General features: G+C 51.8%; 7 protein-coding genes, 1 long non-coding RNA gene, 5 other non-coding genes and 1 pseudogene across 28 annotated transcripts; 5 read left to right on the top strand and 9 right to left on the bottom strand.

Moving 5' to 3' along the window:
* Positions 1–6,734: 6,734 nt before the first annotated feature.
* On the top strand, positions 6,735–7,274 carry LOC138844476 (small ubiquitin-related modifier 2 pseudogene; annotated as a pseudogene).
* A 5,532-nt stretch (positions 7,275–12,806) lies between these two features.
* EBF4 (EBF family member 4) lies at positions 12,807–83,547 on the bottom strand. Of its 4 annotated transcripts, none has more exons than XR_007919348.2 (18): positions 83,212–83,547; positions 82,579–82,700; positions 73,631–73,787; positions 73,392–73,455; positions 73,183–73,238; positions 70,506–70,579; positions 69,550–69,618; positions 20,697–20,778; positions 19,916–20,033; positions 19,702–19,835; positions 19,482–19,608; positions 18,221–18,309; positions 18,060–18,125; positions 17,765–17,942; positions 17,485–17,673; positions 15,780–15,861; positions 13,714–13,789; positions 12,807–13,534 (listed from the first exon to the last, which is right to left on the bottom strand). XR_007919348.2 is itself a non-coding variant. In XM_051845200.2 (18 exons), exons 1-17 carry the CDS (start codon positions 83,530–83,532, stop codon positions 13,719–13,721), a joined length of 2,115 nt encoding a protein of 704 aa, XP_051701160.2. In that variant the 5' UTR covers positions 83,533–83,547; the 3' UTR covers positions 12,807–13,534; positions 13,714–13,718. The 4 variants fall into 4 exon arrangements, 2 of the variants coding, with proteins under 2 accessions (XP_051701160.2, XP_051701161.2); XM_051845200.2 differs by having other exon boundaries at positions 15,780–15,977; XM_051845201.2 differs by having other exon boundaries at positions 15,780–15,977; positions 73,631–73,733.
* Positions 83,548–107,587: 24,040 nt separating this feature from the next.
* IDH3B (isocitrate dehydrogenase (NAD(+)) 3 non-catalytic subunit beta) lies at positions 107,588–114,123 on the top strand. 2 transcript variants are annotated; one of them, XM_008256232.4, is made up of 12 exons: positions 107,588–108,688; positions 108,857–108,937; positions 109,065–109,163; positions 109,256–109,376; positions 111,718–111,778; positions 111,853–111,985; positions 112,082–112,215; positions 112,307–112,409; positions 112,507–112,653; positions 112,795–112,889; positions 112,985–113,045; positions 113,984–114,123. In XM_008256232.4, exons 1-12 carry the CDS (start codon positions 108,653–108,655, stop codon positions 114,059–114,061), a joined length of 1,149 nt encoding a protein of 382 aa, XP_008254454.1. In that variant the 5' UTR covers positions 107,588–108,652; the 3' UTR covers positions 114,062–114,123. The 2 variants fall into 2 exon arrangements, with proteins under 2 accessions (XP_008254454.1, XP_002710956.1); XM_002710910.5 differs by having other exon boundaries at positions 113,686–114,123.
* Positions 114,121–119,557, bottom strand: NOP56 (NOP56 ribonucleoprotein). Its single transcript, XM_008256233.4, has 12 exons — positions 119,449–119,557; positions 119,196–119,285; positions 118,798–118,912; positions 117,741–117,902; positions 117,451–117,649; positions 116,935–117,122; positions 116,703–116,854; positions 116,465–116,565; positions 115,949–116,097; positions 115,602–115,723; positions 115,282–115,419; positions 114,121–114,568 (listed from the first exon to the last, which is right to left on the bottom strand). Exons 1-12 carry the CDS (start codon positions 119,449–119,451, stop codon positions 114,203–114,205), a joined length of 1,785 nt encoding a protein of 594 aa, XP_008254455.3. The 5' UTR covers positions 119,452–119,557; the 3' UTR covers positions 114,121–114,202.
* Positions 115,490–115,561, bottom strand: LOC127491221 (small nucleolar RNA SNORD57). The gene has a single exon (XR_007919811.1). It is a non-coding gene; the product is annotated as a small nucleolar RNA SNORD57 (small nucleolar RNA).
* Positions 115,811–115,881, bottom strand: LOC127491222 (small nucleolar RNA SNORD56). The gene has a single exon (XR_007919812.2). It is a non-coding gene; the product is annotated as a small nucleolar RNA SNORD56 (small nucleolar RNA).
* On the bottom strand, positions 116,317–116,402 carry LOC127491247 (small nucleolar RNA SNORD86). The gene has a single exon (XR_007919833.1). It is a non-coding gene; the product is annotated as a small nucleolar RNA SNORD86 (small nucleolar RNA).
* Positions 117,252–117,386, bottom strand: LOC127491232 (small nucleolar RNA SNORA51). Its single transcript, XR_007919821.1, has one exon. It is a non-coding gene; the product is annotated as a small nucleolar RNA SNORA51 (small nucleolar RNA).
* On the bottom strand, positions 117,995–118,066 carry LOC127491249 (small nucleolar RNA SNORD110). The gene has a single exon (XR_007919835.1). It is a non-coding gene; the product is annotated as a small nucleolar RNA SNORD110 (small nucleolar RNA).
* A 13-nt stretch (positions 119,558–119,570) lies between the features above and the next one.
* LOC138844323 (uncharacterized) lies at positions 119,571–147,682 on the top strand. The gene is made up of 2 exons (XR_011379966.1): positions 119,571–119,709; positions 147,371–147,682. It is a non-coding gene; the product is annotated as an uncharacterized lncRNA (long non-coding RNA).
* TMC2 (transmembrane channel like 2) lies at positions 128,009–187,522 on the bottom strand. 2 transcript variants are annotated; one of them, XM_002710874.4, is made up of 20 exons: positions 187,489–187,522; positions 186,921–186,965; positions 182,059–182,374; positions 177,922–178,074; positions 173,750–173,840; positions 168,045–168,126; positions 167,584–167,690; positions 159,548–159,646; positions 156,585–156,727; positions 153,341–153,488; positions 151,498–151,686; positions 149,707–149,886; positions 148,114–148,263; positions 144,515–144,643; positions 138,863–138,930; positions 137,939–138,178; positions 136,165–136,290; positions 131,813–131,891; positions 130,995–131,112; positions 128,009–128,371 (listed from the first exon to the last, which is right to left on the bottom strand). In XM_002710874.4, exons 1-20 carry the CDS (start codon positions 187,520–187,522, stop codon positions 128,151–128,153), a joined length of 2,718 nt encoding a protein of 905 aa, XP_002710920.2. In that variant the 3' UTR covers positions 128,009–128,150. The 2 variants fall into 2 exon arrangements, with proteins under 2 accessions (XP_002710920.2, XP_051701159.2); XM_051845199.2 differs by lacking the exon at positions 186,921–186,965.
* Positions 187,523–206,813: 19,291 nt separating this feature from the next.
* Positions 206,814–214,633, top strand: LOC100341851 (activated RNA polymerase II transcriptional coactivator p15). 7 transcript variants are annotated; one of them, XR_011379961.1, is made up of 4 exons: positions 206,814–206,902; positions 207,842–208,320; positions 209,610–209,735; positions 212,669–214,633. XR_011379961.1 is itself a non-coding variant. In XM_070052004.1 (4 exons), exons 3-4 carry the CDS (start codon positions 210,141–210,143, stop codon positions 210,551–210,553), a joined length of 381 nt encoding a protein of 126 aa, XP_069908105.1. In that variant the 5' UTR covers positions 206,814–206,902; positions 207,842–208,320; positions 209,610–210,140; the 3' UTR covers positions 210,554–210,719. The 7 variants fall into 7 exon arrangements, 1 of the variants encoding a protein (XP_069908105.1); XM_070052004.1 differs by lacking the exon at positions 212,669–214,633 and adding an exon at positions 210,375–210,719 and having other exon boundaries at positions 209,610–210,342; XR_011379963.1 differs by having other exon boundaries at positions 206,829–207,066.
* A 2,689-nt stretch (positions 214,634–217,322) lies between these two features.
* Positions 217,323–227,091, top strand: SNRPB (small nuclear ribonucleoprotein polypeptides B and B1). Of its 4 annotated transcripts, none has more exons than XM_008256230.4 (7): positions 217,323–217,620; positions 219,744–219,895; positions 221,542–221,653; positions 224,393–224,545; positions 225,305–225,443; positions 225,761–225,886; positions 226,556–227,091. In XM_008256230.4, the coding sequence occupies exons 1-7, from the start codon at positions 217,618–217,620 to the stop codon at positions 226,564–226,566; spliced, it is 696 nt and encodes a 231-aa protein (XP_008254452.1). In that variant the 5' UTR covers positions 217,323–217,617; the 3' UTR covers positions 226,567–227,091. The 4 variants fall into 4 exon arrangements, with proteins under 4 accessions (XP_008254452.1, XP_008254451.1, XP_069908104.1 ...); XM_008256229.4 differs by having other exon boundaries at positions 217,462–217,620; positions 226,702–227,091; XM_070052003.1 differs by having other exon boundaries at positions 217,500–217,634.
* Positions 227,092–245,693: 18,602 nt separating this feature from the next.
* On the bottom strand, positions 245,694–279,899 carry TGM6 (transglutaminase 6). 2 transcript variants are annotated; one of them, XM_051845194.2, is made up of 13 exons: positions 279,772–279,898; positions 269,373–269,546; positions 268,748–268,990; positions 267,988–268,106; positions 266,346–266,474; positions 264,508–264,685; positions 263,533–263,671; positions 261,777–261,880; positions 261,465–261,707; positions 258,077–258,418; positions 249,713–249,867; positions 249,343–249,476; positions 245,694–248,174 (listed from the first exon to the last, which is right to left on the bottom strand). In XM_051845194.2, the coding sequence occupies exons 1-13, from the start codon at positions 279,776–279,778 to the stop codon at positions 248,021–248,023; spliced, it is 2,121 nt and encodes a 706-aa protein (XP_051701154.2). In that variant the 5' UTR covers positions 279,779–279,898; the 3' UTR covers positions 245,694–248,020. The 2 variants fall into 2 exon arrangements, with proteins under 2 accessions (XP_051701154.2, XP_051701156.2); XM_051845196.2 differs by lacking the exons at positions 245,694–248,174; positions 249,343–249,476; positions 249,713–249,867 and adding an exon at positions 249,981–257,045 and having other exon boundaries at positions 279,772–279,899.
* Between the last annotated feature and the right edge of the window lie 222 nt (positions 279,900–280,121).

Raw genomic sequence — 280,121 nt, 5'->3', positions numbered from 1 at the left:
TCATTGAATGTTATTCTGTCTCTGAGTTTGGTGTACCCTCTATTTGACTGGTCAGGTTTTTTTTTTTTTTTTTTTTTTTTTTTTTTTTTTTTGTCATTGCATTTTTCAGTCCCAGTGTTTCCATCTGGTTCTTCTATTTTCTATTTTTTTTTCCACAGAAGATTTCTGTTTTTCTGCTGAGGCTGTATTTTTTTTTTTTTCATTTGCCCTGAGCACATTCTCAATCGTTGGTTGAAGCATGAGCCAGAGTGCTTTCCAGTCTGTGCTGGTGGATTCCAGCATCTGGCACCTTGGCCAGTAGACGGTCTGTCTGTTTGGTCCAGTTTGAGCTTTTCCTGGTTCTTGGCACAACAGGTGATCTTGGTTTGCAACGTGCTTGTATTGTTTTAAGACTCTGGATCTTCTGTGAGCTTTTTAAGTTGGCTTTTTTCTGACACCAATCAGGACAAGGCTGGGTGGGGGTGGCTGCCCTGCCAGGAGGAGCTAGTAAAGCCAGGGTCCACACCTGATCTCTGTGGACACCTGTAGGAGGGCGGCGCTCCTTTTTTATTGGTGGACAAGGGTCAGGGAGGGCGGACTCCTCGTGGGAGCTCCACCATGGTTGTGGGGGGAGTGGATAACCTTGTTCCCTCAGGGCCCTGGTGCACAGTCCGAGGCTGCCCCGGGGTTTCCCGGCAGGAAGGGTGAGGGGACTTCGTTACTGCGAGCAGAGGTCCAAATCCACATTCCTCACATGGTTTTTGGCGAGACCCACGCAGGTAGGAGGAGGCCTTCTCAGTGGCTGGCGCCCACGGGTGTCTCAGCTCTCTGCTTGGTCTCCGTGACACCACTCCAGCGGCCTCACTGGGAGGATGGACGTTCAGGCTCCTGTTGGCTGCCGTTGCTTCTGCCGCACCTTTGGTCTGCGGTGTTTGGCTGCACGGGAGCTGTTCTTGTCTCCCAGTTTCTGTCGCACTGGTTGCTCTGAGCTTGATCCTTTTTTTTTTTTTTTTTTTTTTTGACAGGCAGGGTGGACAGTGAGAGAGACAGAGAGAAAGGTCTTCCTTTGCCGTTGGTTCACCCTCCAATGGCCACCGCGGCCGGCGCACCGCGTTGATCCGAAGGCAGGAGCCAGGTGCTTCTCCTGGTCTCCCATGCGGGTGCAGGGCCCAAGCACTTGGGCCATCCTCCACTGCACTCCCAGGCCACAGCAGAGAGCTGGCCTGGAAGAGGGGCAACCAGGACAGAATCCGGCGCCCCGACCGGGACTAGAACCCTGTGTGCCGGCACCGCAAGGCGGAGGATTAGCGTAGTGAGCTGCGGCACCGGCCCTGAGCTTGATCCTTTGGCTAAGCTGAGACCAGGTTTCTGTGGCGGCCTCTTTGGTGCTTGTTAGCATATCTAGGTTGCTGGCTGCTGAAGTTCGAACCCAGGACCACGGGGCAGGAGGAAAACCCAGGGAAGGCACTGCCATGTCTGTCTCAGGTTCATGGACCATCTGCTTCCTTCTCCCTACCAGTCTTTTTTTTTTTTTTTAAAGATTTATTTATTTATTGAAAGAGTTACACAGAGAAGGAGAGGCAGAGAGAGAGAGAGAGAGAGAGAGGTCTTCCATCTGCTGGTTCACTCCCCAGCTGGCTGTACTAGCCAGAGCTGCTGTGCCGATCTGAAGCCAGGAGCCAGGAGCTTCCACCAGGTCTCCCATGTGGGTGCAGGGGCCCAAGGACTTGGCCCATCTTCTGCTTTCCCAGAGAGCAGAGAGTTGGATGGAAAATGGAGCAACCAGGACTTGAACCGGGGCCCAGATGGGATGATGGCACTGTAGGCAGTGGCTTTACCCGCGATGCCACAGCACAGGCCCCAGCCATTCAATCTTTGTTTAATTAAAGACAGTTTTGAAAGGCAGAGTGACATAGGAAAGAGAGCTTCCACCTGCTGATTCACCGCCTAACTGGCCACAATGGCTGGGGCTGGACCAGGCCAAAGTCAGGAGCCAGGAGCTTCTTTGTGGTCTCCCCTGTGGTTGCAAGGGCCCAAGGACTTGGGCCATCCTCCGCTGCTTTCTCAGGAGCATTGGCAGGGAGCTGGACTGGAAGCAGAGAGCTGGGACTGGAACCTGAGCTCATATGGGATTCAATGTCGCAGGTGGAGTGGCTTAACCCGCCAGCACCATCATTCAGTCCTCCTGTGTGTGTTGTAGCTGCAATGTCTGGAGTTTTAAGTTCCGCTTGTCAGAAGGAATAAGGAAAACTCTCTCAGTCTGTATTCCTGGAGGTCTCTCCTGCCCTTTTTTTTTTTTTGTTTACTTGCTGGTTTTCTGGTGCATGTGGTGTTTTCCTCATGTCTTTTATTTTCACCTACTGCTCTCACCTCTGCCTCAGCTTTCCCATTCCTTTCTCAGAGCTTGCTCCCTACTGTCTGAGAGAGAGAGAGAGAACGCTGGGGCTGGCCCAGGCCAAAGCCAGGAGCTTCATCTGGTCTCCCACATGGGTGGCAGGAGCCCAAGCATCTTCCGCTGCTTTTCCCAAACCATTATCAGGGAGCTGAATCAGAAGTGGAGCAGCTGGGAATCGAACTGGTGCCCATATGGGATGCCAGCATCACAGGCAGCTTCACCTGCTAAGCCACAGTGCCGACCCCGCCCGTAACAGACTCTTGCATATCAAAAGGGAGGCCCCAGGGAAGCAGGAGTTGATGCCAAGCTGATGTCCTAGGAAGAGACTAGAGGACAGAAAGCCACCCCTCACCTGGCCTGGTCACTGATCTGGGGGTTAGAGGACGTCCAGCTTGGGTGTGGGGTATGTGGGAGAAAGACGGGCACAGGAGTGTGGGTCAGCTTCTAGAGGTGTCTGTGGCAATGGATGGGGAGTTAGGGGTCAGCAGAGCCAACATGGACGCCACCCACCGCCCTCCCAGCGAGGGACCACCCTGAGTCGGGGGCCTGCTCGCTGTCTGTGTCCACCTCCACCCCAGAGCTCTGCTGAGCCTTGTCTGGCCTCCCGGAGGGCACCCCTGCCCTTGGTTGGTGGCCCAGGACACTCCCTGTGAGGCCCACTGGAAGCAGAACGAGAGTCCTTGCCGCCAAGAAGCCGAGGTGCCGTACAGGAAGCCTCGCTGCTGTTCTTGGCGGCGGTGAGCAGATGGCACAGTGGGGGCTCTTGGTGTCCCAGCCAGTGTCCCCGTCCCCAGCCGTGGGGAGCGCTGGCTGCTAACAGTGCACAGTTGCCCACTTCTCTGTACCGCCCTTGGCCAACTGGGAGCTGCTTGTTTCACCCGGGAAGTCGCCTTCTCCACCCGACTCTGGCACCTGCAGCCGATGACCGACTGGCCCAGGGGCGGGGAAGCCACATTCTTGCCACAGAAAGGGTCCACAAAGAACGAATCCTTGCCCATCAGGCTGCAAAGCCCCGAGGGCCACCTCCTTGCCCTGTCCCGCTTCCATCACCCTTCTCCTCCAGAGAGCACTTTCCTTTTTCTTTCTTTCTTTTTTTTTTTTCTTTTTTATTTTTTGACAGGCAGAGTGGACAGTGAGAGAGACAGAGAGAAAGGTCTTCCTTTGCCGTTGGTTCACCTTCCAACGGCCGCTGCGGCTGGCGCACCGCGCTGATCCAATGGCAGGAGCCAGGTGCTTCTCCTGGTCTCCCATGGGGTGCAGGGCCCAAGCACTTGGGCCATCCTCCATTGCACTCCCGGGCCATAGCAGAGAGCTGGCCTGGAAGAGGGGCAACCAGGACAGAATCTGTTGCCCCGACTGGGACTAGAACCCGGTGTGCCAGCGCCGCTAGGCGGAGGATTAGCCTGTTGAGCCGCGGCGCCGGCCCCAGAGAGCACTTTCATGTGCACCCCAATCCCCGTATCGGGCTCAGGTAAGTGCTGAAGGGCTGTGCGTCCAGAGGCAAGGCAGCCCCAGCACACTGGGCTGCGTGGAAGGCAGACGAGGCCTGGCAGGAGCTCTCTGTCCTGCTCTGGCAGCTCCTTCTGTGAATCCACACCCATGCGGGCTCACGCACCTCCCGGCCTCCTCTCCCTAACACCTTTTGCTGCCAAGGGGAAGTGGCTTTGGAGAAATTCTGTCAACCTGGAGGCTTGACGATAGGCTTCTTGGTTTTGCATGAAACCAAGAGCGGGGATGTCCTTGCCTCCCCTGACCCCGTGGGGGGGGCGGTGTGGAGAGATGCTTGGTAGACTCTTGGCACCTGCTCCTGACCTGGCCTGACCTTGGGGACCTGCAGGGCTCGGCCCTGTGGAGCTGGCCAGGGCACCAGGGCAGGCCTGCCAGGTTGGAGCCTGCTTAGGAGCCATCCGGCACATTCCACGGGCAGCCGCAGTTTGTCTTGGCGAGAGGACGGGCCTGGGGAACTGCCCAGACAAACCAGCTTTTACCACAGAAGCCAGAACTGGCTGGGCCTGGGTCAGTGCCAGCCTGACAGTGGCTGGAGCCTCCCCCACCCACTGGAAGGTGGACTGAGTTCTGGGTGAGCAGGTGGGTGCACTGGGTGGGGAGGAGGAAGCTCAGGTTTGGGGGAGCCTAGCTGGAGGGCTTTCCTGCTCGGCGCAGACCCAGAGGCAGCCCTTCAGGAACTGGACTTGGGAGCACTGCCCGGAGCCTGGCAGCCTCACCTGAGGCCTGGTCCCCACCCCAGCCAAGGGTGAATCGGGGGCAGCTTCCTCTGTCCAGCTGGCAGGGGAGGACCGGGAAAGGATTTGGAGAAGCAAGATGCTAGGACGCTGGGCCCCGAGGGCCCACAGGCCTGCCCTTGGCAGTGCTTCTCCTCGTCCTTTCTTACAGTGCTTGGCTCCTTCTCTCTCAAGAAATAAAACAGCACAAAAAGGAGTGTGTAGAAATGGTCTGGGTTTCTACTCCTGCCCTGCTGGGAAGCCCCTGCTGCCTCTTTAGAGTCACAAAGGCACTTCCATTCTGCAGCTCCAACCCGGAGCCCGCCAGCCCTGCACGCCCCAGCAAGGCCGCACGCTTCCACCTTTGGGAAGTGAGTGCAGGCGGGGGCTGCTGGACAGATGACTCACAAGAGTGCCTCTTGTTCTCCAGAGGCAGCCCTGAGCTAGAGTTTAGCTGCGTGGCCGTGGTAATGATTGAGATGGAATGGTGGAAAGGGGGCTGGGGACAACCTAAGTGATTTGGTGAGAGGTTCGCGTGGTGCTTCCCCCTGTTCCTAGACCGTAGCAGATGCCGGCACGGTGGGCTGCAGCACCGAGGTGGTCTGTAGATCTCTGTGCTTTGCTTTCTAGAAACTTAGCTTCCTCAGGAGGAAGAGAGAGGGTGTAGAGCCTGCGCTGTGGTGTAGCTGGTAAAGCTGCTGCCTGCAGTGCTGGCATCCCATATGGGTGCTGGTTTGAGTCCTGGCTGCTCCATTTCTGATCCAGCTCTCTGCTATGGCCTGGGAAAGCAGTGGAAGATGGCCCAAGTCCTTGGGCCCCTGCACTCATACGAGAGACCTGGAAGAGGATTCTGGCTCCTGGCTATTGCGGCCATTTGGGGAGTGAACCAGCAGATGGGGGACCCCTCCCTCCCTTCCTCTCTCTCTGCCTTTGCATAACTCTGCCTTTCAAATAAATAAATCTTAAAAGGGTGAGGCAGGAGGGTGGAGAGAGAATGAATGAGGCCATTTGTTAACTGTTGGACCCTGGGTGAATAATACCTAGCAATTTATGTAATCAGGGGCTGGCGCCGTGGTGCAGTATGTTAATCCTCTGCGGTGCCGGCATCCCATATGGCTGCTGGTTCTAGTCCCGGCTGCTCCTCTTCCAGTCCAGCTCTCTGCTGTGGCCTGGGGAAACAGTAGAAGATGGCCCAAGTCCTTGGGCCCCGGCACCCACATGGGAGACCAGGAAGAAGTATCTGGTTCCTGGCTTTGGATTGGCACAGCTCCGGCCATTGCAGCCATTTGGGGAGTAAACCAGAGGATGGAAGACCTTTCTCTCTGTTTCTCCTTCTTACTGTCTGTATCTCTACCTCTCAAATAAAATCTTAAATATATACATATATAATCAGACAGTTAATGTTATGGTTTAAAATTAGACATGTAGGCAGGTATTTGGCATAGTGGTGAAGACACTGCTTGGGAGAGTTGAGTATCATACTGGAAATCCTGGGTCCTAGTCTTGGCTCCACTTCAGATTCCAGCTTCCTGCTAATGCACACCCTTGGGAGCGGCAGGTGAGGGCTCTGATACTTGGGTTCCTGCCGCCTAGAACTGTGGGTCTCATGGCAGTGCAACGACACACTGCTGGGCTGTGCAGATGGCAGAGGAGGCGTTGACTGAGCCGTGGGTGACCTGGATTAAGGTTTTGACTCCTGGCTTTGGCCTGGACCACTCTGGCTATTGTGGGCATTTGGGGAGTGGCCAGTGGTTGAGAGCTCTCTGTTGCTCTGCCTTTAAAATAAGTTTTATTGGTTGGTGCCGCGGCTCACTTGGCTAATCCTCCGCCTGTGGCACCAGCACCCCGGGTTCTAGTCCCGGTTGTGGCACCGGATTCTGTCCCGGTTGCTCCTCTTCTGGTCCAGCTCTCTGCTGTGGCCCGGGAGTGCAGTGGAGGATGGCCCAAGTGCTTGGGCCCTATACCCGCATGGGAGACCAGGAGGAAGCACCTGGCTCCTGGCTTCAGATTGGTGCAGTGCTGGCCATAGCAGCCATTTGGGGGGGTGAACCAACGGTAAAAGGAAGACCTTTCTCTCTGTCTCTCTCTCTTGCTGTTCACTGTCTAAACTCTGCCTGTCAAAATAAATAAAATTTATTTAAAGATTTATTTACTTGGCGGACCTGGTACCTCTTTTGTGAAGCGGCAGCTGAGGAGACCCCGGCGCTCGCCATGGCCGATGAAAAGCCCAAGGAAGGAGTCAAGACTGAGAACAACGATCATATTAATTTGAAGGTGGCGGGGCAGGATGGTTCTGTGGTGCAGTTTAAGATTAAGAGGCATACACCACTTAGTAAACTAATGAAAGCCTATTGTGAACGACAGGGTTTGTCAATGAGGCAGATCAGATTCCAATTTGACGGGCAGCCAATCAACGAATCAGACACACCTGCACAGTTGGAAATGGAGGACGAAGATACGATTGATGTGTTCCAGCAGCAGACGGGTGGTGTCTACTGAAAAGGGAACCCGCTGCTTTACTCCAGAACTCTGTCCTTCAGACCAAGAACACATTCCCAGCCAGAAAACTGCGACTGGGTTCCACCACACCCTGACTACTGCAGCATAGTCTCTATTCTTTCATTTCCCCTCCCCATTCCTTTATTGTACATAAAGTAACTGGTGTATGTGCACAAGCATATTGCATTTTTTCTTTTCTTTCTCTCCTTTTTTTTTAAACTAAATGGCCAATGGTATGTTTTGATTGACATCAAATGGAGATGGAATGGGGAAAAATCCTGGTTCTGTGAAAATACCCCCTTTCTCCATGAGTGGCATGCTCATTCAGCTCTTATCTTTATATTCCAGTAAGTTATTTTGCTCTGTTTTAACAAAAAAAGCCAACAACATAAAAATCCTTGCATACCTTGTTTGATTGGAGAATTTTAATGTTTTTCATTTATCATTGTAAAACCAAGGACAATTTTATAACTTTTTTGTACGTAGCTGTTACATGTAGGGCAATCTGTCTTTAAGTAGGGGTAAATTACTCTTAAAAAAATGAATCTAGATAGTTTTCCCTTCAAGTCAAGCGTCTTGTTGTTTAAATAAACTTCTTGTTTAAAATGAAAAAAAAAAAAAGATTTATTTACTTGAAAAACAGAGGCAAAGGGAGAGATATCTTCTATTTGCTGGTTTGCTCCCCAGTGGCTGCAAAAACTGGGGCTGGCCCAGGCTGAAGCCAGGAGCCTGGAACTCTGTCCTGGTCTCCCCCATGAGTGGGAGGGGCATCTTCTTTCCCTTGTGTATTAGCAGGGTGCTGAATAGGAATTAGAGCAGCCAGGACTCCTTGAGCCTCATATGGGATGCCGGTGTTGCAGGTGGTCTTAACCTGCTGTGCCACAATGCTGGCTCCATAAGTAAATTTTAAATTAGATATAATTAATGGAATTTCATACACCAACCAAATAATAGGGAAAGTCATGTTTTAATGCAGAAAAGCATATCATAAATTGGCATTTTTCACAACAAAGGCTATAGAAAATTAGGAGTAGAAGCTGATCTACAAACGGAATAGTTCATGGTGGAATGCTAAAAGTTTGCCATTAAGGGTCAGGAACTAAAAAAGATGTCCATTGTCACTGCACTATTTCTATTCAATATCATATTGGAAGTTTTGGCTGGTGCACTTAGGCAAGAAAAATAAAAGGAACAAGGATTGCAAGTGAAGAAATAAAATTGCCCTTGTTTGCAGTTGACACAATCATGTACTTAAGACCATCCAAATTCTCAGGATAAAGTATTCCTATAAGTAAGCTGCTGCATAAGGGTTACCATACAAAAATCAATTGTTTCTATTTTTCAATTATTTCTAAATATTTGCAACAAAATTAAGAAAGTGATATTTTTAGATCATAAAATCAAATATTTAGGAATTAAGATGTGTAAGACTTTCACACCTATCAAACATTAAGTTTTGAAACACCTAAATAAATGGATATACAATCATAGAATGAAATATTCAAAATTTTAAACTTGTCAGTTCCCCATTAATCTATAAACTTAATATAATCCCAATGAAAATCCAGCTCTTTTAAAAGATTTATTTGAAAGAGTTGGAGGGAGAGACAGAGAAGTCTTCCATTTGCTGGTTCACTCCCCAGATGGCTGCAATGGTCAGAACTGGGCTGGTCTGAAGCCATGAGCTTCCTTTGTGAGTGTAGGGGCCCAAGAACTTCAAGCACTTAGGACACCTTCCACAGCTTTCCAGGCACATTAGTAAGGATGGGATCTGAAGTGGAGTAGCCGGTCTCAAAATGGTGCCCTCATGGGATGCTGATGCCACAAGTGACAGCATTTTTTTTTTTTTAAGATTTATTTGAAAGAATTACAGAGAGAGGCATAGATAGAGGTTTTCCATCCACTGGTTCACTCCACCAATGGCTGCAATGGCCAGAGCTGAGCTGATCAGGAGCCAGGAGCTTCTTCTAGGTCTTACACGTGGCTACAGGGGCCCAAGGACTTGGGCCAGCTTCCACTGCTTTCCCTGGCACGTAAGCATGGGGCAGGATCAGAAGTGGAGTAGCCGGTCTCAAATGGGTGCCCACATGGGATGCTGACACCAAAGGTGGCAGCTTTTTTTTTTTTTTTTAAAGATTGCTTTATTTGAAAGTTACAGAGAGAGACAGAGAGAAAGGTCTTCCATCCACTGGTTCACTCCCCCAATGGCCACAATGGCCGGAGCTGAATCTAGCCAAAGCCAGTAGCCTCTTCTGGGTCTCCCACTTGGGTGTAGGGGTCCAAGGACACAGGCCATCTTTTACTGCTTTCCCAGGCACATCAGCAGGGAGCAGGATCAGAAGTGGAGAAGCTGGGACTTGAACTGGTGCCCATATGGGATACTGGTGGTGCAGGCTAGGGCCTTAACCCACCGTGCCACAGTGCTGGCCCTCACGGTGGCAGCTTTACCTGCTATACCACTGCACCAGCTCCCTGCTGTTTTTTTTTTTTTTTTTTTTTAAATAGAAATGAGCTGATTATAAAACTTGTATGGAAAAAGAATCAAGTGTAGCTAAGATAATAAGAACTAAGTTGGACGACTTGTTCTAGATATCAAAATATGCTTTATTAAAGATTTATTTGAAAGGCAGTGATGGAGAGGGGGAGGAAGAAGGAGAGCGAGCGAGCAAGCAATAGGAATCTTCTATCTGCTGGTTCACTCCCCAAATGGTCTCAATTGCTCCAGGCCAAAACCAAAAGCCTGGAACTCCATCCGAGTCTCCCATGTGGGTGGCAGGAACCCAAGTACTTGGTCCATCATCTGCTGCTTTCCCAGGAGCACTAGCAGAGAGCTGTGTTGGAAGCAGAGCAGCCAGGTCTCGAATCAGTGCTCCAATATGGGATTCCAGTGTTGCAGGCAATGGCTTAACCACTGCACAATGCCAGGCCCCAGAAACACATTAAATCTAAAGTAATTAGTGTGGCATTGGTGTGAGCATAGGCTAAACAGGTCAATGGATCAGAATTAAGGATCCAGAACATACAGACACAGGTTTCTACTGCAGTGCAATGGGGGAGATATGGTCATTCATTTATTTTTTAAATGATTTATTTGAGAGGCAGAGTCACAGAGGGAGAGAAGAGAGAGGTCTTCCATCAGATGGTTCACTCCCCAAATGGCTGGAACTGAGCCAATCCAAAGCCAGCTTATTCCTGGTCTCCCACATAGGTGCAGATGCCCAAGCACTTAGGCCAATTTCCACTGCTTTCTCAGGCCATAGTAGAGAGCTGAATCGGAAGTGGAGCAGCTGGGACTTGAACTGGCACCCATATGGGAATCTGGCGCCACAGGCGGAGGCTTAGCCCACTACGCCGTGGTGCCGGCCCCAAAGATGGTCATTTAATAGTGCTGGTGAATTAGCTATCCACATGAAAGAAAGATTAAACTTGATGCCTGGCTCAAACCATAGATTCTAGTTGGATTGTGGATCTAAATATAAAGCACTCACTGTACAGGAAAGATTGATAGCTTAGACTACTTTTTATTTATTTATTTCAAAGTCAGAATTATATAGAGAGAAGAGTGGGAGGGAGGGAGGGAAGGAGGGTTATTCCATCCGCTGGTTCACTCCCCCGGATGGCCACAATGCCAGAGCTGCACCGATCCCAAACCAGGAGCCAGGAGCTTCCTCCAGGTCTCCCACGTGGGTGCAGGGGCCAACCACTTGGGCCACCTTCCATTGCTTTTCCAAGCCATAGCAGAGAACTGGATTGGAAGTGGAGCAGCCAGGTCTCAAACCGGGGCCCATATGGGATGCCCGCACTGCAGGCAGTGGCTCTACCCACTACACCATAGTGCCGGCCCCTAGACTACTTTCAGTTAAGAAGTTGCAGGGGCCTGGCACTGTGGCAAAGCAGGTAAAGCCACTGCCTGCAGTGCTGGCATCCCATATGGGTGCTGGTTTGAGTCCTGGCTGCTCCACTTCCAATCCAGCTCTCTGCTATGGCCTGAGAAAGCAGTGGAAGATGGCCCAAGTCCTTGGGCCCCTGCATCCACATGGGAGACCCGGAGGAGGCTCCTGGCTCTGGATTGGTGCAGCTCCGGTCATTTGGGGGAATGAACCTGTGGATGGTAGGACCCCTCCTCCCCGCCTCTCTGTAACTGCCTTTCAAATAAATAAATAAATCCTTTAAAAAACAGTTGTAGTCATCGAGAAACTCATAATGAGAATGAAGAGGGAGGAATATGAACAGAGACAGGAGGATCTGAGGTGCACACTTGAACACATCAGGCTCCGGGCTGGTGGCTCACTCCCCGCCACCATCAGTGGGTGTCGCTGCTGACACTGAGGTCACAGCCGAGGAAGGAAGCGCAAGGGTCTTCGTGCACAGGTGTGGGTGGGATGGGAGATGGCAGCCATCTCAGGCTAAGAGCACTGTGTTTCAGAAAATCACTGACTGCAGAGCCTGTCTCTCTTGGGGAAGAAAGATGTTGGAACCTGTGCCACTTCTCCTTGTTGGAAGTTACCCTGGAGAAGAGACTCGGGCCCATGCAAACCACCACAAACACGTCCAGTGCTTGCTTCATTGCAAGGCTGGCCATGCAGGTGGGGATATAGACTTCGGCGGTCACTCTGGCAAAGGCTTTTTGTCTGTCTTTAAGAGCATGATGTTTTATTGTCTTAGGTGTCTCATTGTGATCCACAATCCCCCTGGAATTGGTTTTGTGTATGGACAGAGGGGGCAGTGTTGACCCATGTGGGTGGTGTTGTGGGATCGCTGAGGACAGATATGATGTCTCATTGGTATTGATCATGGCACCTGTCCCATCCTGGGAACTGGGGTGTGGCCACTGTCCAGCTGCTGCCCGTGTCCAGTGCAGATTAGAACTCTCCAGGGAGGGCTCCGAGCCGTGGCAGTTGCTGGAAGCTGAATACAGCAAGGCTCTAACACAGGTTGAACGTAGGGGCTGAGGGTAGACAAGACAAGGGCTGGGAACTGGGCAGGACATCCCTGTGCCCTGGGTCCCCAAGGTCTCTGACAGCCAGGGATCCGCCGTGGCAAGTGTGTTCTTCCAGTAGGCTGCGTGCATGGGACATGGGGTTGAGAACGACAGGGTTTCCAAAGGCCAGAGTCGGGAGGAGAAGGAGGAAAACTGGAAGTCCAGGTGCAACCCTGGGCTCACTGGGGAGAAGGTCAGAAAAGGGGCTTTCAGGGTCAGCCAGACCCTGGTTCAAGGGTCTCTGGGGGGATGGCTGGGACCCATGCTGTGGGCAGGGCAGATGGGCGGTGAATGGGTCTCAGACCCTCCCCTCTTTCTGAGGCAGACAACCCAGGAGGGGGAGGCATGGGGGCTGGGGTGAGGCTTGGAGGCAGCCCTGGGAGCCCAGATCCACTCTGCCCATCCCAGGGATAGGGGGAGGCGTGGCCTGCAGCCTGTTTGCGGGGCCGCATTTCGCTTCTGGGCAAGTCTGTCCTGGTTCCCAGCAGTGTCTTCCAGGCTGGGGGACCAAGTCCTCAGTGGACAGGTTGGGTCCCTGATCACAGCAGGGGGAGGGACAGAGCCTGTCTCCCACACAGGGCCTGAGAGCAGACATGGGCAGGACATACATGGTCAGCTGGACTCCATGGCTGTTTCAGAAGCCCTTGGTGCAAGGTGCCTGGGGACATGGTCTGCAGGGCCTCGCGCGAGCTGCTTGGAGAAACAGAGCCACAGCAAGAAAGCAGGCGAGTGAGGCTGGGGGCTGCCTGCAGCTGCTTTATTGTTGTTTTCCCCAAACTTAGCAGAGTGTGAGGCCGCCTGGGGGGCAGCTGGGCCCAGTCCACAGTGCCAGCCAGAGTCCATGAGATCCCAAATCCAGTAGGGCTGACACCCCCTCTTCTGCATCCTCCATGCCCAAAGCCCCCAGGGAGGCATGACATGGCGAGCGTGAATGTGCAGGACATGAGGGAAGTAGGGACAGCCACGGGACCCAAGTGGCCGTCAGAAGCTCCATGGGAGCCTGGGCACCGAGTCTTCCCGCCAGAGGGCAGTCGGGATGCTTGGCCAGTGGAGATGGGTCAGATGCAAACAGAACCTTTCCAGGTCGCCTCTCCCTGAGCTGTCCCCATCCTGTGCCCCCCTCGCTGACATCCCTGGTCTGTACACGAGCCATCTCATGGGGGCTGGAGCCGACCCAGCGCCCGCGGACTCACAGCCCAGCACCTCCCCAGGTGCTCTCCCGTCCAGAGCATCGGCACAGTGCTGGGGCTTCTGACCAGCCCCGAGAAAGGGAGGCGAGAGCCGCCTGTGGGGTCACGGGGACCTTGAGGGCAGGGAGGAAGGGCTCCCTGCTTCCCCTTCACCCCATGGGTTGAGGTCTGCTGCAGCCATGGCCCTGTATCTGCGCTGCCGTCCACAGCATGGGTGTGAATCTGAGGGTCGTCCAGTCCGGGCTCCGGGGGGGCAACACCTGCATACCTGGTGGGCAGACAGGAGGAGAGGAGAAGGTCACAGCAAGACCCTTCTCTTGGCCTGGCTGGCATGGGCCGTGTGCATCCCACAGCCTGTCCAGGCAGGCCCTGCGGAGGGAGACCGGGGACCCAGCTCCCCAGCTCCGCCGATGACTTGTGGTATGAGCGAGACCCGGTAAGACCTACCGTAGTTAGGAGTACGCCAGGCCCTGGAGCCCCCGGGCTGGAGAGTGGAACTTGTCAGAATCCTCAAAAGACTGGTCTGCGGTCAGCAAGGAGAAAGGAGCTGTAAGGCCCCTGCAGCCTGGGGTCCCACCACCTGCTGGCGGCTGCTACCCCAACCCCATGGGACGACGAGGCCTCCCCCACCTCTTTTCAAGGGCCCATCTCAAGGTGGCGGCCAGGGTCCAGGAGCACCTCTAGGTGCAGGCAGTAGCCACATCCTGCCAACTTCCACACCAGCCTGCCCCTCCCATACCCCTCTGTGCAGGTGGAGAGGTGGGGGTGGGGTGGCCCTCTGCCCCCTCTCCCTCCCATTTTAAGCTCCAAACACAACCGGGTGAAGACAAGTGAATCTACAACCTGGAAACAGGGTGCAAAATAAAATAACTATACATGTGACGAAACAGTCATCCTATTCTGGGGCCTTCTCAGATCTGCTCTGCTGCTTAGGGGGCCCGGGCTCTGTCGTCTTCAACAAACTCATTTACTTCACCTGAACATCAAAGTTTTTCTTTTCTTTCTTTTTTTTTTTTTTTAATTTGAAAGGCGGAGTGACAGGGGAGACAGAGATCTTCCATCCTCTCATTCACTCCCCAAATATCCGGTCGCCAGAGTAGGGTCAGGCTGAAATCACGAACTCATAACTCCACCGGGGTCTCCCACATGGGAGGGAGGGACACACGCAAGCACTTGAGCCCTCATGTGTTACCTCCAAGGGTGCGCATCAGCAGGACGCTGGACCAGAAATGGAGTCGCTGGGCCTGGGAGCAGCACTCCGACACGGGATGCTGGTGCCCAAGCAACAGCTGCACTCACTGTGCTCTGATGCCTGCCCTTCCACCCACCTTGACTGCTTTTTTTTAAAGGACACCCATTGCTGCTGGGGGGATGTCCCACAGGACACACTCTGTCCTGGCCTCTTGCAGCTCAGAGCGCCGCAAACTGAACGGCAGCCCTTGGCCCACTTATTCATGAACTCAGCCAGGGTAGGCATTGCCTAAGGGTTAAAGGGGCCAGGTAAGATGCCCCAGGACTGTACTGGAGTGTCAGGGTTTGATACCTGGCTCCTGACTCTAGCTTCCTGCTAACGTGCACCCCGACAGGCAGCAGCGCTGGCACCAGGGACTGGGCTCCCGTCATCCACGTGGGAGACCCGGGTTGAACTTCTGGCTCCTGGTTTTGTCCCCCAGCCTGGCTAGGGGCTGTTGTGGACATCTGGGGAGTGAACCAGTGGGTGGATACTCTCTCTCTCTCTTTTTTTTTTTGTGGAAAATGGAATCGATCACCATTTCTCGCTGACCATTTCTTGGGCCACTACTGTACGCCAGGCACTGAGCCAGGTGCTAATCGCTGGGCTGAGTCCTAGGAGCTCCCCTGGAGACAGCTGCTGGCCATCTATAGAAACACCTGTGAGCCCTGAGGGGCAGACCCCTCCTTCCACTCGGCTGTCAATCACCCATCAGCTGAGACCTGCTCTGTTCCCTCTGCCCGCGGGTGAGTTTCCCATGACCACTTGCATGGGCAAGTCGCAATGGCAGAGAGGCTTTGCTGCATACGTGCAAAGTGAGAAAACCACTGTTTTGTTACTGGGAGGTCGGTGGGGTGAGCTGGTCCCAGTTCCTAATCTGGGAAATGCGGGAGCAGGGGCTGGGCTAAACCGGATCTCAGGCCAGTCTCTTCCTGCAGGGACCCAGCCTCTCTGGTGGTGTGTGCTTCCCTCTGGTGGACACAGGGAGGTACAGGGTGCAGGCGTATGGATTCCTCCAGTTCCCCATGAGAGTAGGGTGCCAGAGTGGTTTCCAGACCTTGTCTAACTGGGATCTAAGCTGGCCAAGTGGCAGCCGAGAGCATCCAGAGCGGTGACCACCCCGCGGGGTGAGGCTCAGGGAAGTGGAGTCCATCCGGGCCTCCTTGGACCCCTGCAGAACTTCCTGCCCTGCTCTGCAGCCTCCAGGGAGAACTGGTCGACCAGTGTGAGCCGCAGGGGTGGGCCCCAAGCCCAGCAGCTCTACCCCCGGGCCCTTCCTCACCTGGAAGCCCCTCTCCGTGGGCTCTGGGGCAGGCCTGGGGTGGGGAGCTGGGTGGGCGCAGCACGGGGGCGAAGGCGCTCCTCTGTTTGACGGCGGAGATCATGTTGACAGGCGAGAAGGAGAAGACGCTGGTGGTGGGGGCAGCGGCCGGAAGGGACATGGAGGAGGCAGCCGCCAGCGGGGGGCTAGAGGGCATGACTCCGGGGCGGGGCGGGGAGGGGCAGGCGCAGCAGGGAAGGCAGTGGGAGACACAACAGGGAGACAGCACCAGAGTGAGCAGCTGGTTGGGGCCCCGGCATAGGGCCGGGCAGCTGACCAGGCACCAGGCCCTGACCCTGCTAGAGGAGGGCACAGGGCAGGGTCTGGGGGTGTCCTGGAGCCTTGAGGGGTCCTGGGCCAGCCCTTGCCTTCTTGGGGGACTCTTTTCCAGGGCACAGGAGAAGACAGGACCAGACCAGATAAAAACCAAAGCAAAGCAGAACCTCCAGCGAAACCAAACAGTGGCGAGAGATGAGCTGGGGGGAGGGTCAGTATTCCCGCGGCAAACCCCCGGGGACTGAAAGGTGCCAAGACACATGGGTGGACCTGGGGGTGCTAGAGGAGCTGGAGCAGTCTGGGGGTACACAAGGCTCCTGTGTCTGGGATCACAGTGCCCACAAGCACCCTAACTTCTTCTGCCTGGCCCTTCTCCCACCCCCTCCCCTTTCAGCTGAACACAGGTCCCGGTCATCTCAGCCTGGGCCCTGGACGCCTCCTGCATTTGTCTTCCCCGGGTCACATTTGAGAGTAAAGTGCAGGGATCTCGCTCTCCCAATTGCCAAGCCTCCAGCAAAAAGGACTTCTTCCTTCAGCCCTCGCCTCGGGGCGCCCACCTTTCTACACCCTGCCTGCCTCGCCAAAAGTCCACGGAGGCTGTGATGTGGGTGCTGTCCAAGCCACAAGCAAGGGGATGGGATGATGCCTTTGACATCTTCTCTCCTGTATAACCAGGCCCACTGCTGGCTGGGAGGCCCATACACCTGGCCCTGAACCCACAGCACCCATGTGCAGGACTGGGGCTGTGAAACCACGTGCTCTTCCCCAAGTTTGTCTGGCTCTGCACCCACAGGAGCTCACTCGTAACTGCAGCCAACCTGAGGCAGGGGAAGGCACTGATCCCACTTTACAGACAGGTAATGCGTTCAGCGAAGTCTAGCCACTTGCTGAATGTCTCACGGTTCCTAATTTGGACACTCAAACTCTGAATGCAGCTGGGGCCGCGCCGGGTTTGCCGGCCGGCCTGCCCCACCCTGTGGCAGGGAGTCCCATCCGGTGCCAGCCAGCCAGACCTCTCGGACAAATACAGGTGGGCGAGGGACCGGCTAGAAGCCGCCTCTCCTGAGCCCTCCGGCAGGGGGCGCTAGCCTCCACCCGAAGTTCTGGTGGAAGCTGCAAAGGTGGTGAAACACCAGGTCCAACCTTCTCGCCGTTAATGCCGGTGTCAGGGGGGACCGGGGCGCTGGAGGCGCTATGTCCAACTAGCGTCAGCCCAAAGAGCTAAAGGTGCAAGCACTCTGGCCCTGGGGAGGGAGTCACACGCAGGGAGAACAGGGTGTGCTCCCCATGGCAAAGTTACCATCGACCTTACGGGGCAGGCGCTGGGAGCCCTCCCCCGGGGCTGGACTGAGCCCTGGGTCTCTCCCCACCGCGGGCGGGGGACACTCACTGGCGAAGGGCGACGTGGCCGTGGAGCCGTTGAGGAAGCTGGGGGACCCGGGCACACCGAGGCTAGCCATGCCTGGCGCGCCGTAGCCGCCAAGGCCAGTTCCAAGGCCACTGCCGTAGCTGCTCTGTTGCGAGCCGGGGCTGGGCGCGAACCCGCGCGGCGACGCACTGCTGCAACTGCGCGCGTAGCCTGCGAGAGATCCGCGGTCAGCGCCACAGCGCAGGCGGGGCACGCACGGTCGGCGTGCCCAGAGATGGTGCACGGGGGCGGCAGGACGCACCCGCCTCGGCTCCCGGCGTGGCGTCCCCCACGGCGATGGCCAGCGGGCTGCTGAAAGCGTTGATGCCCACGACGGCGGGGTGCGGGTGGCTTGGGGCCAGGGAGCTGAGAGGCGCGGGCGCGCGGGGGGCGCTGTACAGGGCTTCGGCCACGTCGGCTGCGCGCTTCAGGAGGAGCTCCTGCGGAGAGGAAAGGAGAGGAGGGCAGGGCCGGGTTGGGAGGAGCCCCGGGCCGGGCCGGGTCAGGCTGGGGGGCCAGGTCGGTCTGGGCTGGGAGGCGAGGCGGCGGCGCCCTACCTGGTTACTGCTGGGCACTCCGTACAGAGCCTCAGCTAGGTCGGCCGCCCGCTTCAAAAGCACTTCCTAGGGAGGGGAGGAGACAGCGGGACGGAGGGGGAGCCCCACCTCACTCCCTCGCCGCAGGATCCTCCTCCTCCCCACCCCGCCCCCTCTGATACCTTGGGCAGTCTCTCGGGGTCTCCAGGGTGTCTGGGGATGACCTTCTGCAGCCTCTGGAATCCGTAGTCGATGGTGGGCTCATTCAGGGCTGGGGAGAGGGGGCGGTGTTGGAGGGCGCCCCGGCTTGGAGCCTGGCCGCACACCCCCTTCACCAAGCCCAGCCCAAGGCCAGGGAAATCACCCTGCGCACGGACCAGCGAGGAGCGGGAAAGTTTCCTCGGCGCCTTCAACAAATATTTACGGCGCCAGGCGCTAGGCGTGAGCGCACAGACACTACGGGATCCCATTTGCAGACAGAAAAAACACAAAGGAAATTGGGCGTCTGTGCTCCTGGGGGCAGGACCCGGGGAAGAGGCTTCTGTTTGCATGTGGTCACAGCGGCAGCTTATTATACAAAGTAAAAGTCCACTTATCATGGCTCAGATGGACTCGGTCGGAGCAGAGCTTGCGCGCACACCAGGGAGGGGTGTGGCATGCACCAGGGCACTCTGCGGGGGCCCAATGCCATTCCCCTCCCCCCCCCACTCCTTTAGGTAGCCTGGCAGTGACCTAGGGCAGCAGACTCAAAACCCAGCGTTTCCCACCTCCAACTCCAGACTGAGTGACGTCCTCACTTCTGGGCCTTGTACACCTGCTATTCCTTCTCCTGTGAGGCTCTTCCTCCTCCCACCCCCCCTACCCCCGCCTCCCTGCTCATCCCTCCCTGTTCAAGCTCCTTGGGACTCTCCACCCTGCCCCCCACTATGTGGATGCGGCTCAGCTTCCTGGGGTTAGACTGGCACACCCTGAGGGTAAGCAGGGTCACGGCCAAGGCTCGGTATCAGTTGGGGGTGGGGAGAAGGGATGGGGAGAAGGGGTGGGACCCAGAGTGGAGGTGATGATCTGGGCCAGTGGCCAGAGTTGGGGGGATTCCACCCGCCGTTCCACTGCTCACCCTGGCATTGTGCCTATAGCCTGAGGCCTGGCCCAGAACGATCGGGGCGGGGGGCAGCATGGAGGGCATTTGAGGCATCTTTGAAATAAACACCCCCCTTCTGCCTGGACAGAGGGATGGGGCGTGTGGAGACTCTAGTGAGAATGCCCAAGGTAGGAGAATAAGCTGGAGGGCAGAGACTCCCCGACCCGCAGAGGCCCGAGAGGGACAGAAGGTCCCATGTCAGCAGTGGTCAGGAGGAATGCAGAGGTGGGGTGTGGTGCAGGTGTGGAGCAGCTGCCTAGGGGTGTGGCCATTCCCGCAGTACCCATTACCTGCCTCCTTACCTGTGTACACAAACCGGCCGGGGGCTCCCTTGCAAAACTGCTTGGACTTGTAGGAGAGGGTCACCTCCACCACTCCGGGGATGTGTCGTGGGGGTGTCTGCACCCGGATGGCGTGGGGTGTGATGAGCTGCAAGGGGAGAGGGGAGGCCTGCAGGTCCTGTCCCAGCGAGGGCAGAGCCCAGCCCAGAGGCCTGCAGGGAGACTGAAGGGGAGAGCCCACCTCGCTCCATACGAGCACGTTTCCGAAAACGACCTGCAACCCGTCGAAGAAGTTGTCGCCGATGACGATGACGGTGGCACCGCCTGTGGTCCAGCCCTCCCCGGGGCTGATGGCCTTGATGCAAGGGGTGGCAGCTGGGAGGCAGGAGAGGACCCAGGTCAGGGGACTGCAGTGAGGAGGGGGCCGGGGGGCTGTCTGGGCTGAGGGTCCTGACCTTCAGAAGGGTCCAGGCGGCGGGCCCTGCGGCCGTGCTTCGAGTTGTTGTGCACAAACATGTTGTCGGACACGGCCAGGACGTGTCCGTCCACGCTCACGGTCGTGGACACCACCACCTGCGGGGACAGCCAAGGCCAGCCTGACTGGGGTTTCTGGGGGGCGTTCCCGGGAGGGGCTGTACTATAGAACTTGCAACTCGAGTCCCGTGGCCAGATGCTGAGGTTCAGGGTCTGTGGGGGCTGAGCTGGTAGAAGGGGGGCAGGTGCATCAGGTACCACCCCTAGGAGCTAGAGCAATCAAGCCATGGAAAACCTGGGCTGCTCGGGCAGAGTGGGGACTACTTCTTCACACAGCCAACACCAGCCTGTACCCACCCGAGTGGAGTCGAAGGCTCAGGATCAGTTGGAGAACTGTCAGCGGGAGCCCCCCGCCCTATCCTGGCAGGAAACAGGGGCTGCCTTCTCCCACTACCGCTGCACCGGGAGGGTGTGCAGGCTGGAGATGCGCTAAGGGCAGCTGCTCTCGGCTTCACACTATGCAAATTACCTGGGTCGTTAATCATGTAAAAATGTCACAATTAGCATCTCCTTAAGTGGGACTCTAATGAAGCCTCCCTTGGCAGCCAGCGTAAGTTGAGATGGAGCTGCCCCGCCCCCAGCTGGCACCAGGCCCCGGCAGAGATGTGTCCGGGCAGGGTCCTGGCCTCCCCACCACTCCCAGGAAGGCATGGGTTTGCTGGGGGGGGGGGAGTGGGACACCCCCTCTCTCCCCAAACCCACCTGGAAGCGGCGCATATCCCGGGGGTTCCCCGCATTCTTCAGGCAGTTCTGGTTGCATTTGAGGAAGAACTTCAGGAAGAACCTGAAACGGTGTGGTCGGTGGGCTCAAAGGTCTGGGGTTCTGGAAACAGATGAGGGTCCGGCTGCTCCCGTCCATGCCCCCTCCCCAGAGAGTGATGTACCTGGGTCTTGTGCTCACAGGTGCACACCCATCATATGTACAGGTATAATTGACCCATTGCAATGACTTCCATAGTACACCTGATTCTCCCCCCAACACACACACAGCGTCCAGAGCACACCGTGCTAATTAGCCCCACAAAATATATCTCGCACCCATACAGTGTGCGGTCATCATGAAGAGTATGGCTGCTTTGTCTACACTATATAATTACAAGTTATAGCCCATACATTGTATCCCCATCATCCACAGGCTGTATCCTCCACGTGCAGCAGGTACTCACACCCAACCATGCACTGTGTGTCTGTCATATGCCCATCACATGTGTGGCATAGCAGCCAGGACATAGCATCCTACATGTTCCCCGCCCCCCCCAGTATGCCCAAGGGCCACACAATGCATGTACCACAGTGGGTCCCTTACACACACAGTATCTGTCTTATGTTCTGTTACAAAGCACAATCATGGCACACGCTTAGGGTATAACCATCACACAAGCTTATACAGTGAGCTCCATGTGAGGTACACACATCGCACACACGTGGCATACTCATCACACACAAGCTACACCCATGAAGCACAGCATACTAGCATTGTACATGGTATATGCATGGAAACAACACAGAACACATAGAGAATACATGTTAATGCACCATTTTATGTTGTATGTGATTACTCAAAGTTATAGCAAACACCGTATGGCCATCTTGTACAACACATTCCGTGGCTCCACACTGTGCATCTGCTATACTGCACGAACCTAACCACACAGGGAAAGTACCCACCACTCACACATGGTGCCTCACACGACGAATATCTTCCTTTTCACAGGTAGTAAAGGGAAAAGTGCAGCCCAGGCAGCGATGAGGCTGGGCTTTAGACAAACACTGAGTGCTTGGTCTGCCAGTCCTTGCAGGCAGGGGGTTGAGGACGAGTCCTGGGCCCTGCCACTCACCAGGAAGGTGGCCATGGGCAATATGCTGGCCCTTGTACTCATAGTCAACCCAGAACGTGGTCACCATCTGCCTCAGCCCCAGTGGGACTCTGAGCACCCAGGGAGGTACCGTGGAGTCCAGGGCTAAAGCCTGCCGGGGGTCCTGGCATAGGGCACCACCCCTTGAGCCACTGTGTGAGTGCCTCTCTCAGTTTATTTTGCCTTTACCCATTTGGGAGCCATGTTTAGTACACTATTACCATGTAGGGGCCCAGGCCAGAGAGGACCCCTTCACTACTACACACAGTAGTGATGTACCGGCAACAGATTTGAACCACCCCCGAATTCACCGAACCTGCTTCCCAAGTCTGCAAACATGAAATTCGTGTTCAGAGGACGATTTGGTACAAGGCCCCAAAGCTTACTCCCCCCAAAATGACAACTCCAGTGGGCCCTGGAATGGGGAAGGGGGCCTTGGGGCAGCCTCTCACGGGGAGCTGGTGACAGTCTTTCCCAGGGATGTGCATCCCTGGAGCCCTGCCTCTGTCCACAGCACCTGTCACGACCCCTCGCTTGACTGCCCTTGCACAGATGCAGCGTCGGCTGCAGTCCCGCCCACAGTGGACACTCCCTGACAGTGCTTTCACACGGCGCGGACCACCCATCTACCCCAGAGCATCCCACACAGTGCACGGTCACAGCATGGACACCCCATTCGCCCCCAGGACAGCCGGCAGTGCAGCTCGCCGCTATGCACCCAACAGAGTAGTCACCAAAGGTGGACGCCACATATGCCCCATTGGCCACCCCAGGTGCAGACACCTCCCTGGTGCCCAAATAGCATCCCTGTACAGCAGACACACTCTGTCTATCTCATGTTAAAGGCCAGAGCCATCACTCTCTGTCACCTTAAGATACTCCAAGGTACAGATACCTGCACACCCCCAGTAGTCACCTTATACACGTTCCACATCCGCATGTGACCGGGCATGTCCCTAACCACATACACAGGGCAGACCAGAGCCTTTAAATTCTGTAATCACACACTTGGTCCCGCACCAGGTGCTGGAGGGCGGGAAATGCACCAGGATGGGTTGCAGACCTGTGCTCAGGGCACTCGTGCCAATCCTTGGGTACACTGTGACGGGACAAGCACGGAGGGACCCCCAAAGATGACATGTCTATACTTCCCCACGTCCACACATGTGCCCCTGCACCCCACTCCATTCCCTACAGCATCTAGAGAATCAAGAGGAAGGATCCCTGGGATGGGGCTGAGATGGGAGCCGCGACCCAGACATGACTCAGCGTGTGACCTGGGGTAAATCCATCCACACCTGAAGGCTGCCTGCCTTCCAGCCCTGGCCCTGGGACATCCGACCCCCGCGGCCCCTGTCTTTGCAGTGTCCTGCCTTGCCACACTCCCTTTCTAGTACAGGCTCCAGCCGGCTGTCCTTTGGGCCCCACCAGTTCCCATGCTCCTGTCTGGCCTCCTCTGGCCATGTGAGGCTTCGAGGCTTTCCTCCACAGGAGCCCCAGGGCCCTGCCAGCACCTCTGTTGATGTGGACCTGCTCCAGAACATTGCAGGTTTTGAGGCTGACTGGCATTGTCTGCAGAACATGATGAATAAGGAGAAAGCAGCGCAAGGCCTGGGCGTGCAGGGTCAGCCCCCTTCTCTTCCCTCTGAGCCTCAGCTCCACCAGCACAGTCAAGGCCACGCATGGAGCTGCTGCAGTCACCCCCACTTCCTGCTGGGGGCCCTCGAGGCTGCTCCCAGTCACAGCAAGGCCAGCACTCACCCGAGATCCTGCTGCTACACCCAGCTGCCAGCCAGAGGGCTGGGAAGGAAACCGTGACCCTGGTTGGGGTGGGCGTTAGCCTGGCAGTTAAAGGCGTGGACTCAGAGGCCTGCATCGTGCATCACAGTGCTTGGCTTGATTCTAGCTTCCTGCTAATGCAGACTCTGGGGGGCAGCAGGTGATAGCTCAAGCAGTTGGTTCCCTGCCACCCACATGGGAGACCTGGATCGAGTTCCTGGCTCCTGGCTGTGGCCTCCGCCCAGCATCAGCAGTTGGAGGCATTCGGGGAGTGAACTAATGAGATGGGAGCTCTCTTTTTCTTTCTTTCTGCCTGTTTCCCACTTTCCCCAAAACAAATTATCCTGGAACAGTGGGTTTCAAAGTATGGGGACTATGCCAGCAGCATCAGCCTCACCCAGGCACTTGCTAGAAATGCAGACTTTCATCCTCCCCCCACCCCCATGCCCTAGACTTGCTGAATCAGAGACTCTAGGGTGAGGCCAGGCACTGTGTTTTCATCAGCCCTCCAGCTGATTCTAAGGTGCCTGTGGTTTGAGAATGCTGACCTGGAGCCGTGCTAGCCAATGGGCACTGGGCCCATGTGACCTTGAACCTTTGCACTGTGACTCTGAGTGTGCTGTAAGCATAAAACACACGTTGGGGTCCAAAGACTGCAAAACACAAAGATATGAAACAACTTTTTTGCTATTGATTACATGTTGAAATAATATTTTATATAGATTGGGTTAAATACGACATTATCACAATTTTAACTATTTTTGGTTTTTAAAACGTGGCTACTGCAGGCCATGCTATGGGATCTCAATGAAGGCAAACACCTTTATACTTTGGATGGAGGAGACATCATCAATGCTCTGTGCTTTAGCCCCAACCGCTACTGGCTCTGTGCTGCCACAGGCCCTAGCATCAAGATCTGGGACTTAGAAGGCAAGATCATTGTAGATGAACTGAAGCAAGAAGTTATTAGTACCAGCAGCAAGGCAGAGCCACCCCAGTGTACATCTTTGGCCTGGTCTGCTGATGGCCAGACCCTGTTTGCTGGCTACACAGACAACCTGGTGCGAGTGTGGCAGGTGACCATCGGCACCCGCTAAGCATTTTTGGCATGACTTTGACAATAAATTGACTTTGACTTAAAAAAAACAACAACAAACAAACAAACAAAAAAACGTGGCTACTAGAAAGTTCCACATTGCATATGAGGCTTGTGGTCTGTTGGTGGTGGACGACCTGTTCTGGGACATTAAGCTAACCACGCCACCCTGGAGGCGTCCCATTGTCTGGGGAAGTAACTGACTTGCATTTACTATTGATCAGACTCAGACTCTGTAGTTAGGGCTCATTTGTAGAAAACTGGTAAGATGCAACTGATATTTGTAGAGAGAATAACAGATTTATTTTGGTAGAGAAATTAGGGTTAAAGGTTACAATTTTATTGTCCTTTGGACATTAACCACCTATATGTTTAACTTGGCAATTTTTTTTTTTTAAAGAATATAGGGGTTTGGGGCTGGCACTGTCATGTAGCAGGTAAAGCTGCCACCTGCAGCGCCTGGATCCCTTATGTGTGCTGGTTCAAGTCCCTGCTGCTCCCCTTCTGATCCAGCTCCCTGCTAATGACCTGGGAAGCAGCAAAGGGTGGCCCAAGTGCTTAGGCCCCTGCCACCCATGTGGGAGACTCAGAAGGTGCTCCTTGCTTTGGTCTGGCCATGTGGCCATTTGGGGAATGAACCAGTGGGTGGAAGATTCTCTTTCTAACTCTGCCTTTCAAAATAAGTAAATCTTTTAAAAAATTACCCTTGGAGACCTTTAAAAAAAGAACCTAAGAGTTTTAAAAGATTTATTTGAAAGGCAGAGCAATAAGAGAGCGCGCAAGAGAAAGTTATCTTCCACCTATGTTCACTCTGCACATGGCACCAATGGTCATAGCTGAGCCAGGCTGAAGCCGGAAGCCTGGACCTCCATCTGAGTCTCCCGTGTAGGCGGCAGGGGCCTGAGCTCGCAGGCCATCTGCTGCTGCTTTCCCAGGTGCATTAGCAGGGAGCTGGATTGGAAGTGGAGCAGCGGGGACTCCGACTGACACTCTGATATGGGATGCCAGTGTTCCAAGTGGCAGCTTAACCCACTGCGCCTCAATGCCGGCTCCATAACTTGGCCATCTTCTTCCGATGGTTTTCACAAACCTCCTCACCTCCTCTCTCCCCTTTACTTGTCTCTCCCCGCCCCCATTCCCTCTCTCCCCGCCCCCATTCCCTCTCTCCATACCTACATCTATACCTATATGAAAGTACTTCACAAAGTTCCTGGAAGATGGGGTTAAAAGACCATGTGCATTTCCCACAAACCTGTGTGTGGTTCAGTTTCTCTCACTCTTCTTCGAATAACCTTTGTCCTCCCATCCTTCCCTCATCTGCAGTTCTAGAAAGCTCCCGCAGTAGTAACTCGTACGGGAATCACGCCTTTGCATTTTGGAAGGTTATGCTTTGGCAAAGGTGAATGGCCCCAAGGCACCTGCCTTCCAAGGGCAGGCCTGGAGCTCGGGTCTTGGAAGACTGGGAGTGGTGCCCCCACCTCTGCTCTGTCCCTGGAGCACCTGCTACCTTAGCCCCAAGTGTACTTGGGACCTGCCTGAACTTCTCTTTCCCCATCCCTGGGAGCTGGAGAGGCCAAGGTGAGGACACAGGCTGGTGCCAGAGCAGTTGGGAGAGGATGAGGAGAGTATCAGGAGAGGAGAGAGGGGCTGGAAGCTCCCCCAAGCCACAGCCACGCAGAGGCCTGGTGTTGGGCTGGGAACCAGGGGAGGATCGGGGAGCCTGGTGTGCAGGAGCCGGAAGACCAAACACACACGTGGACATGGGGACCGAGGGACTGTGCCCCCCTTAGGGAAGAGAGCCTGGGCAGGGTCTGGGTTCATGATGACAAGTGCTGGGGCCTGGGACACCCTATGGGGGGATCCGGGGCAGGAAGGGATGTACATTTAGCTGAAGGCCAACAACAGGAAAGAACTCTACCCCCAAAGCTCAGACAAACCCAGAAGCGTTCTCTGAGCAGCCCTCTCCAAGCCCAGCCCTGTGCACTGGAAGGAATCCAGGGAAGCCTGTTTTTCTTCTGGCTGGGGTGGGCCAAAAGCAGAGGATAGCAAGGCCAAGCTCATGGCCCTGGTCAGCCCAAGTGTCCCCACGGAGGAAGAACCGTGTGCAGCACCTTCCCCCACTGTGGCCATGAGGCCCTCTGTGTGCACGGTCTCACCTGGACCTCACAGAAAGGGTGGTGAGAGAGGTCACGACCCATGAGAATTAGCAGAAGAAAACGCCATCAATACAAGGGTGAATGTCCAAAAGAACGCTTCAGGGAGGATAACACAAAACACAACAACCCCAGCCCCGAATCAGCCAGGCCTACTGGATCAAGCACCTGCTGAGTTGCTCACCTGGCACTATCTTGTTTAATCCAGGAGGTGGTACAGGTCTGTAAGCATTCCTATTTTGCAGGTGAGAAAACTGAGGTTGGGGCTGGCTCTGTGGCTCAGCAGATTAAACTGCTGCTCGGGATTCTGGCATCCTACAGTAGCAATGAGTTTCTGCTACTCTACATTTTTTTTTAAAAGAAAACATTTATTTATTTACTTGAAAGAGTTACACAGAAAGAGAAGGAGAGGCAGGGAGATAAAGGTCTTCAATCTACTGGCCCACTCCCCAACTGGCCGCCACGGCCGGAGCTGAGCTGATCCGAAGCCAGGAGCTTCTTCTGGGTCTCCCATGTGGGTGCAGGGGTCCAAGAACTCCATCCATCTTCCATTGCTTCCCCAGGCCATAGCAGAGAGCTGGATCGGAAGTGGAGCAGCTGGGACTCGAACTAGTGCCCATATGGGATGCCGGCACTGCAGGCAGTGGTGCAGGCGGTGGCTTTACTGGCTACACCACAGCGCTGGCCCCTCTGCTGCTCTACTTCCGATCCAGCTCCTGCTAATGCGCCTGGGAAAGTAGAAGATGGCTTGAGTGCTTGGGCCCCTGCCACCCATGTGGGAGTTCTGGATGAAGCTCCTGGCTCCTGGCTTCCACCTAACCCAGTCCCAGCTATTGTGGGCCATTTGGAGAGTGCACCTGTGGATGGAAGATCTTGCCCCCCCTAACCCCAACTCTGCCTTTCAAATGCAAAAATGAATCATTTTTTAAAAAAACTGAGTTTAAGTGAGAGTAACCTACAGTCACAGTAAATAAGTGCTAAAGCTGGGACATGAACTTGGTTTTTTGTGAACCACTGACGCTGACAAGAGTCATGGAAACATCCTTCCAAGTGGGGCTGTCAGAGCCCAGCCCCACCCAGCCGCAAGCCGGCACTGCGGGACTGCACAGCGAGCCCTCCTTGGAAAGCCGCCTGGGGACCTTAGAATTAATTCATGGGGATTTCCTCAAGGTTACAAATCCATCAGGGCTGCAGAGGAGCGGCTCAGCATTGCTCCTGGTTTTGGACACGTGGCTGCTGCCGCTGCTGTTCTCAGGAGGCCTTCAGGGTTAAGGAATGGTTGAGCAAGAGGGGGCAAGCGTTGGTCACTGGTGAAGGTCATTGTGGGTTCATCAGTTCATCCTAAGTGGCACCCCTGGCGTGGCGGCATCAGGCGGACCTCCCAACAGCATATTCTGCCTACACGCTAAGTACACCACGTAACAGAGAACTTCAATCCAAGGCCAGATGGAGAACTATGAACAGTGGTCACCCAGCTAATAAAGCACTTAGAGGGTGGCAGTTGTGCGTCACGAACCTGAGGCCGATGATTCAAATGAGAGGTACGAGTAGTTTGTCCACACACCTGCCTTCCCACGGCCTGAAGTTCACATCGCTATTGATGCTTTTTATTGATTGAGAAGTAAAAACTTCCTTTTTTTTTTTTTTTTTTTTTTTTTTTTTTGACAGGCAGAGTTAGTGAGAGAGGGAGAGACGAGAGAAAGGTCTTCCTTCCGTTGGTTCATCCCCTAAATGGTCGCTACGGCCGGCATGGCACCAATCTGAAGTCAAGAGCCAGGTACTTCTCCTGGTCTCCCATGGGGTGCAGGGCCCAAGCACTTGGGCCATCCTCCACTGCACTCCCAGGCCACAGCAGAGCTGGACAGGAAGAGGAGTGACCGGGACAGAATCTGGCGCCCCAACCGGGAATAGAACCCGGGGTGCTGGCACCACAGGCAGAGGATGAGCCAAGTGAACTGCGGCGCTGGCTGTAAAAACTTCTTAAGACGAAATGAAACAAACCTTCCCGGGTCAATGGAACACTCCCAATCAGAGGAGCAAAGGCTGGGCCGGGCGCGATGCAAGTGCAAGCACGCAAGCTCTCCGGATGACCCCACGGCACACAGCGCTCTGCTCAGAAGAGACACCGGAGGTGACGGAGTGGAACCCACCGTTACACTCTGGGTGCCCAGGGGGTGGAGAGCAGGGCGGGATGGAGTTGCTTTCAAGTCAATGGCCAGGTGTTATGTAGCGGGGTGGGGCCTGCCTGCGTGCCACACCCCCCAGCTGCTGGCAGTGTGGCTGTGAATGGGTTCTCAGCTGCCCCCAGGACCTGTCCTCCTGTCCAGCAACCCACAGCCAGAGACAGACTGACCCTGCAAGGAGGACCAACTCCTGGAGCCGTTCACACTCGGGACCACCCCACGGGGTCAGGCTGGTGCTGGACGAAGCCTCAGACACCGCCTTGCTAAGCGCCCCCTCCTGTCCTGCCCTGCCCTGCCCTGCCCCGCCCCCTCGTTCCCTTTCTCCTGAGAGCTCTCCTCCAATAACCACTTTCTCAGGCTGCTCATCTCAGGCTCTGCTCCCAGGAATCCCAGCCTAAGAGCCCAGGCTTTTCACAGCTGTGTCCCTCCCTGCATTTCCCTGGACACTTACTTAGAACTGAAATCCTGTGCCCACCTCCAAAGAGGAAGCTGTCAGTACCAGAAAGAGCTGGACTGAGCCCGCAAGTGCACTGGCAACTACAGGAGGGCCACGGCAAGGACTGAATATGGAGATTTCAGTGCTGTTTGGTAGAACTTTCCTTGGAATGCTAGCTGCTGGCCACATGTGGCTACTGAGCACTTGCAATGCGGTTAGGGTGACCGAGGAACTGGATTTTAAATTTTGTTTCTGTTTAGTTACAAATTGTCATACAGGGCTCTTGGTTGTTGCAATGGACAGTAGGGATCTACAAAGAAGTGCAGTGGGCAGACACAGGAGTTAGGGCAGGGTACTCACAACCACAGAGGATTCTGGGAAAGCCTTGGGAGAGGAAGCTCACTGGGAGCCAAGGGTGGACTACAACTGGATGTGTAGTTCCAAGTCCACAGTGGGCACTGTGGCCTGGGATGAGGAAATAGGAAGAGGGGTTCCTCCACTACTTTTTATCCTAAAGGACTTTCCCTTGAGGCCATGAGCCTCAGAAGACACAGGACATCTCCTGGGGCAGACTGGCTCTCTAGAGTGTCCGTCTTCCCCTCTTCAGGGACAGAGGGGACCCAGACGGCTGGGCTGTCCACTCCCTCCTTTAGCCCACGCCCCCACTTAAAGAGATGGGTCAATTCCTCCCATGTGCCAGGCACTGCATCTCCAGATGCAAACCAGATCTGGAAACTGCCACCCACTAGGGCAGAAGACACGGACTCCGCCCAGCAAGGCAGAGTGGTGGGCATGGCAGGGTAATGTGCCAAGTGTCATCTGCAGCAGCCACTTCTTCTGCCCGGGAGAGGTGGGAGGGGTCCTAGAGATCACACTTGACCTTGGGCACTAGGTCTTGAAGGGCCTCACAGAGAAGCAGGAGGCAAAGGGAAGAGGAGCTGTGCCAAGGGCCGGTGGCACCAATGGCACACTCCCCCAGGGTGGCAAGACTGGTGGCTGGCGCTAAGTCATGCTGGGTTTGGAGCCTGAGGGTGATGGGGAGTCCAGTGTGTGTGTGGGGGGGGGAGCTCACTGACTGCATCATTTGGAAGAGTCATTTTGCCTCCGGGAAGAAGCAGGTACCTAAGGGTCAAGGCTGGAGAAGAGGAGGTGAATGGGAGGTTGCTGACAAAGATCAGGCCCATGTGGAGGTGACCCAGGCTGCTTCCTGGTCCTGGTTTGCAGTAGCAGCCAAGACAAGTGTCCCCAGGGCCACAACCACCTGCCAGGCCTGGACCTGCCCTCCCCACAGGATCCCCATCCAGGGTAGAGGTGGCTGCAGTGCAGATGGGCTGGGGTACTATAAATAGCCGGGGCGCATACATTAGCATGCCAATGCACCCGCACCCCATCCTCTATGCTAATGGCCCACCATGCGCCTGAACACCTTCTGTTCCCCTGCATGCATTTGCATGCACAATTAGCATAATCTTGTATAATTAATGAACAGCGTCAATTTTAGCTCCTAAGTAATTTGATTAACATGTTGATAGGGCACTTACTAGGCTCTCCAAGCCTCAGGGCCGGGCATGGGGCCTGAGCAGAAGGGGAGAGGGGGTGGAGAGACTGCGAAGGGGCCCCCACATGACCAGGAAGAGTGGAGGTGACTCCATACCCCCCAGGTGGGCCTGAGGCAGAGAGGCTGCCAACAGGAGGTCTCTGGGCACTAGGTCCAGAGGGGCAGGGATGGGCTGGAGCACAGGTTCAGGGGGTGGCCTGGGCGTGGACACACACATACACACATCCCCTGCTTGGCCCCAGGGAGTCTTCTGCAAATGCAATTGGACCCCCAGGGAAGAGGAAGAGGAGGGAGACAGAGTGGGAGGGATGGGGAGGGGTGGGGGTGGGGTAGGAGGTGGGAGATGGACAGGCAGACGGAAAGCTCAGAGGCAGAGGGCGAGCGCCTGAGTATCATGGGCAAATAAAGGGCAAGGGGGAGGCCCCAAGACAGAAGGAAAGAAGAAGCTGGGGGCTCTTTAGGTCTTGGAAGAGGGGTATTAGCCGATCTTCCAGGTCAGAGACACTGGCGCCTATTTATCAGTCACGGGAGAAGCGGGTAGGGGAGATGTGCAAGGCCTGGCATTTTGGCAATGGGCAAGAGAAGGGCAGACAGAAGGCTGAGCGTGGCCTCTTCCTATCGAGAGAGGCCCAGTCCCAGCTCGGACATCCCAGGGCTCAGGCAGAAGCTCGCCTTGCACGCGGTCAGGCAGGAAGTCGTCCCTGGGCTCTGACGGAACTTTCTCGCGGCTGTCTAGGCTCAGGTGCACTCGGCTTCTGAGCTCATCACCAGGGGTGAAGTGACAGGGAGAGGAAACGACACTGCAGCGGACGTCGCCCTGGGCACTGTGCACGCTTTACCCCACACGCCCTTCCCTCCCCTCATCCCAAACAGGGGTGTTGTCAGCTCCATTTCACGAATTTGCAAACCCAGGATCTCATGTCCCAGGTTGGCTGGAGCCCCCCCACCTGGGACAACCCCTCACTCAAGCTGCAGACGGTGCATTCACAGCCCCGATCACTCCACCCAACAGGGTCCCGAGGCCTCCTCATGGCCACACTCCCTCTCTCCTCCTCCAGTTTCCTCTGGGCCATTGCCCGCTGCTCCACCCTGGGCTCAAGTGCGTGGCAGGGAGCACTTCTGTCCCAAACTTGGGTTCATCTGTCCAGGGGTCTTCCCAGAAGTCCTTGCTGTACATTAGGGGTCCTTGGGAACCCCTATCTTTATGACTGGCATCTCAGGCCATGTGGCCACCAGGACAGATGGGGCAATTGCTCTTGAACCCCCTTTGCTTCTCCCTCCCGCAAATGCTCCCAGCTGTGGCAAGGGGGTGGGCACAAGTGTGGGGCTAAGGGCAGACCCTGGCTCCACCTCAGCACTGACCCAGCAGGGAGGCTCTGGGCCCTCCAGGGCAGTTGCCAGATGGGTCTTGGTCAGAAACCTGTGCTTGCAGTACGAGTGTGGGAACAGTGTTTCATGTTCTCAATGGCATCTTGTACCAATCAGCTCATTTCTAACTCTTTCATATCAGAAGTTTTAAAATTTGTAACGCCTATTTATCAAACTTTTGTTTTCTATTATGGATAGTAGTTTTGAAGGTTAGTGTATAGTGTTTGAATAGTACTACAGAAAGCAGCCATCACAGCCTTAGTCCTGATTACACTGGGAAATCATGCAGACGATTGCTATTAAGGAAGAAATAGATATAGGCTTTTTGTAGATGCCCTTTTTTTAAATTTATTTTTTTGACAGGCAGAGTTAGACAGTGAGAGAGAGAGAGAGAGAGGCCTTCCTTCTGTTGGTTCACCCCAAAATGGCCACCACAGCTGGTGTGCTATGGCCGGCGCGCTGCGCTGATCCGAAGCCAGGAGCCAGGTGCTTCTCCTGGTCTCCCATGTGGGTGCAGGGCCCAAGCACTTGGGCCATCCTCCACTGCACTCCCTGGCCACAGCAGAGAGCTGGCCTGGAAGAGGGGCAACCAGGACAGAATCCGGCGCCCCAACCGGGACTAGAACCCGGGGTGCCGGCGCCGCAGGTGAAGGATTAACCTAGTGAGCCGCGGCGCTGGCATGTAGATGCCCTTTATTAAGTAAAGGAAGTCTCCTTCGTCTTTTTATGTTTTACTTTAGCCATGAGTTTCAATCCCTGTCATAGCTGAATAAGTATGTCACCCATACAAATACAAATGGAGGAACTGCATTGTTGGCACATTTATTACAACACTTTATTATTTTTTAATCCTGCCTACCATATTTTCTTATAATTTGGTCTATATTCTCTGATATGAATTGATTTTCTTGTGAACTTATCTGAAAAACATAAGTATAAATATATTAGACACAAAAAATAGAATAAATAAAGCACTGAGAACTTGTACCAAAACACATGCAGAGGGCTGGTGCTGTGGTATAGCAGGTAAAGCTGCCACCTGCAGCGCCAGTTCAAGTCCCGGCTGCTCCACTTCCAATCCAGCTCTCTGCCATGGCCTGGGAAAGCAGGAGAAGATGGCCCAAGTGCTTGGTCCCCTGCACCTGTGTGGGAGACCTGGAAGAAGCTCCTGGCTTTGGATTGGTGCAGCTCAAGCCATTGCAGCCATCTGGGGAGTGAGCCAGCAGATAGAAGACCTTTCTCTCTCTCTCTCGTCTGTGCCTTTCAAATAAATAAATAAATCTTTATTAATTTTTTTTTCTTTTTTTTTTGCTAAGCCTTTCAGCAAAGCAAGGAAGACTCACAGGTACAAAGCACTGAAGGAAAGGCCAGGAAATGCCTGCTGTTAAGGGTTAGTCCAGGAAAGTCACTAAACAAACAACGGCAACCACTACCGCCATTAGGAGAGAGGATCTGACGTAGGACTCCTAGAAGTATTGCGTTATAGTTTCAAAATATCCAGTTTTCGGCAAATAGTTATGATAGATGCGAAGTAAGAGGAAAGTAAGGTCCACACTTAGGAAATAAAGCCGTCAAAGGGAAGTGGCCCTGAGGAAGCCCGGATGTTAGACATTCTAGACGACAGTCAGCTATTACACATGCATTCACAGAAATGGAGAAATAAAGCACTCAAGACAAATATGAAATTATCTCACCAAAACAGGGAACACCACTAAAGAGGCACAGACTGTAAAAACAATAGAAACTGTGGAGTTGAAAAGGACATTAACTGAAACAAAAAATTCCTAGGGGAACTCAATGGCATGTCTCAACTGGAAGGAGAAAATAAAAATAAATCAGTGATCTTGCATACAGGCCCCCTGAGATCATCTAGTTCAGGAACAGGAAGAAAAACAATGAAAAAGCAGCAGAGCCCAAGAGGCCTGTGGGACAGCACCAAGCCCAGTCTATGCGTAATGGGAATCTGAGGAGGACAGGAGAAAGGGAAAGGGGCAGAAAGGGTGTTTAAAGAAATAATGGCTGGGGCTGGTGCTGTGTACTGGGTCCCACGTGAGTGCTGGTTCATGTCCTGCTGCTCTGCTTCCAATCCGGTTCCCTGCTAATGGCCTAGGAAAAGCAGTGGAGGATGGCCCAGGTGGGAGACCCGGATGGAGCTCCTGGCTCCTGGCTTTGGCTTGGCTCGATGCTGGCTGTTGGAGCCATCTGGGGAGTGAGTCAGCTGATGAAGATCCCTCTCTTTCTCTCTCTTTTCTAACTCTTTTTCAAACTAAATAAATAAACAAATAAAGAAAGCTTGTTTTAAAAAGATCCACGCAAAGACACATCATACTCAAACTGTCAGAATTCAAAGACAAAGAATCTGCAATGCAATGAGAGAAGTAACTCACCACAAATAAGAGATCTCTAATAAGATTAACATCTTACTTCATTTTTCATCAGAAAATGGAGCCCATGGGGCCACTGTTGTAGCAAAGCAAGTTAGGCCACCACCTACAGCACCGGCAGCCCATATGGGCGCCAGTTGGAGTCCTGGCTGCTCTACCTTCGATCCACCTCTGCTATGGCCTGGGAAAGCAGCAGAAGATGGCCAAGTCCTTGGAACCCTGCACCCATGTGGGAGACCCAGATGAAGCTCCTGGCTCCTGATCAGCTCAGCTCTGGCAGTTGCGGCCATTTGGGGAGTGAACCAGTGGATGGAACACTGATCTCTCTCTCTCCCTCTCTCTCTCTTTCCTTCTCTCCATCCCTCCCCTTCCCTCTGCTTCTCTGTAACTCTCCCTTTCAAACAAACAAATAAAAATATTATTAAAAAATAAAAAAACAAGGGGCCGGTGCTGTGGCATAGCAGGTAAAGCTGCCAGCTGCAGTGTCAGCATCCCACATGGGTGCCAGTTTGAGTTCTGGCTGCTCCACTTCCGATCCAGCTCTCTGCTATGGCCTGGGATAGCAGAAGATGGCCCAAGTCCTTGGGCCCCTGTACCTGTCTGGGAGACCCAGAAGCAGCTACTGGCTCCTAGCTTCAGATCGGTGCAGCTAACTGGGGAGTGAACCAGTGGATGGAAGATCTCTCTGTCTCTCTGTCTCTCTCTCTCTCTGTGCCTCTCTGTAACTCTGCCTTTTAAATAAATAAATAAATCTTTAAAAAATACATAAAAACCCACAAAGATGTTGAGACATTTTCAGATAAACAAAACTGAGAGGATTCATCACTAACAGATCTGTCCAACAAAAAACCACTAAAGGTCGTCCTTCAGCATGAAAGAGAGGACAGTGAATTCACACAAAGAAGTAAGAGCACTGGGAACGCCATACTGGTAAATAGAAAGAAAAGTATAAATGCATTTTTGTAATTATTTTGTTTATTTATCTAATTTTAAAGATAACTGGGCCAAGGGATATAGGAGAACTGTGTATTTCCCACTCAATTTTGCTTTAAAACTAAAACCTCTCTAAAATTAAGGTTTATAAAGAAAAGGCAACTGGATGAAGCAATAATTATAAAACTGCATTTATGGTGATCACGTGTAAAGACATAATATGATTGACAACGAGTGACTGATGGGGGAGAGAGGGCCTGGAGGTATACTGGAGCACTGTTTTTGTATACTATGACATTAACTTCATGCTGATCTCAATTAGATTGTTTTTTTTTTTTTTTTTTTTTGACAGGCAGAGTGGACAGTGAGAGAGAGAGACAGAGAGAAAGGTCTTCCTTTGCCGTTGGTTCACCCTCCAATGGCCGCCGCGGCCAGCGCACTGCGGCCGGCACACCGCGCTGATCCGATGGCAGGAGCCAGGTGCTTATCCTGGTCTCCCATGGGGTGCAGGGCCCAAGCACCTGGGCCATCCTCCACTGCACTCCCGGGTCACAGCAGAGAGCTGGCCTGGAAGAGGGGCAACCGGGACAGAATCTGGCGCCCCAACCGGGACTAGAACTTGGTGTGCCGGCGCCGCTAGGCGGAGGATTAGCCTATTGAGCCGCGGCGCCGGCCTTAGATTGTTTTAAACTAAATGTTAATTATAACCCTTGGGGCAGCCACCAAGAAAATAACTGAAAAATCCATAGCAACAATGGAATTAAAATAACACACTGGAAAATATCCACTTAACACAAAAAAGGCATTAATGAAGAACTGGAGGAACAGCAAAAAAGAAAACACATGAAAAAGCAGACATAGTCCTGCTTTATTAATTACATTAAATATAAATGGATTAAATTCCCAATTAAAAGTCAGAGATTAGCAGAATGGATTAAAGAAGACAGCATGGGGGTGGGCACGTGGCATAGTGGTGAAGGTCCCACCTGTGATGCCGCATCCCATACAGAAGGGTTTAGGCTTACTGTCTGCTTCTGCTCCCAACTCTAGATTCCTTTTAATGGGCTCCCTAGGAGGCAACAGGAGATGGCTCAAGGAGTTGGGTCCCTGCCACCCGGATGGAAGACCCAGACTGAGTTCTGAGATCCTGGCTCTAGTCTGGCCCAGCTCTAGCTGCTGTGGGCACAGGGTGGAAGAGGGGTGAATCAGAAGATGGCAGATATGTCTGTCTGAATCTCTGTCTGCCACTTTCCCTGCCTTTCAAATAAAATAAATGAATAAATACAAAGAATAACAGAAAAAAAAAAAAAAAACATGACCCAGCCCCCAAAGCAATACTATTTGAGACATTTTAGGTACAAATAGGTTAAAAATTAAAGAATGGCAAAATATGTATCATAAAACTCTAATCAAAAGGGAGTTGGAGTGGCTATACTAACATCAAATAAAATATGCTGTGAAACACATTAAGAGACACAAAGGAGGGCATTTTAAAATGAAAAAATCATCAGAAAGAAATAATAAACACATGCACCTAATAAGAAAGCTCCAATATACCCCAAATACATTAAGTAAAAACTTACAGAACTGAAGGAAGAAACAGATAATTCAGCAATAATAGTTGGCAACTTCAATACCCTACTTTCAATAGTGGATAGAGGAGCCCATGCTGTGAAATATGCCTGCAATGCTGGCATCCCATATAGGTGCCAGTTCAAGTCCCAGCTGCTCCACTTCCCATCCAGCTCTCTGCTATGGACTGGGAAAGCAGTAGAAGATGGCCCAAGTCCTTGGGCCCCTGCACCCGCGTGGGAAGACCCAGAGGAACCAGCAGATGGAAGACCTCTGTCTATCTCTGCCTCTCCTTTTTTCTGTGTGTAACTCTGACTTTCAAATACATAAATCAATCTTTAAAAAATAAAAAAGAAAATAGGTAAAGGATTTGAACATTCTCCAGAGAACACATACACAAGGCAGATAAGCACGTGAAAAGACGTACAACATCATTTGTCATCAGTTTGACATTGCCACAAAATAATGAACCACTGTTACCACGTAATGCAGCAAGTCACCTTACAGGTGTACACCCAAGAGAGGGAAAACTACTTGTCTGCACAGAGCTGTGTACATGAATATTCCCAGCAACATTATTTGTTATAGTAAAAAAGTAGAAAAAACCCACATATACACAACTGATGAATGGATAAGAAACAGTTTATCTCCTCACAATGAATTGGCAATAAATGGAATGAAAAATTGGCATACATAACATGTATGACCCTTGAAAACATTACACTGAAAGAAGCCAATTAGAAAGACCATGTTGGGGCCGGTGCTGTGGTGCAGCAGGTTAAAGCCCTGGCCTGAAGCGCCGGCATCCCATATGGGCCCCAATTCAAGTCCCAGCTGCTCATCTTCCAATCCAGCTCTCTGCTGTGGCCTGGGGAAGCAGTAGAAGATGGCCCAAGTCCTTGGGCCCCTGCACCCATGTGGGAGACCTGGAAGAAGCTCCTGGCTCCTGGCTTTGGATCGGCGCAGCTCCAGCTGTTGCGGCCAATTGGGGAGTGAACCATCGGATGGAAGACCTCTCTCTCTGTCTCTACCTCTCTCTGTAACTCTTTCAAATAAATAAAAATAAAGTTAAAAAAAAAAGAAAAAGAAATAAAGAAAGAAAGACCATGTTAAAAAAAAAAAAAAAAAGACCATGTACTAGGGGCTGGCACTGTAGCATAGTAGGCTAAGCCTCCACCTGAGGCACCGGCATTCCATATGGGCGCTGGTTCGTGTCCCGGCTGTTCCTCTTCCAATCCAGCTCTTTGCTATGGCCTGGGAAAGCAGTGGAAGATGGCCCAAGTCCTTGGGCCCCTGCACCCACCTGGGAGACCCGGAAGAAGCGCCTGGCTCCTGCCTTCAGATTGGCGCAGCTCCAGCTGTTGCATCCATCTGGGGAGTGAACCAGCAGATGGAAGACCTCTCTCTCTGTCTCTACCTCTCTTTGTAACTCTACATCTGAACTAAATAAATAAAATCTTTAAGAAATGAAAGACCATGAATGATTCCATTTATACGAAATGTGCAGAATAAATAAATCCATACAGACATAAAGTAGATCAGTGGTTACTGGGGGCTAGAGAGGAGGATGAGGAGTAATGTTAGTGGATATGGAGTTTCTTTTGGGGGTGCTGAATTATCCTACAGTTAAACAGAGCTGATGTTGCATAATTTTATGAATATATTAAAGCCCACCTAATCATACACCTTTTTTTTTTTTTTTTTTTTTGACAGGCAGAGTGGACAGTGAGAGAGAGAGAGACAGAGAGAAAGGTCTTCCTTTGCCGTTGGTTCACCCTCCAATGGCCGCCGCGGCCGGCGCGCTGCGGCCGGCGCACCGCGCTGATCCGATGGCAGGAGCCAGGAGCCAGGTGCTTATCCTGGTCTCCCATGGGGTGCAGGGCCCAAGCACCTGGGCCATCCTCCACTGCACTCCCTGGCCACAGCAGAGGGCTGGCCTGGAAGAGGGGCAACCGGGACAGAATCCGGTGCCCCGACCGGGACTAGAACCCGGTGTGCCGGCGCCGCAAGGCGGAGGATTAGCCTAGTGAGCCGCGGCGCCGGCCCCTAATCATACACCTTTAAAGAATGAATCTGGGGGTATGTCAATAATATCTAAAAATATCTGTCATAAAAAATTCCACCATAGTAGCACAGACCGATGCTTCCAGGCTGATGGCCGTGGAGAAACTTGGTATATAAGCGGACTCCAGTTCTGATCAGGCCATTAGCAGAGAACTGCGCACTCCGTGTGCTGAAGCCCCGCGCAGGGTGCAGCAGCTGGTGGGAGGTCGTGGAAAGCTGCCAGACGGCTGCCTCCTGGCCCTCGCTTCGTTCCTATGTAGCCACCTTCACATCCCCAGAAACACAGGCCCCTCGAGTCACAGGCAGATGGAGGCCCGGCTTCTTCTCCACCTCTCTCTTCTATTAAAAAAATTATTTATTCATTTGAAAGGCAGAGTGACAGAGGCCAGGTAGAAGAGAGAGCTCAATCTTCATCCGCTGGTTCACTCCCCAAGTAGCGGCAACAGCCAGGAGCTCCAGCCAGGTCTCCCACATGGGAGGTGCTTGGGCCGTCTTTGCTGCCTTCCAGGAGTATTGGCAGGAAGCTGGGTCAGAAGCGGAGCAGCCAGGACTGCAACTAGCTTACCCATCGGGCCATAATGCTGAACTCCAGCTCCCACGTCTAAGGGGGGTCCCACGGGTTAGAGAGCCTTGGTCAAGAGGAAGTGGCCTCCAGCAGCCACGGATAAAGGAAAACTTGCTTTGTTCACCAAAAGACAGTGAGAGGGGCCAGACAGTGGGTTTCTGTGGCAGAGAGCACTCACTGTCCCCCTTGCCTAACTTCCTTCCTTCCTTTTCCTGGCAGAATATCCGAGTTTTGCCGGGGTTCAGGGATGCCCAGGTAGAGCCTGCCTTTGCCAGGCTCCCTTGCAGCAAGGTGTGGCCCTGTGACTACATCCTGGCCCACGTCACAAGCAGAAGCGACGTGTGACCTTGAGGATGTCTTTATAAGGAAGCTGCCCAAGACTTCTCTCCACCTCTGGTGTCTGTGAACCTGCTTGTGCTGTGCTGATGACGGCGTGCCCTTGGGGGACAGCGGCAGATGGGACAGCTGGGTCTGGGAGACTTTGTGAGGAAGAGGAGCCACCAGCAGTGCTTTGTGAGAGAGAAGTAAGGATATTCTTGCGCCCCTGAATTTGAGGGCCTGTTATACTGATTGCCTGAGCTCTGACAGTGCCACCAAGTGGCAGGGCTGGGTAGAGGAAGAGGAAATGGACAGGAAGACTGGAGCCCTGGCTCGGAGGACGGTGTATAAGGCGGTGGGTGTACGGGAGAGCTGAATGCGCCACGAGCCCCTGCAAGCCCCTAGTGACCAGACCAGCCTTGGCGCCCACACAGCACGGCGCTTCTCTCCGACAGCCAAGGGGACATGGATCAGGTGTTCACAGGCTGGAGGATTACCTGTGCCTGACCTCCATCCTCTTCACTGGGGGTAGTGGACTGAACCATGGCTCCCTTCCATCCAATGGACAAGGGCCTGTCCCTGTCCCAGAACCTGAGAGTGTGACCCGATTTGCACACGGAGCTTTGCAGATGTAAATCAAGGTAAAGATCAAGAGATGGTATCAAGCTGGATTATCTGAATGGGCTGTAAATTCAGTGACAAGTGTCCTTGCAACAACAAGGCAGAGGGAGACTAGACAGAAGCAGGGATGGGGGTGGCCCTGAGACGCCAAAGGCAGAGGTTGGAGTGACACCGTGCAGGGTGTGACGGCAGCCATGGAAGCCACGCACGGGAGGATTCTCGCCCAGAGCTTCCGGGTGGAACTTCTTCCTGCCAGCACCCTGATTTTGGATTTCTACCATCCAGAACTGTGAGGGAATAAATCTGCATTTTCAGCCCCCAAGCTACGTCCACTCGGTCACTGCATTCACTCCAACCATGCAGCCCACTGGACCACACTGCCCTCTGCAGGCAGGGATGCTCACCTGCAGCATCTCAAAGAGGCGCAGGAGGTCAGCCCCTTGCCAACTGGGCGGGACACAGGCTCCAGAGCTGTCCAGACTCCAGCTCGACCCTGTTTCTGGCTCAGCGCCTGCTTCCCTCTCTCGCCTTCTCTGGAGTGTGCTTCCCCCTCCGCCAATCCTTGGCACAAGAGCCTCCGTCTCAGCTCCGCTTCCCGGAGACTGCTGGTTTATAAACAGTGCTGACCACTACTCACCTTTCTGGAATAGGACGTGAAAATGGATCCATGCTGTCTGGGCTGTGGCTCCAGGTTGGGTGGGACAGAGTAGCTGCCGGACCACCAAGGCCACCTGGTGACTCACTCTGGGGTGGGGTGGGTCTGTGACCTGCAGCTCTCTCTCGTCATGGGGTGACAAGCAGGCTCAGGACTGGGTAGTGTTCTCAGGGTCTGGTAGCTCCCCTTTCTCAGTGGGGGATGTGTGGGGTGCTTCTGACTAGTTGGGGAGGGTCAAAAGAACTGTCTGGAACAGTTGACAAGAGTCTCCTTGAGGGCTGGCGCTGTGGTATAGCAGATAAAGCCACCCCCTGCAATGCTGGCATCCTATATGGGTGCAGGTTCGAGTCCCGGCTGCTCCACTTCCGATCCAGCTCCCTGTTAATGAGCCTGGGAAAGCAGCAGAAGATGGCCCAAGTGCTTGAGTCCCTTGAACCCATGTAGAAGACCTGGAAGAAGTTCCTGTCTTTGGCCTGGCCCAGCCTTGACTGTTGTGGCCATTTGGAGAGTGAACCAGTGCATAAAAGAATTCTAACTCTGCCTTTAAAAAAAAAAAAAAAAAAAAGAATCCCCCAAAACAAGAACATGTGGTACTCAGACCCGTGAGGTCAGCAGCAGGAGGCTGGGGGAGGCGAGCTCATCCTGGGCAGTTGAACAGGACCGGGTGCTGGCGGGACAGCCGTAGGAACCAGGTACTGTTCCAGAGCCGATGGGGGCAAAGGTCACGCCTCGTTCTAGGCAGCCAGATTTGAGCTTTGGGGGATAGCTGTGACTGTCATGAAAAGGCACTGACCGGGGAGTGGGGGGGGACTCTCATTCAGGGGTCCTGGGATCCACTCGCCCACTGTGGGAATAACATTTCCATATGTGCAAAATGAAAAAGGATAACAAAGAAAGCAATGATATTGAAATGCAGTTATCAAAATATATTTCAAATTATAAGACATTCATCCAGATCCTTTATTCATTTATTAAATAATAAAGTCTAGCAGTAGTTTTAACAACTATAGTCAGTTTTCACTACAATGAGATTCCAGAATATTAGCCGTAGCTCCACTATGATATAGAAATTATTCTGGTGGCAATACGCGCAGTGATGCTGTGGCGAGGGTCTGCTGCCAGTTCCCAGCAGTGAAGAAAACGCTGAGGGAGGGTCAGCTAACGTCCTCCTGAGCTAGAAGTTATGTAAGGGGCCGGCACTGTGGTGCAGTGGGCTAAGCTACCACCTGCGACGCTGGCATCCCAGACTGAGCGCCAGTTCAAATCCCAGCTGCTTTGTTTCCAACTCGGCTTGCTGCTAATGCACCTGGGAAAGCAGGGGAGCCAGCCCAAGTATTTGGGCCCCTTCACCCCTGTGGAAGACCTGGATGGAGTTCCAGGCTCCTGGTTTCAGCCTGGCTCATCTCCAGCCGCTGTAGCCATTCGGGGAGTAAACCAATGAATGGAAGATCTCTTTATCTCTCTCTCTGTCTCCCTCCCCCCCCCATCACTCTGCCTTTCAAATAAATAAACCTTTACAAAATAAGCTATGTAAGATAGAGATGGAACTCTTTCCACCCAAATTAACAGGCCCCCAGACTACTACTTTTTTTAAAATTTTTTTTGACAGGCAGAGTTAGAGCGAGAGACAGAGAGAAAGGACTTCCTTTTCTGTTGGTTCATCCCCCAAATGGCCACTACGGCTGGTGCGCTACGCAGATCCAAAGCCAGGAGCCAGGTGCTTCCTCCTGGTCTCCCATGTGGGTGCAGGGCCCAAGCACTTGGGCCATCCTCCACTGCCTTCCTGGGCCACAGCAGAGAGCTGGCTTGGAAGAGGAGCAACCGGGACAGAATCTGGCACCCCAACCAGGACTAGAACCTGGGGTGCTGGCGGAGGATTAGCCAAGTGAGCCATGGCGCCGACCAGGCCCCCAGACTTCTATCTATGGAATTCTTTTTTTTTTTTTTTTAAGATTTATTTATTTATTTGAAAGTCAGAAATACACACAGAGAGAGGAAAGGCAGAGAGAGAGAGAGAGGTCTTCCATCTGATGGTTCACTCCCCAATTGGCCGCAACAGCTGGAGCTGCGCCGATCCAAAGCCAGGAGCCAGGAGCTTGCTCCAGGTCTCCCATGTGGGTGCCGGGGTCCAAGGACTTGGGCCATCTTCTACTGCTTTCCCAGGCCATAGCAGAGAGCTGGATCGGAAGAGCAGCAGCCGGGACTAGAACTGGTGCCCATATAGGATGCCAGTGCTTCAGGCCAGGGCGTTAACCCGCTGTGCCACAGCGCTGGCCTATAGAATTCTTGATGTGAATGAAGAATTAAGTGTAGAAGCTGCAGAGATGGTAAAGGCGTGTGCAGAGGAAGAACCTGAAAGACCTACAGACATGCACCCAGAGAGAAGGCCAGTCACCCAGCAGGAGACATGGGTCCCAGACCACCCTGTGTGGTGCCGGGGGCATCTTTCCTGCCTTGAACCTCTCCTCCCTTCCCCCACCTCAACCATGGAGGTGACTCAAGACCACAGGTCAGGGGCCAGCACTGAGGCGTAGTGGGTAAAGCTGCCACCTGCAGTGCCGACATCCCATATGGGTGCTGGTTCAAGACCTGGCTGCTCCACTTCTGACCCAGCTCTCTGCTATGGCCTGGGAAAGCAGTAGAAGATGGCCCAAGTCCTTGGGACTCTGAACCTGTGTGGGAGACTCAGAAGAAGCTCCTGGCTTTGGATCGGCATAGTTCCAGCCGTTGTTGCCAATTGGGGAGTATACCAGTGGATGGAAGACCTCTCTCTCTCTCTCTCTCTCTCTCTCTGCCTCTCCTTCTCTCTGTGTGTAACTCTGACTTTCAAATAAATAAATAAATCTTAAAAAAAAAGAGCCACAGGTCAGAGTGGGGGTGAAGGTGAGTGGAGAAAGGGGGAGACCCTTCTCCCAGCTCCTCCCCATGAGCAGACCCAAGGCAGGACCAAGCCAGGAGGGAGGATGTGTTAGCATTAGACCCTCTGGGTACCTAAAAGTGACCAGAGGGTGTTGGTTTTTTTTTTTTTTTTTATGTTATGAGAGTGATGGGAAAAGCTAAGGGATTAGTCTATGATTCCATCCAGGACAGACAGGAGGGATCTGAGAGAGCATTTTTTTTTTTTTTATTTGAGAGGTAAAACTACAGACAGTGAGAGGGAGAGACAGAGAAAAGTCTTCCTTCCATTGGTTCACCCCCCAAATGGCTGCTACAGCTGGAGCTACGCCGATCCAAAGCCAGGAGCCAGGAGCTTCTTCCTGGTCTCCCGTGCAGGTATAGGGGCCCAAGCATTTGGGCCATCCTCCACTGCACTCCCGGGCAAGTTAACCAAGTGAGCCACGGCGCTGGCCCCTGGAAGAACAGGTTTACAGGCAGTTAGTAAAGGGTAAAGCTGCCTTTGGTTGTGTTCCTGCTGGTGCAGCTTACACAACAAACGAGGTGCAGTCTACAAAGCACTTTCACTTTACAAAAGATTTTATTTTCCCCTAGGTTAATCTGAATTAAACATCAATAAAAATGACACAATTAATAGAGGGAAAAGAACCTGTAGGATAGAAAAAAACAGCTGCAAGTCATAGAGCTGATATGCTGCTACAGTCTAGACTAGATAAAGAACTCCTGCAACACAACATCAGCAACAAAGCCCCAGGTAACTTGACTTGAAAATGCACAAAAGAGGGCCGGCGCCGTGGCTCACTAGGCTAATCCTCCGCCTTGCGGCGCTGGCACACCGGGTTCTAGTCCCGGTCGGGGTGCCGGATTCTGTCCTGGTTGCTCCTCTTCCAGGCCAGCTCTCTGCTGTGGCCCGGGAGTGCAGTGGAGGATGGCCCAAGTGTTTGGGCCCTGCACCCCATGGGAGACCAGGAAAAGTACCTGGCTCCTGGCTTCGGATCAGTGTGGTGCGCCAGCCGTGGCGGCCATTGGAGGGTGAACCAACGGCAAAAGGAAGACCTTTCTCTCTGTCTCTCTCTCTCACTGTCCACTCTGCCTGTCAAAAAATAAAAAAATAAAAAAAAAGAAAATGCACAAAAGAACTTCAGTGGCTATGTACACAAACGCTCAACATCAATAGAGAAAAAAAATCAAAACTACAAGCACACATCACCTCGCACACATTAGGACGACTACTACTGAAAACAAGATAACAGCAAGCATCGGCAAAGCACGTGGAGAAGTGGAAATATTTACCCACTATTAGTGCGACTGCCAAATTATAAAATCATGTAACCTATACAGAAAACTGTATCATGGTTCCTCAAAAACTTAAAAATAGACTACCCTGTGATCCAGAAATCCCACTGCTGGGTGTATGTGCAAGGTAATTAGAAGCAGTCTCAATGTGACATTTGTGCTGGCCTCTAGACTGGTGTCTTAACTGCTAGCTACGCCAAACTTCCAAGCCCCTCCCTCCACGGTTACTTCTTTTTTTTTTTTTTTTTTGGACAAGCAGAGTGGACAGTGAGAGAGAGAGACAGAGAGAAAGGTCTTCCTTTGCCGTTGGTTCACCCCCCAATGGCCGGCGCGGCCGGCGCGCTGCGGCCGGCGCACCGCGCTGATCCGATGGCAGGAGCCAGGAGCCAGGTGCTTTTCCTGGTCTCCCATGGGGTGCAGGGCCCAAGCACCTGGGCCATCCTCCACTGCACTCCCTGGCCACAGCAGAGGGCCGGCCTGGAAGAGGGGCAACTGGGACAGAATCCGGCGCCCCAACCGGGACTAGAACCCGGTGTGCCGGCGCCGCTAGGCGGAGGATTAGCCTAGTGAGCCGTGGCACCGGCCACAGTTACTTCTAAATGGATGACTTCCTCCTCCAGGGTTATGGCAACACAGGATCCTAGGCTTTCATCAGAGAGGTATGGGAAATCCAAGGACATGACAAAACAAAAGTAAGTGAGTTGGAAACGGAGTGGGAGCCATGAGTTTCGAGCTAACACAAATATCAAAGTTGTACCTGTGGCAAATGCCAAAATAAACATTGAGATGGGGAGCAGGAGCCCCCGAGAAGGCCCTGGCTCCTCTGAGGAGTCTAGAAAGGTCCCAGGTTGGTGGCACCCTTGTACCTAGCAGATCAAGCAAATTCCTTCACAAGAAAACATGCCCAGTTTTGACTCAGATGTGGTTCCACCAAGATGTGCTAAAAATACCACTGCAACAACAACACAGACGGACACACCGCCATGAGGGACAGTCAGCAGAGACAATGAATGACAGACAGATTTACAGCCCCGAGAACTTCAGGTGCTGGAATTACCAAATACAAAATGTACAGAACTCCAGAGATTTTGAAGGTTTAAAAAATTCATTTAAAAGATAAGAAGGGAATGGCACTGTGGCATAGTGGGCTAAAGCCTCTGCCTGCGGTGCCAGCATCCCATGTGGGTGCCAGTTTGAGTCCTGGCTACTCCTCTTCTGATCCAGCTCTCTGCTATGACCTGAGAAAGCAGTAGAAGATGGTCCAAATGCTTGAGCCCCTGTACTCACATGGGAGACTGGAAGAAGCTTCTGGCTTAGAATCGGCCCAGCTCCAACTGCTGCAGCCATTTAAGGACTGAACCTGCAGATGGAAGACCTCTCTGTCTCTCCCTCTCTCCGTAATTCTCTCAAAATAAATAAATAAAATATTTTTAAGAAGGTAAGAAACCATGCAAATAACTAGACATATTTTTAAAATATTTAAATGAAACTTCCAGAAAAGAAAAATATAATCATTAAAGTTAAAAGGCTAGGGTCGGTGCTGTGGCGTAGTGGGTAAAGCCACTGCCTACAGTGCTGGCATCCCATATGGGCACCAGTTCGAGTCCCAGCTGCTCCACTTCCGATCCAGCTCTCTGCTATGACCTGGGAAAGCAGTGGAAGATGGTCCAAGGCCTTGGGCCCCTGCACCCATGTGGAAGATCCAGAGGAGGCTCCTGGCTTCGGATCGGCCCGGCTCTGGCCATTGCAGCTATCTGGGCAGTGAACCAGTGGATGGAAACTATCTTTCTCTGCCTCTGCTTCTCTGAGGCTCTGCCTTTCAAATAAATAAATCTTTAAAAAAATTTAAAAGGCCATGGAATACATTAAACAATAGATCAGATACAGCTAAAGAGAGAATTAAGTAACTGGAAGATGAATAAAAACAGTTACCCAGGGCTGGTGTTGTGGTGCAGCCCTGGCTGTTGCAGCCATTTATGAAATAAACCAGTAGTTAGAAGATACCTTTAGCTGTCTCTACTTCTCTCTGTAATTCTGCCTTTCAAGTAAATAAATAAATGTTACAGTTATTCATCGGTGGGCATTTGGGTCAGGACACCTGCATCCCATATTCAGATGGCTGGGTTTGAGTCCAGGCTCTGCCTCCAATTCCAGCCTCCCGCTAATGTGCACTCTGGCAGTCAGCAGGTGAGTGCTTAAGTGTCTGGGTCTTTGTTGACCACTTGGGATAACTAGATAGCCTCAGACATCGGCCTAGGGATGTTCATGGGCGTTTGGGGAATGAACCAGCAGATGGGAACTTTCTCTTTCTCTTCCTCTCAAATCAAATCACTAAAATTTAGAACCACAATATCTCAGAATGCAGAAAAATAGGGGGAAATATAACTGTTTAGGGTACATGGCAGATGGAATGAAAGGTCTAAACAGAAGTGTTCTTTGGTGTGCCAGAGGAGAGGAGAGAGAAAATGAGGTGTAACATGAGGAGAGAGAGTCTATAAAAGTTCCAGAAGTATTGAAAGATATACAGGTGTCTTTTTTTTTATGCTTACTCTCTTATTTATTTATTTATTTATTTGACAGGCAGAGTTAGACAGTGAGAGAAAGAGAGACAGAGAGAAAGGTCTTCCTTCCGTTGGTTCACCCCCCAAATGGCCGCTACGGCCGGAGCTACGCTGACCCAAAGCCAGGAGCCAGGTGCTTCCTCCTGGTCTCCCATGCAGGTACAGGGCCCAAGCACTTGGGCCATCCTCCACTGCCTTCCCGGGCCACAGCGGAGAGCTGGACTGGAAGAGGAGCAACTGAGACTAGAACCCGGAACCCATATGGGATGCTGGTGTCGCAGGCAGAGGATTAACCAAGTGAGCCATGGTGCCGGCCCACAGGTGTCTTTTAAAAGTTCATGGAAGGGGCTGGTGTCATGGCGTAGCGGGTAAAGCTGCTGCCTGCAGCACTGGCAGAGTGCTGGTTTGAGTCCTGGATGCTCCTCTTCCAACCCAGCTCCCTGCTAATGCACCCATGTGGGAGACCTGGAAGACACTCCTGCTTCCTGGTTTCAGCCTGGCCCAGCCCTGGCTGTTGCAGCCGTCTGGGGAGTGAACCAGCAGATGGAAAATATTCATATTCATATTGACATTCTCTCTCTCCTCCCCTTCCCTCTCTGTAACTCTGTCAAATAAATAACTTCTTTAAAAAAGTTCATGGAAATGGATATTGTGAAAAAACTAGATTTCAAAAATTATTTGCACCCAAATAAACTTAGCTTTTAATTCCACATCCATGAACTTTTAAATTCTATTTATTTTCACTTTTTTATTTGAAAGGCAGAGAGCAGACAGATCTTTCATCTTTTATCTGCTTTTCCACTCCCCAAATGCCTGCAACAGTCAGTGCTGGGCCAGGCTGAAGCCAGGAGCTCAGAACTTCACCCAGGCACCCCATGTGAGTAGCCAGGACTCAACTACTGGAGCATCAGGGTGTGCATTAGCAGGAAGCTGTACCAGAAGTGGAGGAACTGGAGCTTAAAACAGGTGCTCCAATATGGAATGTGGAGTCCCAAGCAGCCACTTAAGTGCTGGGCCAGACACCCACCCCTTACATGAGCTTTATGACGCATGCTTCTACATCCACAGACAGAAGTAGGGCCACAAATTCACATTGTAAAAATGTTTGTTCATTTTTTTTTATTTGAAATGAGAGGAGAGAGAAAGATCTTCCATCAGTTGGTTCACTCTCCTTATGCCTGCAAAAGCTGGGGCTAGGCCAGGCTAAAGCTAGGAGCCAGGAGCCAAGAACTTCCTCTGGGTTTCTCATGGGGATGGCAGGGGTCCAAGGGCTTGGGCCATCACCTGTTACTTCCCACGCAACAAGAAGCTGGATTGGAAGCAGAGGTGGGACTTGATCCTTGGCACTCCGATACTGGACAATCGTGTCCTAAGTAGTGGCTGAATTTGCTGTCCCACAATGCTTACCCCAGGCCAACAAATCCTAGGCAGAATTTAAAAACCAACCCCAGCTAGACACACACAAGTACCTGGATCCCTGCCACCCACATCAGAGTGAAACTAAGGAACTTTAAAGAAGAGAAGCTCTATGTATTGTTGGATAGGAAAGTAAGCTTACCTACAAAAGAAAGACAATCACACTGGACCTTTACAGTAAAACTGAACGTCTTCAAAGTGCTAGGTGAAAGATACCTGTCAATCTAGAATTGCATTCTCAGAAACATGGTCTTTCCAGAGTGACAGCAAGGCATGATAGTAAAGCAAGAGATACCATCTACCACCTGCAGATGGCTCACTAAAGGAAATTCAGAGAGAAAACGACCCCAAAGGAAGCTGGGAGATGCAAGGAAAAAAAGATGGACAAAGAAGTTGGCAAATCTAAAGAAAAAATGACTCATAAACAATGAAAGATAGAGTTAAACATGAGGCAGGGGCTACAGAATCCCTAGGATCAGGGGTGTGCTGGGCAGGGTTTAGCGACCACTTCCAGGGGCTGGAAAACCCTGGTTTATAGAGTGGTGGGTTTCCTTGGCCATACGAGGAGGCTTCAATATATTAATGAAAAGTTTGCATTACCTTTTTTCAACATTTGAGAAGGGTTTTAATTCAAGAGGCAGAGATGGAGAGACAGACTCCCACCTGCCAGCTTACTTCTCAACTGCCCACACTGGCCCCGACCGGCTCAGGCCCACGCTGGGAGCCAGGAGCTCAGTCCAGATCTATCACATGGGTGACAGGGACCCAACTACGCTGAGCCATCATCTGCTGCCTCCAGGGTGCACACTAGCAGGAAGCTGGAATTGAGAGCCAGATCCCAGGGTTGATGTGAGGCGCTCAGACACGGGACACAGGCAACAGAACCATTGTCTCAGCTGCTGGGTCAAGTGTCGACCCCTGCATCATCTGAGTTCCACTTTCCCATGAACATCTTAAGGACCCCTCTCATGGTCCCTCCAAGGCTGATTTCAAGCTACCAGTGTGATGCCCTGGAGATGAGGTTGAGGAGAGGGGCTAACACTTGGATTCTGTGAGCCAGTCTGAGCCACTTCCAGCAAATCACCCCCAGGGTCATTAATATTACAAAATTAGTTATTAGTATGACTAATATTAATGACTAATATTAGTACGACTAATATTAATTAGGAAAGGAAGATGACTTTTTAAAGATTATATAGTAAATTTCAAGGGCAGTACCTAAAAGAATAGAAATGAAGTAAATAAACTTCCAGACCAGCAAAGAGGAAGAGTGGAATACAAGAAACACTCAGCACTTCAAACAAAAACACTCAAACTTTTTAAAAAGTAAGAAATACAAAGATAGGAGTGCCACAAACAGAAAGCACAAAGGAATGTGATAGCCAACAGTTAACATACACTGCATATATTCAATATGTACACTTTTTAAAAAAAAAAAATTCATTTGAAAGGCAGAGTTATGGAGAGGGAGAGCCAGAGCGAGAGTGAGATCTCCCACTCTCTGGCTCACTCCCCAAATGGCTGTAACGCCCAGGTCTGGGCCAGGCCAAAACCAGGAGCTGGGAATTCCACCTGGGTCTCCAGTGTGGGTGGCAGGGGCCCACGTAGTTGGGCCATCCTCTACTGCTCTCCCAGGCATTAACATCCTCTACTGCTTTCCCAGGCATTAACAGGGAGCCAGATTGGAAACAAAGCTGCTCATATGAGATGCCAGTGTTGTAGGTGGTGGCTTAACCTGCACCACAATACCAGCCTCAAATAAGTGCAATTTTTATCTGTCATTTATGCCCCCATAAAAGCTAAGGAAAAAAACTCAATAAAGTAAATGGATGAAGGCTGGTATTGTGGCATAGGGGGTAAAGCTGCCACCTGCAGCACCGGCATCTCACATAGGTGCTGGTTCAAATCCTGGCGGCTCCATTTCTGATCCAGCTCCCTACTATACACCTGGGAAAGCAGCAGCAGGCTTGGACTCCTGCACCCACATGGGAGACCCAGAAGAAGCTCCTGGCTTCAGCCTGGCCCGGCCCTGCCATTGTTGCCATTTAGAGAATGAACCAGTGGATGGAAGATCTCTATTTCTCCCCCTCACCTTCTGTAACTCTGCCTCTCAAATAAATAAATGGCTCCTTTTTTTTTAAAGTTTTATTTTATCTATTTGAAGGACAGTAACAGAGAGAGGTAGAGAGAGAGAGAGAGGTCTTCCATCCACTGGTTCACTCCTCAAATGTATGCAGTGGCTGGAGCTGAGCTGATCTGAAGCCAGGAGCCAGGAGCCTCCTCCAAGTCACCCACATAGGTGCAGGGGCCCAAGGACTTGGACCATCTTCTGCTGCTTTCCCAGGTGCATTAGCAGGGAGCTGGATCAGAAATGGGGCAGCCAAGACTCAAACGGGCACCTACATGGAATGCCAGCACTACAGGCGGTGGCTTCACCCACTATGCCACAGCACCAGCCCCAACAAATAAATCTTTAAAAAAAGAAAGTGGAGGTAGTTGTGGATAATATCAGATAAAATAGACTTTGAAGAAAAAGATTATACTAGAAGTAAATCATCAATGAATATTGATAATAATGGTCAATTCAGAAGGAAGCTATGCAGTTTTTAAAAACCTGTCCACAGGGCCAGTGCTATGTCATAGCGGGTAAAGCAGCCACCTATAGTGCCGGCATCCCGACATGGGCACCAGTTCGAGTCCCAGCTGCTCCACTTCCGATCCAGCTCTCTGCTATGGCCTGGGAAAGCAGTAGAAGATGGCCCAAGTCCTTGGGACCCTGGTGGAACACCCGGAAGAAGCTCCTGGCTCCTGGTTTTGGATCAGCGCAGCTCCGGCCATTGTGGCCATCTGGGGAGTGAACCAGCGGATCAAAGACCTCTCTCTCTCTCTCTCTCTCTCTCTCTCTCTCACTGCCTCTCGATAACTCTGCCTTTCAAATAAATAAATCTTTTAAAAATTAAAGAATAAAAACTTGTCCACATTTAATACAGTCAATGATATATCTGTACCAAAAATTGATGGAACAAGGAAAAGCTGAAACATCCCATGGGTGACTGTAACCTCATCTCTCAGTTTTTTTAATGAGTCAAGTAGATAATGGCGCATAAAAATAGATCTGAACAATACGATTAACTACCCTGATTTAATGGACATATGTAAAACACTGGATCAATTAGACATACAATTAGGTTAGAAATTAGTAACAAAAGATAAATAGAAAAAAAAAAAACATGCTTTTGGAAATTAAGAAACATAGTGTGCTTCTAGCCAAGATGTAAAAGCAGAGATCTGCAGGCTAAAAATGAGACAAGACAGACCAGAGAAGGCGCACAAAACAACTTTTCAAGACCATAAATATCAGACAACCCTGGGCAGTGGTCCCGGGAGATCGGGGCTGAGCAGGGTGAAGCCGGCACGTACAACAGCACGCTGCCTCAGTTTCCAGGATGCGGCATGGGGAGGGGACTGAGATGGCGAAGAAGGGCCAGAGCACCAATGTGGCCAGGACAGGGTGCTGGAGAGGAGAGGATGCACCCAGGGAGATCCCGACTTCTGGAGGCCCGCAGGGTTTAGAGGGGACTTGGCAGTGCAGGCAGGTGGGGCCGGGGGAAGAACCCCTCAGGGGAGCAGTCCCGGTGCTCCAGTCGGGCTGGGAACTGTGTGCCTTCCTGGCGGCTACCCTGGAAAAATTCACAATTCATGGGACACGGGGTAGAGCACTCAGCAAGGTACCACTTTAGCAGTGAGGAACAATTAGCCCCAGCCTGAGTACTGCTCACCTAATAAATCATAAAAACGAGGTTAAAGGGACAAAACTGCGTCCAAGCCACTCATCTGCATCCTGGAATCCAGCTCTAGGTTTATGCGGTGGGTGTTATGGTGCAGCAAGTTGAGCTACCGCTTGCAACAGCTGATGCTGAGTGTGGGTTGAGTCCTGGCTGCTCTGCTTCCCATGCAGCTTCCTGCTGATGCACAGGGGAGGCAGCAGACGGTGGCTCCAGCTCTTGGGCCTCCGTCACTTGCATGGGAGGCCCGAGTGCAGCTCCTGGCTCTTGGCTCTGGCCTGGCCCAGCTTTGGCTGTTGTGGGCATTTGGGGAGTGAATTAGTAAATGGAAGCATTCTTTCTGTCTCCTATGTTGCTCTTTCATTCAAGTAGATGAACATAAATAAAAAATAATTTTAAAAGATTTATAGAAATACAAAAATATCTACCACTCAACAAAGAAAAATTCGCCATATCTGACATCTAGTTAGAGATAGGCATCCAAGATGTTGAAGAAGAAGGGGGGAGGGGAAGGGGATGGGGGAGGCAGAGGAAGGGTGGGGAGGAAGAAGAGGAGGAAGAAAAGGAAGAGGAAGAAGAGGAGGAGGAAGAAGAGAATCTTAAAAAGATTCATATCAATCAATTTAAAGTGACCCCGAACAGATACAGATTTAAGAGTCAACAAAGAAAGGAATTACAGGAGCCTGTGCTGTGGCGTAGCAGGTAAAGGCACCACCTGCAGTGCCGGCATCCCATATGGGTGCTGGTTTGAGTCCTGGCTTCTCCACTTCCGATCCAGCTCTCTGCTACGGCCTGGGAAAGCAGTAGAGGATGGCCCAAGTCCTTGGGCCCCTGCACCCACATGGACACCCAGAAGAAGCTCCTGGTCCCTGGCTTTGGATCGGTGCAGCTCCAGCCATTGCAGCCATCTGGGGGATAAATCAGCAGATGGAAGACCTCTCTCTCTCTCTCTCTCTCTCTCTGCCTCTCTGTAACTCTGCCTTTCAAATAAATAATTTTAAAAAAGAAAGGCATTATAAGATTTATTATTATAGCAGTATTTTATATTTTCAAAAGTTTAAGTAGAAGCATGGAAATATAAAGGATGCAAATCAAACTTGTAGAGGTGAAAACAACATCTCAGATGAAAACACAGGGGATGGGATGGACAGCAGATAAACTGTAGAAGCAAACATTAGTGAACTTGAAGGCACTGCACTAGAATATCTTCAAAATGAACAGAGAAAAAAATAATCTAAAAAATGAAGAGAATCAGTGAGCTGCAGGAAAACTTCAAGCAGCCTAATGATGAAGAATTGGGGCCAGCGCTGTGGCACAGGGGGTTGAGGCTCCAGCTTGCAGTGCCAGCATCCCATATGGGCATCAGTTCGAGTCCCAGCTGCTCCACTTCCGATCCAGCTCTCTGCTAATGTGCTGGGGAAAGCAGTAGAAGATGGCCCAAGTCCTTGGGCCCCTGTACCCATGTGGGAGACTTGGAAGAAGCTCCTGGCTCCTGGCTTCAGATTGGCTCAGCTACAGCCATTGTGGCCATCTGGCAATTGAACCAGTGGATGGAAGACCTCTCTTTCTCTGTCTACCTTTCTAACTGCCTGTCAAATAAATGGAGTAAATATTTTTTTAAAAATGAGTAATTTGATTTTTTTAAAGCAGGGGGCAGAAAAATATTTGGGTAAATAAGGTTCAAAAACTTCCCAATGTATTGAAAATTACAAATCATGGCTCCAGAAAGACTGATGCATCCCAAGAACAAGAAACATGAAAACTCCACTAGCATACATTGTAACCAAGTTGCTCAAAACGAATGATTAAAAAGGAACAACTAAAAGTAGCAAGAAATAAGCCATATTGTATACGAAACAAAAAAGATAAGGATGACATTAGATTTCACACCATAAATGCAAGAAAGATGACAGTGGAGCAATATCTTACAATATAAAACAACCTTTCAAACTAAGGTTCTATCCTCAATAAAAATATCTTTCAAAAACAATTCAAAGATTCAATTGAAAAACAAAGATATATTAAAGGATCTCTGCAGGCATAAGACGAATGATATAATATGGAAATCTAGGTAAGGAATGAGGAAGTGCTGGAGATGATAACTAAATGGATAAATATATATTTTTATGGCTCAAATCTCTAAAAATTGACCATTTAAGCAAAATAATATTTGTATATTTTATAATGCATATGAAAATAAAATTCATGGCAGAAATAGCATACTATCTAAGAAATGGTATAATTGATGGTCAGATGCAATAAATTATAAATGTATACTGTAAGTGCTAAATAATTAATTAAAATAACAAAATGAGATTTTCCTAGTAAGTTAACAAAGGAGGTCAAATGGAATTTAAAAAAATTCAAATAATCTAAAAGAAGAAAACAAAGAAATAGAACAACTGGGAAGCAAATATACAATGGTAAACTCAAATCTAACCATGTCAACCATCACATTAAATGTAAGTGGTCTCAATATCCCAATTAAAAACCAGACTATCATACTGGATAAAAAACAACCCATCTATATGCTGTCTGAAGGCAATATTCAAATATAAAGATGCAAATAGATTAAAAGTAAGTAGATAGAAAAAGATTTATCATGTTAATATTAGTCAGAATAAAACTGGTGTGACCATGTACTATTAAAGCAGACTTCATGAATTTTATGATAAAGGAGTCAATTAAATAAGAGGACATAATAACCCTAAACATCTATGCACCTAATAACAAAATTTCAAATTCCATAAAGCAAAACTTATAGAACTTCAAGGATAAATAGACAAATACACAATTATAGTCAGTGATTTTAATGCCTTTCTCTCAATAATAGATAAATAGAAAGTCATACAGGATATACCAGATTTGAACAATGCAACCAACTAACTAGACTTATTTGATGTTCATAGAAAATTTCATCCAACTACAAAATAAACATTCTTTACAAGTACACACAAAATATAGGCTATAAAACATGTCTCAATAAGTTCAAAAGGATTTGTCATACAAAATACATATTTTCTGAAAACGATAGACTTAATTTATAAATTATAAATTAATGGTGGAAATATCTTAGGGGAATCTCTAAATTTTGGAAATTAAGTAACACATGGGTCAAAGAAGACCTCAGAAAGGAAATTAAGGCGGTGATGTTGTGGTATAGCAGGTAAAACCATCAGATGCAATACCAGCATCCCATAGGGTACCAGTTCATGTCCTGGCTGCTCCACTTCCAAACCAGCTCCCTAACGGCCTGGGAAAAGCAGCAGCAGATGGCCCACGTTTCTGGACTCCCCTCCCCACATGGGAGATCCAGATGAAACTCTGGCTCCTGGCTTCACCCTAGCCTAGCGCTGGCTGTTGCAGCCATCTGTGGAGTGAACCAGAGGATGGAAGAGCTCTCTCTCTCCCCCTTTCTCTTTGTAACTCTTTCAAGAGAAATACATAAGTCTTTTTAAAAAGGAAGGAAATTAAAATTTTAAACAGCATGACAATGGAAATACAACATATAAGAACCTGTGGTATGCCCCAAAGTGGTACTTAGGGAGAAACGCACGGCCTATTAGTCTATTAGCGACAGAATGAAAGGTTTTAAATCAATGACTGAGCTTCTGCTCTAAGAAACAGAAAAAGGTGAAGACATTAAACCAAAAGTAAACAGAAGAAAGGTATGAATATCAAAACGGAAATCAATGAAATTGGAAACAATGGGGAAAATCAATGAAACCAAAAGATGGATTGGTTTAGAAGATCAAGAAAATGAACCAACCCGTAGCCAGACTGATGTACTGGAGAAAAAGAGAAGACACAACCTGCTAATATCAGGAATGAACTATAAGACCTACAGATATTAAAGGAACATTAAGTGAACACTATCAGGAATTTTATGCCGACAGATTTAATAATTTAGAAGAAATGGGCAAAAGCTTGAACGTACTAAATCTCATTCATAAAGAAAGATAACCTCCTACATACGTTATAGATGTTGAGATTATACTCAAAATCCTTCTCACAAAGAAAACTCTAGGCCCAGCAGGCGTTACCGGGAAATTCTACCAAACACTGAAGGAAGAAGTAATACCGATTCTGCACAAACTCTTTCAAAGTTAAAGAGGAGGAAATCCTTCCCATCTAACTCAACTAAGGCCAGTGGATCCTGAGAGCAAAACCAAAGACACTGCAAGAAAACCATAGAAAACAGCCAGAGCTGTGGCGCAGTGGGTGAAAACCCTGGCATACAGTGCCGGCATGCCACATGGGTGCTGGTGCTGCTCCACTTCCCATCCAGCTCTCTGCTGTGGCCTGGGAAAGCAGCAGAAGATGGCCCAAGTGCTTGGGCCCCTGCACCCGTGTGGGAGACCTGGAAGAAGCTCCTGGTTCCTGCCTTCAGATCACTGCAGCTCTGGCTGTTGTGGCCATCCAGGGAGTGAACCAGCAGATTAGATCTCTCTCTCTCTTTCTGCCTCTGCCTCTCTGTAACTCTGCCTTTCAAATAAATGGATAAATCTTTTTTAAAAAATACACTCTAAATACAATTGTTGTTAAATTAAATCCAACAATATATTTAAAGATAACATACCATTACCAAGTGGAGTCTATCTGGGAATGTATGATTGGTTTAATATTAGAACACAGCAATATAGTTCATTATATTAAACTAAAAAAAATATGATCACCTCAATAAATGCAGAAGAAGCATTTGATATGATCACCATCATTCCTGACAAAAACTATCAGTAACTAAGGGGTGAGTGTTTGACATAGCAGCTAAGACACTGCTTGGGATGCCCACACCCCGTATCACAGTGCCTGGGTTCAGTGTCTGGCTCTGCTCCCAGTTCCAGCTTCCTGCTGCTGTGTTGGCTCAACCATCTGTGGGGGAGACCCAGTAGGAGCTTTGGGCTCCTGGTTTTGGCCCTACCCAACCCGGCTGTGGTGGGCATTTGAGGAATGGACCAGTGGATGGAAGACCTTGGTCTGTCTTCCTGCCTTTCCAAAGAAAAAATTGCTAGTACCTAAAAATAGTAGGGAACTTCGTCAGTCTTTTTTTATTTTTATTTTATTTTTTTTATTTTTGACAGGCAGAGTAGACAGTGAGAGAGAGAAAGGTCTTCTTTTTGCCGTTGGTTCACCCTCCAATGGCCACCGTGGCCGGCGTGCTGCAGCCAGATGGCAGGAGCCAGGTGCTTCTCCTGGTCTCCCATGCGGGTGCAGGGCCCAAGCACTTGGGCCATCCTCCACTGCATTCCCGGGCCACAGCAGAGAGCTGGCCTGGAAGAGGGGCAACCAGGACAGAATCCGGCGCCCTGACCGGGACTAGAACCCAGTGTACCGGCGCTGCAAGGTGGAAGATTAGCCTATTGAGCCGCGGCTCCGGCCCTGCGTCAGTCTTATAAAGGGCATCTATGAGAAACCTACAGCTAACATCATTCACAATGCTGAATGACAGACTGCTTAGCATCCAAGATCAGGATCACTATTCCACACTGTAATGGAAAGTCTCAATGGCACAATTGGGCAAGAAAAAGTGACCAGATTGAAAAGGAAAAAAATAAAAGTATCTTTATTTGCAGACAACACGGCTGCCTATGTAGAAAATCTAATGGAGTATTTACAACCTACTAGAAGGGTGGGTGTTTAGCCTAGTGGTTAAAGCACCCGCAGCCCCCAGCAGCAGGCCTGGGTCTGCTACCTGGCTCCTGCTCCTGACTCCAGCTTCCTGCTAACGTAGACCTTGGGAGACAGTGAGGACGGATCAAGTAGTCGGTTTCTGCCACCTACACGGGAGACCTGGACTGGGTTTTTGGCTCCTAGTTGGCTCCAGGCCGTTCCTGGACACTGCAGGCATTGGGGAGTGAACCAGCAAATGGGAGTCCTCTAACTCCTTCTCTATATCATGCTGCCTCTCAAATTAAAAAAAAAAAAAAAAATGTTAATCTTTTAGAAGTAATGAGTTTAGTGAGGCAATAGACTGCAAGATCAACATATGCAAAAGCCATTCGTATTTATTTAAATTTATCATTTGTATTTATTTATTTTCATTTTATTTCCAAAGTAGAGAGACAGAGGGAGAGCTTCAACCTGCTGGCTCACTCCTCAACTGCCCACAATAGTCAGGGGTGGGTCAGGCGGAAGCCATAGGCCTGGAACTCAGTCTAGGTCTCCCCGATGAGTGGCAGGGACCACGTACTTACCCAAGCCATCATCTGCTCTCTCAGGTGTACACTGGCAGAAAGCTGCATGGGAAGCCCAGTAGCTAGGGCTCCAATCAGGAGCTCTGACGTGAGATGTGGGTGTCTCAAGTGATGACAACAACTGCACCAAATGCCTGCCCCGGCCATTTATATTCAGAAACAAACAAATGGAGCCTGGCGCTGTGGTGTAGCGGGTAAAACTGCCGGCTGCAATGCTGGCACTCCATATGGGTGCTGGTTCACGTCCCAGCTGCTCCACTTCCATTCCAGCTAATGTGCCTGGGAAAAGCAGTGGATGACGACCCAAGTGCTTGGGCCCTGCACCCACATGGGAGACCAGGAGGAGGCTCCTGGCTTCGGGCTGGCCCAGTCCCAGCCATTGTACCCATTTGGGGAGTGAACCAAATGGAAGATCTCTCCCTCTCTCTCTAACTCTGCTTTTCAAATAAATAAATCTTAAAAAAAATGGAAATTGAAATTTAAAATAACATTTATGATAGCATATACACAATGAAATACTTAGGGATGAATCTGACAAAGAATGTGAAATATTTGTGCACTGAAACCTACAAAATATTGATCTGAGATGGTAAGAATTCTACATAAAAGGAGAGAAGACTTTGTTCATAGGTTGAAAGACTCAGTATGGTTAAGATACCAACTTTGCCGGGCTGGTGCTGTGGTACAGTGGGTTAAATTCCCAGCCTGCAGCATCAGCAACCCATATGGACGTCGGTTCAAGTCTCAGCTGATCCACTTCCAATCTAGCTCCCTGCTAATGCACCTGGGAAAGCAGTGGAAAACGCTCCAAGTTCTTGGGCCCCTATACCCATGTGGGAGACCCGGAAGAAGCTCCTGGCTTCGGATCAGCCCAGCTCCAGCCCTTGTGGCTATTTGAGGAATGAACGAGTGGATGGAAGACCTCTCTCTCTGCCTCTGCCTCTGCCTCTCTGTAACTCTGCCTTTCAAATAAATAAATAAATCTTTAAAAAAAATCAATTTCCCCAAGTTGATCTAGAAGTTTAATTTAATACCAATCAAACCCCTAGTGATTTTTTAAAAATAGAAATTGGCAAGCTGATCCCAAAGTTCATAAGGAAATGCATGAGAATAGCCAAATCTGAAAATAAAGAACCAAGTTGTAAGACTTACATGGCCTGATTTCAAGAACTATTACAAAGCAACAGTAGTCAAAACAGTGTGACACTGGCATAAAGGGCAAACTAATGTATCCATGGAACAGAATAAAGAGTCCAGAAATAAACCCCCACACAAACAATTCCTTTTGACAAAGGAGTAAAGGGGATGTAATGAGAAAAAGGACAGCTTTTTAAAAGAAACCGTGTAGCGGGGGCAGGGCGCCATGGCACAGTGGGTTAAACTGCATCTTGTGAAACTGTATCCCATGATGGGCGCTGGTTCAAGTCCCACTGCTCTACTTCCAATCCAACTCCTTGCTAATGGCCTGGGGAAAGCCGCAGCAGATGGCCCAAGTGCCTGGGCCCTTGCACCCACATGGAAGACCCAGAAGAAGCTTCTGGTTCCTGGCTCCAGGCCATTGTGGCCATCTGGGGAGTGAACCAATGGACAGGAGATGTTCTCTCTCTGTAACTCTGACTTTCAAACAAATCTTTAAGAAAAGAAATCATGCAGAAACAACGGAATACCTATTACAAAACACAAAACCCAAATTCAATCAACCAATCCACTAACAAAAAACGCCTTGAAATTAAACTTCTCATCATCTACAAAAACTAATTTAAAGTGAATCATAGGGCCGGCACCGCGGCTCAATAGGCTAATCCTCCAACTGCGGCGCCGGCACACCGGGTTCTAGTCCTGGTCGGGGCGCCGAATTCTGTCCCGGTTGTCCCCCTTCCAGGCCAGCTCTCTGCTGTGGCCCGGGAGTGCAGTGGAGGATGGCCCAAGTGCTTGGGCCCTGCACCCCATGGGAGACCAGGAGAAGCACCTGGCTCCTGCCTTCGGATCAGCGCGGTGTGCCGGCCACAGCGCGCTGGCCGCGGCGGCCATTGGAGGGTGAACCAACGGCAAAAGGAAGACCTTTCTCTCTGTCTCTCTCTCTCTCACTGTCCACTCTGCCTGTAAAATAAATAAATAAATAAATAAATAAAGTGAATCATAGATATGAATAGAAATCTAAAACTATGAAACTTGGGGTGGGCATTTGGTGCAGCAGTAGTCACCAGGTGGGCTGTCTGTACCCCCAAAGTGCCTGGTTAGAGTCTTGGCCCCTCGGCTTCTGCTCCTGCTCCTGCTAATGTGCATCCTGGGAGGCCAGGTGATGGCTCAAGCACGTGGATCCCTGCCACATGTGGGGGATCTGGACTAAGTTTGGGGCCCTGGCTTCAGCCTTGCCCAGTCCTGGCTATTGCGGCCATCTGGGGAGTGAACCAGCAGATGGAAGGTGTTTCTGTCTCTCTCCCTTTCTCTCTCTCTCTCTCTCTCTCTGCCTTTGAAACAAAATAAAAATAAATATAACCACAAAACTTCTAGATGGAAGAGGGAAATTTGCCTGATCTTGGATTAGGGAATGATTTCTTAGCTATGATGCCAGAAAACAGTTCACAAAAGGAAAAATAATCTATAAATTGGACTTAATAAAAAAATTGAAACTTGTTCTCTTAAAAAGACATTGTTAGGCTTGCGCCGTGGCTCAATAGGCTAAGCCTCCAACTGCGGCACCGGCACACCGGGTTCTAGTCCCGGTTGGGGCGCCAGATTCTGTCCTGGTTGCCCCTCTTCCAGGCCAGCTCTCTGCTGTGGCCAGGGAGGGCAGTGGAGGATGGCCCAAGTCCTTGGGCCCTGCACCTGCATGGGAGACCAGGAGGAAGCACCTGGCTCCTGGCTTCAGATCAGTGCGGTGCGCTGGCCGTAGCACGCCAGCTGCGGCAGCCACTGGGTGTGAACCAAAGGAAAAGGAAGACCTTTCTCTCTGTCTCTCACTGTCCACTCTGCCTATCCAAAAAAAAAAAAAAAAAAAAAAAAGACATTGCTATGGGAATGAAAAGCCATTGGCTGGAAGAAAATTTTTGCAAAGCATATATCTGATAGAGGATTTTGTCTGCAGGATATAAAGAATGACCACAACTCGATATGAAGAAAGGAAACAGGTCAATTTTTACAAAGGAGTAGTGTGGAAGATTTGAACAGATATTTCACTGAAGAAAATACAGGGATGACAACTGAATGCATGAAAAGACATTCGAAATATTTAGTTATTAAGGACACACAATGAAGTCCACTGATTTACTACTACACACCTGTTAGAATGGCTAAAATTAAAAAGAGACCATTTCAAGTGTTGGCGAGAATGCAGAGACATGAACTCTCATACACTGCAGGTAGGAACATCCTATTGTACAACCACTTTGGAAACCAGGTGTTTTTTTTGTTTTGTTTTGTTTTTTTGTTTTTTTTAATAGTGACAGAGAGAAAGGGAGAGACACATACAGAGAAATATGAACCTTCCATCTGCTGGTTCACTCTCCAAATGGCTACAACAGCCAGAGCTAGGCCAGGCCGAATCCAGGAGCCAAGAACTCCACCCTGGTCTCCCACATGGGTGGCAGTAGCCCAAGTGCTTGGGCCATCTTCCACTGCTTTCCCAGGCCATAACATAAAACTGGACTGGAAGTAGAGCAGCCGGGACTCAAACCAGTGAGTGAACTGGGGTGTAAAGATGGAAGACTTTCTCTCTCTCTGCCTCTCTGGTACCTTTCAAATAAATAAATATTTAAAAAGAGGAAATGTCATGGCCTTAAGTGACTAGTAAAGAAGAAGGTAAAAAATTAATGAGCTAAGCATCTAACTTAAGGAATTAGGAAGGAACGAGAAAACAAACACAATGAAAGAGAAAGGGAGATAAATGGAGAAATTAACATAACGCAAGACAAATAAATACACGTTAGAAAAAGATCGACAAAGCTAAAATTTAGGCTTCAGAGGCTGGCGTGGCTCAGCTGGTTAAGCTGCTTGCAGTGCTGCAATCCCTTTGCAGAGTGATCAATTGCTCCACTTCCGATCCAGCATCCTGCCACCCACACAGGAGATGGGGATGAGGTTCCTGGATCCAGCCCAGCCCAGTTATGGCCATGTGGGTAGAAAACCAGTGGATGGAAGATCTCTCTCTTTCTGTCTGTCTGTTTCTCCTCTCTCTCTCTCTCTCTCTCTCTCTCTGTCTCCCTCTCTCCCCACCCCATCACTCTACCTTTCAAATAAATATCTTTGCAAAAAAAAAATCTTAAGAAAAATAAGTTTTTAGAAAATAGTGACAAACTGTTAGCAAAACTTATCAAGGACAAAGGTATGATGCAAACACTATCAGGAAGGGCAATGGTTCACAGCTAAAGATACAGCAGAGAAAAAAGATAAGACAACATTATTATGAACAACTTTATGGAAATGAGTTTGAAAACTTAGGGTTAATGTACAAATTCCTTTAAAATTACAGCTTGCCAAAAAAGAGTAAAAAAGAAATAAAAGGCCTAAATATTAAGAACATTAAAAAAATGGAATCAATAGTTGAAAATTTAACCTTACAAAGGTGCATAAAATTCTTACAAATTGTTAAGGAGTCATTCCGAACTGATAAAAACTTTGCTCAGCAAACAGAGAATATGCCCCATCTGATTCTCTCAGTCTGCCAAGCCACTGCTTTTCAAAATCACACAAGGACATTATAAGAAAATTAGGGGCAGGTGTTGTGGTGCAGCAGGTTAAGCTGTTGTTTGCATCACCCCCATTCATATCGGATGAATATGGGATTATTATTCATGTATTCATATATTATGCTATGGGATGGGTCAAATCCTGGCTATTTCACTTCCAACCCAGCTTCCTGCTACTGTGTCTGGAAAGGAAGTAGATGATGGCCCAGATCCTTGGGTCCCTGCCACCCACATAGGAGACCAGAATAGAGTTTTGGGCACCCGGCCTTAGCGCAAAGATTTCTTTGGTAAAGCACAGAGTAAACTCACAAGGAAAATACTGATAAATTCAACTACACTGGGGTGGGCACTGTGGCACAGCAGGTTGAGCAACATCCTGTGATGTCAGCATCCCACACAAGCACTGGTTTGAGTCCTGGCTGCTCCACTTTCAATCCAGCTCTTTGCTAATGTGCCTGAGAATGCAGTAGAAAATGACCCATGTGCTTGGGCCCCTGTCACCCATGTCGAGCCCTGGGGAGTGAAACCAGTGTATGGAAGATCTCTTTCTGTATGTTTCTTCCTCTAACCTTGCCTTTCAAATAAATAAATAAATATTTTTAAAAATAAAAATTATATATGTATAAATATGTATTATGAATAATAATGTATTTATTATATTTTATTTATATTTGTAATATACTACTCTGAGAAAGAACCAGTAGCTACAATACATTAAAAAAAAATCAATACAAAAAACCCCAAATAACTCAAAAAAAGAAAAATGGGCACAAGATTTTTGGCACACACTCAACAGAAGGCAGTAAGTGAGCAAATAGGAAGAAGCTCCATCCATCCCTGTAGCACTCAGGAAAGTGCAAGTGCAGTCCACCACTATCGCCGCATACCCCGGCGAGATGGGCTGACGGGGGAAGTGAGACAGTCTCAGGTGTGCAGCACAGGAGCTCGGTCATGGGAATGTCACTCAGTACCGCCACCGTGGCTGGAAAACAGCTGGACATGAACTCGTTAAGTTGACCATGGACATCCCTCCTGACCTAGCAGTTCCAGTTCTGCTTTAGATCCTGAACAAACCCTTGTATCTATTCAAATGAGACACAAACAAGAATGCTCACAGCAGCTCTGCTTAATGATAGAAAATTTAAATATGACATAATACAGGTAAATGCAGCAATGCACATAAATCCTGGAACTATAACACTGAATTTTAAGAAACTGCAAAGAAAAAAGACGACTGAGGACGCCTGCTACAACGATAGCATTTTATAAAAACACAAGCATGAGTGAATAACACATTCTCTAGGTTTATCCAATCTGAGAAATTAAGCCCCAGCCTGCAGCACCAGCATCCCATAAGGGCGCCGATTTAAGACCTGTCTGCTCCACTTCCAACCCAGCTCCCTGCTAATGTACCTGGGAAAGCAGTGGAAGATGGCCCAAGTACTTGGGCCCCTGCACCCATGTGGGAGACCCAGAGGAAGCACCTGGCTTTGGATTGGGCCAGCTCCTGCCGTTGCGGCCATCTGGGGAGTGAACCAGCAGATGGAAGACCTCTCTCTATCTCTACCTTGCTCTGTAACTCTTTCAAATAAACAAAATAAATCTTAAAAAAAAAAAACAAAGGGCAAGCAGGGAGAGGGTTGACAGTGGTATGGAACTGGGAGAACTGGCTTCAGTGGAATTTTTAATGTTTTCATTTTATATTTGTATATGTAGATTATTATGCTTCTGTATTTCTATTTTGTTATATTTTTCTTTTGCATATATGATATGACATAGTAACTTAAATTTTTTTTCAGATAGATCAACATTTAAGTAATAAAGCCATCAAAGCACTTGAAGAAACCACAGGAAAAATCTTTAAAAATATTCTTGTATTTATAAAGGCCTTTCTAGATGTAACAAAATCCCAGACATTTAAGTATTTAAGACATTGAAGGTTTCAGCAAATTTCTGCATATGCAGGGTTAAAAGACAGCCAACTAGAAAAAAAGTGTACAACTCAGACAAAAGGCTAAGTGTTGCAACATACAATGTTGCACATCAGTAAGAAAAGCCAATCTACAGGAAAAGCCAGCATAAGAGAGGACTGCAGAAAAGGAAATGAGGACAGCCCTCACGCACAGGCGACCCTGTGCCCAGCGTCACCCAGCGCAAGAGAAACGGCACTCACCGCTCGGCTGTCTGACGGAGGAGGTCGGAGACTTGTGGTGCGCTCTGCTTGCTGTAGTCCCCTCTGAATGCCGGCGCCTCCACTCCCGGGTCATCATGTGTGCCCCTACCCTGTGTGGTGACCCTTGGTGGCTCAGTGTCTACACAGGGAGGCGACTTCCACCACACTCCTCGCTGTTCCCAGAGTTCCTTTTCTGCCTTGCCCTGGCCTCCACCGTCTCTCGGCCACCTGCTACTAATTAATGCACCCTACAGAATCCCAGCTACCCGGCCAACCCACTCTGCAGCCTGCAGCTCAACCCCGGGGCAGCGCCTCATCTCCCCCAACTCCATTAGAACCCACGCTCCCTTCCCACACGCCTCTCCTTTGTGTTAAGTGCCTTTCACTATTGTCATCTCAGGTTTCACTACACTCAACTGGCAACCCCCTAACGCTGGTTCCATGCAACCACTCACCTACTCTGCACTAGCACCTGTGCAGTTCAACGTGGCCAGACAACGTTCTCACTACACGGATGCCCACAAACCTCAGGCGGGCCCTTGGTGCTGCTTGGCGATCATGTGGTGTTTCCCCGGTCCCTTCACTCTCCTGAGCACTTCATGCCATCTAAAATAGCTCAGCCCTCCTCCCCCACCCCCTGCCCTGCCATCCTCATCCACAGCTGTTAATCTTACTGCTATTTCACCGAGAAAACAATCAGAAGAGGGTGCCGACACGTGCTCATGCTGAGCAGACCCATGGACCCACTTCTGTGGCCATGTTCTCCGTGGCCCCTGCTATCTTACGGATGAACAGTCTACACTGCCAGCTCAAAGCAGTCCCTGGACTAGTTCCCCTCTGCCAACCAAAGGACAGAGTTTCAGCAATTCTCCTCCTCTTCTGCACCCTGGCTTCCCCCGTCCCTACTCGCTGCTTCTCGTCAGCACAGCACCCAGCTAGCGTGCTTTCTTTGTTTTCTTGGTCTTACATGGGGCTCCCACCACCACTATTTCTTTGATCCCTTAAGACCAAACTTTAGGAGCTCCTCTGTCTGCTGCCTGCAATCCCCCGCCACCCCCACCCCGCCCCCCTGCAACCATTGCTCCCTACCTGTGATCCTATCCGTGCCCCTGACACGGCTCCCGCGGAGGAAACCCAAGTCCTCCACGCTGCTACCTCCAGTGGCCAGCTCTTCATCTGCTTCTCATTTCCTTGAGAATTGGAGGCAGGTGCTCACTGCCTCCTCCTGGGAGCATTTTCTCTTCCAGGCTCAGAACACGACCCTCCCTCGAGCTCCCTCTGACCTCGCTGGTTGCTTTGTCCCTGTCCCCTTTGCTGGTTTCATAGCTCCGAGACCTCTAACTGCTGGCCAGCCCGGAAGTCACTCCCCAGACCTTTCCTACTCTCTGACAACATTCAATCCCTGGGTGATGTTTCATTCAAATTTCTCATCTGCAGCCCGAACCTCTCCTCTGAGATCTGCACTCCCGTTTTCAGTTAGTTTCTCAACATCCCCACCTGGGGGCTGGCGTTTTAAATACAACAGGGCTAAGCCTTGCTCCTCACCCTCTGGCTCCTGAAATCTCTCCCTTCTCCATCCTAAATTGATCAGATTAGACACCTTGGCGTCATCTCTCTCTCTCCACCTCTCCTTTTTTCTCTCTTCTCCCTCCCTCCCTTCCTCCCAAAACAGGTGCCATCAGTTCTGTGAAATGGAATGTGTCCAGAACCAACCACTTCTTACAACCTCAGCTATAACATCCCTGGGTTCAGTCCCCATCGTCTCGGACCTGGATCACCGTGATGGCTCCTTAACTCATCTCCCGGCCTCCTACAGATCCTCATCAACACAGCGGCTGGAGTGACCTTGCCAAAACAGAGGTCAGTCGTTTTCTTCTCACCCGCTTCCACGTCCAGAACATGAGTAAAAGCCAAAGTCCTGACGTGGTCCACAGCACGCCCCACGTGCAGCCCACGGCACGCCCCACGTGCAGCCCACAGCAGCCTGCACGACTTGTCTTCCTCCTGACTCGCCCACTCCCTCCAACGTCATCTCTGTCACCTGTCTGCACCCCTGCACCTGCTGGGTCTCCTCACTGTTCCGGAGACACACCAGCCTAGCTCCTGCTCCTCTTCCCCCAGACACAGCACACATCCCACCCCGTACTTCCTCCAGGACTTGGCTCCAGCGCCAGCTTCTCAGTGCGGCCTGGCAGACGCTACCATCGCAATGCCCCCTCCCCAGGCACTCCCTGGTCTTCCTTGGAGGACTGATTTCTCTCCGCAGCCATTGCCGCCATCAACACGCCGTACGTTTCATTCATTGACTCGGTTCACGTCTATCTCCCGGACCGGACTGCAGGCCCACAAACGCAAGGCTTGTTGTCTATCTTGGTCACTGTTTCACACCACACAGAGGGGAGCCTGGCACAGAGGTGACACTCCTACGTTATCTACTGGACAAATAAAACACTTGACTGGCCAGAGCGTGGGGAAAGGAAGGTGAGGAGGCGGTGTGCTGTGTGCTGACCACAGCGCTAGGAGGGAGACTGCATTTTGCACCTTCTCTGTGCATTTCCTATTTGAATGCAATAATTGTAAAAACCGAAATCAGATCAGGAGCGCGCACTTTCACGAGCACGACTCTGACGTCCCCAGTCGTTCCCCGATCTCACAGTGAAGGATGCTGGGAGAAGCCGCATGCTGTGGAGGTGGAGGTGGACCTGGGAGCAGGCCTTGCTGACGCCCATGCAGCCCCACGTCCCTGGGCGCTGGTTCACCTCTCCTACCCCTGTCCCTCGCAAGCCCCCATGACAACCCGCCTGCCTCTTCAGCACCTTCCTTCAGGGCTCAGGGAATGCAGCTCCAGAAAAAGTGCCACCAGGGGCTTCACCCCAGGGCCATGGCTGGTGCTCCCTGGGGCCCCGGCAGCTTCTCTCTCTGCTCAGAGCACCCTGCTTGGAGCCCTGTGGCTGAGAGAAGCACCCTTGGCCCTGCAGCTTCCCGGCCGCGTCTGCCTGCCAGTACCTGTCAATGATGACGGGGTCTGAGGGGGTCTCGTTCCGGTTGCCACAGCTCTTCCGGTCACAGCACCGGCTGCGGGAGAGATGGAGAGGAAGGGAGCAGTGAGGGAAGGAGGGGGACAGCGGGGTGGGGGCAGCTCCAGGGGGAGGGGCTTGCACCCCTTCTCTGGGTGTAGGATTCCCCGAGGACCCGGGGAGAAAGGTAGGGACGGACCCAGTAGAGTCCTCAGGAGCCGGAACCCCTGGGCCCAAAGGTTGGAAGCTCTGGGAAGCCTGCGGCAAGGGCAGGCTGTGTGTCTCTCCCACTGTCCTGCACGCACAAACCACAGACAGGAGCTGGGGCTGTGAGCACGCAGCTCGGGAACGGTCACTTGGTGCCTGCCCAGGACCCCGGCATCCGGATCAAGACACGCCTCCTGCAGCCCCTCCCTGCCACTCCCCTCCCCAGCGTGGCCGCTGTCTCCCCAACCACAGGGTTTTGAACACTGCTGTCTTTCCCACGCATCAGGGAGTGCCTGACCCTGCAGGCTTCTCTACCAGGGAGACCTTGCTCGAAATGTCAAGTTCAGGGATGCTGGAGAAGAGGCAGCTGGGAGCTGTGTCCCTCACCCTGACCCCAGCTATCAGGGAGCTGCCTTGAGGTGGGAGGCAGCAAAGCTTCACCCCCAAACCAACCCCAGAGGCCTGGGATTGCCTGGCCGCCACCCCCCACTCCCCAGTGAGCTCCCTGCCCGCTCCCCCCCCCCCACCAGCTTTATTAGTGAAGCTTCCAGGAGCCGCAGGAGGCTGCACTTACAAAAACACTTGGAAGCCACATAAACAGGCCGGGCTAATGGGGCCTCAAGGACCTTCTCCTCAGTCAGCCCTGCGCCCAGGGGCCTCACTCCCCCCTCAGCCTTCCCCCAGGGAGCAGGGCCTGGGAGGAGGCCTTGGCTACATGTTGGCAAAGGGCCAGCTCACCTGCACATGATCTCGTGGGTGAGCAGCACCCGGCACATTTCAGGGTTCTTGTCCTGCCCCTCGTAGATGATGGCCTGGGGGAGGGGAAGAGCCAGACTGTGGTGGAGGAGGCAGGGGGGTCAGGCCGTCATCCTGCCTTAGGGGAGCCCGGGCAGAGGAGGGGAGGGGCGGCTAGCCACGTGGAGGACACCTCCCCTGCCCCCACCCCCACAAGGCCTGCAGATTCTTTATTTTATTTTATTTATTTATTTATTTATTTTGACAGGCAGAGGGGACAGTGAGAGAGAGAGAGACAGAGAGAAAGGTCTTCCTTTTTGCCGTTGGTTCACCCTCCAATGCCGCCACGGCCAGCGCGCTGCGGCCGGCACACCGCACTGATCCGAAGCCAGGAGCCAGGTGCTTCTCCTGGTCTCCCATGCGGGTGCAGGGCCCAAGCACTTGGGCCATCCTCCACTGCACTCCTGGGCCATAGCAGAGAGCTGGCCTGGAAGAAGGGCAACCGGGACAGAATCCGGCGCCCCGACCGGGACTAGAACTCGGTGTGCCGGCGCCGCTAGGCGGAGGATTAGTCTATTGAGCCATGGCGCTGACCTCTTTTATTTTTTTGATTCATTTTATTTATTTGAAAGGCAGAGTTAGAGACAGAGGTAGAGATGGAGTAGGTGAGGGGTCCTTCCATCCACTGGTTCACTCCCCAAATGGCTGCAACAGCTGGGGCTGGGCCAGGCCAAAACCAGGAGCCAGGAGCTTCCTCCTGTTCTCACCCTCGGGCCATCCTCTGCTGCTTTCCCAGGCCCTTAGTGGGGAGCTGGATGGGAAGTGGAGCAGCCAGGACTTTAACTGGTGCCCATATGGGATGCAGGCACTGCAGGCCAGGACTTTAACCCACTGTACCACAGCACTGGCCTGGCCTATAGTGTGTTTGTCCACAGGCAGCCCTTTCACAGCTTTGTTCTGCTTTGGACCAGGGGTCCCCAGAGGCCAGGACCACCACTGGGCTGCTGATGGGGCCGATACACCCTGAGCGCCGCTCTGCACCTTGTTCCCCTCACCCCAGCATGCAAAGTCTTCCCACATCCTCCGTGGACCCCTGCCTCTGCTTGGGAGCCTCGGACCTCTCAGCCTCTGGGCTGGCTGCTGCTCCTTCCCCTCCCCCACTCCCCCCCGACACCCCCCCAGGCCGGCATCTCCCCTGTGGGCAGCCGGACCAGCTCCTCCCCAATCTCCCAGAGTCCCTCTGCCTTCAGCACAGCACTCCCCAGTTTATAACCCCTGGGCCTCCCAGCCTTCCTGTGGGGAGCAGCTCGGACTAGACTGTTACTGGAATTAAGACTTACTCTATGCACCTGCTCTCCCACAATATGGCGCTGGGAGAGAAGAAAACAGCTTCTACACAGCTGCCTCCAGTTCAACCAATAAACTGTAGGACTTGCTCCTGATTGGAGGAGAGCAGTGTACTCGGCGTGTGGGCAGCCGAGTTGGGATTGGCAGAGGAGGACTATAAAGGAGGAGAGAGACGGCATGCACCAGGAACATCTAAGGGGAACACCTGTGCAGCCCCCGAGAGAGCCGGCCGGCGGAGTGCCGCTCCCCTGCGGAAGTGGGGAATGTGGCCAGGGGGAACCGCCCTTCCACGGAGGTGGAAGGGACAGTAGCCAACCCGGGAAGAACCAGCAGCAAACCCGGGGAGGGCCGAGCAGATGAAAGAACAGTGCAGGGTTTAGTGTCGCTCCTCCACGAAGAGGGGGAGCGACACTTCCCATTTGGGGGGTCTCTTTCTCTTTAGCCTTCCTTGGACCCCTTCCACACTCATCCCCCACTCAATCCCACCTGTTGTTACTGCCTGGCCCACGTCCCCCTCCACAGTGACCATGACCTTCAAGAAGCAAACCATTTCTTCCTCTGCCCTGTTGTTGGATGAAGGCTACCTCAAGGCCCAGCTGGGTGGGAAAGCTCAGATCTCCTCCTTAAAGTCTGGGCCCACAGCTGGCCCATTCCTTACTCGACCCGCTCCTGACCAGCACAAGACACCCGGGCACATGGGTCCTGGCCTGGCAGGATCACCTTGATTATCCAGAGCTCCTCACGCTGGGCCCTGAGCCCCCTTCCTGTGCCCAGCAAGGAGCTGAGAGTGTGCAGGGGAAGCCCCTGGGCCCACAGCCACATCCCCTTTGCTGGACCAGCCCACATGCTCCCAGTGTCCAGCAGTACTGGCTGCCTGGGGCTCTGTCTTGAGAAGAGCTCCCAGGGGGGCAGGAGCTGACCCATCTGAGGATGTCTGGAAGGTTACCATGACTGACCTCTGCAGGGGACGAAACGCTGGCCTCCTTGCTTCAAACTGGAACTCTCTGGAGTTCCCCTGGATCAGGCTGAGCCCAGACTCCAACTAAAACCACGTCCTCCTGTCCAACTCCTCCTGAGAGCCCCTCTCACTCCCCGCGCTGTAACAAAGCACCCAAACGCCCGTCTCGGGCAACACCGCTGAGGAACATGACCCAAGCCAAGGCTTTTCCAGATCAGTGGGCTACAGTGGCATCCTCCTGCTGTGGCCTGGGTGGGATCCGGGGAGCTGGGTGGGCTGAAGGGCACAGGTTGGGCGAGGATAGGTGCTCACTCGGACCAAGGGGCAGAGAGGATCTGGGGTGAGGACGGGTCGGCCTCTCCTGGGCTGGCTCACCTGCTTGGACATGGAGTCGATGAGACGCACGTAGAGGTCCTGCTCCGTCCGAAGTCCTGCGGGGGAAGGAGAGCACCTGCTATAGGGGGAGGAGCCTCTGGAGCCTGTGCCGACCGGATTACACCCACACCCTCCCCACCCAGGGGAGGGCCACCCAGTTCCCAGGCTTCTTCCAGGTGAGGGCTGTGCAGGGCCGTCCCCTGGCTCACCATTGTTGTACACCAGCCGGAGGCGGTAATGGATCCCGTTATTGGTCTTTTCGGCTCCAGGCTCCTGCAGGGATGAGATGGGGAGAATGTTCAGGGGGTTAGGGATGCCCCCGCCTCCCAGCCCGCCTCCCTTACGCCCCAACACCCGCCGGCCTCCCTCCCTCTCCACCCACCCCCACACCCACCACCCATCCGTCTGCCCCAGGGGTCCCTCCTAGCCAAGCCCACGAGCCTCTCACTCGCTCCTTTTCCACAAAGTCGACGAAGGCTGTGCGTTCCACTTCCACAGGCTGCCCCTGCCGGTCGTACATGGCCAGCACGAAGTGGAAGAAGTTGGATTTCCTGAGGTTGGAGGGAGGCTGCTTCTCAAAATGGGCTCGTGCCAGGCCCACGCCACTGCGGGAGGAAAGCAGCTGGAAAACCACCCGACCCCCCAGTGAGAGCGGCCCCGCGCCTCCGGCCAGGGTCTGGGCAGAGTAACCAAGTCAGACGGCCAGGGCCAGCTCCGTTCCAGATGGAAGCCGCCGCAGCCTGCTCCCTTGGGACAAGGGGCACAGCGGCTTCTGTGACAGCCCTGTCCGACTCCCTCTTGGGCTTCTCCCTGGGCTCCACATTTTGCAAGGCTGATCTCCAAATCTAAGGTGAAGACCAATCCACCTTACCGACTATATGGACCCTAGACTGTCCTTTAGGGCATCAAGGGGCATGTGGGAGGTTGTGGAACAAACATCCCACGGAGCCCCAGCCCACGGCTGAGGATTCCATGGGCCTGGGAAATCAGATGGCCAGAGACATCAGACTGAAGGTGGACAATGCCCTTCCTAGAAACAGAGGGACCTGCCTTAAGGTTCATAAATGACAACCATGGGCTCCTTGGGCGTGGGGAGCTTCTCAACTGGCCTTGCCAAGGGCTCTCCTGGCCCATCAGAGACCATTCCCAGTAGCAAGTTCAGGGTGAGAGGAAGAGAATAACAAGGTCTCGGTCACCAAGCATTTTTTTCCTGAACCCCAGTGATGCGCTGCACACCAGACAATGTCACAAGTAGGGCTGGAGTTAGGGGCCTGGAAGGGGAGGGAAGACAGGCACAGAGAGCTGGCACACAGGGCCAGGGGGAGGACGTCACCACGTGAAAAACTAGGGGAGCAAAGGAAGAAAATGACCAATTGTTTGTGACAGATGAGGGCAAGACTTCCCCCCCTGGCCCTTGCAGCAACAATAGGAGCTCAACAGGTGGAGGAGGCGAAGGGCAGATAAAGCAGCTTAAGAAACGCTGCCCTTGGAGGGTGTCACGCTGGCCACGGTTTTAGGAAGTGAAGTGGGGAGAGAATAACTTGTACCGGAAGTCCTTACCATTCCATACAGGGGCACAAACACCGGGGAAGCAGTTTGGCCTTTCCTCTCTGGCCAGGGTCCTCCGAAGCACACTCCTTAGACGCTGCATGGCCCAAACCCTCCCTTTAGCAAAGCGTGCTGGGGCCACAAGTGTTAGGAAATGCAGCTTTGCAGTGCACGTGGGGGTCCTGGGATGCCCTCCAGGAACGGCCCTGCTGCAGCTGGCTCAGGCTGCCCTGCCCTGTGCGGGAGCCAGCCTTCAAGATGGTTCCCAGTGCCCTGGTTCCCTGCCAATCATGCCCTTGGGGTGGGGGCACCTTCGAGAACTACCTGGGAAGCATGGCCACCAACCCAGTCAACACTTCAGTGACTGCAACCTGCAGGGTCAGGAGCCACCCTGAGTCACAGCCACCACCCAGCTGAGCTGCCCCCTGAGTTCCAACCCTCAGAAACGGGTGCAATAATTGTTTTAAGCTACTGAGTTTTGGAGCAATTTTTCTGAGACGCAGAGAGAGAGATGCACAGAGACAGACAGACACACGAGAGACCTCCCATCTGCCGATCCACCAGGACTGGGCTGGGCTGAAGCTGGGAACTGGGAACTCAGTCCAAAGCTCCCATCTGGGTGGCACAGATTCAACTACTTGAGCCATCACCTGCTACCTCCAAGGGTCTGCTTTGTCAGGAAGCTGGAAACAGGAGCTGGAGCTGGAACCGAACCCTGGCACTCAGATATGAGATGCAGACACCCCAACTCGTGTGTCAACTACTAGGCTAAATACCTGCCGTGCAATTTTCTTTTTTAATGCAGCAAAAGATAACTAAACATGAAGGTACTTCAAAAAGTTCATGGAAAATGGAACTAAGAGGTAAGATTATTTGAGTGCAATGAGACTTTAGAATCCATGCATAGTTTTTCATAATAGGTATTTTTCATTGACTTTCTGATGGCCCTTCATGTGCATGGATTTCAAAAATGTTTTGCACCAAAGTAAGTTTACCTTTTAGCTCCGTGTTCCACAAGCTCTTCAAGGCACCCCGCACACCATGCAGACTTGCCTGAGGGCACTTTTGTGGAGGGACGTGGTTGGGGAAACGCACTGGGAAGTTCTGCAGCCGGGCAGGGTTCCAGAAACTGGCAGGGAGGACCCGGCAATGCGTGGCTTGGGACCCAGCGGGCTGCAGTCACCATGACAGCTGGGGCTGTGGTCATCGAAGGGGTGCCTGGGTTGGTGGCTGTGTTCCCCAGGGATGTGGGGTGGGGGATGGGGGTGGTGGAACTGTCCCGAGGGCACTTGCGACTGCCCTCCCCAGCACCCGTCGTGGACGTGCACTGTGACAACAGCTGCCCTCTGCATCACTCCTCGTCATTTAAACTCAACTTCCGTCTTCCTCGGCTTCATGCTAAGCCTTGGTATCTGAGATGTCGCGGCAGGAGGGGCTTGCCACAGTGGCCTTGGTGAAAGGTGACTCAGAAGGCGGAAGTGATGGGGTGGGGGTCACCCACGCCTCTTCCTGCCACAGGTGTTCCATCCTCCCTCCCCTCCTCTCGCCCTCAGCCTGTAGTCCTGGAAGTCGGGACCTTGACCACCCCCAGCCCAGCCAGCCCCAGGCAGGGAAGCCCAAAGAGGGCTTTGGATCACAGCAGGTCCCTGATTACAGCTGATGAATATGCTAATGAGACGCAGCCCTGGGCTCCTCCCTCCCGCTCTCAGGACCAGCTCAGCTGAAACTGCACCAGGGACAGCTCCCAGGACCACCGAGTGGGAGAGGAGGTCAGAGGCTTGTGGAGTGGTCTCAGATCACTGAGGCCCTTTTTTTCTGCCCCCTCACCTGGGAGGCGCTCGGAAAGCAGCGGGGGGGGGGGGGCAGAGAAAGCAAGAGGTCTTGGCAGAGAGAAAGTGTGGATTCTGAGAAACAACAGAATCCCCTAGAGCACCCCACAGCCTCTTTCTACACAGACAGCCCTGCACTGCCCAGGCCAAATCCCAAACTGGTACACAGCACATCGGCGATGCTGGCTGGAGTGTCCTCTCCCAACCACTGGCAAATATCAGCCGGTCTCCTGCCAGCCTCCGCGGAAGTCTAAGCCCCAAGCCACGCTTTCTTCCAGGGGCCTGCCCTGTGGGCAGGAGGGGATTATTGGGGAGAGGGGAGAGGAGAGAGGGCGGGGGGCGAGGTATTCAGTGCTGCCGGGTTGAGGGCATAGAGAGGCTGCACCACCTGAGACTGTGCCCAGCCCCACGTAGGGTCGGCCCAGCTCCCCTTCCCCTGCGACAGTCCCCAGTGTCACCCTGCCCTTTCCCACCACAGCTCGGGGTGGGTGTTAAGGCACAATCATCCTTCAAGGCTCGCACCCAGCCACGAGGCAGCTGCATTTGTGAGGAGGTCAAGGCAAAATGAGAAGAAGGTTTTGTTCTAAAGACACTTGTGTCTTTCCTATGAACAAGAGACAGAGGGTGACATTGGGGGGGGGCATAGAAAGGGGGAGAAGACAGACAGGTGAAGACTGTGCCTTCCCCCAGACGGCCCCCACGGCCCCTCCACCCCACGCTGTACCAGGTGACCAATCAGCACCTCTGAATGGAACTGCAAGCCTCAAAGGGTTTGCTCTTCTCCCCCCCGGGGAATAGCTGATGCTCTCCTAATGAGAACAACAAACCAAGATTAAAGAACAGAAAGAAACAAGAGATGCAAACAACTCCCAGGTGCCAAGTGGTCTGAGTGCCCTGAGAGCTGTATCCTGGGTGCAGACGAGTGGGATACAGGTGGGAGGTGGGGGCCCCTGGCTGCTCTTAGGAAAGCTCCATCAGAGGTGGGCACAAAGGCGATATCTGACCCCTGATCTGCAGAGCACGGCCGCCCAAGACACCCACTGGGAGGGGGGAGAGACGGAGAGGTCTACTCATGGGGATCCTGCCTCTAAAAGAAGGAAGGGAGGATAGAGCTGCTAGGGCCAGGCAGGTAAGTGTTTTTGCTAGGTTGCCCTAGAAGCAGACTCCCAGACAGGGAGCCAAACACCCACAGTCTACATGGAGGCAGCCCACAAAGGGTGCATTTCCCCGTCACCCCTGCGGGCAGTGCAGCTGCGTCCCACAGGAAACTCTGGAAACAGCACGGAACACATGCCTCCTCGGAGTCATCCCAGGGGGATAGGCGAGGGAGCTGGGGTATTTATCTACCAGCTCCAACCAGTCACTGAGGGCTGCTAGAGCTCTGCTTTCTCCGGTGTCTCCGGCTGCCATGCAGGTGGGCAGAGCAGGCCCTGGCAGCCCACACACGTCCTCAAGCCAAGGGAAGCCAGCAGGAGAGGCAGACCCAGGGCCTTGGGGAGGTATGGGAGGGCTACCAACCACCAGCCATCCAGAGAGCCACAGGAGGTCTGATGGAAGGCAGCAAAGCCGCAGCCCGAGGGCCCTGGGGCAGCCGGGAAGAGGACGGTTCATGCCAACTACAAGAACTGCCTCACCTTGCACGTGTATTGCCGAGCCCATAATTTAGAAACATTGCGTGCACTTAGCATCATTAGCGAACAAAGCACACCACATAAGCACCTTTTCCAGATAAACGTGGCAGAGTGACGAAAACAGCCACATTAACCACTTTTGGAGGACTCCAAGAGGAATCAGTTATTTCCTTGCTTTCTTAAATAGGCTGTTTGAAACAAAATATTCAAAACGCTCTCCCTTGGGCCCCAGACTGTGCCCAGGCAGTGGGGCATTTGCTCAATTAAGGAACCCAGATTTGGGAGGAAAAAGCATTCCTGTTCACATTTCTGCCTCCACCCCTTCCCCCATACTGAAATCAACCCCAAGTTCAAGGAGAGCAGTTGAAGGCCAGGAGAGCTTCAGTTTGCACAGCTACTTTTCAGTGGGAGCAAACCTGCTTTGTGGCAAGCATGGGCTTCCTGGGCAGTGTTGGGAGTCCAGGCTCAAGCTGACACCAAGGACAACCTGAAGGTCCCACCTGGGCCATTCAGGTGGCCTGTGCTCCCCAGCACCAGGGGATACCACAGGGACTTGGCCAGGCCCTCCTGTATCAGCTGCTCGCGGGACCCAGCCCCAGCTGTGCTACACACAGAGCCGCCTTGCTATCTCTGCCTTCCATTCACAAGGCTGCTCGTGGCTCTTTATATCCCGGACTGTGTGCTTACCCCAAATACCAGCGAGTCGACAGCAAGCCCCCAGGGGACATCTCCCCCAGGGGCACGCCCAGCCCTTCTGCCTTTCCTTCCTTGACAGGCCGAGGTCCTGAGTGGCGCCTCTGTGGCAGCCTGTTTGCTCTTTGGGTCTGGGATGCTGGGAAAAGGGGGCTCCAGTACCGCTGTCATAGCATGGAGGAGGCTCTGCTGGCGTCCCCCGCCCAGCAGGTGGCTTTCCCTCTGCTGTGTCCAGCCCTGCCTCTCCCCATCCCGGCACCGGGCACGGCCATGGCAGGAACCCCGTCCCTTCCCTCCACAGCCTCCTTCCTCTGAGCACCCCGCTGGCCACCACTCTCCCCTGCAGGCATCTCTGGGGCCCCGGGGCCTGGCACTCCTGCCCCAGCAAGATGATCTATCGACCTGGCACGCCCAGAGGCTGGCTGTGCTGTAGACTGCGGACATGAAAGCAGCGGATCACAGGAACACACCCACCTCACCACGCAGGAGAGGGAGGTCATGGGGGGGCTAAAGGGAGCTGCCCAGAACCTGTGTCCTGATGTTCCTGCTGGAGAGGAGGTTGAGAGCTGTGGCGGCTCCAGACTGCGCCTTCCCACGGCCCTAAGCCGCTGCTCTGCACACCTGCCCCAAGAAATTGGCTCAGTGACTCAGATCCTTGAAAGAGGCGGGGAGGGAAGGAGACGGTGGAGGGAGGGAGAAAAGCCCCTCACTGGCTCGCTCTGCTGCCCTTCCTCCGGCCCTCGCGTCTACCTAAAGACTGCCCACCCCTCTTCTCTTCTGCCCACCCTCAGGCCTGCCTGCCAGGTCCCAGGCTGAGGAGTGGCTATTAATTATTAAAGCAAACAAAAGCATTTCCTAGCACGGAGGTTAGCCTGCAGCTGCTTCCAGGAAAGGCAGCCCCAGCTGGCTTCTCTTGGGGGCCCTGCTAGTGGGCTGGGATCAGCTCAGGAGGGTCTCCCAGGGGTCTCCTCCAGGGGTCTCCCCATCCTGGGAAGCTCGCCAGAAGGGGGAGAGCCTCCCGCACGGGGAAGCTGGGCTGGGGCTCTGGGTCTCAGAGATGAAGTCCCACTGGTTCAGGCAGGGCAGTCACAGCAACAAGGAGGCTCTCTCCACTGCCTCTCTTCCCCGTGCTTCCCTTCCTGGGCGCTTGGAGTTGAAGCGTATGCAGCCCCTCTTCTCTCCTACCCTGCTTTTGCCCAGGCCCCTCCTTCCTACCAGGAGAGCCCACCTTCCCCCCCCGTCCCCCCCTTCTTGGCAAGCCTTCTGCTCACCCACCTTTTGCAACAGCTTAGCATTGTTTGTAAGTGCCAAGTTATAGAACTGGGGAGCCACAGCTGCTCCAGGACCCGGTGCCCGGAGCTCTCCAAGGTGGAGCAGGGAATGCAGCAAAGAGGGGTCTGGGAGCCACCTGGATCCCCTTCTGCTTTCTTCAGCAGATGCTCACCGTCCCCCTGTGGGCACTACAGACAGATGGATGAACGGCCACCAACCTTGCAGAAGACCGGAGGGCCCCAGCCTGCAGACCAAGGAAGTTCGGGGCTGGCACAGGACAGCCAAGTCTGGCCTATGGTAAGCATCCCTAGGCAGCACCCAGAACTGCTCCCTTGGGCAGGGTGGGAGGGCACAGATGGAGCAAGTGCTGGGGTCGGGGTGGGGTCCTGAGGCTGCTGAGACTTTACTCAGTGGGTGTGTGGGTACCTAGGACAAGGGGACAGTTTCCAGAGAACAGAGAGCTTACGGCCAGGGCAAGGCTGTTTTAGGATGTTAAGGCCTGAACAGAGGACCAAGGAGTGAGACAGAAATGGGGGTGAGGGTAGGAAACCTGGGGAAGAATGAGAAAGGATCAACCTGCCCCCTCTAGAAGCGAGGAGAGAGTCAGCCACACATATGGGGCTCCCAGTCTGGAGCCCAAGACAGAGAAGTCTCCAGACTTGGGGACAAGCAGCCCAGGGCTAAAGAATGTCCCTGACAATGGGGAGGGGGCTTTGAGTCTCAGCAATGGGGCCTGGGGACCCGCCCCAGACAACACTGCTTGCAGCCAGCCCTTGAGGGAGCGTCTCATCCCCCACACTTCGCTCCTTACCCACTCTTACAGCCCATGGAGGAGCGGAGGAAGGCGGGTCCACATTAAGAAATTGACCATCTCAAGTTAAAAAGCCAGAACCAACAGGAAAACTGGCAGGGCACCAAACTGTGGGCACAGCAAAGAAAGACGGGAAGCAACCACACCACAGTGTGCACAGTAGCCGAGTTAGATGCAGAATGTGTTCTTATGTTTTCCAGGTTTTCTTCTGGCAAAACTTAGAGAAGTGAATTTATGTGCAAGATGCCTTCTCGCCCTGAAGAGCTGAGCTCCAGACAGAGCCCCGGGTGCTCGCTCCCGACCTCAGTACAAGCACAGGCATGCAGAACCAAGGCTTCAGTTTTCACCTGAAAACCACCATGTGCCAGGGTGGGTGTCTGGCCCAGTAGAGAATGCCCACAACCCACAGAGGGTTGCCTGAGTTTGATCCTGGCTCCGGCCCCGATTCCAGCTCCCTGGGAGGCAGCTCAAGTGATTGGGACCTTGCTACTCACTTAGGACACTGGGACTGAGTTCCTCCCTTCCAGGTTGGCCACTCCCACCCAAGCCATCGGGGGCATCTGGAGAGTGAACCAGCAGATGGGCGCTCTCTGACCTTCCCTCACTGCCCCTCAAAACCGAAACAGTGGCATCTGCTCCGGGGTGGACTACCTGCGACGGCCTCGGGGCAGGGCTGGGGACGTGAGTGTCAGTGCTTTCGGGTCTGATCTGCCCTAGCAACTCCCTACCAGAATCCCTTCAGGCTGCGGGCAGCAGCTCAGCCCCCGGGAAGCCCACCTGGACCCACTCTGCAGAGCCAGCCTTCCCCATGGGATGTCTACAGGGCGCCCTCACTGCCCTCATGCTCAGCGCCAGATGCAAGAGTTCCAGGTGCTGCAGGGGGGCACGTCAATAATCCTTTAAAGTTCCCGTCCAAACCCTGAGTCCATCCCCTTCCCCTCCAGCCCAGACCGCTGCAAAGGAGTCAGAGGAGAGAGGCGTGGGTGCTGGGTTCCCACCGGCTCCCTGCCTCCCGCAGGACATACAAGAAAAACACCTGATGGAGAGGCAGGGCCCTGCCCCATTCCCAACCCCAGCCAGTCCAGCCAGGCCCACTGCCCACCTCATCTCGTCCCCACTCTGCCCCCCAGCCCCGTCCCTGGCTCCGCACTCTCCCATCCTCCAACTCTGAGGGGCGTGGGAAAGGAGACAGGGACTGGGTTTCTCCTCTTTGCCGGCGGACTCACGGACTTGCTTTGGACTGCCCTGGAAGGAGTCGACCGTTCGCAGACGGTAGGCAGCTGCGGGTCCCAGCTCGGGGACCACAGGCAGCGGTGATGCCTCCTCCTCCAGAGCCCGGGACTGCCACGCCCGGCTGGCGTTCGCCACGGCGTCCGCGAGCGACAGTCAAGTCAGAGCCCGGACAGCCTCGTGAGCGGACAGAAGCCCCGCCTCGGCCCGGCCGGTAGCCGCTGCAGCAAGTACTGGCGCTCGGGACCCGGTGGACAGAAGTCGCCGGGACGATCCAGAGTTGGGGCTCCCTGCACCCTGCACTCCGGCAGTTCAGCCGGCTGAGCGAAGGCGGCGCGGAGCCATCGAACCCGAGCGCGCAGGGTCCGGTCCGAGCGCTTACCTCTGCGCCGCGGTGCTGGCGTCCAAGATGCCCGCACCCTGCATCCAAGAGCGCACCGAGCCCAGGCTGGCGGGCAGCAGCGGCTCCTCCTTCAGGCTCAGCCCGCCGCGGGCCAGAGCATCCTGCGCAGGGAACATAAGGGCGCGCAGTCGGTGGGCGCCCCCACCGCCCCGATCCGGTCCCGCCTAGGCTGTGGGCGTCGCAGCTCAGCCCGACCCGACGGCACCGGACGCCTGGAGGAGCGCAGCGCAGCGCGGAGTCCGGGTGGCTCAGTGCGCGCTCGCCTCTGGGGCGCTCCCTCGGAGAAAGCGGGTCCGCAGGCGCCACCGTTGTCCCCTCCCCTCCCGGGGCGCAGGGCGGGGAGATGAAGGGATTCCCCCGCGGCCTGAGCGCTGGCGGGCGCTCGGCGTGCGGGGCGGGGAGGGCGGGGAGTCGAGCCCGCACCCGGCCCGCGCGGAGGCGCCCCAGAGGCGCGCTCTGGCGGCGGCCCAGGGCCGCGGTCGTCGGCGGAGGGGGGGCCCGAGCGCCCCGGGAACTGCCTCGGGCAAGGAGGGGGCGCGGGGCCTCCCGCCCTTTCCCCCCGCCGCCCCCACCTCCCGCCCGCCCGCGGCGCCGGCGCGGGGCGCTGATTACCATCCGGGAGGCGGAGGCTGCGGGCGCGGAGCGCGGCGGCGGCGGCGGCGGCGGCGACAGCGGCGGCAGCGGCGGCGGCGGCAGGAGCAGCAGCAGCCGCGCGTCCCGGGGAAAGACAGGGGCAGCGCCGGGCCAGCAGACGCCGCCGCCGGCGCCCCGCGTGCCCCGGCGCCCCGGCCCTGCGGCAGCCCCGGGCGGCAGCACCTGGAGCAGCAGCAGCAGCAGCCCGGCCGACTCCCCCCGGGGCCCGGCTCCCGCGCCGCCCCGCCGCGGCCGCCGCCGCGCGCCGCTCCCCGGGGCCTGGCCGCGGGCCCGGGCCATCCCGCCGCCGCCGCCGCCGCCGCCGCTCCCGGGGGAGCGGGAGCCGAAGGGAGGGAGTGCGGGCGGGAGGAGGGATGTCGGGAGCGGGCGGGCCCAGGGGACTGGGGGCCGGGGGAGGCGGGGGCGGGGCGGCGCGGCCGGCCGAGGGGCGGCCGGGGACGTGACATCATCGGGGGAGGAGCGGCCGGGCTCGGGCCGCGGCGGCAGGGCGGACCCTGGCGAGTCAGTCGCCAGGGCTGGGGGCTGCGGCCTGGCCGCGACCGCTGGGGGGACCCAAGGCTGCGCGGCGAGGGAGCCGGGCCCCAGGCTGGAGGGGCGCGCCACGCAGCGCTGAGATCCGCCGCAGCCTCCCCGTCGCCACCGGACGAGGCTCCCGCCGCCGCGCGGCCTCGCCTCCCTACCCAGCGCCCGCCGTCCCTCGGCGCCGACGCCGGGCTCCCGGCTCCCGCACCTGGCACTCACTTTGACGCCTCCAAGCTGCGCTCTTGGAGTCCTACGCGCCGGAGCTGTGCTCCCCGCACTTGCCCGGGAGGACTTGCCCTCGGTTTCCCCTCCGCCGAAGACTCGGGCATCTCTTTAAGCGAGCCCCCCCTCCCCACCCCGGCCCTGCGGTGTCTCCCCCTACCTTCCCAAAGCATTTGCCATTCTCACCTGTGCCTCGCAGAAACCGCCTGACTCCTGACTGCAAGCCAGGGCTCAGAGCCCTGCGCTCGCCAGCCACCTCGCCTCTTGGACCTTAGTCCTCTTTAGGCTAGTTCCTGGCACGGAACTCATCTGGCCTTTGACCCTGGGAAAGAGCTTTGCCGGCCTGGCGGGTCCTGGGCAGGCTGCGAAAGAGCCCAGAGGCAGCCCAGAGCATCCCCGGGCACAGCGCGTGGGTGGCCTGCTCGGGCTGCCGCTTGCACTCTGATACCCCGGGTGGTCACCTTCCAGCCACCACCAGCTCCCTTCCTCTTGGGGTGGGGTGGGGGGCGAGGCCGGGACCACCTCTCCTGACCTCTTCCTTCCTCGCCATCCCTCTCTTTGTGGTCCTCGTCCCTCCCCTTGCAGGGGGGCTGCTCTTTCCATCCAGACTTCTCCAGGGCTCAGCTTTTGCCCCGAGGGGCCCCTCCTCAAGGTGGGCTCTCATGGTGGTGTCTTTCTCTATCTCCTTACCCAGCTCTCTCAATCCTTACTCCTTGCAGTGGGGTCCCTGGGCCAGCAGCATGGGCATCACCTGGGAGCTTATTAGATGCAGACTTTAGATCTGAGGAAGTGTGTTCCAGAGAACTCCCCAGAGCGGTTCCCACCTGGCATGGCCCTTCTCCCCCGCCGGTCAGACCTACCCAGCTGAGCAGAGGGTTCAGGGTGCCGTGGCAGAACCTGCCCCCCACCCCGGCTGTTCCTGCTCTTCCACTGTCTCTTCTCCTCTCGCTGCACCCTCACCCCGAGAGGGATGACGGGATCTCTGCTCAACCCCTCTTCTGCCCTTCCTAGTGCTGCCCCACCTGAGCACCTGCCCACGGCTTGATCCTCCCTCTTTCATCTGCACAAATCTCCTCATTCTTAAAAAACTCTCCCTGGCTGGCGCCTCGGCTCACTTGGCTAATCCTCCACCTGCGGCGCTGACACCCCGGGTTCTAGTCCCAGTTGGGGCGCCGGATTCTGTCCCGGCTGCTCCTCTTCCAGTCCAGATTTCTGCAGTGGCCCGGGAAGGTAGTGGAGGATGGCCCAAGTGCTAGGGCCCTGTACCCAACATGGGAGACCAGGAGGAAGCGCCTGGCTCCTGGCTTTGGATCAGTGCAGCGCCGGCTGTAGTGGCCATTTGTGGGGTGAACCAACGGAAGGAAGACCTTTCTCTCTGTCTCTCTCTCTCTCACTGTCTAACTCTGCCTGTCAAAAAAACAAAAACAACAACAACAAAAAAAAACCAACTCCCCCCTTGCCTCTGCCTCCTTCTTCAACTCCTGTTCCTTCTATGTTGGAGAAAGTTCAGAGAGCCCTGAACCAAGGATGCCTGGCCAGCCTCGCCCCCACTGCTGGCCTCTGCTCAGACCCCGTGGTCTCCCGGTGGCCTCAGGCTCTCCACACTGCCTCCTCCTCCCCGTGCACCTGGGGAAGCCAGCCAGGCGAGCAGAGCACACGCTCCCCTTCCACCCTCTGAGCACCCTGGCACTTTCTCCTTTTCTCCTCTCAGAACTCATGTTCTGCCACTCTCAGAGGCCCTCTTGGAGGAAATGAGCTCCTAGTGTGGGTGCCTGTCTACTTGTTAAAATTTTAAAAAATATTTACTTATTTGAGAGGTAGAGTTACAGACAGAGTGAGAGGCAGAGAGAAAGATCTGTCTGCTGGTTCACTCACCAAAATGGGCTGCAACAGCTGGAGCTGGGCTGATCTGAAGCCAGGAGCCAGAAGCTTCTTCCGAGTCTCCCATTGTGGGTACAGGGAGATGCTTGGGCCATCTTCCACTGCTTTCCCAGGCAATAAACAGAGAGCTGGATCGGAAGAGGAGCAGCCAGGATTCGAACCGGTACCCATATGGGATGCCGGCGCTGCAGGCAGAGGCTTAGCCCACTATGCCACAGCCCGCTCTGTCTCTCTACTCCTATCAGCCCTGTCCATTAATGAGTAAGGACAGCACTGGGCCAGACCCTGGAGGGGGAGAGGTGTGCCCGTCCCCAGGAGGGTCCCTAGGCCAGGTTGGGGCTGTTTGGTCTCCACTCACCGATTCCCCACACCAGAGCTTCCCCTGGCCCCCGAGTGTGTCTAAGCCACCTTGTCCTGCTGCCTGCCAGACCTGAGGCTTAGGAGTCATCTCTGTTGCTGTTCTGTCTACCCAGAGAGAGGATCTCTAACACGAAACTCACTTGCCCTCCACTGGCCTGCACCCTGGCTTGGAGGAGAAATATATCCAGTTCTGCTCCCAGCCGCCCCATCTGCTCCTCTCCAAACACCCTCCTTTCTCCTGCCACATGAAAGTGTTGCTTAAATCAGGCCACAGCCTATGTAGAAACTTAATGTCCCCCATGGCTCCCCAAATGGATATCCAGGGGCTCAGTCTGGGGACATGTAGGCCCTCGGATGCATGGCCCCATTTCTCCTGCCAGCCAGACTTCCTTCCATTCCCTTACTATGTGAGTTTCTTGCTCACCTGACACGGAAGTTCTCATCATTCCCTCAACAGGGCTTCCACGGTCTCAGGGTCATGCCCTTTGTCTGGCTGTCCCCTTGCCTTCATCTGCTTTCCATCACTGTAATGAAACATCTGACACAGGCCACGAATGGAGGAAGGAGGCTTGTTTTGGCTTATTATTTTGGAACTTGACAGTCCGAGATGGAGTAGAAACCAGTGGTTTGTCTTCCTGGTGCGGCCAGAGGGTGGCCGCGGCCCAACATGTCTCAGGGAAAAATCACAGGTGATCCAGGAAGCGGAGAAAATGGCTGGGCCCAACTCGGGCTTTTAAGATCAACCCTCTGGTGAGAATCACCTGCCAAGGCACACCCCCAGTGCCCCCAAGGCTCTCCAACCAGGCCCCCCTCTCAGATACCACAACCGGGGTAAGTTCGCACTCTTCTTAGTACTCAGTACTTAGTACTTTGGGGATTAAATGCCTGTGTGATTCCAGAGCTACATCCTATTTAAGCCACAGCACCCTCCTCAGGACCTCCTTCACGTTGGAAATGCCTTTCAGCCCGGAGGCAACGGGGTCCACAGTCCTCTTCATGATGGCTGGAGTGATTAGGTGTGCTTGCAAGCCATCATGATTCTGGAAGGTTCTCTCCAAGGGACAGTGGGGAACAGTGCTCAGAATTAATGTGGAACAGAAGAGGAATCTGTCAGTCCAGGAAAATGGCCTTTAGCTGAGTCTCAGACAGAGATGGGACAGGCTTCTGCCCCTCATGGGTTTCTTGTCCTACCACATGGAATACAAAGGAACCCATGGCAGTGGTGTTTGGGGGTCCCTAGAGCCTCAGCCCAGAGAAGGGTTCCGTGTCAGAGCGGCAGAACCCAGAGGCACTGGTGGTGGGGCTGCCACTCAGGCCCAGAAGTGGGAGGTCAATGAACAAAGTTAGGGTCAGCTTTTAGGGTCAGAGTTTAATTTCTCTGCTGTAGATTCCATTGAAAATCCACTTCTTGGAACCCTGTGTGAGTTTTTATTTTGCATTATTTATCTAGTTCCTTTGGCATATTTTCCCTTTTAAAATGCAGCAGCTTATCCACAAGAAGGGAGCTGGGGGCCACAGAGAGCTGGGAGGGTGGTGGTGACAGGGCGAGGAGGCCAGGTCCAAGCTGGCGGAGAGTGCCACTGGCTCCTGGTCCGGGCAGGGGCTCCCCCCACCCCCAGGCCAGAGCCGCTGACCTCTTCCCTCCCCTTCATGGGTACTGATGCTTGTGTCCAAGGGAAGGGCCCTTTGCCCTGTGCCCTGTGCTAGAAAATAAGCAGAGAATAAAACAAAGGCTGCACCCTTAAGGAGCGCACAGTGTGTGGGCTGGGAGACTCCTACATACTCAGCGTCAGGCCAGAGTGTCCTGGGCTGTTATGGAGCAGGGGCCAGAACTGGACAAGCGCAGAAGGGCAGGAGCCTGAGGGGGCGGCTATGGCAGAAAAGACCAATAGAGCCAGGGAGTGCATTTGCTGCATTTGCTGCAAGGTGGCAGGTGTTAGCTTGGTGCCGACACGCCTCGCCAAGGATCCTGGAAGTTTTTCTGTAGGACTGGGCCTTAAAACATTTCCTTACAACAACAACTACTGCAGCAACTACAACAACAACAATAAATCAGCAGAACTCTATGCCCCGCTCCCCTCCTTTTCCAGCCAAATTGGGCCGAAGCCACATAAATAGACCCAAAGCTGGGAATTAGGCAAAGGCTGACTTGTCCAAGCGTGGGTTGGTCCATAGCACCCCCTGGAGGCTACATTAATAATATCAGGCCAGGCTCTCTGATCAAGTCCTGTCAAGTCTCCAGATGGAAACTGTAGGAAGAATACAGAAATTAAAATGTGATTGTGCCTGGGAGGCAGCAAATGATGACCCAAGTACTTGGGCTCCTATAACCCACATGGGAAGCCAGGATAGAGTTCTTAGCTTTGGTCTGGTTTAGCCTCAGCTGTTGCAGGCATTAGGGGAGTTAACCAGAGAATGGAAGATCCCTCTCTAGTTCCCTCTCTCTCTTTCTTGCTCTGCCTTTCAAATGAACAAACAAGCATTTTAAAAAATTAAAAGCATGCGCTTATTATGGCATCGTTGCATGAAGAAACCCAAAAAGACAGGGGCTGGGGCTGGCGCTGTGGTGCAGTAGTTTAATCCTCCACCTGTGGCACCAGCATCCCATATGGGTGCCGTTCTAGTCCCAGCTGCTCCTCTTCCAATCTAGCTCTCTGCTGTGGCCTGGGAAAGCAGTGGAAGATGGCTCAAGTCCTTGGGCCCCTGCACTGGCATGGGAGACTGGAAGAAGCTCCTGGCTCCTGGCTTCGGATCAGTGCAGCTCTGGACATTGTGGCCATTTGGGGAGTGAACCAGCAGACGGAAGATCTTTCTCTCTGTCTCTCCCTCTCACTGTCTGTAACTCTACCTCTTAGATAAATAAATAAAACCTTAAAAAAAAAGACAGGGGCTAGCCAGAAGTTTGCCTGGCGAGTTTGCTCCTGCTTCCAGCCTTCCTCCCTGTTGAGTCCTGATGTCTCTTCAGTTGCTTCAGGAAAAACCCACACGAGAGTTAGTCTCTCCTTGGGACCCACCCCATTCCCCCCATCTAGGCTGAGCTACTCATAGGAGCCATAGGGGCCTCAATGATGGACGCTTTGGCAGGAGAATTGAGCTTCCATCTCCAGTCTCTGGGCTGGAGCAAAGGCTGGGTGTGCGCCCTTGTTATTCCTGTTGTCCACTCCCTGCCAATCATAGTTTCAAAGGCAGCCACTCTCAGTCCCCACTGAGGAATAGGAAGTGACCGTTTTCCTTGTGCAGCAAGATAATGCCCACTCCCTGCTGTTCTGCAGAGCTGGGGGTGCCCCCTGTTGTTCATCTCCACCTTTCAGAGAGGGTCCAGAGCCCGCAGGCTTCTACCTAAAGTGAGAACAGCCCCCAACCCTGTTTTTTAGAAAGCTACTCTTTAATATCTGACAGGCAGTGGGGAAAAAATTGAAATTAGGGGCCGGTGTCATGGGTGCCAGTTCAAGTCCTGGCTGTTCCACTTCCAATCCAGTTCCCTGCTAATGGCCTGGAAAAGCAGCAGAGGATGGCCCAAGTGCTTGGGCCTCTGCACCCTGACCTGGAAGAAGCTCTTGGCTCCTGGCTTTGGCCTGCCCCAGCCCCAGTTGTTGTGGCCATCTGGGGAGTGAGCCAGCGAATGGAAGATCTCTCTCTGTCTCTCCCCCTCTCTGTAACTCTGCCTTTAAAATAAATAAACAATTTTTTGGGGGAGAGGGAACTGGCACTGTAGTATAGCAGGTAAGGCCGCTGCCTGCAGTGCCGGCATCCCATATGGGCACTGGTTCGAGACCCGGCCGCTCCACTTCCGATCCAGCTCTCTGTTTTGGCTTGGGAAAGCAGTAGAAGATAGCCGAAGTCCTTGGGCCCCTGCACCCGCATAGGAAAGACCAGGAGGAAGCTCCTGGCTCCTAGCTTCAGATCGGCACAGCTCTGACCATTGAGGCCAATTGGGGAGTGAATCAGCAGATGGAAGACCTCTCTCTCTCTCTCTGCCTCTCCTTCTCTCTCTGTGTAACTCTTTCAAAGTAAATAAATATTTTTAAAAAATGAACTTCTTTAAAAAATGGAGCTGATATATATGTATATATTTACTGGTGGAGTAAGATCCAGTTCCTTTCCAGGACAGGAAGCCATGACCCCCGGGGTAGGAGGTAAGAGGAGTGCAGGGCGTAGGCAGGAGCGGGGCGTTCCTCCCCTAGTCCCAGGTGGAATGGGGAGAGAACCTAGCAGAGGTTGCTTCTCCACAAGACTTCATCTTTTTTTAAGATTTATTTATTTGAAAGTCAGAATTACACACAGAGAGAAGGTGAAGCAGAGAGAGAGAGAGGTTTTCCATCTGCTGGTTCACTCCCCAATTTGGCTGCAATGGCTGGAGCTGGGCCAATCTGAAGCCAGGAGCAAGGCGCTTCATCCAGGTCTCCCATGTGGGTGCAGGGGCCCAAGGACCTGGGCCATCTTCTACTGCTTTCCCAGGCCATAGCAGAGAGCTGGCTTGGAAGTGGAGCAGCTGGGACTTGAACTGGCACCCATATGGGATGCTGGCACTGCAGACAGTGGCTTTACCCACTGTGCCACAGTGCCAGCCCCAAAGCTTGCTTTAATTTTCAGGGTCTCATCCACACGAGTTTGAGAGTTCATTGTGCCATGTTCACATGGTTCCATGCAAAATTTTGTATTCATAATTGTGCTATTTTTCTTGAAGAGCTCTACTACCCCCAAACCAATATCTTCTCGTGGGACTTGGATTTGCTAGAAACAGGTCACATAAGAGAAAAGAAACCTTAATAGGAAAGGCCCTGTACCTCTTAGAAATGGGATTTTTGTCCCTTGTCTTCTGCAGAGCAGTGCCTGGAGCATAAATATTTGTGGAATGAATACTGTCTAGGAGGTAAAGGTCAGGAACACCCACAGGGTGCCTCAAAGAAACGATCTCAGCATTTCTACCACCTGTCACCTCCCCTTGAGCCGTCTGCTGTCCAGGCCCAACCTGGGAGAGAACATTAAGACCCCTCTCCCCCTAGCCTGCCATGGCTGCTGGGCCGGCTGCAGCCAGGTCCTTGGAATGGGCCCCATGGTAGAAGGGGCCTGGACTTGGGGCCTGGACACCTGACCCGAGCAGGCAGGCCACCTTGTTATTCCCAGCTTCACTCACTTCACGGATGGGCTGGGGTCCAGTGCTGTGATGGTGAGTAATGAACTTTCTCTCTCTCTCTTTCTCTCTCTCTCTCTCTCTCTCTCCCTTTCACTTAAATTATTGAAGGTATACAAACTTCATGCATTTCATATACACAAATTTAGGAACATAGTGATACTTCCCACCCTACCCTCCCTCCAGCCAGTGCTCCAACTCTTCCTCCTCCTTCCTCACCTATGCCCTTTCTTAATTTTTACAATGATCTACTTTAAGTTTACTTTATACTCATAAGATTAACCCTACACTATGTGAAGAGTTCAACAAAAACGAGAAGAAAAAACAAAACATTGTTCAGCACTGTAAACAATCATCAAAGCTCAAAATGCCAATTTCACTCCTATACATTACATTTTTGGTACTCTATTAGTTACCAAAGATTAGGGGAAAACATGGTACTTGTCTTGTTGGGCCTGTATTTTTAAAAATATTTATCTATTTTATTTGAAAGGCCGAGCAAGAGAGAGAGAGACAGACAGACAGAAAGAGACAGAGAGAAAGAGGTCTTTCATCCACTGGTTCACTCCCCAAATGGTCATGATGGTGGGGGCTGGGTCAGGCCAAAGCCAGTTGCCAGGAACTCCATCTGGGTCTCCCATGTGGGTGGCAGGGGTCCAACCACTTGGGCCATCTTCTGCTGCTTTCCCAGACCCTTTAGCAGGAAGCTGGATTGGAAACAGAGCCTCCAGGACTTGAGGCACTGCTCTGATATGAGATGCTGGTGTTTCAAGTGGTAGCATAAGGGGCCAGCACTGTGATGCAGTGAGTTTAAGCCCTGGCCTGAAGCACCTGCATCCCATATGGGCACCGGTTCTAGTACCGGCTGCTCCTCTTCCGATCTAGCTCTCTGCTATGGCCTGGGAAAGCAGTTGAAGATGGCCCAAGTTCTTGGACCCCCTATACCCATATGGGAGACCCAGAAGAAGCTTCAGATCGGCTCAGCTCTGGCCATTGCAGCCATCTGGGGAAGTGAACCAGCATATAGATAGATGACCTCTCTCTCTGTCTCTACCTCTCTCTGTAACTCTATCTTTCAAATAAATAAAATAAATCTTAAAAAAAAAGTGATAGCTTAAGTCATTGCACCACAACTCCAGCCCCTAAATACTGCCCCTCAAAAATCAGCTTGGAGGTGGGCATTGAAGAACAGTTAAGTCCCTGCTTTGAACACCCACATCCCATATTGATTTGAGTCCTGGCTACTCCGTTTTTTATCTAGCTCCCTGCTCATGCACCTGGGAAGGCGATGGAAGATGGTCCAAGTACTTGGACTCCTGGCACCTACGTGGGAGACCCAGATGGAATTCCTGGCTCCTGGCTTCTGCCTATCCCAGCGCTGGCTGTTGCAGGCATTTGGGAGTGAACCAGTGGATGAATGGAAGATCCCTCTGACTCTCTCACCTTTAAAATAAATAAGTAAATAAACAAACAAGTCTTAGAATAATCCAATAATCCAATGTGTATAATTTGCCAATTTCCACGATGTCTAAGTTCCTGCAATGGCTCATTTAAGACCATGAATGTGAGGGCACTGAACCTATCGGCAAGAGATGCACACAGGGCCTCTCCAGGCTCCCCCATGTGGGTCCCAGTGATGGAGGGCTCCCTTTTTTGAACAGGAGTGTTGGATGATAGCCTTACATTCTATGCCAGGCTGTGTGTAGGCAATCCTCTTTCTTGGCAAGATCATTTCATGTGAGTGAAATGTATGTGGATGATCAATTTGGCCCAATTCCTATCTTTTTTTAATTAAAATTGTATTTGCTTTAAAAAGTTATGGCATAACTTACAGAATGCTATAATAAATGTACAATATTGCATGTATGCTTTGATACATTTATAAACACACACACATATGCCCATACAACCATCATCCAGATGAAAATACAGTCCAAGTCAATCAACACACACCCCTCAGGGGTAACCCTCTCTCCTGACTCCTTGTACATAAGTGAGTTTTTCTCATTCTTGAAGTTCACGTAAAAGCTACTGTGCACTGTGTAGTTTTTTGTATCTGCCTCTCATTCATCATTATGTCTTGAGACTTCTCCATGTTGTGTGTAAGAGTAGTTTATTTTCACTTCTGTATAATGTTCCTAGTGGTGACTTTTCATACATTTAACTGAATGCAAAGTTTTTGTGTTTCTGTCTCTGTTTTGTCCCTCAGCTCCACAGCTGTGGCTCCCACTGGATGGCCCTTCTGGCTGCATCCCAGCCACATATATGCCTTGTGTACTCTTGGCTCTGACCTTCATTTCTTCACCTCCAACATCTGCCAGAACCCCCAGGATCCCTTGGAAAAGTTACCCGACTTCCCCATATCCTCAACCTTTCTTTTAAATGTTTCAGCCTTAACTGAAACATGGGTGACACTGGGGGGGGGGCTTCCCCCAAATTCATATGTGGGAGCAGTAAGCCCCATGTGACTGTATTTGGAAAGGGGGTCTGTAAGGAGCTCATGAAAGTTAAATGAAGTCAGAAGGGCGGGGTCCTAAATTAATAGGAAAAGACCCCTCCATGTGAGAACACTGGAAGGAGGTCACCTGGAGCCAAACTGGTCAGCACCTTGATCTTGGACAGCCCAGCCTCCAGGGCGGTGAGAAATACATTTCTGTTGTGAAAGCCACTCCATCTCCGGTAGCTTGTCATGTCAGCCTAAGTTGACCAATGCCCAGTAAGGTCCTCTCTCACTGTTACTGTTTGCTCTCTCTTACTTCACTATGTGCAAGTATCTTGGATCTGATTTTGCCCTACTTCCCAGTTAACAAGTTAACCAGAATCCATGGATTCAGGCAGAAGACTTGAGATTTCTGAATCAGACTCAAAGAACTTTAATACTGGTAGCCCAGCCAGTAGCCAAGGTGTTGTGTTTAAACCAGCTCTCCTGGCTGTCCCCCGACTCACAGTCCCACACGAGCAATGTGGAGGAGCTGTGTGGACACTGTGCACACAGCGGGTTTGCATCCCATGTGAAGACCACCAAGCTCTTCTACAGACAGTAGTAAGCAGCCTGCTCTCATTCCTTAAGGTCACTTGCTACACACACAGCCATGAGAAATATCCCAGGCAAAGAGTAGTCAGGGCTTTGTATTTTTGACATACTCAGTACAAATGTGCAGGGAAGCCCAGGACCAACGGTGGCTTGCCTCTCCCAACAGTTGGCACTACATATTCTTGGCCGAGCTCAAGTATTCACATGAGTATGCTACTCCATCCACTACTCCAATTAATCTGATCAGTAGAGCCTGGGACCAAATCCATCAGTTGGGCTCACATAGAATTTGATTAAGGCAACCATCATTAGAACTTCAGGCAGCAAGATGAGGCCAACCTACTGTACTGTCTTCAACCATGCAGTCTGCATCTCAGATTCAGTCACCTTTGCAAAAGTTCCAAGGGGACAAGCAGTGTTAGTTCAGATGGCCAGGATAGTCTCACGCCAAGCTATTACCCATTACAACCTGAACACCTGGATTATAGACTGCTCTGCTGGCCTTTGATGTCACTGCCAGTCATTATAAGAGACAATACCTGGGCCAAAAGGCAAGCCCCATCCCTATGGAGATGTTCCATGGCCCACATCCAATCATGCAACCTAAAGGGTCATGTGTTACTCCAATTAGGATTTGTTGATGGATCTGATTGGATCACCACTACACTGGTTTGATAAAGCCACATGGGCAGTATCATTGCATAGTTGCTACCATGACCACCATACATGAACCAAGGCTACTTAGGCCATCAGTCAGACGGAAGCAAGGTTGTGTTGATGATGTGTTTGGACACAGACTAGGGGAGGAGGAGATTCCACACAGAGGGGCTGCCACTGCTGGCAAAGGGCACACACAAAGCATTCAGGACCAGCCATGCTCACACGGACATCTCTCTTCTCATGGCACATGGGTAGCATAATAAACCCAGAGGGATCAGATCATCAACTGTGGATGGCATCTGGCTTGATGGACCTGATGTGTGGGGAGCAACTCGGACTAGACTAAGTTACTCGAATTAAGACTTATTCTATGCATCTGCTCTCCCACAATATGGCGCTGAGAAGGGAGTAAACAGCTTCTACACAGCTGCCTCTCGCCAATTTGATTGACTGAGCTGCAGGAGCTGATCTTGCTCCTGATTGGAGGAGAGCAGCGTACTCGGCGTGTGGGTAGCAGAGTTGGGATTGGTGGAAGAGGACTATAAAGGAGGAGAGAGACAACATGCACCAGGAACATCTATCTGAAGGAACACCTGAGCAGCCCCCGAGAGAGCTGGCTGGCGGTGTGCTGCTCCCCAGCGGAAGTGGGGAAAGTGGCAGGGGGAACCGCCCTTCCACGGAGGTGGAAGGGACGGTAGCCAACCCGGGAAGAACCAGCAGCAAACCCAGGGAGGGCCGAGCAGACAAAAGAACAGCGCAGGGTCCTGTGTCGTTCCTCTGCAAAGAGGGGGAGCGACACTGATGCTGGTTTTGCTGGGCTTCAGTGCAGGGGACAAAGGGTACATTAATCATTACTGCCTCTGTGTACCTGCTGGCATCTAAGGCATCTTCTCACCAGGTCTCCATGGCCACAAAGCTGCATGTCCCATGCCCCTCTTCTCTCTAATCTTTCCCACTCATACCCAGACCTTCTGCCTGGAGGGTCAGATGTGAGTAGAGTAAGGACATTTACCTAAAACATACAGAAACCCATGTCTCTTCCACCTTGGCCTGGGGTGAGGGTGGGTGCAGGGCTTGAGAAGCCGTGTATTCAACCCAGCAGCCACTATGTTTGTGATATAGGATCGTGTTCATCCAGCAAGAGTCCAACTGGCTGAATTAGAATTAAGTCCGAATCCTCTAGCCCCCTTTTGCCATGCTCACACCTGCAGGGTGTTCCCACCTGGCTGTTAGGGGAAGGAAGGCCTCAGCCTCATGAATGAACAGATCTCAGCTTCTCAGGAGGGATCTGCACGTCTTCCCACTCCATTGGTCCTGATCATTTCTGAGGATGTGGTTGATAGAAAATGATCCTGTCTGGGATGGCTGCATTGAGTGACCCACTGCCTCACTGGACTCTGCAGACTGGAAGGACTGGGAGGAGATCAGAAGTTTTAAATATTTTAAAAACTTACTTTATTTGAACTGCATAGAGACAGAGACTCAGAGAAAAACACCACACACACACACACATACACACACACACAGACACAGCTCTCCCACCTGCTGGTTCACTCCCCAAATATCTGCAACAGCTGGGACTGAGTCAGGCTGAAATCAGAGCCCAGAACTCAGTCCAGGTCTCCCTTGTGGATGTCAGGGATCTATTTGAACCATCACCTGCTGCCTTCCAGGGTACATGTTAACAGGAAGCTGGAATCAGCAATGGAGCTAGGACTTGGACCCAGGTACTTTGACACAGCATGTGGACATCCCTAGTGGTGTATTAACCACTGTGTCAAATACCCACCCCACTCAGAAGCTTTTGCAGAGACCATTTCACTGCTCAATCATCCTGGGTGCCTGCAGATGGTGGAGAGTATGGCATGGCCATTGAGTGCTTTGACTACTGGCCTACTGTTGGGTGAATTTCACAACAGAGTGCACCATTGTCAGACTGCAGGTGGTCTGAAAATCCAAAACATGGCTTAGTTTCAAGGGCCAAAATGGTGTGGTTGGAGCCACAGACTCGAATCAGATGAGGACAGGAACAGCAACACTGCAGCCTAGGAACGTGCCATCAGCAGCAAGTCAGCAGTGGTAACCTAGTGAGGGCCCAGTGATTTGATGTAGTCAGTCACCCAGGAGCAGGTGGGGCAAGACCCTGTGCAAAGTGGCTTCCTTCACCGTGAGACAAACGGTGTAAATTCTGAGAGATGGGGAGAGTGTCTGGCTCAGCAGTGAAGCTGCTGGTTGGGACGCCTGCCTCCCACATTGGAGTGACTGGGTTTGGTCCTGGCTACACTTCTGATTCCAACTTCCTGCTAATGTGCACCATGGGGGTGGCAGGTGATGACACCCATTCAGAAAACCTGGATTAAGTTTCGGGCTCCTGGCCTGAAACTGGAGAGTGAACCAGAAGATGGAAGATTCTCTCTCTCTCTCTCTCTCTCTCTCTCTGTGTCTCCCTGGTTTTTTGAATAAAATAAGAATTAATTCAAAAAATTTAAAAAGATTTTGAGAAGAGTCACAACCTGGAATGTAGTGATGTCTTCTGAATCAGAAACATACAGTTCTTGGGGGCTGGTGCTGTGGCGTAGTAGGTTAAGCCTCCACCTGCAGTGCTGGCATCCCATATGGACACCAGTTCAAGTCCTGCTTGCTCCTCTTTGGATCCAGCTCCCTGCTAATGGCCTGGGAAAACATGAGAAGATGACCACAGTTCTTGGGCCCATGCACTCATGTGGAAGACCCAGAAGAAGCTCCTGGCTTGGGATTTGACCCAGTTCCAGCCATTGTGGCCGTTTAGGGAGAGAACAAGCAGATGGAAGATCTCTCTCTCTCTCTCTCTCCCTCTCTCTCTCTCTCTCTCTCTCTCTCTGTGTGTGTGTGTGTGTGTCTGTCTGTCTGTCTGTCTGTAACTCTGCCTCTCAAGTAAATAAATAAATCTTTAAAAAAATACAGTTCTCTATTTTGTGTCCAGTCCACGATGGTAAACGTGTGACCATGTCTGGTTCAACAATATATCCAGGCAGTAAGGATGGTAGTCTGGGCATCGAAGGCTGCATTCGCAGCCTGATTCTAGTTGATTGTATTGGAAAAGGGCTCTTAACTGGGCATCTCCAGACGGTCTGATTGGCAACTGAATTTGTTTCCTCAGATTTCAGCTCCAACAAAGAATGTCTTCAATCTACCAATTTGCAGACAATGTGGCTAGGCCATTGGCAACAGCACAGAAGGCAGTGAAAACAGCATGGCTCATCAAGGGAAGTCTTGGCCAGGATTATCAGCATTGCCTTGAGTTCTGTCCATGAGCAGCAGTCACCAGGCCTGCTTTTGACTATGCAAAGCAGGCTCTGGTTCTGAATATAAACATCAAAAGGTGGCAGCTCAGCTGAACCACCAGCGTACCAGACCAGGTGCTTAGGGGACCCTCTGTGGCTTGAGGGTCCCATTGAGCTGGCAGCTTTGCTCCTGGTGGTAAAATGAGATTAAGTTTCTCTAAAGGGATTTCTGCTGCCTTCTTTTTTATGTAACAGACAATGCTAGGGCCAGAACAGCTGTGCTTCAAAATATAGTATTTCTACTTGACAATGAAGCCTTGTGCTCTTCCTTTAACTACCAGTGAATCTAAGTTGACTCATCTCAAAACAGGGCTATTGGGTTGAGTCTTCAGAGCTCTTTGGGTGAGTAACTAACTAGCGGGTCTCTTTTTTAAAAAAAGGGATGTGCTTGGTGACCAAGTCAGACAGGTAGCATTGCTATGCTGGAAGCTGCCCTCAATAATGGGTAGCTTTTGAGTCTTTGTTGTTGTTTAGTAAGACTTATTGATTTATTTATTTTAAAAGCAGAATTACAGAGAGGGAGAGATCTCCCACCCCCTGGTTCACTCCCCAAATGGCCGTAATAGCCCAGGGAAGGGCCAGACCGAAGCCAGGAGCCAGGAGGAGCCTCCTTGGTGTCTCCCATGTGGGTGCAGGGGCCCAAGCACCTGGGCCATCCTCCACTGTTTTCCCAGGCACATTACCAGGGAGCTGGATTGAAAGTGGAGCAGCCGGATCTCGAAACAGAGCCCATATGGGATGCCGGTGCTGCAGGCGGCAGCTTAACCCACTATGTACAGATTTTGAATCTTTAATGGTCTGATTTCCTCTTTCCTTGGAAGTCTACCATTTCTTCTGGACCACCCAAGAGGGTCCAAGAATCACCCTTCTACATGCAGCAAAATCTGAATGGGCAAAACCCTTCAGACAAGTACAAGTCTCAAAACCAGTCACATTCAACAGTAGGTGCCATTGAATTGGCCCAAAGCCCCTACACACAAGGTCACTTTCATGTGCCTTCCCCACTGCAAACTTTGCCCCAAGCCCATCAGTTGTACTTGAGTGATTTTTTTAAAAAAGATTTATCTACTTACTTGAAAGGCAGAGTTATAGAGAGGCAGAGAGAGAGAGAGAGAGAGGCCCTCTATCCACTGGTCTATTCCCCAGATGGCCGCAATGGCCAGAGCTGCACCGATCTGAAGCCAGGAGCCTCTCCTGGGTCTCCCATGTTGGTACAGGGGCCCAAGCACTTGGGCCATCCTCCACTGCCCTCCCAGGCCACAGCAGAGAGCTGGATCAGAAATAAAACAGCTGAGACCCAAACCGGCGCCCACATGGGATGCCAGCACTGCAGGCGGAGGCCCCACCAGCCACGCCACAACGCCGGCCCCTTGAGTGATTTTTTTTAAACTTTATGGGAAATCACACCATGAAGTTTAGTGGATGTACATTAGGAGCAGCCGAGAAATCATGCCCACCACCCCAGCCAGGAGAGTGGGGGAGGGGAGGACGGTGGTGGAGGTTAGCTCACCTCCATGAAGTTCCCAGGCACACTGAGGTTTTTCGTTAAAGCACCTGAGGGTGGAATAGAGGGAAGAGAGGGATTGGGGAGCGTAGACGAGGCACCAGGTCTGTGCTAGGAAGCCAGGCTTTGCATTCATTCTTGGATTCTTTAAAAAAAAAAGATTTATTCATTTATTTGAAAGTCAGAGTTACTCAGAGAGAGAAGGAGAGGTAGAGAGAGCGAGGTCTGCCTCTGCTGGTTCACTCCCCAGTTGGCCGCAATGGCTGGAGCTGCACTGATCCGAAGCCAGGAGCCAGGAGCTTCTTCTGGGTCTCCCATGTGCGTGCAGGGACCCAAGCACTTGGGCCATCTTCTACAGCTTTTCCAGGCCACAGCAGAGAGCTGGATCAGAAGTGGAGCAGCTGGGACTTGAACCAGCGTCCATATGGGATGCCAGCACTGCAGGCAGTGGCTTTACTGGCTATGCCACAGCGCCAGCCCCTGCATTCATTTTTGGATCTGAGTGGTCACCTGCGGGGCCCAACCAAGTAAGCTCACAATATTTTTGGCTCACCTAAAGTGCTGTGTGACCCATCATGGCTGGTGCCATGTATTTCCACCTTGGGGATCCTTTGACTCAGCAGTCATAGCTGTACTGCCTTTTAAGTGGGGCTGTGGGGCTTGCTGCCCCATTGTCACCACAACCCTTCCTCCTGCATGCAGGAGAGTGGGCAAAATCCAAAGCAACGTCAGGTGACTTGTTTCAATTCTCTGACAGCTTAGGCTCATTAACAGGTAGGACAGCGTGAGAGTCTCACCCTAAGCACCTCCCACCCGGGTAGGATTCACTGACATATGCTAGGGAGCCTTTTCACACCCCCTAATCTGATCCACATGGTTCTTGTCTCTCCTTTTCCAGGAAGCCATGTGTCTATCAGCATCCCACGCTCATTGCCAAAACCGTGAGGGTCTGGCATTTGCCTTTACTCTGCTGATGAGTAATTAGCTTCTTACTGTTCTATGGATGTCAGCCTGGGTCACAGACAAAGGACTTTATTGCTCATGGCACAGCAAGCAGTATGAGCAGAATGGTTACATTTGCTCCCTTGTTCCCAGGTCCCAAAGGGGCAACGTGGAGAGGCCCCGCAGGTGCTGTGCGTGCCACAGGTTTGTGTCGCGTCTGAGGAACACTGAGCTTGGGGAATTCATCTCTTTTATTTGAAAGATTTATGTATTTGTTTGGAAAGCAGAGTGAGAGAGAGGGAGGGAGGGGAGATACACACACACACACATATGAGAGAGAGAGAAAGTGAGAGAGAGAGAGACAGAGAGACAGAGAGAGAGAGAGAGAGAGAGAGAGAGAGACAGGCACCTGGATCCTAGCCTGTCCCCTGTCTCAGTTGAGGCTGCTCTCCTGGCTGACTTCCACGATGACACAGGTGACTCAATCAGTTCGGGGGTCTGAGCCCTTGCCGGCAGGGTCTCCCCAGGCTCTCCGTGACACTCATTCCCATCATCCCAACTAGGACTTCATTCTCATTGTTTGCTCCACCTCCCATGGCATTGCTGGAAGCAGCCCCCTCCACTTCCATCCCACTTGCTCACTGATCCCACAAGTGTTCTTCTTTGACTACTTTGGGATCTTTGATTCTGTTCTCACTCCCCAGTCAGCAAAATCGCTTCTGTCCTCACTTTCCCCTGGATCCCATTTTATCAGCACCCTCAAGACCCTTGAGCCCTCTCTGGCAGAATACCATATTCGGATGAACCCAAATGTTTGACTTGTTCCCGAAACCACAATTGTACCACAATAATATTTGTGGTCACCAACATCAACCAAGTCCTTGGTATTGATTGGAAATCTTTTCTCCATCTCTCTCGGCCCTAGGACTCGCTCCAATCTTACGTCATCGCCCTCACTAGGCTGCACCTCCTCATGCAGGTCTGCGCTTCTCACTGTTTCTCAGCTGCCTTGCTCTGATCCTCTCTGCCAGCTGGTTCATCATCCCCCCAGCTGCTTCAGGCAGTGGCCTGAATGCTCACAGCTTCCTCCCTCTCTGGAGGGTTGTCCCTGTCTTGCGCAAGACCCTTAATAAAGCTTGCCTCAGATTGGGACAACCTTGGGTCATCACTCCGGTGCTCAGCTCCCTGGGGACCAGGCTGAGGAGGACTCCCGTTGAAGCCACACCTTGCTGACTCCTTCCCTTTCCTCCTGCCATGTTTCTCCTGAGAACACTCCTTCAATACTCGCTTGTCTAAGAACCCCTGTCTTGGGCTCTGTTTCTCAGGGACCTGACCTAAGACACCGCCTCTGTACACTGCATTAACCTATTTTTTAAAACTAAAGTGAAGTTCCTGAGGCAGAAAAGGGGTCTCTTTAGCTCGCAGTTCTGCAAGTTCAAAGGCATGATGCCTGCATCAGCTCAGCTGTGGTGAGGACCTCATAGCAGATGGCATCATAGTGATGGGAACGTGTGTGGGAGGAAGAGACCACATTGCCAGACAGGAAGTGAGAGAAGAATTCAGGGGTGGGGCTCACCCTTAAAATAATTTGCTCTTGTGGGAACTACCTTAGTCCCTATCAATAGCAGTGCATTCAATAATTTAGGGATCTTTTACTGGGCCTCACCTCTTTTTTTAAAAAGAAATATTTTATTTATTTATTTGAAAGTCAGAGTTACACAGAGAGAGAGGAGAGGCAGAGAGAGAGAGAGGTCCTCCATCTGCTGGTTCACTCCCCAGATGGCTGCAATGAAGCTGCGGCTGATCTGAAGCCAGGAGCCAGGAGCCTCTTCTACGTTTCCCACGTGGGTGTGGGGCCCAAGGACTTGGGCCATCCTCCACTGCTCTCCTGGGCCACAGCAGAGAGCTGGGTTGGAAGTGGAGTAGCTGGGTTCTGAACTGGCACCCACATGGGATGCCGGCGCTTCAGGCCAGGTCATTAACCTGCTGCACCACAGTGCCGGCTGGGCCTCACCTCTTTAAGGTCCACACCACCTTCCAAAATCACCACACCAAGCACCAAGCCTCCACTCTATGCACACTTGGTGGACACATTCAAACCCAGCACCTACATTTTCAGCTTCCCCTAGAGTTTAGTCATTTCTCCTCTGTATCCTTCAATCCCATGTCAACTTTTCTCTCTCTTCCAAGAAACTTTTTCAGACTTCAATCTTCAAGGAATTGAGAAATGTATTATCTTATATTTTCTATGGATTAGAGATGCAGAAAAAGACCCAGAAGGCCTAAAAGAGCAAAAAACCTGAAATTTCTGTGTGCCAGGGGCCTCTTTGGAAGGCTGTTAAAGTCTGTGGACCCATTCTTAGGGAAGGCTTTTAAATACATAAAATAAAATAGAGTCACTGCCGGCGCCACAGCTCAATAGGCTATTCCTCCACCTAGCGGCGCCGGCACACCGGGTTCTAGTCCCGGTCGGGGTGCCGGATTCTTTCCTGGTTGCCCCTCTTCCAGGCCAGCTCTCTGCTGTGGCCCGGGAAGGCAGTGGAGGATGGCCCAAGTGCTTGGGCCCTGCACCCCATGGGAGACCAGGAGAAGCACCTGGTTCCTGCCATCGGATCAGCGTGGTGTGCCGGCCACAGCGCGCCAGCCGTGGTGGCCATTGGAGGGTGAACCAACAGCAAAGGAAGACCTTTCTCTCTGTCTCTCTCTCTCACTGTCCACTCTGCCTGTCAAAAAATAAAAAAAATAGAGTCACAAAGAAAATTAATTGTTTTCATCTATAGTAGTAGAAAAGCTACCTTGTGATATATTATTATATGTGTTTCATATATTTATTGATGTATTAAATAACAAGATCTAGTGTTGAGTCAACTAGTATCAAAGAAAGGATGATAGTTTAAGATATTGGCCACTGGGGCTGGCGCTGTGGCTAGTAGGCTAAGCCTCTGCCTCTGGTGTGGGCATCCCACATGGGCACTGGTTCGTGTCCTGCCTGCTCCTCTTTGGATCTAGCTCTCTGCTGATGCCCTTGGAAAGTAGTAGAAGATGGCCCAGATCCTTGGGCCCCTGCACTTATGTGTGAGACCTGGAAGAAGCTCCTGGCTCCTGGCTTCGGATTGGCCCAGCTCTGGCTGTTATGGCCATTTGGGGAGTGAACTAGCAAATGAAGACCTTTTTTCTTTCTTTCTTTCTTTCTTTCTTTCTTTCTTTCTTTCTTTCTTTCTTTCTTTCTTTCTTTCTTTCTTTCTTTCTTTCTTCCTTCCTTCCTTCCTTCCTTCCTTCCTTCCTTCCTTCCTTCCTTCCTTCCTTCCTTCCTTCCTTCCTTCCTTCCTTCCTTCCTTCCTTCCTTCCTTCCTTTCTCCTGCTTCTCCTGCTTCTCCTTCTTGTCAGGCAGAGTGGACAGTGAGAGAGAGAGAGACAGAAAGAAAGGTCTTCCTTTTCTGTTAGTTCACCCCGCCGCAGCCTGCGCACTGCAACGATCCGAAGCCAGGAACCAGGTGCCTCTTCTGGTCTCCCATGTGAGCAAGCGCAGGGCCCAAGGACTTGGGCCATCCTCCACTGCCTTCCCGGGCCACAGCAGAGAGCTGGCCTGGAAGAGGGGCAACCGGGACAGAATCCGGCGCCCTGACTGGGAACAGAACCCAGGGTGCCGGCGCCACAGGGGAGGACCAGCCTATTGAGCCATGGCGCCGGCCAGATGAAGACCTTTCTCTGTCTCTCCCCCTCTCAGTCTGTAACTCTGCCTCTCAAATAAATAAAATCTTAAACAAAAGATATCAGCCACTGAAATGTGGTATGAAAAGATCTGTAACTTTTATTGGTGAGAAAGTCAAGGGTGCTACAGGTATCACTGTGACCTGTGGCCTACATTCAAAAAGAAAAGAAATGCTAACTTGCAGCTAGAGGTTTGTAAGAAGAAGGATCATATGATTGGAATTTCAGGCTGGCTCACTAGGCTAATCCTCTGCCTGCGGCGCCGGCACACCGGGTTCTAGTCCCGGTCGGGGCACCGGATTCTGTCCCGGTTGCCCCTCTTCCAGGCCAGCTCTCTGCTGTGGCCCGGGAAGGCAGTGGAGGATGGCCCAAGTGCTTGGGCCCTGCACCCCATGGGAGACCAGGAGAAGTACCTGACTCCTGCCTTCGGATCAGCGCGGTGTGCCGGTCGCAGCGCGCCAGCTGCAGCGGCTATTGGGGGGTGAACCAACAGAAAAGGAAGACCTTTCTGTCTCTCTCTCTCTCACTGTCCACTCTACCTGTCAAAAAAAAAAAAAAAAAGATATATGTTTGGATTTTCCCCATTCAAGTTCAAAGTACTGATTTTCCTCATGGACATCTGAGGGCTCTATTGATCCTAGGTTAGCACTGTGGTGGAGGATTAGCAGGCCTGAGAAACTGACATTCTATTCCCCTAGCCTCACACTGCACATTGAACACGTATGGGCTGGTTATTCCTTGTTATGGCCTCTGGTGTTAAGTGGAGGAGGCTCTATAACAGTTAGAAGGAACAAGATGGTATCCTCTCCCTTCTGTGCCTCAACGGAGTGACTAAGGCATTTCTCAAAGGTCCTGCCTGGACTTCCCCGTTAGTAGGCACCGTTGGTGAGATCTGCCTTCATGGCGATTCAGAGCCCGAGAGAGCCTGCCAAGCTCATGGGGGACCACAGTGGGTGGCCTTTGGACAGTAATGGTCTCACCTCCTTGGCCTGGATCAATTGGTAACCCCCATTGGTCCCTTTAACCCTAATGACAGCATACGGTGTTTGTCAGCACATATTTCTTGAGTGTTAGGCTGGGTTCAGTTCTCTGCAGAATTTAGAGATGATACGATAGTTACTCTCAAGAAAATGAACATTTTCTGGAATAAAGATAAGATTATTATCAGTAATCAGATCTAGATGGCCCATTTCTCTTCTTTTTAAATCTGAGTTTCCTGGAGTAAAACAAAATATATTTTTTTAAATTCACTTTTTTTCTTCATTAGAAAAAGCTATTTGGAGAAGAAAAGTGGTGATGATGGCAACAGCAGTGTGGAGACTAGGAGGTGTATGGGAGCAAAACGGGGGTGGTCTCTGGTTTTGATTTGTTTCAGGAAATACGTGAGCAGACAGGAGTATGTTATACAAACAGATTATATATTAACTATGATCACAGCTTCGTATTTACGCTGTTCTTTCCATTACTTCTGAATTCTTACTCTCTAATCCTCTCATCCTGCTACTACAGAGAAGGCCCACCTTCAGGCATGCGGAAAGGGAGGCACAAAGTCTATGCTTGGTCCCCAGGATTAGAACCGCTAAAGTAGCTGGGTAGACAGCAGCCTATGTGTGTACGCAAAAGACAATGGGAAGACAATGGGAATTTCAAAGAAAGTCAATTGATGTGCAAGGAACAAGGAAACGTGCCCTGAAAGCAGACCAGCAGTCACACCCCAAGAACTTGCTCTTGTCCAATAGCCCTGGTAGATGGACTTCAGCCCTCCCCCGGGTGGCAGCTGGGGGACTCTCCCCTGCGCTGCACCAAGGGTGCTCTTAGGTCCAGCGACACTGTGCTGAGAAGGTCCTGGGAGGATTTTTGGGAACTCCACACCCAGAAAACCCTCACCCAGTAATTTCCCAGAAGAGGGAGGAGGGGAGGAGAAATGGGAGACCCGTACTCATGTGCATAAAAACGCTTGTCTGCATAGAGACTGTGCTCTGAGGCCTTTACCAGGATGCCTGCCTGGTCTGAAAGGTGTGCTCATTCCCAGTCTCAGTGCAGACCAGATTTCTTTCCTGAAATGCCCACCTGGTCTAGAAGGCCTATTGCTACCTCACTTACCACTACTCTGTCTCACATGGGAATTCTTTTTTTTTTTTTTTTAAGATTTATTTATTTGAAAGTCAGAGTTACACACAGAAAGAAGGAGAGGCAGAGAGAGAGAGAGAGAGAGAGAGAGAGAGAGAGGTCTTCCATCTGCTGGTTCACTCTCCAGTTAGCTGCAATGGCTGGAGCTGTGCCAATCCGAAGCCAGGCGCCAGGAGCTTCCTCCGGGTCTCCTAAATTAGTGCAGTGGCCCAAGGACTTGGGCCATCTTCTACTGCTTTCCCAGGCCATAGCAGAGAGCTGGATAGGAAGTGGGGCAGCTGGGATTCGAATCGGCACCCATATGGGATGCCGGCACTGGAGGTGGTGGCGTTACCTGCTATGCCACAGCGCCGGCCCCGGAATTCTTTCTTGCATGAAGACAAGAACCTGATCAGCCATATCCAGTACCAGAACCACTGCATCCTCTCCCTTGGACTGGGAGCCTGGTTGGATGAAGTGTACAAATGAGGTATTCATCACACAGAGGATCTAGCTAGTGGTTCTTAAATTTTAATGTGTATTGTCTAAGGGTGCTTATTTAAATGTATTTTCTGGGGCCCAACATTTAACTTTGAAGTCACCAAGGGGGTAGGGTTCATAAGCCTGCACTTTTTTTTTTTTTTAGTAAGATTTATTTGAAAGAGTGTGTGGGGGTGGGGGAGAGATAATCTCTATCTGCCATTTCACTCCACAGATGGCCACCATGGCCAGGGCTGGGCCAGGCTGAAGCCACGAGCCAGGAGCTTCTTTCAGGTCTCCCACATGGTGGAGACTTGGGCCAGCTTCCACTGCTTTTTCTCAGGCCATTAGCAGCGAGCTGCATCAGAAGTGATATGGGATGCTGGCCCTGCAGGTGGCGGCTTTACCCACTATGCCACAACGCCTGCCCATAAGCCTGCATTTTATTTATTTATTTATTTATTTATTTATTTATTTATTTTGACAGGCAGAGTTAGACAGTGAGAGAGAGAGACAGAGAGAAGGGTCTTCCTTCCGTTGGTTCATCCCCTAAATGGCCGCCACGGCCGGTTAGCTGCACCGATCTGAAGCCAGGAGCCAGGTGCTTCCTCCTGGTCTCCCGTGCAGGTGCAGGGCCCAAGCACTTGGGCCATCCTCCACTGCACTCCCGGGCCACAGCAGAGAGCTGGCCTGGAAGAGGAGAAACCGGGACTAGAACCTGGGGTGTCGGCGCTGCAAGCAGAGGATTAGCCAAGTGAGCCGCGGCGCCGGCCCATAAGCCTGCATTTTAACAAACGCTTCGGGTTTACTCAGGTATGTGACCCAAAACCACAGTTCCAGAATAGTGGGGTCTTCCACGTATCACTTGGAAACAGCACGTGACTACAATTTAAGATATTGGTCTGAGATTTCCCTTCAGGCCCACTTACAAATGAATTGATTTCTGGCACCAATTACGGGTCTGCTCTGGGAGCTCAGGCCAACACACGCTTAGCAAAGCAACTGTCCGCGAGAAGCGCTCGACCCCGCAGTGAAATGATCAGAAACAACAGAGAGCCCTCGGGCGGACTGCGGGATCCACGCAGCCAGACCCGCGTTTCCCACGCACTGTGGACTCTGTGGTATTCGTTCGACGGCTCTGGTTAAGTGTTCAGTGAGTGCTTGGGAAAACAATCAACCCACAGGCCGCAAAACATGAAGACAACATGGATTCCGCAGAGTTGGTTCTCAACCTCTTGTTAAACTCAGCGTCTCCTCTGACAAACGTGCAATCACACATTCTGCTTTGATGTCATTTTGAAGTCTCAACATAAACATGGCTCCAAACGCAACGCAACAGATAAAGCGCTCAAGTGTCCGAGACCTTTGCCGCCAGAAAAAATGAGGAAGAGAAGCGGCCACGTCCCGCAAGCTGCCGGGAGAGAAAAACGCCGAGCCCCCCAGCACGGGCCGGAACTCGGTGTCCACGGCCGCGTCAGCTCCCTGCGTCACTTCCGGCGCGACTTCTTGCGCAGAACATGGCGGCGCTGAGCGGTGTCCGCTGCCTGACCCGAGTGAGGCCCAGGGACACGCCGGGCAGGGGACGGGTAGGGGATGGGCAGGCTGGGGAGCCGAGAGTTTGTCCCGAGATTTCAAAAGATGGCCAGGTCCCTGCAGTGTTCGGGGTCGGGCGGTGGGGGCGGTCCCAGGTCTGACCTGACCAGCTTGGGTGTCTGTCGCAGGCGCTGGTCGCCGCCCGGAGCCCTGGGGCATGGAGAAGCCTGAGTACGTCGTCCGTGGTGCACGCCGCCTCGCCGAACCAGGTAGGCGCCAGTGTGGCTCCGGTTCCGTCCAGCCCGGCCCCTTGGCTTTCTTCCTTCCCTTTCTCCTCTTCCCTGGACCCCCGCCCTCGCCCCAGCTGTAGCTGTTCCGCCCTCTCCGCTCCCGCAGGCTGAGGATCTGCGGGTGGAGGGTGCCTTTCCCGTGACCATGCTGCCGGGAGATGGCGTGGGGCCGGAGCTGATGCATGCGGTCAAGGAGGTGTTCAAGGTGAGGGCCTGGCAGGTGTGGGGGTGGGGGTGGGGGTTGGAAAGGACTCACTCCATCTTGACCCTGCGGTGATTTGGGATCTGACCTTGAAGGCTGCTGCTGTCCCGGTGGAGTTTCAGGAGCACCACCTGAGCGAGGTGCAGAATATGGCGTCCGAGGAGAAGCTGGAGCAGGTGCTCAGTTCCATGAAGGAGAACAAGGTGGCCATCATTGGTATGTGTGCTGCGTGCCGTTGAAGTGCAGAAGAACAGGTGTGCGTTAGGCCCCCTCCTCCCCACAGGCCTCCCAGCACTGCCCCTTGGACACCTGTGCCTTCCTGTAGGGAGCCCCGGGTGGAGAGGCCACGGAACGCTCCAGGGGCTGGGCGTCCGTCCTGAAGTCCATCATCTGTCATCAAGTCTTGTTAACTGTGTTTCTAGAATGGCAGCTCTAGCTGCCCCTTTTCTTCTTGCCCTCCCTTCTGCCTCCTTAATCTCTTTATTGGATTTTTTTGGCTCTCTGTTCTCCCCCTACAACCAGTCCATCTTGCCCTTCTCATATCTTGGATGACCCTGCCAAGCTCAACCTTAGCACAGGAAATTAAGTTTTTTTTTTAAAGAGTTATGTATTTATTTGAAAGAGTTACACAGAGAGAGAAGGAGAGCCAGAGAGAAAGAGAGAGAGGTCTTGCATCGCTGATTCATTCTCTAATTGGCCGCAATGGCCAGAGCTGTGCCGATCCAAAGCCAAGAGCCAGGGGCCAGGAGCTTCTTCCAGGTCTCCCACGCAGGGGCTCAAGGACTTGGGCCATCTTCTACTGCTTTCCCAGACCACAGCAGGGAGCTAGATTGGAAGTGGAGCAGCCGGGAATAGAACCGGCGCCCATATGGGATGCCAGCATGGCAGGTGGTGGCTAAACCTGCTACGCCACAGCGCTGGCCTCAGGCAAGTAAGTTCTTTAGAAGTTGGCCTCAGCTTCTTTGCCTTGGTGTGCTTTCATCACATTGGACTGGTAGTTTCAAATGTATATACTGTCTAATGCTATTCCCTCCGCCCAGAATGTTCTTCCTTGATGTTGTCAGAGCCTTCTAGCTGACGCATTGCATTAGTGTCCTATAGTTGACATAAAAATACTACAAGCCTGGTGGCTTAAAATAACATTTATCCTCTCACAATTCTGGAGGCTAGAAGTCTGACATTAAGGTGCTAGCAGGGTCCCACTTCTTCGCAAGGCTTAGGGGAGATTCCTTTCTTGCCTCACCAGCTTCTGTGGCTCGTGGTGTTCCCCAGCTTGTAGACACAATTCTCCAAGTCTTGCTGCTGGCCTCATGTGACTTTTCCGCCTTGGAGCCTCTGGGTCCGTCCCTTTGTCATGGAAGTTAGGGCCCATCCTAGGCAAGGATGACTTCATCTCAGGATTCTTAAGTACATCTGCAGATGCTTACCGAATAAGGTCACATTCACGGGTTTGGGGCCAGAGATGGACAGACATTTGGAGGGTCACTGATCAGAGTGCTGGCTCCTGTGTGACATTTCCTGACGGCCCAGAAGGGATTTCTCCTCTGTGTCGGTATATTCCCTGTGGTCTTCATCAGGTCTTTGATGGTCTCGGTCTTCCCGAGTGCATCCCTTGCTCCTGGAAGGCGGGAGCCTTGTGGTTTCTGGTTGGTATCCCTGTTGCTTGACATATGGTTGATACTCTGTAAGTGTTGACTGACAGATATCAAATGAGTAGACAGAGAAACACCAGAAAGGTCATAGATCTCCTAGCATTGTTTCTCAAGCTGAATTAAATGAAGGCTTTCATGAAAACAAGATTGTCCTCCTTTTTAGGCCATTTTAAATGTTCTACCTATTTAGGTACAGCGCCTGAAAATAAAGCAGTAGGTGTCGCTCCCCCTCTTCATGGAGGAACGACACTAAGCCCTGCCTAGGCTTCATATCCGAGTCACGGCACCATTATGTCGCTCCCCCTCTTCGTGGAGGAACGACACAGAACCCTGCGCTGTTCTTTCGTCTGCTCGGCCCTCCCCGGGTTTGCTGCTGGTTCTTCCCGGGTTGGCTACTATCCCTTCCACCTCCGTGGAAGGGCAGTTCCCCCTGGCCACATTCCCCACTTCCGCAGGGGAGTGGCACACCGCAGGCCGGCTTTCTTGGGGGCTGCACAGGTGTTCCCTCAGATGTCCCCCTTAGATGTTCCTGGTGCATGCCGTCTCTCTACTCCTTTATAGTCCTCCTCCGCCAATCCCAACTCGGCTGCCCACACGCCGAGTACGCTGCTCTCCAATCAGGAGCAAGTCCTACAGTTTATTGGTTGAACTGGAGGCAGCTGTGCGGAAGCTGTTTACTTCTCTCCCAGCGCCATATTGTGGGAGAGCAGATGCATAGAATAAGTCTTAATTCCAGTAACTCAGTCCAGTCCGAGCTGCTCCCCACAAGTAGGCAAGTTTTTCTCATTCTACCCACGTAGTTTTCCTTTGCCGCTTGCCCCCAGAAGCAGTTCGAGGAGATGGGGTCTGGGGTGGGAGGATTGGACACTGTGCCTGACAGCCCTTCCCCGACTTGGTTTGCACAGGAAAGATCCATACCCCGATGGAGTATAAAGGGGAACTGGCCTCCTATGATATGCGGCTGAGGTAGGTGGGGAGTGGGGTGTGCTCACGGGGGTGCAGAGGCGCCAGCACAGAGCTGACGGCTTGGTCCACTCTAGGCGCAAGTTGGACTTGTTTGCCAACGTGGTCCATGTGAAGTCACTTCCTGGATACAAGACTCGGCACAACAATCTAGATCTGGTTATCATTCGAGAGCAGACAGAAGGGGAGTATAGCTCCCTGGAACATGAGGTGAGCCCCTGGAGAGCAGGGAGGGCAGGGCCGGGGGAGGAGAGGCGGAGCCCCTCCTAACCCTTCCCCCACTGTCTGCCTTCTCTTCTCACCCAGAGTGCAAGGGGCGTGATTGAGTGCTTGAAGATTGTCACTCGAACCAAGTCTCAGCGGATTGCCAAGTTCGCCTTTGACTATGCCACCAAGAAGGGGCGGAGCAAGGTCACAGCCGTCCACAAGGCCAACATCATGTGAGGCACCCGGCTTTGCGTGGGGTGGATTCCTGGGGAGGCAGCCCCTATACCGTCTTGACTGATTCTGTTCCCTTTGGCCCTTGAGCAGGAAACTTGGAGATGGGTTGTTCCTGCAGTGCTGTGAGGAAGTCGCTGAACTGTACCCCAAAATCAAGTTTGAGACCATGATCATAGATAACTGCTGCATGCAGGTGAGGCCCTCCCACGTCACCACGGTTCCAGGGCTCGGTGCTGGCGGTGGGGTGGCCAGTGGAACTGACTGCTCCCCCTCGTGCCACCCACCCCCAGCTGGTGCAGAATCCTTACCAGTTTGATGTGCTCGTGATGCCCAATCTCTATGGGAACATTATCGACAATCTGGCTGCTGGCCTGGTGGGGGGAGCTGGCGTGGTCCCTGGGGAGAGCTACAGTGCCGAGTATGCCGTGTTTGAGACGGTGAGCAAGCTCGCTTCCTCCAGCCTTTCCCTGCCTTTCCTCTGACCTCCATCCCAATGCTGCCGCCTCCTAAGTGCCCCTGGCTTGCCCCGCCTCTGCCCCCGTGCCCTCCCAGTCACTCTGGCCCGCCCCCCTCTGCAGGGTGCCCGGCACCCATTTGCCCAGGCAGTCGGCAGGAATATAGCCAACCCCACGGCCATGCTGTTGTCCGCTTCCAACATGCTGCGGCATCTCAAGTAGGTCCCGGGAGGCTGGGGCCGGGGAGGTCGGGTCTCCCAGGTGGGGGTGGGCGTCTGGCAGAGTCTCAGCCTCTTCCCGTCCCCGTGGACAGTCTCGAGCATCACTCCAGCATGATCGCGGACGCCGTGAAGAAGGTGATCAAAGTCGGCAAGGTGAGTGTGAGAGGCTGTGGGTTCCGGGCCTTGGCGCTGCTCTCTGGCGGGCCGGGCTGGGCGCCTCCTCCCCTAGGCCCCAGAACATCTGCCCCCCCGCCCCCCCCAGGGCTGTTCTTCACCTCCTCTTGGCTGTTTCATCCTCCTGCTCTCCTTGGCCTCTTCAGTTCCCATCTGCTGTTCCCTCTTTCCTGCTCCAGCCACTGCCCTCGCAGGGGCGTCTGTCTTTCTGGGGTGGGTGGAGCAGCAGAGGAAGAGGCAGGCAGGATGAGGCCCCAGCTTTGCCTTCCCCAGGCCTGGGCGAGTCTCCATCCCCCTGCTGTCTTCTTTCCTCCCACCTGGTCTATGTCCCGATTTCCTCCAAGGCAACCTCATGCTGTCTGATGTGCACCCCCCCCTTCCTGCTCAGCCTGCCCATTCTGCCTCGGCAGCAGCACTCACTGCTCTCACGGTGGCTTGGGCGAGGGGCAGGGCCTCCCTGCTCCTCCAAACCTGCCCACCTCCCTCCATCCTGGCTGCCTCGCATCTTCTCTGAACATGTCACCCTCCCTGGATTCCATGTCCTCCATCACATTGCCCTACCCCGCTTCACGGGCTGTCTTCTCTTCTTCCCCACGGCTGTTGCCGCTGGTGGTTGTAGGTGCGGACTCGAGACATGGGCGGCTACAGCACCACAACCGACTTCATCAAGTCTGTCATCGGCCATCTGCACCCCCATGGGGGCTAGAGCCCTTTATTCCCAACCTCACAAGGACCATACATCCCTTCAGTGCAGTGGACCAGGGAAGAGCCCTTGAGCCTCTAGACAGTGGACCATACCCACCTCTGGGCAGAGCCTAGGTTGTCCTGGGGCTGGCTCCTTAGGGACCTGAGTTGGTGGGGGGGGGGCACTGGGGGTGGGGCCCAGGCTGCAGGATGATGATGATTCTCACCCACAGGTTCGAACCTCTGACATGGGTGGCTATGCCACCTGCCACGACTTCACTGAGGCTGTCATTGCTGCCCTGCCCCACTAGGCCCTGCCCTTCCCATTATCATGCTTGTACAAGGTGTTCAATAAAACATTGGTCTGTCAGCATTTTGTGATGTTTTTATTGGGGCAAGGACACAGGGCGGGAAAGGGTACCCCTCGCAGGTGCAGGGAATGTCCGTGCTTGTCAGTCTTCCTGGGATGCTTTATGGAGCTTTTTTTTTTTCTTGGCACTGCTCTTGCTGGGGGTGGCCTCCTCAGGGCCGCTGCCCCCTTCCTCCTTGGCGGACAATTTCCTCTTTTTCTTGGGGACCTTCCTGGGGCCTGTCTCTTCCACATCATTCGCCATTTCCTCCTGGGCAGAGGGTTTCTTCCTCTTGGGAGGGCTTCCGCCGCCCCCTGTCTCCGCCACATCACTAACCAGCTCCTCCTTGGAAAAAGACTTCTTTTTCTTGGGTTTGGAGGAAGAGGCAGGCGGCTCCTCTATCCCGTTCTCCTGAGGGGCCTCCTGGGGCTTTTGCTTTTTCTTCTTTTTGGGTTTCTCCTGCGTCTCCTAAAGGGCAAGATGGGGGAGGTCTGTGTTAGAGCGTTGTTGCCTATGGTGCTCACGTGCACCCCCCTCCAATTAAAATCCCAGCACACCACAGGGCAGAGCCACTGGCAGTTAAAGCTGCCCAGGGTTTCTGGGGTGGTTGCTTGTGTGGGTATACCTTTGGAAGGCCACCCCAACACTACTTACTCCCCATTAGACATTAAGATGAACACGGACTGTCATCTATCAGCCCACTAACAGCCTACAGTGAAGCCCGCCATGCTGGTCACCACGGGGCCGCCGTGCTAAGTCCCAGAGGGGCCTGAAGCACACGCTGGGTACTGGGTGAAGATCCCAGGGGAGTGATCTCCCCTGCCCCCAGCCCCACTGTGCCGAGACCTCCCTGCCCCCAGCCCCACTGTGAAAAGCTACCGCCTCCGGACACACGCCTGAGAACAAGAGCAGGAATTTACACTACCCCCGCTTGAGGACTCCTGGGAGGCGGCCGAGGACAGCGCACACTTGCCCAGGGACGGGTGTGTGCTACAACCAGCTCTCTGGGCTCTTGAGCAAGTTCTCTCAGCACCTATCTCCTTCCTATAGAATCAAGAGGTAGTTTAGATGTTGCAGTCCAAAGGCCTGGGCTCCAGACCATGGCTCGGCACAGCACATCCTTTGTTCTGTGGCAAATCCTGCGGCCTAGGGTCTTCCCTGGGGCGGCCCTGCCCACTGACCTCGCACTCCTCCGGGGCGCTGCTGCTGTTCCCTGAAGACGCCAGCGCGAGTGCCGCCAGGCGCTTCTTCTCCTTCTTCAAGCGTTTCTTCTCCTGCTTCTCCAGCTTCCGGGTGATCTCGGCAGCCGCCGCTTCTGCCTGGCCACAGGAAGGTGGTGAGCGGCCTGCAGACCCGGCCGCCCCGGGCCCCCCCCTCCCCGGCTGTGCTGGATCAGGCTCATTAAATCAGCTTTGTCGCCTCCACTCCACAAGGTCAGGCCGAGGCTGCTCATCACCTCCAGCCAGCTGTGGCTCCCGCACCCAGCAGAGCCCAAACTGACCTGGACCATGGCTTCCTTCATGACGTCCAGATTCTTCCGTGGAATCTCTCCAGTCTCATAGAAGGACAGCCGTTCCTCAACTTGTTCTCGAAGCTTCTCCCCAAATACACTTGTGGGTACCTCTGTGTGTGTGCAGTTGAACGAAGTGCTGTCAGCCTCTGAGGGTCTAACTCCCCCACCCCTAGTGCTCCCTCCCTCTACCCCCAGCTTCACTCAGACCCAGAGTATCAACACTCACTAGGTGAACTGCTGTTGACGAAAAATATTACCATCATTGTGGAAGCTGGGAAGGTAGTCAGCCCCCTCCCAGCCAAGACCCTCCTCCTCACGGCTGCCACCCCCCATACCAGAGAAGCAATCGATTCGTGAGGCAATACTGCATTTGTTGGCCAGGTATCGGGAGATGCGGCCTTTGTTCTTGGCGGCGGCTCGGCCAATGAAGGTGGAGTGGAAAATAAGTCCGTATTTGGGTGTGTTACCCCGTGTCTTCAGGGCTCTGAGAGAACATTTGGTGGAGAGTTTAAGATCAGCAATCACAACCCCATTAGCCAAGGCAGCTCCGCCCCCTTCTTCCCCTCCCTTCCAAGTCTCCAGAGCGAGCCTCAGGCTGGGCTGGATCGTGTATCCCAATGCATGCCAACCCGGCTCCCAGAGGCAGAGGGAAGGCATCCAATGTCGCTGACCTGGAAACTTGGTCCCTTTGCTGGGCCCTGGGAATCACTCAGACACCAGGACTGGCCATCACCCCCATAGCAGAGGCCTGCACAGGTCAGGGAGCCCTGGTCAGCCATCACTGTGATCCCCAAACAAGCAGTGGGCACCAGAAGTGGCACCTGAGTACAGGCAGGTGCCCTCACTGGTACCTGAACAGGGCCTTTTCAGCCCCAAGGATCTGCACTGTGGATGCTGGATACTTGGCCAGGTTGGTGAGACTGCCAGCATGAGCAATGAGACGGGCACCTACCTGGAGAAAGGTTCAAGGAACAAGTCAGAGACCAGCTGGACTTGCTCCCCGTCTCCCCCTGGTGGCCAGCAGCGAGCAGTGCAGGATGACGCATCCCCTCAGCACGACCCCCACCCCTCCTGTTCCCTGTGACATACCGCTTCCCCAATGAGAGCCGACAGACTGGGGGCCACCTGGCTCATCTTGGAGCGCAGGTAAGTGTGTAGGCTCTGGCGGTACTCAGACAATGACACCACACGGCTGGAGAAGCTCTCGATGTTGATCAAGTCGATGGCAGAGATGTCCATGCCTAGAAACACCCCAGTGTGAGTGCAGGTGCCAGCTGCTCGGAGCCCTCCCCCCGTACCAGCTGTGAGGCTCTGTGCTGACCCATGGAGGACCGGGAGGCATCCAGAATGGCCTTGGCCTTGGCGCCATCCATCGTTAGCTCCTCCAGCTTTTCCAGCTTGTCCTCGTTCAGCTCCTTTCGGTTGCCGATGAACTGGGCGAGGCGGCAGTACGTGGCGTTGTCATTGATGATCTTCACCAGCTCCGGAAAGTGATAGCCGTACCACTCCCTGCAGAGACACAGTCCCACCTGGTTCTGGCTCAGCTGCCGCAAGGCCACAAACGCACCCGCCTCAGCCCTCGCCACCCAACTCGGCCTGGAGCAAACAGGGACAAGCCCAATGCCGGTCCCCTCAACGCCTTGTCCCCCCACTCACAATACAGCCCAGGCACGATGAGGCCAGAGCTGAGGTGTACATGGGGAGGGCCTGCTCTGCCTCCTCCTTCTATACAGTCAGTGTAAGAACACAGCCTGTGGTAAGCACCAGGAGGCCCAGCCCACACTCGCCCGACCGGCGTTGCAGAGGCTCGCGGTGAGGGGCGGCCTCTGGCTGTTACCTGACGCGCATGGAGAAAGTGTTGATGTCTTTGTCCAGCTGGTCCAGGAGGCTGATGGACTGGATGATCATGTTGTCCACCCGGTTCACGTTAAACTTCACTTTGGCCCGAGAGTAGCTGTGGCCCAGGCCCAGCTGGGCTTTACACGCAGACACATCGGTCAGCCCCTTCACCAGATTATGGAAATGCAGACGGACTCCTGGGGCAGCCGACACGGGAGCGTGAGCGAGCCAGCTCCGGCACCCCGGGCCCCTCCCAGGAGCGACCTCGTGGCTCTAGCCAAGCCTCACCGCGCAGGATCTCGGCTATCACGCCTCCAGTCTGGCAGCTGTAGCCCAGCTCCTCTTGTATGGCGGCACCAATCTTGGGGTCCCCAACCCCTAAGAGCACTTTCTTCTTCTTGGACGGCAGGTGAGTCTCCAGCAGCAGGCGGAGGTCCTCGTGCACGACACCTCAGGACGAAGAGCAGGGCGCCCACTAAGTGGCTGAGGGCCGAGGGATCCCGCCTCCCCGGGCGTGTGTGGCCCAGCCCTCCCTGCAGGCATTGCTCAGAGACATGGAGACATCAGTGACAGGACTCAGGGGATTGACAGATTATTTTGAGTCATCATTGCAAAGCCTGGCTGAACCACGAGAAACAGGACACAGGCCAACAGCCCAAGTGGGACACACACCTCAACTGCAGGGGACACCCAGTGGATCCCAGACCCCAGATATGTGTGTTTCCCAGACATACCTGGGATAAAGCCCAATTTATGAATAAGGCAATTTAAGACATTAGCTAACGAAGAAACCGTATAGTAACTACAAAAGTCACCAACTGAAATCTCATTAAACCAAGTCTGGACTGGCGTGGGAGGTCCTGCTGTACAGCGCTGTGCAGTGGGCTAAGCCTCCGCCTGCAGCGCCGGCATCCCCTATGGACGCCGGTTCGAGTCCCGGCTGCTCTTCTTTCAATCCAGCTCCCTGTAGATGGCCCAAGTCCTTGGGCCCCATTTGGAGTGAACCAGCGGATGGAAGATCTTTCTTTCGGTCTCTCCCTGTCTATATCTCTACCTCTCAAATAGTATCTCCTATCCCAATTTGCCTTCTGGGACCAACACCCTTGTAATTATCAAAAGTGCCCCTTCCGACAGATTAAAAGACACAGCAGAAAATTAATAAGACAACTAATCGTGTCTAGGCAAACTTGGGCACACGTGCAGGTTAAACCAGCCACCAGAAAAAACACCACTGATCGCTAACTACAATGCTCAAAGAAACCAAAGCCTACATCGTGGGTTGCATGCGTGAAATGCACCTTAATCACAACAAGCCAGCTGACCCCGGGCGGCGACGCCGACTCACCTTCCGACACCGCGTTGGCATTTTCCAAGGCGACCTGGGACGAGGAGAAGGGCGAGAAGGCCACGAGGCGCACGATGTTGTGAAACTTGCCCAGGTTCAGCACGCTCTCCTCCACCTGCCGAGACAATGAATGGCGCGGCCGGCGGCCGACGTCAGCCCCCGGGCGCCAGGAAGACGCACCGGGGCCGGGCTCTGCTCTGGGACGCTCACTTCCAATGGCTCCTACCGCGACCCCGGCCACGCGACGGGCTGAGGACCCCCGCCCCGCAGTCTTCCGGGCCGGCCCCTCCAGCCCGCGCGGCCGGCCACGTGGGAGCGCGCGGTGCATGCCGGGGGCGCGCGACCGAGGGGCTGCAGCGCAGCCGGGCGAGCCCCCCGCGCCCACAGAGACCACCCACCTGCGGCAGCAGCAGGCTGATTTCCTCCACTTCCTTCAGCGCCAGCAGCGCGTAGCCGACCGCGTGCTCGAACAGCACGTGCAGGAGCACCTGGAACGGCAGCCGGGGTGCGGCCGTCAGCTCAGCCCCTGCGTTCTCCCGGCCACACTCCCAGGACACACCGAGGCCCGGGCTCCGGCATTCGAATTCGGATTCGAATCCAGGCCCAGACCACGGCCTCCGCACAAGCCCGCGACCCGCAACCACTCCTCACCATGGCGCCTGCTCCTTGCCCGGCTCGCAATGCGGCTCTCTGGCTCTGGCGCGCAGAACCAGGCTCCAGAGGACACGCCCCCCGTCGGGTCGGCCAATCAGAGGCCGAGGACGGCACTATCTCAGAGCCTTCGCAGGGGGTCCTCTGGGAGTGGTATCGCCCAGAGCGCGAGTCGCGGTGGAGCGGCGCGCGGACGAACCGGCCTTTTCCGGTCTCTGCGGCTGCGCGGGCGGGCGCGGTTGCCCGGGACACGCGGGATCGGTAAGGCCCTGCAGGCCGCAGGCCTGCGTGGAGGGGCGCTTTTTCGGATAATGGTCCGATGGCCCGTATTTTCGTAATTTGTGAAGCGGGGGCAGGAGGATCCCCGTGGGCGCAGAGCCCGTCCCACGCCGCGTGGCTGCCCTCGGCCTCCAGGCCCGCCCGCGCGCCCACGCTCCCGGCGCCCACTCTCGGACAGCGCCCCGAGCTCTGTGGGCTGCGCGCTGTCTCCTCTCCGGGACGCGGGACGCCCTGGCGCCGTCAGCGCCGCGAACGTGGCTCCTCGCAGCCGCATTGCCGAGTTATATGTAACTTAGTTCTAGGGCCGGATGAGTGTCGGTCGGTAGTGTAGGAACGGAGCGACCCGACCCCGAGTCCTCGTGGAGCGGTCTCGCTGGCCCGGGGCCGGCCGGGTGTTGCTCGCGGCCCTGAGGCCCGGGAGCCGCTTCTGGGGGTCTCTGGGCGACGACTCCCCATGCTGCAGCCGCGCTAAGTAATGAACTTAACAAGCCAGGCCTGGCCACCCCGAGGGAGGACGAGCACGCCCTTCCACCTTGGGCTGTTGAGCCGCAACTAGCAGGCGCGTTCACAGCTTTAGTGGACCTCAGCCGTCTGACAAATTCCCCCTTTTGGGGTTCCATGTGGTCAGGACCTCTTAATCATAATAATCTCTGTTGTGCCCCGATCACTAGATCCCCTAGAGAGTCTATCACACCGAAATGCAGATCACCAGAGACCCCCCCCCAGGGAGTGGATCACACCGAAATGCAAAAGCAAGGTTTATTGAATACAAGCCGCGACTGGGACCCCAACCAACCCACCTGCGCAGCCGAGTTAGGAGGGAGGCCCCGGTCTTCGTTTGGGAGAGTTAAAGGAAACACCCACAGGCTTCCATCAGCGGGGGCTTACAGCACGGAGTTGCTCTTAATTGAACGGGGGTCTCCGGTTGGCTTGGGTTCAGGGAGCTACTTTATTTAGCAGTTTCTTCTGAGCTGTCCATTCCAGCTTTGATGTCTGGAATGCCTGAATGCTTTTACAAAGACTCGGGTCTGCTACGGAAACAGAGGCTGCTTTTTTTTATTATTATTATTTTAAAATGGAGTCCCTGGCTCTTCAGTCTCAACATTGCCTGCTGATGTGGTTCAGTTTGCCGCTCATACCGACTGAGGATCGGGAGTCTACCTCAGGGCATTTCACGTTTTAAAACAGAATTGCAAAATCATCTGTTACAGACTTCCCTACGCTGAATGCGCCAAATTAAACGGATGCTTTAATATTAACATATTAGTGCTGTGACATCCGTTTTTCCATTTACCTCATTATTTCCAAACTTCAAACTAACTCTTCCTGGGGTTACAGGTGCTTATCCACTAAGGATAAGTTGGGGGCTTCTTTTTAAAAATTAAAAAAAAAAACAAAACAACATTTTAAGGCTGGTGTTGTAGCATAGCAGGTAAGGCCGCTGCTTTTGATGCCAGCATCCCACATGGGTTCTGGTTTGTGTCCTGGCTGCTTGACTTCTGATCCAGCTCTCTGCTAATGGCCTAGGAAAAGCAGAGGAAGATGGCCCAAGTGTTTAGGCCCTGCCACTTATGTGGGAGACCGGGAAGAAGCTCCTGGCTCCTGGTCGGTCTGGCCCAGCCCCAGCTGTTGTGGCCACTTCAGGAGTGAACCAGCGGATAGAAAATCTCTAACTTCCTTACTTCAAGTAAATAAATGGATTAAAAAGTAGAAAAAAAAAAAGAGTATGTCCCATACAAAGTAGGGTGTATGTGTATACATAAGTATGTAGAAATACATATGTAGTACATACTTTTTCACATGTAGATACACATGTGAAATATATACATTTCTGTGTATTTAATCAGGATATTAAAAACCTGAGTCACTCGGTGAGTCAAAAGATAACCAGTCAGACTTTGAATGGATTCGCGAGCTCTGCTCCCTGAGGCGCTGTGATGGACTTGCCATCTTAAACAGGTGGCTGATGGGGATGCGGGGTCACACCCTTCCATTTACCTGCCCCTAACACCCGTGAGCCCAGCCCAGGTGGTGTCCGCCCGTGTGTGATGTTCCAGACCCTTCTTCACGCCTGTTTGCTAGGCTCACTGTTCCTGCTTTGGTCATACCTTCACCCAAGTGGGCTTTTACAAAGTCTTAGGTTCCCCCTCATCCATACCATCTTCCTCTCTACCACCAGAATGGACTTCTAAGGAGTATCCAGTCATACTTGGTTGATGCCCACAGTCGATTGGAGTAGTGGGAAGGGTATGGACCATCTGTGGGAGCTGGGCTCCAGGCCTCCTGGTATCAGGCCCTCCCCCCACCTGCCAGCCCTGGCCCTGAACTGGCCTAGCTCTGTGATTTTAGTCACTAGAAGGTCCCATTTTCCAACTTCCAGTGGCGGTAGATGGACGCTTACTGCCATCTGATGAAGTGTTGGAATCAGGGAAAGATGACCAGCAGGAACATTTGCCGATGGTTGGCACTCTGGATGTTTTTGGCTTAAGCATCCTTGTTAAAGTACGAGTCCTCTATTGGGGTCTGGCGCTGAGGCATAGCAGGTAAAACTGCCGTCTGCAGTGCCGGCATCCCATATGGGCACTGGGTCAAGTCCCGGCTGCCCCACTTCCGATCCAGCTCTCTGCTAATGTGCCTGGGAAAGCAGTGGAAGATGGCCCAAGTCCTTGGGCCTCTGCACCCACGTAGGAGACCTGGAAGAAGCTCCTGGATCCTGGCTTCAAATCGACCCAGCTCCAGCCTTTGTGACTATTTGGAAGACTTCTCTGTCTCTCTCTGCCTCTAACTCTTTCAAATAAATAAATAAATCTTAAAAAAAAAAAAAAAAAGAGAGAGAGAGTCTTCGCCAGCTCTTAAATGTGCTGGGGTTTATGGGAGCACTCTCACAGCCTAGTTGCCAGGAAAAGGGAAAAGGGACACAATGTGTTCTGTAAGTGTTGCTGTGGCCCTGAGAGTGGGCACCATGTGTCTACATTAGGCCCTGAGAAGTCATTTTAACCTGCAGGCGTGAAGATCTGCGCCATGGCGAGTGGCAGGGGAGTGAGCCTGCAGCAGGATCACTATTTCCTCAGAGTCCAATGAAACAATGCAATTCTCCTGACCTTTCACAGACGTTTTTATGTTAGGCAGCCTTTTGCCATTAAGAAAACATCTGACCCAGGGTACTTACAGACTATTATTATTAAAGATTTATTTGTTTGCTAGAGGTAGAGGTCTTCCATCCGCTGGTTCACTCCCTAAATAGTTGCAATGGTTGGAGCTGTGCTGATCTGAAGCCAGGAGCCAGGAGCTTCTGGGTCTCCCACGCGGGTGCAGGGGCCCAAGGATTTGGACCATCTTCTACTGCTTTCCCCAGGCCACAGCAGAGAGCTGGATCGAAGTGGAGCAGCTGGGTCTTGAACCGGTATCCATATGGGATGCTGGCACTTCAGGCTGGGGCATTAACCTGCTGCACCACAGCACCTGCCCCCCAGTTTTTAAATTCATTAAAAAATTGTGTGCTGTGGGGCTGGTGCTGTGGCGCAGTGGGTTAAAGCCCTAACCTGCAGCGCCAGCATCCCATATGGGCACCCATTCGAGTCTCGGCTGCTCCACTTCCAATCCAGCTCTCTGTTATGCCTTGGGAAAGCAGTAGAAGATGGCCCAAGTCCTTGGGCCCCTGCACCCACATGGGTGACCGAGAAGAAGCTCCTGGCTCCTGGCTTTGGATCAGCTCGGCTTGGCTGTTGTGGTCATCTGGGGAGTGAACAGCAGAATGGAAGACCTCTCTCTCTCTCTCTCTCTCTCTCTCTCTCTCTGATTCTACCTCTCTATGTAACTCTGTTTTTCAAATAAATTAAAAAAAAATTGTGTGCTGCATGCCAGGTATCTTTCCAGGACTAGGACTACAATAGAAACCAAGTCCCTGGCATGGCAGTACATTCTATTAAAGACAGTCGAGTGAACATGTAGCACATGAGATGTTGACGTGTTAAGGGGTATTGCACTGTTTTATAGAGGCCTTCAATGAAGAGGTGGTACTGGGCAGAGACCGTAAGGAAGCAAGTGAGCCATCCATGCAGAGAACTGGGAGGCCAATAAAAACAATGGTTGGGAATAGGGTTTTGTCTGCACCCCACAGTGGAGTGCCTGGGTTCAAGTTGCAGCTCCAACTCTTTTATTATTATTATTTTTTTTATTTTATTTTATTTTTTTTATTTTTTTGACAGAGTGGACAGTGAGAGAGAGAGAGAGTAAGGTCTTCCTTTGCCGTTGGTTCACCCTCCAATGGCCACCGCGGCATTGATCCGATGGCAGGAGCCAGGAGCCAGGTGCTTTTCCTGGTCTCCCATGGGGTGCAGGGCCCAAGCACCTGGGCCATCCTCCACTGCACTCCCTGGCCACAGCAGAGAGCTGGCCTGGAAGAGGGGCAACCGGGACAGAATCCGGCGCCCCAACCGGGACTAGAACCCGGTGTGCCGGCGCCGCTAGGCGGAGGATTAGCCTAGTGAGCCGCGGCACCGGCCTCAGCTCCAACTCTTGACTCCAACTTTCCACCAATGCAGACTCGGAGGTGGTGGCGATGGCTTCAAGTAATTGAGTTCCTGCCACTATTGTGGGTGACTTAGACTGTGTTCCCAGCTCCTGGCTTTGCCTATCCTGGCTCTGGCTGTTGCCAGCATCTGGGGAATGAACCGCTTGATGGGACCTCTTCCTCTTTGTCTCTCTGCCTCTCAAATAAAAAAATGAAAACCATGGTGATAATACCGCGTGACTTGATTTCAGAGACTTTGCAACCCAAAGGGACTGCATTTGTGCAAAGGCTGCAGTGCCTTGGCAGGGAGGTTGACCAAGCCAGGTGTAGCTCCTCAGGTGGACTTCATGGCTGGTGGGCATCTTAGGTATCAGGAAAGAACGCGAGGATGGAAAGAGTAGAAGCAAAACCCCCACGAGGTGTGACATTCAGCCAGGTCAGTAGTTAGAATGCAGGACCCCTTGAATGGACGCTGGGATGAGTGGTTTGGGTCTGAGGACATTCCTGATTCTCCATCAAGCAGCGTTTGGTTGGAGATTAATTTGGAGGTGAGGAGCCAGAGAGTTTGCCCAAAGGGTTCCAGCTGGAAAGGCCCTGCATGGGTGGGCAGGTCTGCGTGGGAGCTACAGCTTTACCAGGCATGCGCCAGGTTGAAGCTTAGAGCCGCGAGGGGATTACACACTGTAAATCACCCGACCTGTATTATTGGGCGTAGCCAATGGCCAACAGTGCCATTTTGGTGTAAATTAACTCCGTTTTCACCCAGCACTAATCTGTGGAACTAGGACAGCTTCAGGAAAGGGAATTGCGTAGACCCACCATAAGACAGTGACACTTGACTCCCAGTCCGTAGTACAAAAATCCTCGTCAACTCTGCAAGGGCTTCAGCGGCAGTTGCTGGGCTCTCTTCTGAGACATGGAGAGAGGCCCTGCCGCCTTCCTTGGTCCTCAGTGACACATAAATGCACCTCCCCTGCACAGACACAGAAGAGGGACAAGCTCCCGGGGAAGGTTGTTCAGCCTCACCTTCCTCCTCTTCGGGAAGCCACGCGGAAGACAGCGGTGGATTAGGGTTCCAGGGTAAAGGTTTTGTTCAGGCTTTGCTGCTGTGTTCACACCGAGACGGAAGATGTCTGAGCTTTTCTGGCCTGTGATAATGTCTTATTTACTGGCCACTGAGCACACTGCTTGGCACCTTACGGTCTCAGACGCAGCAACCTGTTGAATTGTCTCAGCAGAACTTGAAGGCTGGGTTTGTAAGGCCCATTTTACAGTCGTGGTTCTCCAACATCAATGATGATCACTCTGCATACCTCAGGTAGCCAACCATGACCTTGGGTCTTCAGTTTCCCAAACTTACTGCACTGCAGAACAAATGGTCTGGCGGGACACTGCAGATGGGGGTCAGTGACAGCTATCCCCAGCGCTGAAGAACAGGCTCAAACTACATCTTTAAACATTTTTTATTTGAAAGGCAGAGAGACCGAGATGGACAGACACAAATCTCTCTCTGGTGCGGCATTAGGACAGCATAATTTGAGTGTGTGTTTGCGGTGGGTGTTTAGGTGTACCGGTAACCACCCGAGGCCTGATGCAGTCACTAGGAGGCCGATGGCTCAGGAAGGCAGCCGGTTCTTGTTTCCTCCCCCGGCGGCTGGCATTATCTGCAGGATGGCACTGAGGCAGATGTTGGCCTGGTGGCCTTCTCTGGGCCTTCCACTCCTGGTTGGCTGGATTAGATTGCCTGGATTCCTGGGCTGAGGTCGGTATTGATCAGCTTTTCATCACAACAGTGAAAATACCCAAGAAGCTACTTATGAAGGAAGATTTACTTTGGCTCTCGGCTTTGCAGGGTCACAGGGCAAGATTCGGCAGTCCCATTAGTCGGGTATCTGATGAGGGCAGAGCAGTCGCATGTGAGTCGGGGGGCAGAGCCAGGGCTTACTGGTGTGGTCTCCTAACAAGCTGAGCCAATCGGCTCACTCTCCAAGGCCCAGCTTCAAACACCTTAATTGGATAAAGTTGTGCCCTTCGTGCATTCACACGAGACTCTGGGGCACAGGCCCTTCCCACAGGGTCTCAGGCAGGGCAGGTTAGGTCAGGCTGTTTGCTCCCAGAGGAAGACAGCTGCCACAGGGCAGTTTTGGATTTGGGGGTTAGGCCTGGGCTCCATGGAGATGAGGCCTTGCGGCATCTTCAGCTTTGCCTGGACATGATTTGGGGTGAGGTCATTTGTCCTGTTTCCTGGTCAGATGTCCCCTCCCTCACTCCACTGCAGGCCGTGTGTGAAGAGGTGGGCGCTGGGTTAGGAGTAGGAAGGAGTCGAGTGGGTCCTTGAGGTTACTTTAATTGTGCTGCTTATGAAATCGGTAAAAATCTCCATATTTCCACCTGAGCTGTACCTGACATCCAGGCTGTGGGGGTTCCCCTGAGAACCCCTGGGGACCTGGTGGCATGGTGGGATGTGTGGCTCAGGGAGGGGTGACATGGATCCTTGATCCGGGAGTACAGAGTAGAGGGAGGAAGGACCCGGGGCTGTTGGTGAATCCTGGACGGCCACTCCCTCCCTGCTAGGCCTCTGTCCCTGCCAGTGAGGCTCCTTGTCCCTCTGAGACACCCTGCAGAGAACCACGGTGACGCCAATCAGCCGTGGTGGCTTTGCATCACGCCCTTTGAACACTCTTCAAGGAAACCATCTTCAAGGTATAATAAGCAGGTTTAGAGTTTGCTGTATGCAAAAGATTTTTCTGCCTTGTACAATATTTTGCTTCTTTTAAGTCAATAAGAAAACCACTATTACTCCCTAGCTCCTTCGTCTCACCGTTAGGCGTCCCAATGCATTGTTTGTGTTTAGTGCAACAGGTGCTCTCAGGCTGGGTGCTGGGTACCACCTGTCTTCCTGCTCACCAGGGTTGGACTTTGCACAGGAATAGAAATGACAGAATCACCTGGAACGTAGAGTTGTGAACCCTCTGTCCTGAGATGAGTGACAGGAAGGTGTTTTTTGTATTTTCATTCCGTGGCCAGAGGGACTGAAAATGCAGCAGCAGGGCTTATTCTGCCAAGCGTGTTCTGTGTGGCTCAACGTGGGCTCTGTGGGTGTCCCTTCTGCCTGCCAGGACTGAGGCTTGCCATGCAATGACTGAGTTTTACATTAGCGAAGGGCTGTCCTCCACTCTTCACTAAGTGCTAGACAAACAAAGAAACCATTCTCTCGTAGTATTCCTGATCTCATCTAATTGTAATCCAGTGGGACAAATGCTTTCCCAGTGGCACTGAAATGTGGAACAGGAGAGAAGGCTTTGGAAGGCTGGGAAGATGTCCACAAGGAGGCGCTGTTGCCAGCCAAGCCTTGCAGAGCAGTCTTTTGAATGATTGAAGGCAGGAGGAAGAAGCATCCCTTGGACAGCAGCCTCTGGAGCAGGGGTGTGGAGGCTGATTCATGGCATGTTCAAGGGATGACGAGAATGTTCATAGCACAAGGCCCATGGGCTGGTGGTTTGGAGGTGACTTGAATATTTTGTTTGTATCACTTCACCTCCTTCGATAGAGGTGGTGGTCACAGATGCAGGGCCCTCTGCAGCACTCCCACCCCTCCAAGTTGGTGCAGAAACCCAGGCCCCAGGAGGGGTCCCATGGACAAAATCTACAAGGGCTGCCACGGCCCTGCCTCCTCTTCCCAGATTCTGGAGCCAAGGGAAGCCACTGTGAACGTGAACTCCACAGCTGCCTGACACACGATGTGGGGAGGGCGGCTACTGAGGGAGGCTCCAGCTCCCCTGCAAGGACTGAGACTAAGGAATCAAAGTGGTCACATTAAGTGAGAGGCAAGAGGAAGCGAGAATCAGTTTGGGTTCGAAAGGTAAGGTGGGGCCTGGGGCTCAGCCCCCGCACCTGTGAGTCCTGGCTGTCAGTGGCGAGGTCTCTGAGCACTCTTTCCAGAGCCTGACCGCCAAGGATGAGCCTGTGACCGGGCTTGGCCAGAATCTTTTCTGACCCCTGGGGGACGAGATCCAGGAAGGCTCCTGGGGGCAGGCGGCACGGTCCTGCTGGCAGCACTGGAGGCCGTCCCCGGGTCCTGGGCCTTCTTGTCCAGGGTCTGGCTTTGGCTGGCAGAGTGAGGTGTGGTCTCTGGGAATTAAACCAAGACAACAAAGAAGATGAGGGAGACTGTGGACAGCTTGAATTGGAGCTCTGTGGAGTGGCCCTGCAGTATTTATAGGTTTTGGGTCCTACCTGGCGATATGAGAGCTGTGAGCCCTCAGGGGCCTGGGGCACCCTGGCCTGCCCTTTGCAGAAGCAGATCCACTGGAGGACTGTGGTTTGCTGGCTGGGTACCTAGACATTGAACTCTGGCCTTGGGCTAGACTCACTCTCTCTTTTAAAAAAAGATTTTTATTTATTTCAAAGACAGAGTGTCTCTCTCTCTCTCTCTTTATCTCTCTCTCCCTCATACATACACAGAGAGACAGAGACAGACACAGACACACACACACACACAGAGGGAGAGAGAGAGAGGGAGAGAGAGGGATCTTCCATGTGGGCCAGGCCTAAAGCAGGGGCCGGGAACTCCACCGGGTCTCCATGTGGGTGCAGGAGTCCAAGCCCTTGGGCCATCTTCTGCTGCCTTCCCAGGTGCATTAGCAGGAAGCTGGACTGGAGGCAGGGCAGCCTCAGATATGGGATGCCAGCATTGTAACTGGCCTCAGGCTAGACTCTCTGATCCTGCAGTTCTCTAGAGTGTAAAACTGTAGCCTCTCAGAGCAACTGCCAGGGCCAAGACTGAGGATGCGGCTGTGCAAGGCTTGGAATCAGATCCAGCCTCCAGTTCTTTCGCTTTCCTGTTTTGTCCTCCCGCCAAAGCCAAGCTAGGGACGATGACCACCCCTGTCTTTGCCAAACCCAGTTCCTCTTCTTGTGGGACACAGAAATGGAGCCTGTTTCCTTTGGGGGTGGCTTGGCCTGAGGCGGGGCTCCAGGCTGTGACATGTAGCGCCAGGTGTGCCCTGTAGGCTCTCCCCTTTGCACGAGTTTGATGCAGGCAGAGCTGTGGAGTGGAAGGAGTCTGGGGCCCTGCATTGCCACTTACGGCCATCATCAGTTGGAAACATCCAGTTTGGATTTTATAAGTTGGAGCCTATTTTGGGACAATTCGTTAGAGCAGCTAATATCATTGTCACTAATACTTTAGTAATAAAAAAATAACTAAGAATGCAATGACTACGAATTGGAAGACTTGTACAAAATAATTCCACCTCTGACTATCAGTCATTTCTGGCATTCCTCTGTCACTGCTCACATTCCAGAGCAAAATGACAGCATAATGATACCATTTAACCCTTAGAAAACTGGGTTCCCTCAGGGGTGAGCTCTCTCTCTTTAAAAAAAAAAAAATATATATATATATATATATATATATATATTTGAAATAGTTACAGAGATAGAGAGAGATATGGAAAGATCTCTTTCATCCTCTGGTTCATTCCCTAAATGGCTGCAATGGTCAGGGTTGGGCCAGGCTAAAGCCAGGAGCCATGAACTCCACCCAGGTCTCCCACCTGGGTGGCAGGGACCCAAGCACTTGGGCCATCTTTCGCCGCGTTCCCAGGCACAGCCACAGGGAGTTAGATTGGAAGTAGAGCAGTCGGGACTCAAACCCAGCACTCGTATGGGATGCTAGTGTCACAGGCAGCAGTTCAACCTGAGGGTCACCACGCCGGGCGCTGGAGATGGCCTCCTGCAGCTTGGTCTCCCCTCAGTGCAGGCTGGAGGTGGACTGTGATACCCACTTTGGGGAAATTCCTTTCTACTCATGTATTCTAGATATTCTTTTTTTTTTTTTAAGATTTTGTTTATTTATTTAAGAGGTAGAGTTACAGACAGAGGGAGAGACAGAGAGAAAGGTCTTCCATCTGCTGGTTCACTCCCCAAATGGCCTCAATGGCTGAAGCTGGGCTTATCCGAAGCCAGGAGCCAGGAGCTTCTTCTGGGTCTCCCACAGGGGTACAGGGGCCCAAGGACTTGGGCCATCGTCTATTGCTTTCCCAGGCCATAGCAGAGAGCTGGACTGGAAGAGGAGCAGCCAGGACTAGAACTGGCACCCATATGGGATTCTGGCACTGCAGGCAGAGGCTTAGCCCACTGTGCCGGCCCCTAGATATTCTTATATTTAAAAAATTTTGATTTATTTGAAAGATAGACATGGGGTGAGAGGAGAGAAACAGACAGAGGGAGAGAGACCTTCCATCTGTTGATTTATTCTCCAAATGCCCACGACAGCCAAGTCTGGGATAGACTGAAGTCAGGAGCCAGGAACTCCATCCAGGTCTCCCATGTGGACGGCAGGGACCCAAGTACTTGAGGCAGTACCTGCTGCCTCCCAGGGTGCACATTAACAGGAAGCTGGCATTGAGGGCAGAGCCAGAACTCAAGCCCAGGCACTCTGACATGGATGTGGGCATCTCAAGCACTGTCTTCACCCGCTGCCCAAAGCCTGGCCCGAGAGAATAGAAACTGCCGCTATCAGCTCATGCTTCAGGCCAGGAACTGGGCTCAGGCTTTCCATGCTATCCCACCTTTACCACCCCCCGAGGTGGGGGCTGCTTTGTTGCTGTGTTAACCCACCCAGCTTCCTACAGGGAACAGCAGTCAGCATTCTGATGGTAGTCCCACGTCAGCCTGATTCCACAGCATATGCTCTTGTCACCTTTTCATGTGGCCTTCTAGAAAATAGTCACCGTGAAAGAGAATTTACCTTCCTTGGTGAGCTGGAGCTGGGTGGCATTTTTGGAGCCGCTTTCCAGTGTGTCCCCTGAGTCTCTGGCCATGGCTTTGCTTTTGAGAGATTTGTGGCTCTTCTCGACTTCACGGAGCTGCAGGGAAAAATGAACTGTGGGTCTGGCCAGGGACACAGGCCCAGGAGGGTGAGGGCACCGCTGGGAGAGGGCAGCTCAAGGCTCTCAGATGCACGGCATTGGAAGGAGCATGGAACCCCTCCACGCCTCTATCTTAATAGCTTCTGTACCTGGGCAGGAGCCCAGGGAGGCTGACAGGAAGTGTGGATGGGACAGACAGCAACAAGACGTGAGAGTAGAGCCAGAAACCAGGAGGACAGGGCTGCAGGTGGGGTGTGACCCTCAGGGTGGTGCGTGGTGGTGGTGGGGGGCAGTGAGAAGTCAGCATTAGCTGGGATGTTGAGAGAGGCGGGGGCTCAGGGGACCTGTAAGGCCGAGGGGCATAAGCACAGTGTCATCTTGAAAACGGTATTTCTGTCCAAAACTGTACTACTAGTTTTCATCTGTGGGAACTCTTGTGGGTGCTGGGTTTTTTTCTGTTTAGCATCAGCAGAAGCCACTGAATCTCTCCTGTTCTTTGGCTGCCTCTCAACATGACTGTCCCCCAAGTCCTAAAGGCAAGGCTACTTCCTGTAAGACATGTATTTTGGGGTTTGGTTTAGAAGAACTCCATTTAGATAACGACTGAACTCCAGAACAAAATCAGCGAGAACTAAAACTCTGACAGCCATCCACCCCCCCCCCCCCCCCCCCGGGACAAAACTCCCAACAGACTCACCGCCTGGATTTTCTTCCTCAGCTGGGCATTAGCTCGGGAGAGACTTTTGGAAACTGAGTTCAGGTAGTAGATGGCCAGGCTGCAAGACAAAAGCGTGCCTCTGATGGTCCTGCCATCTTGGAAACTGGCAGGAGCTAGGCGCCTTCTCTGGGGACTCAGGGCAGCCTTCCTGGAACAGGTGCTGAGGTTTTGCGTGTAGCCAGAGCGGGAGAGGCCCTGCTGTGCTAAGTTCTCTCCTCAAGGTGGAGAAGGTCCTGCACAGCCCTGTTCCTGTCTATTTCATTGAGAGTAGACATGGGCCACACATTTGTAGTTCTCAGAATGCGCAACAAACACTGGCAAAAGGAATCACCCAACTGCAGATGCCGGGAAGGCCCCTGCCCAGGGCGCACTGTCTGGCCCTGGCCTTGTGATTTTTAGGGTCCAGCCCCATTGGCTGCATGGGTGACTGGGTGTCTGAGACTGCAGCCTGGGCTTCCCTGTCGCAGGGCCTAGGGTATGGGGTTATGACCTGGTCTGTGCTGTCCAGGAGGGGAGAGGGCAGAAAAGCCAGAGGCCACTGGGCTGGAGGTGCTGCAGGCCCATTGCCTGTGATCTTTTTAGGTACATCCACATTAGACACTTTCCTCCTTGAATTCCAAGCCTTAGTTCCTCCAGCCTGGGTCTCTGAGACCTTCCCCTCCAGGTTGGGACACCAGAGGTGGCCCAGTTGTATCCTCTCCAGCCAGAGAAGAGGAACCACATTGTCCTCGGGATAGACCCAGGGTCTGAAGTTGTCCCATGAGCCTCCTGCAGCAAGGACTCAGAGGACTGTGGGTAAAAGGAGCAGAGAAGGGAGGATGGCCGGAGGGACCAATCCCAGTTTTGTAAGGTCCCCTACTCTCTGCCAGGGCCCTCCCTATCTCCAAGTTAACCCAGTGGTCAAGATCACACAACCAGCAAATGGATAAATTGTTAAGAGGTGGCTGGTTCCTCCTAAGGTTGCTTCCACATTCAGCACCACTCCTTGCTGCTTGCAAAGGTCACATATGCATGTCTGGGTTCCAGAATTTCCTCAGGTCACGTGGCAGTCTGAATTGTCACTATCATGTCAGTCCCTCTCAATCGAGGACTAGAAAAGGTATTTGAAATCAAGGATGTAAAATGACACATAAGTGTTTGTGCAGAGCTGAGCTTAAAAAATTAGGTGTGGAGGCTGGTGCTGTGGTGTAGCGGGTAAAGACTCCACCTGCAGTGCCGGCATCCCATATGGGCACCGGTTCGAGTCCCGGCTGCTCTACTCCCTATCCAGCTCCCTACTAATGTACCTAGGAAAGCAGTGGAAGATGGCCCAAGTGCTTAGGCTCTTGTACCTGCATGGGAGACCCTGAAGAAGCTCCTTGTTCCTAGCTTCAGACTGGCCCAGCCCTGGCCTTTGCAGACTTTTGGGGAGTGAACCACCAGATGGAAGATTTCTCTCTCTCCCTCTCCTTCTCTCTGTATATCTGCCTTTCAAATAAAATAAAATCTTAAAACAAAGTAGGTGTTACAAGAATGGATGAACAAATAAAAGGATTCTGTGTCCAAAATGGGTCCCTCTACGGCCCTGGATTCCTGCGAGTCTGAGCCTGTATCCACTTCCAGAAGGCTACTGGGCGGGAGGAGTGGAGAGTGGCGGGGAGTGCCGAGGTGGTGGGGCCATCTCAGAGTGTGGCGCTACAGTTCTTCTCCAGCCTGGCAGCCCTGGTGCAGCACCTGGGAGCTGACCACAGGCTTGGGGGAGACTGGCCGCAGTGGATCATGTTGGAGTTGAAGGGAGCTCTGAGGAGGAATAGCAGAGGTGGAATGTCCTTTGGAATTTCAACACACAAAAGGCAGGGACACTGTCTAAGAAACAAAGAGATGTCTGTGGAATAACAAGGATGATGTTAAAGAGGAAAGATTTTAGTAAAATCTTCAGAGACTGTCCGAGGCTAAATTTCAATCCAGACAGTGGCAAAATGGCAGAGTAAGGACCTCTGAAAATCATCTCCCCTTAAAATTAATAAGAACACCAGCAAAGATTGCCTGAATCAACTTTCTCGGAACTCTGAAATTGACCCAAGTTTCCAGCAAATCCAGAGTGTCTATCCAAAGAAAGAGAAGAGTCTCAGCAAGAACAGTGAGCTTCGCAGCATTTTAACTCGTTATCCCCTTCTTTCCAATTCCTCATCCCAGTTCTGCGGTAGTTTTGAAAACCAGCAGTTCAAAAACATGGTGAGAACAAGTAGCCTGGCTGTCACCAGAGGCTGCTGTATGGGGTTGGAGCTCCTCAAAGTCTCGGGACCAGAGCTTTACCATTGTTTGATTTCTCCGGTGGCTCCAGGGAAGACTCCACTCACAAGACTGTTTTTGTTTGACCTGACTCAGAGCTCGATGGTGTGAACAGCCTTTTCTCCAGGAGATATAAAAAATAACCATAAGCAACTATGGACCATCATGGCCGTGTGAGGCAGTAAATAGTAGCTGGGGTAAGCAACAGACAAACCAGAAAGCTTCAAAGGAAAAGATAAGGAATACGATGTCCTATGGGAGATCTGAAAAGCTATAGAAGGTCATGTGCATGCTTTGTAGGACTGTGTGCACACACACCCAGGGCTGTGCAGGTGTCTGGGAGAGACTCCAGAGAGCTCTCATCTCTGGCCAAACTAGAGAATCTGTACAAGCAAGAAGTAAAGGCTAAGGTGAAATTGTAAACTGCCTAGATCAGTATTGAAGACACACCCTAATGTACCTGCAGACTTGGTACGGCAAATACTGGGAGACTGATTGGTGTGGCACTTAAGAAAGTATCTGTCTAGTTATTAGTTGCCCACTAAGCTACCTGAGCTTCAGTGGCCACACAGAACAAATAACAAACTTCATAGAATTTCTTCCAAAAAGTTACTAGAACAACAATAACAACAACAACAAACAGCAAAACAGCCTTGGGGACGGGAGGAGAGTCTGATTTCCAGAGTTGCCCCATAACATTATTTAAAGTACCCAGTTCTCAACAAAATTTATGAGATTTACATAGAAACAAGACCCATACACAAGAGAAAAAGTAGTTACTAGAAACTCATTGGGAAGTCCAGATGCTATACATCCTAGAAAAAAGTTTAAATCAGTTATGGTAAGTAGTTCAAAGAATGAAAGAAAACCATGGCTAAAGAACTAAATGACCGTATGAAAACAATGTCTCACTAATGCCAATAAAGAGACAGAAATCACAAATAAAAAAAGAGTTGAAAAGTATAACAAGTGAAAAATTTCAGAGAGGGGCTCAACTGTATATTTGAATTGACAGAAGAAAGAGCCAATAAGCTTAAAGACAGATCAATTGAGATTATACAGTCTGAACAGTCTGAAGAATAGAAATAAAAAAAAATGAGGTAAAACAACAGAGCTTTAGAGCTCTGTGCGGCAACATCATGTCATACCAACACACATTGGACAAGGAAGCAGAGACGGGGTCAGAAACAATATTTGAAGAAATGACTGAAAACTCTCAAATCTGATGAAAACTATTAATCTACACAAGAAGCTCAATGAACTCCAAGCAGGAGAAACTAAAAGTGATCTAAGCCAAGGCACTTCGTAGTAAAACATAAAATGTCACAGAGAATCTAGGAAGCAACTTATCACATACAAGGAATCCTCAAAAAGAACAATAGCTGATGTTTAAAGAGGTTTTATTTATGATTAAATTGAAAGGCAGAGCAAAGAGAGATCGAGAGATTGAGCTGGCTTGATAACAGAGTTTGTCTTAGCTGCTGTCTGCTTCCTGGGTCACCAGGTGACCCTCCTTCTGCAAGCGCTCAGCCACCTACTGCTTTCATCAGATGCCAGACCAAGGGGGCTGATGGCCTTGGGCTGTGAACCTCCAAAATGCGGACAGAAATAAACCTTCTTCCTTCCTCAGCATCCCCTCTCTGGTACTTCAGTTAATGAGAAGCTCCCCTCCATTCCACTACCTGAAGCCAACCTACCCATGAACACAGCTGGCTAAAACTGCCAGGGAATGAACCAACTCCAGTGGTCCTAAACCAGTGACTGACAGGAGCTGCTCTGCCAATGGCCCTCATTCCTCACCATTAGGGGTGACACTGAGACACACTGTCTCCCAGAGTTCCCCAGGATCAAAGCCGAGCCATCCAGAACGGTCACCATGCATTTCCCCATCTCCATTCGCTACCCACTCCCTTGTAATCTACTTGCATTTGAGTCCTTGTCTCAGAGTCTGCTCCTGAGAAATCCAGACTCGGAGGGCGAGGGAGAAGGGCCTGCCAAGGAAGTCTCCACTGCCAGAGGAGGTCTGCGTGGGGTGGGGCCACGGGCCCTGGCTGACTTACAACATCAGCAAGATGGCGGGAATGATGAGGCCCGGGTTGGCAAGGAAAGCAAAGATCTTGCCCAGGAAGGTCGGGAAGTCATTCTCAATGGTCTCGTGGAGGACGTCGTACATTCTGTTTTTCCCGCTGGGAAGAGGAGAGGACGTTTTAGGGCATGCTGCTCAGCTCATCTGGCACACCCCAGCCCCACAGGCCCACAGCTGTGCTTGCACCACCTCCCTGGAAGACCCCAAGCTCTGCTCCAGATGGACAGTAAGACAGCCCCAGGGCTGTAGGGCAGACTCTGCATGCAGGCTCACAGCTTCGCGTGGCTGGTGGGTGTCTCACAGCCTCTCAGACTACACTGGGCTTCATGTTTGACACCATCCTCAGCGAGAAAAATACGGGTTTTCTCAAGTTACAATGGGAGACAACTGCCTATGATGTAGCTACAAGGCCAGCAAAGAGCCTCCTCTGGGCTCTCCACAGGCTGCCATGATGGAAGGCTTCACAGGGCCTCTCAGAGTAACCACAATCGGCCTTCAGATTACAATCCTGGGAGACTGGATCACCCTAGACAGTTCATAGTAATAATTTTTATTTTCTTCAAATACCTAATGACAATAATGCAGACAGACTCTACAAATGTCTGTCCAGAAATCCCTGATTCTGATGGCTCTTAGTAATTTTGGTGCCAAGAAGTGGGCTTTTGGACTTGAAACTCTGGGTTCAAATCCTTGCTCCCCACTTTATTAGCTGTGAGACATTACGCTTGTCTGGGCTCGCTGACTGTCCTCTCTAGGGCTGCACTATCAACTGTGGCTGATAAAAATCAGATAAAAATGAATCAAAATGAAATATAATGAGACAAAACAAAGAATTCAGCCTCAACCATACATTTTAATCCTCTATAGTCATGATAGGAGCTGGTACGGTAGGAGAGCAGACAATGTTTCTATCATTATAGACATTCCTATTGCACATGCTGCAGAGGTGGGGTATCTTTGGACAGGGTACTGACAATTTCTGTGCCCTGGTTTCTTCGTATGTATAATGTACTACTATATGAAATTATACACATTATTTGCTTAGAGGATACAGACTGAAAACAAACAATAGTGGTATTTGTACCCAGGCCCAGCCCTCCATACCTTGCCTAGGAAGAAGCTTCTAGCATGTGGTGTGTCCTCAGCCTGGTGTCTTAGGCCTTCTGCAGTTCAGCCATTCTTTCCACTCTAGACTGACTCTCCCTGTACTCTATGTGAAGCCCTGTTTGACCAAACCACGCTCTCCTGGACTTTACTGCTAACATCCCCTCTGGGCCCCATCAACCAGAGGGCTTTCTCCAGGGTTAGGCCCTCACCAATGGAGAAAGACCAGATGGGCACTGCCCAGAGTGAGTTTCTCCCCGCTGAGTGGAGGCAGTGCCTGGGCTCTGGTCAGGCAGATGAGGCACAGGGGGAGGAGAATTTTCTTTCAGAGCCACACCAGGACAGTGTCTCACCTGACTTCAACCCTAGGTGGGAGCGAACCCAGCTTACACCTCTTGTCTTACTGCAGAGTGTTTGTGTTAAAATGAATTAAAATTAGAGATTCCGTGCCTCAGATCCTCATAGCGAGTGCTTACTGTGCAGCACAGACTGAAACTCTGAGAACAGCATTGTTTTTGCACTGATTTGCCCAACGCTCCATGGCCCTTCACGGGCTGACCTGAAACCAGGCCAGAATTCAGAGCCCAGGCCCTCCCATGGCCTCAGGAGAGAAGCTGCACCCATGTGGGACCACGGCCGTGCACCTGAATGGGCCACAGTCGAAGGAGGGTGGGAGTGACATGATGGTGTAGGCCACGGGCAGGAGGCTGAGGAAGAGCACCAGCAGCAGCAGGCCCATGTAGAAGTTGTTGGATCGTGAGGCCTTGAACACGCGTTCGTGGGGGACGTTGCTGCTCATCACGGCCCAGCACTGGAAGTACATGGAGGTCAGCAGGCGCAGGACGTTGATGCCCACCAGTCCCGGGGCGTAGAAGGAGCCCATCCTGCAGGGACACAGACCCAACCTCCGGTTGGCCTGAAGGCAGGGAAGGCGAGGGGGGGACATGAGCAGGAGATGGGAGGCTGGGTCAGGGGCACGGGACCCAGGGAGGGAGCCTCACATGCATCCAGAGCCCCGTTAGCGCTGCTGCCTGGGGCTCTGGCCAGAGTTTCACCCCTGCCTCGCCACCAGGTATCAGCAAATTACGTGGTCTCCTGCCTGTTTCTCCCCAAGCAACATGGCTGCTACAGAAGCATTGAAGCCCCTCAACTGGGAGAATGACACAGTGGCTGGAAGGAGCCCATGGCAACTCAAAAGCTTTGGCTGAAGTCACGTAGGCTCCATCACCTGCTTCAGAGGAGGACCACCCTTCCCCTTCGTCTCTGCTGCTTTCTCTTATCCCTCCCTCCTTGTCCTCTCCTTCCTTTGGCCCCTTCCCCTCGTTTGTTCCCCTCCCTCCCTCCCTGCTCCCTCCCTGCTTCCCTTCCTATTTCCATTCTCTCCCTCCCTCTACTCCCTGGGCAGCTCAGGGCAGCTCCCAGGTGGGCCAGAAACTGCCCTTGTTCTCCTCTAGTCCCGTCCTCTACTTTCTGGGCTGGGTTCCTCTGGACTCTTCCAAGCTACTTGAGTAGCAAAGTCTGGCATTCCAGAGGAATGAGGTGATCCCCAGATGAAATGGAAAACTCACCAAATCATTCCTTGGTTGAAGATCAAACCCAGAACATTTCCACTAATGTCAAACTCAGCATAGGAGGGCTGAGGAAGTGGGAGAGAAAGAGTGGAAGAGAGGGAGAGAGGGAGTGAGGGAACAGAGAGAGAAGCATGTTAGACCACTACCAGACAATTGGCCAATCCAAGGCCACTCCATCCAAAACAGCCCGCTCTGGCAACCAGAAGGAAACCTAAGGTTCAGGATTTTGCTTTTTAAACATCTTTTTAAAATAGGTCTATTGTGGTTGGCGCTGTGGCCTTGTAGGTTAAACCTCTGCCTGTGGCACTGGCATCCCATATGGGAGCTGGTTTGAGCCCTGGCTGGCTGCTCCTCTTCCAATCTAGCTCTCTGCTTATGGCCTGGGAAAGTAGTGGAAGATGGTACAAGTGCTTGGGCCCCTGTACCCATATGGGAGACTCAGAAGAAGCTCCTGGCTCCTGGCTTCAGATCAGCCCAGCTCTGGCCATTGAGGCCATTTGGGGAGTGAACCAGTGGAAGACCTCTCTGTTTCTCTCTCTCTGTAACTCCGCCTCTCAAGTAAATGAATAAATATTTTTTAGAAACCCAGGTTTATTTATTTATTTGAAAGGCAGAGTGACACAGAGAGAGATCTTCCAACAACTAATCCACTCCCAAAAAGGCAACACTGGTCAGAGTTGAGCTAGGCTGAAGCCGGGAGCCAGGAACTCCACCTGGGTCTCCCATGTGGGTGGCAGGGACCCAGGTACTTGGGCCATCTTCTGCTGCTTTCTCAGGTACCTTAGCAGGAAGCTGGATCAGAAGCAGAGTAGGCAGGACTTGACTTGGTGCTCTGATACAAGATGCTGGCATCGTAAGTGGCAGTTTAACTTGCTACACCACACCCCCAGCCCCAACATGTTTTAGCTTTAAAGAAAACTTCTTTAAGTTGTCAAAACTGAATGATTTTCAACAAAACATGTGAGAGTTTCTGCCTTTTTGACCCTGCAGGTCGACAGTGTGCTCGTGGAGGATTTCTATCAGTGTTTGAGTCAGCCATGGATCTGGAAATTACACTCAAGGAACAAATCTTGGAAACAATGGACTACAAATAACTAAATGAGGAGTCAGAGGAAAAGAAAGTTTAATAACGAACAAAACCCAAATCATTCCTCTGACTCTCCTTCCCTATCTCCTTCCTCCAGTTTGAGAGTTGTTCTTGGCAAGGAAGGGGCTCAGTCTGATTTTCAGCATTTTGGTGGAGCTGGGGCCCTTGTGAAACATGCTTAGGTGTGCCAATTTGTCTTCCAGAAATGGAGATGAAGGGTGACAAGAATGAGAGAGGGTCATAGAATGACAAATGCCCTAAATAGCACTCTGGCCTCAGAATCAGCCCTTATGGCATTCGGATCTGGCTGAAAAGCCCATGCCAGCATTTCAGGCATGGAAAGCCAAGACACTGTGGCAAAAAATGATCTACACGAAGGATCTCTGTGAGATCCCAGTGGAAAGAAGGGGCCATCAAAGAACAATGTACTCTTCTCTGAAGGGAGAGCTTTTACTTTGTTTATGGCCCTGTCTAAATACTGACGGAGTTTGTGGATCAAAAGGCTTCCATAGCCTTGGCAGCTCATGACAAGAGCCTTAGGTGATCACTGAGTGATCAATTGTCAATTGTTAAATCAACAACAAGAGTCACTGTGCACTTGCTCCATGTAGGACCTCTGTCCTTAATGAGTTGTACTATGAGAATTAACAGTGAAACTTGCCTTCAAACAGTACTTTATACTTTGTGTGTCTGTATGAGTGTGAATTGTTGAAATCTTTACTTAATATAGAGTTGATCTTTATATAAAGATAAATAAAAATGAATCTTAATGAAGAGAGAGTAGGAGGTGGGATGGTTTGGGAGTGGGAGGGCGGGTGTGTTTGGGGGGAAAACTGCTATATTCCAAAAGCTGTACCTATGAAATTTATATTTATTAAATAAAAGCTTTCTTAAAAAAAAAAAAAGAATGAGAGAGAGGAATGTGAAGTTAGGAAAGAGAAAAGAAGTGCCTATCAAAGGAGGAAACACCCGGTGGTGGTGGTGGGATTCAGCCTTGGGGATTTAAATGTTTAATGTTTTAAAAATTTTTTTTTTTTTTTTTTTTTGACAGGCAGAGTGGACAGTGAGAGAGAGAGACAGAGAGAAAGGTCTTCCTTTGCCGTTGGTTCACCCTCCAATGGCCGCCGCGGCCGGCGCGCTGCGGCCGGCGCACCGCACCGATCCGATGGCAGGAGCCAGGAGCCAGGTGCTTTTCCTGGTCTCCCATGGGGTGCAGGGCCCAAGCACCTGGGCCATCCTCCACTGCACTCCCTGGCCACAGCAGAGGGCTGGCCTGGAAGAGGGGCAACCGGGACAGAATCCGGCGCCCCGACCGGGACTAGAACCCGGTGTGCCGGCGCCGCTAGGCGGAGGATTAGCCTAGTGAGCCGCGGCGCCGGCCCTAATGTTTTAAAATATTTTTAAGAATGTATCTACTGGGATTTCTGTCCTGCTTAGAAAAATCTTCCTCACTCCAGGATTCTAAGTTTGTATATATTTTCTCTTTGAAATTTATGAATGCCTTTTTTAGTGTTTACAACTTGAATTCACTTCTTCTTAATAGATCAGGTGAAATGACAGAAGGGTTTATAGTTTCCCATCTCCCAGTGGTTAACCAGTTGTCTTGACCCATTTTCTTTAAATTATTTATTTATTTGAAAGGCAGAGTTACAGGGGGAGAGAGAGAGAGAGAGGAGTCACAGAGAGATCTTCCATCTGCTGGTTCACTCCCCAGATGGCTGCAAAGGCTAGGGCTGGGCCAGGATGAAGCCAGGAGCCAGGAGCTTTCTCTGGGTCTCCCATATGGGTGCAGGGGCCCAAGCACTTGGGCCATCTTCCACTGCTTTCCCAGGAACATTAGCAAGGAGATGGATCGGAAGTAGAGCAGCTGGGACTGTAACCAGAGCCAGTATGGGATGCTGGCACTGCAGACTATGGCTTTAATCTGCCCGACCCATTTTTATACAGTTCTTCTTTTTCCCACTGGTTCAAAAGGCTCCTTTTATCATAAGCTCAATTTGTGTACAGATTGATTCTATTTCTGGACTTTTTATTCTGTTCTATTGATGTTTGTCTATTCCTCAGTACCAGTTTTAGTCATTATACCTTCTTAATATGTTTTCATATGATAGAGCTAGTCACTTCATTACTCTATTTTATTTGTTTTTTATTTGAAAAGCAAAGTGACAGGGAGAGTCAGAGAGAGAAAAAGAGAGATTGAGATCTTCCAACCACTGGTTCTCTCCCCAGATGCTTGCAACAGTCAAGGCTGGGCCAGGCCGAAGCTAGGAGCCAAGAACTCCATCTTAGTTTACCATGAGAGTGGCAGGGGCAGGAGTACTGCTGCTTTCTCTGGCACATTATCAGGGAGCTGGATTGGAAGTGGAGCAACCAGGACTTGAACTGGCGCTCCGATATGAGAAGCTGGTGTCACAAGTGGCAGCTAAACCTGCTGTGACATGCCAGCCTCATTCTTCTTTTTAAAGATGTCTCCTGGCAGGACAGGCATTTGATAGGGTGGCTCAGATGCCATTGGGATGCCCGCCCACCTCCCATATTACATTGCCTGCTGCTAAGGTGCATCCTTGGAGGCAGCAGGTAGCGGCCCAAGGACTTGGATCTCTGCCACCCTCTGGGAGATCTGAATTGAGTACTGGTCTCCTGGCTTTCCTCTGGCCCAGCTCCAGCCTGTTGGATGGAAGATCTCTCTGTCTCTCTGCCTTTCAAATAAGTGAAAATAATTAAATAAATTTTTAAAGAAAATAATTTGTAGATCTTCCCACATGCCTTTTTTTAAAATTGACTATAAGTGTTGGATCTACAGGTTTATTTTTTTTTAAGATTTATTTTATTTATTTGAAAGAGTTACACAGAAAGAAAGGAGAGGCAGAAAGAGAGAGAGAGGTTTTCCATCTGCTGGTTCACTCCCCAGTTGGCCGCAATGGCCGGAGCTGCGCCGATCCGAAGCCAAGGGCCAGGAGCTTCTTCCAGGTCTCCCACGTGGGTACAGGGGCCCAAGGACTTGGGCTGTCCTCTGCTGCTTTCCCAGGCAATAGCAGAGAGCTGGATCGGAAGTGGAGCAGCCAGTCTCGAACCGGCGCCCATATGGGATGCCAGCACTGCAGGTGGCGGCTTTACCCACTGCACCACAGCAACGGCCCCCACATGCTTAATTTTTGAATAAACTTTAGTACTATTTTGGGATCTTGTTGAACTTGTAAATTACTTTGAGGATAGTGACATACAAGCAATATTGTGTTTCTGTCCAAAATGTGATCCTGTTTGAGTACAAGGTTCTTCCCCCCTTGTTCTCAGACAAGGCTGTGAGTCTCCTTGCTGTGGAGAAGGAGCTGAGCAGGTTTGTTTAAAACTGTGGCTGGTGACTAAAAGAAAAAAAGTGCGGCAGAAACCTGTACTGGGCCCTAACCTGGGCCGGGGACCCTACTACAGGCCAGAGTGAGGACCACAGAGTTAAACAAGACCTGGGGCCTCCCACCAGGAGCTCAGCTCACACCGCGTGATCATTGGGTGGGCCCACCAGGTGCTGAGGGGGAGACACACACAGGCTAGGTGAGCAGGCCAGAGGCTCTCAGAAGGTCACGGAAGGCTACGGCAGAGAGAGGAGCTAACATTCCTTTGGATTTGCAGGCGATGGTTGTGTTCTTGGGGTGCTTTAGGACTTCTGGAAACATTCACAGCCACTCTAGGCTTTCAGCCTCCCTAACAAGCACAGAGAACTGCTCAGCACTGAAATGCAGGGTTCATTTCCCCCCAAGGCCAGTGCCTCCATTACCCGGGTCAGTACGACACACTGCAGGGTGAGCATTTGTGGTGCAGCTGGTTAAGCCTCTGTGTAGCCGTCCTGGCTGCTCTGTTTCTGATCCAGCTCCCTTCTCATGTGCCTAGGAGGCAGCAGATGATGTCCCAAGTGTATGGGTCCCTGGGGTTCCTGGCTTTGGCCTGGCTCAACCCTGGCTGTTGCAGGCATTTTTTTTTCTTTTTTGACAGAGTTATAGACAGTGAGAGAGACAGAGAGAAAGGTCTTCCCTCTGTTGGTTCACTCCCCAAATGGTCGCCAAGGCCGGAGCCGCGCCAATCCGAAGCCAGGAGCCAGGTGCTTCCTCCTGGTCTCCCTTACGGGTGCAGGGCCCAAACACTTGGGCCATCCTCCACTGCCCTCTCGGGCCACAGAAGAGAGCTGGACTGGAAGAGGAACAACTGGGACTAGAACCTGGTGCCCATATGGGATGCCGGCGCCGCAGGCAGAGGATTAACCAAGTGAGCCACGGCGTCGGCCCCTGCAGGCATTTCTGGGAGTAAACCAGTGTATGGAAGGTTTCCCTCTCTCTCTTTGCCTTCCAAGAAGATAAATTTTTTTACAGGTCATTTTGTTAATCACATTGGAAAAAAAAAGCAGTTTCCTTTTTAAGAGGCCCCTTAAAGGAAACAGATTGAACAGCCTTGCACTTCTCAGAGCAGAGCCTGACACACGCATCTGGAGAAGTGAGACGCACAGGGTGCGCCTGCCTGTACGCATCAAATGGGAGGGTGGGAGTGCCTCTGTGCAGGGTGTCGGGACCTACAAACCCAGCCTCCAGGTCCCAGCACCAGCAGTGGTTCATGAACCGGACAAAGCACGCCCGGAGGAAGTCCCCCACCAGGATGGTGATGTACGTTACCAGCATGTCGGACACTGTCAGCCTCATGAACTCCTGCAAGGAGGAACACAGAAGTGGTCGTCAGGGTTCCAGCTGCCTGCTTCTGCTGCGTGACTGCAGCCACACTCTCCCACCCGCCTGAACTCATCTTCGCGATCCCCGTTCTTCGTGGCAGAGGAATGGTGCAGGCAGGACCTTGGGCTTTGGAGAGTGCTGACTTTAAGTCCCAGCTGTACCGACTGCTATCTGTATGGCTTTGAAATAATCCTGTAACCTCTTGAAGCTGATAGAGATATCAACCTTGCAGGGCTGTTGGGAAGGGGTTAGTGATGGCTGGTGCATGGCAGCTGTCAGCACTGTTGCAGAGGTTTAGGATCTGAAGCCACATCCTTAGCATCCTCCACCTGCTCTGCAGTGACAGCTGCCCCTGCTAAGACGGACTGTGACATCAGTCCCTGGGGATAATGGCTAGCTTGCTTTAGCTTCTGCTAATTGTTTTTTTTTTCTATCCCTCCCTCCCTCCTTCCCTCCCTCCCTTCCTTCCTTCCTTCCTTCCGCACAGTTACAGACAGAGAGAGAGGCAGAGACAGAGAGAGAGGTCTTCCATCGGTTGGCTCACTCTCTGAATAGCTGCAATGGCCAGAGCCGGCCTTATCTGAAGGTGGGAGTCAGAAGCTTCTTCTGGGTCTCCCACATGGATGTAGGGGCTCAAGTACTGATTTCCCAGGCCATTAGCAGTGAGCTGGATCGCAAGAGGAGCAGCTGGGACACAAGTTGGCACCACAGGCTGGCACCACAGGCAGAGGGGTAACCTACTATACCATAGCACTGGCTCTGGGATTTTTTCTTAATATGTAGAGAAGGTAAAACAATTTTTGCACAGAGGAACCTAGCAGGCGAGGCAAAAGCCAAAGAACAAAGCATGCTCTACTTAGGTAGTCTCTCTGTGTATAATTTATTACTTTTTTGAAAAAGCTGAAAAGATCTCCGAGACACTGTCACAGCCTTTGAGACACCTAATAAATCCGGAGTTCCTGGGGGCTGCAGGCCTGCTTTGTTCATTTCTGTACCCCCAAGACGATTCAGAAGTGTTTGCTGGGTGAACAGCTGATGGGTTTTCAGGGTTATTCCCCAACAAGAACTCGGGTTAGTGCTCCTTAGGAAAAGATGAGCCAACAGGTGTCAAGTCTCTCCCCTGTGGAGGTGGTAGTGGGTGGGGGTAAGCAGGATGTGACACCTCAAATCCATCCTACCAACGAGCTCAGAAAGAAACACGCTTTTTAAAAAAATATATTGGTGTTGGTGCTGTGGCGTAGTAGGCTAAGCCTCTGCTGGTAGCACTGACATTCCATAAGGGTGCCAGTTTGTGTCCCAGTTGTTCCTTTTCCTATCCAGCTCTCTGCCTATGGCCTGGGAAGGCAGTAGAAGATGGCCCAAGTGCTTGGGCCTCTGCACGCACGTGGGAGACACAGAAGAAGCTCCTGGCTCCTGGCTTCGGATTGGCCTGGCTCTGGCAATTGAAGCCATTTAGGGAATGAACCACCAGATGGAAGACTTTCTTCTCTGTCTCTCCCTCTCTGTCTATAACTCTACCTCTCAAATAAATAAATAAAAATCTTTTTATTTGAAAGGCATAATGACAGAGAGAGAGAGAGAGAGAGAGAGAGAGAGAGAGAGAAATCTTCATTCCACTGGTTCACTTCCCAAGTGGCTATAACAGAGAGGGCTGGGCCAGGCCAGAGCCAAGAGACAAGAGTTTCATCCTAGAATCCCACGTGGTACAGGGTACTCCTGCCTTCCCATGTGCATGAGCAGGAAGCTGGATTGGAAACAAAGTGGAGTAGCTGGGACTGGAACTGGCACTCTGATATGGAATGCCGGCATTGTAAGCAGGTTTAACCTGCTATGCCACAACGCGGGCCCCAAGAAACACACTTTAGTCAGTGATATGAAAGGTGATGGGCAGTCAGGGAGGAGTGCCAGAGAGATGAGGCTGGACCTGCGAATTCTACAGTGGGATGGCCCAAAGGAATCACGTGGGTGATTAACTCTTCCGTCTGCCGATGGGGGTGGTTTTATTGACTTGAGGACTCTTCTGTTACATGCCGTGATGGGTTTGGAAATGCAGCGGCTGGGGAAGCTGCATTGCTCTGCGCTTACTCCTTAGAGGTAAGGAGGATTTGAACAGCATGGGGGGAGTCTGGACAGGAGGAAACAGGAGGTGGGGAGTCTGAGTCCTCCAGGAAAGAACTGGGGGAGGAAAGACCCCAGGCCTCATGGGAGAGAGTGCTTCTGAAAGAAGAAGTCGTCCTCTGGAGGACTCACAGGCAGTTTGCTATGAGGCTGTGAGTCACCTGCCCCTCCACGGCCCCTCGTCACCCTCAGTTACAAACATGGTGTCCAGTGTTGTGTGAGTGCATCCTCCAGGGAGCCGCCAACAGTGACAAGTGCAGCATCTCAGTGGGGGTGCAGGTGCAATGGAAAGTGATGGAGTGGAGGAAGAGGAGGCAGCCGAGCTCTATCTCACCCATGAACACGTCTGCTCAGGAAGACAAAGAGCACCAGGATCTGAAGTCTGCACTGGGCAAGCCACAGGAATGGTGGCAAAGGGGTTAGGGGGTCAGGGACATTCTTAATTTTTAAGATTCTAATGAAGCCATTGGGGGGTGAACCAACGGCAAAGGAAGACCTTTCTCTCTGTCTCTCTCTCTCACTGTCCACTCTGCCTGTCAAAAAAAAAAAAAAAAAGATTCTAATGAAAACCATTAATTCTCTTTACAGAAAAATACACTGGGGCCGGCACTGTGGTGTAGTGGGCTAAGCCTCCTCCTGCAGCTCCAGCATCCTATATGGGCACCAGTTCTAGTCCTGACTGCTTCACTTCTGATCCAGCTCTCTGCTGTGGCCTGGGAAAGCAGAAGATGGCCCGACGGCTTGGGCCCCTGCACCCCCATGGGAGACCCAGAAGAAGCCCCTGGCTCCAGGCTTCAGATTGGCCCAGCTCTGGCCATTGCAGCTATTTGGGAAATGAACCAGCAGATAGGAAATCTCTCTGTCTGTAACTCTGACTCTAAAATAAATAAATAAAATCTTTTTTTTTTTTTTTTTAAAAAAAGAAAGAAATGGAAACTTCAGGGGTGGGTGTTGTGGCACAGTGAGTTAAGCCACCCCTTGGGATGCCCCCATCTCATATCAGAGTGTCTGGGGTAGAGTCTTGCCTCTACTTCCCATCCAGCTTTCTGCTGAGGCACCTGGGAGATCATGGCTCAAGAGCTGAGACCCTGCCACCCACATGGGAGAACCAGATATGGAATTCCTGGCTCTTGAATTCAACCTAGCTTTGCTCCGATAGTTGTAGGTATTTGGGGAATGAACCAGCAGATGCAAGATTCTCTCTCTCTCTCTCTCTCTCTCTCTGTTTCACTGCACGTTTCAAATTAATTAGTCTTAAAAATGCAAATATCAAAGAAGGAAAACAAAGAACTGAGAGCAGGGATCACCTCTGCAGAGAGGGGAGCACTCACAATGCCCACAGCAGTCTCCCAGCAAGAACCCCGGGGCACATCTGCAGGGTGCAGGGGTGGCCGGGGGACGCTCTCGTTCCAGCCTGAGGAGTTGTAATAGTTAAACAGGGTCCAGTGGGTGATGTTCTTTATGGCCTCTTCCTTAGAAAGCTAGAACAGAAGATGCAGATGCAGGGTTGGGTAGAGCCAGGGACAGTCCAACTGTTTCCATGGGAACAACAGTTTCAGCTGGCATAGGCCATAATACTATCGTCTAGCTTCTGCCCTAACCATGAACAGTCTTTCCAGGAATGTCTCCCACAGGCTTTCCGTCTATACGGGGAGGGGGACAGCGGAGTTCAGTCCTTGGGTCTTTGCCACGCAGTGACCTTCTTTTCCAGGTTGACATCTTTCCAGTCATCCGTCTTCCAGTCATTCATTCTTCTTTTGAGACCAATTCACTCAGGGTGTGCTCTGGGCACGCGAGGCAGAGGTGATACAGGGGTGCCCACAAGAGAAAGGGCTTCTCTCGGAGAGTTCACAGTCTAGTGAGGGATGGAGCTAACAGTCAGAGCAGAATGACAGGAGCTGGGGAGATTTTCGGTGGGGACTGAGCGGCGTCCACGTCACCGATGGGGCCCACAAAGACTTTCTGGAGGCAGTGACATCTGGGCCGAATCTGGGAGGATTAGCAACTGAGGGATTATTTTAAAACAGGATGAAGAAATGGGAAGAGGGAGGTGAGAGGGCATTTTGTTTTGTGGAGGATCTGGGAGGTGCAGGAGGGTGGAAGAGTCTCCCGGGGGAAGAGGGAAGCCAGGGATGAGGGTGGGGGTGAAGGCCGGGTCCAGGCACTTCCACACTTAGAAACATACAGTATTTCCTGTATCTCAGGAGAGTTCCTGTGGCTCAAGAGGACGGAGGGGCAGGGAAGGGATGTGTCATCATCTCGCCCTCCCCTAGTCTCATTTCCCACCTTGTGCCCTGCACTGCACTGTTCTGTTATCCTGAAACTCCCTGTGGGCAGTAGCTGCTCCCCCTGCTTTTCCCAGCATTTTGGCCAAGGTTCCCCAGAGTGGGGTTTGGAGGCCCTCTTTGGCCCTGCAGAGCTGCCCTGGGCTTGCCCCCACTGTAGCACACCCCACACCCTGCTGTCTTGGAGGAGTCGCCTCCCAGCCCATAGTGGGAGCATGACTGCAACAGGGCTGTGTCTTGCTTTCTGTGGTGCCCCAGGGCCTGGCACAGAGGGAGCACCTTCCCAGTCCTGTGAGCACTGATGAGCAGGTATAGCACCATGGCACAGTCCCCTGGCTGCTAATCCCTTATGGCAGCTTTGCAATAACATGGAAAAGTCCACAGGTGCAATCCCAGCGGTACCAGGCGCCTTGTAGACAGTGTGAGGAAGGCAGCCGGAGGGAAAGACAGTAAAGAACTCTAGCAACATGTTAGCGGCTGTCATCTTCGGGTCAGACTCGGGTTTGTTTTTTTTTTTTTTTTTTCTGTTTACTTTTCTGAATTTCCACCATTTACTTCCCTAACATGAATTATGTATAATGAAACTAGTATATTAACAGGAGGAGATGTGGTGGGCACCAGGGATCGGGCAGCTCTTACCTTGAGGTGCACATCGTCCATCAGGGCCAAGAGAAATGTGTAGAGGTTTCCCAGGAAGAGTGCAAAGATGCGTCCCAGCTGCCACTTCAGTCCAATGCGAGGGTGGTAATTCTCCAGGGCAGCAATGGTTTCAAACAGAGGGGGACAAAACATCCCAAGCAGGGACATCACGATCTCCACCTGAGAAGTCAAGCAAGCCGGGGTCACTTACGTCATCAATGTCATTGCTGAGCCATCATCCCTGCATGCCCATGGCCATCTATCTCTGCTGCCCGAGGGCCCTCTTCTCTGCCCCTAGAGTTGGGTCTCCACAACTTGCTAGGTGGTCCTGGGCAGTCAGCAATGCCTGCACATCCTAACCGCTGTGAGACTGGTTGCTCTGTGCCTCTCGTCATTCAGCAGGACGGCCAGAGCTGGTTCCCAGGTGGAGGTCTCGGCTTTCCCAAGAGCGGTAAGGGATCAGGTTGCAACTCAACTGTCTTAATGATAAAATAAACAAGTCACACAGCCATGTCAAGCTGGATTTAAGGAACAGGAACACGGATTCCCCTCCCCGCCATGAGAAGAGTTACAAAAATAGCATTGTGAAGAAATGTGCATAAAAGATATAAGAATGGGTACCATTTTTTGCAAACTACCAAAGCTGTCAAATTCCCAAGAAATTTACAGATTCGATCTAACGACAATAAATCCTTAGTGGATTTTACTGTGTATCTGCATGAGAGAGCACAGTTTCCCAGATATCAAGACGTAAAGCCATAGTGTAGGAGTATGTGACGGATGCAAGAACAGAGAAATAGACCCCTGGAACTGAGAACAAAGCCCAAGATCACACCCGTGCTTTCATGAACACGTGGTCGGGCTGTACGGCACTGCAGAGACGTTGAGGAAATGGCTGCCTTTTTAATAATTGGTGTTAAGGGGACTGGTGGCTTAGTGGGTAAAGCTGTCACCTGCAGCACTGGCATCCCATATGGGCGCCAGTTCAAGACCTGGCTGCTCCACTTCAGATCCAGCTCTCTGCCATGGCCTGGGAAAGAAGTGGAAGATGGGCCAAGTTCTTGGGCCCCTGTACCTGTGAGACCTCTCTCTCTCTTTCTCTCTTCCTCTGCCCCTGCCTCTCTGTAACTCTTCATTTCAAAAAAATAAATCATTACAAAAAAAAAATAGGACAACTGGCTATGCGGTTGATTGATATGTTAATTATAATTTGGCTTTCTCTAGTTATAATAGCTAGCCCGAAGGCCTAACAATAGGTGATTCTTCATTCAGGATGTTAATGTCACTTTATGGGATAAGTGATATAATCTCACTTTTTTTTTTTTTTTTTTGACAGGCAGAGTGCACAGTGAGAGAGAGAGACAGAGAGAAAGGTCTTCCTTTGCCTTTGGTTCACCCTCCAATGGCCGCCGCGGCTGGTGCGCTGCGGCCGGCGTACCGCGCTGATCCGATGGCAGGAGCCAGGAGCCAGGTGCTTTTCCTGGTCTCCCATGGGGTGCAGGGCCCAAGCACCTGGGCCATCCTCCACTGCACTCCCTGGCCACAGCAGAGAGCTGGCCTGGAAGAGGGGCAACCAGGACAGAATCCGGCGCCCCGACCGGGACTAGAACCCGGTGTGCCGGCACCGCTAGGCGGAGGATTAGCCTAGTGAGCCGCGGCTCCGGCCTATAATCTCACTTTTTAAACCAAATTCTATAATCCAGGTTTCCAGTAATTCCACTAAATGGCATGGGAACCAGTGATTTCAGTATTTACCCTCAGTCTTCCCGTCATGAGAGAGATCCTTCTTACCTCATTTCTTTCATACCAGCTGACGTTCTGCATTTTGGAGAACTCCTGGGATCGCTTCACCACAAAGTAGATGAGATATCCGCTCCCACAAAGACAGCAGATGATGAGGAAGTTGGCCAGAACGCGGAGGAATCTTGTCAGGTGGACATTTTCCTCCTTGTTGCTCTCTTGCTCATCCACGATTGATTCCTGATGTGTGAAAGTGAGATGGGAACAATTTCAGGCCAGGAACTGACAGGAGCTGCACTGTTGGGTCCCTGAGAAAATTACCTTCTACTTCTACAAGTGAAATAAAATAGAGGGCGATGTAATAACCCGTGCCCTGTGAAGAGCTGACTACGTTCTTGAAAGCAATCTATTTTTTGTTGTTATCTAGTACACATAACGAAGACTTAGATGGATCGAATGCTCACCACGTGCCAGATGTGGTACCAAATGCTCTCTAAACCCAAACACGGAACCGACACGGCAGTTACGGTCAGCACCCACCCTGCAGACACGAGGACTGGGGAGACTTCAGTAACTGTTGAGAGGGGATTGCTTTAAATCTACAGATCAGTTATATCTGAACTGAATCTGAACAATATTGAGTCTTCTAATTTGGGGGTCAGCAGGTGGCCATAGGCTCCCCATGGCTGTGAGGAGGAGGACTGGGTCAGCTCCCTGCTCCACCCATGGCCGTGAAACCTGTGTAGTCAATCGCCTTTGCCTGGCGGGTGTCCCTGCCATGTGCAGGCATTGGTGATGCGCAGAGCCACTGGCCCCAGAAGAACTGGGCAAGAAGAGAGAGGAAGGGACAGAAAAACAGAGCTGTGGTGTAAATGTGACCTCTCTTAGGTCCCAAGGGAAAGAAAGCCTGAGTACTCAGGAGAAGTCTATGGACCGCCCAAGAACTTGACACGGTTTTTAAAGGGATGGGGGAAGATGATGATGTGCAGTGCCTCAGTATCATGGCTTCTGCCTCCATTCATTTCCTCGCCATCTGGTTTACTGGTATTCTTTTTTAAGAAATAATTTATTTTCATTTTAGTTGGAAGGAGAGAGAGAGAGAGTGAGAGAGATCTCTTGCATCCACTGGTTCAATCCCATATGCCCATATGCCCGCAACAGCCAGGGCCAGGCCAGGCTAAAGTCAGGAGCCTGGAACTCAAACTGGGTCTCCGCATGGGTGGCAGGGACCCAAGAGCTTGGGTCGTAACCTGCTGCCTCCAGGGCGTGCATCAGCAGGAAGCTGGAACTGGAAACAGAGCTGGGACTCAAATCTGGCACTCGATGTGGGACGCCAGGGCCCCAGGCAGCACCTTAGTTACTGATTTATTTTATCTGAACCTCACCTCAAGCGTCTCTGAGACAAGGTAATGAGATCATCACGTGCGTATTGTAAGAAACACACAGCAGATTCCTTTACTCCTACACCCTTTCTGGGTGTTCTACTTAGGTGGGGAGCTTTCCAAAAACCAACAGCAGGACCCCAGCCCAGACTAATTACATCGGAATCCCTGAGAGTGGTGGGGACAGGGACAGGAAGCTGCCAAAGCTCCTCAGGTAGTGTGGCTTGCAAAAGAGGTTGAGAATGGCCATCCCAGTTCAGTCCAGCTACTTCCTCCAGCCGAAAGCAGTTCCACTAGGAAACAGGCAGGACCAGACCCTGGCACTGAGGTTCTCCAAAACAGAAGTGGGCTCCAGCCAGGGGCTTCCTTTGTGGAAGGCTTGAGAACTGGGCTCATGCTCCTGGGGGATTTGTTTCCTCTGCCGCAGCTGGGAGAAGTCTCCAAGTGCTGGGGGCACCCGGAGACCCCCCCCCCCCCCGCCCCAGCCCTTGGGACCTGCCTCGGGCAGTTACCTTGAAGCTGGTGGTGATGGAGGCGTACTTGCTGTCGGCTGTCTCTGAATTCCCGATCAGGTAGTCCCAGCTGGTGAACATCTTGAAGCTGAAGGTGAAGTTGTCACTCTCCCCTTCGCTCGTGCTCCCCTGGGAATTGCTGGCCATCCTGCAGGGCACACACCACCATCGTTACGCCTGCTCTGTTTCTGCTGCGTCACTCAAGGGGACTGTGCCCTGAGCCAGTCTTGGGCACATGCAAGATGAACAGGTGGCAGGTATCCACTGAGGGGAAGAGCCAGGCAGGAACTTGAGCCAAGACAGCTTTGATGACAGCCAGGGGGTCTTCCCTATAAATTCGGGGTCCCCTGCAAGCATGGTGTCCGTGGGGGAAGAAGGAGCCTTTTCTACCCCACACCTGATTCCTGTGCCCTGGCTCACCTGCAAATGCAGTTTGAGAACTCCTTGCAGGTACTTTTTCAACCAATGACCAGATTTTCCAAACAATGACCAGTTACTGTGCTCAGATCTCACTAACCCATATCGACTCACATAATTCTCCCAATGTCTGCTCTGTTAAGTAAGTGTATCATCTCTGTGGTTAACAGACTCCGAGGGGAAGCAGTCTTTTGCCTGCTTAGATATTTGAAGTGGAACATCCCTTTCTTTTTGAAACATCTTTTGGAAATTCATTTATTTGTCTGAGAGGCAGAGAGAAAGACAGCGAGCTCCCATGTGTTGGTTCACACCCTCAGATGCCCATGACAGCTGAGGTGGGATTAGGGCTGAAGCCACGAGTTGGGAATGGCAGTTCAGGTCTCCCATGTGGGTGGCAGGAACTCAATTACGTGAGCCACACTGCTGCCAACTAGGGTCTGCATTAGCAAGAAGCTGGAATCAGGAACCACAGAAAGAAACGGAACCCAGGAACTCTGATGTGGGGTGTATGTGTCTTAAACAGCACCCTAAGAGCTCAGCCATTCCATTGACTAAATGAAGGAATGTATCTTTTTGAAGAAATTTAAATTCTGTAAAAAAAAAAATGGCCGAAACAATTTTAAAAAAATGAAAGAGAGAGAGAGAGAGAGAACTAAGCCAAATGGCCATCCCAGCGCGGCCTTCTAAGACACCCATTTTCCTGGATGGACATGTGTCGCTCCCCCTCTTCATGGAGGAACGACACAGGACCCTGCGCTGTTCTTTTGTCTGCTCGGCCCTCCCCGGGTTTGCTGCTGGTTCTTCCTGGGTTGGCTACTGACCCTTCCACCTCCGTGGAAGGGCGGTTCCCCCTGCCACTTTCCCCACTTCCGTGGGGGAGCGGCACACCGCCGGCCGGCTCTCTCGGGGGCTGCTCAGGTGTTCCTTCAGGTGTTCCTTTTAGATGTTCCTGGTGCATGTTGTCTCTCTCCTCCTTTATAGTCCTCTTCCACCAATCCCAACTCTGCTACCCACACGCCGAGTACGCTGCTCTCCTCCAATCAGGAGCAGGTCCTGCTGTTTATTGGTTGAACTGGAGGCAGCTGAGTAGAAGCTGTTTCCTCCTCTCCCAGAGCCATATTGTGGGAGAGCAGATGCATAGAATAAGTCTTAATTCCAGTAACAGTCTAGTCCGAGTTGCTCCCCACAGACATGTATTTTGTCTGTTTTAAAACCCAACAAACTCTAAGGTGGCTGGCACTACAATTGGGTATTGTTCACACCTTTTTTTTTTTTTTTTTTTTTAGCAAAATGAAAGTCCCGTGGACCTTCCTAATTTCTCCTACTGTCCTTGGTCTCTGGAGTTCAGTCGTGCTCCCTAATCCTATCGTGTGTGCTGGCTTGTGGATTTTCTGTTCTGAAGGACTCAGTTAGCTGTTTTCATTCACCAGGGAAGCATTGCCTATTTCTACACTTATCTGGGATAGTAAAAGGGAACAGTGTGGGCAGGCGTTTGGTATAGTCGTTAATTCATTGACTGGGATGCCCACACTAATCCAAGTGTGCCTGGGTTCGAATCCTGCCTCTGCTTCCAGTTCCAGCTTCCTGCTAATGTACCTCCTGGGAGGGAGCAGGTGATAGCTCAACTAGTTGGGTCCCTGGCACCCACGTGGGTGGTGCAGATTAAATTCCTGGCTCCTGGCTTCAGCTTGGCCCAGGCCTAGCTGTTATAGGCACTGGGGAGTGAGCCAGTGCCTCTCTCTGTATTTCTGTCCCTGTTTCACGGTCTTTCAAATAAATACATTTTCAAAGAAGGAAAAAGTAACAACATGAGGGCTCAGAATGAAACCAATCTGGTATCCTGGTTTTTTCCCCTTAGCGTTACAGAGCAGGGGAGCCAGGTATCGCCCCTGGTCACTGCTGAGTGCTGGGCAGGGTCTTGTGAACAGCAGCAGTTTCCCCCATGACGATGCAGCAGGAAGCCAAGCCGGGCTTACCCACGGCCCTTTCAGGGGTTTGAACCAGGCTTCAAGAGAGCTCTCCTCTCCTGGAGGCACAGCCACGCATGCTGATCTGGGAGAAGGAACCCTGGAGGCCTCACTGGAGGGCGAGTGGGCCCTGGTGGTCAGGCTGGAGCAGGAGTCTGTGCCCCACCCCAGCCCAGCCACCATGGATAGGGTCTCCTGGCTCCCAAAAAGGGCATGCAAGGACTGGGCCGAATTTGTCCCTCAGAGAATATGCACTCAGAGGCACAGACCCATTCCACTGAAAGCCCATTTCTGACCCCAGGGGCAGGTGCAGTTGGGTCAGAGAGGTTAGCTGTAGCCACACACATTGATTTACGGTAGGTTTGCTGTCTTTGTCTTTGTAGGGCCAGTTTGGCTAGAGTGCCAGAGGAGCTTTTCCAAGGAAGCCAAACTCTGGAGAGAAACAGGAATAGGCCTTGCACACCTCCAGCCTCACCTTATCAGATAACCTGCTCCCTCTCAAGCCACACTGGGCTTCGGACAGTTTGGGGAACACAAGAGGATATTTGTTGCCTCAGGGCCTTTGCACATGCTCTTCCTGTGTCTAAAACATTGCACCCAGACTTGGGCTGGCGGCTCTTGGCCTCATCTAAAGGAATTTTCATTCCACTTCCAAGAACACCCCACATTGCCCAGTTTCTGCATTTTATATCATGTGTTACAATCCACATTTGCTTTGAGTATCTGTTTCCTTGTTTCCTCTCTAACTGCCTCCACAAGAAGGTTAAGCAGGTATTCAGTGGCCAGTGGCCAGGGGAGTGGGGAGTGAGCTCTTTGTGTGAAGAAAAGTCAAAGCTCGTAAATGAGGCAGTTATACTTACGATCTAATGACAATCATCAGGCTGTAGCCAAACACGCTGACCCCCACCATAAAGTAAGCCATCGGCAGCCTGTACCGCAGCCACCCGATGGTCCTCTGGTTATTGTAGTAGCCGTAGAAGAGAGCCGAATACTTGATGTAGCCCTGGAGGAAGGCAAATCCAGATGCTCTGGTTTGTGAGCTCAGAGGACAGATCTCAGATACTCTATCCTCCCAGCAATCCTTTCTCAGCATTTTAACAGAGTCTAACGAGGGGAAAGTTCTGGGTGTTCTTGTTCTTCCGCCTTCCCCCATGGTTCCAGGATCTGTCCCTGTCTCCTCCTTCCTGCTTCATTCCCTTGATTACCCCACTCCATGGAGTGCGTGGAGATGTAAGAGGCAAGGAACAGCGCTGCTAGCATTCGGGATGAAATCAGGGATAGTTGTGTGTGTGTCCATGCACGCACAAATATGCACACATAACTTCAAGTTATTTTCCCCATCCTCAGGGTCACAATTAAAGTAGACTGGAGGGGCCGGCATGTGGCGTAGCAGGTAAAGTAGCTGTCTGCAGTGCCAACATCCTATATGGGCACCAGTTTGAGTCTCAGCTGCTCCACTTCTGATCCAGCTCTGCTATGACCTGGGAAAGCAGCAGAAGATGGCCCAAGTCCTTGGGCCCCTGTACCCATGTGGGAGATCTGGAAGAAGCTCCTGGCTTCTGATTGGTTCAGCTCTGGCTGTTGTGACCATTTGGGGAGTGAACCAGTGGATGGAAGATCTCTCTCTGCCTCTGTCTCACTGTAACTCTGTCTTCCAAATAAATCTTTTTTTTTTTTAAAGTAGATTGGAACCTGTGATCTTTCTCAGTGTTTCAAAACTTCCAAGAAAAACTGCACACAGTAAAGTTTCAGAATCTAACTCAACCTCAAATTTTATTTCATTTTTGGTTTTTCAATGTAACTGGCTTTAGATATAATTAGTATATTTTTAAGGTATAACAGTAACTTAGACTTTTAGCACTTTTTATATGTCTTTGCTTAATACAAAGGGAGGGATTATTGTTGAATAAATTAAGACTGGTTTTGGTAGGTAAAATGCTGCAATAGGGAACCTTGGGTGAAATAAAGAATTAAGGAAATTCTTAATAGCAAGTTAGTTGAGTGCTCCTGTTACAAATAACTTGGGAAATTAATCCAACTCACTTTCATATATTTCTTTTTTTTAATTTTAATTTTTTTGACATGCAGATTTAGATAGTGAGAGAGACAGAGACAGAGAGAAAGGTCTTCCTTTCTGTTGGTTCACCCCCCTAAATGGTTGCTACGGCTGGTGTGCTTCGGCCGGCACGCTGCGCCGATCCTAAGCCAGGAGCCAGGTTCTTCTTCCTGGTCTCCCATGTGGGTGCAGGGCCCAAGCACTTGGACCATCCTCCACTGCCTTCCTGGGCCACAGCAGAGAGCTGGACTGGAAGAGGAGCAACTGGGACAGAATCCGGCGCCCCAACTGGGGCTAGAATCCGGGGTGCCAGAGCTGCAGGTGGAGGATTAGCTAAGTGAGCCGTGGCACTGGCCCATATATTTCTGAGAGGTCTCAAACTTGGCTTTGAGAATGAAGGGTGGTGGCAGTGGTGAATCATTGTGGGAGGTACCACGGCCTGTGGTCCAGCTGTAGGAACCCCTTGGAGCTTCAGCCAGAAGCAGGGGATATGGGCACTCCCACAGGAGGAGGGGAGGGTGCTCCAGGAAGAAGACCATGGGCAAAGGCAGGGAGGCACTGAAGGTGTGTGATGCATTTGGGGCTCCCCCCAGTCTGGATAATATCAGGGTATTAAAGTGTGAGGTACTGGGCAGACATGGGCCTGGAGAAGTAGGGAGTCGCGGGGTTGGAACTGTTCTTTTGTAAACACGGTGAGGAACGCCGCCTTTTATTCCATTTGGGATAGGAATCAATGACTAACCATGACAGGAGAGTGACAGCTCAGATCTGCAGTTCAGAAAGATCACTCTGGCAGCGGAGGGAATGCAGATTTTAGAATCTTCTAGAAGAGTCTTACAACAGTTCTAGTAAAGTGAGAAGGCATTATTCGAGGCAGAGGTAAGAGGGATGGAGAAAGGAGGCTGATTCAGGAAATATATATATATATTTTTTTTTGACAGGCAGAGTAAGACAGTGAGAGAGAGAAACAGAGAGAAAGGTTTTCCTTCCGTTGGTTCACCTCCCAAATGGCCGCTACAGCCGGCGTGCTGCGCCAATCCAAAGCCAGGAGCCAGGTTCTTCCTCCTGGTCTCCCATGCGGGTGCAGGGCCCAAGGACTTGGGCCATCCTCCACTGCCTTCCCAGGCCACAGCAGAGAGCTGGACTGGAAGAGGAGCAACCAGGACAGAACCGGCGCCCCAACCGGGACTAGAACCCGGGGTGCCAGCACCGCAGGCAGAGGACTAGCCTAGTGAGCTGCAGTGCCGGCCCTCAGGAAATTTTAGTAGGCAGGCTCAGCTGTCTGGAGGGGGATGGTGCAGAGGGAGAAGTAAGTGACCACCTGGATGATGGAACGACTGGCAGCTCCAGTAATGGAGACAGAGGTGGGGGCTTTGGTTGGCCGGGTGTTGAATCTGAGGAGCAGTTTGGACATTCAATTGGAGACGCCATGTTGAGACTAGGGAAAGGGCTCAAGGGGAGAGAGACTTGGGATCTTCATGTCTTAGGGGAGAAAACCATACTGTGGGATCCCTTTCCATAGAGATTTCACCGAAGGGCAGAGTGAGATGAGCCGCAGCCTCACCGGGGGCTCACGTATGAGAGGGGCTTGTGCAGGACAGCTGGGGGAGATTGTGGAGATGCGGCTGTGAGTTCCTCATGCTGAAATGCTAGTTGATTATAGCACTGGTTTTCCAATAATTAAATGCAGTATTTCACACCTGCCCATGCAAGCTTTTGACCTTACAGCCTCAGAGAGGAAGTGCACTGGCACGTTAGCGATGGTACCTCAAAGTCCCAGAGGACGGAGAAGTCCATGGCTTTCTCCTGCTCAGCCCGAGGCACGGTCTTCCTGGGGATGCTTCCGTAGGGCACGCCCATCAGTACCTTGTGCAAGGACAGAATGACCAAGCGTAAGCGGAGGAAACACAAACGCGGAGCTCATGCACTGTCCCGGTTTAAGCACTTCCCTTCTCAGGGCAGACATGCACATTTTCTGTAAGTGACGTTAACCATGTTCCTGGTTTTCAAAGTAATGCACACATACTGTAGGAAATGTGAAAAAATACACAGGAGTATTTTTTAAAAGATTTATTTGTTTATTTGAAAGTCTGAGTTACACAGAGAAAGGAGAGGCAGAGAGAGCGAGCGAGAGAGAGAGAAAGTGTATGTGTCATTGATCTGCTGGTTCACTCCCCAGTTGGCCACAACGGCTGGAGCTGTGTCGATCTGGAGCCAGGAGCCAGGAGCCTCTTCCGGGTCTCCCATGCGGTGCAGGAGCCCAAGAACCTGGGCCAACTTCCATTGCTTTCCCAGGCATAGTAGAGAGCTGGATTGAAAGTGGAGCAGCCGAGACTCAAAGTGGCACCCATGTGGGATGCCGGCACTGCAGGCAGCAGCTTTACCTGCCATGCCACAGCGCTGGCCCCAACACAAGAGTATTTTTAAAATTGCCTATTACCTTCCAAACCCAAAGATAATTACTGTTAGGTTTTCACATATTTCCTTTCAGTTATATCTGATGTAGTCTATATATAAGAATCTTAATGTATCTGCTTAGCTATATTACTTCATGACCAGTTCTCTATGCCATAAGGTATTTCTCAAAATAAAATGATTCTGAAGTGCCTAGTTAATTGGATGTACTGTACTATAAACTTACATAACAAATCACCTACCATTGGGCATGAGAGTATCTCTAGTTCTTCATGTGTGCATAATTCCATTATTAATACCTTTATGTACATACATATATTACCCTGATTCACATCCTTAATTATAAAAAAGTAGACATTGTATTAAATGTCCATACTGATTTAGGAAGAATGGAGTTTTTTTATAAGTCTCCTTTCCAAGACTGTGTCCTTCCATTTATTTATTTATTTATTTTATTATTTATTTATTTTTTTTTTTTTGCAGAGAGAAAAGCAGGATTTAGTTAAGTTGGAAACCTCCTGCCGAAGCAGTCAGAAAGGGGCTTCCATGAGAGGAAGAACCCTTATTTGGTCTTATAAAGGAATATTTTATAGTATATCTCATAGAAATCTTTTAGTTTGCTAAATTTGCTACCAGTTATTTTGTAGATTTATTGCTATTATGATTATGAATATTTTAAATTCCACTTTAAACTGAATATTCAAAATATAGAGAAGTGCCTTCATTGTTTGTCCATTAAGCCTAACTAACTCTAGCCATCTTGATGCACTCTTTTGTTAAATTCCAGTAGTTTCTGGCAGAGTTATTGGGATTCTTTTGGCCCACAAACACATCACTTGCAAGATTAGATAATTTTGTATTTGTGTAAAATGTGTAAGATGTTTAATTTTCCTGACTTTTTGCATTAGCTAGAAATTTGAAAATAATACTGAAAAGCCGGCACTGTGGCTCACTAGGCTAATCCTCCGCCTGCAGCGCCGGCACACCGGGTTCTAGTCCTAGCTGGGGTGCCGGATTCTGTCCCGGTTGCCCCTCTTCCAGGCCAGCTCTCTGCTGTGGCCCGGGAGTGCAGTGGAGGATGGCCCAAGTGCTTGGGCCCTGCACCCCATGGCAGACCAGGAGAAGCACCTGGCTCCTGACTTCGGATCAGCGCTGTGCACCGGCTGCAGCGGCTGTTGGGGGGTGAACCAACGGAAAAAAGGAAAACCTTTCTCTCTGTCTCTCTCTCTCTCACTGTCCACTCTGCCTGCCCAATAATAATAATAATAATAATAATAATGCTGAAAAGCAGGGGGCCAGTGCTGTGGCACGGCAGGTTAAAGCCCCAGCCTGCAGAGCCAGCATCCCATATGGGCACCAGTTCGAGTTCTGGTTGCTCCTTTTCTGATCCAGCTCTCTGCTATGGCCTAGGAAAGCAACAGAAGATGCCCCAAGTGCTTAGGCCCCTGCACCTATATGGGAAACCTGGAAGAAACTCCTGGCTCCTGCCTTTGGATTGGCTCAGCTCCGGTCGTTGCGGCCATTTGGGGAGTGAACCAGAGGATGGACGACCTCTCCCTCTCTCTCTGTCTCTACTTGTAACTCTGTCTTTCAAATAAATAAAATACATCTTAAAAAAAAAAGAAAAAAACCAATGAGGCTGAGGTCATGCCATAGGAGCACAGACTTTAGTTTTTCACCATTTAAATATATTACTTTTATTTTTTTAAATTGTAGATTCATCACTTTAGATAATTTTCTGCTATATCTTGTTTATTTTTCATTTATAATCTTAGTGGGAAATATGTTGTATATAAAATAGCACATATACATACATATATATATATGTGACATATATGCACAGTTGATCATTAATGAAAACACTGTATTCACGGTCCAGCTTAAGAAACTGAAGCTCACCAGGCCTTGATAACCACCTGGGCAAGGGAAGACCCTCCAGAACCTCACCCCTCTTCTGCCCTAGCATGCAGCTAAGACGTGGTGCGTTTATGAAAATCATGCTTTTCCTTTTATCTTTTTCAGCTGTTGTTTAGTTTTGCCTCTTTGGAATCTTTATATAAATGGAATCACGCATAAGCATTCTCCCGTGAACTGCTTTTCAAACGTGGCCCTTTTGAGATCCTCTGATGATGACTAAGCACTCATGCTATGTAATACTTGATGATCCGAACGTGTTACAATGCGTTCACACATTCATAGACATTTGGGGTCGTTTCCAGATTTTACTTTTATTTTATTTATTTATTTTTTAAAAGATTTATTTTTTTTTACTTATTTGAAAGACAGAATTATAGAGAGAGGTAGAGATAAAGAGAGAGAGCGAGATCTTCCATCCACTGGTTCACTCCCTAAATGGCCATAACAGCCAGCGCTGAGCCGATACAAAGTTAGGAGCCAGGAGCTTCTTCCAGGTCTCCCATGTGGGTGCAGGGGCCCATCTTCTACTGCTTTCCTAGGCCACAGCAGAGAGTTGGAATGGAGGAGGAGCAGCCAGGACTAGAACTGGTGCCTATATGGGTTGTGGCGCCTCAAGCTGGGGCTTTAACCCACTGCGCCACAGGGCCAGCCCCCAGGTTTTACTTCTAAAACCAATGCTGCTGGCAAAGACAAAGTAAGTTGCTTTGCACATTGTCTCACTGAGAACAACCAGAAAGTGGACAAGGCTGACTTGTGTGGCAATCACCCAGGGGACAAGGGACTGTGGATTGCTGTCTTCCAGGAGTCATTTGCTGGTTTTAGATAGGAGAGCCAAGGGATTATGAAAGTGTGCAGAGATTTTGGACCAAAGGGCTGAGGAAAGAGGTAAAAAGTTAAATTTAATGGTGGGGCCAGTGCTGTGGCACAGTGAGTAAAGCCACTACCTCCAGTGCCAGCATCACATATGGGCCTGGTTTGAGTCCCGGCTGCTCTGCTTCCAATCCAGCTCTCTGCTATGGCCTAAGAAAACAGTAGAAGATGGCCCAAGTCCTTGAGCCCCTGAACCCACGTGGGAGACCCAGAAGAAGCTCCTGGCTCCTGGCTTTGGACTGGCCCCACTTCAGCCATTGCAGCCATTTGGGGAGTAAACCAGCGGATGGAAGATCTCTCTCTCTCTCTCACTCTCTCTCTCTTAATCTGTCTGTTTCTGCCTCTCCCTCTCTGTAACTCCACCTTTCAAGTAAATAAATCTTTCAAAAAAAAAAAAAAAGAGCTCATGTAATTAAATTAGGAAAGGCAAGATAATCAGAGTGATTTATCATCATATTCCCAATGGTCACTCAGTTCCTTGCCAGGGAATCCTCTCCAGGCTGCTTCATCAAAGCTAAGAGGGGAATCAAAAAAGAATGCCAGCAGATGGAAGCCACAGGCTTTTATAGCCTAGCCATGTGAATGACAGCCCATCATTTTGGTTATATTCTGTTTGTTAAAAGCTAGTCACTGGGGCCGGCGCTGTGGTGCAGTGGGTGAGGCTACTGCTGCAGTGCTGGCATCCCATGTGGGTGCTGGTTTTCGTCCTGGCTGCTCCACTTCCAGTCCAGCTCTCTGCTGTGGCCTGGGAAAGCAGTAGAAAATGGCCCAGGTCCTTGGGCCCCTGTACCCACATGGGAAACCCAGAGGTTGTTCTTGGCTCTTGGCTGTGGATCGGCCTGGCTCCGGCTGTTGCAGCCATCTGGGGAGTGAACAAGCAGATGGAAGACCTCTCTTTCTCTGCCTCTCTGTAAGTCTGCCTTTCAAATAAAAAAAAATTTAAAAAAAATCTAGTCACTGGGGCTGTGGCATAGTGGGTCAGGCCGCTGCCTGCAGTTCCGGCATCCCTCATGGGTGCTGGTTCGAGTCCTGGCTGCTCCACTTCCAATCCAGCTCTCTTCCTGGGAAAGCAGTAGAAGATGGCCCAAGTCCTTGGGCCCCTGCACCCACATTGGAGACCCGGAAGAAGCTCCTGGATCCTGGCTTCGGATCAGCGCAGCTCCAGCTGTTGCAGCCAATTGGGGAGTGAACCAGTGGATGGAAGACTTCTCTCTCTCTCTGCCTCTTCTCTCTGTGTAACTCTGACTTTCAAATAAATAAATAAATAAATCTTAAAAAAAAAAAAATAAAAGCTAGTCACTGGGTCTAGCCTGTTCTTAATAGCAGAGGATTATACCAGCGCCTGAACACCAGGAGGTGGCGCACAGGAGGCACCTTGTAAGGCTGCTTATTACAGGAGCTTTTAAAATAGGAGTGCAAAGGCTACACCCTCAGTGATTCGAATTCAGTTGATGGGTTCTGGTGGGGTGGGGGGTGTGAGCCTTGAGCCTGGTAGTTTTTTAAGCTCCCCAGGTGATTTTCACATGCAGCCTGTGCTGAAAAGTGAAATACACGAACTTGTCAGCTGGTAGGGCCTTGCCAGCCAGTTCCTGCAGTATAACTGAGAGTTCCCCAGGAATCCAGTAGGCATCCTGGGTTTGAAAGGTAATTGCCATTAAAGCTGAACAAGACGCATTCTAGCATTTCTTGCTGGTGTGCTGGGGGTTGTTTAATTCCAGTGATATCAAGTGTTTGTGGTCAATGGAAAATGACTATGAGAAGAAATTCTGCTCAGGTCGCTTAACATTTGAACACTTCTGCAGTCTTATTCCTTGACCTTCTGATTCACTGTCCCTGAGACATGGGGGTGTGTGATCACTGGCTTACACTCAAAACCTCTGGGTCCTAAAGTTATTTGTCTCTGACAGACTAGGTACTCTCTCCATTCTATCTGCAGTGAATCTGATTCTCATGTGTCTAATTTCCAGTGGACAGTGAGAGAGAGACAGAGAGAAAGGTCTTCCTTTTTCCACTGGTTCACCCCACAATGGCCGCTGCCAGGAGCCAGGTGCTTCTGGTCTCCCATGCAGGTGGGATGACTTGGGCCATCCTCCACTGCACTCCCAGGCCATAGCAGAGAGAGCTGTACTGGAAGAGGAGCAACCAGGATAGAATCCGGCGCCCTGACCAGGCGCCACAGGCAGAGGATTAGCCTATTGAACCGGGCGCGCCGGCCTCATGCTACTTCTAATTCATCACTTATAACCCACTCCCACTGATGCTACCCTGATCTAGGAGCAAGCTGCTACAACAGGCTCCTACAAATCTTTACCTCTGTCCCTCTCCACTGGTGGTCCCCCTGGGGCCTCCCACCCCAGGGCCTTCAATTCAGCAAAGCCCCTCCCCACCACCACTCCAATCAAAATAGAGGTGCTGTTGCATGGATGGTTAGGTCCTGGTGGCTTCACTGGAATGCACCAGTCACTAAGTTTTCCTTGTTTCAAATAAATGTCTCCTCAATATGAGATATTTATAAGTTGTAAACATTTATGTAATTTTCACAAAGTTAATGGTTCATTTAAAACACTCAATGTCCTTAAAACTATTTATTTCTCTATTGAGTGCCTTTTGGACCACTGTATGGGTCTCACAGGCCCATAAGCCTATGATGTCTCATAGGCCCTTCACATTTAAATAGCCTTTCTTCTCTCGGAAGTGAATAAATCCATTTGGAATTTTAAAACTCCCAAGAGAGAGCCAAGAGCTCTGGAAAGGTCAATTTTCCCAGTGAGTGCTGGGAAAACTTTTCACATTTGTCTCATTACAGAGAAAAGAAATGACATTTCTAGTTATCTCCTAACAATATTTATCCCCTGGGGAGAACCAGAGTGGGTGCAAGAGCATTTGCATATACTTGCCAGAAGTATGAAAATCCTAACTCCTGGGTTGGATGGTGATATTGGTTAAAATATAAGCAGAGCTAAGTGGACTCATAACCTTGATCTCCATGTGTGAATATAAAGGGCTAGAAGGGTAAATTAATGACAGATCTGTCAGTACACTCCTTAGGTAATATAGAAAAGAATTCAATGGTTTTATAAATAATGTAACATTTCTTTGTTAAAAAGCAATATTATAATGTGCTGTCAACCTCTTCCAACTAATCTGCTTTAATTCACATTATGTGGAAGGTTATTCATTTTCTGAAAAATGGATGTGCAGAAAAGTCAAGCATTTGCCTGCAGATAGAGTTGCCTCCAATATGCTCACAGAATCATTTATAATAAGATAAGGATCAGTAAGTCTTCATGGAACCAGTGGATAAGTCTGGAGGGAAGAAAATACTAAAGCACACATACTGTTTACGTTGAAAGCTGTTGAAGTAGATCTGTGGTATACCTAGCACCAGCACCAAACAATTCAACAGGACTGTGGCACTTGCAGTGCTCATGGCCTAGTGGACCAATGTGCCACTGGAAAAGAACACAGGGCAATACTTGGGGACCTAGGGTCTTAATTCAGCTCAAATTTACTGTGAGATTTGCAGATGTCACTTATCCCCTTTTTTGTCTCTCAATTAGTCATCTGTAGGCAAGGATCTACCTACATCTACAACAAGATGAGAGAAATAGCTAGGAGTAATAACTCAAATGCTAGGTTTTTATTGATGATAAACTACAACATAATATATTTCACCATTCTCTAAAAAAATTTGGGTTGGGCCGGCGCTGCGGCTCAATAGCTAATCCTCCGCCTAGCGGCGCCGGCACACCGGGTTCTAGTCCTGGTCGGGGTGCCGGATTCTGTCCTGGTTGCTCCTCTTCCAGGCCATCTCTCTGCTGTGGCCAGGGAGTGCAGTGGAGGATGGCCCAAGTGCTTGGGTCCTGCACCCCATGGGAGACCAGGATAAGCACCTGGCTCCTGCCATCGGATCAGTGCGGTGCACCGGCCGCAGCGTGCCGGCCGTGGCGGCCATTGGAGGGTGAACCAACGGCAAAAGGAAGACCTTTCTCTCTGTCTGTCTCTGCCTGTCAAAAAAAAAAAAATTTTGGGTTGATGTTGTGGCATAGCAGGTTACATCTCTACCTATGAGGCTGGCATCCCATGTCAGAGTACCATTTTGAGTCCCATCCGCTCCACTTCTGATCCAGCTCCTGGCATGTGTGCCTAGGAGGGCAGAGAAGGATGGTCCAAGTACCTGGGCCCTGTTACCCATGTGGGAGAACCCAGATTTCCAGGATTCTGGCTTTGGCCTGGACCAAGCCCAGCCATGGCATTGTCATTTGGAGAGTGAACTAGAAGATGGAAGATCAATCTGTCTCTTTCCCCCCACCCCGTTACTCTTCCTTTCAAATAAATTAATAAAAACTTAAAAAAAAATAAAAACTCACTGAGATAGTTATTCTTCATTGATCTTAAGGTAAAATGAAATGTAGGGTTCATCTCTTGATTCAGAAACATAAGAATTTTGGTTCCATTCTTTGTACTGATCTATCTGAGCAATTAAATTTAAAATGAATGACTGACTCTTTTGTACAATGGAGCTTTGGTTAATATAAATGAAGACAGTGGTCATGATAAGCCTTGACGTTACCCAGAGATACAGAAAGCTCTTGTTTTACCTCTGGGATTATGACGAGACCAAAGATTAAGCCAAAAAGGACGAGGTTGACTCCATACATCCACCGGAGAAAGATGAAATATGATGCCACTGAAGAACCAAAGTGACCTGCAGAGGAGAAGTGGGTGGGTTAAGCACTGTAGGAGGAGAGAACAGATGTTGTTGAGCCCTGTGTGTGCTGGATTCAGTTTTCACATCCGTCTGTGGAGCAAACAGCCTGATCTCCCTTCTTTCTCCTGCAGATAGAATAACCTGCAAGGGTAACTTCCCTGCCCAACTGCCCACGACCACAATGTGCGGATGCAGAACTCAGAACTTGGTCTCACAAGTCCAAACCCATTCTTCTTTTCTAATACAACAGGACCTATGAAATAGTCTAACCAGAAAGTCAAGAACACAGCCCTGGCCCTTGGAAAATGCTTCAGAAAACCAATCAAAAGGCAATGGTATGGAAATACTCACTTTCAATGTCCTTGATTTTCATCTCCCAAGGAATACATTGCATCTTAAAATTATCAAAGTCTCTCTTGAACTTGACCCATTTCTGAAATAAAACAGGTGAAGCTCTCAGTTATTAACATGCTGACGGGGAGCACAGAGCAGGGAGGCTGGAAGAACGTGTTGATGATCTTGATGTGAGGTGGACATGTGAGTGACACTGCACTCTTGGGGTCCCCATCTTCTGTAATCTTTGATCCCAGGCTGCCAGAGGTGCATGCTCAAGTCTTGGCTTTTCCAAAGTCAGGTGTGGAGTGAGAGAATCCAGGGCAATATCAATACTTTGCTTTTGACTACATTGCTGATAAAAATCTCAGGTTTGGAAAATATATAAATGAACTCAGAAATTGTTTACAATTTTTGGATGAAAGAAATCTCACAACACTTGTCAGACAGCCAAATGCCTAAATCTGATAGGAGTTGTTGCTAAAATGTCAGGCTGGTGGAAGTGGTAAGAGATCTTGATCTATGGTTTCCCATTCTTCTCCCAGAGAAGCGACAACCTTGAAAGGAGTTAGGAAGGTGTTTTATCCCTTCTCATGGTCTGGCACGCAGGTATTCCATTTCATGCTCTGACACCCAGTCTATATCAGCCAGAAACCCAAGCAGCTGTCTGTCTGATGGTATCATGTTGCTTTGTCAACTCCCCAAGGGACTGCTCTTCACCACCCTTACCGCCTGGAAATAAATCCACTTGGAATTGAAAAAAAAAAAAAAACAGCTAATAAGGGCTGGTGTTGTAGCATCGTGGGTTAAGCTACCACTTGTGACACCAGCATCCCACATCACAGCATGGGTTTGAATCCCGGCTTCCCCACTTCTGATCCAGCTCCCTGCAATTGTACCTGGGAAAGCAAAAGATGATGGCTCAAATGCTGGAGCCTTGCTACCCACATGGGGGACCTGAATGGAACACATGGTTCCTTTTGCAGCCTGGGTTATTGCAGCCATTTAGGGAGTAAACCAGTTGATGGAAAATCTCTCTTTCTCACCCAGACAGCAGGTTATGAGGTAGGAGAGAGCAGATCCTAAGAACGCTTTGTATTATTAAAAGGTCTCCTAAGAACATATTCATAAAGAAAATTAGATTTTCCTTTGTACATTCACTAAAGGATAAAAAGGAAAAATTTATGGGAAGAATCAGATTGGCTTCTATGCCTGATTTTCCACTGTGGTTTTGACTATATCCTGATTGAGCAGTTACTGCAGGAAGAAGGAAACCATCTATGATTAAAAGGAAATGGTCACAGATACAAAGCAGAAGAGGGGCTCCTAAGCCCTTAAGCCTGGGGGGATGAAGGGGATGGCAGACGACACTGGATGTGTCTTTTCTCTCCTTATTTCTGATTCCATGCTCAACAACAGTCTTTGGCTGATTTGGCTTCCAATGGGAGTTTACTGACCACCCAGGGTGAGTATTTTGGTGTCTCTGATGGTGACTTTCACTGTAATAAATAGCTGGGACATAGGATGATGGCTTGACTTCCTAGGTAACTAACTTGACTGTCCAAACTAATCGACAGGTAGACTTTGAATTTCCTGGTTCTTGCACTGGTAATTTCTCCCTGTAAATTAATAATGCCATACCTGGTTTTATGTATCAGTCTCATAAACTTTATTCATGTGAGTCTTCCACTGAGAAATGGACCTGCTGTCAGGGTGCTGATAAAATCAGAATAACATATAGGCTTGCAAGGCTGGGGAGCGCAGGGGTAATGAACAGTGCCAAGTGAGGCTCCTGGAGGCTGCGCCTCTCCCTGGGCAACCACCTGACAGCTCCTGAAGGCTGCAGGGTCTGCGACTGGGAAGTGCCAGCCTGGAGCTGGGCTGACGCAGAGAGGCCGGGGAGAAGCTCAGGCACTGAAGTTGTTATCACATTTAGAAGAACCCCTCAAGAATCATCTTTATATAAATAATCCGATGAAAATGATTAGAATTAGGAGTACAATAAGGCAACCAGATGCAAAGTTACACAAATTTGAAGCTTTTCTATATACCCCCAATAAGTAGTTATTAAATTAATGGGAAATTACCCCATTCATAAAAGCACGTAGAAAATAATCTACATGGAAATAAACTTAGAACATGGCAAAGATGAAGAAAATGACTAACCATGCTGAAGAATGTGAAATATAACTTGAGTAATATGCAGTATTCATTTGTGAAGACTAAACAGATCAACAGGAGTTCTCCAAAATGAACTAAAGGATTTAAAAATTCCAATTAAAATCTCAATAGGCTACATTAGAACTTGACAAAATGGTTTCAAAAATGCATATGAGCTGGTGCCGCGGCTCACTAGGCTAATCCTCCACCTAGCAGCGCCAGCACACCGGGTTCTAGTCTGGGTCGGGGCGCCGGATTCTGTCCCGGTTGCCCCTCTTCCAGGCCAGCTCTCTGCTGTGGCCCGGGAAAGCAGTGGAGGATGGTCCAAGTGCTTGGGCCCTGCACCCCATGGGAGACCAGGAGAAGCACCTGGCTCCTGCCTTCGGATCAGCGTGGTGCGTCGGCCGCGGCGGCCATTGGAGGGTGAACCAACGGCAAAAGGAAGACCTTTCTCTCTCTCTCTCTCTCTCTCTCACTATCCACTCTGCCTGTCAAAAAAAAAAATGCATATGAGGGGGCTGGTGCTGTGGCATAGTGGGTAAAGCCGCTGCCAGCAGTACTAGCATCCCATATGGGCGCAGGTTCAAGACCTGGCTACTCCACTTCATATCCAGCTCTCTGCCACAGCCGGGAAAGCAGTGGAAGATGGCTCAAGTCTTTGGGCCCCTGCATCTGTGCAGAAGACCGGGAAGAAGCTCCCGGCTCTTCAGATTGGCCAGGCTCCAGCCACTGTGGCCATTTGGGGAGTGAACCAGCAGATGGAAGATCTCTCTCTGCCTCTCTGTAACTCTACCTTTTAAATCAATCAATCAATCAATCAATCAGCCACCACGGTTGGAACCACGGCAATCCGAAGCCAGGAGCCAGGTGCCTCCCCCAAGCCTCCATGCAGGTGCAGGGGCCCAAGCACCTGGGCCATCCTCCACTGCCTTCCCAGGCCACAGCAGAGAGCTGGACTGGAAGAGGAGCATGGGGACTAGAACCCGGCACCCATATGGGACGCCGGCACCACAGGTGGAGGACCAACCAAGTGAGCCATGGCGCCGGCCCCAAATAAATCTTTTAAAAAGATGCATATGAAAGTGGCTGGTACTGTGGTGTAGAAAGTTAAGACACCTCTTGCGGTGCCAGCATCCCATATGGGCGTGGGTCCAAGTCCCAGTTGTTCTACCTCTGAGCCAGTTCCCTGCTAATGAGCCTAGGAAGGTTGAAGATGGCTCAAGTCATTTGGGTCCCTGCCACCCATGTGGGAGATATGGGAGAAGCTCCAGGCTCCTGGCTTCTGCTTGGCCCAGCCCTGATCATTGCAGCCATTTGGGGAGTGAACCAGCAGATGAAAGATCTCTCTCTCTCTCTCTTCCCCTTCCTCCCCCTTTTCTCCCCATCTCCTACTCCTTCCCTTTCTCTCTATATATATCTCTGCCTTTCAAACAAATAAATATTTTAATTTAATTTAATTTTAAAGATTTATTTTATTTATTTGAAATACAGAGTTAACAGAGAGAGGCAAAGACAGAGAGAGATCTTCCATCTGCTGGTTCACTTCCCAGATGGCCGCAACAACTGGAGCTGCGCCGATCCGAAGCCAGGAGCCAGGAGCCAGGAGCTTCTTCTGGGTCTCCCATGAAGGTGCAGGGGCCCAAGGACTGAGGCCAACCTCCACTGCTATCCCAGGCCATAGCAGACAGCTAGATTGGAAGGGCAGCCGGGACTAGAACCGGCGCCCATATGGGATGCCAGCACTTCAGGCCAGGGCTTTAACCCACTGTGTCACAGCACTGGCCCCTTAATTTTATTTTTTTAAAAGATTTCTTGCCAGCACCATGGCTCAATAAGCTAATCCTCTGCCTTGCGGCGCCGGCACACTGGGATCTAATCCTGGTCGGGGCGCCGGATTCTGTCCCGGTTGCCCTCTTCCAGGCCAGCTCTCTGCTATGGCTCTGGAGTGCAGTGGAGGATGGCCCAAGTCCTTGAGCCCTGCACCCACATGGGAGACCAGGAGAAGCACCTGGCTCCTGGCTTCGGATCAGCACGATGTGTCGGCCACAGAGCGCTGGCCATGGCGGCCATTGGAGGGTGAACCAAAGGAAAAAGGAAGACCTTTCTCTCTGTCTCTCTCTCTCACTGTCTAACTCTGCCTGTAAAAAAAAAAAAAAAAAAAAAAAAAAGATTTCTTTATTTATTTGAAAGGCAGAGTTACAGAAGGCGGAGGTAGAGAGAAAGGTTTTCCATCTGCTGGTTCACTCCCCAGATGGCCACAATGGCTGTAGCTGTGCCAATCTGAAGCCAGGAGTCAGGAACTTTTTCTTCTGAGTCTCCCGCACTGGTGCAGGGGCCTAAGAAGTTAGGCCATCTTCTTCTGCTTTCCCAGGCCATATCAGAGAGCTGGATAGAAGTGGAGCAGCTGAGACTCAAACTGATGCCCATGTGGGATGCCGGTGCTGCAGGCGGTGGCTTTACCCGCTATGCCACAGCACTGGCCCCTGAATAAATATTTTTAAAAGTGCATATGAAAATTGGCAAGACAAAGCCAAGGCATTTTTGAAAAACAAATGTATATAGAGAAAACTAGGATGATTGGGCACCAGATGAGCTGAATGATGACACCAGATGATAGTTTGAAATAAAAGCCCTGAAAAAGAATAGTTTTTGAGTCAGTGGGTACTTCAATACTGCAAAGCGTAAGCCTTCAGTAAGTCCTCTATTAAACAGCCATTCAGAAATATCCTCAGCCTAAATCAGAAGCCCAGCTTATGACGTAACTCCACAAAGCAGACTGTCCTCCTCATAACTGTTTGTCACCCACACAATCCTGATCGCCATAGCCTTGAGGGATCTTCATCAAAGCCACACATCCTCATTTGGGTTTGGAAAATAAGATCTTGGTGGTTTTGACATCAGTCATTTTGTTTTGTTTTACTTTTTTTTTTTTTTTTGGACAGGCAGAGTGGACAGTGAGAGAGAGAGACAGAGAGAAAGGTCTTCCTTTACCGTTGGTTCACCCTCCAATGGCCGCCGCGGCCCACGTGCTGCGGCCGGTGCACCGCGCTGAACTGAAGCCAGGAGCCGGTGCTTCTCCTGGTCTCCCATGGGCTGCAAGGCCCAAGTACTTGGGCCATCCTCCACTGCACTCCTGGGCCACAGCAGAGAGCTGGCCTGGAAGAGGGGCAACCAGGACAGAATCTGGTGCCCCAACCAGGACTAGAACCCAGTGTGCCGGCGCTGCAAGGTGGAGGATTAGCCTATTGAGCCACGGCGCCGGCCACGTCAGTCATTTTGTGAATTTATTCATTAGAGAAGAAATGAGTCTCAGATACATCAGAGCCCTGACAGGTACATACATACAGAGAAAATGGCAGGAGACAGTTGATTTTCATTCTTGGATGAATTGGAATGAATTCTATTCTCCCCTCCCTTCCTTCCTTCCTCCCTCCCTTCCTTTGTGCTCAGGATTCTGGGGGTAGCTGGGTGCAAATGGTGAGTCTCAGCAGGCACTTGGGATGCCCCATATTCTGAAGCTAAACAGGCCTCTCCCACAGGGTTGCTACCTCTGCACCGCACACCTTAGCCATCAGCATCCTGCAGGCGTAGAGTCTCTTGCCTTTCCCTTTTCCCAAGGCTCCTTCATATTTCTCCACAAATTCTTGGGCCTCCCTGGTTAGGAAAAGGAGAGGAATTCAATTAACACCCAACCAAAAGACATATGAACTACAAAGGGATTTACGTGGCTGAAAGCCTTATGCATTTTTATATTCCGGGTTAGAACACAAATTCTATGAAGTCAGGGCAATTTTTTTTTTTCTGTTTTGTCCATGAGGTTTTCCAAATATCAAGCACAAATTTCCCAAGTGCTTGGTACAGAGTAGATACTGTGGTAGGCAAAATTCTGTCCTCCCCTTTGCCCGTCGGTGTTATACCCATGAATAAGTTGTGCCCCATGGCAAAAAGGAAACTGTGGGTATAATAAGACTACTGGCTTTAAAGCTGGGAGAATGAGGCAGGAATTGGTACAGCAGTTGATGCCACTCGGTTGCCTGGGTCCCTTATTGGAGAGCTTGGGTTCATTTCCAATTCTGGCATTCCTGTTAATGCATACCCTGGGAGGTGACACATGATGTTCCAAGTACTTGGTTGGGTTCCTAACACCCGTATGGGAGATGCAGATTGAGCTATGGGTTTCTGGCTCTGGCCTGACCCAGTCCCAGCTGTTACAGGCATTTGGGGAGTGAACCAATAGATGGGAGCTCTTCCTTCCTTCCTCCCTCTCTCCCTCCCTCCCTACTTTCCTTCCTTCCTTCCTTTCTCTCTCTCTCTCTCTCACTCTCTCTCTCTCTCTCTCTGCCTTCCGGGGGGGGGGGGAGGGGATAATAACAGAAGAGGAAGGCAAAAGCAGGTAGATGAGTGGCAGAGGTGAAGTCAGAGAAATTGGAAGCAGGAAAATTCTTGGCTTTGTTTCTAGGACAGCATGAGAAGGAAATGAATTATTCCACCAACCAGTGAGCTTGGAAAAGAGCCTTGAGTACCCAATGAGAACCGCAGCCCTGATGATATCTTGATTTAAGCCTGGTGAGACCCTGAGCAGAGAATCCAGCCAATCCATGCTGGATTTCTTACTTACAGAACTGTGAAGTAATAAATGAGTGTTGTTTTAAACTGCTAAGCTTGGCTTAATGTGTTGCAAAAGCAACAGAAAATTAATACTCATACAGCATTTGATAGCTATTTGCAGAATGCATGAATGCTGAATGAGTGAGCGAACGTCCAGTGGAAGCTGGATGAAAAGCATATGGATCAGTTTGTCTATTAAATATCCTGGAGTTGGGCCAGTGCCGCGGCTCACTAGGCTAATCCTCCGCCTAGCGGCGCCGGCACACCGGGTTCTAGTCCCGGTTGGGGCGCCGGATTCTGTCCCGGTTGCCCCTCTTCCAGGCCAGCTCTCTGCTGTGGCCAGGGAGTGCAGTGGAGGATGGCCCAGGTGCTTGGGCCCTGCACCCCATGGGAGACCAGGAAAAGCACCTGGCTCCTGGCTCCTGCCATTGGATCAGCGTGGTGCGCCGGCCGCAGCGCGCCAGCCGCGGCGGCCATTGGAGGGTGAACCAACGGCAAAGGAAGACCTTTCTCTCTGTCTCTCTCTCTCTCTCTCACTGTCCACTCTGCCTGTCAAAAAAAAAAAAAAATCCTGGAGTTGTCTGCTGGAGCTGGTAAGGACTAGGTCTGAGACTGGGTGGTTAGACATTTGGGAAATTAGCCAACCAGTTGCTAACAACTTCAAATTGGCAAAGGTGGGAGTATTTAGACCATGGAAATCAGCAAATGCTATAGTCAGGGTTTCATCCCTCAGAGAGCCGGTTTATTTACAGCCACTGGATAAAACCAAACAGAGAGATGGAGAATGAAGTCTACCTTTGTGGATGGGAGAAAGCCTTAGAGTGTTGCTGGGGGTCGGCGCCGAGGTGTAGCAGGTAAAGCTGCTGCCTGCGCGCCAGTATCCCATATGGGCAAAGGTTCAAGTTGCGGCTGCTCTACTTCTGATCCAGTTCTCTGCTATGGCCTGGGAAAGCAGCAGAAGATGGCCCAGGTCCTTGGGCCCCTGCACCCATGTGGGAGATCTGGCTCCTGGCTTCAGATCAGCCCAGCTCTTTGGGGAGGGAACCAGCAGATGAAAGACTTCTCTCTCCCTCTCTCTGTAACTCTGCCTCTCAAATAAATAAATCTTTAAAAGAGAGAGAGTGAGCGAGCGTGTGGCTGTCCCAGATAGAACACTGGGAGACAGTACCTGCTAGTCTGAAATCTGGAAGACGAGATGTTGAGCCCACTGCAGACAGCAGTGATGCCTCAAGTAGCTGAGTCCCTGCCATACATGAGGTAGACCTCAATTTTGTTCCCATTTCCCAGCTTCCAGACATTTGAGGAGTGAACTAGTGGATGGGAGATGGCTATCCTTTAGTTCTCACTCTCTTTCTCTGTTACTCTGCCTCACAAAATGTTTTTTTTCTGATTAAAAAAGATTATTTTGGTACAAAAATATGTTGAAATCTGTGTATATGAGAGGTCTTCAAAAAGTTTGTGGAATATGTATGTTATGAAAAAAATCATGCAGGGATTAAGTAAATTTTGGTATCAAAATAAACATCTTTTAAAAATATTCTCATTTATCTATTTATTATGTGACAGGTAGAATCAGAGAGAACCATCTGCTGGTTCACTGCCCAAATGGCCACAATAGCCAGGGCTGGGCCAGTCTGAAGCCAGGAGCCAGGAACTCCATCTGGGTCTCCCACATGGGTGGCAGGGGTCCAGGCGCTTGGGCCATCCTCTGCTGCCCTTCTAGGTACATTAGCAGGAAGCTGGATTAGATGCTGAGCACTTTGATATGGGATGCCAGCATTGCCAGTAATGGCTTAACCTGCTGCGCCATAATGCTGGCCCCAATACATTTATCCTTTAGTTCCATTTTCCACGAACTCTTTAAAATCCCTGCTAATAATTTCCAGGGCAGTGGAATAAGCTCTGCTTAGCAGAATGCTTTTCAGGGACTGTGCTGTGTTGATATTGCCATTGGAATAAGCTGTGTCAAAACTCAGCTGCCAAATTTTCTCTCTGTTGCATGCAGGGGCTGGAGTTAGCCTTGAGTAGTATGGGAGGAGCCAGGGGAAATGGATTTTATGCAGAAGAAACACAAAGGTGAGAGTCACTCCAAAGCTGTGAAAGAAAACAGGGAAGACAGACCTGGGGGAAATGGTAATGTTGGGAACTTTTTAGTAAAGAACTGCAAACGATGCAGTGTTACTTCTGCTCTCATCTCAAAACTGCAGCAGACTCAAAATCCCTAAAACGCTTGATGTGCCAGCCTTTCATGTGGAAGCCAGAGGAGTGGGCAGTGTAGTGGCACAGCTTCAAGGCCTGGCGTCGTTTCCAGAGCAATATTCATGAAGCAGCATCAGCAGCAGGGATGTGCAAGTAGCTAAGACAGACTGTGTCCTCACTCATGCAATGCACATCCACTGCCGCTGGCTACACATGGAGAGAGGCTGGGTGTTTAAAGAACACAAGAGGGGCCGGTGCAGTGCCATAGCAGGTAAAGCTGCTGCCTGCATCCATAGGGGTGTCAGTTTGAGTCTCAGCTGCTCCACTTTGGATCCAGCTCTCTGCTATGGCTTGGAAAAGCAGTAGAAGATGGCCCAAGACCTTGAGCCCCTGCACCAGCATGGGAGACCTGGAAGAAGCTCCAGGCTCCTGGCTTCAGATCAGCCCAATTCCAGTTGTTGCAGCCATATGGGGAGTGAACCACTGGTTGGAAGACCTCTCTCTCTCTCTCTCTCTCTGCCTCTGCCTCTCTGTAACTCTGCCTTTCAAATCAATCAATCAATCTTAAAAAAAGAACACGAGAGAGAGCTGATCTTGTGCGTGTGTTGGGGGGGGGGGCTGTTGTAGAGAGCTCCTGTAGCAGACACATGTCTGTGTTGGGTCATGAGGGAGGCACAGAGCCACCCAACAAGGAAGGCAGTCAGGAGGGTAGTGGGAGAGTGGGGCACAGGTCAGGGCCTCTCCTCGCCCATGTCCCTCCTGGTGCTGGCAAGGCTCACCTCTGCCTTGGCTCTCGAGATGTTCCCCTTGAGTGCTGTTTGCATTGGCGAGGCAGGAGGATGGGAGCAGGAAGGGCCTCCCATTCCCACCAGAAGGAGCTAAGCCTTTCAGAAGCTGAGAAGCCTTCATCAACCACCAACCCGCTCACCTGAGCTCGGTCAGCTTCTTGGCCATGGGCCAGGGCTTGTTCCGCATGGTGGCAATGAGCTTCTTTTTTTCCTCCACCTGCTCCAGGATCTGGGCCAGCTCCTCCTCAGACAGGGACTCCCCACCAGAACCACTGGAGGCTAAAGAGACTGATCTGCAGGCAGAGCCAGGGCAGGTGTGGGGGAGTTGGAAAGGAGGCTGTGTCCTTGCACACTCTAGAACGTGGAGGAGCGGCAGTGGGGCAGGCTCCCTGACACTCAGCTGGCTGCCCACGCCTGCCCCTGCTCAGAAGTCAACGATTCTCCCCTGTCCCCCGCCTCCCCCAGCTACTGTCAGAGAGGCCAAAACCATCCTGTAGCCCAGGGCACTGCAGGGTTACCTCCCCAATACACCCCACTCCAACGCAGTGCTGCCTCACAGAAGCAGAATGCCAGTCATGTACTGTAACTGCAAACTTGCTAGTCACCACATGAAACCAGTAAAAAGAAATGGATAGGCTGGTGCCGTGGCTCACTAGGCTAATCCTCTGCCTGCGGCGCCAGTACCCTGGGTTCTAGTCCCAGTTGGGGTGCCGGATTCTGTCCCGGTTGCTCCTCTTCCAGTCCAGCTCTCTGCTGTGGCCTGGGAAGGCAGTAGTGGAGGATGGCCCAAGTGCTTGGGCCCTGCACCCGCATGGAAGACCAGGAGGAAGCACCTGGCTCCTGCCTTCGGATTGGCGCAGTGCGCCCGCCATGGCAGCCATTTGGGGGGGTGAACCAACAGAAAAGGAAGACCTTTCTCTCTCTCTCACTAACTCAGCCTGTCAAAAAAAAAAAAAAAAAAAAAGAAAGAAAGAAAGAAATGGATAAACTGACTTGAATAACACATTTCATTTAATCCAACATATGAAAAATTGCAATTTCAACAGATTATCAACGTACGGACTACTAATGGGTATTTAGTCTTTTTTTGGTACTGTCTTCAGAACATGGTATCCATTTTACACACACAGCATGTGTCAATTCAGAAATTACATTTTCATTGGACCTATTTGATCTGGATTTCATAAATTTATATTTGAAAAAAAATAGATCCATTTACCCAAGTCATTTTAGACACACTTAAGTGTTTTCCAATAATTCAATCAAGTAATAAAATATCACGTTCCTGTGATATGTGTTTCTGGTTGACAAAATTAGCTTACTGTTTTGTAGAAGAAATGTTTTGGCTTCAAAGTGAAATTAACTCCATTTCAAGAGGCCAGTGTTTTGGTGCAGCAGATTAAGATACTGCCTGCAATGCCACGCACCAGTTTGAGTCCGGGCTGCTCCATTTCCGATCCAGTTCTCTGCTAATGTGCCTGGGAAAGCAGCAGAATATAGCCCAAGTGCTTGGGCCCCTGTGCCTACGTGGGGGACCTGGAGGAAGCTCCAGGCTCCCAGCTTTGGCCTGGCCTACTCCTGGCTGTTGTAGCCATTTGGGGAGTCAACTAGCAGATGGAAGATCTCTGTCTCTCTCTCTGTAACTCTGCCTTTCAAATAAATAAATCTTTAAAAAAACTCATTTCAAAACTATACCTTGGGGCTGGCGCTGTGGTGCAGCAGGTTAATGCCCTGGCCTGAAGCGCCGGCATCCCATATGGGCGCCGGTTCTAGTCCTGGCTGCTCCACTTCTGATCCAGCTCTCTGCTTTGGCCTGGGAAAGCAGTAGAAGATGGCCCAAGTCCTTGGGCCCCTGCACCCACGTGGGAGACCTGGAAGAAGCTCCTGGCTCCTGGCTTCGGATTGGCGCAGCTCTGGTCATTGCAGCCAACAGGGGAGTGAACCGGTGAATGGAAGACCTCTCTCTCTCTCTCTCTCTCTCTCTCTCTCTCTCTCTCTCTCTCTGCCTCTCCTCTCCTTGTGTAACTCTGACTTTCAAATAAATAAATAAATCTTAACAACAACAACAAAAAACTATACCTTCTGTCCAAGTTAAGCGAATTCACTGACTCTGTGTCAAGTGTGGTATGAGCACTAGATTAAAACTAAATTAGGGGGCCGGCACCACGGCTCACTAGGCTAATCCTCCACCTTGGGGTGCCAGCACACTGCGTTCTAGTCCTGGTTGGGGCACCAGATTCTGTCCTGGTTGCTCCTCTTCCAGTCCAGCTCTCTGCTGTGGCCCGGGAAGGCAGTGGAGGATGGCCCAAGTCCTGGGGCCCTGCACCCGTATGGGAGACCAGGTGGAAGGACCTGGCTCCTGGCTTCGGATTGGTGCTGTGCGCTGGCTGTAACAACCATCTGGGGGGGGGGGGTGAACCAGTGGAAGGAAGATCTTTCTCTCTGTCTCTGTCTCTCTCTCTCTCTCTGTCTAACTCTGCTTGTCAAAAAAAAAAAAAAAAACTAAATTAGGAAATTAGGGGACCGATGATGTGGTGTAGTAGGTTGAGCCTCTGCCTTCGGTGCAGACATCCCATGTGAGTGCTAGTCGGTGTCCCAGCTGCTCCGCTTCCAATACAGCTTCTGTTTCTTCCTCTCTGTTATGTAACTTAGCCTCTCAAATAAATAAATAAATCTTTAAAAATTAAGTTAGAAGTTCAGTTTCTCAGTCCTGTTGGCTATATTTCACATGCTTGACAGCCACATGTTACTGATGGCTATTACACTGGACAGCACAGCTGTAGAGAATGTCCAGCTAGAATCCCCAGTGGGATCACCCTCCCCATCTCCCAGACAACACTGGGTGCTCTGTGTAACAAAATCCAATTACTGTGAGTGCTCCTCGTGGCCTTCATGGTGAGCCCTTTACTGATTAAAGCAGTGACTCTCGGCTGAGCAACAGCCGCTGAGCTGATAGGTGAGGGAGTGGGCTGGGGAACGGTGGTGCCTGGGCAGCTCAGCCAGTTTCATAAATGGAAGAACCAGGATGTGGGTGTGAGTTACTGTAGGTTTTAGAGGCCAGTATGCAGGAGCCTCTATGAATTTTAGCTTCTGGTTAACTCCTGAGGGGCAAAGAAGAAGTCTTAGGGTGCCCTGGGAGGCAAGAAAGCCTGGAGCAGGGTGTTCTGCCGGACCTCACGCTCTCCCCACAGTATCTGCCTTTGTGTCTTTGCATAGTGTTCCTTCAGTCTAGGGGTGGGCGATGCCCGGTTCTTCAAAGGCTTCCTGATATGTTTACCTTGTCCATGGAGGAAACCTGACGCCCCACCCCCAGCAGGACAGAGCTCTACCAAACCCTGCCTTGTATACATGCTGTGTTCTGCATTTTCATTCCAGCCTATGTCTTGTCTGCCTTGCTAGAAACGGGGTCTTTTTCAATTCTCTACACCCTGTCCTAGTGCACGGACGCAAATGACACGAATGGGTCCTCGGCTGTTCGCCTTACTCTGCGTCTGCCATCCCTCCCGTGAGGTCCACTCAGGACAATGGCACATCCCACTCAGGGTGTGGGCAGAGGACTGTTGGAACACGTGGGAGGCAACATCAGGTCTTTGTCCTGATCCTGATACTTCCAACTGTTTCCAAAGCCCTCACCTATCCTCACAGGATTCCTGAGAACTGGGTAGATTACTGACCCCAGTGAGTGAAAACGGGGAAAAGACAGCCAAGTCACTACAAGAAAATTGGTTTCAATAAATAAACAAAGACAAATGGAATGAAAATCCCTGCTTGCTGATTGCATGAGCTGGCTCTGTCCACTACCACACATGTGCTAGTATTGATGGAGCAAAACAGATAAAAGAAGGAATTCAAACTCTGGCATCCCAGAATTTCAGAGCTAGACCTGAGCAAGCCATCTAGACCGATATCCCCTTTCCTGAAGAGCAAACAAGTCAAGGGAGGGGACGGGCAGCCTCAGCCACCCCATGGCCCCTAAACCCTCTCATGTTCCCTTAGCAGCTGGCATTCGGGGCACCTGGGCTCTGGTCCCTGCTGCTGCCACGCCCCACCCAGAGCTTCACCTGCGCTGTGTGACGCGGGTCACCTGGGGCGGCCTGGGAGCCTCAACCTGGCTCTGCACGGACACCCGGAGAGCCGGGCCTGGCAGTGGAGGCCTGAGCAGGGCAGGGGCTGCGGCCCGCAAGGAGGGGGACACTGACCCTTCATGGGGGAGGACAAGGGCTGCCAAGGAGAGGCAAAGGGGCCAGAAGACCACCCTGGATCCCAGCCCCACACACCTGGGCTTCCTCAGCTGCTCCCACGCCTCTTCCTTCCTCGGGAGCCCCTTCTTCTCTGCGGATGAGCTCTGCTCCTTGAGGGAAGCTCGCCCGTCCCTCTTCCTCCGGCTGTCACGGGTCCTGCCGGCTGAGCTCCGTTCCGGTGCCCGCAGCAACTCATGGCCTCGCTTGCGCTCCAGCTGCTTCCTCTGGGGCGACCCTGGCCTGGAGCTGCCCGCGGTGCACTCTGTCCTGCCGGGCCAGGCTCTGCACCTGCCTGGAGCTGCCTTGGTTTTGGGATCCAGCTTCCTGGAGGGTCTCTGCCCAGATCTGTCACCTGCAGGGGCAGGAAACCAACTGTTCTGGCTCCATCGGCCTCAGCCCCAGAAAGTGCCCTACCCCTGCCCTCACCTTGAGAAGTGAGATGTCTAGGAGGCTCCCCTGTGGCATGACACCCCCGATCCCGCACGGCGCACATGGAACATTTTAAAAGGATTGAGAAAGCTGCAGAAGCAAGAAGACCACTGTGACATTTTCCCTCCTCCCCCAGACCCTTGCTCAGACAAGAGTCCTGCCCTGTACAGGGAGGGAAGGAATGTCACACAGAGGCTGAAAGAACCTGAACACAAAGGCCTTGCTGGGGTCCCCCCAGGATGGTGACCCCATTGTCCCCTGATTCTATGTCTGCACAACTATCCATAAAAGCACAATTTTCCCCAGGTCTTTGGGTCTTTTCTAGAAGTTCTCATGTCACATAAAAGTTACATTAAGTAAATCTGTATTTTTTCTCATTAGTCTGTCTTGTTATAGGAGGTCTCTGCCATGAACCTTGTGATGGGTGAAGGGATTAATCTTTTCTCCTCTAGAGCTCCCAAGTCCACAAATTTAGGAAGTCTGGAGTCAGAATTACCTGCCTCCTCTGATGGGTGGCTCTCCCATACTGTTGCCTGAACCCTCAGGTCTTTGGGTACGAGCTGAGTCATGGGCCAACCCTCAGGGCCAAGGCCAGGTGTGGGCCTCTGGTGAGGCTGGACCACGGAGCCACGAAGGCCTGGCTCAGGCTGAATGCTGACGTGCCTTTCCTGGTGTGAGGAAGGGGTGGTGCTGAGAGCTGCCCTGCCAAGTTTAAGCCCTGTTCCCAACACTGAACTGGTTTTTCTTTTTATTTAAATGTTGTCTTTGTGGCATCAACAAATATCCAGCGGGGGAGAGTTTCCTCTGCAGTATGAACTTCCCACAACAGCTTCCCCAACAGCAAGTTCAAGCACAACCATCCATACAGGCATTTACAGATAGAATACAGCTACAACCAAGAGGCCCTGGTGTTAATAACCAACTTCCCCATCACTTCTTAGCTGGGGCATCCTTGAGCAAATCACTTACCCTGTATGAGTCTTTTTAACATGGAGATGTTAATCCTTTAATTAGAGTGTTAATGAACACAGCTCCAGGACTGGTATCTGAGAGTGAGCATCATGACTCGACACTCCCAAAACAAGATTTTTTTAAAAAAAGATTCATTTATTTATTTGACAGGCAGAATTACAGAGATGGAGGGAGGTAGGCGGGAGAGAGAGAAAGAGAGGAAGAGAGGAAGAGGAAGAGAAAGAGAGAGAGAGAGAGAATCTTCCACCACTGTTTCACTCCTCAAAATGGCTGAAACAATCAGGTTGGGGCCAGGCCAAAGCCAGGAGTCAGAAACCCTATCCTGATCTCCTATCCTATACCATCCTATGGGTGATAACTACCCAACTGCTTGGGCCGTCTTCCACCGCCTTCCCAGACTCATTAGCAGGGAGCTAGATGGGAGTGGAGTAGCAGGGACTTGAACCAGCATTCTGATATGGGATGCCCACATCACAAGAGGCAGCTTAACCTGCTTTGCCACAATACCGACCCATATATCACTACTCTTTCACCCTGGGGCCATTATTAAGTAAAATGAGGGTGATTTGAACACAAGCAAGGCCATACCATGACAGCTGATCTAATAATTGAGATGGCTATAAAGTGACTAACAGGAGGGTAGTGTATACAGGGTGGATGCACTGGACAAAGCACTAATTCACATCCTCAGCAGGATGGAGGGGGACAGCGAGAGATCTCATCACACTACTAAGAATGGCATGCAATTAGACACATCTGAATCACTTATTTCTGGAATTTTCCGTTAGTATTTTCAGACTATAGTTGATCATGGGCAACTGAAACCACTGAAAGTGAAATGGCAGGTAAGGGAGGACAACAGTAATTGCCTTCAGCTCAAAACAATCCTCATGCTCACACGACATACTCTGGAGTGAGGGTGTGATCTGGCAGCACATTTTGTAGGGTGAGATCTGCATTAAAAGATCACAGTGGCAGCACAGCACAGGGTGATGTGGGCTGGGAACTGGTCCCCAGTAGCTGTAGGCAAGGTCTGGGGAAGCGTCACTTGCTGTGAACACAAGAGGTATGAGACAGGAGTGACCCTGACATTAGCAACCTTTGGGATTTGGTTTTCAATCGCTGAGTTTTCTACAGGAACCAGTGAAGTAACTAGTATAGGTGCACTCAGAAGTATGGGAGTGCTACTTAAGGATTCAAAGATAGGTAACTGTATGTGCGACAGGGTGGATTTTCTTAGCCCACTCCTACATCATCCTCTTTTTCCTCTTCCTCATCCCCTATAAGAAGAGGGTCTTTGGCAAGGCAATGTAAAGAAAGACCATTTGGCATAACTCATCTAAGTTAGGAAGCCAGCTAGTCCCAGTCAGTGAGACCTGATTTGTTATGTAAATAAATGCTCCTCTCCATTCCTTCGGAAGGCTTCAGCCCCTTCTTGGGAAGGGGGGGGGGGGTGTTGGAGCGAAACAGTGTGACTGAGGGGAACTCTAGGGCTGAGCCAAGTGCTCAGAGAGGACAGAGAAGCAGACGCAGAGGCAAGGAGCAGGGAGAAGGTGCTCCCAGGCTTCCATCAAAACTAGCTCCACATGGCTTAAAAGGTGAGAAAGTCATTAATATATGTTTGCATCCTCTTCTGAATTCTGTACATGGCTCCAATCAACCAATAGGAGGGTTTTCATTTTGGTAAAGAACTATAGCCAGCATTCTTCCAAGCATGGTAGATATAATGTGGGGTTCACAAATTGTTTTCCTGTTGTAACCTCATTCCCCAACTCAAGGAAATTCGTGTGGGGTGCGGAAAACATTTGCCCTTGAATCTTCCCCAAACTTTGTCTACAGAGAAAACACGCTGTTTGGTTTGATATGTTTTTCTTTCATCGCCACTTTTCCATGCACTCCACTTGATGCATAATTTAGGAGCTCAACAGGCAGCTGTCTTGCTAGGAAGCCCTCCAAGCATAGCACAGCTCCCTTGAACCTAAGAGGCCTCCTCATGTTTATGGACCTGGCTGAGTCACAGAATTCACAGAGCACAAGCCAGGCTGAGCGGAAGCTAGAAGAGCCAGCGGGTCTGGCCCGTCCTCCACTGTGGTGATCTTAATGGCTCCATGCACCTGCCAGATGCTATGGAGGAGGGAGAGCTGTGATCCTTCATTTCAACTGATGGGAGAGCAGATTGTAATGATTTTGAGAAGAGAGCTCTGTATTCTCAGACATTTTTTTTCCCTCCTTGTAGAGTATAAACAGAAGGAATAGGATACTAGGTCCCCTCAGAGGTGAGCTCAGAGGAGCTTTAGAGTGGTCAGGTACTGTGCAGGTGAGCTTGGAATGCCTGCATCCTGTATCAGCTGCTCCAACTCTGCTAACGCACCTAGGATGCAGCAGATGATGCTCAAGTACTTGAGTTCCTGCCACCCTGTGGGAGACCCTGATGGACTTCCTGACTCTTGGTTTCAGTCTCTTCCAACCCCAGATGCTGCTATTTGGGGAGTGAACCAGCAAATGGGAGGTCTCTTTTTCCCTCTCTTTGTTACTCTGCCTTTTAAATTGTTTTATTAATTAATGAAAGAATAGAAGAGGGCCAGCGTTGTGGCATGGTGGGTTAAGCTGCCGCCTGCAGCACTGGCATCCCCTATGGGCACTGGTTTGAGTCCCAGCTGCTTGACTTCTGGTCCACATCCTTGCTAATGCACCTGGGAAACCAGTGGAAGGTGGCCCAAGTGCTTGGACCCCTGTACCCATGTGGGAGGCCCAGAGGAAGCTCCTGGCTCCTGGCTCCTGGCTTCAGCCTGACCCAACCTGGACTGTTGTGGCCATTTAGGGAGTGAACCAGTGGATGGGCAATCCCTCTCTGTCTGTAACTCTGCCTTTCAAATAAATAAACAAATATTTAAAAAAAAAAGAAGTCTTTATATAATTGGACTTTTAATTTGATGGATTCCCAAGATTTAACTTCACTGTATCCCCTTGCTTGTGAGGATCCCTGAAGTGAAAATTCAGACCCAGTTCCTCTTGTCTATGGGAAATGGAAAAATAGCAGCAGCAGAGAGGGAGACTCATCGCAGAGGGAAAAGGCTTGTGTTTTCAGCAAAAGGAGCTTCTACTTCAGTCCCATGCAAGGTGATTTACCCACAGGTGACTCCCAGCAGGCCCCGCGCCTGCCCCAGGGAAGAGCTGCAGTCCCAGCCCCAAGGGGAAGGCCCCGAGTCCCCACCACCGCTGGTACCTGCGGGAGAGTGAGAGCAGGGCTTCCAGCCTGGACAACGTTCACTGCTGCCCAGGGCCCCGCTCAAAGCATCACTGACTCCTGGCGTCTCCCTGACGCCCAGGGCTGAGTGCTGGTTCTCTCTGCCCGGCCCTGAGGCCTCTCCCTGATTAAATGCCTGCCTCCAGGGAGAGGGAGGATGAAGGAGGATGTGGGGTGGGTGGGTGGACAACTGGGCTGGTGGAGCTGAGCTGGAATGGCAGGCCCCCCAGGAACCCATCCCCCGCCTCACCTGTGTGCGGACAGCTGCTCCTCACCCGCCCTCTCCCTCCTCGGGCTGTAAGAAATGGGATCCGGCGTAAGTCAATGTCCTTGGAAAATCTGCCCCCGACAGCACCCCCATTTCACCATGGGAATCCTGGGACTGGAACCTGCTCCAGGTGATTGGCTTGTCAAGCTCTGCGTCCCCAGTCTGTGGCATTTCCCTGACACCTTGGGGAAGTCATGACATCAGAACCTCCTCCATCCCCTTGCCTCACACAGACAGACAGGCTAGCAGGCATACAGACAGACATCTGCTGAGGCGATTGCCAAGGAAAAGGCAACCGTAACGGAGACAGCAAGAGGTCAGTGACCCTGCAGGCTCTGAGGTCATGATGGCATCCAGCACTCACAGTCACACAGGTGCTGAGCACGGTCCTTCCACCTCGCAGACGAGGCCCAGAGGGGCTGAGTGAGCAGACTGAGGTCGCCCAGCATGTAGCTCGTGCCCCTCTGTGTAGACCACATCTGCTTCCCTGTGCCCACTAGTGCCCAGGAACCCGGTGGTGGGCCCCACAAGGATGAGGGTGCAGACTCACCTTCATCCTCCAGGCCCTTGGGCTGGAGGCTCATGGTGGCAGGACTCCCGGGACCCCTGCGTGGGCTCACACAGCCTGCTTGTCCATGCTCGCCTCCAGCCAGCGGCACTTTCCTGCCCTCATGCTTGCCCGCCTGCCTTCCTGGCCCCGGCAGTAGCCAGTGCTCCCTGGCTTCTTAGAGATTGAATGTGGAGAGAGGCGGGGAGGGAGGCAGCCAGCTCCCGGCCCATCAATCCGGCCGCACACTCCTCTGCTCAGGTTTCCCTGCGGAGGGGCGCTGGCGTCACGTTTCAGGCATCACTTACACACGAGGGGCCCTGGAGGGGCCAGGAGCCACAGGCCCTCTCCTGGCAGTGATGCCATTTGCACACCAGCCAGCAAAGGTGGGAGGAGCCTCCCAGGGCTCTTTCCCAACATCTTGATACTCCAGCTGGGACAAGGCACCAGAGGAATTCTATGACTTTGTTCAAGTTACCCCTGGGCATCCATTAAAAATGCAGATTTTCAGGATGAACACTGGGAGTGGGAATTGTAGGTCTAGGCTAGGCCTCACAGACCTGTCCCCAGTATCCTGACCCACGAGTCTCGGGCCACCTGCTGACTTCTCATCACCCAGCCTCCAGGAGGATGGATCTGCTTGCTTTGAAAATCCTTACAAGAGATTCTGAATGGGCATGGCATTGTGGCACAGTGAGTTAAGCTGCCACCTACAACACCTGCATCCCATATGAGGGCAGGTTCGAGTCCTAGCTGCTTCACTTCTAATCTAGCTCCCTGCCAGTGTGCCTGGGAGAGCAGTGGAGGATAATGGCCCAAAGATAATGGTCCCTGAACCCATGTTCGAGACCCAGATGGAATTCCAGGCTCCTCGCTTCAGCATGGTCCAGTCCTGCTATTGTAGTCATCTGGGGAGTGAACCAGTGGATAGAAGATATCTCTCTTCTCTGTAACTCTATTTTTAAAATAAATAAATTTTTTAAAGATTTATTTATTTGAAAGGCAGAGTTTGGGAGAGAGGGAAAGAGGGGGAGAAAAAGGGAGGGAAGGAGGGAGGGAGGGAGGGAAGATGTGTCTTCCATCTGCTGGTTCATTCCCTAAATGGCCACAATGACCAGGGCTGGGCCAAGCAGAAGCCAGAAGCCAGGAGCCAGGAGCCAGGAGCCATGTGGGTCTCCCACATGGGTGTAGGGACCCAAGCACTTGGGCCATTTTCCACTGTTTCCCCAGGTGCACTAGCAGGGGAATGGACTGAAAGTGGAGCAGCTGGGACTCAAACAGCCACCCATATGAGATGCTAGTGTTGCAGGCAGTGGCTTTACCAGATGGGCAACACTGGCCCCCTATACTTTTTTTAAGAGAAAATCTGAGGAACCCTCTGGAAGGTGGCCACAGGCTTTGGAGTTCAAGGTTCTTAACCTGGGGTCCCTGGCATTCCCAGAGCTGTGGATGTGATTCTGGGGATCTGTGAAGAGTGCCATAGACACCACTGCATGTTCATTTTCCCCAGCCCTTTAACTGAGACTTGCCATTTTTCTCAATTATGATTGAAGACAAAAACATGTGATTTTGTCCCAACACAGATATTTTTATGTCACATTAAGCTGTCAGGGGATATCTCAAAATACCGTTTATGCTTATCACTACTTTGAAATCATAATGATTACAGACTTGCTGCAAGATCTTGTTGTTTAGTTATTAGGAAGCACATGTGTCATGACGTGACAGATATTTAATGCCTTTAAGATCTATGTTCTGAGAATTTCTATGACTCTCACTGGCATGCCAAAGGATTTTGTGGAACAAATTATTTTGACTTTATATATAAAATTTCATTTTCCTTTGCTGTTTGTTTTTGGATAAACCAAAGTCAAAAACAAGGCATAACAAAAGTACCTTCCCCAGGGCGAGCCTCCTGTGGGTGTCAAGGACAGTCTCAGCCTCTACCCAGGCCCCTGAGCCTGCTCATGCCCTGTTTCCAAGGGGGTCAGAAGGAAGAGTGGTCCCATGTGGTCTCCCTGTGGCCTGGGCGAAGGGAGGAGGGCACAGGACCTGCCTTGGGTGGGGCCATCTGAAATGCACAGCCCCAGGTCAGCTCAAGCTCTTCACCTTTGTTCTCAGTCACTTCACCTCCATTTCTGACCCACCTGGCTCCTGCAGTGGCCCCCCCAGGCCAGGGCACAAGAGCAGTGAGGGGACTCTGCCCACCAGGCTGTCCTCTGCAGGGCCCTGTCAAAGTGGGGCCAGCGTCGCTAACTGCAGCTCTAGGGTGGTCTGGAGCAGAGGAAGGAGGAGTCAGGCCCCTGCTCCCACTGTGCAGGGAGGAACCTGCCCTTCCTGGCTCCCTGTAACTGGGGGAGGTCGGGCTTCCTCACCACCTTCCTCGCCAGTGCCTACCTGTCTACACTGAGTGACATGCCACATCGCTCCTCCTCCCCCCATAGAAGCATAAACACCTGCTGGGGCCAGGTAATTTGCTTTTCTCTTTGCCCATGATATCCATTCCAGCACTTCCTAAGATCACCACACATTTGGACATTTGGGTAGGGGTAAGACTCCTTCATGCCAGGGAGTAGAAAATATTGTGGACTCTCCCCACATGGCACATGCATGGCACACTGCTCCGTGCTAGCTCCACAGGGGCTCTCCTACCAGACATTCCTGCACCTCACCACAGCCTGGCGAGGCCGTGTGGTCACCCAGTGTGCAGATGGAAGGAATGAAAAGCTGCAGAGCCCACCGTCCCCTGGGCAGGTCTGTGGCAGAGGCTGATAGCATCTGGAAGCTGGGATACGTGGCTTTGACCAAGGATGTTGGGAAGGTCATGCTGACTCTGGGCCTCAGCTTCCTTGTTGTTCAGGACTGGACTCTGCAGTGGACACTGCTGGTGTCCTGTCCGGATTCCCACTCAGTGCAAGTGCAGACATCCAGGCTGAAGGCCTGCATCTGACTCCTCTTAGGGAGGAGCCCCAAGCAAACCTCCCTTCCCCAGTCCTGGGTCAGCCTGCAGCCCTAGCGGATTGACATGGAGGAATGGTGGCCTGGTCCCTTTGCTAAAAGGAATGGTGACTTTGTGATGTCATTCATACTCTGAGCTCCCTGTAGGTCAGGCGGAAGCCACTGTCCAGCAGGCCCTTGCTCTCCACCCTGCCCTGCCCTGTCCTGGCTGCTGTCTCCTCCTTCCCCAAGAGCTGTCCTCCAGGCCCACCGTGGGACTACTGCCAGGCACTAGGCCTAGCATGGCCTTTTCTAGGCCAGGGCAAGAGCCTCACATCCCTCTGCCATGGGCTGAGCGGGAAATCTGGGAGCTGGACTGGTGGGGATGAAGGGCACAGGGCAGACAAGGGCAGGGGCAAGAATGCCCGTGCAGCCCAAGGGAATGATGGGATCTGAGAAGAGGGTGGGGCGGCCGTGGCCTGCCCTGCACTGGTTCACCTGCTTGGACCAGGAGCTCAAGTATCTCTGGATCAAAACATGCCTGTCACCCTAGTGTCCAGTGACTACCGGGATTCGACTGCCTTCTCTCTGGCACTCACTCCCCTGCCCCTAAGGGCTAATAGTAAAAGCAGTCATGCTGGCTACATAGTTTGTGAGACTCCATGCAAAAAGAAAACACAGGGTCCTTTGTTGAAAAAGGGAGGAAAGTCACGTGGTTCAGTGCACTGGACTATGGAGTTCTTCATTTCTGCTATTTAATATCATTCCAAGAAAACAGAGGGGCTTCTTGCCAGGCACTGCCATCATTGCTGGCTACCCCAGGGAGGGTGGTGAGAGGCACAGGGGATGGGCATCTGACTTGCCCTGGCACAGGTGGTAATTTCTTTCAGAGAAGAGGGGGGCAGTGTGCATGAGCCCATCTTGAGATTGCTGTTAGAAGACAAGCTCTGTGCTTATCTTGAGGAAACACAGTGTGGCAACAGCTCGACTCTGAGAACGCACTATCCCTCAACAGCTGGTGACGAGGAAAATATTCAAGCTTCTAAGACAGTTCTTCCACTAGTCTGCCTTTGAGTTCTGCTCCATCAACATTTGCTTTTTCAGGGTCAGTGTTGTGACGTAGCAGGTTAAGGGACCACTTGCAACATTGCCATCACAAACGTTAGTCCTAACAGCTTGGTCCAGCCCTGGCAGTTGTGGCCATTTGGGAAGAGAACCAGTGGACAGGGTTCTCTCTCTCTCTCTCTCTCTCTCTCTCTCTCTCTCTCTCTCTTATTCCCTTCCTCTGTCACTCTTTCAAATAAATAAATTTTTTTTAAAATAAAAATGAATTAAAACCATTAATAAATTCCTTTTTTTTAAAAAAACTGCCTTTTCTTTGTGGTGATTTCAACATCCTGTAATGTAAAGCTTCTTGATTTCACACCTTTGCAGGTTAAAAAAAAATCTAGTTTGAACACAGTTAAGTCAACATAAGTAAATGCTGTCCTGCAGCATAATATTTTTGAAGTGGTTTTATTTTATCAAGACAGTGAATGTTCCTATTGCTAAAATTAAGCCTGGTTCTGGCATTTTGGATCAGGGGTTAAGCTACTGCTTTTGATGTTGGCATCCCGTATCTGCTGGTTCACTCCCCAGATGTCGGCAATGGTAGGAGCTGGGATCCAAAGACAGGAGCTAGGAGCTTCCTCTGGGTCTCCCATGTGGGTGTAGGGGCCCAATAACTTGGGCTATTTCCTACTGCCTTCCCAGGCCATTAGCAGAGAGCTGGATCAGAAGAGGAGCAGCAGAACTCGAACTGGTGCCCATTCGGGATGCCAGCACCGGTGGAGGATTAAACTACTATGCCACAGTGCCAGTGCTGGCATCCCATATCTGAGCACAGGTTTGAGTCCTGACTATTCTGCTTCTGACCAAGTTCCTTGCTAATGCCCTGGGAAGGCAGCAGAGCATGGCCCAAGTGCTTGGGCCCCTGTCACTTACATGGGAGATCAGGATGGAGTTTCTGGCTCCTGGCTTTGACCTGGCCGGGATCCAGCCATTGAGCCTATTGGGGCAGCGAACCAGTGGATGGAGGTTCTCTCTCTTTCTCTCATTCGTGTTCTGCCTTTTAAATAAATAAAATTTATTTTTAAAAGGATAGTATTCCTGTACTAAGTCTCTTTCATTTGAGTGGCTTGATCAAAATAAAACCCTAAAACTCAACATAATAGCAACAAAAGTATTGTGCAATCTCAATCAAAAGTCATAGGCCCTCCATCCAAAACTAGTGTAGTGCTTTCTTCACAAAACCCTATTAAAAGGGGAAGATTCTTGGACCCTCTTGTCAACTTATCTCTCCAATTAAAAGTATATGTATATATATAATTAGCTATGGCTATCTGCTTACAAAACATCCAGTATCTCTCACAGGACGTTGTAAACCAGCACAATGGAGAGGATCCAGTTTCGCAGCAGTAACACCCCAGCTGGACAATGTGAGCCGGCACTGCCACAAGGCCACGGCCCTTCACCTACTAACCCACACCAGAGTGCTCCCTGCTTCGGCACCGAGTGGCAGGGGGCTTGGGAGATACGGATGGCAGCAGCGTGTCCCCGACAAGCCTTGGAACGCACATCACAGGTGGGGAGTTCCTCAGCCTTCTTTGAGAAGCTAGTTAGTTCTCCCTGCTTTTCTTGGTTAGCACTGAAGGTGAGGCAGAAATGTCTTGCTTTTCAGGGGCTCTTAAAAAGTTAGACCCACCCACGGCCGGCACTGTGGCTCAATAGGCTAATCCTCCGCCTTGCGGCGCCAGCACACCGGGTTCTAGTCCCGGTCGGGGTCGCCGGATTCTGTCCTGGTTGCCCCTCTTCCAGGCCAGCTCTCTGCTATGGCCCGGGAGTGCAGTGGAGGATGGCCCAAGTGCTTGGGTCCCTGCATCCGCATGGGAGACCAGGGAAAGCACCTGGCTCCTGGTTTCGGATCAGCGCGATGCGCCGGCCACGGCAGCCATTGGAGGGTGAACCAACGGCAAAAGGAAGACCTTTCTCTCTGTCTCTCTCTCTCACTGTCCACTCTGCCTGTCAAAAAAAAAAAAAAGTTAGACCCACACTCAGTATATGGGGCCTGGTAGTAAGGAGCGATTGCTTCCACATCCAAAAGCCGGGCAGACTGAGAGATGCCTCCCACGCAGCCCACAAGGCAAACTGCAGCAAATGGTGACTTTGGGTCATGCTTTTAATTGGTTGGCTTCCTCTGCCACCATGCCAGAGGCCGAAGGGAAAGACAGGAGCAAGTCAAGATTCAGAGGGTCTGTTACTTCTGGATGGTTCATAACAAGAACTCTTCTCAAAGCACATGGGTGATAAGGAAAGTCCAACTCCACTCAGAGGTGTTGCTGGACTCTGACAGGTACAAATCCCTCTTTGGCCCCTGCCACTACCATGGACCAGAGCCAGACCCTGAAGATTTCTCTCCCTCTGTTTCCTGTCTGTTGGGTGGGGTGATTCTGCTATGACTCCTACAAAGGGTCTGTTGGGGACTGAGTGAGGTGTGGCTAGAACTGGGACACCCAAAGTCCTGCAGCGTGAGAGGGTTCTGTGGGACTCTCACTTTTGTCATTGCTCATAAGCTCAGTGCTTGGGCCTGCAGGGTATCTGGGCCCCACTTCCGCCAGGACATGGAAGAGCTCCTTGACCTCTTCTCCTCTATGCACCTGCACCAAACTCCTACTTCACTGCTTCACCGACATGTGGACAGGGGTGTGCTTGCCTTGTCACCTGTCCCACCCCCACCTCTGCTGTGTTCTTTGTCCCATCTGTCTCCAGGAGGGGAACAGCTCCTACTCCTCTATTTGCCACAGCAGCACTAAGCCCCGGCTGTGGGTTTCGGTCACTTACCACCAGTCATTCAGAACAACCTGGTGTGGCTCTAGTGCAGTCCAGGGCACAAAGTCCCGAACAGGGACAACCTTCACAGCTTTAAGTTCCCTGGCCACTTTGATATTTTGTATTCTGTCTATCATTCTGTTTCTATAATTTACTCTTCTAGCAAGACACTGCTCATCCGATTAAATAGACCATCAAGGTCTTCATGCATACCATTGGGGCCAGGAAAAAGATCTTCGATGAACTGTACACACCCTATTTTAAGATCCCTGGGAAACCACCAGCCCTGTGGTTGGAGTGCTCCCAGTGAGCATGGACTAAGGCAGAGGAAGCTGGGAAGGAGGCAGGGGGCTTCACCATCGAGGTCGTGTGCCCACCAGGGACAACCTGGCTCTCCCTGTCACCTGGGCAGGCTCTGCTAGCTCCTCACTCTTCTGATACTGGATTTATTGCTTGGGGGGAGGGGCGCTATGTCTGGTTGTCTATATGAGGGTACTTCAAAAAGTTTGTGGAAGAGTGGGATGAATAGATGTTTGCCTTAATGCAAACAAGTGGAAATCCATGGATAGTGTTTTCACAGTACATCTTTTCCATATATGTTTTCAAGATTCCTATACATGCATGATTTCCAGACTCAGTTGTGAGGCACTAAAAAGCTACATGGGAGCTTTCTGCAGGTGCACAGGCCTTCAGGACCTGTTTCTTACCCTGGCATCATTGCCATTTTAAAAAATATTTATTTATATTTTATTTATTTGAAAGGTGACACAAAGAGGGAGAAAGACAGCTAGTTAGCTAGCTAGTTACATGATAGACAGACAGATCTTCCATCTGCTGATTCACTCCTCAAATACCCACAGCAGCCAGAGCTGGGTCAGGCCAAATCCAGGAGCCCAGAACTCCATCTAGGTCTCCTATGTGGGTAACAGGGACCCAAGGACATAGGCCAACCAACCTCCACTGCCTTCCCAGGAGCATTAGCAGGAAGCTGGCATAGCCAGGATTTAAACCAGGCACTCTGAGGGGGGATGCAAGTGTTCCAAGAGACAGCTTAACCATCTGCACTACAAGATCCACCACATTTTTGCCATTTTGGTCCAGACTATTCTCTGTGGTGTGAAGCTGTCCTGTACATCATGAGATGTTTGGCAGCACCCCAGGCCTCTGCCTACTAGGATGGCTTTTTTTCCCTAACATTTATTTATTTAAAAGGCAAAGTTTGAGAGACAGAAGGGGAGACAAAGAGAGAGAGATCGAGAGAGAGATCGAGAGAGAGAGAGATCTTCCATCTGGTTCACTTCCCAAATGGATACAATGGTTGGGGTTGGGCCAGGCCAAAGCCAGGAGCTTCATTTGGGTCTCCCATATGGGTGCAGGGGCCCAAATACTTGGGCCATCTTCTACTGCTTTCCCAGGTGCATTAGCAGAGAGCTGGATCAGAAGTAGAGCAGCCAAGACTCGGCACTTGTATTGGATGCTGGTGCTGCAGGTGGTAGCTTAACCCACTACTAACACCAGCCCTACTAGATGCCTGTTGTACCTCCTCCCCTCCCTCTGTGAGACAATCAACAATGTCTCCAGGTACCACCATGTGTCCCCTGGAGGGTAAAATCACTGTAGGCTGAGAAGCAGGCTGTAGGGTGGTGAGGCAGGACAGAGAGACACCTACTCCTAGGGTTTGTGGGCCTTTTCTCTTGGACAGGGAAGAATTCCCAGAGCAAAGTTTCCCAATGTCCTGCCTGGGGAATATGCTTTGGCTGCCAGGGTTTGAGGAGCCGAGAAAGAGGAGATGAGAGCCCCCTCTTCATCTGTGGATGTCTATCCCATTCCCTTATGTTCAGTGTAGCTCCTCCCCTCACCCAGGCTGTGTCCACCATCCTTGGGCCTGGAGCTTCCCACTTGGTCAGTGTCTTCCAAGAGCCAACTCTGCACCTGCAGGAGGGAGGAGAAGGTCTGGAGCCCACTGAATCCACTTTTGTTTTATTTTTAGTGACAGCTTTGTAGAGATCTAGTGCACACCCTCGAACAACCATCCAGCTCCATTCCCTAGCACCAGAGTCCCGGGGATCCCATGGGGACTCCTGCTTGGACGGGCTCCTGCCTCAGGACTCAGGTCACTGAGGCCAACGCTGTGGACTTTGCTTCTGGGTGAGAAGCAAGGTCTCAGCTTCTGCAGGGGTGGGGTGGGGTGGAAACTGGGCACTCCGTGGCTGGCAGCCATGGTGGACACTCAGTCCCTGAGCAAGGAGATCGAGGTCACTCTGCAGCCACGGCCAGGACCAAGTCCCCTGTGAGCACCAGGTGGGAGGGGTCAGGTCCCTTGAGGCAAGGGTCATCACTTAGTCTCAGCAACCTAAACAACAGAGAAAGATCCTCCAGGAGTAATGTTATTCACTGGGGAGCAGCAGACCATTGCAGGGGGATATGCACGCCACAGTACAGTGTGGATATATTCAAAGAGGTTGAGGGAACTGGAAGTTTTTGAAGGCAAAAGCATTACTGAAACAATATCTCCTGTCATGCTGGTATGTCTCCAAGGTGACGGGAGTGTTGAAGGACTGCTGGGAAGGCGTCCTTGCCCAGCGCTGGTGGAGGTTGCCATGGCTTCCGAGTCATGCTGCGATTCTGGTAGGATCTTTTGTGACAGTTACTATCAGGCAATTAGGCCTAATAACCCTTTCTTCATTACCTCATGGCTTTAACTACTGACTTATCTGTTGAGGGCTGACACAGGTGACCTTATTTTGATTCTGACAACTTTCCTGGTCTCTGGAGAGAAGGCCAGGGGGTGAGGGTCTCCTCTTGGAAGGTGCCTGCATGCCGGCATGGATGTGGAGGCCAGCCCCTCTCCTGCTATTGTACACAGAATGGCGTGGCTAGGCTGGTGCTGTGGCGTGGCAGGTTAAGCTGTTGCCAGCAATGCCAGCATCCTATATGGGTAACAGTTTGAGTCATGGCTGCTCCATTTCTGATCCAGCTCCTTGCTTTTGGCCTGGAAAAGCAGCAGCAGATGACCCAAGTGCTTGGGCCCCTTGCACTCACTTGGGAGACTTGGAAGAAACTCCTGGCTCCTGGCATCCACCTGGCCCAGCCCCAGCCATTGTGGCCATCTGGGGAGTAAGCCAGTGGATTGAAGATCTTTCTCTTCCTGTCTCTCCATCTCTAAGTCTGACATTTAAATAAATCTTTAAAAAAAAAAAAAAGAAGAAGAAGAAGAACGGCACAGCCAAGGGCCAGAGCAGGGAGCACCAGCCTGAACCGGGGGTGTCCCTCTTGAAAACCCTCCATGCCCTCTGCCAAGGTGCCCGGGGTCCCTCCGGCACATCCCCCGGATCTCCCGGCCCTGGGACCCAAGGAATAGGCCCTGGGAATTTGCTCGCCAGCATCAGCCCTGGCGGTTCTGTAGTGCGCCCTCTGTCGGTCACGTTGGACTTGGCCTTGGCGGCACGGGCGAACAAGGAGGAAACAGAATCCGACTACAATGAGAAGCTGAGGCTGAGGAGGGCAGCAGCGTGCGCCACTGACCAAGCTCCAAACCTCACGTCCTCTATCAGGATAAGCGCTGTTTTGAGAACAACCGTAGATGTATCTAAGCAGTATAATTTTACAGACTCTGATTCGCTTTAATCTAAAAAGCAACTTTTGATTGTGAGTTACAGCAAATACACACGTAACTAAGCAGCTTATGTTAAAATTGAAACTAAGCTATGTTGACTTATGGTGAGCTACAGCGCATTAGCTCAGATGACCAGCTAACAAACTACTCAGAAAGACCCATCACCTATAAATAGCACTGCCACTTAGAGCAAATGAAGACAGAGCTGGTTCTATTTCTAAACCCAACTTCCTATGGGAAAGTAGAACAAATCATGCTTGTGTGAAACAAAGCTTAAAAATCAGTAATTTAAAATAAAATGTATGGGTTTTAAGTGCTGTTTGAAATTTATATGTGCAAATAAGCTCAGAACACAGTCACTTCAAAGCCACCACCTAAGTATAAGTTAGAGCAAATTAAGTAGGCCAAGTAAAAACATCATCACATCACATTTATAGCTAAGGTAAATCAAAAGTTACTGAAGTCAAGTTGATGAAAATGAAGATGAAGTAAATGTGTACAAACAAGCAGTATGCTTATAAACAAGGCTAAAAATCAGACATGCTCCTTTAAGAAATGGTGAGAAAGAGCAAATAAAAATGAGTTATGGAAATAAAAATGAGTACTAAGGACTGTGTCATTATTCCTTAGCCTAAGTTGTCATGAGGAACTAGAGTAAACCTAGATAATACTAAACATTTTACATGAAATCAAGTTCAAAGTCACTCATTTTCAAATGCGACTTCCAACTGCTCTTTAGAGGTAATTCATATGTAGTAGTTGCTGTGAAAACAAGTACAGACTTAAGCATTCTCAAAAGTAATTTGGTGTTTCTGTGAAATCAAGCTTGAAATCACTCATTCATTTGAAACAAACCTTAGCAGCCTCCTAAGTGCCTGCAAACGTGATGTGTGAACAAGGTCAGAAACATGTGTTCATCTCCCACAGTCCTATTCCCCTCACTCATGGTGGGGCTCCTCAGGCCTGGCACATAGAGGCCCCCTTTCCCCAGCTACAGAGGTGGTGTTGACTGAGACCACCAGGCCAGATTCCAGCTCCAGAGGCTAGGTGTCTATGTCCCATAGCAGAGGCTGGATCCCTGCTCCTCACAGCAGAGACTAAGACTCTCTCACACAGGTCCTCCTCAGAGACCTTCCTGCATGTGTGGGATGGGGAACACAAACATGTTTTGGTGAGCAGAGGTGAGGTATTCTGTGTTGAGTGCGGTACTAAGTGCACAAGAGTAGAGTAGGAAACACAGCGATTTTTCTTACCTCTTCAGAACCATTTTCATCCTGAACCTCACCCCAGCCCTGCCTTATGCAGAACTTGACTCTCACCTTGACCCCAACAGCCAGTCTTCCTCAAGCCTGACAATGACACCCACCCTCATTCTCATGCATGCTCATCTTTATGGTCTTCTTCCCTCTATTGCTAACTCTCACCCTGAGATGTCCAATACCCTGCCCTCACCCTCACTGTAGCTTCATCCTGAGCCTCACTCTGACTCTCAGTGTCTCTGTAGCCCTGATCCTCACCCACAGTTATCTTCACTCTGGCTCTCAACAGAGATCTCTGCTTATTTTTATAGATACTGACTAGGCTCATCTCACTCTGAGCTGACTAGCACTAAGAAGGTTCTTTGAGGGGGCCGGAGCTGTGGCACAGCAGGTTAACTCCCTGGCCTGAAGCGCTGCATCCCATATGGGCGCTGGTTCTAGTCCCGGCTGCTCCTCTTCTGATCCAGCTCTCTGCTGTGGCGTAGAATAGCAGAAGATGGCCCAAGTCCTTGGGCTCCTGCACCCATGTGGGAGACCCAGAAGAAGCTCCTGGCTCTTGGCTTCAGATCAGCACAGCTCCGGCCATTGCAGCCATCTGGGGAGTGAACCAGCGGATGGAAGACCTCTCTGTCTACCTCTCTCTGTAACTCAAATAAATAAAAGAAATCTTTAAAAAAAGAAGAAAGAAGGTTCTTTGAGAACATGCATGATTATGAGCTCATTTACGTAAATACTGCTTTGCTTCACTAAGTGAAATTCTGAGATCCTTGAAGTTTTAAAGAACTTGCAAGTATTTTTGAATTCTTTTGAAGGTTCTTTAGGGAACAGTACGCAATTCAAGCTCATTTTCATAAACCATTGCTTAGCTACATGTAATTTGGTCTCACTTGCAGCAAGAAGTGCAGTTGAGGCATGTGAACGTTCCTCTGTTTTTTAGCTCATTTAAAGATGATGTCATCTTGGTTCATTCTAATGAAAGCAGGAAGTTTCACTTTGCTCCATTTTAACCATTCTAAGGCGTACTGTGACATTCAGCATGCTCACCACGTTGCACAACCATTACCTCCACCTAGCTCCGGAACATTTTCATCATCCCGAAAGGAAGTCTTGTACCCTTCACTTGGTCATTCCACCTTCCCACCAGACTGGACAACTACTGATCGACTTTCTGTCTTTATGAATTATGGGTTAGAAGTAGAACTATAAATTTGTTTTCACTTAGTATATTTTCAAGGTTCACCCATGCCATACCACATATCAGTACCTCATTCCTTTTTATGCCTGAATAACATTCCACCTATTGCTGTACCATATTTTTCTTATCCATTTGTCAGACAATAGACACTTGGATTATTTCTACTTTTTGGCTATAACAAATGGTGGTGCTATGAATATTCTACATAAGAATTCTGTTTCAGCGACTGCAACTCTTTAACATTTTGTGCATTTATTTATCTATTTTTCTTTGAAAGGTGGTAGGGTGGGAGAGGAGGGATGGGTTCAGTCCTCAAATGCCCACAACAGTCAGGGATGAGCTGGGCTGAAGCTAGGAGCCAGGAGCTCAAGCCAGGTGTCCCATGTGGGTGGCAGGGACCCAAGCACTTGAGTTTTCATCTGCTGCCTCCTGGTGTGTGCACTGGCAAGAAGCTAGATCAGAAGGGGCTCAAACCAGGCACACCAATATGGGTGTCCCAAGGTGCAATTTAATGACTTGTCAAACACCTGCCCCAAAGAGTCTACTCTTTCCCCTCATTGCTGAAAATCAACTGGCATTCTCAACTCCATTCCCCTGGTCCATATGTCAACCCCATGCCAGCAAAACACTGTTTTCATCACTGGCTCTGCATGGTTTGTTCTTTTCAAAAGTTGTTTTGGTTATCTGAGGTCCCTTGAGATCCCAAATCAACTTCAGAATCTGCTTTTCCATTTCTGCGGAAATGGCTATTGGAAATTTGAGAGGGATAGCACTGAAAACATACATGACTTTGGGGAGTATTACCATCTTAACAATACTGAATTTTCTAATTCAGGAATCAGGGTGTACTGCCATTTATTTACATCTTATTAAATTCCTTTCATTAATGTTTCAAATTTTTAGTGTTCAAGTCTTAAGCCTCCTTGCTATAACTTATTTCTTATTTTTTAAAATATTTATTTATTTACAGAGAGAGGGAGAGATAGAAAGAAAGCTCTTCCCTCTGCTGGTTCACTCCCCAATGGCTGCAAAGGCTGGAGCCGGGCCAATCCAAAGCCAGGAGCCAAGAGCTTCTTCCTGGTCTCCCACAAGGGTGCAGCGGCCTGAGCCTGGGGGCCATCTTCTGCTACTTTCCCACGCCTAAGCAGAGAGCTGGATCGGAAGAAGAGCAGCCAGGACAGGAACTGGTTCCTATATGGGATGATGGCACCAAAGGTTGAGGCTTAGCCCACCATACTTCAGCACTGGCCCTGCTATAACTTATTTCCAAGTATGTTATTTTTGATGTTACTGTAAATGGAACTATTAATTTCATTTTCAGAGAGTTCAATATTAGTATATAGAAAGAAATGCAGCTGATCTTTGCCTATTGGTCTTGTATACTGCCTCTTTGCTGAATTATTTATTACCTCTAACATGGTTGGTTTTTTTTTTTTCTGGGGGGGGGGGGAAGGGGTGAATTCTTTAGCCTTTACTATATATCAGATCAGATCATCTGTGAGTAGACTGATTTCTTCCTTTCCAGTTTATATGCCTTTTATTTCTGTTTCTTGTTTGAGTTAGGTAAAAACAAAGGTAAGTACCTTGCTTCAACACTTCATGAATCCCAGACGCGTTAGAACAAACACACTTTTTGAGAGTAAGCTCTGCTCTGCTTCCATGGAAATTGGGTCTAGGGTTCCATGCTGTGATTGCAGGCTTCAAGCCTGCTGGCTGAGGGTTGGTGGCCTGCTGCTCATCACGGGGCAGCAGGTCCGATAGAGCTCCTCAGGGCCAGCCTGGGGAGCTCGGGGGCCAAGCAGGATGATGAGTGTAGGCGGCCAAGGAACCCCACCAGAGCTGGGAGATCAGTCAACGCCCAGGGCGCAGCTGGGTTCTCGACTTTATTGGGAGGGGGAAAGCTTTTATAGACACAGAAAGGGGGCTGTCCAGGGCACAAGGGAACTGAGCCAACCAGCTGAATGGTAAGGCAGGACACGAGCCGGGCATGCCCTCAAGGGCCAATCACAGCTGAGGACACAAACTGTTCACGAGTACGGAAGTCTCCTGTCAGGCTAGGTACCTCCCCCAGGGGCCATCTTGGGTTGTTGGAAACGCTGAGTCACTGGAACATGGAAGTACGGCAAAGGTTTAGCGGCCTCATTTCCTCTTCAATTGAAGCCCCCCGCAGTGGCCTAGTGGTTGAGATACCCATATCCTGCATTGGAGTGCCTGGGTTTGAATCCTGGCTCAGGCTTCTGACTCCAGCTTCCTGTTTGACGGCTCCAGTAGTTGGGTTCCTGCCACCCACGTGGGAGACTGAGATTGAGTCTCAGGTTCTTGGCTTCCATTGTGAGCATTTGGGAAGCCAATCAGCAAATAGGAGCTTGTGTATGCTCTCTCTCTCTCTCTGCCTCTCAAATAAACAAGAAACACCCTGGTCACTTCCAGAGGCTGGACTAAGAGGTGAACCTTTGAAACAACATTAAAGGAGAAGGAGAAGGAGGAGCAGCAAAGGATTATTGTGGAACCAGGGATGTGAGTGGGACAAAGACAAGTAAAAACTGCAAAGTTTCCCCACTTTTTCTCTTTTTATAAATAGCTTTCAGTTTTATAATAGCTTTAGGTTCATAGCAAAAATTGAGCAGAAAGTTATATTTTCCATTGATGTCACTTCTGTCCTTGTACTTTTTAACTGGTCCATGTATATCATATTTCAAAAAGTTTGTGAAAAATGTAATTATATAGCAAGGATTTTTGCCAGGCCCAAAAAGACAAATACCATATGTTTTCTCTGATCTGTGGTAACTAATAGAGTACAAAAAAAGTAATGTATAATTATTTGCATTGCAATCTGCAAAAAATTATTTCTGAGCATAAACTGTTGAGAGGAAATGGCTTAAAGTCTAAATGAACTTAATTATCTTGTAACCACACAGGAAATATTTAGATGTTACATTGCCATTGGACTATTTCGTTGAAAGAAATTATATGAATGACTAATTACCAAAAATAACTGTATATGTGTGAAATGGTCAAAAAAAGAAAAAGCAAGTATTTGGGTGCAAAAAAAGAATCGTAATCCAAGCACAATTTTTTCATAATACACATTTCCACAAAACTTTTGAAGACTCATCATATGCTTGGACTTCTTTTTTTGTCATTTCCAAAATAAACTTACCTTTTAATTCTATTGCCCATGATCTTTTTGAAGTCCACTTGTTTGGGATTCACATGGGAAGCCCACAAGGGTGCTGGCAGAGGGCTCCAGTTCAGAGCCGGATTTGCCCAGTGCTAATGCAACAGCATCTGAGAGAAAAGAAGAGAATGACTCTGTTTTGTGACATCCAGGACAAATTTTCAGGATATTCTTACGTCTGTCCTTGAAATAGTATGTGGCAAGCCTTAGCTCCACCCATCAGAGAGTAGACTAAAAAACAAACAAACAAACAAACAAAACTAAAGATCAAGATTCAGGTGAAGGAACTAGTTCAAACCAGTTGGGTCCAATATGGCATCCAGATTAACAGTCTCATTATATCCATTCAGATAGTAAAAATCAACCACTACTCACACCATGACAATTTACAATGGTTATGGCAACCTATGGATGTGACCATACAAGGAGAGAAAAATGATATGGGGTTATTCATTTCTGGAAGTCACCACCTCTTTCCCAGAAATAAGATGAATATTCCAGCCAAATATTAATACACATTTCTTAAACCCCTTAAAGGTAGAACTGCAACAATACGATGAGCTGCACTGTCTGTGGAGTGGTCTGCTCTGTGCTGCTCTCTTTAATAAGACCACCTTCCTTTCACTTTTCTGGATTGAGATCGACTTCCGTCTCTCACTGAAGTCAAGGACCCTCTGGACGCTGTGGTGGGACTTGGGGGGGAGGCGGAGCTCCACTCAGGGGTCCTCAGCTGACCTGTATCATCCTGGCTCACAGTAGCCTTGGGGCCTTTTTCTCTGTCTCCATAATACTCAAGAACAGAGAAGTCTCAGAAAGCTAATACAGGGGCGGTGAAGAGAAGAAAGACAGAAAGAAGGATGGCATGAAAAGGAAATGAAGGTAAGATTTCCTGACAACCTGGAAAATCCTCTTTGCAAAAGTAAAAAAGATAGCCAGCGCCGCGGCTCACTAGGCTAATCCTCCACCTTGTGGCGCCGGCACACCGGGTTCTAGTCCCGGTTGGGGCACCGGATTCTGTCCCGGTTCCTGCCATCGGATCAGCACAGTGCGCCGGCCATTGGGGGGTGAACCAACGGCAAAGGAAGACCTTTCTCTCTGTCTCTCTCTCTCACTGTCCACTCTGCCTGTCAAAAAAAAAAAAAAAAAAGACAGAAAGCAGTTTTATTTTTATTTTTGACAGGCAGAGTTAGTGAGAGAGAGACAGAGAGAAAGGTCTTCCTTCCATTGGTTCACTCCCCTAATGGCTGCCACGGCTGGCACTGCGCCGATCTGAGGTCAGGAGCCGGGTGCTTCCTCCCGGTCTCCCATGCAGGTGCAGGGACCCAAGCACTTGGGCCATCCTCCACTGCCTTCCCGGGCCACAGCAGAGAGCTGGCCTGGAAGAGGGGCAACCGGGACAGAATCCGGTGCCCCAACCAGGACTGGAACTCAGGGTGCAGGCGCCGCAGGTGGATGATTAGCCTAGTGAGCCGCAGCGCCGGCCAGAAAGCAATTTAAAAAGATTTATTTATTTATTCAAAAGGCAGAGTGACAGAGAGAGAGGGAAGCTGAAAGAGTGAGATCAATCCTCCATCCACTGGTTCACTCCCTAAATGGCCACAACATCCAGGGCTGGGCCAAGTAGAAGCTAGGAGTCAGGAACTACATCCAGGTCTCCCACAGGGCTTTCAGGGACGCATGTACTTGGGCCACCATCTACTGCTTTCCCAAGTGTGTTAGCCAGGAGCTGGACTGGAAACAGAGCAGGTAGAACTCAAACTGGCGCTCTGATATGGGATCCTGAAGCCACAATGCCAGCCCCAGTTTTGTTTTTGAACATTAATCAGACTGCAGAGCACATCATAGGTAAGCTGCTATGAGGTTGCTAAGACAGAAGGAACTCTCACTTCTTTCAAAGTTGAGTAGGTACAATCTATTACACACGTTCTCAAGATTAACGGCAATATCTTCTTGAAAAAAGACCTGACATGGTTTGCTACACAACTTTTCAGTTTATTCTAAGGTTACTGGGTAATTAGGGAAGCCATCTGTGCTAAATTGCCTTTACCATAAAGAAAAATAAGACCTCTATCTATCTCTATTACAAACAGGTAGCCACAGGCATTAACTCTAAGTTCCTGATGATAGGGAGATGGGGCAATCTTCCTTAATATTTAGATTGAAGAGCCAAAGTGACTCCATTTTAAAACAACAACAACAACAACAATAATAATAATAATAATAATAAAGCAGCCTCTGTTTCCCGTAGCAGACCCGAGTTCTTGTAAAAGCAGACATTCAGGCATTCTGGAGACATCAAAGCTTACCAAGGACAGTTAGCTCAGTAGACCAAGCACAGCACAGTAGAGATTGTTAAACAAAGTAACTCCCTGTACCCAAAGCTCCCGCTGATGTAACCCTGTGGCTTTTTCCTTTAAAAACTCTCCCAAAGACGGGGCCTCACTCTTTCCTCCGATGCACGGGTTGGTTGGATGGGGTCCCTGTCGCGGCTTGTACTCTCAAATAAACCTTGCTTTTGCAGTTCGGTGTGATGACTCTCTAGGGGTCTCTGCGGGGATCTAACGACCTGGGCACAAGATTCAGAGTTGTGTCCCCTCCTTCGCCCCTACTGCTGCCACTAAGAAAACACTCCGACTTGTAAAGCTGACAAGATACTCATTCCTCTTTCCAAAGATCTACACACGTATCCATCAGGCACGTGGTTTACAAATAGGTCTCAAGGAAATTCGCTGAGGGAGGGAGGGGAAGCAGCAGGGAAAATCCAATTTTTTATTTACCATTACACTTAACCGCTCTTTTCCAAGAAGTGTAGTAGGCGCGCTTTGCAGAGCCCCATTGGCAAGCTGCACAAGCCACCATCGTAGGCAAATTCCTAACCAGCATCGTAAATAAAGGGCAGGAAGCCAGGCTCCAGCCCGCGCGAGGCTTCTGTCCTCCAGAAACTGCATGAAGGTGTGCTGCTGACTTTGAGGACTTGCACAGCAGGAAACTACTGCGAGGCACCCAAGGGAGCACCCTTAGGGTGAGGCCTTAAGTGGGCTGGGGAATGGCTTTGCTCTGTATCTCCCTCGAGGAAAATGGGAATGACCACAGGTATGCGCCAGCGGAATGAGGTCAAACTCGTAAGGTCCTCAGGTAAGGTACCTAGTACGCTAAGGAAGGCCTTAGCTCAGAGAATTTACGTGGGCTAAGGCGCAAAAACCCAAGCCGGAAGCACGCTCACTAGTCGGCGCGCTTCAGTGACGGACTCGCCGACCGGAAATGCCTTGGCGGAAGCTGCCCCAAGGCCTTCTGGGGAATGTAGTCTTTCCGATGAATGGGTCTCGGGTCTGAGACTTCCCTAGGCACTTCGCTGTGTTTTTCAGGTATATTAAGAAAAGAGACGTCATCGTGCTGATAAATGGCATGGACCAGAAGCGGCTCCGTGGCGGCCTCTGGGAACCGGGTCCTGTGAGGACCTTTGGTGTAGGTTAGCGTCGGATGGCGGGACGGGCTGGTGTAGGTGGCCCTGTGAGCGAGGCCCACACAGGTCCGTGGTCCCAGGGTGCCCTTTCCTGTCGGGGCAGGGAGAGTCTGGAAAGGCCAGGCTAGTACTACTGGAACGCTAGTACTAGTAGAGCGTGGCTGGCGACCAGGGCCGGGGCCGGGGGGCTCGGTCCGGATGTTCAAGATGTTTCTGTTTGGACACCGGAGGCGTGGCCATGGGACTTAACCTGCTTGTGTGAAGCAAGAGTCTGGTCTCTTTTGAAGAGGTTATGCTGTGCCAATTAATTAATGGGGAGGAAGGTTCCGATCGTGTGTCGCGAAGTTTATTTGGGCTGTGGGTTTAGCCATCCTTTCTGGACAGAGGGGGGCGCAGCTAAGGGCTCTGTATTCCGGGGTATTTTTTTTTTTGGGGGGGAGGGAGCGCTTATTGAGTTTCTGCATCTCCAAATAGTGGTGAAACTTAGGGTTGATGGTGAAGTCCAAGGGTCTTGTTTTTGTTTGGAGGGGCAGGGTGTGTCCCAGGTGGTGACTGGAGGCAGGAGGGAGTGGGGGGACCTTAATTTGCCTTGGTTGATTGGAGTGAGTGGAGGTGAGCCTGAATTGATCAGAAAGGAAGCTGTAAACTGGGAGAGGTAAGGGAGAGTGGCAGGGGACAACGTCGAGGGCCTACAGGTCAGAAAGGAAAGAAGGTAGAGGATCCAGGGAACTCCCTGTTTGTTGGATGGGGCTGTGAGATGACAGGCCCCCTGCTGAAGACGATAGGCTTAGGGCCACATACAGCCCTAGCAATGTCACACTGCTTCTCCGTCCCACAGGAGGTCCTTGATACATGGAAACGAGATGGACCTGAGTCCTCCCCGGGCAGCAGAAATCCATCTGGAGATGAAAGAACGTCTACCTGACCCTCTGGCAGACTATCAAGGCATACCCTGGGCTGACTCTGGGGCCATGATCTCGCCTGATCCTGCCCTGGGGAGGGCAGGACTAGGAGATTTTGCCTTCCAAGAATGGTAAAGATACGGAAACCATGAGGAAATTGGCTTGAAATCCTTGAGGCAGAAAATGAGAGTTGCTGAGAGTCGAGAGGAGAAGAGGGAGCCGAGGTTGCAGGTTCACCTGAGATTGATGCGGAGGTCACAGCCGAGTAGCATGGCTGCTTCCTGCATCCTGAGCCACAGAAGGACTACTGTAGGAGCACCGTGGGAAGTCTGGTTCTCAGCTTCTGTGTCTTCCTCTAGGTTTGATCTCAAGTGATGCTGACTGGCTCCAAGAAAAAGAAGGAAAGCCCCAAATCGTGGTGAGCTGTGATCACACTATTTTTTGCCTGCATTGCCTTAGGAGGGGTGAAGCATTTAGGTAGATGAATGAAACACCAGGGCTTCATTGAAAAGGGATGTGAAAATACATAGGCCAAGACAGGGATTTGGGGGCTGGCACCCACAGCTCAATAGGCTAATCCTCCACCTGCGGCGCTAGCACACCGGGTTCTAGTCCCAGTTGCTCCTCTTCCAGTCCAGCTCTCTGCTGTGGCCCGGGAGTGCAGTGGAGGATGGCCCAAGTGCTTGGGCCCTGCACCCACATGGGAGACCAGGAGGAAGCACCTGGCTCCTGGCTTCGGATCAGTGCGATGCGCTGGCTGCAGTGCGCCAGCTGCGGTAGCCATTGGGGGGTGAACCAACGGCAAAGGAAGACCTTTCTCTCTCTCTCTCTCTCACTGTCCACTCTGCCTGTCCAAAAAAACAAAACAAAACAAAACAAAACAGGGATTTTACAGTTACCGTTTGGTGACCTAGACTCTTCAGAAATGCACCTTCCAGACCCCATCTGTTCACTCAACTTGTCTTGGTAATCAAGGGTTTTGTTTTTTTTTTTGTTTTTTTTTTCTCCATTGTCTCCTCTAAATCTTTACCACCCACTGACGCCCAGCACAGGCCCTGCATCCATGATTGCTTTTCCTTCTCCAGTTCAAATTTCCATCTCTGAATTCTTCCATTACAAACCCTCCAAGGTTACTCTTTTTTTTTTTTTTAATAGCTCAGGGGCAGGGTTCCTTCCCTTCCCTTCCCTTCCCTTCCCTTCCCTTCCCTTCCCTTCCCTTCCCTTCCCTTCCCAAGCCAGGAGCCAGGTGCTTCTCCTGGTCTCCCATGCGGGTGCAGGGCCCAAGGACTTGGGCCATCCTCCACTGCACTTCCAGGCCACAGCAGAGAGCTGGACTGGAAGAGGAGCTACTGAGTCAGAACCCGGCTCTCCGACCAGGACTAGAACCCGGTGTGCCAGCGCCGCAGGCAGAGGATTAGCCTATTGAGCTGCGGCGCCGGCCTCAAGGCTACTCTTGAAGGACACTGCTTGAAGTTTTCAAATGGGTGCACAAATTTTTTGTCCAAGGAAGTCCTAGGTGTTCAAAGGCCTAGCATGTATTTCCTGCATTAGCTACACCCCTCACAGGCTTCTACTCTAAACCAGGTGTGTGGCAGCTCCCAGAAGAACTGGCTGTGGAGAACCATGTTCTTTGGAAAGATCAACCTCTTGCATATGCAGACTGTCCCGGGCAATGTGGCCTGCTATACCCTAGTATGTTCCTTGCAGGGTCTGGTATCTCCAGGGATGTGGCTGTAATCTTCATGGCGTCCGGATGGAAGAGGCTGAGCTCTGAGATGATGGAGCCAAATGAAGAAGTGATGCTGGAGCGTGGCAGGAATCTGCTGTCCTTGGGTGAGGCTGTTCTTTCCTTTCCCTCATTAATTCGGTAGAGATGTTCTGACCACCACCACGTGCCAGGAGATGTTCTGAACACCTAGGATGAAATAACAAACCCTGTCCCCTAAATGGGCTTGCTTTCTAGTATAAGAGGACAGACAACAAACAAAAGCTTCATGTGCTGGCATATTGTAGTATGATATGTTACACAGTGATAACTGCCTCACAGTGAAAAAAATAGATAAAACAGGATAAAGGGGTATGGGGTATAATGGAGCAACTAGCTGAATGTTGCAATGGGGTGTTTGAAGTCAGTGTGGAAGTAACACTTGCTCAAAGACAGAATGTGGTGAGAGACTTAGTGCTCTGGGTATCAGCAAGTAGGCGAGTAGGAGACGGCTCAGCTGCAGGAACGGAGCAATGCCCAAGTCCAAGGAGCTTGTTCCTTCATCTGGCAGTGATGCTGACAGTGAAGATGACAACAAGTTAAAGAGGAAAAAGCACGTTGCTCCAGAAAAACCTGTGAAGACGCAAAAGATGTCCGGAGCTCTGTCATCTTCCAAACAGAGCGGCGGCAGCAGAGAGGAGAGCATGTTTCAGATAGGGAAAGTTTTAGTTCTGTGTGCTGCCAAAGCGAGCGCCAGACAGGGAAAGTGAGGTCCATTGGTGTTCAGGGCTTCAAAGGGAAAGTTCTAGCTGATATTCCAGAATACTGGGTGGACCCAGAAGGTGAGATGAAGGCAGGAAGAAACGGCGTTGCTTTAAAGCCAAAGCCGTGGAGCCAGCTGAAGGAACAGGTTTCTAACACTGATGCTGCGATGAGAAAACTGTAACATCCAAGCCGTGTAATGCCCGTAACGTGCTAGTTGTCTTAATCTGTCTTTTTACATTGGCTTTTGTTTTCTGAACATTGTTTTCCAAGCTATTGTTTATCGGCATTGTAGAACAATTTGTAAGGTGAATACTGTAATGTACATTATTAAAAATGTTCAGAGTGAAGCTCATTGTCAGCTTTATTAAGGAAGATTGCTTTGTGCCCACCTAGTGTGAAATAAAATCAAATAATTACAATCTTTAAAAAGATAATAAGAACACTAGGGCCAGCGCTGCGGCTCACTAGGCTAATCCTCTGCCTTGCGGCGCTGGCACACCGGGTTCTAGTCCCGGTCGGGGCACCGGATTCTGTCCCAGTTGCCCCTCTTCCAGGCCAGCTCTCTGCTGTGGCCAGGGAGTGCAGTGGAGGATGGCCCAAGTGCTTGGGCCCTGCACCCCATGGGAGACCAGGATAAGTACCTGGCTCCTGCCATCGGATCAGCGCGGTGCGCCGGCTGCAGCGCGCTGGCCGTGGCGGCCATTGGAGGGTGAACCAACGGCAAAGGAAGACCTTTCTCTCTGTCTCTCTCTCTCTCATTGTCCACTCTGCCTGTCAAAAGAAAACAAAACAAAACAAAAACACTAGGTATCTAGAGCGAGAGCATCCAAGTGAGGGGAATTGGAAGACCTTAGGGAAGGGCTGTGCCTGCCCTATGAGGAACCGCAAGGAGGCCAGTGAGGCTGCAGCAGGTTTGCAAGGAGAGCAGTGGTGAGGCCTTCTGCGTCACAGGTTAACACTGTGTCAAATTTGTTGTGTTTGTTGGGCTTCAGAAACCACATATTTTCTTTTTGTTTGCTTAAAAATATTTAGGCAGATGCTGCTGTCAATGGGAAGTTTTTCTTTTGCACTGATTTTTGAAAAAACTGAAAAAAGGGCAGATTTTGGAGTGGTTTGGGGCACAAGGTGCTGGAATCCCTGTCCACTGCTGAGCGCCCTATACCTGGCTGGGAACCTGGCTCTGAGAAACGTTCTAAGTTTGTTTACAAGCGGAAATTTTGAAGTTCAAATGAGTTGCATATGCATTCTCTGTCACCACTGTTTCATAGTCTCCTACATTGGGACCCCCTCCAGACTGGGTGGCTTTTCATGTCTGTCAATCCCCTTTAAAAATATATGTATTTTTATATTTATTTGAAAGGAGCAGGGAGAGAGAGATTTTACATTTGCTGATTCACTCCCCAAATGCCTAATGTAGCCAAGGCTGAGCCAGGTCAAAGCCAAGAGCCCAGAACTCAATCCAGATCTCCTAAGACAGGTGGCAAGGACCCCCTACTTGGGCCATCATCTGCTTCCTCCAGAAATGTGCATTAGCAGGAAACTGGAATCAGAAGTGGAGCCGGGACTCCAACAGAGCCTGCCTGACATGCGATGTGGATGCCCCAAGCATCTTAGCCACTGTGCCAAACACCCACCCATCAGTCCCTGTTTTATAATTATTAAAAAAAAAAAAAAAAAGTCATGAGGGAAATTTCCACATGGGTCACAGGAGCCATTAATGCCAAGTAGAGCAAAGTATTGTGGACAGCATATATTAATTGCTCAGTTGATTTTTTTAAAAGATTAATTAATTAATTTAAAAGGCAGAATGACAGAGAGAGAAAGCTCCCATCTGCTGGTTCACTCCCCAAATGGCCACAACAGCCAGGGCTGGGCCAGGTGGAAGTCAGGAGTCAGGAACTCCATCTGTCTGGGTTTCCCACATGGTTGACAGGGGGCCCAAGTACTTGGACCATTTTCTACCGCCTTCCCAGGAACATTAGCAGGAAGCTGGTTAGGAAGTGGAGCAGCCTGAACTTGAATCAGCACTCTGATATGGGGTGCCAGCATCACAGGTGGCTGTTTAACCTGTTGCACCACAGTGCTGACCCCTTAAATGATTTTAGTAGAAGGAAAAGGCTAACTCAAATGGAAACTATTTGTGGAGTGCCTGCCTGAAAGTTTCTCCTAGTGTGACATAGAAGATGTCTTTGGTGTAGATTTTCTGGATTGCAGTAGAAAATAGAATGTGTAAAAATGGAACATAGAGGGTTCTGGTGGGAAACAAGTTGTTCAGGAGACATATTATCAATTACAGGTGCGGCAGTAAGACATTCTGTCTCCCAAGACAAGGTGCAGTGGCCCAGCAGCACCGCTCACGACTCCTCCGACAACTTATTTCTTCCGAAGAGCCAAAGCCGGAAGTCTGCCCTTGCTCCCCTGCGCTGGTCTGCTCCTGTCAAATTCCTCAGCCAGCACTTGCTTCAGATCTTCCTGGACTTGTGTGCGGAAAATCATTTCCAGCCAAGGGGGTTCCTCCCAGGGCATCGGAAGCAGCAGGGTGCTGACCACGGCTGCAGGGAGCAGGTGGCTTAGACCCTGTGTGTGTGAACACTGAGAAGAAGAGCATTCTTCAGCCCATTCCAAGGACAGTCAGCAAGGCCCAGAGAAGGCAACGTGGTGGGAGGAACAGAGCCACACTCAGCCCAGGAGGCAAGCCCTGTGCAGCCAAAGGACTGAAGGAATTAGAAACCTTGAGATTTGGGGCAATCAGCTGTAGGGGGTATGAGCCAGACTGTAGCCTAAAGTCAGGTTCCATCACTGACCGCAGGCCCCTCTTGGGGAAGAAGCCCCATGTTTGCAGAAGCTGTGGGCAAGGCCAAGTCAGCCCTCCTCAGATCCCATCAGACACATTCGCTAGAGAAGCCATCTGTGTGCAGTGAGTGTGGCCGTGACTTTGGCCAAACGTCACTTCTTCTTAATTACCATCGCACACACTTGAGGGAGAAACCATCTGAGTGTGGTGAGTGTGACCGAGGCTTCAGCTAGAAGTCCAACCTCAGCAGACACCGGAGAACACGTTCAGAAGACAAGCCTTGCTTGTGCAGGGAGTGTGGGCAGAGCTGTAGGAAGACGCCAGTCCTCGGCACCCATCAGCGCACGCTCTCGAGAGTGAAGCCTCCTGTTTGCAGTGTGTGTGGGTGAGGCTGTGACAAGTCATCCTACATCAGACGTCAGAGGTCACACTGGGGAGAAGCCCTGTGTGTGCCCGGAGTATGGACGAGGCTTCAGTGACAAGTCTGCCCTCAGAAGATACACACTTGGGAGGAGCCATTTGTGTGTGGGGAATGTGGGTGAGGCTTTTACAGTCAGCTGTCCCCATGCCTGAGAGGACACTGGGAGAAATGTCATGTGTGCAGGGAGGATGAGTGAGGATTTAGCCGGAAGTCAGATCTCATCAGACACCAGAGGATGAGTATACACAGGGATTGTGGGTGAGACCCATGTGCATAGTCCCTATGTTTTGCATGGAGTGTGAGAGTAACCACAGAGGCTCCCAGGACACATTCAGACAAGGGCACAGTGTGAGTGTACACGTGTGGGTAGCTAGCTTTGAGTCAACCCTCAGTGTACACAAGAGGACACGTGTAAGGGATAGGTTTTGTGTGGGGGGACTGTGGGTGAGGCCTTAGCAGATATCCAGGGGTAGACTTGGGGGACAAGCGTTCAGGGAGTGTTGATGAACATGGACAGAAGAATGAACAGGCCCAAGGTGGCCTACTCAGGGGAGCTCTTTGCAGGGAGTGTGGATGAGGCTTTTGTGTCACAACCCACAAGGAGACTCTATATGGGCGGACCCTGTAGCACTCGGCCCAGATGGCCTTGTCAGGACCAAGACCCCAGCTGCTGGAGAGAAGAGTGCTGCAGCCTGCAGAGGTGCATTCCTCAGTGGGGCTGAAGGACTGGCACTCAGCCAGGGGCTCACCTTCCTGACCCGTGACTCCGGGCCAGTGATGTTTAACAGAAGGTGCACTTGAGGGGGAGGCCTTGTAGGTGCAGGGGTCACAGGCAGGACTTGAGCAGTGAGACCACAGGGCACCCCTTGACTCCTGTGTGAGCAGGGCTGAGAGTAGAGCTTTATCCAGTGTCTGGATGAAGGGGATTCTGGCCACCACAACCACTGGCCCTTATACTGCATGTGAGAGTGAGGATGGCAGTAACAAAGAGACATTTCCTCCACTTTTTGGAATCAGAATAAAAAATAGGCTTTGTTTAAGTAATCAAAGAATGATTGGCTTGTTTTCTCTTCATGCACCAGTTCTTGCCCATCCTCCCTTCTGCTCCGATCTCATTTTTTTTTTTTTTTTTTGACAGGCACAGTTAGACAGAGAGAGAGAAAGGTCTTCCTTTTCCATTGGTTCACCCCCAAAATAGCCGCTGCGGCCTGTGCATCACGCTGATCGGAAGCCAGGAGCCAGGTGCTTATCCCGGTCTCCCATGTGGGTGCAGATGGACTTCGGCCATCCTCCACTGCCTTCCCAGGCCACAGCAGAGAGCTGGACTGGAAGAGGAGCAACCGGGACAGAATCTGGCACCCCGACCAGGACTAGAATCCGGTGTGCCGGCACTGCAGGCGGAGGATTAGCCTATTGAGCCACGGCGCCAGCCACTCATTTTCTTTAAGAAGCTCAGGCTGTGGACCCTAGTCACTCATCCAAGCAGAAAGGGGCAAGCAATTCAGATTCACATCCCAGATTTCCTGACAATCAGCTTTGGAGAACCCGCTCCCTTGCAGGGGTAGGGGTGATCGGCATCTGGAGAGGCCAGCGGCAGGGGGGGAAGTTCCCAGGTCTCCAGGGACTGGGTCACCTCTCCTGACGGCTCGCTTTGGTTTCTTGCAAAGCTCCCTTCCCTGGAAGCCTTCCATTTGTCTGGTCTCTGTTCCGGTCTCTTTCCTGAATCCTTCTTTACGGCACCGCAGTATTGCAGTTCCCAGTCAGTCTGTTCACAGCCTCCAGTTCCAGAGACCCTTTACTCACTCACCTTGCTGATGCTTCAGCCAAGCCCAAATGTCCTCCAGTCATGAGTCGTTGATTTGGGCCTTTTAGCTACTCCCACGTCAGATCAGAAAAAATATGTCTGAAATCCCTAAGCCTCCACTCCTAGGGTCCTGCTGATGATGGCCACACATTATCCCTCTAGTAACTAGTCTAAGACAGCCTAGATACACCTCCCCTACGCATGCATGTTTTCAGGCAAAGGATCTATGGTTTAGCCACACCTCTTAGTCTTCTCTCAGAGCCCCAATTGCCCAGTCTTGATAACTCCCCATTGCCCTAACAATGACTTCTGTCCTGGACCAAAAACTGTTCACTGGAGAGGATCTGCTAGCTTACAAAAAATTAGTTTGTCCAATTGGAGTTTCCCAGGTCCACAGAATGAATAGCAGGTCTGGAAAGTCAGAAAAAGCACAGGACTGGCGTGGCGCAGCAAGTTAAGCCTCTGTTGGCAAGGCCTTCACCCCATGTCAGAGGGTTGGTTTCAGTCCTGGCTACTTTGCTTCCAGTCCAGCATTCCCTGCTGATGTGCCTGGGAGGCAGCGATGATGATGAAGAGAGAACTATAGTGACAGCAGTTCATCTGCCGCTCAGAGAGGCATTCCCTGATTGCCTTGCCAAAAGTGTACCCTACCACTCTCATCCCCTCCCCCTGTGTCATTATTTTCCCTCATATCATTCTCATGTGACATTGTACATGTCTTCATTTGGTGTATTGGCTGTCTTTCCCACTAGAACATAAGCTCCTTGTGTCCAAGTAAGAGTGCTTTATCTTAGTAGGTGCTGAATAATTAGTCTATTTGTTTATTACAGAGACAGAGAGATCTTCCATCTGCTGGTTCACTCCCCCAAATAGCCACAACAGCCAGGGCTGGGCCAGGCCAAAGCTAAGAGCCAGGAGCTTCATCCAGGTCTCCCACGTGGGTGCAGAGGCCCAAGGACTTGGCCTGCCTTCCGCTGCTTTCCCCCTCTGGATTAGTAGGGAGCTGGATCAGAAGTGGAGCAGCTGGGTCTCAGACCGGCCCCCGTGTGGGATGCTGGCACTGCAGATATGGCTTAACCCACTGTGCCACAGCGCTGGCCCCTAAAATATATTTTTTAAAGAAAAAAAAAAAGTCATTAACTGGTGCCGCGGCTCACTAGGCTAATCCTCCACCTTGCGGCGCCGGCACACCAGGTTCTAGTCCTGGTCGGGACGCCGGATTCTGTCCCGGTTGCCCCTCTTCCAGGCCAGCTCTCTGCTGTGGCCAGGGAGTGCAGGGGAGGATGGCCGAAGTCCTTGGGCCCTGTGCCCCATGGGAGACCAGGAGAAGCACCTGGCTCCTGGCTTCAGATCAGTGCGGTGCGCCGGCCGCAGCATGCCGGCCACGGCGGCCATTGGAGGGTGAACCAACAGCAAAGGAAGACCTTTCTTTGTCTCTGTCTCTCTCTCTCTCTCTCTCACTGTCCACTCTGCCTGTCAAAAAAAAAAAAAAAAAAAAAAAAAAAAAAAGGAAAAAAAAAGCCATGAGTTCAGATGCGATTCATTTATTAATTCAACAAAGATTTTTTTCCTTTATTTTTGTGCTGAGCAGTGTTCTAGGTATTTCAGTGATGGAACCATATACAATAATTGGTACCCTCACAGAAAATATGGCACAGTATTACGGAGAAAAAGCAGAGACGGGGGCGAGGTGGGTAGTTGCAGTTTTAAAGAGGATGTCCAGGGAAGTCTTCTCCGGGAAAAACATTATTTAAGCTTAAGTCTTGAAGGAAGCGAGGGGCTGCGTCACACACAGGCCGAGGGACCGACTAAGCAAAAGCAGGTGCTGAGGCAACAGCGCGGTCAAGCCGGTTCACGGAAAAGCAAGGACAGTGGCAGCAGAGGACCGAGCCCCTGGCGGTGGTGGGCGGGGACGGGCACAAGGGATGATCGTGACTGGGAGCTGCGCCACTTAAATTAGGAAGGTGTTAAAAGAGCATCCTTGAAGACATTAAAAACCGGACGTTAACCCCGCCTCCAAGCCCCGCCTCTGCACGGAACACAAAACTCCGTGCCGGGGCCGGAACCCAAGGGCCGTGAGCCGAGGCCGGAAGTAGCTTTGTACCCGACCGCATTTTACTGGAGGCTGCACTTCCGGCAGCAACGGCGGGAATCGGGCCGCTGGCTGGCGTCTAGGCCTCGGTGGAAGGGAATCCGGCGGGGATCTGAGCCATCAGAACCGCCAACATGGTGAGGAGGCGCAGGTTGGCGGCGCGGGAGCTTCCCAGTCTGTTGTGGAGTGGGGGATGGCGTTTGATCTGGGTTGGAGCCGCTTAGAGCTGTGTAGGCCCGGGCCGCAGCCGCTGGATCCGGGCAGGAAAATCTCGGACTTAGCGGGGAAAAAACAACCGGGACACGGAGGCCGGGTCGTACAGGAGGGACATGGGTAGAACCGCGGCTCCCGACACCGCTGTAGCGGTAATGCCTGGGACCCGGTAGCACCGAGTAAACTTTTACCGAGTTCGTGTATGTTGGGAGTTTCGGAGCAGGCGCTAGAGCCGCAGGAAGGCTAGGGAGGACCCAGAATTTCGTGCTGGTGAAAGCGGGTGAGAGTTTGAGGAGTTGCAGAAGGAGGTGGAGGACTTGGGGGCGGTTCCTTGGGTCTTGCTGAGTCTCGTGCACGGGCGCGGGGGTGGGGGGGGGGATGAGGATGTTTGGAGACGCGTTCGGCGCATTTGTTCGGCCTGTGTGTACGTTCGCGAATGTCCGGCTTACTAGGCGCTGGGACCACGCCACGAGATGAACTTGCTTCCTTCACCGAGCTCACTTTCTAGTCGGGACACGGGTCGTGGGCAGAAGTGAGGGCGGGGGGCGGGGGGAGAACGCTTTCTCCGGGAAGCGGTGCTGGAGCGGAGCTGATAGACTGCACGGACTGCTCCTGGCGGAATATTCCACCCCGAGAACTCCAAGAGCAAAGGCAGAGGAAGGGTAGCAGACCTGGGATGTGGCGGTGGGGAAAGGAAGGAAGAGGTCAAGGCTGACTTGGGAACAATTGGCAGGAGCCTGGTTGCCCAAGGCCTTGCATACTACTTTGCTCTGTCGGTGGTGAGACGTCGCGTTTAAGAATTCAGCCAGCCGAATGACAGGAACTTAGCTCGTTTAGAAAGGTCGTTCTAACTGCTAGGTATTGGCTGAGGCCCGAAGCAGTGAAACCTGGGGGGATACTGACTACAGAGAATTGCTTAGGTGAACAGGCACTGGATTCAGGCTAGGTTTCCCAGCTGTGACACAGGGCAAGTTAATTAACCTCTCCCGGCTTGGGTGCGCTAATCTGTAACACAAGACTGACGAGAGCCCCACTTTTGAGGATTAATTGAGATGAACATTGCTTCTCATAGCGGGCATCCAGTAAGGACCAGTGAGTGTTGCCCTGAAGGTCAGAACCCTGTGGGCAGGTGCCAGTTAAAGTTGTCCTCTCAGGGAGCCCGAACCACCCAAGCTGAGTCCTCGGGGTGGCAGGCAGGACTTCGGAGTTTCTGATGCACACATTGATTTATTGTCCAGGCTCACAGGGGTGAAGGATAAACACACGGCCCGGTACATAAAAGGCCCTGGGGTGAGCTGGAACTGACCTACACTAATCAGACAGGTGGGGAGAGACAAATCCAATGCCAGGTGATTTTTTTCTAGGGAGAAGAAAAACTGAAAGGCACCTGACACGTCATATTGTGTTTGTGTAGTCTATTATTTTAGCAAAGCTACATCCGAAGCCAGGCTATAAAAGTGGAAGTGTTTGATTAGTTAAGAATTAAATGTGGCGTTATACGTTCGTCAGTGCTGTGACCTGTCCAAACTGGTTAGATCCTGGCCAGTAGACGTTTCCCTCTCCCAGAGACAGTCTTGGAGCCCACCGTTGGCCTCTCCTCACCTCCAAGATGATCAGCTCTTTGCTGATAGCAAGCTTCCTGATAACTGGAGTTTGGTGCCAGACCCATTTCCGCGCTTCCTGTTCTGCCTTTGTGATGGGAATTGGGTGTTCCACTCCTGGAGTCACACCTGTAGCCTGCACGGTGCAGAAGGCTGATCTCTAGTGAGCGGATTAGATTGGTAGATGACAGCCTCCACTCTCCCCTGAAACTGACACTGTATAGACAAAGGCAGTTGTAATATTAGAAAGACTGATTTCAGGAAGAGGGAGAAGAGCAGGTTACTGGGCAGAGGTCAGGGCTGAAAACAGGGTGACATGGGAGAATTCCCGGGCAGGGGCTGTGGGTGGAAGGTGGAGAAAGGCATGTGGACAGCGAGGCCTGTGTGGCTGCTTTGGGTTGTGGGCCCGAGAACTGAGTGTCCCCCCTCCCGACCGCGTCTTGCAGACGGTGGGCAAGAGCAGCAAGATGCTGCAGCACATCGACTACAGGATGAGGTGCATCCTGCAGGATGGCCGCATCTTCATCGGCACCTTTAAGGCCTTTGACAAGCACATGAATTTGATCCTCTGTGACTGTGACGAGTTCAGGAAGATCAAGTGAGTAGCGCCCGAGGGGAAGGTTGGTGGAGGTGGGGAGGGGATGGGGGTGGGCCGGGTGACTGGTGGTGGTGTAGCTAGTTGGTTCCTCTCTGTTTGCTCTCCTGCTGCAGAGGGCAGGCGTAGAAGGGGACGTTGAACACCAGGAGAGCTCCTTCCTTAGTCCGGCAAGCCTTGCTCTCTAGTTCTAGCCAAGTACAAGCTTTGAGAAGGGCTGCTAGGCCTTTTTATTTCTCTGACTGTCTGTGCCCCTGGGTACTGGGGTAAAGGGCTCTCGTGTTCTCCCCACAGGTGTGTAAGGGGGGAGAGCTTGGTTTTCTGGCCTCATTGCCTATTTGTAAAGCTGTAGCCTACAGGGCTCCCCAATGCGGCCTGGTCTGAAACTGCTTTAAGAAGCCTCTGACCCTCTTCAGGGTAAGTGCTCAGCTCCCCATGTGGGTTTGGGGCCAGTGATTTTTGTTGGCATTTATGGAAACAATTGGAGATGCACTTTCCTACTTTACTCTGATTCTGTAAGTTAATTGGCTGACTGCCTAGTCCTACGAGTTACAGATCTAAGCGCTGACCATTCAAAGATGTGGTCTGGCTCTTTGTCCTGTTTTTTGTTCAAGGCATATTGAGGCCTCAAGAGTTTCATGTGAACTTCCGAGATCATCCAGCGGTTTTGGCATATCCTCTGACCAAATTCAGTTGTCACTGGCTATGAATTTCCTTCAGGCTGGTCTCGCAGCCTGAGATCAAGAAACACAGGATAGAAACCGGCAGAGATGCTGGGATGTCAGGTGCACATTGAAGGGGGCCAGCAGATCAGTGCGCAGCTATTTCAAATGATTTTCTTCTGCTTCTCAAAAATGAACCAAATTTTGTTTTTAAAGTGAAAGTATATTGGAAAGTATTTTTAGAAATATGGAAAAGTTGCTGAGAAAAATCAAATACTCAGATGGGTCTTTCTTATGAAAGGGCAATACATACTGATTTTAAGAATAAGAAAACAGTGAGCTGAAAAGGACAAATATCCTTCCCAGAAAACCAGTTAACATGACATAAAATGTCATTAAAATGAAATCTCTCAGTTGTTTCTTAAAGTCGGAGTATTTTGTCTTTATTTTTAGGCTCTTGGCTTTGGCTTTTTCCACCCTTTGCCCTATTCTGTTGCAGTTATTTTTCCTAGTTTAAGTTTATATTTTGTTTGTTTTTTTTTTCTGGTTGTTGCTGTTGGGTTGGTGGGGTTCTGTTTTTGTGCTTTTGAGGAACACATGAAATATCAATTTCTATTTGAGTGAAATTTCTTTTTCTTCGTTGTTTATTTCTGGTTTGAAGTGAGGGGCAGAATTACAGGCCCGGGAAGTTGAATTGGTTGGAGAAAGACACTGCACGCGAGCGGGTGGGATGCAGTAGTTAGGGACATTTAGTCGCTCCTTTCATCGGTGAGCCCTTGAGCTCACAGAAGGAGCAGAGTAATGAATTCTGAAGAAGAGGCCTCACAGCTGCCCGTGAGGTAGCATTTGAGCCAGGCCTGGGCTTTCTTGACTCTCGATGTATCGTGTAGTCTGTGCATCTTTTTGGCTTGGTAGGAAACAGGTAGAGAACCGGCTGTGGGGTCATCATCTCCTTGTTTTTTATGTCTCTTCTAACTCTGTCTTTAGGCCGAAGAACTCCAAACAGGCAGAAAGGGAAGAGAAGCGAGTCCTTGGCCTGGTGCTGCTGCGCGGGGAGAACCTGGTCTCCATGACGGTAGAGGGTCCTCCCCCCAAAGATGTAAGTTGGAGAGGGAGGCCCTGCTGTGAGCCCGCTTCTGCCGGGTCTCTGGTTCCACTGCAGCCCTCACAGGCGTCCTCTGGTTTTGTTCCCTTTTTATACATAATAAATAGATTGTAAAGGGATTACCTTGCAAGTAAGCAGTGGAGAGTGGAAATACAATTAGGTGTTTCTGATTGATACACGCCTGCTGAAGCTCCTGATGTGATGACAGTCTAGGCAGACCTTACAAAGTTGTAGTGACTCCAAACACTAGAACGTGGAAGTGTTTTGTTTTGTGCAATTATAGAATAATTAATATTCACTGAGCATCTACTGTGCACCAAACAGTTGAAGAGTTTTATGTAATCCTTATAACAGTCTGTTGAGATAGGTTATTACCTTACAGATAAAACAAACTCAGCTTTGGTACCCTGCCCTAGGCGTCACTGGCAGTAAGTGGTGAAACTGACATTGGTACCAGGCAGTCTTGGTTCTGTAAACATCAAGTTATATTTATGAATAGAGCATGCTTTAGAGAATCTAGTCAAATTTATTTTTCCTTTTTCACTTTAAGATCTTAAGGCAAGAAAATAATCTTAACCCTGTGTTTATTTTTAACCACATATCTTTTGTACTCCCCATAAATGTGTAATTTTTTTTTCTTTTTCATTTAACATAAACATTTTTCCGCATGGCTTTCTGTACATTCTTTGCAACAGAAACATTTATTTGTACTTATTTCCCATACTTTGCATATCTTTATATAATGCCTTTTTTTTTTTATCTTTTTTTTTTTTTTTTTTTGACAGGCAGAGTGGACAGTGAGAGAGAGAGAGAGAGACAGAGAGAAAGGTCTTCCTTTTGCCGTTGGTTCACCCTCCGATGGCCGCCGTGGCTGGCGCGCTGCGGCCAGCGCACCGCGGCCAGCGCACCGCGCTGATCCGATGGCAGGAGCCAGGAGCCAGGTGCTTTTCCTGGTCTCCCATGGGGTGCAGGGCCCAAGCACCTGGGCCATCCTCCACTGCACTCCCTGGCCACAGCAGAGAGCTGGCCTGGAAGAGGGGCAACCGGGACAGAATCCGGCGCCCCAACCGGGACTAGAACCCGGTGTGCCGGCGCCGCTAGGCGGAGGATTAGCCTAGTGAGCCGCGGCGCCGGCCTATATAATGCCTTTTAAAAAAAGGCATTATATAATGTAATTTGTTTGAAAATCAGTTACAGAAAGAGAGAGACACACAAAGAGACTTTCCGTCTGCTGGTTCATTCCCAAGGTGGCCATCATGGCCAGGACTGGACCAGGCGGAAGCCAGAAGCTTCTTCTAGGTCTCCCCACATGGGTGGCCAGGGCTCAGACATTTGGCCATCTTTACTGCTTTTCCCAGGCCATTAGTAGGGAGCTGGATCAGAAGTGGAGCAGCTGCAACACACACTGGCACCCATATGGGATGTCAGTGTCAAATTTTTCATGTCTTTGTGTTGGGAATGTTCAGAATCCTTCCTACAAGCTGTTTTGAAAGATAATTTTGTAATATATATACATATACTCTGCTGTATAGAATCTTAGAAATTATGCTTCCTGTCCAGCTGTAGACCTGTACCTGCTAACCATCCTCTCTATTCTTCACCCTCTTCCCCAGCCTCTGGTAACCGCTCTTCTACTGTATACCATTCTTAAAAGATTTATTTATTTGAAAGGCAGAGATGACAGAAAAGAGATCTTCCTTCTGCTGGTTCACTCCCCAGTGACTACACCAGCTGGGGCTGGACAAGGCTGAAGTAGGAGCTAGGAACTCCATCTGAATCTGCTATGTGGCCACAGGGACTCAAATATTTGAGTTGTCTCCTGGTTCCCAGGTACATCAGCAGGGAGCTGAATCAGAAGTGGAGCAGTCTGGACTTGAGCTGCCACTCCAGTATGGGATATGGATGTCTCAAGTGGTGGCTTAACTCAGCTGTGCCCCCATGTTGGCCAGGCTAAAGCCAAAAGCCAGGAACTCCATCTGGCTCTCTCATGTGAGAGGCAGGGAATCAAGTACTTGGGCCATCATCTGCTATCTCCCAGGAGCACATTTGCAGGAAACTGGATTGGAAGTGGAGAAGCTGGAAGTCAAGCCAGACACTCTGAAGAGGGATGCTGGTGTCCCAGGCAGTGGTTTAACCTGGTGTGCCATACCACCTGTCCCATACTACTCTGTACTTTCTAAGACATGTTAATAATTTAAGATAACACTCTTAGATTTGTACCAAATAGTTTATTATGTTCTCTTTTCTCTTTTTTGGATTTATATTACAGTTTTATCCAATAATAAGAATTTTCAGAATTTACTTGCAGTGGAGTTGGCTGTTGCACAGCCCTGTATAAATTTTCATGACCACATGCAGCTGTACTATAGCTATCGTTTGCAGATAAGGAAACAGTTGTGGGATTATTTGTGTACTGTCACCCAGCAGATGAGAATCTGAGGTGAGACTGGATTTCATGTTCCTTTGATGGCAGATCAAATACTCAGTCTGCTGAGTCCTAAGTGGAACCCTGGCCTTTTACAAGAGTGCATTTAGGTGGCTGAGCTGTGGCAAGTTAGGTTCTAGCCTGCTTCAAGGGTGATGGACAAATAATCTTGGATGGAGGCAGAGTGATATTGGTGTGTATGGGTGCGTAGCATTCATCAGCTCTCCTGACACTTGTGTATGTGAGGGGCTCCCTGGTAAAGTGCCCTTCTGATTTCTAGGCCACTGAGCATGTGTTTTATTTTCCAGACTGGCATTGCCCGAGTACCACTTGCTGGAGCTGCTGGGGGCCCAGGGATTGGCAGGGCCGCTGGCAGAGGAATCCCAGCTGGTGTTCCCATGCCTCAGGCTCCTGCAGGTCTTGCTGGCCCAGTCCGTGGGGTTGGTGGGCCATCCCAACAGGTGAGGGGTTGGGAGAAGGTCACTAGCTGCTTGGGGCTAAAATAAAGGATATAAAGAGAGGGTCCACAGTTTGGGAAGAGTCCAGAATGACCGCATGTGATTGTTAGCTGTCAGTGTTTCACTGTGACCCCAGGGTTCAGTGAAAAGGAAAACTTGCCATTGTGGGTTATATTGATGCTGTTAAAGACATGCACAAAAGGTATTTTAGCCAAATGTATGTGAGAAAAATACATTACAGCCTATCACCTAGTCACTTTTGAAAATGTGGTGCCTTAGGTTGGCACCCCCACTTTTTTTTTCTTTTTTAAGATGTATTCATTTGAAAACATTACAGAGCCCTAGGCGGGGGTGGCAGGGAGACCCCCTTAATCTCTTGGTTCACTTCCCAAATAGCCACAACAGCCAGACTGGGCCAGGCTGAAGCACTTGGGCTATCTTCTGGGGCTTTCCCAGGTGGATTATTAGGGAAATGGATCGTAAGTGGAGGGGCTGGGATGTGAACCTGCACTCGTGGGATACAGGTGGTACTTAACCTTTCCCACAATCCTGGTCCCAGGTTGGGCACCCTTACGCCCAGGCCTAGAAGGTTTTAGTGCATTCAAGCTTGATTTTTATACTGACATGATTCTGGGTAGGACATCTGATGCCCTGAGTTGAAGCTTTAAAAGATTTAGTCTCTGTTCTCCAAGTTGGGGGGGAGAGTGGGAACCTGTATCGCACTGTACTGTTCTGTCTAACTTCTGTCCTGTGTGCTCTCAGGTGATGACCCCTCAAGGAAGAGGCACTGTTGCAGCCGCTGCAGCAGCTGCCACAGCTAGTATTGCAGGGGCCCCCACCCAGTACCCACCTGGCCGTGCGGGTCCTCCCCCACCCATGGGCCGAGGTGCACCTCCTCCAGGTAAGGGGTTTATAATGTGACCCATGTTAATTGATACAAGGTGGCTTAGCTGGATTCATGATGAGACATTACCTTGACTGAAACTGATGATGGGTTTGTGTAATTCAGCAGGATTACTCTGAGATCCAGCTTGGCTGACTGACCGTGGAACTAGCTGGACAAGGGCCATTGAGAGCCCTAGCTCGTTGGCTCAAGTGTCAGTTTGATAGGAGAGGCTGAGGATGGAGGGGTCCATCTGTCTCAACTTGGTGGGCAACTTTGTATGTTTTCTGATACCTTTTTACTTGAGCCATATTCTTGGGGCTTTTCTCCTGCAGGCATGATGGGCCCACCTCCTGGTATGAGGCCTCCTATGGGTCCCCCAATGGGAATTCCCCCTGGACGAGGAACTCCAATGGGCATGCCCCCTCCAGGGATGCGGCCCCCTCCCCCTGGGATGCGAGGTAAGTGCCCGCAGCAGTGACTTTGGCTGCCTTAGGGATGGGAAATAAGAGATAAGATTGGATTTAGATTGTATCCTCTGGTTTTTGGGCCTTAAGCCCAGGGGGATGAGTTCGTAGACAGTGCTGTCCTTAGAAAGCATAGGAAGAGAGGACAAATAATTCTTAAGTTGACCTTACTTCCCCTCTTAAGACAGGGGAACCATGCACCCATGGTACCTCCCAGTTTCTAAGGTAGCATCTTCAGGACAGTGAAATACATGTTCTGAGAATTCCCCAACAGAGGTTATAAGGTTGTCTTATATGCCTTCTGGTTTGATACTATGGGCTTAGCTATACTATTTATTGTGTCTTTGTTGAGATCAGCCTTCATGTGCATGCGAGAATAGGCCCATAGAGAGCTCAGCATTCTGACTCCCAGCCCAGTGTTCCTCCCACCAAGCTGGCCTCTTAGATAACTCATGGCCAACTTGGTGATCCCTGTATCTGGATTGGGTTTCCCATTTATGGGTTTATAGGCCCCGGAATTCAGTCAGCTGCAGAGATTTCCCTAGTTAGTACACCCGTCAGGACCCCGATCACCTGGTAATTGTAGGGTGTGGGAGGCTGGGGCAGGGCTGGGGATTTGAGTTGCAGATCAGGCACTGACTAAACTTCTTACTCTTACTTCAGGCCTCCTTTGACCCTTGCCACAGAGTTATGGAAGTAGATCCACAGAGGCGTGGGCCCGATCCCCCAGGGCCACGCTACCACAGACCTGTTTGTTTGTTATGCTGTTGTTCGCGGAGTCTCACCGGATTGTCTGGTTTCCCTTACAGGGCCCCCTCCCCCGGGAATGCGCCCACCAAGGCCCTAGACTCATCTTGGCCCTCCTCAGCTCCCTGCCTGTGTCTTGTAAGGCTGTACATAGTCCTTTTATTTCCTTGTGGCCTATGAAACTGGTTTATAATAAACTCTTAAGAGAATATCATAAATGCACCTGATGTATCTATTTGTTTTTAGAAAAAATCTTTGATATATTGGGTGCTTAAGAGTCAAGAGGGTTGCCTTGGAAAAATTGCCCTAATCTTAGCTGCTTCCCTATAAAATATTTTACTACACATTTGATCTGATATACAGCCTCATATAATAGAATTATAAAATTGAACTGCAATAAAACATTTTCATCTATCAAAACCAGTTTGTTGAAATAAACACTCATACAATTATTGGTGAGGAGTGTGAATTGATTTATCCACTTGGAAAGGCACTTAACAGTACTTTTTCTTTTTTCTGTCCAGTAAAAATGTGAAGCAGATGCTAAAAATGGAAATGCTATATGGAGAACAACGGTTTTGGTACAACTTTATCCTGGGTCAGACAGACACAGCCTAGTGCAGCTTTGAGGTTGCGGGAGCCCCATAAATCCTCCCACCTGAAGTCTGTGTTCAGTTGATAAGTGGTGATCCTATGACTCGAGGGTTTCCTACCTCAGGCTTCAAGTGTATAGAAATAAAGTCTAAACACAAAGCAGGTGTTAGTAAAAAAAAAAGTTAGTATTCCTGGGGTGTTAAATTTCTCCAGGAATTTAAGGGTGGTTCAGTAGAAAACCAGTGAATGGAACTTACCATATAGTCTTTTAAAGATTTATTTATTTTTATTTGAAAGGCAAAGTTAGAGACAGAAATCTCCAAATAGCTGCAAGGGCCACAGCTGGGCCAGGCTGAAGCCAGGAGCTTCATTCGGGTCACCCACGTGGTTGCAGGGGTTTAAGCACTTGGGCCATCCTTTGCTGCTTTCCCAGGTGCATTAGCAGGCAGCTGGATCAGGAGTGGAGCAGCCAGGAATCAAACTGTGGCCCATATGGGATGCCAACACTGAAGGCAACTGGTTAACCTGCTACACCACAGTGCTGGCCTCCAGGATATACCATATTAATAAGGGGACAAAAGCTGTAAGATTAGCACAATAAATGTAGAGAAAGCATTTAACAAAATATCAGCACTTTTTTTTTTTCTTCTTGAAGATTTATTTATTTGAAAGGCAGGGTTACAGAGAAAGGTCTTCTTGAACTGGTGTCATATGGGATGCTGGCACTACAGGTGGCAACTTTACCTGCTTTACCCTGGTCAGCACTTTCAAGATAAAATATACCCAGGAAACTAGGCCTAGAGGGGATTTTTCTAAACAGATGGATTTATGAAAAGCCTGCAGCTAGTGAGAGACTGAAAACATTTCCCTTAAGATTAGGAACAAAAGGGCTATTGCTTTCAGGACTGCTACACAACATTTCCCTGGAAGTTTTGCCAGCGTTTAGGCAAGAAAAAGAAGAGGGATCCAAATCGGGAAGGAGGTAAAATGGCAACTGCTGAGTATGTAGAAGATCGCGGTGAAGACTGCTAAAGCTGAATGAATGTAGCAGAGTTGCAGGATGCAAGCTCAATCGGAACAGAAGATCACAAAAGCAAGCAAAAGGACAAAATGCCACGGAATACCTAAATATTAAAAACCGAGAATTCCAAAATATACAGGAATCAACCAGAGATGAAAGACTTATGTGCAAAAAGCTAAGTTCCTGTGAAAATGAGTAACATGAAGATGTGTTATGGATTGGAAGATGGTATTGTTAAATAGTAGCACAGATTCAGTGCGATCCTTGTAATCTTGTTTTTCTGAGATGGAGAAGATCAAATTTATATTAAGCTACAAAGGGCTGGGCCCCAAATAGCCAAAACAGTCTTGAAAGAATAGATCAGAGATCTCAACACTTGTGATCTCAAAACTTAGCTACAAAAGTCATCAAACCAGGAATTTTGGAATTGAGGTTACAGAAGAAGTCTTTACATATGTGGCCAATTGGTTTTCAACAAGGATACTAAAAGCACTGGAAGGAGGCTGATCCCTTCAACGAGATGGTACTGGGACAACTGGATAACCATGTGCCAGAGAAGCATTAACTCAGTGGATCAACAGTCAAAATCTAAGAGCTGGAACTATAGGACTAAGAAAAACCTGGTGAGTCTCAGCTTTGATGGAGGCAGATTTCACCCTGAAAACAAGCGCTGAAAGGAAAAATAGGCGAATACGGCTTCATCGAAATGGGAAGTGCTGTGCTCCAGAGAGTGACAAGGATGTAGAAAACCTGCCACAGAGTGTCTGCAGATCATAGAATACGCCTTTATGTCATACATCCATTTCGAGTTCCTAAGCCTACTGAGGATCGCAGGTTAGCAACGCGCATGGTGGGAGGTTTATCCTTGTGATTGCATGGCTGGCCGAGCTGTGGCTACCTGCTGCTGCCCAGCTCAAGAGGATGCTAGTGCAAGTCACCAGGTTAGGCAAGCTCAAAAATCAGGGTTTGAGGAATAACTTTGCAGGGTCTTAGTCCACCCTTGGACTGGGTCCCAGGAAAGGTAAGTGCCCTGCTCGCCCGTTGCCCATTTCCCAGCATCCTGAACCAGGAGACAATCAGACCCAGTGGGGAGCCAAGTCAAGCATAACAGCCTTTTATAGCACTAAACTGCAGTCATTGGGGCAGGGCATAAGACTAACCAATCACTTAAAGGGTCACTTTACGGGATGATTTCTTATAGGACTAGCCCTATGTCTATACACTTGCTATCAGTTGTCACTTCCCTTGATGATCCGTGGCCAGTTAGCTTTGGCAGTAAACAAGTTTGGGTTCCGCCCACCTTACTTCCTTTGGGCGACATCTTTGAACTGCCTCATGTGCCTAATTTCCCCACATAATTTCACTGGATAGGTTGCTTTCTCACTACTGTAAATTTGAGAAATCTTAGGTGAACTATTGTTAGGCACTGACTAGGGTTTGTTTGTTTGTTGTGTGTTTTTTTAACATTTATTTATTTATTAGAGAGGTAGAGACAGAGAGGTCCCCCATCTGCAGGTTTACTCCCCAGATGTCCTCAACAGCCGGAGCTGGGCCAATCCAAAGCCAGGAGCCAGGAGCTTCTTTTGGGTCTCCCACGTGGGTGCAGGGGCCCAAGCAATTGGGCCATTTTCTGCTTTCCCAGGCTGTAGCAGAGAGCTGGATCGGAAGTGGAACAGCTGGGACTTGAACCGGCGCCCATATGGGATACTGGCATTGCAGACCAGAGCTTTAGCCTGCTAAGCCAGAGTGCCAGCCCTCTGATTAAGGTGTTTTTTTTTTTTTGTTTGTTTGTTTTTTTGACAGGCAGAGTGGACAGTGAGAGAGAGAGAGAGAGAGAAAGGTCTTCCTTTTGCCGTTGGTTCACCCTCCAATGGCCGCCGCGGCCGGCGCACCGTGCTGATCCGATGGCAGGAGCCAGGAGCCAGGTGCTTTTCCTGGTCTCCTATGGGGTGCGGGGCCCAAGCACCTGGGCCATCCTCCACTGCACTCCCTGGCCACAGCAGAGAGCTGGCCTGGAAGAGGGGCAGCCGGGACAGAATCCGGCGCCCCGACCGGGACTAGAACCCGATGTGCCGGCGCCGCTAGGCGGAGGATTAGCCTAGTGAGCCGCGGTGCCGGCCGCTGATTAAGGTTTAATGTCAAGATTACATTAAAAACTTGTCCAACAATAAAAAGAGAAGCCAGTTTAAGGGTCAGTGTTTGGTGCAGTGGTTAAGGCACTGTGCAGGACCCTGGCATCCCATATTGGAGCGCCTGGGTTCAAGTCCTGGCTTTGCTCCTGATTCCAGCATTCCTGCCAGTGTGCACCCTGGGAGGCAGTAAGTGATGGCTCAAGTGCTTGAGTCCCTGCCACCCACCTTGGAGACCCAGCCCTGGCTGTTGCAGGTATCAGGGGAGTGAACCTGAGGATAGATCTCATTCATTCTCATTCCTCCCTCCCTCCTCTCTCCACCCCCCCCCACCTGTGCTCCCATGTCCCTCCCTCCCACCCTCCTTCTGTCTCTGCCTGTCAGACTTTGAGATAAAAATCAAAGCTGGAGGGAGTTACACTACACACCCACTATGGATGGCTTTCATGAGAAAGCAAAAAGCTGAACATACATGTTCAGGATGTGAAGAAATAGGAACCCCCATGCATGCTGGGGAGACTTGGACACCACTGTAACAGTTCCTGAAAGCTAGACAATTATCATATGACAGCAATTTCATGCATAGTATGTGGCCTTTGTCCTTGGTTCCTATCACAGAGCACCCCAACTCCTTGGAATTCCCTCTGTTAGGAGTGCCATTTGTTGTTCATCATGAGCCCTTTGATCACCCGGGTTCGTGTTAACCAGGTGACCTAGAGGAGGTCCCTGGGTAGCTTCAGGGTGGGAACTATCCACACCAGCAAGACCTGAGTGACTTGGGGTAGATCTCCTCACCCATGGAGATCACACTCCTGCAGACTTAAGCTTCCAGGCTGCTGAACAGGGGGAGGGGCTGTGGCTGGAGAGATCGTGGAGGCACTGAGTCCTTCAGCTCGTACCTCATCCTGGGCGCCTGTATTATATCTGCGTAATTAACCAGTAACAGCAAAGTTTCCCAGAGTTCTGTGAGCCATCCTAGCAAGTGATCAAACCCATGGAGGGGGGTTAAAGGAGTATATTTCTCGGTTTTCATTTCAAGTTTTTGCTCCCAAAAGCTGAGGCATAGAAACAGTGCTCAAAGGAGAGCAGGATTTTCTTTTTAAGATTTATTTTATTTTTTTTTGGGGGGGGAGAAGCTATTGTAATCCATAAGCTGTACTTTGGAAATTTGTGTTCATTAAATTAAATATTTAAAAAAAAAGATTTATTTGTTTGAAAGAGTTAAAGAGAGAGGGAGAGAGAGAGATCTTCCATCCGCTGGTTTACTCCCCAAGTGGGGTGACAGCTGGAGCTGGGCCGGCCAAAGCCCAGAGCCAGGAGCTTCTTCCAGGCCTCCCATGTGTAGGGGCCCAAGTACGTGGGCCATCTTTCTCTGCTTTCCCAGGAGCATTAGCAGGGAGCTGGATCAGAAGTGGAGCAGCCAGGACTCAAACCATCAACCATATAGGATGCTGGCGCTACAGATAGCTTTACCTGCTATGCCACAGCACTGCCCCTCATCACTATTCTTTAAAGTCCAATCAGACTCTCCACATACAGCAAATATGGCTCTGCATACAAACCCACGCAGACAAATCATATGTGCTCTGGCTTCGGAGAACCACTGAACGGAAGTCTGCAAGCAGACTCGGGCATTCTGGCTGTTGGATCTTTAAGAAAATTCCTAAGCCCCTGTGGGCTTCTGTGTTAAAATTTTCACAGTAAGTCCCTATAACCTTAGTTCACGCTGGTAAATCATTCTGTAGCAATGAAGGCTGGATAACGAGGAAAGGCTGTGGGCTTGATGCTTGATTAAATCTAAATTCTGCTTTGTTGGGCCCACAGGCATGCTATTTCACAGTTTATGTGTTCTAACTTGTTTATTCTAAAAGATTTACTCATTTGAAAGAGCGACAGAGAGACCATATGCTGGTTCCTTCCTCAAATGACTGCAATAGCCGGGTCAAGCTGAAGCTAGGAGCCAGGAACTCCATCCAGGTCTTTCACATGGGTGCAGGGGCCCAAGCACTTGGGCCATCTTCTGTAGCTTTCCCATGTGCATTAGCAGGGAGCTGCATCAGAAGCAGACTAGCTGGGTCTTGAACCAATACTCTGATATGGGATTCTGGTGTCCCAAGTAAGAGGCTTAACCTGCTTTGCCACAATGCTGGCCCCTACTTGTCTCTAAAAAAAATCTGCAAAATGACTGTAGGAAATGCTCAGAGGCCCAGCCCTCCCCACTCCATACTCAATGCTAGCCTTTTGTCTGGGCTGAGGCTTAAATATGGGTTGTCCCCAGCTAAATTCATGTGGACGTTTGTTCCATCCTGGAGCCGTGTGGAAAGGTGACGGGAGCTTCGGGGGCGGGGGGTTGGGAGGTCAGTCGGGAGATTCATGCCTGGCCCAGGGCAGTGGGCTGTTACAGAGCAGGGCCGCCCCCGTGTCTTGTCTCCTCCTCATGGCCCGCTTGATCTTGTGCTTTCTGCTGTGAGCTGAGGGCGCTCAGGGCCCTCCCTGGTGCCACGCTCTGGGACTTCCCAATTCCGGAATCGTGAGTCAAAGTAAGTTGCATTTCTTTATGAACTGCCCGTCTCTGGTATCCTCTTACAGCAACAGAAAATGGAGCAAGGAGTCTACTCATTGGTATTTTTTTTTTTTTTTTTTTTGACAGGCAGAGTGGACAGTGAGAGAGAGAGACAGAGAGAAAGGTCTTCCTTTGCCGTTGGTTCACCCTCCAATGGCCACCGCGGCCGGCACACCGCGCTGATCTGAAGGCAGGAGCCAGGTACTTATCCTGGTCTCCCATGGGGTGCAGGGCCCAAGCACTTGGGCCATCCTCCACTGCACTCCCTGGCCACAGCAGAGAGCTGGCCTGGAAGAGGGGCAACCTGGACAGAATCCGGCGCCCCGACCGGGACTAGATCCCGGTGTGCCGGCACTGCAGGTGGAGGATTAGCCTGTTGAGCCATGGCGCCAGCCTACTCACTGGGTTTTATGATCTTGCTTTCTATTTCTCTGAACAACAGAAGTATTCCCCAAACGTTTGCAAATGTTATGGTAATATTAGTGTCTCATTAAGTCTTCACTTAACCAATCCCCAGCAGTTGGAGATTTAGCTTAGATTTTTTTTCACTAACATAATATGAAGAACATATTTTTGCATAAAGATTATTTTATATTTAATTAAGATGGAATTTCTGAGTCAAAGGATATAAACACTTCAATTAACAAAATGTTCATTAAAATGAATTATCTTAAAGGCCTGCGTCAATTTGCCCTGTTACCAGTCATTTGCAGCGCTTCTTTCCACGGCACGCTGCTCGGAACTGATGGCTGTCATTAAGGAGAAATGCACTTTCTGTCTGACGGCTGTGAAACGGCACTTGTTCGTCATGTCATTGTGTTCTTTGTGTTTCGGAGGAGGGAATGGTTTTTATTGTTAAGCTCTCTATTTCCTCTTCTGAGGGTTGTTGTCACAAAGAGCTCGCGACAGGCGTTTTCCAGGTTCCAGCATAGTCTTCAAAATGCCTATGGGGTGTAACATCACGTGGCCATTCCTCCCACCCTGAGAATTCATGTTAAATTTGCGTTTTTGGCCGGCTCCACGGCTCACTAGGCTAATCCTCCGCCTGCGGCGCCAGCACACCGGGTTCTAGTCCCGGTCGGGGCACCGGATTCTGTCCCGGTTGCCCCTCTTCCAGGCCAGCTCTCTGCTGTGGCCAGGGAGTGCAGTGGAGGATGGCCCAAGTGCTTGGGCCCTGCACCCCATGGGAGACCAGGAGAAGCACCTGGCTCCTGCCTTCAGATCAGCGTGGTGCACTGGACACGGTGGCCATTGTGGGGTGAACCAACGGCAAAAGGAAGACCTTTCTCTCTGTCTCTCTCTCTCTCACTGTCCACTCTTCCTGTCCCCCCCCCCCCAAAAAAATCTGCGTTTTCATGACTACAAACCAGACAGTAATGAATCCTTTTTTTTTTTTTTTTAATATTTAGTTATTGGAAAGGCAGAGTTACAGAGAGCAAGAGACAGAGAGGTCTTCCATCTGCTGGTTCACTCCCCAAATGGCTGCAATGGTTAGGGCTGGGCCAGGCCGGGGCCAGGGGCCAGGGGCCAGGAGCGTCCTCTGGGTCTCCCACGTGGGCTCAGGGGCCCAAGCACTTGGGCCGTCTTCTGCTGCCTTCCCAGGTGATTAGGAGGGAGCCGGATCAGAAGCAGAGCAGCTGGGACTCAAATTGGCGTCCATATGGGAGGTGGCGTTGCAGGTGGTGGCTTAACTGCTATGCCACAGCGCCAGCCCCTAATGAATCCTTTGTACAGAAATACTGTTCCTTTGGATTTTCTAAGCTGTTAGGAGCCATATTCATGATTTAAAGGCATGAGCTGCAAAGAAAGAAACTCATTTACAGAAGCCACGTGCGTGAATAAAATACCTCTGTGATCGGCCCGTTTGTTTGCAGGTGGAGAAGAGGAAAGCAAGGGAGAGTTTTCACTGAGTGCCACTTAGAACCTTTTAACTATCGAACCATGGAAGCATATTGCCTAGTTTAAATAATTAAGTACATTAAAAAGATTTTAAATGATGACATAATGAATGTACTTAAAAAAAAAAACAAAAAAAAAAAAAAAAACAAATCCACCAGGAGGCAGCATTGCTCTGTGAGGAGGGAAGGGACAGACCATGGGTGAGGCCAGGCTTCTGCACAGGTGTTGGGACTGTGAATTCATTTAAACACACCTGCTTTAAGGAAAGCAGGGAGGGAGGGCAGCACTGTGGCACTGTGGGTTAAGCCACTGTCTGCAGCCCTAGCATCCCATATGGGTGCCCATTCCAGTCCCGGCTGCACCAACGTGGGAGACTTGGACGAAGCTCCAGGCTCCTAGGTTTGGCCTGACTCAGCCCTGGCCGTTGCAGCCATTTGGGGAGCAAAGCAATGGATGGAAGCCCTCTCCTTTCCTTTCTGTAACTCTGCCTTTCAAATAAATAAATACAAGGAAAGCAGAGGAGGGTCAGACCCTGTCCTCTTGAGCTGGTGGCCTTATCTCTGTTAGTGTTCAAATTCATAAAAAGGGAGTTACTGAGGAGGATTTTAAATGATTAAAATATTGGCAGCTATGCCAGTGGGCCCCCATTGTATTATCCCACATCACGAACAGCCGTGCACCCAGCTGCCAGCTGTTAAGAGCCTCATCAACAAGGCGTGCTGCCACATGCTTAGATCTCGCTCGATTTGGTAGGTTCAAAAATGTGCTCTGGTTCAGGCATTGGGTGCCGTGGTTACGTCACCTCTTGAGACGGCCACGTCCCACATAGGAGTGGCGGCCCCCCTCCTGACTCCATCCTAGCAGGGAGCCGTGATGACTCAAGTACTCGGGCCCCTGCCAACCCACCAGGAAGACGTAGACTGAGTCCCTGACTCCCGCTTTTCATCTGCTCCAGTCCGGGCTGCTGCGGGAGTTTGGTGAGTGAACCAGTGGATGGGAGATCTCTGTGTCTCACTGCTTCTCTGCCCTTCACATAAAATACATAAATAAGCAAATAATTTTTGAAAATTTTATGTTTTTTTTTTTTTTTCTGAAAGAGTTGCAGAGTGAGGTATAGACAGAGAAGTCTTCCATCCACTGGTTCACTCCCCAGATGGCCGCTACAGCCAGAGCTGAGCTGATCCGAAGCCAGGAGCCAGGAGCTTCTTCTGGGTCTCCCACGTGGGTGCAGAGGCTCTAGGACTTGGGCCATCTTCCACTGCTTTCCCAGGCCATAGCAGAGAGCTGGATGGGAAGAGGAGCAACTGGGACTCGAACCGGCATCCATATGGGACGCTGGCGCTTCAGGCCAGGGCTTTAACCTGCTGTGCCACAACGCCAGTCCCAAAGTATTTCCTATTTAACTCTTCTATGTTTAATGAGAAGGGAGGCTGATTGTGTCTTCACACACTTGAACCAGTTCTGTTTATTTTTCTTTTATTTTTAAAGATTTATTTATTTATTTTACTTGAAAGTCAGAGTTACACAGAGAGAGGAGAGGCAGAGAGAGAGAGAGAGAGAGAGAGAGAGAGAGAGATGTCTTCCACCTGATGGGTCACTCCCCAATTGGCTGCCATGGCCAGAGCTGTGCCGATCCGAAGCCAGGAGCCAGGACTTCCTCCGGGTCTCCCATGTGGGTGCAGGGGCTCAAGGACTTGGGCCATCTTCCACTGCTTTCCCAGGCCACAGCAGAGAGCTGGACAGGAAGTAGAGCAGCTGGGTCTTGAGCTAGCGACCATATGGGATGCCAGCGCTTCAGGCCAGGGCGTTAACCTGCTGGGCCACAGCGCCAACCCCCTGTTTATTTTTCTACCCTCACTCTAATGAGGGTGGGGAGGATGTCCACACTGCCTCCCCTGCCCCGTGCACACAGACACATGGTCAGCGACTGCTCACCTGTGGAATGGGGGATGTGTCCTGCAGCTGCCTCACGGTGGAGACCCCCCCGCCCATCCACATTTGGTTTAGGTGTCTGAGCCTGGTAACGATACACGATGTCAGGGGGTGCTGATTTCTATGGAGAGAAAGAGGATCGGGGAGGGGGAGCTGGGCCCGCCGTGGCCATGAGTCTGTGTAACCAGGGTGGTCGGGGGAAGCCCCACTGAGCAAGAGCAATTTGAGCAGAATCCTGTAGGAAGTAAGGCAGCAAGCCATGCAGATGTTGTTGGGATTTGAAACGGCGCTGTGGCATAGTAGGTTAAGACTCCGCCTGCATGGCCGGTGCCGTGGCTCAATAGGCTAATCCTCCACCTTGCGGCGCCGGCACACCAGGTTCTAGTCCCGGTCGGGGCGCCGGATTCTGTCCCGGTTGCCCCTCTTCCAGGCCAGCTCTCTGCTATGGCCAGGGAGTGCAGTGGAGGATGGCCCAGGTGCTTGGGCCCTGCACCCCATGGGAGACCAGGAAAAGCACCTGGATCCTGGCTCCTGCCATTGGATCAGCGCGGTGCGCCGGCTGCAGCGGCGGCCATTGGAGGGTGAACCAACGGCAAAAGGAAGACCTTTCTCTGTCTCTCTCTCACTGTCCACTCTGCCTGTCAAAAAAAAAAAAAAAAAAAAAAAAGACTCCGCCTGCAGTGCTGGCATCCCACTGGGCACTGGTTCAAACCACTTGCTCCACTTCCAATCCAGCTCCCTGCTAATGAGTCTGGGAAGGCAGCGGAAGATGCCTGCCCCAAGTCCTTGGGCCCCTGCCACCCATGTGGGAGACCCAGAAGAAGCTCCTGGCTCCTGGCTTCGGATAGGCTCGGCTCTGGTTGTTACGGCCATTTGGGGCGTGAACCAGTGGATGGAAGACCTCTCTCTCCATAACTCCGCCTCTCAAATAAATAAATAAAAGCTTAAAAAAAAATCAGAATCCCAGGAAGAGGTTCCAGGAGCTGCAGGGGCTCTGGGGCAGGAGCACCTTTATTTCTCAGAGAACATCAAGCAGGTCACAATAATTTAAGAATTTATTGCACCCTGCAGAACCGGCTCACACAATTTTTTTGCAAGTTGGCATGATGCAAAGGTTTGCCAGTAGAGGGTGCTGGAGAGACGTAGTGTAGCCGGGAGAGAGGTTGGCTTTCTGGTTGTGCTGTACCTTTTCTACAGGCTTCTGCAGCCTGCCTTGCTGCCCCTGGCTCAGCACCTAGCCTGGGGAAGATGGCTTTTTTTTTTTTTTTTTTTTTTTTTTTTTTTTTTTTTTTTTGACAGGCAGAGTGGATAGTGAGAGAGAGAGACAGAGAGAAAGGTCTTCCTTTACCGTTGGTTCACCCTCCAATGGCCACCGCGGCCGGTGCACCACGCTGATCTGAAGGCAAGAGCCAGGTGCTTCTCCTGGTCTCCCATGGGGTGCAGGGCCCAAGCACTTGGGCCATCCTCCACTGCACTCCCTGGCCACAGCAGAGAGCTGGCCTGGAAGAGGGGCAACCTGGACAGAATCCGGCGCCCCGACCGGGACTAGAACTCAGTGTGCCGGCGCCGCAAGGCAGAGGATTAGCCTATTGAGCTGCGGCGCCGGCCCCGGGAAGATGGCTTTTGCAATGCACACCGGCCTCCGCACCCAGTAGCTTCTCCTGGCGCCCTCGTTGGGTGGGTTCAGAGCAGGGAGCCTCTGGAGAGACCCCTCTACTGAATGGCTTCCTGATACCCTAGCGGGCGGGTGTCCATCCACCACTGTGGCTACTCTGTTGTCTGTCTGGCCAGGGCTTGCGCTCACCACCAGGCCTGGGTGTCCACCGCTGGGGGCCTGGGCAGCTTTGTCTCCGACCCAGGGGAAGCAGCTGCTCCTTAGAGCTGCAGTCCCTCTGTCCTCTGGAGTCCTCTGTCTCTCACCAGCTTTCCCTCCTGACTCCAACCCTGTGTTATAGTGAATCTTTCCTTATGCTACACTTTCCCCCTGTGAATGACTGCATGGCTGCTGGCTTCTGAGTAGACCTGAGTAAGAAAGAGAATGATGGGATATGAAGCCAGAGTCGCCAGACGCCTGCTCGCTCTCTGAGCAAGCGGGCTGCCTGTGGAGGGGATCTGAGCACAGGAACCACACGGTGTGGCTTAGGTTTGCGAAGGCCCCCACTGGCTGCTTAGGAAGAGACAGAGGGGAGGCAGGAGCAGAAGCAGGGAGACCGGCAGGAGGCTACTGCAGAATTCTGGCAAATTCTGGAATGTTCTACACATAATTAAAAGGGCTGGAGGTTGGAGGGGATGAGAGATAAAGGATGTTAGTCAGTTAACAGCTGGGGGCCAAACCATCACCAGCAAAAACTACTCCAGGAGGCGGGCGTTTGGTGCAGTGGTTAGGGTGACGCTCGGGATGCCTGCACCCAGGGCAGAGTCCCTGATTTGAGTCCTGGCTCTCTGCTTCTCGTCCAGCTTCCCGCTAGTGCTCACCCTGGGAGACAGCGGGGATGGCTCAAATGCCTGGGTCCCCGCCACCCACGTGGGAGACCTGAGTGAAGTCTGGGCTGCTGGCTTTTGACCTGGCCCAGCCCTGGCTGTTGTGGGCATTCTGGGAGTGAATCGGTAGATGGAAGATCTTTCTCTCTCTGCCTTTCAGATAAAGTGAAAAAGCAAAACAAACAAACAAACAAACAAAAAACCAACTCCACATTCCTGGATGTATGTTAAAACCTCGCCGGAGACCCCAGGGACTGGACTGCCAGGCACCAACACTTTTGCTTCCAACCACAAGGGATTCCGAACCCAAGTGCTTCGGGCAGACAAGTTTCCTATCCCAAAGCACCCTGTCTTGCCTTCTCCCACCAGCAGATAGAAGCTCTTGCTCTCTCTCTCCCTCTCTGTAACTCTGCCTTTCAAATAAATAAATAAATATATTTTTAAAAAGTTTTGGTTTAATATTTAGAAAAAAAATTTATTTTACTTTATTTGAAAGGCAGAGTTACAGAGAGAAGGAGAGGGAGGGGAGAGGAAGAGGGAGAGAGAGAGGTGTCTTCCATCCGCTGGTTCATTTCCCAAATGGCTGTAATGGACAGGGCTGGGCCAGGCTGAAACCAGGAGATTCTTCTGGGTTTCCTGTGTTTGGGACCAAGCACTTGGCCCATCTTCCACTGCTAACCCAGGTGCATTAGCAAGGAGCTGGATTGGAAGTGAAGCAGCCGGGACTTGAACCGGTGCCCATATGGGATGCCCACCATTACAGGCAGTGACTTAATACGCCACACCACAGCGCTGGACCCCCTGGCTTAACACTTTTTAAAAAAAAAGATTTGCCGGCGCCGCGGCTCACTAGGCTAATCCTCCACCTAGCGGCGCCGGCACACCGGGTTCTAGTCCCGGTCGGGGCGCTGGATTCTGTCCCGGTTGCCCCTCTTCCAGGCCAGCCCTCTGCTGTGGCCAGGGAGTGCAGTGGAGGATGGCCCAAGTGCTTGGGCCCTGCACCCCATGGGAGACCAGGAAAAGCACCTGGCTCCTGGCTCCTGCCATCGGATCAGCGCGGTGCGCCGGCCGCAGCGCGCCGGCCGCGGTGGCCATTGGAGGGTGAACCAACAGCAAAGGAAGACCTTTCTCTCTGTCTCTCTCTCTCACTGTCCACTCTGCCTGTCAAAAAAAAAAAATTATTTATTTTCACTTGAAAGTCAGAGTTACACAGAGAGAGAAGGAGAGGCAGAGAGAGAGAGAGGTCCTTCATCCACTGGTTCACTCCCCAGCTGGCCACAACGGCCGGAGCTGTGCCAATCCGAAGCCAGGAGCCAGGAGCTTCTTTCTGGGTCTCCCATATGGGTGCAGGGGCCCAAGCACTTGGGCCATCTTCTACTGCTATCCCATGTCACAGCAGAGAGCTGGATAGGAAGTGGAGCAGCCGGGACCCGAACTGGCGCCCATATGGGATGCCAGCAATGCAGGCATTGCCTTTACCCACTACACCACAGCACTTTTTAAACAAAAGATGAGGGTGGCACAGATCAGGGTGGCATTGGCAATGGTGTTGGGAGACAGCTGGATTCTGGGTATCTTTTGATAAAATACCTGACAGCATATATAGCTGGATGTAATGAGATAAGGGAGGAAAACAGGGTAGAGAGTAAACACGGGGGCAGACACTGGGGCGCAGCCTGCCAGCTTTCACCACAGTCGCAGGGCTGCCGGTTTCCAGGGCAGCCGTGGAGACGGGGAGTGGAGCGCGAGCAGGCACAAGCCTCACTGCAAAGACGAACACTCCGGATTGTTGCAAGCCTTCGGTTCATTTCCAGAGTTTGAGAATGTTGGTTTTTTGATCATTGTTGTCAGTGTCCGTGTCACTTTAAAGGAGCAGTGGGAATCAGGAGGGTTTTACCCTGCCCTTCCTGATGACATCCTGAGAAGGAGGACGCTGGTGCATGTCTTACCCATCTTTTGGTCATCTGTCCCTTACTGGTTTGTGGACATCCTCTGGGTATAAACCTCTGTCTGCTTTATGCGTTCCAAGTACCTTCTCTCATTTTTGTCACTGGTCCTTTGACTTTCAGGGGGCGGGGTTTTGAGTATGAGAATCTCTTACATTTGAGTGGGTTCAACGAATTCATATCTTAATTTATAGTTAGTGCTTTATTGTGTGTTCTGCTTAAGAAATCTTTCCCAGTGCAAGGAAATGCTTTTTCTGTTATCTTTGTTGTCTGACCTTTTGTGGGTTCTCATTTGCCATCCACCTGGAATTAATCTGGTGACTGTGTGGGGTGGAGTTTGGATCTGATTTTTTTCTGTAAATATGCAGTTGACCCGGCATCCTTTATCAAAAGGAATCTGCCTGGACCCCGGGCTCTTCAGCGCTGCCTTTATTACAAATCAGATAGTCACAGGGAGGCCTGTGGGTGGCCCAGTTCTGTTCTGCTGGCCTCATTCTCCTCCTGTCTGTACCTTATGGATGTGTATACACATATAGATCTATATTTAAGATGTACTTATTTATTTGAAAGGTAGAGTTACACAGAGAGTAGGAGATACGAGGTGGGGGTGGGAGAGGGGAAGAGAGAGAGAGAGACAGAGAGAGAAAGAGAGAGAGAGAGAGAGAGAGATCAATCTCCTGTCCATCTTTTCACTCCCCAAATGGTCACAATGGCCAGGGATGGGCCATATCCAAGGCAGGAGCCTGGAACTCCACCCAGGTCTCCCACACTTGGGCTCTCTTCCTCCACTTTCCCAGGCGCATTTGCAGGCAGCAGGATCAGAAGTGGAGCAGCAGCGTCTTGAACCAGCGCTCTCACAGGATGCTGGCGTTTGCAGGCAGTGGCTTGCCCTGCTGTGTCACAACGCCAGCCCCTATCCTTCAGCATATTAATCACTATCATTTATAATGAACATTGATCTCCGTAGAGAGAGTCTTCTTACTTCGCCTTGGCTTCTTTTGGCCTTTTGTGTTTCCATGCACATCTCAGGGCAGCACGAGACACAGTCATTAGTGCATGGATCAGGACCAGGGCCTCTCCTCTGCCTTGTTTCCTTCAATTAAGCAACGGCCTGAGAACCTGCTCTGCCCGCCCAATGAACAGGAGCCCAAGGGTCCTCCTGAGGCTCTGTTTTCTAGACCTGAAGAAACTGCAAAGATGACTCGAATGAGAAGCATGGGGGCAGCCAAGGCCAAGGCCAAGGTCGGGGCCACTGACTAATGTCAAAAAGAGCGCAGCAAGCTCAGGTACTTGGGGCACATTGGCCCCGCTCTGCTCCCCGTGTCAGGCTCCTCTGCCCTCCGTGCCTGGTGGAGTCAGGGCTCTAGGTTGCAAGCAAAAGAGAGAGAAGCTTGCTGACTCAATCCGAAGCAGAGAGGGTTCTAAGAGACAGACCAGACCCGGGGGGATGCGGGGTCCCACACTGCCCGGCAAGGAAGGGACGATGTGGCTGAGTGCACGGCTCCAAAAACAGCTTCAGTAGTATTCCCAGTGCCTCTGGCGATGCCGGAATCTCTCCACTCCTTATGACTTGGAGTCTGCTTCCTCCGCTCTTGGACCTGGGAGGAACATGGCAACTTCCTCGATGAATAGGATGTGGCAGAGTGACGCTGGGTGATGACAGTGCTAAGCCACAAAGGCCATGTGCTTCCCTCCCCTCTTCCCCCACAGGTGGTCAAGCTTGCAACCAGCAGCCACATGGTGAGGAAGCCCAGGCCACGTGGAGGGACCCGACAGGCGTTCCAGCCGACAGCCCTAACCGAGGGCGTGGCCATGGGCCAGCATCAACCACCAGCAATGAGCCTCTCCCGATTCCGGTCCCCGGACTCTGAGGCAAGCTCTGAGGGGAGCAGAAAGGAGCTGGCACCCCCAAGCCCCCCTACTCCAAGTTGCACATACATGAGCAACGTAACAGACGCCATGATTTTAAGCTGCAGGTTATGGTTGGTTTGTTACACAGCAGTGGGTCACTGGAACACAGCGACCACGCCCCAGCAGAGATCACTAAGTGGACATGGCCTAGGCCTCCACTGCCACCACCACCACGGCCACTGCTGCTGTGGACTTTCCCTCCTTCCTCCTCAAAGCCCCAGGAGCGAAGCACATGACCGGCTCAAGGTGTCCAGTGCAGGCCGTGCCTGGGGCAGGGTGAAGAGAAAGGGGCCATGGGAGACGGGAGCCAAGAGGCCCCCTCCCACGAGGCCGAGGGAAAGGTGGTTTCCAGGAGGCGCCCCTGGGGGAGCCTGCAGCTCCTTGCCCCAGGCCCTGTGCAGCTGCCTCTTGGCTGAGCGCTTGCCTGCCAGGCTCAGAGCACAGGCTGCGTTCCCTGCTCGCTGCAGTGCTGTGCAATTGTGTTCAAGTGGCTGAATCTCTCTGGGCCTCAGTTTCCTCACTGGGAAAGAGGAGAGGTTAAGAGCACCTACCTCATTCGGCATTGTACAGATTCAAAGCATGAACTCGTGCAAGGCGCCTGGCCTGGCTCCTGGCTTGTAGCACGCACTCCAGGCCGTAAGCGGGATTTTACTGATGATGAGTTTCATCGCCAGCATCCCCTCCTCAGACCCCCATCCAAAGGGGGCTGCCCTAGCCCCGCCCCCTGGGGGGGCGGCCGTCACTAGTATCTTTCTTTAGGATGTCCTGCTTACTTGCAATAGGTTAATCTGCTTATTCAAGAATTCACATACCTGTGTTTCTCACCTTACTGGTAATTCACACCTTTTTATTTTTTATTTTATTTTTAAATTTTTATTTATTTATTTTTGACAGGCAGATTTAGACAGTGAGAGAGAGAGAGACAGAGAGAAAGGTCTTCCTTCCGTTGGTTCATCCCCCAAATGGTCACTGCGCCGATCCGAAGCCAGGAGCCAGATCCTTCCTCCTGGTCTCCCATGCGGGTGCAGGGCCCAAGCACTTGGGCCATCCTCCACTGCCTTCCCGGGGCCACAGCAGAGAGCTGGACTGGAAGAGGAGCAACCAGGACTAGAACCTGGGGTACTGGCGCTGCAGGTGGAGGATTAGCCTAGTGAGCGGTGGCGCTGGCAATTCACACCTTTTTAAATGTTGTGTCTCCACTAGTTGGAGAGTCCTTTGTCAGTCATGGGTGTGGGGCACTGCCCTGTCCTTGGTGTTGAACAGAAGGTAGGGTCAGGGGACTTGGGGAGGCGTGGCCCGGACCCCCTTCAGTGGAAGGTGCGCTGCCCCGGTCACCAGCAGAGCGGCTGGCAGGCGACCCTCCATAGTCAGCTGCTTCCGGAATGGGTAGGGGGAGCTGTATGTCCCCCCAAGTCACGCCCCTTCCCCAGGCAAATCACTGACACAGAGCCCTGGACAAAGGTCCGGCCATCTCAGCCCAGCCTGGACAACTCTGACAACTCTGTGCCAGCTGCAGAGCTGCCTGTGGGGTCCCCCGAGGCTGCCACGGGGCCTGCACATGGTTCAGCTCCTCCCCCCTCCCCTCCTGCTCCCCCCTCCCCTCTTTCCCATGGGTGCTGACCCCCAGGTAAAACTCCTTAAGCAGCGTCCCGCGCCCTGAACTCCATCTCAGAGCCAGCTTCCTGGGAACACACAGCCCGGGAGCGGTGGGCTTGGGGAGACAGGAAGTGAGCCTTTGCTGGAAGAACAAGGGGTCTGCAGCCGCCCCCCTCTCTGTGGACATGCGCAGTCTCCCTGCCCCAAGGAGCATCCCCTTTGCTAGCAGCAGTAGGGGGTGGCCTCCTGCTCTGGGCTGGGTGCTTGCAGGGTTCCTGTCACTCGTGACAAGTGTGTGAGAGGAGACTGAACCCACAGGATGTGGGGAGAAGACCCCGGGCAGATGCTCCCCGAGGACTGGGGTGAGAATATGGATTCTAAATGCGTGACAGGGCTGGGAGGACCCAGGGTCCCATGGCGACGCTCAGTATCCTGCCCAATGCCCACACAGGTGAAGGAAGGTGAGCTCCGGCCGCTGGCCCAGGAGACAGGCGGTCTTTACCCAGGAGGTGGGAGGAGGTGGGACCATGGGCCCTGTTGTGAAAGCTCAGATCCTCATGGGAAACCCAAACTCAAACCAGAGGCCTAGAACCAATCTTGTTGGGGTGGGGTTGAGGTCAGTGACCCGGATCAGGAGGTTGGTCTGGAGTCAGGACTTGGTCTGTGATTGGGGTGAGGAATCAGTCTGGGGCTGGGTCAGGATTCCATGTGGAGTCAGAGCTTGGTCTATGGGCAGAGTCTAGCCAGGAGCCAGAAAGAGACCGGGGGTAGGGCTCATTCTAGCACCAAGGCCGTGACCCAGTCTAGCTCTGAGGGCTCTGTCTGGGTCACAAGCAAGAACCTCTTCCCAGTGTCAGTCTGGGACCTGCTTGAGGCTTGGCCTTGGCCCAGGTTTGGCCTTGATCCTAGACCAGCAGTCTGGGGTCGGCATTCAGTCCTGCAACGAGCGTCTGAGTCAATGCACTGTTCTACGGCAAGTTGGCCTGTTTTTTGTAAATAAAGTTTTATTACAGCACATCTGTGCTCACTTGCGCGTGCCTGGTCTGTGGCAGCTCTCTTGCTCCAGACACGCAGCTAAGCAGATGCAGCAGAGACCTCAGGGTCTGCAAAACCAGGAATATTTCCTGACTGCCCCTGACAGTGAAAGTCACCAACCTCCATTCTAAAGGCTTGGGGGCCCCTCTGCGTGTGAATGCCCAGACCCTTGACCTAGCTCGGGGTCAGCCTCCTCCTGCAAGGTTCAGGTGGTCTTTCAGGGACCAAGGGGACTCAATGAAAGCACAGGCATGGAACTCGGTCAGGACCTGCTGCTGGCATCCTGGTCCCCGTGACCAGCCAACTGCAAGGCTTTCTTCGGCCTTGAACTAGCTGCTCTGCATGGTCAAGGTGGTGACCTCTGCATGACAGCCAATCCCGACCTATACGTGTATATTTTTTTTTCCATTTTCCAAAACCACATCCCCATTCACACTGTCCCTGGGGGGCTCTGAGCTGTCTGCTCTCAGTTCCCTGCCAGGGCCCTCCCGCTGGCTGTTTTGGGTGGAGCTGGAGTCACCTGTGGGGCCAGTTGGCCCCGTGGAAGTGCTGCCTCACTCGGCTGAGAGGCAGCCAGGGCACGCGAGTACTGGAAGCAGAGTTCCCTGGCGGGTGGCCCTCATCGCCTTCAGCTGCTTCCTTCTCCCCGACATGCACACGGCCTGCTACACCCTCCTGCTCTGGAGCTGAGCAGAGGCTGATGCCTGGGTCTGCATCGCGGGTCAGTTCCTCCCTCTGCCCCTGGCCACTCCTTCCTCAACATCTCAAAGCCAGCTTCCTGGGCATCAAAACCTGCAAGAGCCAGGCTGGAGGAAGACGGGCAGTTGGCCTTTGCTGGAAGAACAAGGGGTCTGCAGCCACCCCTGGGGCTGGCACCCCGGGCTGGCACGTGGCGCCCCCTGCTGGGTGGGGCAGCCCTTTCTCCAGGAGTGACATGTGACTTCCTGTTGCCATCCGCTCCCTTCTCCCTTCCCCTGCCCCTCTTCCTGCTGCACAACCCGAGCTCTGTCGCCAGCTGCTCCCTCCCATGAACTGGCATCAACAGGCTCGGTCTGGAAGGGGAGGGCTGAGCTGGGCAGCCCTGATGCACTACAGGTACCCACTCACGGTTCCCCAAGTCCCATGTCCACACTGTGCACAGCAGCAACCATGCCACAGGGTCCACGTGCTTCCTGCCCCGTGTTTGCAAAGACCCACTACATAATTGATTGCACTCGAATTTGTATCCAGGAGGCGTCTCGCTGCAGATGAGCCCGTTCTGTTGTTTTTCAGAGCACTTAGCTTACACGATTGGTTTTAATTCCTCTGCTGGCCCAGAAGGCTCTCAGAGATGAACGCTGCATCCAGCACCATGACCTTCAGGGTCTTGGTGATGTCTACCCTGGCCCTCGTCCTGGGCTCTGTGTCCTGTTCTGGCTCCAAGTGAATGATTTGCATAGCGTAAGCGAGCAGCTGCGGATGCTCCAAGTCAGCGTTGTGCTGTACTCCAAAGAAGCAAATACTGGGTGTCGCTGGGCTGGTGGCTCCTGGGTGGCCACAGCCAGATCGGATTCGGGGCTGCAGATCTTAGCGGGATGAGACCCAATGGCACAGCCTCTCCTTTATCTTCTTCAGTTGCTTCCAGCCAGCGTCAGCCCCTCGGGTCCCGAGCTTGTGTCTCCATTGAGGGAAGTCTCCCATTGGTCACCATGGACTGCTTCCCAGGAGCCTGACTTTGGGGTGACACTTACTCACTGGCAGTGGCATCTCCATGGGCCCCCGCTCTGCCTCTAGGTCACCTTGTGGCCTTGGCAAGGCCCCTCCTCCTCTGTGATGAGAGTGTTGAGGGATGTTTGAATCCCAGCTCTCCCACATCCGGGTTTTCTAGCAGGCCCTGGGCAGGATTCCTGGACCTGGATGTGGCCAGGGCATTTGGAGAGTTGAGAGAGAAACAAGGAGAGTCCAAGGGTCAGCCAAGGTGGCGGTGACTGGCTGGGCCCGGGATACTATGACGGTTGGGTCTGCCAGCTCCCAGAGAGGGTGGTGGTGAGGCACAGGTGGTAGGAGTGTCCTGGGTTCCTCCATCACCCACCGTTGTCCAAAAGTTCAAGGGCTACTGAGTCCAACACCTCATTTTCCAGAAGGAGAAACTGAGGCCCAGGGAGGAAAAGGACTAGCCTGAGTTCATGAGGTCGGGCAGAGGCTGAGCAGGACTAACCTGGGCCTCCTGGCCTCCACTGAGCAGGGACCAGAAGGCAGAGAGGAAGGGAAGAGGCTCTCCATCCCCAGTGGCCGTCACTTGGCTGCGGCCACGTGGATAACCGCAAAGCCCTTGATGTCCGCGAAGTGGGCGCTGACGAGATCCACCTGCAGCTGCCTGGGGCCGCTCCTGGAAGGGGTGATGCTGAAGCGGACCGAGGCCTTCTCCTGGGGCTCCAGGGCGGGCACGCTGGAGGAGAGAGGTGGAGAGAGGCGGCCTGTCGGTCCTCGCTCCTACCTGAGTCCAGCCTGCCTGGCTGTGGCTCTCCAGGGCCCTCCCAGTCAACTTCGCCCTGTGGCTCCACCTCCAAGTCTCAGCAACACGGGTCCAGCTTACTCCTCTCCTGTCACTCACATCCTTCCAGGCTCCTCCTCGTGCCCCGACCACACCTTACACTGCCCCCTGGGCTTCTGTCTCCACTGTTCTTCCTGTCGACAACACCCTTCCCATCCCAGTCGCAGCCAACACCCAGATGAAGCCTCTCTCCTAGGAGGTCTTCCCTGACTGTCTTTCCCGGCTTCTGTCTGGGAAGACCTCCTACCCTCTAGAGACCTAACAAGCTCCTCAATCGAAGATTTCAGGCTCAGCTCAAATATCAGCCCCACTCGGACTCCCCCACCCCCACCCCCACCCCCACCCCCACCCCAGGGCTGCCTCGGGGGCTTGGGGCTGTATCACACGTCCTCTCGTGATGGCCTTCTTTCTCCGAGGGCCCTTCTCAAAGCACAACCTGTTCATCCTAGTGTTCCCCAACACTTGGTGTTACCAGGCAGCTTAGAGCACAGGTCAGGCGGATAAAGGACAAGTCATGAGTGCATGACTGACAATGAATAAGTAAACAAAGAAGCCCGAAGCCCATGGGTGAGGGAGCAAGTAAGTGCACAAATGAATGAATAGTGAATGAGAGGATGAGCAAACAAAAGGGTGGATAACTAAACCAATGAAAACTGAGTTGAGTAGATGAGGGAAGAAGTGACTGAAGTCGTGAATAAAGGAATGGAAGAAGGAATGAGTGAAAGACAGAGCAAGGGAGCGAGGTGGGTGAATAAGGGAGTGGATAAGTGACTGGCGAGGTGACTGGGTGGATACATTCCTGACTAAGTGATGGGCATGGACAGTGGGCACGCTGATGGGCATGGACAGTGGGCACGCTGATGGGCATGGACAGTGGCACGCTGATGGGCATAGACAGTGGCACGCTGATGGGCGTGGACAGTGGGCACGCTGATGGGCATGGACAGTGGGCACGCTGATGGGCATGGACAGTGGGCTTGCTTCCGGGGTCCAGCATCCCTCCTGCACCCCCCTCCCCTCCTGGCAGCCCCTCTCCTGCCCAGCCCCCTTGGCCGTCACTTACTCGATGCTGAGCTGTCCTCGAAGAAGGCCGCTGCCCTCCACCATCAGCACGCAGTCCTCCACTCTCTCCCACAGGGGGTTCACCACCGTCACTTCCACCACAACTGCCACGCCCACCACCGCTGGGCCCCGCACCTGGAGAGGCCACACCCGTGAGCCGCTCCTCCTCCCCACCCCTCCAGGAAACCCCTGGTCCTGGCCGGGTCAGGGGATGGGAAGGTCATCCTCACCCCCACCCCGTGCCCATGCCCCTCCTCCTCGCCCTTGCCAGTGGAAGCTGGCGCTGACAGCACAGACCCCCCACCGCTGACACCCTCCCCAAGTCCAGAGGGGCCCACGGAGAACCAGGTGCTCGAGTGGACTGGAGCCACCTTGATGGTGATGAAGTCCTCTAGAGTAATATCCTTCTCCACCAGCAACTTCTCTCCCTTGGCAACAAGGCACATGGCAGCCAGCAGGATCTTCTTGTCCTCTGTCAGGTCCTCTTTGTACTGGGAGTAAGCGATCACAATCGGGATCTTCTTCTCTGCAGGGGAGGCAGAGGAGGGAGTTGGGGGCTGGAGTTCCTGATGGGAGCTGGAAGGAGAAGGGGACGCCCACCCGACAGCTGTATCCTCTCTGGTCCTCACAGGTGAAGAAGGCATGGCCCACAGAGGGCAATTTCCGGCCCACAGTCACGGGGCCAAGGTGAGGAGGGGATGCCGTTCAGGCCAGTACACTGCCCCGACACCAGCATGTCTTTCCCAGAGCTCCCGGAGATGTGGCTAACTTTTTTCTGATCATTTTAAGAGGGACGCCAACCATCAAGCAACCAGCCCATCAAGCACTGAACCCACCAGGAAGTCACTCACTGTTTATTGAGCACCTACTGTGTGCAGGTATAGAGAAGAGGGAGACCAAAGGCCTGTCCAAGCTTCCAATCCAGCACCACCAACTTCCTTGCAACTTCTCCAAACCACACCCAGCTCCGTGAAGGCCCCGCCCTCATCAGCTGCACCAGTGGCGGGCAGCCTTTTGTGATTCCCCCCTCTCTCTGAGCTCCTGGGGTCCTGGTCACGTCTGGCTCCTTCCCACCACTGCACACGCCCCTGCCTGTGTATTCTCTTCGTGTGCATGTGAGTCAGCACGAGCCATTCTGACTCTCATTCATATTTGGGCTTTGTTTTGCACAGTACAGAAACCTGCTCTCAGGTGCGACGTGTCCCTTCTGGTTTGCCCCAGGCCTGACCATCCCCTGCTGTACTGCTGCTGCTTCCTTGATTTGCATTTTCTCCCCTTCAAGTCTTCAACTTGTAGAAAAGGTCTTTAAAGGGCTTGAGCTTGCCCATGCTGTCAGTCCCCACAGCGCTCTGCCCGTGGGTAGATGCCTGTAGAGGCCAGGAGGTGGAGCTGCGTGTTACAGTATCACCTTGCGTTATGGGCTCCCTTAGCCCAGAAGGTCATTATTGAAAGGAACTTTGCTACAACAACAGCAAAATTCATAACTACAAAGGCTAACATTCATAATTAACTAAGGGATTAAAGTGTACTAGGCATTGTCATGGATTATTTCAGTTAATCATCAACACTCCCTTGAGCTGAAATTATCACTACACCCCTCATAATAACATTATAAATGCTGCCAATCACCACCAAAAATGAAATGTTCGTTGGGTGGTAGGAATGACAGCAAATGCTTTCTGTACAGTACATCACTGATGCCTTGCAGGTGTGGTCCTGGGACCGGCGGGATCAGCATCACCTGGGAAGTTGGACCAGTGCAAACCTTAGGCTCCAGTGTGAAGACCACACCTGCCACCAATGAGTTGCTTGGGCAAAGCTTGGGGCAGGAGTTTAGGAGGAGGAGGAGTTGGAGGAGGAGGAGGAGGAAGGCAGCCCTTTATAACATGCAGTCCACGGCTTTTTGAATTTCTTTTGGCGGTGGGCTCCACTCGCTGTATGAATGAAGCTGACCCCTTCCCTAGGTCAGTGCTTCCTAAGAGTGCCATCGATCCACAGGATGTGACTGACATCTATAGAATACTTCACCAGCAACAGTGTACAGTCTTCTCAAGTTCACGTGGAAGATTCACCAAGATCCGCCACACTCTGAGCTGCAAATCACAAACTAACCACCTTGAAAAACCAGAACTTATACAGCATATGCCCCTAGATGAGAATGGGATTCAACTAGAAATAACAGAAAAATGGCTAGTGTGGGGAGCAACTGGGAGCAACTCGGACTAGACTAAGTTACTGGAATTAAGACTTATTCTATGCATCTGCTTTCCCACAATATGGCGCTGAGAAGGGAAACAGCTTCTACACAGCTGCCTCCAGTTCAACCAATAAACTGTGGGACCTGCTCCTGATTGGAGGAGAGCAGCGTACTCGGCGTGTGGGTAGCAGAGTTGGGATTGGTGGAAGAGGACTATAAAGGAGGAGAGAGACAACATGCACCAGGAACATCTAAGGGGAACATCTGAGGGAATACCTGTGCAGCCCCCTAGAGAGCCGGCCGGCGGTGTGCCGCTCCCCCGCGGAAGTGGGGAATGTGGCAGGGGGAACCGCCCTTCCACGGAGTTGGAAGGGTCGGTAGCCAACCCGGGAAGAACCAGCAGCAAACCCGGGGAGGGCCGAGCAGACAGAAGAACAACGCAGGGTCCTGTGTCGTTCCTCCACGAAGACGGGGAGCGACAGCTAGAAAGTCCCAAATACTTGGAGGTTAAAACAACACACTCTTTGAATATGTGTGCTGCAGAAGAAACCTTGAGAGAAATTGAAAAACATTTAGATAGAAATGAAAATAAAATTTATCAAAATGTACACTATGTAGTGTAAGTGCTTAGAGGGAAATTCAGAGCATTCAATGCCTAGAGTAGAAAAGAAGATTGAAAATCAATAATCTAAACTTCTATTTCAGGACACTAGGAAAAGGAGAGCAAGTTAGATATAGGCACAGCAAAGGAATAACAAAATTAGAGCAGAGGTCACTGAAATCGAAAATCAACAGCAAAAATTAATAAAACCAAAAGCTGGTTCCTTGAGAAAAATCAATAGGCTTCTAACAAGGTTAAGGGGAAAAAAAGGATAAGACATAAATTACTCACATCAAAAATGCAAACGGGACATCCACTGCAGAGTCCACGAACATTAAAGAGACAGGAAAGGCCTATGATGGACAACCCTGTCCCACAAATGTGCAAACCTACATGAAATGGATCGATTCCTTGAAAGGCACAATCTGCCAAAACGGGAAAAGACTGAACAGGCCTTTGTCTATTAAAGGCATGGAATGAGTGATCAATAACTTTCCCAAACAGGAAGCCCCAGGTACCAGATGGGTTCACCGGTGAATTCTACCAAGCATTTTACAAAATTATACCAATTCTTCTACAATCTCTTCCAAAAGATGGAAGTGGAAGAATCCTTCCTAACTCAATCTGTGAGGCTGACATTACCCTGCTACCAAAACCAGACAAGGAAAATACAAGAAAACTAAAGAGAAATAAGCAAATAGATCAGTGGAACACAAAAGAGTTCCGAAATAGACCAACACAGTCAACCGATCTGTTTGTGAGAAACTTTAAATTTATTTGAGACAGAAGAGAGACGGCGCACTCCCATTCACTGGTTCTCTCCCTAGATGCCAGGGATGGGCCAGGGTCAGAACCAGGAGCCAGGAATGCGATCCATGTTTCTCACATGTGTGGCAGGAGCCCAATTATTAAACAGCCACTGCATTAGCGGAAGCTGGTGTCTGCAGCTGGTGCCGGGAACGGAAGCCAGGCCTCCCCGGTATCTGAACCACTGGTCAGACATCCTTGTTGAGAGTGAAGGCAACACAATGAGGACAAGGCAGCCTTTTCTTTCTTTCTTCCTTTCTTCCTTCCTTCCTTCCTTCCTTTCTTTCTTTCTTTCTTTCTTTCTTTCTTTCTTTCTTTCTTTCTTTCTTTCTTTCTTTCTTTCTTTCTTTCTTTCTTTCTTTCGACAGGCAGAGTTAGACAGTGAGAGAGAGACAGAGACAAAGGTCCTCCTTCCGTTGGCTCATCCCCCAAATGGCCGCTACGGCTGGTGCACTGCGCTGATCCGAAGGCAGGAGCCAGGTGCTTCCTCCTGGTCTCCCATGCGGTGCAGGGCCCAAGCACTTGGGCCATCCTCCACTGCCTTCCCAGGCCACAGCAGAGAGCTGGCCTGGAAGAGGGGCAACCGGGACAGAATCCGGCACCCCGACCGGGACTAGAACCTGGGGTGCCAGCGCTGCAGGCGGAGGATTAGCCAAGTGAGCCGTGGTGCTGGCCTGGTAATGATTTTCTAAATACAACATCAAAGGCACAATCTATGAAAGAAAAGTAATTAAGTTGGAATTTATTCAAATTCAAAACTCTGTTCTACAAAAAAAGAGAAACCACTGGGAAGAGAATGAGAAGACAAGCCACAGCCTGGGAGAGGACACTTGCGAAAGATGTATCTAATCAAAGACTGTTATCCCAAACACGCGAAGACCTCTTTAAACTCAGCAATAAGAAAACAAACAACCCAATTTTAAAAACGGGCAAAAGATCTGGCCGCCTCGCCAAAGAAGATATTCCAACGTCAGATAAGCATATGGGAAGATGAGCAACGTCATACATCATTAGGAAATTGCATATTAAAAAAGCAATGGGCTACGCTCACACATGTACTGAAACGGCAATAATGCACAACACACAAGGGCACCTGCTGGACTGGACCTGGAACCTGAGGCGCTCCCATTCACTGCCGGTGGGGATGCAAAACGGTACAGCCACTTGGAAGAAAGTTCCGTGTAACTAAACCTGCTCTCACGCTGTGACCCAGCATCTGACCTTGGTATTTATCCGAGAGAACTGAAAACTATGTCCACACAAAAACCCACACACGCACGTTTGCAACAGCTCTATTCATAACTGCCGAAAGTTGGACGCAACCCAGGAGTCTTTCAGCAGGTGGATGAGTAGACAGACTGTGTCCACCCACATAGTGGAATGCTCGTCAGTGATAAAAAATGAGCTATCAAGACACAAAAAACCATGGAGGAACCTTAAATGCACATTGTTTCCAATTGTAAGACTGTCCAGGCGAGGCGGAACTAGGGGGACAGCAAAAGAACCAGAGGTCCTAGGCGTGGGGTGTCCAGGAAAAAGGGGTGGGGAGGTGGAGCACAGGGAATATTCCAGGCAATGAAAGTGTTCTGGATGATTCTCCACATGTGGCTATTATGCCAAGCCGCAACAGAACACGCCACACAGAGTGAGCACTCACGTAAGCCAAAGACTGGTGCTACTAGTGTGGCAGTGTCGACTCAGCAGTGGTAACACATGTCCCACTCAGTGTTTGTAACAGGAAAGAGCGGTGTGATGAGGGGTGCAGGGAACCCTGTACTTTCCCCTCCATTGTTCTAAAACTGCTAAAAAAAGAAACCAATTTAAAAAAGAAGAAAGGTTAAAATACAGTACATGTTGTAGTAGTCGTACCATTTGGCTCTAGAATTCCTTCTTGTGAGTCTAACCTAACAAGATAATGCAAGAGCCAGAAGAAAAAAATGGAGGGTCTTTGGCACCAAGATGTTTACTTCAGTGTTATTTTTAATAGCAATAAGCTGATAACCACCCCAAAGAAGAAAAGATAAACAGCCATTTATTTATTTGAAGATTATACATCTATTAAAGTGATGTTTATAAAGAGCTTACAATATTTAAATTACAGTGTAATATGAAAAGAGCAGGCCACTAGGGAGTAGTTGCAATATTTAATCAGAACTGCACTGTTCAAAAAGCAAATACGCATTAAAACTTTGGAAGGGAAACATTCACAGTTTGTAGGTGGGTGGTAGAACCGTAGGTGAGTTTTCTCGTTTGCTCTTGAAATCTTTAATGAATATGTATTACTTTTAATTGCTAAAAGCCAGGGGAAAGAGTATGTTAATTAATATTTCATTATGAAGTGTTATTTGTGATTTAGATTTTGTGAAAAATAAATGAGAAAAAAGCTAAAAACTGTATGACACCTCCTTCCCATGCTTTCACGCCCTGTCAAGCCCGCAAGCCTCACTCAACAGGAACTGGCACAGAACGAGGACTTCTTTGTTTAACTGAATCCTTGAGTTTAGAAGTTACGGGACAGAGACGGGGGAGGGGGAAGAGAGATGAAGAGACACAGAGGCAGAGAGAGAGACAGAGATAAGAGAGAGAGAGAGAGAGGGAGGGAGGAGGGAGGGAGGGAAGGAGGGAAGGGCTGAGAGAGACGAAGAGAGACAGAGGAGAGAGGGAAGAGAGACAGAAATGAGGTAGAGAAAGACAAACAAGCCAGGAAAAGGAAGCAGGAATAATCCAATGGGCTCTACTGGGTAAATCTTATCTTTAGTGCTGTGTTCAAGGATCATGAAAAAGTTCCTTGAAATAATTTTTATTTAAAAAATATTTATTAATTTATTTGAAAGTCAGAGTTACATAGAGAAGGAGAGGCAGAGAGAGAGAGAGAGAGAGAGAGAGAGAGAGGTCTTCCCTCTGCTGGCTCACTCCCCAATTGGCTGCAATGGCTGGAGCTGTGTGGATCCAGAGCCAGGAGCCAGGAGCTTCTTCCTGGTCTCCCATGTGGGTGCAGGGGCCCAAGCACTGGGGCCACCTGCTGCTGCTTTCCCAGGTGCATCAGCAGGAAGCTGGATTGGAAGTGGAGCAGCCAGGACTTGAACAGGACCCCACATGGGATGCTAATGTCATAGGCAGTGGCTTTACCTACTACGCCACAATGCTGGCTTCTCCATTTGCTTTTTCTTTTCTTTTCTTTTTTTTTTTTTTCAATAAGATTTATTTGTTTACTTGAAAGGCAGAGTTACGGAGAGGCAGAGGCAGAGAGAGAGAAAGAGTTCTTCCATCTGCTGGTTCACTCCCCAGATGGCTGCAATGGCCGGAGCTGGGCTGATCCAAAGCCAGGAGGCAGGAGCTTCTTCCGGGTCTCCTCCACGGGTGCAGGGGCCCAAGGAATTGCGCCGTCTTCCTCAGCTTTCAGGTTGGTTTAGCCCCAGCTGTTTATTTGAGGAGTGAACCAGTGGATGGAAGATATTCTCTCTCTCTTACTCTCTTCCTTTCTATCTCTCTTCCTCTCTGTAACTCTGCCTTTCAAATAAATGAAATAAATCTTGAAAGAAAAAAAAAAGCAAATGGAATAAGGTTAGTTAAAATTATTCAAATAGGGACTGGCACAATGGCATAGTAGGTTAAACCTCTGCTTGTAGCACCTGGCATTTCATATGCGCACCGGGTTGAGTCCCGGCTGCTCCTCTTCTACTCCAGCTCTCTGCTATGGCCTGGGAAAGCAATGGAAGATGGCCCAAGTGTTTGGGCCCCTGAACTCACATGGCTCCCAGCTTCAGATCAGCCCAGCTCTGGCCACTGTAGCCATTTGAGAGGTGAACCAGCGGATGGAGGATCTCTGTCTCTGCCTCTCAAATAAATAAATAAGTCTTTATAAAAATTATGCAAACATTGAAAGACTTGAGACCATTCTCTTTGGCTGTGAGACCCCAAGGGTGAACTGTAGGCAAATGGGCCATCGGCTGGGCAAGTCAGGCATAGTGGCGTGGGCTACCCACAAGGACAGCGGCTGAGCAAGTAGGTGCTGGGTCCAATACTCTGGGCTGCTCTGTTCCTTCCCTGGCCTGGGTCAGGGGTGCACCTCTAGGGCAACGCTGACTGGGGCTGCATCCTGCCAAGGTGAGAACTGTGTGACTCTGGACTTGAGACTTTGTTTTTCTTCATGTGTTACCTCCCCCAAGGGTCAGAGCCAGCACTGTTATGGCCCATGGGTGGCCAGGGTCCTTGTGTCAGAACTCTGGGGGCAGGGCCTGGCTCATGCACACAGGGTTTCCTCAGTCCCAGGAGGCTTCAGCATTCTTTTGGATTTTAGCAAGGAAACACAGGCATATATTACAAAATGCTTGTTAAGGGGCCAGTGCTGTGGCACAGTGGGTTACAGCCTTGGCCTGTGGCATCAGCATCCCAAATGGGCGCCGGTTCTAGTCCTGGCTTTTCCTCTTCCAATCCAGCTCTCTGCTATGGCCTGGGAAAGCAGTGGAAGATGGCCCAAGTCCTTGGGCCCCTGCACCCATGTGGGAGACCCGAAGAAGCTCCTGGCTCCTTGCTTCGGATCAGCACAGCTCTGGCTGTTGCGGCCAGCTGGGGAATGAACCAGTGGATGGAAGACCTCTCTCTGTAACTTTGTCTTTCAAATAAATAAAATAAATCTTAAAAAAATGCTTGTAAATATTTATACTAATTGGGATAGAGTGTAAACTGCCAGCAGATGAGGCTCTTATGTTTATTTACTTATTTTCATCAGAGAGCAATCTTCTGCCCACTGATTCACTCACCAAATGCCCACAAAAGCCAGCAGCCAGGAACTCCATCCCTGTTGCTCACGTGGGTGGCAGGGACCTAAGCACTTGACCATCCTCTGGGCTGGCCCAGAGTGCATAGGCAGGAAGCTGATGGGCAGTGGGGCAGCCAGAGGCAAACATGCACTGGGTGCTGTGCCCGCATGTTCCCCCCATTGTTACTATTACCACCAGTACTGTGACGCTCAGTTTTATCTTCTGTCAAGTGGGGACACGAAACAAGGCACGGAGCACAAGGTTCAGGCGTCTCCTTCCTTCCTGAGAATGAAGCTGACCCTGGAAGTCCCACCTGCCGCCCCCCAACCCTGCCGGAGCTGGGGGTCGGAGGCCAGCGGCTGCTTACCTTCTTGGGGGCCCAGCCTCACCACATGCGACTCCTGCAGGATCTCCGCCACCGGCTTTCGGGTGTAGAGGATGGTGGCAGCGCTCACATTGACTTGAACGCGCTGCGCCCGCGCGGTGAGGTTGGTCAGGCACAGCGCCAGCTTCAGGTCGTGGCCCAGCACGGGCGGCTCCAGCGCCTTGAACTTGCCGGTGATGCTGGGCGAGGGGGCCGGCTCCAGGAGGGCGTCTCGCCACAGAGCTCGCCCAGCGCTCCTGCGGGCCCGCGCGCGCTTCCCACGGGATTCGGCCCCGAACAGCTTGCGCACAGCCTTGCCGTACACCTGCCGCTCCTTCCGCGACCCTGCAGTGCGTCACACAGTGTCCCCTCAGCCCTCGTCCACCTCCACCCCCCTCTCCGGGAAGGCCACCGCTGTGTCACCGCCTCCGACCTCGGCCGTGGGCCTTGCGCCCAGTTCCCCCACCACTCACACACACGTGAATCAGATCAGGAAATTTCACATAAAAATGCAGGTTTCTGGCTTCTGTAACACCTGGGTCAGAGCCTCCTTAGGGTCGTCATTGTCAAGGAGATGTGGATTTCCCCTGAGCCCAGGCCACCGCTACATCTTAGGACCAAAGACCCCTTGCTCTGAATTCCTGAGGCTCCCAGCCCTTAACCTGTAGGTGGTTCAGAGAGGTGCCCACCCCCCAAGAGAATGAGAAGAGGACTGAAGGGGAGGAGGTCTTTCATAGTCAAGACACAGGGGCAGGCCGGCGCTGCGGCTCACTAGGCTAATCCTCCACCTTGCGGCGCCGGCACACCGTGTTCTAGTCCCGGTCGGGGCACGGGATTCTGTCCCAGTTGCCCCTCTTCCAGGCCAGCTCTCTGCTGTGACCAGGCAGTGCAGTGGAGGATGGCCTAAAGTGCTTGGGCCCTGCACCCGCATGGGAGACCAGAAGTACCTGGCTCCTGCCATCGGATCAGCGCGGTGCGCGGGCCGCAGTGCACCGGCCGTGGCGGCCATTGGAGGGTGAACCAACGGCAAAGGAAGACCTTTCTCTCTATCTCTCTCTCTCACTGTCCACTCTGCCTGTCAAAAAAAAAAAAAAAAAAAAAAAAAAAAAAAAAAAAAGACTGAGGGGGTGTGGGTATGGGCATGTGGGGGCTCTAGGGTGTTTAAAAGAATCAGCGCAGAAGTCTGGGGGCTGGCTGATAATGACCCGGGATGCCGACAGGAGGGGCAGTTGGTATTTGGTTATTTTTTTATTTTTTTGTTTGAAATGCAGAGAGATAAGAGAGAGAGAGATTTTTCATTTGCTAAGTTCATTCCCCAAATATTCACAAAAGCTAGGACTGGCCCAGACTTAAGCCAGAAGCTCAGAACTCAATCTGGATTTCCCATGCGGGTGGCATGGACCCAAATACTTTTAGCCATCATCTGCTGCCTCCCAGGGTGTCCATTAGCAGGAAGCAGGAAGTAGAGCCAGGAGTGGAATCTGGGCCGTCTGATATGGGTTGGGGGCTTCCCAAGTGGCGTCTTAACCTCTGTGCTGAATGCCTGCCCCAGCGGTTGGTATTTCGTTCCCTGGGGGAGGTCTGTTTATCCTGTCTCACTTACTGAGCCACGTGTTTCCTGAGCAAGGGAGAAGAGACCTGAAGGGTGATGACATGGTGGTGACAACAGGGACCTTTCTCCCCATCCCCAAGTGCCAGGTCTCAGTTCCTAGGCTTAGAATGGGCACAGGATATGGGTGAATGTGTGAATGGGCCACAACCTTGTAAAATCCCTGAAAAACTTGAGAACCCAAATCACCATGCATGAGAAGGAAGCTGTGCGACTGCCCACTGGGTGGAAAGGGATCCTCCTAAAGGGGCCAAATATCCCAGGAAATCAGCAGGGCCTGGAGACGGCCCAGGGATGACTCCTGATGGTAACAGGTTGTGATGGGGCCACCATCTGTCCTCACTGAGCACAGATGGTAAACTAGGGCAGTGGCACCTGCCTACCCACCATCACCACATCCTTACCTGATAAGGTCAAAGGCATCCACTCTCTTCTCCCCTCCTGTTCCTCCTCCTTGGCCTAACACACCAATGGTTTAGGCCGGTGTTTGCAACATGGGCTGCACACTAGGATCACTGGAGGAGACTGAAAGTCTTGATGCCATTAAATACTCATGACTGTGATCCAATTAGGCAGTCTGAGCTGTGTGATAGACTGAAAACGGCTACTATGAAGAGGTGGAGTCTACTTCCTACCTCCTGAGTCTGGGTTGGCTTTGTGAATTGCTCAGGCTAACAGGATGTGGCAGAAGTGACAAATTCTGAGCTGGTCCTCTAGAGACCTTGCAGCTTTCATTCTCAGCTTCGGGGAGGCTGCCACCATGTGGACAAGCCAGGGGCATGGGAGGCCAAGTGGAGAGAGAGGCCCAGCCATCGCAACAGTCCCGTGAGGGGCCCGCCATGGGAAATCCTAGCTGGCATCATGTGGCGCAGATGAACCATCCCAGCAGAGCACAGCCAAAGCTGCTAACTCACAAAATCCCAAATAGATCAGTAATTGCTTCAGATAAAGAATGAAAAGAGCTGTGCCGTGATTCCAATGTGTGTCAGGGGCTGCAAATCTTTGGGCCAGAGAGGAGGAAAGCGAGGGGGCTCTCCAGGGTGTCCCTCTCCTCCACAGCCACCTTCCAGGGTCACTCTTCTAGTTTGCACTTAGGAGAGGAGTGGAGACAAGGTCTAATTTACACTTGAACTTGAAGTCCTTATTGCTCAGTGACATTAGTTTAACAAGCAGAAATGGCAAAAAATATATGGATCAGATCACGACATTGCTCAGGGACCTGTTCCTCAGTGGGGAATGGAGCCTTTTTTTTCTTAAAAAAAAAAAAAAAGTGCAGATGAGGAGGCGATGAGAAAAAAATACAACTGCCCCCTTTTTGTGCCTTGACAAGCACAGGCTCTTCAATAAACCAGTGACCATAAATTAGTGACCGTGGCACAGATGGCAGATGATACCACAGGAACGGTCGGTGTTATCATTCTGAATGGGGCCTCATGCCATGAACCCTCAGTGTTTGGTGATGAATAACCACTCCTGTTGTCACTTGTGTCACCAGTATAATCACATTATTATTATCCTATGTGAATATGCCCAGTGCGGTGCCTGGCACATGGCAGGTGCTGAAGGAAATGTAACCACTATTATTATATGTGCTCAGCCAACAGAGGAAGTCATTAACTGACTCTAAATAAAGGCACTTGGCCCCGAGCACCGAGACAACACTGAATGGAAGCTGCTGTCACCATCATAACACAGGCCTGGCCCCAGGCTGCCTGCAGTCCGTGCCCTGCAGCAGACCAGCCACCCTGGGGAAGCTACTGAAGGCCTCCCCATGGCCCTTACCTTCTGGGTACTTGTAGAGGCCTGTGATATCCACACGGGAGTCGCTGCCCACTGCCTTGGTGCTGATGCATCGCCCGATCTTCTTCGTATCCGAGTACACGCGCTCCCGGCTCTCGTCCTCATGCCACAGCCAGATGACATAGTCGGCGTTGACCTCCGCAAACACAAAGGGGCCGTCATGGGCCAGGTGCACATCGCCTTCCCGGATGGCAGTGACTGAGGCCGGGCCACACTGGAACACGCCTGGGTGGGAGGGCGGGCTGTAAGCATTAGAAAAGCGAGGGTCTGGGACCCCGCCCCCTTGAACTCTACCTTCACTCTCCTCCTGGGGGGTGGCATCTAGAACCTGCCAGCCATTGTAAGCGGGGCCCAGGTCCGGCCGGGCAAACCAGCTCTCGTTCCAGACATGGAAATTCCTGCACACAGAACAGAGCGGGTAAGGCAGCCTCGCGTGAGCACAGAGGCCCACGGGAGGGAGCCCTTCCGGGAGCCAGGGGAGGATCCCCTGCCCTACACGCGTGATGTGGCTGCATCTTGTGAATCTGTCATTCAATCACACTGATGGACACATGTCACTCATGTGTTTGTGTATGTAAACACTCTTCAAAACATTTGTGGAAAAATGGAATTAAAGGACCAATTTATTTTGGCGCTAAACATTTTTGAAATGCATGCATAGTTTTTCATAATGTCTACTTTTCATAAACTTTTTGAAGACCCTTATGCATGGATTTAAATTTTTTTGGCATTGAAATAAACATCTTTTAATTCTGTTTTTCCATACACTCCTTGAGGCACCCTTGTATGTGTGTGTATAAACATGTGTGCATACAGATCAACACTTGCTGGTTTAGGTCCCAGACACACAGCTGTCAATGAGGCAGATCCTTGCCCTTGCAGCTTACATCACAGCAAGGCAGACGGAAGGGGAGACGGGAAAACTGAAGTTAGCAAGTGAGAGACAACAGATGCTAGGAATAAAAAGGGAGCTTGAGCTAGGGAAGAACCACTGGAGACCCACCCTAGTTTAAGGTGCAACCTACGTCAAAGGAAGAGTGAAGGGAACAGTGTTCCTGGCAGAAGGAACAGCATACGCAAATGTCCTGAAACAAGAAAAGGTTTAGCGTGTTCAAGGAACAGATGGCATCTCTGGGGTGAGACAAGCGTGGGTTGGTGGTAGCGTCTGGGGCTCTGCAGGCCGTGGGAAGGAGTCCTGGCTTCTATGTCACTTGCACAGGGGTCGCACAGGAAGGAAGGGGTGGAGACAAGCCCGATTCCTGGTTTGACCAGTTTCACATTACAGCTGACCCCACAACCCCTCTTACAGGGGTAACTGCCTTTGCTTGGGGAAATATCTTGGTAAACCTTTAGGAGTAGAGGCCCCGCCCCCACATCAAGAAGAAATGCATGCCGTGTCATTCCTCCACGAGGAAAGGAGAGAGTGTGATTTTTAGGTGCTTCTGAAAGGAGAGAGAATGAGGAGAACCAGAGAGAGGAGAAGTGAGGGGCAGAGAGAGGGTGCAGCGCTGAGACCAGACTGGGACGGGGCCCCGGGCACACTCCCGGGGCTGGCTGGGTTTCTGCGCTATGCTCTCATCACCGTCTCCCCTGACCCTGAGCAAGCGGGCTCAGCGTGCCTAACTGCACACGGGGGAACAGACACCCGGTCAAGGTTACTCACGGAGCCTTGCTTGTGACAGCAAACATCTGGAAGCCATTGGAAGGTCCACCCATAAGGGGTTCTTAGAAGTAATGGCGCTTTCACCTAGCTGGGTGGCCTTGGACAAGGCACCTCTCTGATCCGGGGAGGGCTCCAGTTTCCACACACAGAACTGGGGTTTCAGAGCGGTCAAATACGAGCATCCCTTCGAGACCCGACTCACCCTCAGGGCACCTCTCCCCACTTCCAGCACTGGCTCAGACTGGGGAGCTGGGCTCTGGATCTGCCACTCGCTGGCTGTGTTACAGAGGAGGGCTTGCTGCACCTGCTGGGTTTGGGGGACCCCAGTGGGCTAGGCTAGGGACTGCCTCTGACCCCACCCTTGTGACCCAGCGGCCCAGGACTCACCACATGCTGTCTTCTGTCAGGTCCTCCAGGGTCCGCCCGAAGGAGTCCACGTACTTGTCCACGCTCAGGTTCCTGTCCGTGTCATGGGCTGAGTTGAAGTTGGACACGATGCGTGTCGCGATCCCCAGGCACCTGAGGACTGCAGAGCAGAGGCCGAGGAGGCTCCAGGGACAGGCAGGGGCCCAGACCCCAAGGAAGAGGGCTGCTGTCCCACCGCAGGCTGCCCTGTCTCCTCTCTGGCCCAGCTTCTCCCTTCTCTACTTTGGCAGGTGGCAGGGCAGAGACTCCTGTCTCTGCTCTCTCAGGAACACCACCACCTCCCGGGAGCTCTGGGGTGCTCCTGCCACCACCATGTGTTCAGGCTCTGAGCCCAGCAGGACCTCGGGAGCCACGTAATAGAGCCTGCTGAGCCCAGGGTTTGCCCAAGGCACTCAGTGAATGAGAGGCGGAGGGAGGTGGCACAGAGCCTGCAAAATCAGAGATCAGAGGTTAAGTAAACAAACTGCCTGGTTTCTTTCTTCAGTAACCAGACTCCTAATGGTTATGTCCTTGAGAGGGAGGGGGAGAGAGAGCGAGAGAGGGAGAGAGGGAGAGAGAGAGCGAAAGAAGGAGAGAGGGAGAAAGCTCCTGTTCTCTGATTCACCCCCCAGTGCCCACAACAGCCAGAACTGGAAATTCCATCCAGGTCTCCTGTGTAGGTGGCAGGAACTCAACTACTGAAGGCATCAGCAGGCCCCACCCCCACCCCCGGGGGATGTGCGTTAGCAGGAGACTGGAATCAGGAGCTGGGGCGTCTAACTCAGGTGCTCTCAGGTTAGGTGCGGGCATTGTAACTGCTGGGCTAAATACCCACCCATTCACCAGACTTCTACTTCCCTATCATCAATGAAGGCAGACTGCAGTGTATTCAAATATATGTAAAACATGCAAATGAGGGATCAGGCTCCAGGAGGGGGCCTTTCTCTCCCAAGGTACCTGTGCACATGACTCCAGCGAAGACCCAGCACTGGCCGTATTTGACGGGCTTGAATCTGCCCTTGAACCACTTCTGCAGAATGGCCACACTGCCGCTCCAGTGCAAGGGGCTGGTGCCGCCGCCGTATTTGCCCTGCCACTGGCCTTGCACCACGCCCCGGTCGTTGTTGCTGTTCACCTGGGCAGAGGAGACACAGGTCCAGCCACCAGCAGGATTCCCAGCCTGCTGTCCCAAAGTCATCTCCAACCTGGGGCCACCAAGCCAGCTGGGGTCATCCCTGACTTCTAAGTCATCTAAAAATGAGGAGATTGGGGGGCCAGTGCTGTGGCATAGCGGGTAAAGCCACCATCTACAGTGCCAGCATCCCATATAGTCGTTGGTTCAAGTACTGGCTGCTCCACTTCTGATCCAGCTCTCTGCTATGGCCTGGGAAAGCAGTAGAAGATGGCCCAGGTCCTTGGGCCCCTGCACCCACGTGAGAGACCCAGAAGAAGCTCCTGGCTCCTGGCTTTGGATAGGTGCAGCTCCAGCCATTGCAGCCACCTGGGGAGTGAACCAGCAGATGGAAGACCTCTCTCTCTGCCTCTCCTTCTCTCTGTGTCTCTATGAGTAACTCTGACTTTCAAATAAATAAATACATCTATTAAAAAATGAAGGGGTTGGGTATCTGCCACCTTAAGACACTACTTCTTGGTACCACTTATCATTCTAAATTTTCTTCCATTTGGGTACTCTGTAGTTGAAACTCTTTCCTGTTCCCAGTGATCTGTTTTGGAGTCTGCTGGTGTAAGAATTATACAGACCATCGACATGTCTTAGATGCTTACTGTGTGTCAGGCACTATTCCAAGGACTTCATGCATTCCATATTAGCCTAAGTGTATAGTTCCCATTATTCTCTCTCTCTTTTTTTTAAGATAAGAAAACTGAGATTCAGAAGGGTGGAGGGGCCCATCCACACCACAGAGTGAGTGAGTCACAAGGCCATTCCTGAGTCAGGCCTCTGCCTCGGGGCCTGCGCTGCTCACCCCTGGGCAGGGGTTCCCTGCCGTCTGGGTTCGGTCGCCACCGCTGGTTCTCTGTGCTCCGTCTCTCTGAGCCCTTGTGGAATCGGGGGCATCAAATATGAGAAACACAGCTTTGTCCATTTTTGGAATCTCAGCTCCCTACCAGCTGCATGAGATGAGAGAGGCAGGAGGGCCTCCGGCTGTGTTTTGAGGGGGGGCCTGGGACTGAGCACAGCTGGCACGCCTGCCACAGAGACGGGGCTGGGGGTGGGCAGTCTGTGTCCCTTGTGCCTGAGCCTGAGCTGACCAGCAATCGAGGAGGAGGTGGTGCTGGGCCGGTGTCTGGGCCCAGGTCTTTTAGGACTGGGTGCTTCCACTCCTCTTTCTCCCAACAGTGATGGCGTGGGAAGCCAGCAGCCACGTGTGGGCCGGCCATACCATGAGGAAGCCAAGCTAAGCACGTGCATGGAGAGGCAGCGTGCGGACGGGCCGGTCCCAGCTGTTCCAGGGACTGGGGCCAGGCCAGGGGACATCCCAGCTGTACAGCACAGGCAGGAGCCAAGGAACCAAGACCCCAGCAGGTGTGGGATCCACCAAAGCCGCCCAGATGTCTGTTCCGACACCCCCAGCTGACGAGCAGAGACAAGCGATTCTCATGGCGTCCTGCTCAAATCCCTCATCTCCCAGATCCCAAGCCTCACAAGGAGCGTTCCCCACCGAGCTTGGCGGTGCACTGGCACCCAGCAAGAGAGAATGACAGCAAGGGGCACTTTGGACGAGCAGTAGGGTGTGGAGGGCGTGTGTGTGCAGGGACAGCTGGGGGCGCCTCACCATGGCGCTGATGACCCTGGTGACGTAGACGGGGTCGCAGCGCCGGCACACGTCAGTGGCTGGGTAGGCTTGGTGACTGGGGCTTCGGTCCAGGATGGCAAGGCAGATGCTCAGGATGTCCTCTTCAAACTGCTTCGCAGAGAGGCCGTGCTCAGAGGCTGGCAGCTCTGGCCAGGGGCTCACGACGGCGCAGGGGACCCTGCCCCACCCCCCCACCCCCCAGGGACATCATAGTGCATCAGATAGCCTTCCTTAAGCTCCACCAGAGGAACCAGAAGCTCAACCTTAATCATGCTCCTTTTCTGTTCAATAACCTCCCATGGCTCCCTACTACCACAGCAACGTCACACACACCTATCCCACCCATATTCTCCGTTGGGCCACACGACGTCTTCAGATATATTTGAATTAGTGGACAAAATTGGAAAGCTTGGCCGGCGCCGCGGCTCACTAGGCTAATCCTCCGCCTTGCAGCGCCGGCACACCAGGTTCTAGTCCCAGTCGGGGCGCCGGATTCTGTCCCGGTTGCCCCTCTTCCAGGCCAGCTCTCTGCTATGGCCCGGGAGTGCAGTGGAGGATGGCCCAAGTCCTTGGGCCCTGCACCCCATGGGAGACCAGGAGAAGCACCTGGCTCCTGCCTTCGGATCAGTGCGGTGCGCCGGCCGCAGCGCGCTGGCCGCGGCGGCCACTGGAGGGTGAACCAACGGCAAAGGAAGACTTTTCTCCCTGTCTCTCTCTCTCTCACTGTCCGCTCTGCCTGTCCAAAAAAAAAAAAAAAAAAAAAAATTGGAAAGCTAGGAAATTTAGACACACATGCATGGATGCTTGGTCTCTGAAAACGTGGAAGGCAGGGACCCCTGGGCTCACTGTCCCACGTGGCACTGGAGGGGGCTGTGCCTTAGATGGAGCCCAAGCTCGCCCATGCTGCAGCACTGCCCAGCCCCTGCCCCCGGCTGCAGCAGGGTGGTCAGGGCCTTGTCCACCTTCCTCCAGGCAAGCGCTGGAGCCCGGGGAGATGGAGCTCCTGCAGCAGGCTCAGGGCCTCCCTCCTCTCCTGCCTCTCTGCTGCTCACTCCACTCAGCCCTGCCTGTCCATCTCCTGCCCCAGCCTGAACACCACTAAACCTTGTGCAGCCCCGGAGGGGACTCCCTTCCCATGTCTCCTGCTTCCCTCTGCGTCTGTCTCTGTCGCTCTCACTTGCTTTCCCAGCGGCATCTGGCATAGGACCCTGTCTCAAAGAGTGGCCTTCCCTGCTCAGCAGCATGGGCACTGCCTGGGAACCTGTTAGAAACGTGGATTCCCAGGCCTCACCCTCCACCCGTGCAGTCAGCAGCGCTGGGGGCGGGCCCCGGTCGTCTGCATTTTCAGGAACCCTCCAAGAGCTCCTGCGGCTTGTCCAAGCGTGCGAACCAACGCTTGAGCCACGCATCCTGCCGCATTCTGTTCTGGCAGCCTCCCAGGCACCCAGCGCAGGCCCTGGCACAGTGAGCGACAAGGCACAAACACATGGATTTGCTCCAAGAGACAGCACAGCTTGTGCCATCTGGGAAGCCATGAGCAGACAGAGGGGCCCCGGGCTTGGCCATCCTCATGCGCCACCCCCCCTCCGTCCCGTCCTAGTGTGGCTGGGCCCCTGGAGACCTGCCCGAAGTTCCAGCCCTGGGCTCGGATGTGCTTCTCCACGCCCCGGAAGATGACGCCGCTGTCATTGAGCACGTACTCCTGTCGCTCCTCTTCGGAGTCCAGGAACACATCGTCCTCTGAAAAGCAGCCATCGGACCCCGGGGTGGGTGAGGGCTCTGGCCCGGGCAGGGGGCCGGCAGGAGAGGGCTCGCCTGCCCTGCCCTGACACCGCCTCCCTCCTGGGACCAACCCCAGCCCAGCTCAAGACTGAAGGATTCTAGGAGCCCCGAGCCTTCGGGGTGTTCCTGCTTGATGCTGACTGCGGCCCCAGAGCTCAGGATAAAGCACACTCCTCGTGGCTACCGCCAGTGAGCCCACGGTGCACCTGGTGCCACATGAACATTAGCCCGATGAACCCTGACCACGCCCCTAGGAGGCAGGAGGCAGGTTATCATTCCCACCTCACAGGTGAGGAAGCTGAGGCTCTCAGAGGAAGCAGCGACTTAGCAGAGCTGGGGGGGGGGGTCACAGGTGTCTGATCTCCTCCTGGGCACCAGGCCCCACCTTATTGCCCACCGAAGAAACTCTTGGCTCCTGCCCCCCCCCCCCCCAGGCACCTGCCGCCCATCTCCTGTGCCTGGGGCCACCTCTGTCTGGGCCCAGCTCTTGGCATTCACGTCCCTGTCCCCTAGCCCGTGTCCTGGGCCCCCTCCAAGGGCAGGCCCGCCTCCAAGGACCCTTCCAGGGTGCCCTCTGTCCGGGCTGCGGCAGCTCCTACCTGGGCACCAAGGGTTGAAGAGGAGGATGAACTCGCCCAGCTTCCGGTCACTGTGCTTGCGGCGAGAGGAAGCCCTGGCGCTCAGCAGGTAGCGGCCGATGGCGGCGTCCGGCGGGCTGCTGAGGCTGACGGCCACGGTGCTCTCCGTCTGGGCCTCCTTCACTGCCGTCCAGGCGGCACTCACCTGCAGCTCCGACGTCTCGAACTCGGCTTTGGTGTGGAAGGCCTCGGAAGCCCGGGGTCCTGGTGGTGAGGGGAGGCAATGGAGAGACCCCACCCCCGCCCGTGGGAGGCCAGCTTCAGAGCGCCGGAAGGGCTCCAGGCCTGAGGCCCAGCCTGCACCCCGTGTGTGCATGAGTGTGGGCACTGGGGAAGGGGGCTCCCGGAGCCATCGCCGGGTGGGAGGCACAGCAGCTGTCCTGACTCCCAGCCTGGGCCAAGGTGCTTGGTTCCAGAAGTGCTCAACGACTTTCCACACCCTTCCAGAGCCCTTTTGCACACGGTGCCCAAGAGGTCATCCCACCTGTCCCACTGTCACAGCTGTCTTCCACCCTGCAGGCTGAGGCGACCCGTCCCAAGTTTCTCCACCTGCAGGCCACCAGGGGGCGCCGGCGAGCCCAGTTACCTGTCTCCACCGTGAAGATGAAGTTCTCATCGCTGTCCGGGTCTCCGCTCACCTCCAGCGTGAGGCCGAACACCTGGCCCCTGCGAATCACCAGCTCAGGGCAGGGGTACTCCTCGGTGCGGTGGGCAGCGCCGTTCCTCGGGCGTTGCCAGTCTACCTTGGTGACTCTGACCCCTGAACAAGGGGCGGGGCGGGGGGAGAGGGGAGAAGAGACCAAACTCTTGGCACATTTCCCCTCACCGCGCTGGCCCTCCTGCCGGTCGGGTGTTCATCCGCCACCACGGATACCACGGATACCACACCGCCGATCCCGATGGCTTCTGTGAAGCCGTGACGAATGCTGGGTTAGCGAGTACTGAACTGCGGCTCTTAGGGAAGACCCGGAGTTTGTTTCCTGCGAGCCTGTGGTCGCCACTCACTCACCAACCCAGGGACAGGTGACCTCGTATTATGTGCACTGCTTAAGGACGCCTCATTTAGTGTGTATGGTCCGTTCCTTCACAGGCCTCCAGGGGCTTTAACCCATCGCGTGATTTCTCTGTGAGATTTTCTTGCGCCCAGGATGCCACACAGCCCTTCAGTGCACTCCCAGGGCCATGTGAGACAGGGAAATCACCATGAAAACGTACAAAAAATGCCAAGGACGCTTGTGTAACTTTAGCTGGGGGCACCGATGTTAGCAGACTCAAGGTTTTGCCACCCTGTGCATGCTTGCAAATAACCCCGAAAGCGCCCAGAGCATTGATTTTGGAGTGAGAAATAAATTGTAGCAAGTGAGCCAGTTTGTGGGTGCAGGATCCACGAATGTGGGGATCCGCACAGACGGAAGGGGGTTTGGCTCAGAGGTTAGGACAGCGCTGGAGTTACCAGCACGCCACATCAGAGTGCATGCTGCTCCAATTCCCGCTCCCTGCTAGTGCGCACCCTGAGAGGCAGCAAGGGATGGCTCAAGTCCTTGGGTCCCTGCCCCCTACGCGGGAGACCTGGATGGAGTCCCTGGCTTCCAGCTTCAGTGTGGCCTGGCTTTGGCTATTGTGGGCATTTGGAAGCCAATGGGAGATTTCTGTGCGTCTCTGAAGCCCTCTGTATCTCTACCTTCCAAATTAATAAATTTTAAAAAGTCCATGAGGATGGAATTAAAAGGCAAACTCATTTTGGCACAGAAGCTTCTTGGAATCCATGCATACAGCGGTTTTCAGTCAAGACCAGTCTGCCTCAGAGTCAAATCACCTTCCAATTCCACTTCCGTGAGTTTTGTGCTGTCAGTGCCAGGCTGGTGTCTGGTGCTGGGGGGGGGGGGCGGGGTGTCTTGCCCTCCACAGGTGGCCCTGGGGGCTGTGTGGCCCAGCGGTTACAAGCAGAGATTCTGGAGGTAGCCGATATATACTGAAAACCTAACTTGGCCATCTACCGGCTTCATGAACTTCCACTTATGCTCCCTTGTGCCTCAGTCTCCCCCCTTGCAGGATGGGAATAGTGGTGTGTTGAGATTGTGCGGATGACTGCCTGCCGTGTAGAGCTCTCGGAGGCCCCTACATGCAAGTCCCAGACGTGCAAGGGTGACACCTGAGTAGGCGGAGCCGCCCGTGACTGTTGTTGTTTGTCTACTTCCCCTTTCAAGAATATCAACCCCATGAGGGCCGGGAATCCTGTTTATTCACTAATGGATCTTCAGTCCTGATACATGGAAACCACTCAACAAATATTTCTTGAATGCACGAATGAATGAATGAATGAATGAGAAAGCTGAGGCTGAGGGAAGTGCTACGACACATCAAATGGCGCACAAGCAAGCAGGGGCCAGAGCCGAGTCTGCGGGCTGCACGGTTTCCAGCTCCTGACCATTGAGTGTGACCAGATAAGAAAGGCCCGGACGTATTCCAGTGCACGCGTATGCGGGTGCAGATAGAAACCGAAACTGGCTCCAGCCCTCTCTCCCCTCATTGAGAGGAACAAATGCTGAAATGTTAGGCTCTTTGCGGTCAACGCTGTCTAGCCAGGACCACCAGGAACCCAGACTTGCCTTATTTCTCTCTACAATGAGACAGCACACCCAGCAGGGGGCGTCTCGGGAGGAGGAAGTTGGAAAAGCCTTGCAGGGCTTGGGCTTGGCCTTGGGTCAGTGACTGGGGGGAAAAGCTGGAGGATGCAGGCTTTGGCGTGGACTGGCCTCTGCCGGGAAGCAGGGCCCGTCTGTGTGGGAGCGTCTTCATAATCCTACCACGGAAGTGGACGTGACGACGGGGAGCCCTGTCCTAGGGGGTGAAGCAGCAGCTGTCACACCGGCCAGCAGGGGTGTCACCATCGCTGTGGCTTGTACGAGGTTCATGTGTTTGTCCGTGTGTGCCCCATCATGGAGTACACAGGCCTCATTTCTGTCCTGATCTGCTACCGTCACCAGGTGGCCTGTCACTGGTGTTCTACACAGCAGTCTGGGTTCAACCAGAAGACACCACGGCCAGGCCCTAGCCGCCCCTAGCCCCGGCCAGCTCTTAGATCTGCCATGCTTTTGACTCCATGGCCCACTGGTGGGCAGCCGCTGCAACGGAGAACCACTTGCTGAGTGCGGCCATGATGATTCACAGAGCTGGCCGCACGTTGGAGTGACCCAGGAGCCCTCCCCTGGAGGCCCCAGTTTAGTCATCGCAGGGAGCTGCCTGGACACTGAGCATTTGGAAGCTCCCAGGTATTTCCAACCTGCAGCCTCTGCCAAGAGCTGCTGATCTGGAGCCCAGGGTCTCCTAGGCTCTGAGCACGCCAGTGCTGGTGCCGTGGACATCAACAGAAGGGAGACGGGGCCTGGCTCTCAGAGGAGCCGCAGCTTAAAGCTCCCAATAGGCCAGTGCCGTGGCTCACTTGGCTAATCCTCTGCCTGCGGTGCCGGCACCCCAGGGTTCTAGTCCCGGTTGGGGTGCCAGATTCTGTCCCGTTTGCTCCTCTTCCTGTCCAGCTCTCTGCTGTGGCCCGGGAAGGCAGTGGAGGATGGCCCAAGTGCTTGGGCCCCGCACCCAATGGGAGACCAGGAGGAGGCCCCTGGCTCCTGGCTTCAGACTGGCGCAGTGTGCTGGCCGCGGTGGCCATTTGGGGGGGTGAGCCAATGGAAAAGGAAGAACTTTCTCGCTGTCTCTCCCTGTCTGATTCTGCCTGTAAAAAAAAAAAAAAAAAAAAAAACCAACTCCCACTCCCAATACAGAGCCATTCCCAGGGGGGATGTTTGTGTGACTGTGGCTTTGCTGCCCCAGGGATGGAGCGAGGCCAGCAATGCCAGTCACCCTGCAATGGGAAAGAACGGCCGAGCCAAGCCTCGTGCAACACTCAATCGTCCTACCCGCTAGTCCTTCAGGGAAAAGATCTTCTTCCTATTGGCTGAGCCAAAAGCCCAACTCGGCTTTACATGCATCTTCTCATTGAGTTTGGCAATAGTCTTATATATACCGAATTCATAGGAATGCAACTATCATACAAATTGAAGATAGCCCCTTATTTGCCTGGAACTTTCTGGGTTCTCTCTTTAGGTTTTGGAAAGCTTTATCACAGAGGGTCGCACTGCTAGTACCGGGTCCCCAGCACAGCCCACGGGGGTGAGCGTGCGTCTAGCTTGCGCATTCACAGGGCTCCCATATACCCGGGGCAGCGTCTGAGCACCACATCATGAAACATTTACGCATTTAGCTGTGCTTGGAAGTTGCTTTTCCTTTTCTTTCCCTCTTTTTTTTTTTTTTTTTAAAGGCAGAGTGGACAGTGAGAGAGACAGAGAGAAAGGTCTTCCTTTGCCATTGGTTCACCCTCCAATGGCTGCTGCGGCCAGCGCGCTGCGGCTGGCGCACCACGCTGATCCAATGGCAGGAGCCAGGTGCTTCTCCTGGTCTCCCATGGGGTGCAGGGCCCAAGCACCTGGGCCATCCTCCACTGCACTCCCGGGCCACAGCAGAGAGCTGGCCTGGAAGAGGGGCAACCGGGACAGAATCCGGCGCCCCGACCGGGACTAGAACCCGGTGTGCCGGCGCCACAAGGCGGAGGATTAGCCTAGTGAGCCGCGGCGCCGGCCTCCTTACCTCTTATATTAGTTAGGATGTGATTTTTTTTTCTTAAAGTGATGCATGGAGGTAGGTTATATGAGCCCATTTAATCGAGGGTAATGGAGAAGCATTGCAAAATATGCTTTATTTAGGGGGGGCATTAAGGAAAAGAGAGTTGATGTCTTAGTTACCTATCACTGCTCAACCCAGAGTTTAGCTCAGAAAAACAAGAATGCCAGCCCAGCACCACAGCGTGCCTTCGTGGTTTCTGTGGGTCAGGAGTTGGAGCGAGCTGGGCCTCCGAGTCCCTCATGCAGTTGTTATCCTATGTCAAGGGGGCTGCAAGCCTTGAAGGCTGGGGGGAGCACCTCCAAGGTGGCTGACTTCCGTGGTAGGAAACTCGGTGCTGGGTGTAGCCTGGGGACTCGCTTCCTCTCCATGGACCTCTCCACGGGACTGCTCCATGTCTGCCTGGCAGGTCCTGGCTTTCCCAAGCAAATGATCTAAAGGACCAAGGCAGAAGCCGCAGTGCCCTTCATGCCCTGACCTTGGAGGGGGCATGCCGTCACCTCCACCTTACTCCGACAGTCAAGGCAGCCCTGAGGGTCTGTCCTGCTCCACTCCACAGGTGGCTGGGGCTGGGTCGGGCCCAAGTTGGGAGCTGAGAACTCAATCCAGGTCTCCCAGCTGGGTGGCAAGGATCCAACTACTTGAGCCCTAAGCTGTTGCTTTCCAGGGTTTGCGCTGGTGGGAAGCTGGCGTTGGTAGCGGCATTGGCTGCTCTGGGATGGGACGCAGGAGTCTTAACTGCTGGGCCAAACGAGCACCCCGACTGTATTCTTACAGGATGGCTGCAGTGGAACCCCCCATCACCTACTCTTCTTATGCTACGAGGTGGCTAATCCTCCCCTTGAGAGATGGGGTATAGGTCCCCAGCTCCTGAGTCTGGAAGGCTTGTGGATAAAACAGAATGATGCCTTGTGACTTCCAAGATGCTCCAAGTTGGCCCAGCTTCTTCCTGGTGCCCCTGAGCTGCTAGTCCTTGGACACCAGGCACTATCCAAGGAAGAAGCCCAGATGGTCCCTGGAGAGGCTCGCACACAGTGGAGCCACGGCCTGCACCACCCCAGCAGCCGAATGGGGGACTCTTCTTGCTGGAGGAGCCTCCGGCCCCCGTCAAGCTGCCCCAGCAGATACCAAATGAAGCACAGTGTCCCTGCTGAACCCTGCCCAGGCTGCCATTCTTAAGCCAGAGAACAGTTCTTGCTGTCTGAAGGCCCAAGTGTCAGAGTGGTTTATCGCGCAGCATTAGGTACCTGGAACACGGGGGGAGTCATGTCTCTCTCATCCTGCTGGCAGCAGCCTCCTAAGATCTCCACTGCTGAGTGGTCTGGGCTGTGCCAGGGCCTCAATACCCAAGCCTGAGGTTCATGGAAAACATGTTTTAGATTGGCTCCAGCCTGGCGCCATCATCTAGGGACAACAACCAAACATACGAATAGGAACTCACAGCTGACACGTATGCACCTCCTATGGGAGGGGGTGCACGTATTCACTGCTGTGACGCAAGAGCAAGACTGTACAAGACCAGTGTTCAACAGCGCCCCTGTGTGGCAGGAGCTGGAACAATGTGCCAGGGACTTAGAACTGACGCCTTCCTACCCGGTTAGTCCCAGTAGTTCTTGGCAGCCAGGAAGCACCGAGACCCCAGCACCATGAGCTCAGAGGGTCTGAGCTCATGCCCTGCCTGAAAACATGGGCAGGACCCATCATGGACCTTGTACCCAGCATCATCAAGTCTAATGTCAACCAAAAGTGTCATCGTGGCTCAGGTCTCCATTTGATTAGCACAGAAACTGAGACTGAGCCGGGAAGAGAGGGACTTCTTGCCTGGGGACACATTGGGTCTGCAGCTTCCATTGCTCCTTTGCAAGTGCAGCCTACCCAGGGACAGGTTGGAACAGGAGGCTCTTGTTTTTATGTTTTAGGGGATGAATCAGGGGCAGGGGACAGGGTTATAGGGTGCTAATCACCTCAGCCCTGCTCTGCCCCAGGGCTGCATACAAGGGGGGTTTGGGTTTGATGAGGGTTCCGGGGGCCTGGGTCATGGGTTCAAGCCCTGAGGATTCTGGGCGACATGGCAAACCGGCTCCCACCCCCTCCGGGACATCTCCCTCCTTATCACAGGCAGGCCAGAGGGGTGCGATGAGTCAGAACTGCCATTATTCCCAACATAGCGAGTCGCAGGGACGGACTCTCTCCCAGCTCCCTGCCAGGTCCAGTTTCTCAGCTGAGCTCTCGGGGGACCCTCCATCATGGTCCCCACTTGCATGTCTTTGAGAGACACCTCACTGACAGCACAGGTGATGGGAAGTTCTTCCTCCTGCCAATCTGGGGTCTTTTTCCCTGCAACTTCTCCTTGCCACCCCCTTCCCCCTAGAACACACCTCTTTCTTTTGCTCCTTGGTGGTTTTGCAGAGAGAACCCGGAAGTTTCTACCCACCATGCCCAGCCCCACAATCGTATGCTTGGCCCAGGAGGGCACTCATCCAGTGTCCATGTGACCCGCCCCTAGGGCAGCTCCTTCGGTGAGCTGAGTGAGCCACGCCCATCGGCATCACAGCCTCACGACCACACGTGTGGGGGATGCTCAAACCTGGTTCTGCTGATGTCAGGTCAGTTCGGCCCTAACCAGGGCCCTCTCCAGCCCTTGTGGGGACAGCGACACTGATGGGCACAGGGGATGGCATCCCGCGTACAAGGTAGCCGAGGGGAGGAGCTGAGGCACACGTGGGATGACTTGCAGACTCCTGGTCAAATGAACCTGGCACCACCTGTCCACCTGCTCCTCTCAGATTCCGCTCTCTGAGAGCCTGGGGCAGGGAAGCCGTGTTCTTGTTGCCTGTCGCCACATCTCTGCCCCAGTCTAAGCGCTCCATGAGGGAGGGGCACGGGGCTCACCCTGTCTGCCTTGTCGGAGCCTTGCGCAGGGCGCAGGGCACAGGGTGCAGGGCGCAGGGCCCAGCAGGTGCTTGGTGAACCTTAATTGCATGAATGAAGGAGCACCCTCCCCTCCTTGGCTGGGAGTGGAAGGGAAGCGTCCCGGGCCCACCCTCCGGGATCGCTGCCCACACCCCGGCCGCACACCCCGCCCAGCCCATAATCCCTCTCTCTCTCTTAGTTGTCACATTCCAAAACCTGCCCTCCCTTCCCAACTTCCTTCTTCCCGCCCAAGTCACGGGGCCGGGAAGAGGGGAATGTGTCAGCCGTAGACACAGACCATCCACTGCCCTCCCCATCCCCCCTCGCCATTGTCCCTGTGCCTCCGTCCCCTCCAGGCCCAGCCACCAGGAGTCTGACTTCAGAGATACACACACGCGCGAGTGCCCGTGCGAGTTTTGCCAGTGGTTGGTTGTGAGACCCCAGGCAGGTGAACGAACCTCTGAGGCTCAGCGTCCTGGTGATGACTGTTCACAGAGAGTCCTTGAGACAGCACCTGGAGATGCTGGGTAGTCAGGCAACGTGTTCGTAACTGCGTTTTTATCACCATCCGTGTTTACATGGGGCTGCCTGGCTGCCATCCCATTAATGCCATCCTCTGGAACCCTCTGCTGTCGGTTGCGTGGCTCTGGCTGAGTTATGGGGTCTCTGAGGTTCATATTCCCTTCCTGGCCAGGGCCTGGCCCCCGGTGGGGCTCAGCCCAGCAGGCGCTGCTGAGTCTGGCAGCATCTCCCCGCCTCGGACTCGGTGTAATTGGTTTTTAATGGGCTCCATTACGACCTTGTCCTTGGGATGCATCACAGGCACCTGACCTCCAGAGCGCAGTGATTAACTGGGGAGTGGCCCCGGGCCTCTCCGTCCTGGTCCTGGTGGAAGCTGCAGGCCTCCCTCTCACTGGTGGACACCAGTCCAGCAGCTCCAAGGAACCAGCCACAGCCAACCTACACAGAGCCTCCTACTCACGTCATAGACTCTCTCAGCCGAAAGGTTTTAATTTGATAACAGCCAACAGGTCTCGTTTGCTAACACAGATCAGCCAGGAGGGACTGGTGAGGAACCGCACCAAGGAGAATTGTGGAACCTCGTTCAGGCTCCGTGGAGTCAGCTAGTGATGTCTGCCAAGGACAGAGCGAGAGGGGCTGGAGGAGGAGCCCCGGGATGATGGACGGATGTACTTTCCACCCGGGATCTGCCATCTCATTCATTCATACAGAGTGCGTGGTAGGCACGGGCTCCCGCTCTGAGGAGCAGACGCTCTCAAGGATCCAGGAGTGGGGCCGGCGCCGCGGCTCACTAGGCTAATCCTCCGCCTAGTGGCGCTGGCACACCGGGTTCTAGTCCCGGTCGGGGTGCCGGATTCTGTCCCGGTTGCCCCTCTTCCAGGCCAGCCCTCTGCTGTGGTCAGGGAGTGCAGTGGAGGATGGCCCAGGTGCTTGGGCCCTGCACCCCATGGGAGACCAGGAAAAGCACCTGGCTCCTGGCTCCTGGCTCCTGCCATCGGATCAGCGCAGTGCGCCGGCCGCAGCGCGCCGGCCGCGGCGGCCATTGGAGGGTGAACCAACGGCAAAGGAAGACCTTTCTCTCTGTCTCTCTCTCTCACTGTCCACTCTGCCTGTCAAAAAAAAAAAAAAAAAAAAAAAAGGATCCAGGAGGGGAACAGGTGCGTGGCACAGCAGTTAAGACATCAAGTGGGGGGCCGGCGCCGTGGCTCACTTGGCTAATCCTCCGCCTGCAGTGCCGGCATCTCATATGGGCACCGGGTTCTAGTCCCGGTTGCTCCTCTTCCAGTCCAGCTCTCTGCTGTGGCCTGGGAGGGCAGTGGAGGATGGCCCAAGTGCTTGTGCCCTGCACCCACATGGGAGACCAGGAGAAAGAACCTGGCTCCTGGCTTTGGAACGGCGCAGCACTGGCCATAGTGGCCATTTGGGAGGGTGAACCAACGGAGGGAGGACCTTTCTCTCTGTCTCTCTCTCTCTAACTCTATCTGTCAAAGAAATTAAAAAAAAATATAGATATCGCGTGAGATGTTGGTATCCCATGTTGGAGGGCTTGTGCTTGAGTCCTGACTCCACTCCTGACTTCACTTTGCTGCTCACGCATCCCTTAGAGGCAGCAGGCGATGGCTCAATCACCTGGGCCCTGCCGCCCATATGAGAGGCTGATTTCTGGGCTCCTGGCTTCATGTGGGGAAGCAAACCAGTAGACGGGAGATCTCTGTCTCTCCGTTTCGCTTTTCAAATAAAGAATGAAAATTAAAGCAAAGAGAAGCCAGGAGGATCCAGAAGACCTGGGGGGATCGAATCGAACCCGATGATCAGTCGATATCTACATGCTAAGGCTGATGCCCCAGCCTCCCAGTTACAGCTGTAGAGATCACGGTTCAGAGAAGGAATGGTCACCCAGCGAGTTACACACCTGACGTCAGAACCCCCAACGCTGACTCTGCGCCTTGGTACTGCCAAGCGCGAGCAACTCCCGGATGCTTAGGGCAGGAGCACAGAAAAGCAGGGCCCCTCTGCACTAGGCCGATGGTGGGGACTCCCCCGGCCCCAGAGCCAGGCGGTCAGGGCTGTCTGCAGCCGGGGAGGGGAGCAGCACTCAGAAGGGCCTGGGTGCCCATCAACTGCCAGGAGGGCACGTGAGGAGCAAGCTTAGACACCACAGGGGAAGGGAGTGCCTGCCTTTGCAGGGTTGACGCTGGTGACTGTCGCCTGACGCTGAGCAAGGGAAAAGAGCAGTGTAGACGCCGGAACACCCCCGAGAGACCCGGCAGTGTAGGACGTCCGCTTCTGCAAGTCCCAGGGCTGCGAGGCGGCCTGCTGCTCGCGCTGTTGGGGACACATTAGCCCCAGCGCTGCTGTGAGATGCGGCCTGGGAGACCATTGACATTACAACTCCCAGTTCACAGATGAGAAAGCAGAGGCACCAAGGGCAAATCCTCCTGCTCAAGGTCATGGAGCTCTGTTTGCCACAGGCATAGCTGTTCCTGCTCTCAAGAGCAAGGGCTGGGAATTAGGAGGTGAGGCAGCCCCTGGGCCTCCCTCTCCTTCCTGCCCAACAATGTCTCTGGATCGGCCTTGGAGGCATGGTGCGTGGGGGAGGTTTTAGTTTGGCCCCTGCTGGTCCATTCCTGCCTCCTCTGGTTCATCAAGGAGCGAGGGGGAGAGCCAGCCCCTGCCCGGCCTCTGGGTGCTGGGCGGCAGCCTCTTTCCATCTCAGAGCGTCTGTTTGCTCATGAGCTCCAGGGAATGCTCCATGGACCGTTCGGCTTTAAAACCCCCGCAATCACTGATCCAGGCTCTGCCCCAGAGACCCTCCTGTTCCTGGAAGCTCCTCCCACGGCCCCCAGGCCCTGAAGCCCCCAGGTCCTGCCACTCACCCGCCATGCACCAGCCAGTGGGACGCCTTGCTCGCTCGGCGCACACACACGCACGGTGGACTGTGAAGTGTCAGGGCACCCAGCCAGCTCAACAGTAACCAGGAAAACCCAGGGCGCTCCTAGGCAGGGGAGGAGGAGGCGTGGCCCGCCCCAGCCCAGCAGTGACACCTGTGAGGCGCATAATCACCCGGTAATTGCCCGGGTTGTACCTCGAAGATGTCCAGGGTGGGAGTGGCTCCAGTGAAGAGGCCTGCTGGATGCAGAGGGGAGACCCGGGCTGTGGAGGAATAAGGCGCAGAGAGGTTGCAGGGCTGATGGGATTGTGGAACTGGGATGGGGGGGGCGGGGAG

This window comes from Oryctolagus cuniculus, chromosome 11 (assembly GCF_964237555.1).
Source record: "Oryctolagus cuniculus chromosome 11, mOryCun1.1, whole genome shotgun sequence".
NCBI classification, from domain to species: Eukaryota; Metazoa; Chordata; class Mammalia; order Lagomorpha; family Leporidae; genus Oryctolagus; species Oryctolagus cuniculus.
This window is presented reverse-complemented; position numbering and strand designations above follow the sequence as displayed.

Excerpts from the sequence above, each read along its gene's own strand:
- EBF4 (XM_051845200.2), bottom strand. The coding sequence starts at position 83,532 with ATGGCCCGGGCCCGCGGCCAGGCCCCGGGGAGCGGCGCGCGGCGGCGG. Across the intron at positions 18,310-19,481 it reads CGGCCGGTTTGTGTACACAG|CCCTGAATGAGCCCACCATC; the intron begins GTAAGGAGGCAG and ends CCCTCTCCCCAG. Across the intron at positions 18,126-18,220 it reads ACCCCGAGAGACTGCCCAAG|GAAGTGCTTTTGAAGCGGGC; the intron begins GTATCAGAGGGG and ends TCCCCTCCCTAG.
- IDH3B (XM_002710910.5), top strand. The coding sequence starts at position 108,653 with ATGGCGGCGCTGAGCGGTGTCCGCTGCCTGACCCGA. Across the intron at positions 109,164-109,255 it reads CGGTCAAGGAGGTGTTCAAG|GCTGCTGCTGTCCCGGTGGA; the intron begins GTGAGGGCCTGG and ends CTGACCTTGAAG. Across the intron at positions 112,654-112,794 it reads AGTATGCCGTGTTTGAGACG|GGTGCCCGGCACCCATTTGC; the intron begins GTGAGCAAGCTC and ends CCCCCTCTGCAG.
- NOP56 (XM_008256233.4), bottom strand. Across the intron at positions 117,650-117,740 it reads GATAGCCGAGATCCTGCGCG|GAGTCCGTCTGCATTTCCAT; the intron begins GTGAGGCTTGGC and ends CGGCTGCCCCAG. Across the intron at positions 117,123-117,450 it reads ACTTTCTCCATGCGCGTCAG|GGAGTGGTACGGCTATCACT; the intron begins GTAACAGCCAGA and ends GTGTCTCTGCAG.
- TMC2 (XM_002710874.4), bottom strand. The coding sequence starts at position 187,522 with ATGAGCCTCCAGCCCAAGGGCCTGGAGGATGAAG. Across the intron at positions 168,127-173,749 it reads GCAGGATGCTGATGGCTAAG|AAATGGGTCAAGTTCAAGAG; the intron begins GTGTGCGGTGCA and ends GTTTTATTTCAG. Across the intron at positions 167,691-168,044 it reads GAAAATCAAGGACATTGAAA|GTCACTTTGGTTCTTCAGTG; the intron begins GTGAGTATTTCC and ends TCTCCTCTGCAG.
- LOC100341851 (XM_070052004.1), top strand. The coding sequence starts at position 210,141 with ATGCCCAAGTCCAAGGAGCTTGTTCCTTCATCTGGCAGTGATGCTGAC. Across the intron at positions 210,343-210,374 it reads AGGGAAAGTTTTAGTTCTGT|TGAGGTCCATTGGTGTTCAG; the intron begins GTGCTGCCAAAG and ends AGACAGGGAAAG.
- SNRPB (XM_008256229.4), top strand. Across the intron at positions 221,654-224,392 it reads AGGGTCCTCCCCCCAAAGAT|ACTGGCATTGCCCGAGTACC; the intron begins GTAAGTTGGAGA and ends TTTATTTTCCAG. Across the intron at positions 225,887-226,701 it reads CCCTCCCCCTGGGATGCGAG|GGCCCCCTCCCCCGGGAATG; the intron begins GTAAGTGCCCGC and ends TTTCCCTTACAG.
- TGM6 (XM_051845194.2), bottom strand. Across the intron at positions 258,419-261,464 it reads CCTCTACAAGTACCCAGAAG|GGTCGCGGAAGGAGCGGCAG; the intron begins GTAAGGGCCATG and ends GACGCACTGCAG. Across the intron at positions 248,175-249,342 it reads CGAGGACAGCTCAGCATCGA|CGTGCCCGCCCTGGAGCCCC; the intron begins GTAAGTGACGGC and ends TCTCTCCTCCAG.